The 288,358-nt window shown below is 41.2% G+C and overlaps 2 protein-coding genes and 1 non-coding gene across 3 annotated transcripts; 2 read left to right on the top strand and 1 right to left on the bottom strand.

Annotated features, from left to right (window-relative positions):
* Positions 1-14,184: 14,184 nt before the first annotated feature.
* Lypd6b (LY6/PLAUR domain containing 6B) lies at positions 14,185-23,598 on the top strand. Its single transcript, XM_035446124.1, has 4 exons — positions 14,185-14,332; positions 15,364-15,462; positions 21,792-21,922; positions 23,434-23,598. The coding sequence occupies exons 1-4, from the start codon at positions 14,218-14,220 to the stop codon at positions 23,596-23,598; spliced, it is 510 nt and encodes a 169-aa protein (XP_035302015.1). The 5' UTR covers positions 14,185-14,217.
* Positions 23,599-143,350: 119,752 nt separating this feature from the next.
* Positions 143,351-271,295, top strand: Lypd6 (LY6/PLAUR domain containing 6). Its single transcript, XM_027420458.2, has 5 exons — positions 143,351-143,485; positions 239,041-239,229; positions 246,634-246,732; positions 266,479-266,609; positions 268,408-271,295. The coding sequence occupies exons 2-5, from the start codon at positions 239,112-239,114 to the stop codon at positions 268,573-268,575; spliced, it is 516 nt and encodes a 171-aa protein (XP_027276259.1). The 5' UTR covers positions 143,351-143,485; positions 239,041-239,111; the 3' UTR covers positions 268,576-271,295.
* On the bottom strand, positions 217,958-218,064 carry LOC113831652. The gene has a single exon (XR_003486352.1). It is a non-coding gene; the product is annotated as a U6 spliceosomal RNA (small nuclear RNA).
* Positions 271,296-288,358: the final 17,063 nt, after the last annotated feature.

Genomic DNA, 288,358 nt, shown 5'->3' with positions numbered 1-288,358 from the left:
TAGGTGTCCTTGAATGAGAGAAGCAGGGAATAGTAAAAGAGGAGGAAGAGGAGGAGGAGGAGGAGGAGGAGGAGGAGGAGGAGGAAGACTTGATTAAGAAAGGTGAGTTTAAGTACACAATAAAAGTGAAGCAGAGCAGTTCTCTTTACTTGGGCAAATGAGTCTCTGAGAACACTGTCCTGGGTCAGGGGGTTGGGGATTCTTGGGGGAGGTTTGGGGTATGGAAGGTGAGATGCCATCAGAAGATTGAGAAAGCATGTTGCTCAGCTGCTTGTGGTAAATACCCGTGGGGAGAAGGAAATAAACCTAAAGGGGAAGGATTAATTTGCTTGGTGGTTTTAGAGACTCCAGTCCATGGTGGAGTGGCTGTATTAGTTTCAGAGGCTGCATTCCATGGTGGAGTGGTTGTGCTGGTTTCAGAAGTTCCATTCCATGGTGGAGTGGTTGTGTTGTTTCTGCGCCATAAGGAGGCATCATGGTGTGCAGCAGAGTTGCTTACCTCATAAAGGTGAAAAAACAGAAAGCAGAGAGGAGGAAATGGATGGCCCAGGAACAAGTCATGGCCCCCAGAAACAGCCCTCTAGGATGCCCTCTCTTCACCTAGTTCCTACTCCTCAAGCTTCCAGCATTTCCCAACTGTCCATTAAAGTGTGAGTCCATCAGTGGACCAATCCAGTGGTGGGGGCAGAACCCTTCTGATCAGTCACTTCCCGAAGTGCAACCACTGAACATTATTACATTGGGAATCTTCATTCCCTGGGCCTTTAGTGGACATTTAAGATCCAAACAATAACAGACACGTTGGAAGAAGGTTCTTAGGTTTTCACTTTTCTTTTCTCTTCTCTTTTCCCCTTTCTTTCTTTTTTTCTTTCTTTCTTTCTTCCTTTCTTTCATTTTCAAGAGAGGGTTTCTCTGTGTAGCTTTGGAGCCTGTCCTGGAACACACTCTGTAGACCAGGCTGGCCTCGAACTCACAGAGATCCTCCCACCTCTGCCTCCAGAGTGCTGGAATTAAAGGTGTGGGCCACCATCACCTGGATGGAAGAAGATTCTTAATTTAAGACTGAAACCCAATGTCAAGTGAGAATCCAATGTTATTTTATGAAAAAGAATGTCTTAGGAAGGAAACTATGCGGCATAACACAATTCAGTTAATTACAATTACATTCAGATAGACTTGTTTCCATGCAGATAAGTATAAGTACATATACATATAGAAGCAAATACTGAGTTATAAGGACATATACACATCTGTGTATGTGCAATGCAATGAGAGGGAGCACCTCTGGATATATGTGGCTTCATGAGCTTCATTGCTATGTTAATAACTGTCTGTTTTCATTTTCCTAAGGTCTTTTGTTTGATGTTGCTCACCTCTCTGCTTATTCCATGATAGACTTCATGATGGTCAGGCTAGGAATCACTAAATTTGTTGAGGTTATAATATTTGAATAAGGTTATAAAATACTCAGCTACATTTATCTTCTGATACAGAACTCTGTGGTGTTTTCATTTTCTTACTGATTGATTTGCTGCATTATCCAGTTGTTGGTTCCTCATAACTCAGAGAATGCAACCAGTTCTTCTACAATTACTGGTAATGAGACTTTGTGTAAGACAGACTTTCCTGTGATTGCTCTACTACAACAAAGAACAGTGTTATCCGGAGTGGGTCTCTTCCTGATGTTTAGAGACGGATTCAAGATTCAGGTGGAGTTCTGGCAGGGACCAGATGACATAAGTAACTGGTGTTACTTCAGAAAGTTAACCAGGGACAATTCACAATGGCCCAGGAAGCTCTCAGCAGATAGTACCAGACTGAAGAGTTAGCAGCAGAGAAGAGTCATTTCCATCATAACCCAGGCCCAAAGAATAAGGGAAAATGGTTACTATTGTTTAAGAAGTTCTAGGTGTGGCATGCCCCTTGGTTGGCTGTAATGGACATAGTGGCACAAGGGAAGTAGTCACAGGAATCAATCCCCAGCCAGTCTTTCCAACTACTTTGCTATATGTGAGCACTTGCTGTTGGCCAAACCAAGCCTGAAAAAATCTGAATGGCCTATACTTGGCTTCCCAGCACAGATCAGGGTGGAGAGAGATGGAGGGTGGTGGGTCTTGAGGAAAAAGTAAATGAAGTCATTTCCCCTTCACCAGACTGACCAGCTGGGGAAGATCATGTTGCCACAGTGTATTTAAGGGAATGTGTGCCTTGAACCATATAAGCTTTAGTTCCTTAGACTAGAGCTCTCACAGCCTCCAAATGGGAAGCTGGTTGAGTGAAAGCTTGTTCACTTAGATAAATTATTACAATGGAAATGAAAATTCTGTTTGTAGAAAAGAAAAATAAAAATTTTTAATTGACAGTGTCTTACCTGTAATGTCTATAAATCTTGTAGAGACATTAAGTCTATTTCCAAGCATGGATTGGAATTTGTTCTGCCCAGTTCTGAAGAAGAATAGTGGTACAGGGTGTTTTTTGCGTGCGCGTGCGCTTAAGTGCATACACAAGGGGATTTCATGCATGTGGTCAGATGTCTTCCTTAGTCTCTCTCCATCATAGTTTTTGAGACAAAGGTCTCTCAATGAACCTGGAGCTCACCGATTTGAATAGGCAGGTTGTCTAGCAACCTCCACCAATCCATGGTTAGAGATGTACACTGCTGCTCTCAGCTTTTACCTGAGTGCTGAGGATCTGAACTCAGGTCCTTGTGCTTGCCCAGCAAGGAATTTATCCACTAAGCCATTTCCAAAGCTCCCAAGAGTGTCAGCCTTGTATCTTACAAACAAGCTTCATGCTTTTCTTAGCTAGAAACCATCCTACAGGCTAGAGCTAATGTAAAGGTTTCATGAATGAGAAGTATTTGACCTGGACCTTCAAAACAGAATGGGAGCTATGACACACATTTAAAGTAGTGAAATAACATGTAAGAGAGCTTATGACTTCATAAGGCAAATTCTGTAAAAACTCCTACATGTTTGTTGTGTGTCAAGACTTTTCCTGGGGAGATGCAATACACATGTCTACTCACCCCAGTTAGGGAGTCCACATCAGAGCCAAGTACAGATACTATCAAATTCCAACTTGGTGAACCAATGAGTTTTGTTGCGGTTACTTACAAGAATATGGTGAGGCCTTACTTATAGATACAGAAATGACTCAGAGACAGCTGCATCACCAAAGCCTGACCCAGCATGAATGACAGCTCACAAAAGCTGGGAATCTGGATCACACTACGCAGTCTGCAGGTGGCTCATCTGGTTCGAAAGCGTCCTTTCCAGGTAGCTCAGATGGCCTAAGCCCCTTTTGGGTAGTTCAGCTGGCCTCTGCTTCTTTGAGACTGTGTAATTGGCCCCTGCTTCTTCAGGGCAGCAGTCTTTATTTTTCACTCTTGGGAGGGAGGGGCCCAGTGAATCTGATCAGTTTCAGGAACTTCCTCAATCTACTTTGAGTTGTTTTCTTCCTTCTTTAAGGAGCTTCCTAGGAAGGGGGAATGTTTCAGTCTGAGGATGCCTGGATGTTGTTCTGTGTGCTAGTTTTCAGAGGTTTTAAATCTGATTTCATGTATGTTCAGATAATCATAGAATTTGAGAATTGAAAACAGAAATATTGAATTTGAGTCCTATCTTGTCATCTTCTGGGTAACAATACTACTATTGGCAAGTATGGTAACCCATCATGGAATAATAATTCTCTACATTTAGCTTTCTAATTGACTTGGTAAATTGACAGGGTGACAACATTTTAGTTTTCATTTTACTTTAATCTCTAAACTCTGCAAAATTCATATATGATATTTCTATTTACTTACAGGGAAACTGAGTCTCATGGCAATTGAGTAAGAGGTAATGGAGGTGACAGTCAGAATTTCTGCTCAGGCCTGGTACCTCCAAAGGCCAATTTTTTCCCATTATACCAGGCAGCATCTTCACTTGACTTTACCCTTTTGGGACTGTGAACTACGTTACCAGCCATTAAATATCGTTTTTCATGTTGCAATTAAAACGCTATTTAATGCACATAATTTTTCAGTTTCCTCTGGGAATACAAAATTATGCACATATATATCTTTATATATGTTCAGTTCCTTCTGCTCCTAGTGGTAATAGTAACGATTTATAGTGCAAGTGACACACTGTAACTTTGCTATATATGCAAGATACAGAATTTTTTTCCTTAGGACTGCTTTTATAAGCTTGTCAGCTTCCAGAATGTTCTTTGAGTAATCTGTCCTAGGTCTTGTGACTATGCAAAAGTCAGCACAATCTTCTTTTGCCATAGCATGCAGTTTATTGTGATTTTTAAATGTCCTCCCATTTCAGAATGATGTCTGCAGACTTGTTGTTTTCTTGTACAGTTTATTTTTAGATGGAGAATTGAGAATAAAATTGAGCTAGTTGGGGCTTCATAAACAATGGCCAGTGATATAAAACCCCAGGAGAGTGAAGAAAACAGGACAATGTGTAGTAACAGTTGAGTTCACCCCATGGGCAACTGTGGGTGCTGTAAACTGTGAGATTATTGGTGCACTAGTTACATTTTTTTGTCAACTTGACACATGTCAGGGTCATCTAGGAAAAGGGAGCCTCAACTGACAAAAAAAAAGCCTCCACCAGATTGGCCTGTAGCCTGTGGGGTATTTTCTGTATTAAAAATTGATATGGGCACACCTTTAATCCCAGCACTCAGGAGGCAGAGGCAGGCAGATCTCTGTGAGTTTGAGGCCATCCTGGTCTCCAGAGTGAGTGTCAGGATAGGCTCCAAAGCTACACAGAGAAACCCTGACTTGAAAAACCAAAAAAATTGATATGGGAAGCCCCAGTTCACTATGCGTGGTGCCATCCCTGGGTAGGTGGTCTTGGGTGGTATTAGAAAAAAAGAAGGCTGAGCAAACCATGAGGAACAAACCAGTAAGCAGCCTTCCTCTGCTTCCTTTCCTGCCTCTGGGTTCCTGTCTCGCTTGAGTTCCTGCCTTGGCTTCCCTCAATGACGGATTGTCATCTGGAAGTGGAAAAGCCCTTTCCTCCCCAAGCTGTTTATGTTCATGGTGCTTAGCATAGCCACAGAAAAGTAAACTAGGGCAATTGGCAATTCAGTCTTTTAAACAGAGTTGTAGGTATGGTTTCACAGTTTGGCTTAAGCAATCGAGTCATTCATAAAATACTTGTATATATTCACACACACACACACACACACACACACACACATACACACACACACACACACCATGCTTTTGGGTATCCATATATACATATACAAATATGTGTTCAAGTGAATTTATTACCTATGATTTCTCCTTTAATACATTGTGTCATATTAGAATATGTTCAGAAAAATTAAAATAAGAAACACACATGTATGGACACATTACTTTATGCTCATTTTTATGAGATCTGCGACAAAGCAAACAGTGCTATACCTTACACAGGGAATGGCCAAGAATGTTCACTCTCCCTCCTGGCAGCACACACTGCTCCACTCAACAAATGGAGAATAATGGATCCTTAGCCTGCTGTCAGGCATTTCAGCTTGGGATTCTATTAGGAGAGCTTTGATTGGTTATTAAAGGAAATGAGTTCAGTAAAATAAGCACGGGTGTGGACCATAAAAGCTGTGCATTCTCTGCCCACCCTGTGTTTCTGTTTGGTTTGTATCCACGCAGTTCTGCAGAAGGTGCTCAGTTACAGCATGCTGTGACCTGTGTACCTGCAGCTCCTGTAAGACTTATTTCTGTACCATTAGGTCTTTCTCTCAAGTTTAAAGACATGCTTCTTCAGGCTGTAGAGATGGCTTGGTTAAGAGCACTGACTACTCTTCCAGAGGTCCTGAGTTCAATTCCCAACAATGGTAGCTTAACAACCATCTGCAGTAGGATCCTATACCCTGTTCTGGAGTAAGGATGTATATGCAGATAGAACACTCTAATACACAAAATAAATAAAATCTTTTTAAAAAGACATGCCTCTTCCATGAAGAAGGAAAGAAAAACTCTTGTATTTGCCTACCTGAGAGCAGAAGAATGGCAGCAGGATTACCTTCCAGTATTATGCCTTAGGCCTTTTTAAAAAAATATATAGAAAAGGTCTCACTATGTAGCCCTGGCTGGTCTGGAATCTAAAGATACTTTCCTGTTTCTGCCTCCAAGTGGAGATTAAAAACAACTACCACACCTGGATTGGCTTTTTTCTGTTTTTAAAACAAATCATATCTTAGGTGTGATCCTACAACAGTCAGTGCTCTCCTATGGTAATGCACAAGGCACATTGACTTAAACATTGGGAAAAAGATGCCTTTTCTGACAGAGTGATGATGAGTTCCCAGCTCCTAAGAAGTACAGAGCAAACACAGCACAGAGAGAATGCTGTTCACAGAAGGAAATCACTATTTCTGGGCTCTTTTCTATCCTGTCATCCAGTGTAGGCTTTTATTCTGTATGTAAAAAGCATTAATATGTAAATGATTTGGCATAAGCCTCTTAAGAATCATTTTTGGAAGTGAACTGCTAAAAACCATCTATTCCACCTATGTGAAGGAAAATCTCAAGTTTAGTCAACATATTTTTATTAGATTCTGTTACAGATCAGATCAAAAATGTTCTTCAATGGCCTGTGTCTTGATCCCCAGGCCACTGCTGTTGGGATCAGTGGAACATGTAAGTGCACACCTTTAGTCCCAGCACTCCTGGAGGCAGAGACAGGTGGATACTCATGAGTCTGAGGCCAGCTGGGTCTCCATAGAGAATTACAGGCCGGCCAGAGTTGCTGTCTGAAAACAACACAAAGAAAGACAAAGAAAAGGTATGCAGGACATATTGGAAGATCTTTAGGCCCTGGGGGGTACTCTCAAGGGAGATAGTGGGGCCCCATCCCCTTGTTCTTTCTCTCTTCTTTCTGGCCATGAGGTGAGCAGGTGAGGTCTACTGTGCATCCTAACCATACTTTGCTGTCTTGCCACAAGCCGCAGACAGCAAGTCAACAGGATGAAGCTTCCATTCAAGTCAGAGTGAACTTGTTTCTCTCCAAGTTGGTTATTGTGGATACTTGTGGTGACAACTCTGACTAATGGAACATCCTACCATTTATCTGTAAGTGAAACCTGACAAGTCAATCTGGATCTGTTAAAGGAAACCTCGTTGTTATTATTATCCAGATGAGCTTTTAAATCTTATCCGTGTGTCTTGTTTTTTACCAGTATGAAAGCCTTCTGAAAGGGCATAAAATCATGTCTTTGACAAAACTGCAGTTGAAAAGCTACAACCTTGAAAGCATATTGTAGCACTTCCTTAAAACTTAGGCAGAGTCTGAGTCTCGTTCTTACTGGCCCTGTATTACCTCACAGTTAGATTTAAGTTGATTTGCATAATGAAATTATTTTAACATTAGCACTGTTTTAGGTATTATCATTATCTGGTCACACATGCAGCAGTTATATAATGAATTACATCTTTTGTATCACAAAATGCTCACCTTTATGTTTGGAAATGAGGTGTCACTTATGAGGTTATCCTTTGTTTGATGAGAATTTTACCATTCTGTTTGTATTTTTGTTATTGTTGGTTAGTTTTTTAAGACAGGGTTTCTCTGTGTATCCCTGGCTGTCCTGGAACTCACTCTGTAGACCACGTTGGTCTCAAACTCAGAGAGATCTGCTTGTCTCCCGAGTGCTGGGATTAAAGGTGCTGGACACCATCACTGCCCAGCTGTTTGTATTTTTTTAAGTGGTATAATGAGAATCTAGGATATTATGGGAATACCATATTACAGTTGTGAGTCTATGCATAACTGGACTCTCCCTCCATCTAGTAACAATACCGTATGTTATTAGAAGTGGAAGGACTGTTGATGCACAGCTTTTCACCTTCCCACTTGGTTACAATTGGAAGAATTTCTGAATCCTCTTAAGAAATTAGCTCACACACTCCAACATCATCTCACTTCTTCCGGCTAATATGGAATAAGTTTGCACAATTATATCTTTGGATCTGATCTTTAGTCTGGTATGATGTGTACAGCAAGGGGAGGTAGGGAGTAGGGGGTGAATTTGGTGCTTAAGATTCTTGAGGTTAAATAAAAGGTATTTTAAATGTTAATAGTCACTATGAAGTCATACCACAACCTAAGTTACCAGCACAATTTGGAGCCCCACTATCCTTATCGCCAGTGAGGACTATACTTCATTGCTCTGTGGTTGTCTGATTAGTAACTATAGAGCTGGAGTTTAATCTGTGGTCTTTTGAAGCTAAGGTCATTGTTTTTTTTTTCCCTCAAGGAATATTGTCAGCCATATCCTCCATGGCTCATGCTGCCTTAGGTACCAGTAGTTTATGGGAACTCAAGGAGCCTCTCCTTCTTGTTTACTGCTTTAATATATATGCACAGTAGGATCTTGCTGTAAGGGTGTGACTTCAAATTATGACCCCCTCAAGATGTGGAGAAGCTGAAGCCCTCTACAAATACTGTCCCAAAGAGGGAAAACCATCCCCAAAGGTAGAAATTGAAGCCCTGGGAACTGGCTCCCAAGCCCAGGAGGGGCTAGCCACATAGCCTTCAGCTCCTCTGCTAGGAGGCAGGTAGACTGGACAACCCCCCCTCCCCCGGCACACTTCCAAAACTCAACAGGACCCTGAGCATCTCTCTTCACCACCTGGGTTTCCCAACCAGAAGCAACTTGTTCCCCACTCTAGCTGTGGATAGTGACATTTTCTTCTGGCACATTCTCCCTTTCAAGAAGAGTTTCACCTATTCCATTCTTTCCCAGTAAGATTTTAGCACTCACTTTGAGTTTCCACTTTTTTTAAAAAGCGAAGCCAGGCTTATTAAGATTGTCATTAGTGTACCTGCCTGCAGAGTAAGTGGTGCTTGCAGGGAGGTGCGAATGTGAGTGTTGAAGGGCATGTTGGACTGCTTCTTTCATGAAGGGTTGCTTCCCTTCAATTATCTCTCTTCATTTATTTCATTAGCAGCTGAAGGCTGCTTTTGTGCTTGCTGACTCATATTTAGGAACTATGTAAGAAATGCAGTATTCTCTGCCCGACTTTAGGAGTCCACCATTTAGCAGCTTTGGACACCCTGCCGGTTCTTTACTCTACATAACTTTGTTTTAATCATCCTGAATGGAGCTCTGTTTGGGTCATAGATAACGATGTTGATTCTCTTCTGAAATGTATTTAGTGAGTATGTGGTGTGTGCTGGGCATACATCTGGTGAATATTTTTTTTAAAAAGTGTAGATCTCTTTACTGCCTCAAAAGATGCCGGCAATATGCTGCTTCTCGAGGTCCCCTTCAGCTCTGTGGAAGTATCGCCTGCATGATTAGGAGGGCTGGGGCCTGGGAAGTTGTTCTGCTTCTGAACCACATGTCCTCCTGTGAATCAAGTCTGTACATTGAGAAGCACTTCATAGAGTCCCTGACTTTATTTATTCTGGGCAGGTATGGGCCAGTCTCAGAAAGGGGTTTCCTTAACTTAAAATCTGGCTACCTGCCATTCTCTGGAAGGCCTGAGAGTTGCTTCCTGTATCTATCCAAATATGCCTGGAAGAAGTCTCTGTCCTGGCAAAGAAGCTGTTTGCAATTTGGAGCAGAGAAGGGACTCAAAGCACAGGGGAGGCCAGCACCACACACATGCTGTTTTTGTCCAAGCCTGTCTCTGGGAAACATGGACCAAAGCAGTAAGCTCTCTTGGAGAAAGACCTTTTGAGCTTCCAATGAGTGTGAGGGTTGTATACATCCATGGTATACAGTGGAACTTTTGTCTTAGTGTCAGAATAAACACATCCTCACAGGAAGCCAAATCATTGACGGCTGTATTGTTAAGCAGTAAACAGCAATATTTGACCATTATGTGAATCTCAGAAGTTTCTAGGCTCCTCCACCCAGGGAGATATATCTACACAGTTTACCAATTACCTTAGGAACCTCACAGCTTACATCTCATCCTACATGATGAAGAAACAGCAGTCTGTGTGATGGCCATGGAGAAAATAGCCTGGTTTGTTCAAGCACATATTGTAGATCCTACCCTTTGCATGGAACAGAAGACAAACTCTCCTGTGATCTTGCCTATGACAGAGACTCAGGGGAGTTCATGCTCAGCAAATTCTCCAAAGATGTACTTTAGTTCAGGGACTCTATGAAGTGCTTCTCAATGTACAGCAACTCCAGGACACTCTACTTAACCATTTCCCTTTTCATTACCCTGATGCTGTTTTCTTGTAAGAAATAAAACACTCAAGGTAACACAAACCCATATACGGAAGAAGATAGAGCCCAGCGTTGCTCAGGAGACAGTGTATAGTAGCACATTATAAAGCCTGCTCAGAAACTAGAAGCACTTTTATTTGGTTCATTCCTCACTTGACAGGCAAACCTTTTCAGTTTTGGAAAATGTTGTATGAATAAGGCTTTGCCAGTTTACTTTGAAGTGTAACTGAAAATACATTTTGGCTGTGTAGATGAAGCACCATGGGACTCAAACATTCTTTGTTTTGGATTTTGCTAATAGTCCAATGTGAAAATTTTTGAGGGGCTACCATGTCAGTGGCAGTATGACTGTGAGCCTCAGTTTCCCCAGTTGCACAATGGCAATGACTCTGTCTCTGCAGTGCTGTTTTAGAGCATGGGGAATCCAAAAAGCAAGCCTTACACTTAGATTTGTTTGTGTGTCAGGGGAGAGGGATATGTTCACGTGTACAGGTATGCTTGTGCTTATGAAGGTCAGAAGTCAAGGTTACTTTCTATCTTATTTACTTATAATAGTGTCATTTATTGCACCTGACATCACTGATTGGGTAGGATGACTGACCAGTTAGCTCCAAGGATCCCCGTGTCTCCACTTATCCGTACTGAAATTATAGACACACACTGCTCTTCCTGGCTCTTTATGGATGCTGGAGATTACACTCATCAAGCACTTCACTGACCAAGTCATCTCACCATATCCATTCAGTAGTTTGAACCCTTTGGAGAACCCTTTGGGAGATCTGAATTCCATCCTCCTCTGCCTTCACAATCATTTACACCCTTTTTTAATTCCAGGAGCAATGAACAAAACTAGGGATTTGGGACAAATGTCTCTACAGACACAAAACATTTATGTTTTTTTTTCAAGTTCTCGATTTTTCTGGATCCAAATCTTTACGGTAAGTGCTTATGTTTGTAGTTTTATCCACTACCCGACTGTCTATCCCTGCAAACCAGTACACTGTGTGCTACAGGCACACGTAATACTATCCTTTTCTGTCTGTGTGTCCAGATGTGTGTGGGGTGTGTGCATGGATGCTCATTCCTGTGTGTGCATGAAGAAGCTAGAGGAGGAAATTAGGTGTCCTGCTCTTATCACTCTTCACTTCATTCCTTGTTCAGTGAGAGATCAGGAGCCAGACGGACAAGCCCCATCAATCCTCCTGTCTCCCCTTACACAGCACTGGGGTTATAGGCATGCATGGTTATACCCGGTACATCTGTGTTGTACCTGTCTTTTTATATGGACCTGAACCTAGACCCTCATGTTTGTGCAGAAAGTGCTCTTATCCATTGAGCCATCTGCCCAGACCTGTTTTCTTCAATTCCCTCCATAGGAGGGATTGCTTTTTTGTTTAGCTCTTGTTTCTTTTCTTCATTTAATTCATCTGCTCATATGCCACTTACTCAGAGATGTGTGTACAGACTGTCACATTGATACAGCTATCCCCTTCCTACCAAGTTATTGCCTTATTGCTTCACCTTTATGGCATTTATAACTGTCTCAAATTATGCACCCCCTTTGTGTTGCCTTTTCACTCTAAAATGCAGTTTTCGTGAGAAGAAAAGGCATTGGTGGGAAGTCAATGATAACAATGTATGAGCTGCAGTGGGTGTAAATAATGTCATGTTGAATGAATGAATGAGCTTTGGTTTCAAAGGAAAGTTACTTTAGGAAAACCAGGGATTTTGATCTGTAATATGCTTACAAGAATTAGTCAAAACCCAGGTATATAACTAAATAATTCAAGCATTGTATGTGCTTTAGCCAATTTTAGTTCTGTAGCTCTACAAGGCAACATTACTACTCCCATTTCACAGGCACAAAAACTGCGCTATAGAGAGGTTAATTAGCTTGAACCAAGCATTGCCGGAGTTGGGTCTAAAAACAGGTATTTCAGCCAATGATCTTTACCACCCAATGAAAGCATTAAATGAACATAGCTTCAACTGTGGCTCGATGCTCAGCTTCAGCCTTATAGGCAGGAGGTCATGGAAGCCTTACTTTAAAACTGCTATTGTTATGATTGTTTTACAGAGAGGGAAGCTGGAATTGGGAAGCTTCAGCAACTTATCTAAGGTCCCATAGCAGCTTAGTGATGAAGGGGATCAGAGTGTAGACAATGTGAATCCAAAATCCATGTTCTTAGGAGTCTTGCCCATATTATACAAACAATGTGGTTTGCTGTTAGAGCACTGTCATTCTGAGGTTTGGGGGCAGTGAGAACTCATCTCCCCCTTATAAAGAGTCTCTCTTGGGATATTGGGTTCTATCCTTTGGCTACAGATTGGTTGTAACTTTGGGTTGGACCAATTTAGATGTGTGAATAGGAAAAGCAGCATTGTTTTTTCATATAACCACTTGACTTGATAATGTCTGCGTCTTCAGATAGACCATAGGAATGAAATGTAGAAGCATAAGTACTAAAATTTCAATCTTGGTTACTAAAATGAACTAGAAAAATAGATTTAATATTTCTGGGTCTATGTGGTGATGTAAATAAAACAAAATCTATAAAGTTTAACCCCATTGTATTCTTAGAAATTCCACACCAGTGTGCTTTCTTTCACTGACTACACCCTCAGTGACTTGGTCTTGCCTTCACAAAGGTCCTCTTTAGGAAGGGAAGACTTTATATGATAGTCAGTTCAGTACCCATGCTTATGTGTTACTTGTGTGCAAAAATCACAAGAGAAGAAGAAAAATCATGGAATCCACACACTATTGCCATGGCTTCAAAAGCAGCTAATGTAAAGAACCATGTGTGTATATGCAGATATGAAAGCACTTTTCTATGAAAATTTCCCTAAGCCACAGAGACCGGTTGATTCAGCAAGAAGAAAATGAGTCTGGCCTATTCTATTGAACTCCAGCATTTCCACAGAACTCTTATTATGTGTATTTTATTCGAAGCTATGTGATCCTATCTGAACCTGTATTTGATGCTCACAATTATCCAAATGTGTGGGTAGTGTGGGTATTATTAAGCCATTTTACAGATGGGGAAATTGAGGTTAATAGAGTTTAAAGAGCTCACCCAACATCAAGAAGCTAATAAACAGCAGAGCCAGCACCTGAACCTTTGGACCCAAGTTGCATGTTTTCTTCTGCAGCCACCACTCATCTTTCCCTGGCCAGACAACCCATCAGTGATGAGACTGCACATTTAATTACTCACACAGGCTGGCTTCCCAGGGTAGAACCTGTGGGTTCTATGGGGGCCCAAAATGCCATGTCCTTTACTCAGTATTGTGTGCTTATCTGTAATTCCACCGAGTTGCAGTCCCATCTGCTCAAAGTTAGGAACATAGTCAATAATGTTTGTGGACAGGGGACATTATTGATTGTTTCCTCTGGAGCATCCTGGTGGTTTGTCCTTGCACCAAGTGTGATAGGTACCAGTGGAGCTGGCATCTCATGTGATGCTTCCTTCTCTTCTCTGCCCCTGTGAGCTCTGTGATCAGCACAGATTTGAGTCCAGACTTATTGAGCATTACTCAGTATTTGCTTTACTTTTATGGCTCCTCCCAGGATTTGACGGAGTTGCAAAATGGATCAAGTGCCTCTGTTTACTCAGGGAAAGGATTTCAGAAATAAGTGGTTTAGTGACTCCAGGTAAGTAAACCAAGAACCAGGCTTGATTGAAAAAAAAAATTGCATGATTCAGCACAGCATCAGCTAGCTAGCCCCAGACACAGAAGGAACCTGTTGAAGCCAGGCTAGTCCCAGATGTTTGTATTCCTGGACAGGGAGGTTCACTGGGTGTCCTGCTGAAATCCATCAGGCCAGTAGAAGGCAGTGATTATTTAATTTTCATCCAAATAGTACTTGTGGTACTGACCCTTTTCTGCAGGCTGAACAGCTGAGCTTTCTAAGCAGAAGCAGAATACAACTCCCACTGATGTATAAGAAATAAGTGACCCAGTCTGTGTTTTCATGACAGACATACGAGTTGGACTTGCCCAATCCGGGAGATCAGAATGCTGCTCCTCTGCCACATTCTAGCTGTCACCATCCTTCAGATCTTGATCTTCTCAGAAAACTGGGCGTTTGCCAAGAACATTAACTTCTACAATGTGAGGCCCCCCCTTGACCGTAAGTAGGGGCTGTGGTTCTCATTCTGTGTCCACTTAACTTTCCACTTCCGTCTACCATACCTTTCCTGAATGGTTGGGTTTACCTAGACAGGTCTAGCCACTGCCAGGATGAGGGTGTTGTCATGGAAGGCTTCTCTTTTCTTTACAATGGGTTGGCTTCCTGCTACAGTCTTACAAGGCTTCTATTTTAAGAACACAAGAGCCAAACAAGGCTCTTGTGAGCACTGTCCCTAATCATGGCTTAGCAGAGGTTCAATGATCTTTGTTGATTTCTTCATCAGAGAAGATTACCAGCTATGGAAAGTTTCTGCATAAACAATATACCCATTCATTCAAATGACCATTAACACTATTTGGAAATTCATCAGAAAGTTTGAAATTGGGAAGAGAGTGGGACCTGGGTCCTCATTACTGTTATGCATAATTAATGGTGCATAAAATGTTTTGCCACTAAAAGTAGTGAAATGGTAATTCAAATGGTGGGGTATGGGATATGTTTTTCTTTTCCTTTCTCCTCTTCTCTTTTAAGATGCCTTCCAGGTGCTGATGATACACAGCCAGGGTGAGGGCTATCTTCATCCTAGCCCTACACAAGATGTATGTCATTCTTGTTCTTCACTTTGCATTTCTACATTATTCAGGATGTTCCATCTAATTTGTCTCTGTCTATCTCATTCAGATATGTGTATGCATAAGTAGATGTAGATGTATATAATCTGTAATACTGCTATCATCCTTGCATTCCTTCTTATTTCAGAAGATAAATTGGAATAGAACCATACCATGGATCTTTCAAAGTAGCTTGTGGAGTCATTTTCATTTCTCTATAATGGAAGATTATAGTACTTACTAGAAGGGAATAAATGAAATGAGCACAAGCCAGTGGGTAGATCATGCTTTTGGAACACAGGCATTCCCAAGAGGATGTCTTGTATGTATTGTTTCATCTAATAAAGTGGCTAATTTTGTGCTATTTTTGAAGTTTGAAAATTCCATCTTTTTGTGACCTTATTTCCTTTTTCTTTATAGCCACACCATTTCCAAACAGCTTCAAGTGTTTTACTTGTGAAAATGCAGGGGATAATTATAATTGCAATCGATGGGCAGAAGACAAGTGGTGTCCACAGGGTGAGTATGTGAGCTTGGGAAACTCTTCTGGATTCTTTTGTGCCCTTACTTTATTCAGGTCCTTCCCTTAGCTGGAAGAGATGGCTTACATAATAGATTAATGTGCCAGCAGCCCAGTGGCATTCTGTAGGAGTCCTGGATTTCTTGTGAAAAACTATCCAGACAACAGAATATCCTGAGAGGACCTGGAAGTGACTGACACAGCCTCAACATGCAGTTGTATGCATCATGAGGAAAGATTTCTTAAAATGTATTTATTAAGAAGACAGAATCCACAGTGTTGACTAAAGCATTCAAACAATTCCAGAAATGCTTGATGCTTGATGATACTTTAGAAAAGTCATACTCATTGGCTTAAAGCAAAGAAAGGTTTCTGTACTCTAATCTCAAGATTCATTGATGCTCGGGAAGCTCATTCACTCCCTTAACAAACATCTGATTATCCTTGCTAGGTTACTGAAACATCTCCAATGCCCATTCTGGTGCCTGGCTCCTAATATTCACTCAGTAAATACTTGCTGACAGATGAATGGATGCCTTTGACTAGGTAGCCATGGGAAATCTCTAAACAAAGACTTGAATGGCCAAGACAAGGAAACTTGGTGGAGATCTGTAGGAATAGTGTTCCTGGAAGGAAAAAATCTCAATTGTAAAGACTTCCAGAGTCAACAGTTGGTGTGGCCTCTTCAGTAACAGATTGGCCACTGTGGCACAGTGGGAGATGGAGAAACAATCTGAGAGAGACCCACATTCAAAGACCTGCAGATGTTTCTTTCTCTGATAGAGTGTAGAAGTGAGGACACATGATACTGATTGTTATGTACAACCTTGTGGTGGCTGCTATATGGAGAATGCATAGCTAGAGACAAAAGTCAAGGAATACACCAAGTGTGGGAACTCATCACTTTTGCTTGCAAGGTGGGGACTGGAGCTCTTAGAGGTAGAAATAGAGTCATGAGGAAACTGAATGTTTTCATACAAGGGTGGGAAGTAAAGCAGACAGAATATGCTCATAGGAGTTCTGAATTGAGAGAGCTATAATGAGACTGGGATGTTCTGATGTTAGATTTTCAGATGCAATGGTTCAAGAAAGATAGATAGCAGAACAGATTTCCAGAATTAGAAATTGCTGGTTTGGGTCTATTACCATGAATCTTTCTATGCTACATCATTTATAATAGTAGAATGACCTGATTTTATCCAGACACAAGAAATCTGTGGAACTCCCCCTCTAAAAAAAGCAAAAAACAAAACCAAAAAACTCCTACTTGCTAGATTACCAAGAATCACTGCTAAGTTATGTGTGCATGCCTGTGACTTCTTTCTGAGTCAGGGTTTCATTTCTATTGTGAAGAGACACCATGACCATGGCAACTCTTACAAAGTAAAACATTTAATTGTAGCATAATTTCCTTATGCTCCACATTTGAGTGTAGCTTGAGCAAAGGAAATCTCAAAGCTCACCCACACAGTGACACACTTCCTCCAACAAGGCCACACCTCCTAATAGTGTCACTCCCTTTGAGGGCTATTCTCTTTCAAACCACCACATTCAACTCCCCGTCTCTCAAAAGCTTGAAGCCACATTATAATGCAAAAAATGCATTCAATCCAACTTCAGAAGTCCCCGTAGTCTATAACAGTCTCACAGTTATTTAAGTCTAAAGTTCAAAGTCTCTTCTGAGATCCACGTAGCCTCTTAACTGTAATCCCCTGTAAAGTCAAAATCAAACAGCAGATCACATACTTCCAAGATATAATGGCACAGGATATACATCACCATTCCAATACACAGGGAAGGGAGCATAGTGCTAGACCAAAGCAAGTCTGAAAACCAGCTGGGCAAACTCCAAACTCTGCATCTCCACGTCTGATGTCAAATGCTCTTCAGACCTTCAACTCCTTTCAGTTTTGTTGACTGTAACACACTTCTTTCTCTTGGTCTGTTTCTACTCCCTGTTATCAACTTTTCCTTGGCAGGTATCACATGACTCTGGCATTTCCAACATCTTGGGGTCCCCAAGGCAACCCAGGCTTCCACCTTAACAGCTTCATGTAATGGCCTCTCTAAGTCTCCATTGTAGCGATACACCTGGCACATGCCTGGCCTCAGAGTCTTCATTAGTCACGGAGGAATGTTCCATAACTCCTTTCTTCTGTCCTTGGCTCTAAAGCCAGAACCATGTGGCCAAAGCTGCCAAATTCTGCTGCTTGCTGGGCCTGGAACATGGCCCCCTTGTTCAGTTACATCTTCGCCAGCTTTCTGTTTTCAATGGTTTTCTTCATTGCCTAAGCTTGGCTATTCTGAAACTGAATCTGTATACTAGTCTGGCCTTAAACTCAGAGATCTGCCTGCCTCTGCCTCTGCCTCTCTGCCTCTCTGCCTCTCTGCCTCTCTGCCTCTCTGCCTCTCTGCCTCTCTGCCTCTCTGCCTCTCTGCCTCTCTGCCTCTCTGCCTCTCTGCCTCTCTGCCTCTCTGCCTCTCTGCCTCTCTGCCTCTCTGCCTCTCTGCCTCTCTGCCTCTCTGCCTCTCTGCCTCTCTGCCTCTCTCTCTGCCTCTCTGCCTCTCTGCCTCTCTGCCTCTCTGCCTCTCTGCCTCTCTGCCTCTCTGCCTCTCTGCCTCTCTGCCTCTCTGCCTCTCTGCCTCTCTGCCTCTCTGCCTCTCTGCCTCTCTGCCTCTCTGCCTCTCTGCCTCTCTGCCTCTCTGCCTCTCTGCCTCTCTGCCTCTCTGCCTCTCTGCCCTCTGCCTCTGCCTCTGCCTCTCTCTGCCTCTCTGCCTCTCTGCCTCTCTGCCTCTGCCTCTGCCTCTGGAGTCTTTTTTCTTGAGGTTCTTTTATATTTATTTTATATTTATATTTATTTAGAGCACTGCTCTTAAATTATTATATGCTTGTATGTGATTGTGTGTATTTTTTCATGTTTCCACAAAAACTTTTCTTAGTTGTTTTAAATGATTTTTTTTCTATGTAGATTTTTTCTGACATGGGGTTTCTTTGTGTAACAGCCCTAGCTGTCCTGGAACTCGCTCTGTAGACCAGGCTGGCCTTGAATTTACAGAGCTCCACCTGCCTCTGCCTCCCAAGTGCTGGGAGTAAAGGCAGGCAGTGGTGACTGCCTGGCATATTTAGAATTTTGCACATGCATACAATTCATTTTAATCAGTGCACTCACTTTTTACTCCCCTCCAGTTTCTCCCTTATCTCCTTCCCCTACAAATTCAACACTATTCTTTCCCAATTTTGTGGGCTCTTTTTTAAACCCAATGAGTTCACATAGTGGGGATGGGTAATAGATGATTATGAGTATCCTCTCAGGGGCCGCATCCTAAAGAAAACTGACTTGACCTACCGAGCAGCCATGAATTGCCAATAGCTTCTCATCTAGGAATAGGATTGCATTAACCCCATTCCCTGCCTGTGCTGAGATCCTGTTTGGCTTGATTGTGTGCAGGTCTTCTGTATGCAGTCACAGCCTCTGTGAGTTCATGTGTGCAATGGTCCTGTCATGTCTGGTAAATATTGTTTCACTGCAGACACCCATTCATCCTAGCTCTTAAAATCTTTGTTACCTTACTTTCCTTGATGATTCCTGAGCCTTGAGAGTAGGGACTATGAAACAGCTGTCCCATATAGCACTGAGCATTCTACATTCTTATCCTATGCACACTGATCTGTTGTGGGTCTCTGTATTAATTACTCTGTCCTGTAGGGGAAAAAAGATTCTTTGATGAGGGCTGAGAGAAGCATTAATCTATGGTATAAAGGTATAAAGGTAAAAACTTAAGAGGGTGATTTATTACTTGTCCACTTAGCAGAACAATAGCAGAAGGTTCTCTCTTAGGACTTAGGACTTAGCTAGCCATGGGGTTTAGGCCCAGTTAACATTACTGAGCACAAAGTTCCATCTTATGGAGTGGACTTCAAATCCACTTTGGAGAAGATAGATTGGAGCAATTATTTTAGTTTAAGGTTGGTTGATAACTATCTCTCCTAATTTATTTCAGATGGTCAATATCATTCTTTAACAATTGCTTTAAATTTTCCCTGAACACCAAATAGAAGAGTTAGAATAGTTTTAAAGTATGCCAGTTTGTAGGCCTTCCAGTTATGGAGCATGCTATTCTTTGAATTGACACTCAAAGTCTGTGCTCACTATGTCATGCACAATGCTTCAATTCTTTGTTTATCAGCCAAAACCTTTTATCTGCTTTGGGTTTTAGAATATCATCTCTTTTGTTCATTTAAATATCTTTTAAGGATTGGTTTACTTTATATGTATGAGGATTTTGCTTGTATATCTGTCTGGTGTCCAAGGAGAACAGAAGAAGGCATGGGAGCCCCTGCAGCTGGAGTTATAGATGCTTGTTAGTTTACATATGGCTACTAGAAACTGAACCCAGCTCCCTGTGAAGAGCAAGAAGGGCTGAGCCATCTTTCCAACCCTAATAACATCTCTTTTTAAGCACAGATAAACAAAACAGGAAACCTTAGCTTCCCATCCCTTATCAGTGCTTGCAATAGCAATGGCAGCCTGGTTGGCTCTGCCAAGCCCACCTGACAAGCCAACTCTCACCATCGTGGAATGACCTCATATTCAAGCACAGCATGAGAACTCATTTTTGACCATCTGCTATTCAAGTCTCAAAGACATTAGCCATCTGGAATTATAACTGAGGTGTCATTTCTTACTTTTCCCTTTGCTGTTGTTTAGGGAAGTGATAGTCAACCATTCATCCAGGAAAGGCAGGCCTGGAACTATTGTTCTTTGTCATCTCAGATTTCCTTTATCTCCATAAAGCTCCACTTGTGGCCCCTCAGTGCTGTTAAAGGAGGGTCTCTCTATAGCAGAACATGACAACATGGTATTTTGTGTTGAGTGATTAGAGGATATTTTCCTGTGTGTGATGTATACAATGCTTGGATAAACATAAGCAACCACTGGCTTCCAATCTTTCTGAGTTTGCAATATATACTTAAATGCCTTTTCCAAAACATTTAATGGCTCCCTCTCCTTCAGATTCCAAAAGCCAGCTACTTTTGTTGAGTTTAATGTTGAGTATCCTGGGTGGCAGCCAAATGTACTGATTAAGATCCCAAACCCTTGAAGCCTGCCTTGCTTAATCCTACCTTACACCTCTGTAACCTTCCTATCAGGGTGGTAGTAGATAAGGTAGAGGTGCATGCCTTTAGCACTCCACTCCGGATACCAAGGCAGGAGGATCTCTGTGTGAGTTCTAGGTTAGCCTGGTCTACACTGGGAGGTCCAGACTAGCCAGGACTACATAATGAGATATTGTCTAAAACAAAAACAAAAAAGGGTGTTAAAATGGTCTGTGGCCTTCTAAAGCTCATGGTAAGGATTAAATGAATGAACACAGTTAGAATGTAACTGACTACCGATCTACAATATGAATATATTTGCCATTGTAAATATTATTAAAGTTATCAAAATGCCACTGTATGTGTTAGCATTTTATTTAAAAAAGTACAATGATCTCAAAAGATCTAACAGGTCTTATTTGTGACAGTCCTAAGAACTCTGTATTCTCACTCTTGGTCCATTTTCCCCTAGTCAGTTTTTATTGGGATCCATGGTGAATAAATTAAGAAGCATTTCCATGGTCTTTGGTAGCAACAGAGGAAACACAAAACCAAAACAGAATATCCCATGATAACACATTAACCACTTTCTTGGAAGAATGCTGTCATAAAATGGGTGTTTAAAGCAATGAGGAATGAGCTAACTATACAGAGCAGGCATGAGTGGGAAGCAAGAAGTGAAGGGGAGAGGGAAAGTAGAGTGTACTGATGACAAAGCGTTTTAGAATACAAATAAGCAGGATGAGGGAGGAGGTGACTTGACATGTAGCTAGAGACCCATTAGCCACTTAGCCTGTAAGGAACAAATATTAAGTGAGGCTCTACATTTTCAGACACATTGTTTTTGTGCTCACAGTTTTTGCCTTAATTTAGAGTTCTAGAACATGAGCCTCAGAGGAAGAAAGGGCAGACTAGGGACATAAAAACTTGCATATTTGGTGAGCAAGCACAAGGACTGATGAAAACTCTGCACATTTTTCTCAGTTTCAGCTAATGCCAAAGGAGCTGGATACCTATTTATATTCATTTTCAAAAACACATGTGTACTTAGGAACTGATGTCTTTGCAGAAATACCACCTACAAACTCTAGCATTCATTGCTATTAAATTTATCCCCTAGAATCCTAAAGATTTTCCTAAATTTTAGTCATTTTTGGCATGATGGTCTAGGGGTCTCCTTTGCAGTAGGGAAAATAAAATTACTTTTTTGTTGTTGTTAAATTTTCGTAGACACACAGTATTGTTTGACAGTTCATCACTTCACCAGCCATGGAAGAAGTACATCCATCACTAAAAAATGTGCCTCTAAAAATGAATGCCATTTTGTTGGCTGCCGTCACAGCCGAGACTCGGAACACACGGTAAAGATGTGTGTGTGTGTGTGTGTGTGTGTGTGTGTGTGTGTGTGTGTGTGTGTACTTTCCCATGTTTCATGGTGGTGGTGGTGGTAAATTATGCATCATGGGAGGACCAAGAAGGATTTGTTTGTGCTCTGACAAAAAGATGCTATTACAGTGCCAACAAGGAGAGCAGACATTTGAAGATATTCTGTCTTCAAAATGAAATGTTACTAAGAATGAATGATAATTTCCAGGATCTAGAGCCAGACTCTAGGCTTCAGAACTTGCATGAAGAATCTGAAATCTGCTCTAGAAGGTCAAGAACAACTCATCCTTGAAAGAATAAGGTGCACTGGAGTCTTGATCTTTTCCTGGCTAAACTTCACCAGCACCCCCTTCCCAGGGTAACTAGATGGTAGAAAGGAGAAAACAGGGATGACTTTTGCCATTGAAACTTTGTCTCACCCTCCATCTCTGCTCAGAGGAGAAAAAGCCTAAGAGAATAAGATGAATTCTAAACACATATTGCATCAATTGATCCTTTAATGTCCTCATTCTACCATTTCAAACAAGAATGTGCTCTTACATGCAGAGTTCCTAAAATTTTGGAGGAAAAAAATGACTTGAAAATACACATTCCATGAGATTTGACAATGTGGTGTAGTATGTTAAGTCAGTGACCCCAACATCAGTGGCTGTTGACTCTGATCACACAAGGGCCATATGCTCAGTAAGGACAAGGTATGCTGGTGAGCCTGGAAGGGAGCATCTTAGCCTGATTGGTATGGAACTTCACATAGAGGTCTAGGGCATTAAGAAAGTACTCCAGGTTGGGCACCTTGGCTCACACCTGTAATCACAGTATTCTGGAGGCCGAGGCAGAAGGCTTGTGAGTGTGAAGGCAGCCTGGGCTACACAGCCAGATTAAAAAAGGAAAATCAAAACTTGCCCCTGGGAGGATCTGATGGGCAGCTGGCTGTACAGCCAATGATGGCTGTGCTGGGAGTTGATGCTTTTCTGCTGCCTGTTTGGCCTGGAAGTCTGTATGAGTGGCTCATTCGTGAGGTCATGGCTTGGGACCCAGCATTGCCCTTTCGATCAGAACCTGAAATTTGTTTTCAAACTGTCACTGCAATAATAATGGAACTTAGGTGAAGTCACAAACAAGAGAGAGCCACTATTATTAGCTAACAAGTAATACTAAGAAAGAAAACCAATGACAAATCCAGAAGGTTCCCAACTTTTACTTTGGTTTCACAGTTTTCTGATAAACCTGTCAAGATTTGGCAACTTGTGCAGGCTAATTCAGCATCCCTTCTTCACCTCACTTATGCTTGGGTTTGACACAGAAACTTCAAGAGTTAGGGTGAAGTCTCTCAGGATGGTCTTTGCTCAAGCCCATTGCAGGGGAAGATACCCACAGGCCCAACCAATGCACAGGCTGGACTGTCAGCTCCGACATCTGTCTTTCTTTTTTGTTGTTCCTTTCTCCTTCCTGCTCTTCACTCTTATCCCTTTCCTTCCTTGTACAGGAGTGCAGGTCTTGCTGTGAAGGAATGATCTGCAATGTAGAGTTGCCTACCAACCACACAAACGCAGTCTTCGCTGTAATGCACGCACAGAGGACATCTGGCAGTAGTGTCCCCACGCTCTATCTCCCAGTGCTGGCTTGGCTCTTCGTGCTTCTCTTGCTATGATGTTACTCTTTCTAAGAGGGACAGAGACAAGCACTGTAAAGCAAAAGGCACAAACAGTGGACCGGTGAATTATAAAGAGGATACACTGGACCCCAAAGTAGAAGGCAGAGGTTTGCTTTGCTGAAATGCTCCTGTATTAGGTCACAGCACTGAGCATGAGGACTTGGTAGGAACCAAGAGGACTACCTGACTGCCAGTGTCCTGGTCCAGGGGCACTGCATTCTGTCACTTCTGTAAGAAGATCTCCAGTATTGTTGATGGTTACAGTAGCTTGGTAAATCCCAGCCTGACCAGGCCTTTATATGGAAGTACTTTTTGACCTCATGGACTCCCCCAGAGGCTGCTGGATCAGACTCTCTGGCTTCTGTGATTAGCTCAGAGCATCTCTGTGAAATTTAATCATTTCTATCCATGAGAAAGCAGTTTCTCCACTGTGCTAACTTCCCATTATTGTAACAAGTACCTGAGATGATCCATTTATAAAGATAAATGGTTTGGGCTCGCAATTTTGGAGGCTGCAGTACATACTAGTTTGGGGCTTGTGTTAGACAATGAATATCCACTCACTTATAACATAGACTTAGAAGGTGAGAGTAAGGGCTGGAGAGATGGCTTAGAAGTGAAGGACAATAACTGGTCTCCTTAGAGGACCCAGACTTGATTCCCAGCACTCTCATGGCAGCTTGTAACTAATAACTCCAGTTCCAGGGGATCCAATGCCCTCTTCTGGCCTCTGTGAGTACTGCATACATGTGGTACATAGAAATATATGTAGGTAAAACACTCATATGCATAAAAATAAATAAAATTTTCTTCCTAGAAAGGGGAAGGAAGGAAGGAAAGAGAGAGAGAGAAACGTGGGCAGGAGAGAAAGTGAGCATGCATGTAGGTTTCTACAGTACCCTTCAAAGTCATGTTCCCAATGTTCTAAATCTTCCCACTAGTACCCCTTCCTAAAGGCTCAACCACCTCCTTAATGGCACTAACTTAATGTTTCTGAGGACCAGAACTTTAACCTTGTAACGGTCAAGATCCAAACAATAGTACCTACTAACCACCTAGTCAATGAAAAAGGCAGCTGGAGTAGGGAAATTTCCAGTTAAAATTCTATGAACCTGTTTGCCAATTATGAGGTGGTTGGGGATGGGGTATAAAACTTTGAGTTAGATAGGGTCATGCATGCTGTGTGTCTCTTGACAACCTGGAAGCCTCTGATGAAGCACATTTGCCAATGTCACTAAAGTTGTGCTTTCAGGTACCATGGGTGATATATGCTATCTGAAAGAATAAAGTTTTATGGAAAAGTGACTTAGTTTTTGCTTGTTTGTTTTTCCTTGTTGGGGGGGGCGGTGAGGGGGGGAACTCCTTGGGGAGGCTATATACAAAGAGTACATTGAGAAGGTCGGGACCTTCCCTGACCAAGGAGGATAGATGTCACTGTATCGTGTCCATCTTCAGCGGCAACCACCAAGACTCACAGGAAATCTCAAGCTTTCTTTTCCCCAGCCAAGTCACCCACTCTTCTCTGAATGTCAAGTCCAGCGGAACAACTCCAGTATGGAATGAAATGTTTGGTCTCATTTTCCCCTTTATCACTTTTATAGCACAGTTTCAGAATGTTAAGTGAACATCACTTTGATGTTTCCAAGATCCCGATTTCTTTCCCTCCCGCTTCTGCTCTTACATGTGTTAAAAAGAAACTTTCCCCCTCTAACTCAGCATGGGCCACTAGAATGAGATACTTTGCTAGAACTTAGTAGTGACACTGTCCTTGATTGGGCTCATATGTGACATAGGTTGTTTGTTAACTGTGGCTTATAGGTACAATCCATTCCAGCACCTAGTTTTTGTTAATAAAATTTTATTTGAACACAGTTACCCCCATTTGTTTCTGCATGCCAGTATCTGCTTTCAGTACCAGGCAGCTTGGTGCAGAAGAGAGAGTTCGATCTCTGGCAAGGCTCCTACAAAAGAGAAGCTTTCTGACCACTAACCTATAGGAAGCTAAGACCAATTCAAGACAAAGCTGTTTCTGCAGGGTTCATGGTGTGAATGCTGAACTCAGCCTGGGAAGTGATCTGGTGGCTATGTCTTTGACTTCTGTGTCACTGACTTTGTCTTCTCTGTTTTGATTTGTTGTTCCATTGAGTCCAATCTGATGCTGGCTAAGGGCTCCTGTCAGACACGGGTTGTGCTTGTCTCTTCACCTTGACACTTTGGGAGTATCTTATCTTAAGTGAGACTTTTCAGTTCTCCATAAAATCAAGGAGTGGACAGGTACCTCATCTCCCAAGCTGTCCCAACCTCAGACCTGGGAAGCTTCAGTTTTGAAGTCTAATATGGATTCACCCTTTTTTCACTCAGTTCCTTGAACTTTTTGTGCCTTCATAGCTTCTGCTTGTTTGGTGTTAATTATATATGGCTTCCTTTGGGACATTTAAACAGCATCTTTAGTATCTTTTTGTTTCCCATAGTTTCTCCCTCTGCCCCAGAATTTCTTTTGACTATACAATTGATGTATTGTCTAGTAAAATTGTAATCACTAGTATACTGTAATTTTTTCTGATTTTGTTTCTGGTGCCTAGATAATGAAAATCTTGTGTGTGTGTGTGTGTGTGTGTGTGTGTGTGTGTGTGTGTGTATGCGCACGTGTGCACGCGCGCACATTTGACAGCACATATGTGGAGGTCGGAGGGCAGTTTTCAGGACTTGGTTCTTTCCTTCCACCTTTGTTCCAGAGATGGAACTTACTTCATCAAGTGTAGCCAATGAGCTGCCCCACCAACCCAGCCTTCTATGTCTGTGAAGCTGATGCTGTGGTCTATTCCAATGAGCATTGGAAACTAAAATTCAAAAAGTAAATCCAGTCATTTGTATCTATCAGATGGATTTTTTCCCCATTTCATAAAGATATGGGATGGCTAGGTATCCAAGACTTCTGATTAATTTGTCTTTAGTGAGTAAGGAAATTAGGTAATATTTTGGTTTCAAAGTGTTCAGTGACAATTGGAGTAATGAGCCAGGAAGAAAGGGGAATGTGTAGATTTGCTGTTACAAAGGAGTCATGGGGTGAACTATAAATATGAGGGAGTGTTTAGAGGAAGAAGCTGTCAAATTCCATGTTAAATAGCTCTGCATTCTAGAATAAACTAGAAATTCCAACCCATCAGTAAGTTTTCCTTTGTAAAGAAAAAGAAGGGGGAGGTGTGTTTGACAATCACCCTCCCCTCCCACCATGGTCTAAACTCTTTAAATTCAACTCTGAGTGAGATTAGCAATCAGAAATTCCAGGCACTATGTTCCATGAAGTCTGCATTCCATCATTCAGTCCCTGGGTAAAACAGTTCATAAGAAAGGGGAGGGTGGGGTTACCTACAGCACAGAGCATAAACTGAGCACCGTTGATTAACATAGCCTTGGGAGGTAAGTGGTGTCATGGAACTGGAAAGAGGTATTTCACATGTATGAAATGAGTTCATGCTTAAGCCACATTTCTGTTACTTGTGGATTATAAGCAAACAGAAATATATTATTGCCTTTGAATTATGGACATTTTCTGCCTTATTCTTTATTACTGCCTGTCTGGCTATTGGGGTGCAAATCAGGTCAGAAGAGGAGGAACCATAGCTGTGTGGGCGTGGTTAAGGAAGCTAGAAAACAAATGGTTACTTTGATTTGAGTATGTCTTGGTTCAATCCTGTGACAGTCCATCTGAAACAGTTCAGCATCTTTACCACACTTTCCATTCACTCTGCATCTTTATAATTCTCCTTCTCTGCCCTCTTCTTCATTGTCTGGCTTGTGTTCCAGGAGATGCTAAAACTGGAAGCCAAGCTGACTCCAGGAGGACACAAAGTGTGAGATAAGCATGGTTTGAGCAAAGAGACCTCTGCATAGGCTGTGGAGTTCCGGAACAAAAAACATCACAGACTACTTAAACCTCCACAAAGGACCTTTGAAAATCAGTTCCAACTAAGAGGCTTAGAAGATTCTGGCAGACACTGGCAAGGCAGGGATGCCATGTTGAGGATGGTCCAGGGAGGAGAGATAACACTAAAGAGGCAGTGTGGAACCCCTTCAAGCAAGTAGATGATGATAACTCTAGCCATCAATGGTGGGCTCTGGTAGTCATGGAAGCAGTATGAAGCAAATGGGAAGGCAAACTTGTGTGCTGAGGCTAAACATAGATTTAAAGTCAGATCCAGTGCAAATGCTTTTCAAGGAAGCCGGGCAAAGTGTGTGGCAAGGAATTCCTGGAGAAAGATTCCAATAAGATTTCAGAGGGTTTCCAGACATGGGTGAGTCCTTGTATTTAAGTGGCTGTATCCATTGGATGACTTCGGTGACAAGTAAAAGAACCTCAATCAAATTGGTACAAATCAATTTCTTGCTTCAGATATCAGAGGGTCCAGAAGAAGCCTAAGTTTTAGAATGGGCTTGATCCAGTGGACCCAACTCCTTTTTCCTTTCATGTCCCTCATGTTTTTTGGTTAGTAGATGCCACAGATATGACGTACTGTCCACTCAGTGTCCTGAAACCTGATGCAAGCACTTCAAGAAGAGGAGACATCTACACTCTGGTCCCAGTCAAAGGCAGGACATGGTCACCACTAGGTTATTGCAGGCAAGGGGCTGTCAGTGACTCCTCAGGAGTACGTGGTACATGGTGGAGGGAAGACACTTGAACCAATTAGGAAACCAGGAAGGAACCAAGAAGAAATAGATCTGGGTGGGCGACTGGAAACATCTGCTGCTGGTCCCCACAGTGTGTGGAAAGGCAGCTGTCAAGATGGCTGAGGCAATGCTATGAAGCTAGAGATGGAGAGGGGAGGAGCCAATGGAAGTCATACAGATTTGCCTAAGCACACAACTGGAAGGAGGGCAGACAGAGGCACTCACTGCAGAGTGCAATTCCCTCAGAGCATGGGAACATGACTTGATCAATGTGCATTGTAAATCTACAAGTGGGTGGAGAGTATAAAGAGCACTTCCCAAATTGTTCCATTAGAGGACTTTTCCTCACCAGAATTCTGGAGCGCAGAATCTCATTTTGTGTAGACCACACTACCTTGCATGTCCTGCAACAGCATGGAGTCCTAAAACACTCCTCAAATGCACAGCATGATGTCCTGGGTCCTTACTGAATGCATGCTAAGTAAATGGTCAGACACTTTCAGAAATACTCCAAGACAGTGGGCTCCATTCATCACACTGAGGCAAAGGGTAACAGAAAATGTGGGAGCTGCCCTTTAAAAGCCAAAGCTTCCTTTCAGTTCTTTTTCTTCCTGTTTTTGGACTAGCTGGTGTTTATTTTCTACCAGTGAGCAGGCCTGAAGGGCTCCCTTTAATCCACAGACAGGAATGTCTTCTAGATTGCTTTCTTCTTTCCTTTCCTGTATGTCCTTTGACATCTCAGAAGTTCCCATGTGTCCTTTCTACATGTTTCTAAATCTAGTATGAAGTCAATTCTTCATCAGAGTGGGTCCTGAACGTTATGATGCTTCCTTAATGTAACTAATGAATTCAGACCAGGATTTCTTAATGGACTGGGAATGCATCTTTGTCAGCTGTCTGGACATGCCCTCAAGGGTGCCCTTTTTCGTCTTAGCCAGAAGAAGAAAACGAAGCTATAACTAAGTGGCGGGGCACACTATGGGAACAGTGCAGTGTTTTCCCAATTTAGGTAAAGCCACATTTGTTCTGTGGGTCTTTTCTCACAATGAATCGTAAGTCCAGATGTCCACCACTGCTTTGAAAAGTTTTCTTGGCTGTTTCAGAGCTTGAACTTATACTGATGTGGGTTTTTTAAAGTTTCAGTCATGTGAAGAAAGGCAAGAAAGATTTTGGTCATATTTGAAAGAATGTCTTACCTTTACCTGGGGGCAGCCTCCAGCTGTTTGATTGATGTAATAGATTGGGGGGATCATTCCACATGGCATCTGTGTATTCTTCCTAGTGCAAAGCTTCAGAGTGAAAAGTGAGTTGAAGTGGAAATACAATTCAAACTTAAGTAAGATCATGAAGTAAAGGAGCCTGTTTTAAAATGTAGAATTCATGGTTGGGACATGGGGAGAGTCAAAGAGTTTGAGACCAAACTTTCTTACCCGCTTATTGGGGAGGGAAGGCACAGTTCTACTCTCTGCTGTCTGAGCGAGGCAAGGGACAAGGCCAAGTCTTTCCTGTTTCATTATCTACCGCTCTGGAAATGCAATTACCCATGGTAGTTTGATGTCTCTTGTCAGCTGTGCATAAGCATTTGTGCTAACGATGCAAGGACAGCACAGGAACGGGCAGGATGCAGTTCCCAGGACACACATGCAGAATCCTAATAAGCGTTTACTTCTTGGCTCAGAGAAGCCAGCAGTGCCTTGAGGGGGAAGTGTCATAAGAGACTGGTGAAGCTGAAGAGGGAAACAGCTCAGGCGAAGGGCATCCTGATGCCTGCTATTGAAAGCTCTAAATACAAGGGGCAAGGTTGACAAAATGAGGACCTTTAGTTGTTATGCATTGTTCTAAGAATTTGTAAGCAGCCACAGTTTGAGAAACTTTCTTCCTAGACACCAGGCCCAGAGTGGGCACCCATTGGTGAGAGTGGCCTTTATTGCTTGCAGTTCTCTTGAATGGAGATATGGGAATGCTGTTATATTGTTCAGTTGATGGGAATAACTTATACCATGGTCCTGGAAGTGGCTTCATGTGTCAACTCACTTGAGCACCAAGTCTTCCTCACTCTCCATTTTGTCCCCACACAGCTACAGTTCCTGCTTTTTTGTGATAAACCTTTAAGGTTGTTTGTTTTGAAATACGTGACTTTAATAGACATTTGTTGTAATTATTAAGGAAATTGGTATGAAAATTTTTTCCTTTTTTCTTTTAAAATAATCTTTTCTCATTTTACATACCAATCCTAGTTCTCACTTCCTCCCCTCCTCCTATTCTCCCTACCTGCCTCCTAACCCAACCCATCCACTCCTTAGAGAGAGTAAGCTTTCCCATGGGGAGTCAGTGAAGTCTGGCACATCACTTTGAGCAGGACCAAGGCCCTCCCCATTATATCTAGGCTAATCAAGGTATTCCTCCAAAGAGAATGGGCTCCAAAAAGCCAGTTCAAGTACTGGGGATAGATCCTGGACCCACTGCCAGTGGCCTAACAGACTGCCCAAACCACACAACTGTCACCCACATTCAGAGGGCCCAGTTCAGTCCCATGCAGGTTCCCCAGCTGTCAGTCTGGAATCAGCGAGCTCCCACTTGCTTGAGTCAGCTGTTTCTGTGGGTATCCCCAAAATGGTCTTGACACCTTTGCTCATATTATCTCTCCTCCCTCTCTTTGACTGGACTCTGGGAGCTCAGTCCAGTGCTAGACGTAAAGCAAAGGATAACCAGCCTATAGTCCATGACCCTAGAGAAGCTAGATAACAAGGAGAACCGTAAGAGAGGCATAACATGGTTACCTCTGGGAAAGGGAAATAGACAAGATCTCCTGAGAAAATTGGGAGCACAGCGGGGGGGGGAGAAGGAAAGGCAGAAGAGGAGGGGGAGGAGAACATGAGGGAACTGGAGATGGGGGAAGGATATCGAGGGAGAGCAAGGAAAGAGATATCTTTATTGAGAAAGTCATTATGGGGCTAGTGAGAAACCTGGCATAAGGAAATTCCAGAGAATCCACAAAGATGACCCCAACTAAGACCCTAAGCATTAGTGGAGAGGGTACCTGAACTGGCCTTCCCCTGTAATTGGAATAATTGTCTTTTGATGCATTCATGCTTTGTTGGGAGCAGCTAGCAACTCATTATGAGTGTTACTCATCAAGCAGACAATTAACACTCTTTCTAAGTCTAGTATGAAATCAGTACTGAGTCAGAGAGTGGGTTCTGAATGTTTCCTATATATCCTTGACCTAGCTCATGAACTCAGACCAGGATTCCTTAATGAACTGGGAATGCATCTTTGTCAGGTGTCTGGACATGCCTTCAAGGATGTCCTCTTTTCTCTTAGCCAGAAGAGGGAAATGAAGCTAGAGTCACCTAGGAGATGGATCTCTGGGCATAACTGTGAAGGATTATATTATTTTAATTGATGTGGAAAGACTCTCCCACTGTGGGTGGCACCATTCCCTAACCAGTCCTGTAGTATACAAACAGAGGGAGAATTAATGAGCAGCAGCACCCTGTATGTGGACATCACGTGGCCAGCTGCTGTGAGCCCCTGATGCCTTGACTTCTCCATCATGACAGACTGTACTTTGAACTGTGAACAAAAATAAACCATTTTCTCCCCATAAGTTTCTTTTGTCCAGAGTATTTTATCACAGCAAGGGGAAAACATAAAGACACCAGCCTCTAACAAAAGCACAAAATTGAACAGGCAAAAGGGAGAAAAGAATAAAGGGACCAACAATCCTCAGATCTTATACTTTAGTCTTGAAGAGCATAGCCTGGCCACACACAGGATGTGATTATAAATGAAAAGCAGAGGCTCTTTAATGCTCTGTCCCCCACTTCCCACCACACCCACCACTGTCCTCTGTAATAGGACTAACAACAAGTGAACTGTGGCTTTGTTATTAATGCACATTGACTTGACTCCATGAAGTACTTTCTACAGAGTGCTTAGCTTCACTGCCACATGATTTCCTAATAGAGTTTATTATTTATTCCTCATCTGTTTCTATGGCATTGCAGGAGGACCAATCAGTGGCATTTTTAATTATTTGACAGAAAGTAGAGTAAACAAATAGGAACTTGTATTACCTTAATTTTAAGTCAATAGTTTTCTGTACTATGCTTTATATTCTCCACAGGCCATAAAGTCACAAAAATGCCCCTTTTATGTATCACTAAATTGGCTTTATTTTCCTAACAAAAAGGCTTTCATTTGGTTTGTATTTTAGATTTCTTTCATTTCCAATGCCTTTTTTTTTAAAAAAAATAATAGGAAGTACATGATTTTTATTATCTAGTATACCTAGCTTCCATTTGATGAATTGTTTGGCTGGTTTTCTTTTAGGCAAATAAGCAAATTAATTTACACAAACTATTAATACCAATTATTAATGCTTTTCATTTTGTTGGTTTCAGCAATCTGTGCATGACAAACACTGCAGCAAAATGGAAATTGATTTCACCAACTTTGGCAACACTGCAGTGTTTTGTAACCTTTGCAAGGATGCTTATTTGAAAAGCTGGGTTTAATTATCCTTCTTTTGCCTGCATCTCAAGAGGCTGATGGGTACCAATTCTGTTGCACGTGACAGTTAAAAGTGAATTCATTTCAAGTGTTCCTACACTGTCCTTGGTGTTTGTCACACAAGGAGACTGTAACATACCCATCAGAAAACATCAGCCTCACTTACTTGAAGTTTAGATTGGTATATGGCTGTGTTGCTTAGGTTTGAATTTGACACAAGCTAGAGTCATCTAGGAAGGTGGAAATTCAATTGAGAAAATGTGTCTATCAGATTGCCTGTAGGCAAGTTGGTAGGAGTATTTTCTTGATTGATGATTGATGTGGGAGGGCCCAGAGTCTGATAGGTGGTACCACTTTTGGGAAGGTGGTCCTGGGAGATATTAGAAAGAAAATTGAATGTGAGCCTAGAGAGCAAGCCAGTAAGTGGTGTTCCTCCATGGTCTCTGCTTCAATTCCTGCCTTGAGTTTTTGCCCTGATTTCCCCTTCACAATAAACTATAAGCTGCAAGGTGAAGTAAACCCTTTTATCTCCAAGTTGCTTGTGGTCAGTGATTTATCACACCAATAGATAGAAAACTGAGGTCATGGTTTAACAAAAAGAATGTGTGTTAGCCAAGAAGTTGTGTAGGTACCAGTCCTGAGGAAGTGAGTCTAATCTGGTCTTGCTGAGATGACCAAACAGCCCACAGGGATTCAGGGAGTTTATAAAGTAGGAATGCTTGGGGCTCAATATAACAAAATACCTTCACTTATGATTCTCTAATTATACCTCCTGTTGGTGTCTTCTTGCTTTCTCCCTCTTAGGAACTGACTTGTTAACATTGTCTGTGCCTTTGGATACCCAGAGGTGTAAATCCTTAATAACTGTTGCTATCTGGTGATAGTCAAGTCTTTATATTGTTTCTGTGTTTCTGACAATTGCACAATTTTCTTGTGCTTTCTTAAGTTTGAGCATGTTCAGGTTTGAGCTTCACACAGGCAGCCATGCAGCTTTGATCTTGGCTTCCTTGGACCCAAGGTATTCTGGTCACATAGAGCAGGGCAGCATGGGTCACAGGCATGTGAGCTTGGGTCACTCATGTTCCCCCTTGCATGGACCTGAGGCAGGATAGGCCCCTTAGCCTCCACAGATGGAGGATTGGGCTGACTACTTCGATTAGCTGGTACCCCAAACAGTATGTGAGAATATCCCTTTGAAGGTCTTTTGAAGTCTAAATGTAGCAATATGGGGATATGTTTCTCTCCTGGTCTCCTCTAATACTTCCAAAATCCAACTGTCACCAGCACCATTTTTTTCCCCAACAACACATGGATTTCAACAAACACAACCATAGCTATCACCCTATGTCTTAGAACACTGAAGGCAAATTCTGGTGGGAGACACTATTTATCCCTGTGTCCTAGGAAGGGGAATTATATTTATAGACAAAGGAACTTCACAGGTGAGAGAGGGGACAGCCTGTCATGTTTGAAGTTCCTTTGAGCTGACTCTTCCATTAACTGTTCTTAGTTTTCAAATCAACACCCAAAGACAGAGCAGGGCAGGAGGCTCTCACTCATGTTACCATGGCTGGGGTAGGAATTAGAATGTGTGATATTTTTTATATGTGTAACATCTAATTAAGTCACAGGGAAGTGAAATCCACCCTGAGTGCCTTTGAGCTGTAACTCTGGCATTTTTAGCGACTCTGGTAATTGATGGACCATTCATTGATTGGTCTCTCCAAGCATCCTCACTGAACCAGCAGACAGATGTGGATTTGGTTTCAGAAAATTATGTTCCAGATATCCTAATGTTGCATTTCTAATTTCCTGCTGATCTTGCTGAATGATCAGTCTATGCAGCAGAGGCTAAACTGCTTGAATTTGCTTGAAGAAAGAATATTAAAGCAAGGAATAAACAAGATAGGTTTTATTTGGTCAATATTCAATTATATCTTTCTTCTTTATCATGACTTTTTAGGTGACAAAGTTGCATTTCTTTAACATTCATGTAAGATTTATCTTTCCTGAGGGTACGTTTCTGAGAAGTGCTTGAGATGGCAAGATGGCTAGATTTTTAAAACAAAGCCACAGGGGTAAAGCTGTTTAGTAAAATGAGAGAAATAGCAAAACCAGAATCTGATTAAAAATGCAAGTATGCTTTAGGAAACCTTCTGAGTGGAGTCCTAGGAGACAGCCTAGATTTGAGAAGCCTACCTACTTTTTACCACAAATTACCTAGGCAGCAATCCTCAAATCGGGTGAATGTGATGGCTTCTTTCTGTCCCCTGCTGGAACATTACAAGGTCTCCATGTCACTGGCCATGTGGTATGCCTTGCTGGGCACCCTCATGTCCTGGCTCTGCTCTCATTTACAAGGCAGGAGGGTCCTCCCTGACATTTACATTTGCCAGTAGGGCTGGGGGTTGTGACAGTTCAAGTGGAGGTCCCACATAATACCAGTTTTCTGGGTCATTTGATTTATTTAAGTACCTGCAATGCCAAGGCCCCTGGGCATCCATCCAACCAACTGCTTATGTTTCCATAAATAATGTCAGCTCTGGGACTCAGCTGAATTAGGCCAAGGGCTGGCTATGGGGCTTCCTCTCATATCCCCTGAAGGTCATGGTATTCAGACAATAAGCATACAGGAACTCTCTGAGACTAGCACCCTAATATCAAAATTTCTGACCAATCTCATTCAGTGTTCACTTCCAGTGCATCTCGTTAATCTCCATGCAGGTTTTGTTTAGGCTAGTGTAGACAGGGGTATTCAAAAACAACATGAGGAAGGCTTAGAAGCTAGCCCATGTTGGTTAAGCCTAACAGATTTACATTATGTAGCAAAGCACAACATGCTGGTTCTTCATTGACAAAAAGAATTTGGAGAACAATGAGTTTGCATATGTCCAGGTCAAGGATAAATTAAAAGCTCAAATCCAGGGCTGAAGAGAGGGTTCAGCAGCTGGGAGCATATGCTTCTCTTGCAGGGGACCCGATTTTGGCTCCTAGTGTCTACATTGGGCAGTTCATAACCACCTGTAATTTCAGCTTCAGGGAATCTTATGCTTTCTTCTGGCCTCCATGGGAACTAGCACACATATGCACATACCTGCCCTGACACACATACATATACACAGAATTAAAAACAAAATAAATCTTTAAGAATTAAAGTTCCTTAAAACCTACTCTTGGACTATAATGATTAAAGTAACTAGTCAGGGTCGATAAGATGCACAATTTATTAACCTTGATCATTGCAATACACCAGAACAGTAACCAATAAAAGGTATTTGTTCCTTTCTACCAAGTATCTGGGAGTTGAGAAGTGTCTGGGGTAGTATTTGCAATGGGCACTCAGAAGAGGGAGTCACTTCTGTCTAGTCCGTGACTCTGGGGGAACTAGGATGCTTCAGTAGAACAGGCTCGCACTATAAAGACCAAGGATGGCCATGAAATATTCCTGAAGTGGAAGGACCTGGATACCAAGGATCAACTAATGAGTCTAGTTAATCTGGATCTTCCCTAGAAGTGCTGGTTCTGTGGGAACTGGTTCCCTGTGGCTTTCTGTTCTGCCTCTTCCCCCTCTTCATTAAGAAGACAAAGTATTTTAACCAATGTGTGTGTGTGTGTGTGTGTGTGTGTGTGTGTGTGTGAGAGAGAGAGAGAGAGAGAGAGAGAGAGAGAGAGAGAGAGAGAGAGAGAGAGAGAGAGAGAGAGAGAGAACAGATGGAAGCTAGAGGATAACCTTCTGAAGTCAGTCCTGGAAATCAAACTCAGGTTGTCAAATGTGGCAGCAATGCACCTTTGCTCACTGAACCATCTTGTGAGCCCAAGAGAAGAGTTCTCTTCTTTTGAGACATTTATGTATTAATTTATTAATTATGCATGCATGCCAGAAGAAGGCACCAGATGGAATTATGTTGTGAGCCACCACATGGTTGCTGGGAACTGAACTTAGGACCCCTGGAAGAGCAGTCAGTGCTCTCAACTGCTGAGCCATCTCTAGCCCAAGAGACGAGTTCTTAACCTTTGGTTGCTTTGCTTATTTGAGGATATTCCAACTGTTGCTGTAGCTGGACCCCCTAGTTTATCATCTGTTTTAGGTCTTAAACACATGCATTTTTTTTCCAGGCCTCCCTGTGTGCCTGGAAAAATCAGTGGGTCTGAAGAATGTTTAGTCTTGGCTTCCTATCTATCTGGACACTGTGTCCTGGCCCTGAAGAGAAGATATGGCTCCTCCAGTACCCAAGTCTGACATTCTTTTCCTTCTTTGGATAAATGGCATTGTTCCAAGGCAAACTTCCATCTCCTCATAGAGTTCTGCTTCTCAGAGTAATGTGCTGGGGAAAAAGTTTGCTGAAGTCAACTGCACCCTAGACCATCTTTACACCTCCTTCTGTGTGGAGTTCTTTCCTCTTTCCTGAGTAAAGATCTAAGACTATGAGCAAGCCCAGGAACCCAGGAATTCGGGGCAAGCATGAGGATGTGTGGTCAATACGGGGTGATATGTGCTCTTGAGAGAATATACAAAGAGGAAATCACAAAAGAAGTTAGAGAGGCTGACAGAAGAAAAGGGGTGGTAGGAGACACACAGAGAGTAAGGGGAGAGTGGGGGAGGGAGAAAAAGAGAGCAAGCACTTCCTTTACTATATACTATGTTTATTGTGATGGGAAAATAGGAAAAGAAATAGTACCATTCACGAAGGGAATCTATGAAGTACTATAGCTGCAAAGGTTCACGCAGGGAAGATGAAGGATCTGCAGGATATGACAGAGCACAGGAAGGAGTCTACCACTGCTACTATCCGGGAGGATCAGCACATCATTTTAAGAGGCAAAATAGCTGGTGTATTACCCTTTAAGATTCCTGCTGCAATGATCTCTACAAATGGAGTATATTACAAGGCACCTTTTCCTTTTAAAATGTACATTTATATACCAATGCCTCCACTCTCCTTGAGCTGAGGTTCTCTTTGTTACTTTTGTTATTGTTATTCTCTATTAATGTACCCAGGAAAGCTGCTAGTATTTTTCATAGCTATTCAAAAACAACAGTCCCAGAAGTGGTGTAGCTAGTGCCAAGGGCAGAGCTGTTTCCTTGATGCTGTAAAGTGATTGTCTGTGTCAAGGCAGGGTATGCTCAGGCTAGTGTCACCGAGGCCATCAGCCAACACTCCAGTGTCTAGAACTTGAACAGTCTTCTGATGTAGTCTAATCCCTGGGACATTATTGTGAATCAATGAATTCTCTTCATTTCCTTTGTCCTGAAATCTTTGAACTTTTCTTCAGGACAGTGTTGCTCCCAGCTTAGTTAATGAGTGAGTCTAGCCATTTTATTATTTGTGGCATTTTATTAACTGTTCTTTTCATGAGAAAAAGAATAGAAAATATGGACAATAATTCTGTCATGGATTCGAGATCCAAAGAATTACAGTGTCAGCCCTTGCCAGACTTGAGCTGCTGTTTATCATCCTTCGCCACCCACGTCAATTCACTCGACACATCCTTCTTCAGTGCCTGAAGAGCAAAGCATGGTTTTAGTGACCTTTATGTCCCAAACAAATGTAGACATCAAAACACATACTTGTCAAGTGGTTCCCCAGAAGGACACCTAACATTACAGGCGTGACTGATTTCAACTTCAGAAGGTCATTTGTGGTGAATGTGTATGGATTGGTTATCTTATGACACATTTGCATAATGAAGGGAGTTCCCTTTTCAAGTAATGCTATAGTTTACTTGTGTAGTTGTCAGGCATGAGGGAGATGGGAGCTTTTTTGAGATGAGCTGGTAAATTGAGTTTAAATCCAACCATCACATCCCTTTTCCATATCACTCCGTATGGTCCAATCCTGATGCATACAGGTAGTATATCCACCATTTTTATAAGCCACACTTACATGCAATACTTCTATTCAAAGAGGCCTCTGTATTCAAGGTCCTGTTTTGTTCATGAGCAAATTCAGTTCATCCTAACTGGCAATGAGGTTAACTTCATTCTTATTTATTTCAGTATGGTTCAAAAGTCAGACTCTCTTTTCAAGTATCCATCATCTCCTGCCTTTCTGCTGCTGCTGGTTAGAAATGTTTTAGTTCCATCTTTCCTTCTAAAGCCCTTTCTCTAGGACTACTTTCTATGTTTAGTTGGAACAAATACCTCCACCTATGTATTTGGAAAGTTATTGTGTTAACCAGGGTTAGGGTTTGTTGGTGAACTACTAAGCTGGATAGATATATGACATGATTTTCACAAAAAATATTTTGGCAGATTAGATATTGCCATCGAGGTGTAGTTTATCATCCACATACCCACATCTGTGTCACAGACCTTCAGAAGAACTGCAGAGAGCCTTCACAAATTATCTTCCTGCCAGAAAGCTTTGAGGTGAAGGAACTAAATATTCAGGTCTATAACTCTAACACTGAAACCTCACCTTCTAGGAGACCTTCAAGATTTGCTCTATTGTGTTTCATCCTTATTTATTTCAGAATTTTTCAAAAGTCCCACTCTCTTTTTGGGTATTCATCATCTCCCGCCTTTCTTCTGCCTGCTGGTTGGAAATAACTTAGTTTCATCTTTCCTTCTAATGCCATTTCTCTGATTCCAGTTTGCCTTTTGGCTCAGGAGCACTCGGCCCTCCCTGAGCCGAATCATCTATTTGATGGCTCTATTCTAGTTAGTTGTATGATCTCAACTGCAAATAACCCCTCATATTTCTAGCATAGAGTTTTCTTTATTAGAAAATTTGCCAAGTTGAAACTCTCAAGTTACAAAAAGAGTTTAAGTACATGTGTATCTGTGCAAGAAGAGTATGGGTGTCTGTGGAGGTCAGAAGAGGGTGTTTGGTCACCTGAAGTTAGAGTGGTTGGGAGCCACCTAATGTGGGCAACAGGAAAAAGAACTCCATCTTCTCCTAGAGCAGCAAGTACTGAGTTAGCACACCCCCAAACTCTCAGTTTTAAATCACACCCTTTGATGGCTCCTGATTCTATACAAGGCTCACTGATGCAGCATCCACCTTCACTGCCACAAGCCATCAAACTCATCATGACCTTCTCTTCAGTGGACTCAACACTTTCTCTATGGCAGGTCCTTTGTGTCTTCAATTTCCTCATCTATTTGTTTTCATCACTTAGTGAGATTCAGCTTCACTCTCGTGCTTTGCCACTCTCACTGACAAACCTTCCATTCATATCACACAACATAATGAAGAAGTCATGAAAACAGACTTAGATAAGAATACCAAAGAGTTCTTGATCATTTCCCTAATACCAAAATTTCCAGCTTTGAAAATTAAAATTCATTACTACCTCTGTCTCCAGATATATACTCTCAGTTTGAAAACATGTTTTTAATTTCCAAAAAATGTCAGCTGTTCTGTAACAGAGTTCTGAAATATCCTTACTATAGAATCTGAAAGTTGGTCATCATCTGTCCCCGCCATCCTATCTTCTTCCCTCTTGTTTTTTTTTTGTTTTGTTTTGTTTTGTTTTGCTAGGCACCCCTTCTCTCATATTCTGGACCTACTATCTCTACTTCTGCACCACAGAAAACTTAAAACTCTTGAGCTGTCACTGTTGGGACAAATATACTCTAGAAAACATGTGTTTCTCTTGTTTAATTTATTTGTATAATGTATATGAAATTTCAAACATAATACCACATTCTGTGGGACTAATAGGTTTGCTATTAGTTTGTAAAGACACAAAATTTAAGTACTAGTCAAATAAGTAACTATTCTTTGAAATGATTTTGATTTCCAAATTTTGGGGGAAAATAAAAACCTATATGTGTGCTCATAAAAAACAAACAAACAAACAGACAAAATCTTTGAGCTGAAAAGCATATTAACTGAAGTGAAAATTTCACTTAATAGCAGATTGGAGCTGGCAGGTGGTGGCTTAGTGAAACTGAAGGCAGTTAAGTAAAAAATTTATTATCTCTAGAATTCAAATAACAAATATTCATGAAAAATGACCAAAGGGAAATTTCAAGTCATCCAATTTAATATTTAGTCCAATAGGAGGGTAAATGTGGCAGAAAAAAATTGAAGAAGTATGAGAAATTTTTCAAAGTTGATGAAAAACTTTAGTTTAAATACTGAGGAAGCTCAATGACTCCCCAAGCAGAAATCACACTCTGGTATATCATCATCAATGTCCTAAGAGCCAGGAATGAATAAACATTCTTTTAAAAAAATAGTATTTTTTATTAGTAAGTTCAAACATGAGCACTGTATCTATATCACTATGATCCCTTCCTTCCCCATCAAACTTCTTCTGTGCCCCTCAGAAATTCATGCTCTCTTTTTTCAGTTATTGCTATCTGGATATACATATATGCACATGTGTTTATACAACCTACTGAGTCCATTCAGTGTTGCTCAGATGGATCGGTGTCCAGGTCTAACAACTTGACATTGGGCATCCTATGTAGGAGGTCATCCCTGAAGGAAACTAGTTCTCCCTCTTTCAGCAGCTATTGATCACCAATAGCTCATGAAAATACAAGCTTGAAAGCAGCCAGAGAAGAGTATCACACTGCACAGAGAATGATGACATGACATTCCTCCAAAAAATTAAAAACAATCTCCCCAAATAAAGAAATGACATGAGAAACTGTGTGTGTGTGTGTGTGTGTGTGTGTGTGTGTGTGTGTGTGTGTGTGTGTGTGTGTGTACACTAATGGGGAAGGTGTGATGGAATTCAATATGGCACGGGTCATGGAAACAGAATATTGCTGTATGGTTTGTTCAATTCTGGGTGGGCTGGAATTTGGACAGGATGCACTTCCAAATGCCCACTTCTGGTAGATTATTTCTTACCAGTAGGCCCATGTCCCAAAGGTTCATAACCTCCCAAAACAACATCAGTAGCTGAAGGGCAAAATTTCAAAGACATGAGCCCATGGGGGACAGTTCACATTTAATGCATAACCTGTAGGATAGTCATATCCTGTGCACTGCTATATAACCTGAGAAAAAAGCAGTTTATAAAACAGGGAGTCACTATTTCAATGCTACTGTGTAATTATGTAAAATAAATATAGAAAAGTTAAAATGAAGATTTAACAGTCATTTTTTGACAAATTAGAAGGGAAACTTCTAGAGAGTAAAACTGTACCATAAGACAAGTTAAAAGAATCTGCGTTTTTCAGCTCTCTGTCATTGTGACAAAATACCCAATCAAAACAACTTAAAGAAAAAAAGTTTTGTTTTGGCTCAGTTTTTCAGAGGTGTGAATCCATGCTAGTTCAGATCTGTTTTTTTTTTTTGTGGTGATATTTTGTTTATGAGCTAATAAAGCTTGCCTAAAGATAGGGGTGCAAAGCTAGCCACAGCCATAGAGGCCAGGCAATGGTGGTACAGACCTTTAATCCCAGCACTCAGGAGACAGAGGCAGATTGATCTCTGTGAGTTCAAGGCCACCCCTACATGAGAGTGAATCAGTTTTAAAAAGAAACAGAGCCCACACCTTTAAGCCCAGCACTAGAGAGGTGGTGACCAGAGTGATAAGGCTGGCCAAAGTTCGGAATATAAGGCAGGAGAGGATACAGGAATGCATTACAGTCTCGGTGAGTCTGGGAGCAGTGCAGTTTGGAAATGTGATCAGAGGAAAAGATCACCCCTTTGGTCTGAGCATTGGGAGAGGTGAAAAGTCTCTAGTGGCTGGTCGTTCTGCTTCTCTGATCTTCAGCTTTCACCCCAATATCTGTCTTTGGGTTTTTAATTATTCGTGCTACAGTTTTTTCTGCCTCACTGTGAGGCAGACATTATGGCAGGAAGCACATGGTGAGCATAGCAGTTTACCCATGGTAGACAGAAGTATGGGAAGAGTTTGGCAATAAAATAAATCCTACAGTTGCACAGTCACAATGACATATTTTTCCAGGAAGGATCTATCCCCTAACAGTCCGTTCTGTAATAACTAAATAGATTAATCCATTGATAAGATTAGAATAGCACCATTAGCTGGGACCAAGCCCTCAATCCAACAGCACTTGGGGATATTTATTCTAAAAATGTTGATATTGTAGGAGTGAAGAATGGAACAGTTGTTGACAAGAAATGGGGAGAGGAGGAGGAAGAGAAGACAAACAAATGACGGTTGATGGGTCCAGGGTTGTAGCTGGGAAGGAGTCAAAACTTCCAAAGTTCTGAGGCATAACAACTAACTATAGTTGACAACAAGTAGTTGCATATCAAAATACCTAGGAGTGTTGCAATGTAGGTCCACCAGAAGCCACCACACAGACACTTGTGAGCTGAAAAGAATTGCCAGCCAGGGGCTGCATGGGGAACTTGCCCATGTCGTGCAGCCCTAAACCTTTTGGTCCTTTGTCTTTTATACACAAAACCACATCCTGGTTGTTACACTTCAGTAAGCAAGAAGCAGAACTACTGAAGTCAAAATGCAAGGCCAGTGCATTTAGGGACTTTCCTGGAATGACTGACTAGGTCTTTGATGGATTAGGTCTTTGTTCTCATTTTGGCAGGTGTTGGAACCGACATGCTAAGTTTTAAGTTCAGAATGGTACCTCTAACTTGACATCAGTCATGCAAAGTCTGGGGGCCTATATAGGAGATATGGTTTTGGAAGTTCCAGACAGAATAAAGGGATAAATGTTTGAGGTGATGGACATGACAATTGCCTGGATCTGATCCTTGCATGTACTAAGATATTATTACTGCATTACAAATATTTATGATTAGTGTGTGCCAATTGACAAAAAATGGACAAAGAGGGGGAAAGTAACCCAAAAACTTCAAGCTGAGACAAATGAAACTGGTTTCACACAGGAAATGGGAAGTGTGTAAATATTCAGGGAGTGTAGTTTTATCCTTTGGATATTTTTAAGACATCTAAGTGTTCAAAAGCAAAGATGGCAACATTTTAAGAAGTGTCGGATAATGTGTGTAAAAGTAATGTTGACAATAGTCAACTGCAGAGGCTGAAGGGAACACTAATAGAATTCCATATGGTAAAGCGTTGTTTTGTGATTAGCATATGGGAAGAGTGAAAGAGAAAGGAGAAGAGGTATCAGAGGCAGACTGTGAAGTGATGGAGCCCAAATGCTAGTGAGCTCTGAGGTGTAAAGGCCCTCTTCTGAAGCCCTTTGGTGCTGTGATGTTTCCGAAGCTTTAAGGCCATCTGTATACTTTAACAACACACTTTAGGGTATACTAGCGAACAGGCTGTCATCTCTTCTTCCTGGCTGCAAACCTTTCTCTGCTGTAAGAGAGAAAGAAATCTCCCCAAAACAAACAGCTTTGAAGTTTTCTCTAAAATAAAGCAAACCAAAACCAAACAAAGAAAGGCTATTTGGAAACCGGACCAAAAAGCAGCAGGGGAGAAAGGTGACAGGTGACCTTAGGTCTACCTCAAGTTTTTATTCGCTCTGGTTTATGAATTAGTAATTGTTTCTATGATTGCACATCTTTGTAACCACTGAATCCAGTTAACATCTGAGACTATTTGATGCATCCATTTTTTTCTTAACATTTAATATAAACTCTTACTATATAGTACCTGGCTTCTGTGTGTTTGCTTTATGTGCCCAAGATAATATGTCTAGTAATAATGATTTATTCATTCAATGAATATGCATTGAGTGCTTCCCACAAACTAGACAGTGCTTGCCAGTGTGGGCTACATAGTAAATCAAAGCCAAAGTCTATGCTTTGGGGAGTTTGTCTTCTAGTATAAGAAGTCAGTGAGCAAGCAGACTCCCATGAATAGACATTGCTAGGAAGAGAAATACAGCAACAAAAGGGAAAAACAGATCCATGCAGGTGTGTGAATGGTAGAACATCTGGGGACAAGTTGGCTGTATTTTCAAATCTTCCTAGAAAATATGACACTTGAGCAGAGACCATTAAGTTGTTTTCCTTATATGCTTTGCCTTGCATTTATTTTCATCCCCAGCAGTCATGAGTTATATCTACTCAGAACAGACGCTGAAGCAGACTCAAAGGTACCTAGTGCTAATTACAGAGCAATGCCTGTAAAAGGAAGGAGGGGAAGCTGGGTTAGGCAGAAGAGGTAGAAGTGTTGGGTGTGTTGTCTAATCCATGTCTATAATACAGACCCCCCACCCCCCACACACACCATTTTCTCTCAGTGATAGATAGCTTTGTTCACCCTTTGGTTCAAACAATCCATGTAATCAAGTGAGTCAGTGAGTCATCAAAAATATTTAATACATATTAACTATGAGACAAGCACTCAGATAAGGTATGTAGAAGAAGTATCCCGCCCTCTTTTGAGCCCGTGTTCAGTACTATAGAGGTATATGGGAATAATTTCATCTCAACATGGAAATTGTATTATGAGCAGGCTCGTGGTATGTTTAAGGGGGAATATGTTTAAGTGGTTTACCTGGAGGTATATTTTGTAGCTAGCTACCCCAACAGGTTCATTGGTATATAGTCTTCTTCAAATATCAAGAAGTCATCTGGAAGAATAGTGTGTCCTGGAGAAGGCAGAGAGTTGAGGAACCCACCCTCAGGATCTCCCGTATTTAGGGCATCTCTTCCACATAGAACTTTGGGGCTTCCCCTGATTGTTTTCTTTAGAACATTTGAGGAGATGATGAATAAATAAAACTTTCAGGTAAAAGAATAGAAGCTATGTTAGTTGTGCACTTAAGCCCTCACAGTTACAACTGTTCACAATACCTGGGTATACACTTTCGCCACACTTAAGGCATATATCTGCCAAAGGGACGATACACAGACACACAGGAAACATTTATGTTATAGCACATTGTATGTAATCTATCTGTATTCTGTGAATATCTCCAAGTTCTGTTAAAGAGACCTACTCACAAAAAAAAAAAGAAAAGGAAAAGGGAAAAAAGAAACCTGGAAATGCTGAAGAAATAGGAACAAAAATGAAGAAAGAAATTGAATTAGAAATAAACTTGTTGAAGACAATTGCATCAGATTTGCATTTAGAAAAACCCAGATACTGTTTTTTATAAAAAAATACAGCAACAATATAATTATGGTGACTGTTGGTTTTCTATGTGCTTATTTTTTATGAATAGTACAGATGCCTGTGGAAGGACTCGAACATTTTTAAGAAATAGAAATATTTTAAAAAGAAATAGGAATATTATTTCTACTAACACTTTCACAAAATTACTACCCTTTCTTCACATTGGTTTACCAAGAACAGTTTTGCTTACTTGGGAATTTTAAAAGAAATATAGGGAATTGGAGGCAGTTTGGGAGTGAAATCATTGTCATTGGGGTTGTTTGGTCTTGGAATCCTCTCCTTGAGTGCCCTCCAGTCTAACATGTGTCTTCATGAGAACCACTGTTGAGCTTCCATGTCTTGGAACGCCCGGGGGCAAATCATCCATTGCTGATGAAATTTGTCCTCCTTTTAAAGCAACACACCCGTTTCTCAAACAATATGCATGGTTTTGAGGTACGTGGGGTGTGGTGAGTGTAAACATGTGCTGCTGTCTTTTTGAGAGCACTACTGAATAAGAATGACTTCCATGCATCTGTCTGTTAGCCGGGCCTCTAATCCACTTGGAAGAGGTCCAGAGACTGCTTTGTACCTTTGTGCTTTTCTTGGGGTGACTTGTTTGATGAGAGATCTTTGTGTGAGGACTGCAGAAGAAATCACAAGGCTGCAGCTGGCCTTTGTATGACAGGAGGGTTGAAGACCTAAGAAGGAGCCTGGGAAATTCACCCAGAAGTGTGTGAAGGAAAATCCCTTGGCTTGCTGGGATAACTGGATTGTTATTGCTTTGTTTTGATAACTTATTGACAATTTATGTCAGGAAGATTCTTTCTCCTGGGAAGTGCTTCAATTTCTCCCTGGTGACACCATTTCTTTGTTTTTACATAAGAGAAAGAGAGAGGGAGAGTGGGAGAGAGGGAGAAAAAGGAAGAGAGGGAGGACACTGGGGGGAGACCCCCCCCCCCACACGCCATGGAGGAAATCATCTCTAAGCAGTCTTGAGATTTAAAAAGGAGTTGGAGTTCATTTTCTGTTGTTATTGGCAGATAGATGCAGCATGGCTGAAACCCTAATGCAGTTCCAAGCACACCAGCTTGGCTTAGTCAAAATGGCCATAGAAGCCAAAGTCTAAGATGCAGTTTGTTCTGTTCTCTGGGCACACAGAACACTCCTGGAAAGGAAAGTGTGTCTCCAACACATGCTGAAAACGAGTAGATGTCATCATAGAGTTATACTATTAATTAATATAATAATTATAATAATATAACCAATATAATGATGTTAAGACTGATTATCTTGCTGGATTCCATTGCCTTCTCCACAACAAGGAATTTTGAATATTTCTCAAGCTGAGATGATTATGGCATGATGGATTACTTCCCATCCTCAACAATTTTAGAGATGATGCTCCCACAGGTGTGGCAAGGGACTCTGACTTCTCCTTAGTGACACACACTATCATCTCCAATGTAGACATCTATCTATGCGCATCCAATACTCCCCACAGGGCCATCTGTCAGGGTCCCCAGCTGGACTTTGTGATGCTGCCTTGGCTGCTATGTCAGGCACCAGACAAACACATGCAAAAACGTCTCTCTTTATTCCTACCCTCTACTGTCAGTTATTCCATTTAGAAGTGAAGATTAAATAATAGAAACACAGTGAGGACTTAAAATACCTTTTCAGACTGAGTGTCTTAGATTTTTGGACTTTCATGGTGATATGAAGGAAAACAGATTCAACACTGAGCTTTTCCTTTTGGGTGACAAACAGATTGGACTTGAACCCATTCAATGTTTCCACCAATTCGGGCTGCTTATTTTCTTTCTTTCCTCGAGGCATTGATCCTCACACATGCTAGTCAAGTCTCTATCACTGGACAAGAGCCATGTTTTTAAGGCATATTATGCATGTGTTGCCACCTAAAGAAAAAAAAAAACCTAACATCTGGGAACAAGATGTTGAATTCGTGCTCCCAAATTGTGGTCACAGATATCATCCAGAAGTGAACATGATATTTTAGTTTTGTGCACATGTATTTGACTACTTGCCAAGCTTTTCAATACCTTTTCAGGACTTCGTGAGTCACCACGTGGTTGCTGGGAATTGAAGTCAGGACCCCTGGAAGAGCAATTAGTGCTCTTAACTTCTGAGTCATCTCTCCAGCCCCAGCTGTTCAGGACTTTGAAGCTTTTCATTTCTAAACGGGACACTTAAGATGACAAGAAGCATGACTTCACAGATATGACCTGTCGAGTGAAACTAGCAGGAAGTCTTAACATCCTTGTTCTTGAGTGACCAACTTTGAGAAAGTCAATGCTATTCACCAAGGGAACCCAGCTGACAAAATACACGCCTGACTATGCAGCCCACTGGAGCTCTTGCTGGTCACAGGTCTGCTCTACACACTTAAGGAATGCTAACTTGAAAGGGACAGTAGAGTTTGGGATCTGACAATGGGATGGTTTAAGTTTGGAGGTGTCCTTCTGCTGTAGCTTTTCTCTCAGGCATCTTAGATTTCTAAGGCTAGCAGGGCACAGTCAGGACTGGGGCCTGAAATTACCACAGATGTTGAAGCAACAGCTCACTCATCTTCTGTGCTAACAGAAGCCTTCAGGGGAGGCAATGTGTTCAGCCATAGCAAATCCCCTTCCCAGCACACTAGGGTTCTGGGAAGGGCTTTTGTCTGGAAGTTGGGTTAGCATATATCCTAGTTTTCCTAAGATTTTGTATATATATGCATTGCTCTGGTATATTTAAGTGTCTCCTTTTTCTATGAAGATCTTCTGGTTTGACAATATATTTATTGATCTTCCTAATAAATCATTGAATCATTGAACCACATTTCTTTCTTGTCTGATGATGGAAAGGTAATGTAAGAGGCTTAAAGCTGAGGACAATAATGTCAGAACTAGAAGGAGATTGGATTTGAACTAAGTGATTCCAATTGAAGGCCATTTTTGTCGCTTAAGGTGCTTTTAGGGGAATTTCTGTTACTTCCAGGGAAGGGTACAGAACAAAGAAACAGCAATGAGACCTTTCCATGAACTTCCACTCAGCAGCAGAACTCAGTTCTACTGTCTTCCACCATTATAAATCAACCAACTATAATCCCTTAAATTCTGAAAAGGAGTCACAGGGGAAATTACGCTAAATAGACCCCAGGGTCTGTATCTCAACATAGTTAAAAATTCACTGCCAGCCAGGTGCGGTGGCTCATGCTTTTAAACCAAGCACTCGGGAGGCAGAGGCAGACAGATCTCTGTGAGTTCGAGGCCAGCCTTGTCTACAGAGTGAATTCCAGGACAGCCAGGGATAGTATACAGAGAAACCCTGTCTCGAAAAACCAACTCCCCTCTCCAAAAAAGAGTCCACTGTGACTAAAAAGTGATGTCATCTCTTGCTGCCTCTCTTGTCACCAGTTAGCTTAGGGGACTCAAAACTTACTCCTTGAACTACTGATTTTTCTCAACAAACCCAACACCTTCATTTATTAGTGGCAGTCCATGTCAGTGAAAACTTGTTCCTCTCCAGCACTGCTGCCTCCTCATGTAGCAGAAGGATGGGCACGTGGTCAATGATCCTAGCAAGACTACACAGAGTGAAGAAAATCTCCAACACTTGCTTGTAGCATATAAAAGTGCTAATTTCATCACATATTGGTGAAAAAAAATAACAACAAACAAAAAAGCATTGGTTTTCTTATATCCAAATGTCAATGCCTTTTAAACCTGCCAGTTTGGGGGCAGTGCTGGCAAGCTTGCCCTGGTGGTGAGGATGAGGGAAAGCTGGGGGGCTGACCAACCCAACTGCCACCGAGGCCCAGAACAAGGGCTAGGAATAGCCTCACGTGAACACACACTTTATCTATGAACTGCTGGAGCACATGAAGGGGCCGGTCCTGCAGATCCAAAGCTGCAGGATCTCCATGACACAGGGCAACACAGAATATCCAAAAGGAGTCCCAATGAGGGCCCAATATTGATAAAGTAACAGATGCCAGAGGCCTCGAACCAGACCAATAACTAATTGCAATGCACACTTGCAAGCAAAGATGTATAGACTAAAGGGCTTACTGTGTGACTCACTGTATCACACTACAGCTTCCACAACAATATTTTTTTATTTTAAATTTTATTTTGGAATGGGGAGGGGAGGTTGCAAGGGCAGAGTGTAGATACAAAGGGATGGGGAGATGAATGGGATTGGGAAGTATGATGTGAAATCCACAAAGAATCACTAAAAAGTTAGTAACTAAATAAATAAACCTGGCAGTTCTTCTGTTTTGATCTTATTTTTTTCAATCACCGAGGAAGACTTTTATTTCTCCTTTTCTATTGAATTATTTGTTCCCCTCTTCTCCCTTTCTGTTGGATTGTTTTCTCTTTCTATCTTAAATTTCTATATATCTCTTTCCATTTTAGCTTGAATGTAGTGTGTTCATCTGTATACATACTTGAGACCATGTACAGAAATCTTGCTGACAATTGGGAGCATAACATCAGTACTGTCCCACTTTTATGTCAATATTTAGAGTAAACAAAATATTCTGACACCCCCAGCTACTAAATCAATTAATTATCCAATCCCCTCATTTGTGCAGTCATATCAAAGATAAAGAATGAGAAGTTATCATTCTAGGCACTGACCTGGCAACTGAAGATACAGTTACTGAAAGAAAATACTCCCTGTCTTAACTATTTTTCTATTGTTGTGATAACCACAACCCATAGTAATTGAGGAGAAAGAGACTTATTTAAGCTTACAGTTCCACATCACAGTCCTCCGCACTGGGAAATCAGAGCAGGAAGTCAAGGCAGGAAACTGAAAGTGGGATCTGATGAAAAAGTCCCAGAGAAACACTGCTTACTGGCTTGCTCCTCATGGCTTGCTTGGCTAGCTTTCTTATCACACCCAGGGCCACCAGCCCAGGATGACACTGTCCTCAGTGGTCGGGCTCTGTCATATCAATCATCAGTCAAGAAAATGCACCACAGGACTATCTGGTGGGGAGTTTTCTCAGTTGAGGGTGCCTCTTCCTAAATGACTCTAGCTTGTGTCAAGTTGACACAAAGCCAGCTCAGTTCATCTCACCTACGTGGAGCTTCCATTGTGATGGGGGAAAATCTATTGTGGACAGATAAATGATGCATGCTCATTTCAAACACCAACAAACACCGGAAGAAAAGCACAGCCTAGTCAAAAGATGTGTTTTTGAAATGAGGCATTAGTGAGGTATTTACTTATCCTGCTGGACCTATAGCCCCCTGGTCCTCCCACTTCTTCTCCATGCCTTTTTAAAAGGGGTCTCACTGACTTATTGACCTCACTCTGTAGACCAAGCAGGCTTTGAGCTTGCAATCCGCCTTCCAGTCTCCTATGTAAGAGTAATCACAGTCCTGACAGACACCAGGCCCAGCGATGAATCTGTTTTATATACCAGCCATTTAGCCTCAGTCTGAACATTCCACTGTCTCCTGACAAAGGAGTATGTGGTCCTTCTGTAGCTCTTGCTTCCTCTCTATCTTTTCCAAGTTTTCTTTCCTTTCTTGGCCTTCATCTTTCCATCCTACCTGATGCAGATGTGACTAGAGTAGATGAGACAGGGGCAGAGACCAGATGAAGGGGCTCCTTTTCATTTTGTTCATGACCAAGTCCACTCTTGGTGGGTATTTTTATTATCACTGTCAAGACACTAGACCAACCTTGGTAAAACTGGCTAAGTTTTGAAATGAAAACTGTCTTTGGGTCCCATCACTCCCCTTCTTCACTGTCCAATTTACAGAGGAGGCTGAGGGGAGTGTGCATGTCCTCAGACATTTTACATTGACAGGCTCCATCAACGAGCCTTTCCTTGGTCTGTGTATATTGGCATATCTCCATTTTCAAGAGCCTGACTTGGTTCAATCATGGGGCTACTGATGTTGAGGATAAAAATACTTCTGGAACGAAACTCTTGCCAGTCACTGGTGTGCAGTGCTTCTTCAGGATCAGGTTTCCTTTTGCAGCTCATTTCAAAACAAACTGAAAACTTACTTTCATTGGTGCCTGTTTGTTTCATATTTTTGTGGTGCAGGACATTGGACCCAGGGCTTTGCATGTGCTGGCCAAAATCCCTACCCCTGAGCTACAGCCCCAGCCTCTTGTGTGTTTTTGAACTCTTGGAGAAATTCATTCATAATGGCCCTAATTCATCTTGCCTATTAAGTGAAAACCTTCCAATTCCTTGTACTTAGTTTATATATTTTTATGTATTAAAATGATGTTCTCAGCGATTCCTTGACCCCCTTTTCTCCAAAAATTTAAGTAGGGCTTTTCTGAGGTATCTGTAGATAGTATCTGTCATTTATCAAGATCCTCAAAATGTAAAGCCCAATTCACATTATTAGCATTAAATAAGTGGCTGGACGCTAATGTCATTGTCTCCTTCCTTGAGACTATAAGATAGTAGAACAAGATACAGTAACAAATGCAAACATCCTATACTCCTGGCTACATATTGATTTACTAGCAGCATCTTTAGTATTATAGGATCACATGTGTCCATAGCAGCAAAGGAGAAACAAAACTCTTTCTATGGTTTTCTTTGTTTCCATTTGGGTCAAGCACTTTTTCCAATTGCTTTTACAGTCATTCCTACTTACAGTTAAACATTGGCCACAAGTCACTGATATTACAGTGGCAGATAATTTAACAGTGTTCTAACTCAAGTGGGTATAAATCTAACTTTAAAATGGACTTTGATGCTTTTGTTTTAATAGTGGAGTAATGAAGATTAATGCTGCTTTCCCCAAGCTTGGGTGTCTATTGCAACACTGTAGGAAGCTGAATTGAACAGGGCAGTGACATGGGAAGAGTGTGACTGTCAGGAGACAGGCATGTCTGCACTCACATCAACATCCTTCCACCTGAGAAACAGGTGACCTCAGGCAAGCCATTAAACTTGGAATGGTGACAGTACTTATGTCACAGGTCATTTGGAAAGATGAAAAGAGTAAGAACCACTTAGCATGTTGTTCAGTGCATGGCACTCCCTCAGTGCTGCTTATGACGATTGTCAATATTGGCTAAGTGTCATTACCTAGGCACCGGGTTTTTGAAAATCTATAGACTAGATTTCATGCCGAAATAGTCTGAAGACAGCTGATTTCAGACTTTGGGAACTGTATTACTACAGTGGCATTTTTTTTTTCGCCAGTGGACTTATGTTGTCTGAGAGTCTTCTAGACAACTCAACCTGTTGAAGGTGTCTATCAGCAGTTTTACTGCTCATATCCACTTGTGGAGGGATTAACCTAGTGAATCTTGTCAGTTTCAGTGACTTCCTAAAGCTAGTGAGTTGTTTACTTCCTAAGCTGCCTACTTACAGGACGGAATGTTTCATCGTCCTTTAGAAACCCCATTGATTTAACTCCATGTAAACATCTTAATGAGCTTCCCTATAAGATGGGAGGTTTTAACTTCAGAGCAAACTGCTACGCAACAGAAGAGGTGGGTCAGTCAGGGATTGCCCCTTCTGCATAAGCACTACACTGAGACTACAGGAAAAAATAATTGGTCTGGCTCATGTCCAGAAAAAGCAACTAAGATAACTAGAAAGCCAGGACACAGATAAAAAGAAACACCAAATTAAAACACTGGAGCTGTTGAATCTGAAAAATCAATGTTTATAGAAAATATGCCAAATATTGACAAATTTAAGAAACATGAGAATAGACTTGTGAGTTAAATTTGGGTAAGTAGCAGTCAATCCAGAAATTTCTAAGTGGTCAATTTTAACTAGTTAGCACTAGGGAATATTTTAGAGAGGAGACAGAAAGAACATAGAAGCAGGAAAATGGGGACAAGTGCTGTGGAATGTGTCTTCTGGGAATGGGGTGGCTTTCTCATTCATGAACTCACACCAACTGTAGTTACCACACAAAACAAGCAGCCACAATTCAGCACAGATGAGAGAAGAGCTCCTAAGGCCCCAGCCCTTCCTGAGGAATTATTGCCAACTGATAGCTGCTGAGGGAGTTTGAATTGTTCTTTTAGGGTACTGGTATGTTACCCACATTCCAGGGTTGACCCCACACTCATGTTGGGCAGCACTCAATGGTTTCCAAAAAAAAAAAAAAAGGAAGACATGAGGTTGGGAGGGGTGCATTGGTATTGGAGGAAAGCTGGGAATTATAGTGGGTAATGCTGGAGGGGGTGATCTTATTTCATTGCCCTTCCTCACCCTCCTGGCTTGAGACAAAAGTCTGGCAACTTAAAACAGAGGCCTTGTAGGTTTTTGTCTCCCATCAGCAGACCCTCTGCTTATGGACTTGATTAACAAGTTCAAGGCCTGCTCAGGATAACACAGAATCAACCTACCCTAAATTAGGGGAGACAAACTTCAGAGGCTGGGGTTTCTGGGTTTCCGAGAACCCCCCTGCTTTGCAGTCTTTTGCTCTGTGTGCCTGCTGCATGTGTGTTTTTCCTCACCCCTGCCTGCCAGATATCTTTCTTCAACTTCAAAACAGAACAAAAACTCTTGAAGAATAAAATATAAAGCAAAGCACTTTTAAATATAGGAACACACAAATGAAAAAATGAACAAATAGACATGTAAATTTGTGTCTGTTAAGATAGGCAGGATATTCTTTGCATCTTAATGGCTTTTTGTTTTTTAAATATATGTAACACATATAAAGAAGTGCATATTTATCATAGCTATAATGAATAGATATTTATTTGTTAAGTCAAATAAAGTAATACAACTTCAAGGAATTAATAATGAATTACTGGATTTGAGCTTCAGAATAAGTTATCTGAGAAAAAAACCCGAAGCTTAAAATAATTTGGAGGCTACAGCTAAGAACAGTGTATCTTAGTTTCATTATAAGTAATTAGACTGAGGACCAGTGAGATAGCTCAGTGGGTAAACCTGACAACCAGAGTGCAGATCCCAGAATGCACATGCTGGGAGCAGGAAACTGATTTCAGCGAGTTGTCCTCTGTATTCCACGGGGTCCCAAGGACACACATCAGAGAATGAGAGCATTTATGCATTCACATACTCACAAAGAAAATAAATGTAATGCATACATAAGATACACAATATATATTATATATGTGAAATTAGAGGAAATTGCCCATTAGTTCATCCCAATATAGCCATTTCTCCCTCCCCTCCCTTTTTGGTATTAATTCACTTGGTGAACAGTCTGCATTCTGTTTTCTTTTGTGTGATGGTCCGTCAGGTTAGCCACTAGTAGAAGCACAAGATCAGTGCAGGGAAAATTGTTATGTTCACAGACCCTACAGGCATAGGCATAGGTTTCAAGTAGGGACAGTTGAGGGCACTGGACACTCAGAAGCATAAGATGGGAACAAGGGAAGGGAGTCCTGAATGCTGTGTGAAGTGAGTCCCAGCAAAGGTCAAGAGTAGCAAATTTATCCTCTCTCTCTCTCTCTCTCTCTCTCTCTCTCTCTGTGTGTGTGTGTGTGTGTGTGTGTGTGTGTGTGTGTGTGTGTGTGTGTGTGTGAATTTCACTGTATTGGGAAACACCATACTTGTTAGGACTTCTGGCTTAGGGAGGAATACTGACTCAGTCCTGTGGGATGCACATGCCAGGGGTGGACACATGGCTCTTGGCTGCCTTAGTACCTGTATCAGTTTCACCAGGCTGGGCCCCTTGCTGTCTTTAAGAATGGGCCAGCTCCAGGAGAGATGGTTTCTCTCCAGCCAGAAAAACATTTTAAGATGTCACAGAAAACTTAAGACATGAACAATACAGTATATTATATATTATAGCCACAGTATAACATGACTATAGGAGAATGCAGAAATCAAACTGACCATCTCATGAAACAGATTTAAGTCAACACCGGTATATTTCACCTATACAAGGGTAAGTAAAATATTCCCAGAATGTCAGAGCTGACTGACACTAACTCAAGATCTATTCCCTCATCCTCAGTAAAGGTGAACCATTTCATAACTTCCAATGCCACAGACTAGGTTGGTCCACTTTTTAGACTCCCATAAAGGCAGCTGTAGAGTATATTTTCTTGTGAAGACACTAGTTACGGGAGAAAAAAAGAGGTTTTGGATAAGTCCCTTTGCCCATATCAATGCCAACATGCCAACATATTTTCTTTTTGCTATTATCTGGGTAGTTGCCCTTTATGTCACCCAAAGCAGAGATCCAAAGGCTGTACCTGTGTCAGCAATGAAAGGATGCACATGGGTCTGATGGTTGTGGGTCATGGTGTATTGAGTAGTGAACTTGGAGTCTCCTGCTGCTTTTTACACCGTTTGCCTTCCACTGAAAACTGAGTTTGCTTTCACGCATTGCTAAGCTTGCTTCTTATTAACAACTTTGGAAATGTTTGCCAATCGTCAAGAATTGGTAATGTCTATAGTGGACTTTTTTTTTTCCTTTGTCAATAGATGGATACCTAAAGAAGGATGAATTTTGCTTTGACAGTTTCTGAGCCAGGCTATCAGTGATGCTGTTTTAATGCTGAGTGATGAGACTCTGACAGCCAGGCACCCTTTCTTCTGTAGTGGGGGAAAGCATGGGTACCAAGTAGGAGGTAGGGGTATCTATACTTTCACAAATTCTTTGGATGGAACCTAAGCAGTGCTTTTATAGAACACTTCACATCTTGTAGAAGGGATCAACTGGCAGCTCATTATGTGAGCTTCTCCATTCTATCTCAGAAGATTGGTGAACAGTAAACAGTTTGTAAAGACCTCATTGAATCTCTACATTGCGTGTGGTTAAGAAGTAGAAACATAATGCCAAACCGCATTTTCTATCAGCCATTCTTTACTTAGCCTTGTCTCCCTTCTCCTCCCCTCCCCTCCCTTCTTCATCCCCTTTCTCTCCTCTTTCTGATTTTCTGTCCCTTGCTTGTTTTTTTCCTTTTCTTTTTTCTCCTTTGTTCTCCAGACAGGATCTCATATAGCCCAGACAAGACTCAAGCTTGTGATCCTCCTGCTTCTGCCCCTTGTGTTAGAACCATAAATTTTGAGCACTTGGTAAGTATTTATGTGTATGACCTGATGTTCCAGTTTTCTTTCTATTGCTGTGACAAAATGCTTTGACCAAAATCAACTTGGGGGGCAGGTGTTTCGATCAACTTACACTTTTAGTCACAGTCCATCAGTGAGAGAAGTCAGGAACTCCAGTGGGAACTGAAGCAGGGACCATAAGGATTGTTGCTTACGGGTTTGCTCCCTGACTCATGTTCATCCACCTTCTTAGGACCACTTAGCCAGAGGCTGCACTGTCCACAGTGGTCTGGACCTTCCCATATCATCAATAAGCAAGACAATTCTTCACAAACATGGCCACAAGCCAATCAGTTTTTGACAATCCCTCCACTGAGACATCATTATACAAGTGTGGGTTGGGTCAGGTTGACAACTGAAGCTACCTAGGAAACCTCATATATTTTGCAATCATCTGTGAGTTACTTTGATAGGGAATATACTGTGTATGTTCATCTTATTGGTTGCTGAATAAAGTACTGTTTGGGCAATGAGGGAGCAAGTTAGATGGGACTAGGAGTCGAAGAGGATTCTGGGAGATGTAGTAAGAAGTGGTGATCCAGGCAGGAAGTGACATAGCAGGGAGACTCATATTTAAGGAAGGACATACAGGAAGTGGGCTTTTTTCCCCTCCACTCTTCCTCCAGCAGTGTGATGTGATCCACTGGCAACTGAGGATGCCAATGGAAGGCGTCTGATAAGATAAGTCTTATATATAAAATATATAGATTTATGATAATTAAGATTGAGCTAACAGATGAGAATCCTAGTGACTGGCCAAGCAGCATTTGTATATAATATAAATCTCTGTATTATTTTGTCCATCCATGTGACGGGTAGGACTCAGGCGGCTAGTGGAGACCACCCATGTGGTGGTAAGGCTGCTCGGGCAGCTTTTGGTGGAAAGATTTATCGTAACATTACTTGATTTAGATATTAGAATTTGGGTATGTAATGCCCACCTCCACCCCCAGACTCATGTTGATGAGTCTTGATCCTTACCCAGCTGTTGAGGATTTTTGGGAGTTTCTGGAAACTTTAGATGTGGGACCTAGTAGGATAAACTAGGTCACTTGGGTTGGGTTCTTAGAAGTATTCTTGTCTTGTCCTGTACTGTTGTTTTTTCTCTGATATGTATCTGACCTGAAGTGAGAACCCTCCACCACCTGCTCCTGCAGCCATGATATTCTCCCCAAGTACATGGGACCAAGTGATAAGGGACTTGGCCCTAGGAAACCATGAGGGAAGTCAATCTTGCCTCCCTCAAGCTGTTTTTGCCAAGTCCTTGGTGTGTAAAGGAAAGATGATGCAGACAGAAGATTGACAGAAGAGACATGTTCTACCCAACAATAAGTCAATGGCAACCAGTGGTGGCAGAGTCAAGAACTCAGAAGTAAGTTTTCATGAACTCTCCTGCTGAATACATGTGCCATTTGCAGGCTGACTCTCCATTCTCTGCTCAGCTATTTGGCCCTTTTGCTTGTGACAAATCTACCTTTGCTTCTTGGTTAATAGCTTGGCAGCTGGTAGGTCTCTCTCCTGTAGGACCATCATTCACCACTTTCATCACCATCTTCCTTATTTATTAGTTCCCAATCCTCCCAGCCAGAGAGGTTAATGCTGCCTGGGTTCCCTGCTCCATCAGAGAATACCTGATACCTTCAGATAAGGATATGTCTAGCACACAGGTTCTCCTCTAACCCTTCTGTCTTTGTATGGTGTTTTAAGACCGGATCCTAGTCAAGAATGGTGTTGTAAACTATACCATGTTGATGCTTTACAGTAGCACAGCTATTTTTCATGGCATGTTGATGCTTGAGGATGGTGTATGATGGGAGACAGATAAGGAGGAGAACAAGGAGGTAGGCAGCAGCTAATTACAATATGGAGAGGTGTGCTTGCCCATCAATAAAGATGGAAAGATAAGTGCTTGCACAAGGCTGCTCTTAATTGTTCATGTGTTCCTCATTGTGTACTAAATTGCTTGAGTTGGCAGAATGAATAAGTAGCAGACTGACTTGGAAAAATAACATAAAAATCATTTCAGGAGGACACAAACCAAGGATACTAAGTAGGAATCAATTAGCACAGTTCTGGGATCACATTTACAGCCCATCTGCATACATGTTCAGGTGGAGCCCTGTAAAAAGCATTATAAAACAAGAATAGCCATCATCTACTCCACTTTTTACAGAAGAGAATGTTTTTGATTTGCAAAAGCTCGAAAATTCTGTGATAATTCATGGCCAGATTTCCCAACTTAAAAATCAATCATGGGGGGCAGGGGAGGAGGGGAGGGAGAAGGAACTGGGATTGACATGTAAAACAAGCTTGTTTCTAATGTAAATAAAAAAGACAGGAAGGCAGAAAGAGAGAGAGAGAGAGAGAGAGAGAGAGAGAGAGAGAGAGAGAGAGAGGGAGAGAAAGAGAGAGAGAGAGCTCACACGCAGGCATGTGTATGCCACAGTAAATGCATGGATTGGAGGTCACAGAACAACTTGCAGAGTCAAGTGTCTCTCCTCCTGCCTTGTGGGTCTAGCAATTGAACTCAGGCCTAGGCACTCTGGGTACAAGGGCCTCTACCAACTGAGTCACCTGGCCCCTAAATTCAAATTTGGTGTTCTTTTTTATCACATCAAATTGCTTTTTTTATTTTTTAAATGATTTATTTCTTATTTATTATTATTTTATGTGTACGGGTGCTTTGCCTGCGTGTATATCTTGTACATATTTGCATGTGGTGGCCAGAAGAACATGCTGCATCCCCTGGAACTAGAGTTACAGACCATTGTGAATTGGCATGTAGGTGTTGGGAACTGAACCCAGATCCTCTAGAAGAGTAGCAAGTACTCTTAATTGCTGAGCCATCTCTCCCCTTATTTTATTTTTTTAACCAGAGGGTAGAGCTACTGGTTTTGTCTCCACAACAATAAGACCATGTACCGTGTATAATGTCTGTTCACTAAAACCAAAGTCAGGTCACTACTTCCAACCACCTCTTCAAAAGCATCACTATCTAAGAAATTGTGGCACAACTAAACTGCCATTCAAAGAATTAATTAAGCTATGAAAATGAAAGTATATATTAAGGCCCCAATCCAGTTGTCCTTAATTTATTATTTTGGGCTTTTACATATATTCTCAAGTGTACATACAGTAGAATATATATACATGAATATACATTATTAATTAAATTTATTTATTTATTTATTTTAGACCCTGACTAAAGTCCCCCCCCACTTCTCTCCTTCCATCTCTCCTTCCCTCTCCCCATCCCACACCAATCCATTCCTCCTCCGTTTCTGTTCAGAAAGGAACAGGCCTCCAATGAGTGTCAACAGAGCATGATATATCAAGTTGAGGTAGTACTAAGATCCTTCCCTTTTATTAAGGCTGAGCAAGGAAGTCAACCCAGTATGAGGAATAGGTTCCTGGCAGCCAGCAAAGCATTATGGTTAGGCCCTGCTTCCAGTACTAGGAGTCTCACAAGTAGATCAAGCTATACAATTGTCACACTTACAAATAGGGCCTAGGTCAGTCCCATGCAGATTCCCTAGCTGTTGGTTCAGACTCTGTGGCTTCCTATGAACCCAGGTTGGCTGTTCCTGTGGGTTCCCTTGTGAAGACCTTGATCTCCCCTCCCTCTCTTCAACAGGGTTCCCCGAGATTGGCCAAGTGCTTGGCTGTGAATCTCTGCATCTATTTCCATCAGTTACTGGATGAAGGCTCTCTGACGACAATTCAAGTAGTCACCAATCTGATCACAGAAGATAGCTAGTTCAGGCTACCTATACACTACTGCTAGGAGTCTTAGCTGGGGTCATCCTTGTGCATTTGTGGAAGTTTCCCTCCCACCAGGTTTCTACCTGACTCCAAAATGTTTCCCCAACAACATGGTTTTTTTTTTTATTACTCTGCCTCCCATCCACCACCCAATCCCTCATGTTCCTATCCCTGCTTGCCCCCAGTCTACCCAAGAGATCTCTTCTATTTCCCATTTCCAGAGAAATCCATGTGTCTTTGTACTTCTTTGGGCCCTCTTTTTTATCTAGCCTCTCTGGGGCTGTGGATTGCAGCCTGGTTATCCTTTACTTTACAGCTAATATCCACTTATGAGTGAGTACATACCATGTTTGTCTCTCTGGGTCTGGGTTACCTCACTCAGGATGATTTTTTTCTAGCTCCATCAATTTGCCTTCAAATTTCCTGATGTCATTGTTTTTCACAGCTGAGTAATACTCCAATTGTATAAATGTACTACATTTTCTTTATCTATTTTTTTGGTTGAGGGGCATCTAGGTTGTTTCCTACAGTAAAATTTATGTTAAAAACATGCAATTAATTAGTGTGTGTGTGTGTGTGTGTGTGTGTGTAGGTATGGACATGTGTGAAGGTCTGAGGATAACTTGGTATTTGGCTCTCTCTATCATATGGGTCCCAGGGATGGGATATCAGGCTTGGTGACAGGCACCTTTACCTACTGAGCTATTTGATGCCCCTATGTTTTTGTTTTTAATTTTTTTGTTTGAAAGATATATGATATATCAAATTTAGTATCTTAACACTTAAGTGTGGAATAAAACCATGTTACATGCATCCTCCTCCTCTGGGCTTTGAGTGTGGCTTTGCCTGGTAGCTTATGGAAATGGAAGCCTGAAGTTCTTGTCTTCTTGTGTCTAGCTTATTGACTAAGCATAATGTCATTAAGTCTCATTCATGTATCAAATGCAACATGTATCAAACTACCTTTCCTTTTTAAAGTGGAATAATATTCCATTGTATGACATATTGCATTTTTGTCAATCTATTAAGGTGTCAAGAGACACTGAGTGGCTTCTACCTCCAGCTACTTTGAATAATGCTATTGTCAATATAGGTTTAGGGTATCTGTTGAGATCTCTGCTTCCTTTGAGAATATTCCCAGAAGTGGAATTGCTAGATTATGAGGTAATCCCAATGTTTTGAGACACTATCATACTGTGATGTTGACCACACTGTTTGACTTCTCTACCAGCAATGTATATGCTTCTCCACATCCTTGAGAGCATTTGTTATTTTGCAAAAATTTAATAATATACAGCCTATGAATGTGAGTTGCACCTCACTGTGGTTTGACTTATGTTTTCCTAATTTTTGTGAGTTACTGTGGTTTTGATTTGCATTTTTCTAAATTTTGTGATGTTAAGCATTTTTGTTCCCATTGGCTTCATGACCATTTATATGAGAAATATCTATTTGATTACTCTGTTCATTTTTCTCATTTTTTGATTATAGTAATCATTTGTACATTCTGGATATTAACTTCTTATCAGATATTATATTGGCAAAATCTTCCTCCCATCTGATAGGTTAGATTCCTCTCTGTTGCTAATTGTGTACTCCACAGAAGTTCTCAGTTTTGATAAAGTCTCTTTTCTCTTCACCAGGTGTTGACTTGTGTTTCTTCTGAGAAGTCATAGAAGACATAGATCATCTCCCAAGGAAATTAAAATATATACCCACTCAAATTCAGTCTCAGATGCTCAATCATGAGGACTTGTGAGTCCTCCACACCTGTCCAGGAGCCCAGGGAAAATGCTCACTAGCATCTCTGCTCAGTTTCCCATGACCTGTCTGCAGTGGACACAGACCCTAGGTGCTGGTTGTGTTCCCATTCTGCAGCGCTTTGAATGAGGGTACGTGACTCTGCACACTGTCTTCGAATTTCCTCTAGTAGAAGCAAGTTAGGTCTGTGGTTCCTATGATGTCAGAAATATAACTGAGGTGGCAGACGAAAGGCGCAGATGTGCAGGTGATGACTACACCCCTGTGCTGTGCGTAGTGTGGGTGTTGGGAAGGTTGGGGGTACTACTGTGTTTTATGAAGGTGGCTGCTTCTTTGAAGTATCCTACAAGTTCCCCAGGCACAGGAAAACCACTGAGCACTTAACACAGAGGTAACTCAAGTTCAGAGAATTGTCTCACAACTGGAGACAGTTTTGAGACCCAAGTCCTGTAAAGCAGCAAAATGGGGCAGGGTGGGGGACAGCCCAAAGCAGAAAGGAAAAAAATGAATTGTCCTCTTCTGCCTCCTTCCAGTCAGTGTCTCCTGGAAGAGACACTGGCCAAGCCCGCCAGAATTGCTTGACTTGAGAGCCAGGGAAGCAGAACACAAAACAAGGAAAAGACAGGGAACCAACCCAAGATGAGGAGGACCATTTGGCAAGGTGTACAAAGGACAACTGTTCTGTGGACCATCCACCCCTTTCTGCCAGACCTGGAGGATCTTGGTGCACTTTGCTAGTCACAGTAGCACTTTCATAGGTAGGCTGACTGAACTTTATGGCATGGACTGATATTACTGGAGGGACTTAGACAGTCCATCTCAGGTTTAACTGAGGATCTCAAAATTTGGGAATATGAGGCATTATGGTAGATATGGCAGATCAGGAGGGGTAAGCATCCCAGTGCCTGCCCTCCTGACCTTGGCTAGACAGTGTAATCTGAAAATCTACAGAAAGAAGTCTGGCTTGCTGATTTGGGAATGCTGAGAATGGGATGCTGCCTTTGATGATGCAAGGGGCAATTTGAGATGAGACAAAGGCTTATTTTTCACGTGCCTCCTTTATGTTCTGTATCTGTTTCTTTACCTGTGGCTCAACTAACAAACCACAATGACTCACACAAGATACTTCAAACACAAAGACACTGTGGTGATAAGAGAAGGTGATAAGAGAGAAATGGAAGAGAAAGGAAAAAGCGCAAGAGAAACAAAGAAAGGAGAGAACATAGAACTTTTTTTTTGGTATAAAGGAAGAGCTAACAGGAAAGTCAGGCATAATAAAATAAAAATAATGCAGAAAACTCTGAAAGATTCAAGACAGGGAGAAAGGGTGTGAAAGAGGTGAAGTTTTCCTTTTCTAATTAAAATACAATTATATAATTCATCCCTCCCTCCAGTCCCTTCCACGCTTCCCCTTCCTTTAAAATTCGTGGGCTCTTAATTTGATGGATAGTGAGGAGGGGTACATGGGAGGGTTTGGAAGGGGTAAAGGGAATGAAGAAATGTTGTATTATAATCTCAAAAAATAAAAGCAATTAATGACCTCTTAGTCTTTAATTACTATTGTTATACACATCTACATATATAAATAAAATAAATAAATAAATGCAACCTGTTGCATCTGTTTAGTTTAGTATTGCTTATATGCACAATTTTTAGGGCTGACATTTTAGGATTAGATAAACATTTAGGGAGCTCATCCCTGGGGAAAACTAATTCATTCATTCTCTCTCTCTCTCTCTCTCTCTCTCTCTCTCTCTCCTAGAAATGGGGTCCCATTTGGTTCCCTCCATCCACCAGGCTATATCAAATGGTGTTGTCATTGTTCAGGTCTTGTTCAAGCAGCCACATTGTTTACATTTTATGGGTGTAAATTCTCTGTCGCATCTAAAGGACTCAGTAGACTTCCTCCTAGTCCTCTGGCTCTCACAATTTTCTGCCCCCTCTTCTGTTTTGTTCCCTGAGCCTTTATGGTAGATGCATAAAATGGGGATGGGTACCCCACAGTCAGTTTTTCACTGCATTTCACCAGCTGTGTTCTGTAGTAGTCTCATCTACCGTGAAAAGAAGAGCCTGGATAGGAGTTGGGAGCCATGCTTACCTGTGGGTATAAGGATAAGTGTTTTGAAAGCAGTTTGGATGCTTGGAAAAGTGGAAATAGAAGGCTCTTCTCTGAGGTCTGTGACTCAGTAGTCACAGGTGGCTGGCTAGGTTTTCATACTAGGCATGATTTTCCTCCCATTCCTCCAGCATTAGAAGCTTTCAAGTGGACTTTACTTGAGGTTAGCCATCAGGTACACAGATCTCCCATACAATTAATATGATATCTGTACTTTTCACAACTCTAGTTCTGTTTTTCAATCTGTGAGCCACTTATTTTGTACATTGGTCCAGAATGAAAAAAAAATATGTGTTGAGTTAGCCAACCCTCAGCCTTAAATTCTTCCATTCACTCCTCATTGTTTAGTATTGTCCCCTAAATTGTTATCCAATACTAAGTGGTCAGTCCTAAAAAAAATATACTCACAAGCAATACTAACTCCAACACTCCTGATGATGCAGCCCTCCCTCAGAAGTCAGGCACCCCCTTAACTCTTGGCCCTCAATCAGCATAAAGGGTCACTCCTGTGTCTAGTTTCCTGCTCTGGTGTCTATATTGTTTTAAATATTTTAAAAAACCATTTTAAGTACTCTCCTTTTGCTAATCACATTGTAATACTGAGCACAACAGAGATTTTTTTTTCTGGGTGTCGGCCACACGGATCAATGCCATTCTGCTGAAGAAATCAGAACAGGACACAGGCAAGGTATGAAGGTCAGGGGTACCTGACTCTGGGTTAAATGAAAGAGAAATTGCAGTCAGCAGTACCAATGTCTCCCGTGTATCAGGCAAATGTTAAGATTGGACTGAGAAGCCTCCAAGCAGAAGTAAGGTGAAGATAGTCAACTCAATCGAGTATAGACTGTTGGCGGCACTGGCTCTGGAGAACAACTGCTCTCTCCTTGCTTGAGGATTTGACCTCTTTTAACTGGTCAAACTTCTGGTCAAACCTTTCAAACATATTTCCTCAGCAGAGTTTCAGACCTGAAGAAAGACTGTGTGAGAGGGACGTCATAGGTCTTGGGCATGCACTTCAGAAGCTCTACTAATTTTAGGAACCCGTGGTGGTGTTAGTGGTGTGTTAATTGCCTTTCCCTCCTCTGCTAACTAGATATTATAAATAAAACTTAGTGCTGATCAATATTTGAGTAGAATTAAAACTTGCTATTTTGTTATAGTCACATATCTGCAAGCACTTGGATGTTTGCTTGGGCTTTTACATTTTGGATCCTTATATCTTTTCACAAGAAGTTAGTACTTTTTATTTACTATGACTCCAAATTCACCTTACATACAACTGGAATTACAACTTTGCCAGAAAAGTTCAGGGAGAGGACTGGCCGAGCCCAGAAAGCAACCAGGGAACATTCTGTTTGTGTGTGAAACTGCACTGGTCAGGGGTTAGATGGTTGTGTGCTCTCCATGAAGCCTGGGCTTGCTACAGTGGAAGCCTGGTGAGAGCACTGCAGAAGCTGCCCCCAAGACTAGAGAGCGAGCTTATTTAGGTTCAGACTTCAAAGAACAAGCTTTTATTACATTTTAATGATCAGAGTCATACTTTATTCATATAACTCAGGCTGAGCACCCTGGAGTCAGTAAAACATAAGGTTTCCATTTCATACTTAGGCAATCCCTGAAAAGTTTGAAACAGGAAAAAAATTCTGGATTTGGGAACCTTTATTAAAACTGAATACAGAGGGCTGGCTGAGCACTGACATAAATATCTAGGGAAACATACTCGTGAAGCCTTTGAGGGCTCCTGTGGAATACACAAGTAAGTCACATCTCATCTGCTAGATAATTACTCTTTCATTAACCTGCATTCCTGAACCTTATGATACACATCCGGGAGAAATACAATTCTCCTTGAGATTCCTCTCCAACTTGGAAAGTTCTAGAACATTCTGTATTTGTGTTTTACATTTTGGGGGAGAAGGAGGGGATGGCATTGCTGTGTTCCACTTCTACATATAATGTGGAGAAGACTGAGTGAGGCTCTAATTCATTTTATATGAAAGAATGAAGAACAATTTAATTTCCTCCTTACCCTGTTGCTAGATCCAAGTAATGATAGAGGCTGATTAATTTCTACGTCTCTGAAGCATTTTTACATGAAAGTCATTTTCAAAGAAATAACAAGTAAGCCTTAGAGTTTGTTTCAAAGTGACCTCTGTATTTGGAGATTAAGACAACACCAATGGGTATATGTATGTGTGTGTATGTTGGGGGGTGACACTCGAATGTATAATTGATATTCAGTTGGAAAGATTTATCTGAAAGTCCATTTCCTGGCAAAATGCAAAGCTGAAGTGTGTTCAGTGTCGACTTTTCTGTCTTTTGGATTTTTTTGCACCCCTACTGGAAGATCAAAGCATACCTCTGGGAGGAGGACTTAGGTTAATGCCCTTCAACAACCATTCGACATCATCGGTTTTCCGTGCTGTTCCTTATTCAGGGCTATTTTCCTGTGTATTGAGCAGGTTCTCTGTAATTATGGAGCAAGTAAATGAATGTTTAGAACAGAAAGAAACAGGAACAGAATACCTCCTAATTAACAGATAATCCAAAAGCCATTTTCTTGGCTGTTACAAAGCATATATGATTATGCTTTTTTCTGCTATAGATTTACTTCCTTAATTACATTTTGATGGTTTAATATGAAAATGCATATTTTTAGTACTTTCATGCTTGCTTCGTGAATTTATAAATCTAGAAGGTATTGAATAACAAGAAGACATCCAGAATAAACTAGAATTGTTCTAATGATAATTGTTAAGTGGATAAATACATTCACAATTGATTTTTCTAAATGACAGAAAAGGTTATTGCAGGCATTACAAAACTGTTGGAGCTCCTAAATCTTGGACTTTAATAGAAGTGTGACTTCACATCTATGGTTTGTACATTACTAATGAAATATTTAAAGCTACTTTTTACAGGTGTCTTCATTCTTGAAATGCTGATGTTCTGTAGACCTAGCAAGGGCAGGTGGCAGTTGGTCTCCTCCAGGGTATTTGTTTTCTTCTTTGTGAAATGGATACAAATAAGTTGTTTTAGGGCTTAAGGGAAATAATGCATGTAGAGATGTCTGGAGATTTGGGTCTGGTAACATCCAACACCACCTGGCATTTTGGTTATTTCTACTGTTAGCTGCTTTGTAGAAACCCTGAGTGCTACCTTCCACTTTCCTGTGGGCTATACTCTTCGACACTGCCCACATCTCTGGCTCACAGACTTTCTACCACCAAAGAACTCTTATTTTTCATAGCACATTAAATGAGTTCACCTTGCTAAGTAATTTTTAAAAATCAAAGGTGTTTAATGACCAGTCGGAACTTTTGATTAATAAGGCATACTAACTGCTGTAAGAGATTAATGTAAGTCCAGCTGTTTGGAAAATTGATATGAATTTTTCATTAAACATGAGATACTGTGACTTATAATAGGCAAAGAACCTAATTATCATTATTAGTGGATATAGCCCATTTCTTTTTCAAAACATATGGGTTTTGTTTGTTCATTTGCTTTTAAGACAAGGTCTCACGAAGCCCAGGCTTGTTATCTTCAAACTTGGTATACAGTTGAAACTGGCCTGGAACGCCTGATCCTCTAGCCTTTACCTGTAAGCTCAATGACTTGTATTCGTGCACTACCACACTGGTGATAGAGCTATGTCTGAAAGCTAATTTGTTTCTGTTTTGCATTTCTCTAGAGCATAATACTGAGGTGAGGTGATAACAGTTGAGCACTGAGGCCTGGGGGGGGGGCGAGGGGCAGATGTTTATTCAACACTGAGACCAGAAAGAGATCTTCTGATACCAAGTACTACAGCACTCTCTCTCTACCTTTTACTAGAAGAATGCCCACCAATAATTAACTATGTAATCCTCTGATGATTTAGTCCATTTTTCAAGGAAGTGTTGACATCCTTTGTACATAATGAAGATGGGAACCCATAATTTAGTAGCTCGTATGTGTCAGTCATACAGGAAGAAACCTTTATATATTTTAATATTCACAGTAACTTTATTACATAGATAATTTTAGTATTCTTGTATTAAAGTTGGGCAAGTAGGGCTCAGTACTTTTAAGAACTCAGACTGTAAGGTGTGAGCCAGGATTCCTAATGAGGTAGTCATTAGTTTAGAACAGCCTGAGTTCTTATTCCTCAGTGCTTCACTGAACCACCTCAATAAACCTATCCACCAAAGACACAGGGACAGTGTTTGGGTTTTTCACTTTCAAAGTTTACCACTATTTCCTATGTATTAGGAATATTAGAAATATTCTTCACAGGATGTTTTGAAATATACAATTAATTACTGTCAGCAGTACTAGACTAGTATTAATTTTTATTGTATGTGCTCTTAATTTACATACATTCGTGCATTGCTAGTGTAGGTTTCTATCTTCCTGGGCCCTTAATAAATTACAAGAAGAAACTCCAAGGCTGTTAGAAAGGAGAAGGGATACATCAAAAAAATGACTGTGGTTCACCTGACTATACAAGGTAGGGGATGGAAAACACTAGAGAGTGCTATTAAAAATTCAATATAAGTTATTTGGGGCTGGGAGATGGTGGCATCCACCTTTAATCCCAGCACTGAGGAGGCAGATGCAGGCAGATCTCTGTGAGTTCTAGACCAGCCTGTTCTACAAGATCTAGTTCTAGGACAGCCTCCAAAGCCACAGAGAAACCTTGTCTCGAACCCCCCCCAAAATATGTTATTTGGGTTACTTAGTGTAGATCTAACTTTTGAGAACTTTAAAGATTTCAAAACCCTGAGACTTCCACTAAATGGTTGATATTTTTAAAGATCCAGGCTGCAAATTAAGTATGTGCTTACTCAGAATCAAAGCCCATTCCTTGGACTGAAGTAGGTCATAGTGAAGGATAGAGAAAGTCTGGTCTCAATTCTAAATACTATTGTGTCAGCTGGAAAAATACATTAAATTTGAGTCTGGATTTATGCTTTGTGGAAAAAAATAAGGAACACAAATTTAAATCAGCTCATGAAATAGCTGAATTAATTATTTGACAATTAATTATTTCCTTTGGAAAACTGATTGTGGAAGCATTCAAATTTGGGCTTGTCCTATAGCATGCACAATTCTCCAAAAGGGTTGTTTTCACCTTGGGCTCAGAAGGGACAGCAGAAATACTAGAATAAACAACTCACCCTTAACATATCTTTAACAACTAATTCTACCTCCTTTATGACTTGCCCCCTTCCTTCCTGGCATCATCATAAGGTTGAAGAACAAGTGCCTGCCCCAGTAGAGATTTGGAGGGACCCACTTAGCTTGTGTGTTGATTTGATTGCTCTAAAGAGACCCTGACCCAGCACTGGGAGAACAGGGAACTAATCTGCTTATGCAAATGAGCCCAACCATGGTTACTTGCATAGTTGAAAATCACCATTAGTTCTCATTTGTCAAAATATGTAGATCAGGGCTGGAGAGATGGCTCAGCATTTAAGAGCATTTGTTGCTCTTGCAGAGGACTTGGGTTTAGTCCACATGGTTACTTACAACCATCCATAACTCTAGTTCCAGAGAATGTGATACCTTCTTCTCACCTGCACAGGCATCTGGCATGCATATGCTGCACGTTTGTACATGGAGGGAAACCATTAATAGAAATAATATAAATCTAAAAACTTGTAGATGTTAACTTAATACTTTGTGGAATATTGTTACCTTTATTATTTACTTATTTATTCTTTGAGAATTTCATACAGTTATACAATGAAATAAGACAATAGTATTTCACACGTCCCTTCCATATGTTCCAGTTCTTACATCCTTTCTGCTTCCTCTTCTTCAATGTTCCCTGGGCCTAGGTGGGTGTGTTGACTGGAGGGAGTTGATAAAGATATTCCATTTATGGCTCAGCACTTACAGCACTTGTTCTCTTTGACCATTTATGAGTCTTTGCACTGACTAATGTCCAAAGAAAAAGAAACTTCTCTGACCAAGGTTGAGATCAGCCTATATCTACAGGTTTCAAATAAAGATATGTAGGTGAGAATTTGACAAACTAACAATAGCAAGTTCTAGTGTAAGGCCTATGACATCCCTGCTATGGGACTGTAAGCAGGCTTATAGTACCAAGCATGAAATTCTCTCATATGGAGTAGGCCTTAAATCCAATCTGAAAGTGATTGCTTGCCCCAAAACACTTATACCACTATTGCCCTAGTGAACCCATCTTGCCTGGAAGATCAGTATTGTAGCATATAGATCCAGTATCATTGATGTCTTTTCTTTCCCAGTAGCCTGCATAGCATCTGCTGACATTATAAAAGCTATCCAGCAGGACAGAAGTTTCCTGGTGGATGTAAGACCGATTTCTCTATTCCTTGTTGCAAGTGTGCTGTGTCATCAGCAAATGGGTGTTACCATGTAGTTATGGTGGGTAAACAAGGACAATGGCAAATAGCCTGTGTTGTTTTAGAGATCTCTGTGGCTACCTTGATCAATAGCTCATAGTGAAGTATTCCATCCTCATCACTGAAATTTTCATTTACTAATTCATTTCTCCTGTGAGTATCAACACTCACCCATGTAGCATGCCTGTCTTCAAACTCTTTTTTGAAAAATTATATTTTGAAATTAGCTTACTAACTAGTGCATTTCCTAAAGTTTTTTCAGTTTTATCTATTGCATCCTCCCATTTCCCAGTGCATTGCTCCCATCCCTGCTTAATCATTTAGTACCTTATAATTCCCCTTATTCATTCAAATCATGTGTACTGTATCATCTCTCCAGCTATGTTTTTAATTGGGATATAAGATGATAGGCTTCCATAGAACTTTCTCATACATGCGTCCTTCAGATGAGTCCCCACCACCACCCCTGGCTTCTCCATACTCCTGCTCCTCACCCAGCTTCAGCTTTTCTACCCCCATGATTCCACCTTTATATTTTTGTCTTACTATTCCAAATTACTTAATGAGTAATTAAGTAATTAACCCCACGACTCCTTCCTAGTTTCCTGGTTTCTATTTGTGCTCCAAGGCAGACACATAAAACAAGATATCTGAAGCTGGAATACACATATGAGAGAGAACATGAGGCATTTTGTTTCAGGACCCAAGGTTTCTCACTCATAATTTTTTCCCCAGTCTGATACATTTACCTGTAAATTTCATGATTTCTTTTTGTTACAGTAGAATAGTATTCCATTGTGTATACGTATCTTATCCATTCATTTGCTGGCAGGCTTCTAGGTTGATTCCATTTCCTAACTATTCTGAATAGAACAGCAATAAGCTTGGACCAGTAAGTGTCTCTGTAGTAGGATATAAAGGCCTTTGGGAATATGTCTACTAGGGGTATAGCTGGGTCACAGGGAGGTTCTTTTTTCTGGTTTTTTTTTTTTTTTTTTTTTTTTTTTTTTGAGAAACCTCTACACTGATTTCCAAAGTAGCTGCACTAGTTTACACATCCACCAACAGTGTAAGAGAGTTCCCCTTTTCTGCATCACATCAACACCAACGTTTGCATTTCCAGTTCTATCTTTTTACCTGCAAATACAAAGGTATTTGTATTCTTGATGATGGCCATTCTGACTGGATTGAGATAGACTCTTTTTTTTTTTTTTTTTTTTTTTTTTTTTTTTTTTTTTTTTTTTGAGACAGGGTTTCTCTGTGGCTTTGGAAGCTATCCTGAAACTAGCTCTTGTAGACCAGGATGGTCTGGAACTCACAGAGATCCGCCTGCCTCTGCATCCCGAGTACTGGGATTAAAGGTGTGCACCATCACTGCCTGGTGAGTTGGACTCTTAAAGAAACCTAAATCTGCATTTATCTGATGGCTTAGCATGTTGAGCACCTTTTAAGCTGTTTCCAACCCATTAGTATTTGTTTTAAAATTTTTCTATTCAATTCCATAGCCCATTTATAAATTGATAGTTTATTTTCTTTCTTTTTAAAAACTTTATTTTATGTGCATTGGTGTGAAGGTGTCAGATCCCCTGGAACTGGAGTTAAAGACAGGCTGTGATGTGGGTGCTGGGAATTGAGCTCAAGTCCTCTGGAAGAAGAGCCAGTGCTCTCAACCACTTAGCATCTCTCTAGCCCTGATCACTTATTTTTTCAATGTTTAGTGGTTTGAGTTTTTTGTATATTGCAACATGGCTACTCTGTTGGGTGAATAGTTAGCAGTGATTTCATTGTGTTCCGTGGGCTGCCTCATCAAGGGCTGGAACATTCCTTTGCGTTTTAGTTTCATGAGGTTACCATTTATTGATTGCTGGTTTTACTCTCTGGACCACTAGTATTATTTACAGCAGTGGTTCTCAACCTCCACTCCAATGCTATGACCATTAAAACAGTTCCCCATATTGTGGTGACCCCCAACCATAAAATCATTTCCATTGTTACCTCATAACTGTAATTTTGCTACTGTCATGATCATAATGCAAATATTTTTGGAGATAGATATTTGCCAAATGGATATGGACCTACAGGTTGGGAACCAGTGCTTTAGCACTTCCTGGTATCAGGTCTTAATCCATTTGAAGATGAGTTTAGTACAGGGTGAGAGATAAAGATCAAATCTCATTTTAATATTTGCTGAGATAGCGCTTTCCCAGCATTACTTTCTGAAAGTGCTGAAAGTTTTTATCAGCATCTTTAGGGTCTCACATATTTGACCGTGTCATCTGCACAAAGGAATACTTCATTTTTTATTTGTATCTTTTTCATTTCTTTCTCTTGACTTATAGTTCTACCTAAGTCTTCAAGAACAATATTAAATAGAAGTGGAGAGAGTGGGCACCCCTGTCTTGTTCCTAATCTTAGTGAGAATGTTTTGAGTTTTTTCCATGAGGTATGCTGTTGACTATAGGTTTATTGTATGCATGTTTTATTATGTTGGGGTATGTTCTCTCTCTTCCTCTGTCCCTTGCCTTTCTGTGACTTTTATCATGAAGTTTTAGCAAAAGGAAACAGAAGAATGTCCATGCCACCTTGAAGTTAAGCCATATATATAGAAATCAAGACAAAGAAACCTCGAATGTAATTTCTAGTCAATTCTGTTTCACTATAGACCTGAACTACTCTTCTGATTTTCTAACAACACCCATAGTTTTCTCTATTTTAAATCCATATAAAATGACTCATGTTACACTATGTGCTTTTTTTCTGAAGTCTGGCTTCTCTCAGTCAGGGAAATGTTTTTGATATTGTATCATTCACATTGTTGCATTGAAACAAAGCAAAGTAGAAAAAAACAACTAAAAACAAAAACATACATAACCCTTGGGAGCATCACATTGAAAGTCATTTTGTGACTAGATTTTTCAGGCTGATTTTCAATGTGATGTTCCTGAGTGTGTGTGTGTGTGTGTGTGTGTGTGTGTGTGTGTGTGTGTGTGTGTGTATACATGTATGTAGATATGTGTGTGTGTGCATGCATGTATGTAAGTATGGTCATTTAACCTCTTGAAGAATCAAGTCTACCAACTCAGAAATGTAGAAAATTATGTCTTAATTTGCCTCATATTATTACCTGGGGATTAAATGAGATTGCATTTGCAAAGTGCTATAGAGTATGAATGATGTCAGAGGAGCTACACAGGCTTGAACATGTGTAGGGTCTCCTTAGGTATAGCGTTACTTGGTAATATCATGTGTTTTATAAATGACTAAAGCCCATTCTTGTGTTAGAACTTTATTTTATTTTTTTGTGAGTTGAAAATATTGCTAAAAGTATCCCTTGTATTTGTCCTCTTCTTAGTTATATAACATGAGACCTGCTCTGCTGGGTACAAAGCACAGATGACTCTAGAGAAAAGATGTACATTCATGTGTATATCTCTGCAATTTAAGTTGTTGTATATCCCCAAAAATTAAATTCAAAGGTGACACTGACCTGGATATGAATCTTAAAATAATGATACCAAAACTTTCTTGGTCATGTGCCGAGTTAGAATTTGGCAGCCTAAGACTGTTGAGACTATTTTTAGTGCTGCTGTTCTCCAGCAAACTTAGCCTCAAGTTCGCATTATTAGCGACAAATGTCAGGTTAAACAAGAGCTTCATGGCTGTTTGTTCACAGTGTCCACTACTCAAGAGTCCGTAGGAAGCTTAACTGCCATCCATGATCTTTCAGGCTTTCATACAACTGAGTGAAAAGATGTTGCATTTCAGAGGAAGAAGGAGAAGGAGGAGAAGGAGAGGGAGAAGAAGAAGAAGAAGAAGGAGGAGGAGGAGGAGGAGGAGGAGGAGGAGGAAGAAGAAGAAGAAGAAGAAGAAGAAGAAGAAGAAGAAGAAGAAGAAGAAGAAGAAGAAGAAGAAGAGGTTCTAAACCAGCTAGAGGAACCATCCTCAGCCCCCACCACATTCTCATGTAAAGATGTTTTCCTTCAGTGTAGAAACAGTTTATGAAGTTATATGCATGGTAAGCTTGATCAAATGTGTCATTGAGATAGGAACAGTTATTTTCTTTTTTGGTCCTCTAGCTAAACCAACTCAGGAAGTTTCTAGGTTGCAGTACTCCGTGTGGTAGTTGATGGTGTATCATTCTGACCTTTGACCCTTGAGTGTTGTTGCCCTTCGGGAAAGTTAGACTTGCTTCTGAATCTGAAAGACTGCACTCATCTGCCAGAAACAGAAGCATCTTCTTTGAATGTCTCTGGTGTCTTCCCAAAGTCCCATAAATGGGCTCAGGCTTATTTCCAGGAAGGCTAACATTGGTTGAGGCACTTTCCATCAGTCTTTTCACCCCTCCTTCATTCATGTTCATTGCTGAAACTCAGGGTTCCTGTGCATTGCACTGCTTTTCTTGGGCTTTCATTAGCTACTGAGGCTGGTTTGGTCTTTAGGTCCTGGCTACTCACACAAGTTTATCCCTCCATACACACTTTCTGTTAGGCACTGTTGCAGCACAAGCAGAGGCTCCTGTCCAAGGCAGTCAAAGGGCAACAGAAAGATCACTGGATCTAGCACAGGTACACTGGAATGCAGAGAAGGGACCTGACTGGGACTGTGCTGTTCAGGGGAAGGAGATCATGGGGATGAGGATGGGTTTCAGAGTACTCAATACCTGGAAGGAGAGATTTTAGATGTGATGAAATAGGAGAAGTTCTGGAAATGTTGGTATGAGAGAGTGAAAAGATGAAAGCAATACTGCAAAAAGATTCATTTGGCTATTAAAGTATGTCAAATGAATTTGAGGCAGGGAGAATGCATTTATCAAGGTTTCCTGGCAGCAAGAGAACAAATATCCATGGACCAGGTTTATGAGAATGAACAGAAAAAGGTAGAACTGGGGCACTGAGATGGTCTAACAGGTGAAAGTGCTTGCTACCAAGCCTAATGATCTGAGTTCAATCCCTAGGTCCCACATGTGTGGTGGAAGGAAAGAACCAACACCCACACATGTACCCAGAAACAAATAGATAAATAAAATGTAATACAAACATTATTTATTTACTTATTTATTGTTTTTTTTTTTGAGATCGGATTTCTCTGTACCTTTGGAGCCTGTCCTGAAACTCGCTCTGTAGACCAGGATGGCCTCAAAATCACAGAGAACTGCCTCTCTCTGCCTCCTGAGTGCTGGGATTAAAGGTGTGTGCCACTACCTCCTGGCTATACAAACATTTTAAAGAGGAAGAGGCAAACTCAAGAAATTCTTTAAAGGAACAATAAGTGACAGCAGCAGATAGAATAGGTTTAAGAACCAGGAGAGTGTGCCTAGAAATACAGATTTATGGATTTCAATTCTATACATTTATATTCAGATATATATTCAATGCTTAATCAGGAATGAACCACACATATACATGTTTAAAAGCACTTTTGCTTTCTAGTTGTTGATAGCTAGACTATGAACGCAGACCTGCTATGAATACCCGAAGCCCACACTGTTCAAGAAGAAGCTAATATATCTCCACTACATGCAGGGGCTAGTTAATAGTAATATTAAAGTGTAACAATGATTTGGGTAGAGATGTAAATGAGCTTTAAGAATTAAAGGTAATAAATGATTTTTTAAAGTGTCTCTTCAGCATGCTCATTCATGAGATGACTTGCTTGCCCTGGCTTGTCTGGGAAAAATATATGGTGACCATTAACGAAGAATGTGAATTTATTGTGGTTCTGGCATAGAGAGAGGCTGGATCGGAAAGTCTTATTCCGTGTCTTAAAGAAGTAGAGTTTGGTTAGAGGAAGAGCAGCAATAGACTGTATGATAGACAAAACAGCTGTTTTGAAGTCAGGTGGGCTTAGGCATGAATCTCCCTGTTGCTCTTCAGCAGCTTCGTGATTTGTGCACACATACTTTACCTGGGATGGTGGTCGACTTTCTGTTTTCAAAGTAGATGTAAGCGTACATAATTCATGAGCCTGTTTGCAATAATTAAATGAGTTAATGTGGCATAATGACAGATATATGAGAGGTGCTCAGTAGATGCCAGCTCCGCTCTGTACAAAGCTTCAAAAGATTCATTTGCTTAGCCAAATATGGGAATATTTATCTTGAAACCTTGGGGAACTAGTGCAGGATTAACTTGACTTCAAAGAAATGTGTTCGCAGCCAATGCTGTCTAACTCTTATCAAATCACTGCAGGACATTGCTTCCATTAGACAAAGAAGGGTAAAGACAGGTGTCAAAAGTCCCCCTGTGCTCTTAAACTGAGAAGCTAATTGTCTTGGTTACTTTGTATTGCTGTGATAATACACAATGAAGGTTGGCTTATAGAAGAAAGAGTTTATTGGAGCTAACAGTTTCAGAGGGCAAGTCTATGACCATCATGTCAAGGAGTATGGCCATAGGCAGGCAGGCATGGTGTTAGAGGAAAAGCTAAGAGCTTACATGCTGTTAGGAGTAGAGAGATAGGGGACAGTGAGGCACACTTCCTCCACAAGGCCCTGCCTTCTGATCCTTCCCAAACAGTTCCATGAACCGGTGATTGAGAATTTGAATATTCCAATAAGCGGATGAAGGCCATTCTCATTCATCCCATGACACTAACCAAGGAAATCAGCCAAAGAAATAAGCTATAATTCTGAATTTTGGAAGATTTATTTTCATTTTTTGAAGGAAATTTGCCATATAAGTGAATAGATGGAAGGGTGACAATATAAAGATAGAGAAGGGGACAAATGATGATGAGGCTAAGAAGTCTGGAGCTTCCGGGAAGCCAGCACTCAAATGTCAAGGCCAACAAAATCAGTGTCTCCAGCCTAGTCTGGAGGCTTTGATGCTCTTGAGGACAGGACAAATCCTGATGGTGGTGTAAATGGCCATGGCTTTTTCTGCATAAGAAATGCTGATTTAAAATTCAAGAGATTTTTATTAAGAAACTTAATCTAAGTCTGGTGGAAAACAAGGACAAATGATTACTAATCAAACAGAAGGATGAAAACAAGGAATGAATGTTTGAATAAAGGAAGAAAAATGAGGCAGAAATGTATTTAAGGAAGCCTAGCTAAGTTATGACCTTCAAGGCCCACATTCTCAGCTCTAAACAAAGATAGCAATTAGTGAGGCAATGGGCTGGTATTCAGTAAACTAATATCTTTCTTTCTGTGTTTGTCATGGCATAAAGCTATGAAAAAATTCCTTGTCAAAACAGAATGAGTTTTACCTCAAAGCAAGGTCCAAATATGAGTCAACTAGCTTAGGCATGTGTGTGTATATTGTATCATTTTATTTATTCGTGAATCCAATTTGAGAGGAAGGAAGAAACACTACATGACCTTGAGAAGTTGGTTGACCCTGGGAGAAGCAGAACATAAGACAGACAGGGAGAGTGTGAAGCTATCTAAATTCTTTACTTTGTTCAGATGGAAGGAGGATGTCCATGTGAAGCCCTGAAGATGTTGGTGTGAGTCAAAGAACCTATAAAGATGCTCTCTGAGGGTTTTGTGAAACTTACAGCAACCATGCCCTCCTTGAGACGGGAGATTGTTCTCTTCTCTGTGTATCTGTGTCCAGGTGCTCTCTACAGAGTTTTAGTTGCAGAAACTGGAACTATAATGAGATGCTGAGGAGTGGCAGAACATCCAGTGCTCTATAATTTGAGTCATGCCTGTTCTGATGTGGACTACAAAATTTAGGGTGGTCTTAAGAAGTCTCCTAGCTATTCCAGATGGCTGCCTCATGCTTCTGGTTTATAACTGCTTCTAATTTTTTGTCTACTTGAAACTAAAAAAAATTGGTTAAGAGGATCACTGTCTAGACACACATTGATGGCTTCGTCTACAAATGTAGGGTCACATCTGTGGCAGTTTATTCTTAGAATTAAATCATGGAATTAGTAGGTGGAAAACACTCAGCAATTACAGTTAAGCCTGGTGAACAAGGAATGAATGGAGGTCGGTATCTGATCCACAAGTGCCAACCTCTGTGGCCTGGCTGTTCATCCACACAGACATGCAGTCCTTTGCTGTTTCATGGGCTGACCCGTTCTTACCTGTGGATAGATGAGAACTGGAAATCGAGCCACAGGTAGCCCTATCTCAGGTAATAGAGAGTTGACATGGGCACCCTATAGCCCACAATGTTTATGGATGCTAGCCTGGCCTAGGACCAAACCCTCATGAGAACTTTGTTGGAATCATTTTATGGATCTTTCCAGAGACTCCAGGCAGCCAGGGATGAACAGACTTCATGATAGACAGTGAACCATGGGGGTGTGTATTACACATCCATAAGGCAGGCCAGAGAAAGACTTGGCATGAGAACCAGTGTGCCTTTTGAGAGTAGTGCTACACACCCCAAATTCCAGGAGATGTGGCTGTTGAGTGCTGGCTTGTTTGTGTCACGTGAGTGATCATGTTTGTTCTTCCCCACCATTAGCTATGGCCATTATACATAGAACTCAGCAAATTCTTCACAGTAGGGGAAAAGCCTCCTTGCTATATGGGGTAGTACTTTTCCTGTCATCAGTTACTAAAACCACTCACTATGGGGGAGGAGCTGCAGAAATTACTGAGGATCCCTGTCTCCAGGCAGATGGGCCTGCAGCTTTGAGCTGACCGTCACTGTTGCTGCTTCTGCCACAGGACAGTAACTCTTCCCGGAAGGCAGACAGCGCTCAGGTAATTTCAGAGAGGGCAAAGGAGCAGAATTATAGGTTGTCTGGGAAGGGTTGAAAGATTAGACCTCTGGAGGGAAAAAGTAAAATGAATCATGTCAAAGAGTAACTACTTCTTAAGGTCAAAGTTGAAGAGTCTGTAACCAGTGTTTTTCTTTGACTTGTTGTTGGGGTAATTCATGCTCTTGGGTCTTAGATTAATTGATGATAAAGAATTACATACATAACAGATGAAATCATTTCAAAAAGCAAAAAGACATTCATTGGAGATTCTACCTATCAGTAACTGAAGAGACCCATATGCTACAAACGACCTAACTTGCCTTTGCTGAAGTCATTTCCTTTTTATTCTTTTCATCTGCACAGATACAATGGCTTTGTTTTAGGACAAGAGTGGTGCAATGAGTTACAAAAATAAATTTACATGCAGTAAGAGGAACAAGAACAGAGGCATAGTGCTGTGGTAGAGCTTCAGTTTCTTTCCCCTCCTCTGCTGGCATCTTCATCTGTATACACTTTAATGCTTTGGTTTAAGGCCCTACAGAAGACCTGGGGAGAAATGAGATGCCTTTGATCCCACTGTCTGAGAAGACGGCTTTAGACAGTACCCTGGAGATGACTGGACAGGAACAAGTGTCAGGAACTGTCTCCTGTACACATGGGTGGCTAACTGAGTTGGGTGGTAGTTAAGGTCATTTTTCTCCTCAGTAGCAAAAAACTCTGGTTACATTTTTAACAAGTCTGTTTGGACAGATATTAAATTTGTCTGGTTCTTTAGAAACTTTATGTTTGATGCTGAGAATATAAATGTTTTTTCAGATCAAAAAAGAGAATTTTTTTTTCTTCACTCTTCCAGTAGTACGAGTATTTAGATCTTTATCTATAATCTGATTCAGTTACTGGGACCATAGAGTTTACACTGATACTTGGTATTGGGAAACTGAAAATGCAAATCTAGTTGATATTGCACGTAGAATTCTGAAAATATCAGTTTGATGTGGTATAAATAAAAGCACGATACAGAAGTGAAGTTGAAACTTAGGACACCAGAAGATGTTGGTGAGTGAGTCCTTGAGCAACTCGAATATTTCCAGGTTCTTACTGGATATCAACTTAACTGAAAAACAGTGACTTCTTTGTGGGCAGTTGGTCTTGGGTCCTTTCACAAACCTCACATGGTAGCCAAAATGGTCCCGTCAGTTTTGCTAGATCTGGCCAATGAGTTCCTCAGCTGATTTGGAGTCTCCACTGCCCATCTTCTCATAGCTGTTGCACCTTTCAGTGTCATATGGAAAAGTGTGATGAGGACCCTTTATCACGACTTTCTGTACTGCTGCTATAGCTCTTCTGAAGTACAAATAGTGGAGGCAATGTATAGCTTTGGCCATGACCAGGCAAATGGATGCTGCAACCACCTTAGGTTCTAATTCAATCCCTCTAGTCCCTATGAGGGACCTGGATGTGTGATCTACTATAACCAGCAACAGAAAGATAGAATTGGAAGAAATTATTCATGTAAAACTGAAGGAAAACAAAACAACAACAAAACCAATAAACTCTCTAAACCCAAATACTGACTCTAAGCAAGAAACAAGACCAAAATCCAAAAAACAAACAGCATAAATCATACATTCTACCATAGATAATTTTATCAGCTATTTTGAGGGAAAATAGCTTACAATTTTAATTTCTACATTATGGCTATGTTACCTCAGGTATTTGCATTTCTTATACCCATAGTTCCATGAACACAATCCTCTGGTATCTCCATCTTAAGGACTCGTGACCAAAGCTGCATAGTAGAGTCCCTATTTCCTTGTGGGAAGATCCTCCCTGGGAAAGGATGCATCACAGTCATCCAAGCCAGCTAGAACAAAACAGTCAGACAATTACAGTGGTTCAAGCCATGTGTTCATTTGTCCACTTGGCAGAACCTGGTAGCAAAATTGTTTCATTTAGGGCTCTACATGGGTTTGTTATTCTATTCCAAGACTTATTTCATGTTACTATAACCATCTTTGATGAATCTAACAGATCTCTGGCCCTGGGAGATTTGATTATCTCACAAGTTATGCCTGTTGGAAGCTCAAAGAGTTAAGCCCTCTATGCCTATTAGAGTTGATTGCTCATGAGTACCTTCTGTGTGTGCAGCCTGAAGCCTCATGCCAGGCATACAATGGTGTTTAAAGAAATCATTTGATAACATGATTATTAAAGATTAAAAAGTAATTAAAATGACTGCCATGACAATCATTGCATCAACAACACAGAAGAGAGCCTGCTTTTTTAAATGCATAGAAATGTGTGGCAAGGACTTGCAGCCACCTGGTGTTCTGAGGTTTGTGTGAATGGGTAAGCCCTCTCTCTCCCAGAGTGGGGGATAATCTCATTTGGCTGCATGTGGGTCTTTAATTACGGAGAGGCTGCTCAATACACTCAACAGCCTCACCCCCTGCTCTTTCCCATTAATTTTGAAGTTGTAACCCAAGTCTGGAGCTGTTTCAATGCAACCCTGAGGTTACTTGAGTTTTCCATTTGTATTTCAGTAAATAATTGTGATTAGTAATTTCCCTCTGGAACCCTTAGAGTATGGCAATTACATGAAGTTGCTTGGTTCTTTCATGCATACTCGAAGTTAGAAATGAGCACACGAGACACTGGGAATGATAATTTCCAAGATATATCTGTAACCATCATTAGCCCTTTGCCTTTTCAACATTCCCACTGCCACTTTAAACTACACACACTTGGGAAGGCACTAGTATACACTCCTTAACCCCAGAGAAAGCATTCTTCTAGGGTCTCCTGCTAAGATGAAGCAATAAATTTTTTCTCTGAGTATAAAAGCTAATGCTTGACATAATGATTTTATTGTTTGACTTTTTTAGGATGAAAAAAAAAGTATTGGTATTTCTAGGATAAACTATGTAGCGGTTTGCTAGGAGACATGCTATAGTTTGGAAATGAATGAGATAAAGTATTTTGTCTGAGTACCCATTTAGAAGAGTATTCATATTCACCACAGCTTTCGGGAAAGGCAATCATAAATCGATAATGATGTACTGTTTGGTTCTCCTAAAACCAAGCCCTTTGTGAGAGGAAAACACAGTTTTCTGAGAAATCAATGGACATTAATTTTGCAGAACCACAAGTCAAACATTACAAGTGGAAAGAAATAAAAATCTTCATACATCATCATCACAGAAGCAGGGTCAGTGTTTAATTATGTAGCCTATTTTACCACCACAGAGAAATTCTAGAAGGTTCTGTGTTTTGGAATACAAATAGCACTATACAGTTTTGTAATGACTAAACTATAAACTGGTGCTATAAACTCTGATAATTTAAGAAATAGCAAAACATGATAGAGTGGATGACAAGCAGTAAAGTAGGAAGGGTCTAAATTTACTAATAAAAAAACTGTCAAATCTCCACTATACAACTTAATAACCACGAGACATTGAACAAGCCTTTTAATATCCATGAACTTCAATTTCCTGATTTATCAAATAGAGATCCCAATATTTTACTCAGGTCACAGGGTTACTGGGAGGAAGATGAAATATTTATGGCAGTACATATGGCTCTGAGAACAAACATATCACTTCTTATTTCACATGTTATCTCCCCATTGTCCATTTTCCATGAATATCAGATTTACTCTGATCAGCTCTCTGGGGCTAGCAGAGGGAAAGGTATCATCCCAAGCTAGGAACTGTGTTCTTTTATGTAAGCTTCATGTCAAAGTACACACCAGCCATGGGGGGTGGGAGTTAGAGGTTTGTTTTGTTTTAAAGCATCTCTTCTACCCTGAAAAGTGTCCAGAATTAAAGCTCTCTAAAATTAAATAGCTTGTGCTGAGACACGCCGCACATTTTACTCCCATCTGAGAGCTGCATTGCAACACTTGGTACAGTAATTGCCCTTTGTTTCCTGCTTGTGATCTGTCCTACATTTATTTGTACATAACTGTGAGCGAGGTGTCTGCCCCACTTACTACACATCACGAGTGCTTGATTCATCACAGCTTTCAGTAAGTATTGTTGGTAAGAAAAACAGTATTGTAAATATAGTACAGCTTTGAAAATTCCTGGAATAATGAGACCTATTTAACATGCGAAGTTCAGTGTTTCTTAAGTGAATTTAAACATAGGAAACTTGCCCCTTGGCGCTGCCCTGATGAAGCCCCAATCTGGAATACATCTTGGGGAATGTTATATTAGCCAAGGAAAGACAGAGAAGCAGAGGTTAGAATTTTATCTTGATGTAGGTGGTGACTGCATGAGCCATTACCTCATTAGCCTCCCCCAGGCTCTTCTCTCCTCTCCTCCATCCAGACTGCTATAGGCACCATGATGCAGAGGCATCTGCACCTTCTGGCTTCTGGTTGCTTTGGAGGTGAGGTAATGCAAATCAAGAAGCAGAAAGAAAGAAGGCACAGCATGCCTTTCCTGCTTCCTCTGCTTTGACACATAGAGTGCTCTAGCACTGAATGCTCCCATGATGATTGATTTTCCCTCAGGACACCCTTCCACTCTTCCTGTTCTCAACAGCATGTCCTTTTCCTTTCCCCAACAGGGCTGAGGTTGCTAATGACTCCCTCTAACATGGTCCTGGGATACTCAACCTTTTCTGGATATTTCTTTGACCACAGCAAAAGCATCTGCAGACTCCTTCTAGTTCAACCTCTCCAGGATCTCAATGGAAGCATGCCTCTGTGAGCCTTCTGATTGCCTTTTCCATGGCTCTCAACCCGGGATGTACACACAGCAGGAAATGGCTGTCCAAGCGTCACTTCTGGGCTTTATTTTTTTTATTGAAATTTTATGAACTCCCTGAATTTCACCCACATCTATGCCAGTTCATAAACAAAATTAGACCTCAAACTCAAAAGTAAAACTTTCTTATGAACATGTACTTTCCTGGTTCACAATGAACAAGTGATCTGTGTACTAGATAGTTTTGATCTATTCCTCAGACAAGATTTGGGGATTCAAAGAAAATATAAACTTCTTCCCCAGGGCCATCAATCCACATCGTAATGTTATTCTGGACATGGTGAAGACTCATTGGACATTAATTCAATTCATGTATTCATTTAAGTGATGGCCACAGCTGCTGAGGGGAGATTGAGTGGAGGCACCCAGCCATTAGCTTCAGGCTAAAGAATAGCATTAGCATCTCTGTGAAGAAATGTAATGAAAGATACGTTTGTGAAGAGAAAGAGCCAATCCCCAGGGGTAATGCTTAGCCTCTTCCCGTGGCCTGTAGATACAGCTAATATAGTTACTATTTATTTTTACAGGTCTAGCAACAGTTAGGATCTATGTAAGGGTGCAGAATAATGTCTAATATTGCATAACAGCACACGTCCTGTGGGGGTGATTATGGGATTGTATGAGGAAATTAGTTTTTTTTAAAAAACAGTGTTAGTAGTTTCTCTGCTTCAGAAACCAATTCACATACAGAAAATAATGTTGTAAAATAAAATTCTCTAAGACCTATGGATAGAAAAGTTCCCATTCTGATGCAATTACCAATATGTATGTAGAGGTTCTTGGGGGGGGGATCTCCTGAGCGATAGGAAGGCTATAACAGGGGGAACAACTGACATAGGCTTGACTCTGCAAGTCAGTCCCCAAGTTGGTCAGGCAACAGTGGAGTAGACTCATCTCAGGGATGCATTAGCAAAAATTCTTGAGTATTGGTTAGGGCTGGTCTTTCCCATCAAATATTTTGAGTGGAGGAAAGCCAACCTTTTGTTTTGGGCTTTTGTGCATTCCTTTATTCCATTTCTCCTTGGCAGCATTAGCATCAACTCAGAAAGTATTCTTCAGGATAAATTGGTTGCTTTTTAGTTGGGTGGGTCTTTGATATGCATTGGGTGTTTTCTCTCTGTGGAACCTGTTCATAGGATTTTAGGCTAAACCTGTTCAGGCAGCTGAACTTGTGATGAGAATAATAACAGCCCACCTCTCCTGGTCCATCGTATAATTATTTCTTTTAATAATCATTTGTTTATGTGATTATCTTCTCACAGTATTAGTTCCTTGAAAGCTGTTCTCCAATCTTTATCTTCTCCTAGGAACTGATGTTTTTCTGGATGTCCGAGAGTAGACACTGCCTGGGGAAAGCCTCCATCTCCATTGTTATCTCCTAAGGAAAAGCGATTTTGGAATACACATAACATTCCCAGTACCCAAGTGGCTCAGCTTAAACACCACCTTTATGACATTGGCAGTCAAGGTTACTCTTTACCCAGCCTACTCCACAGTTACTTCTTCTCAGCAAATTTAGGATAGTGGTTGACACCGTTCTCACTTCACACTCTGTACTCCTAGTCCCCTTATCTATTCACCATTCTTTGCTTAAACCTAGGGAGCTTTTGAGAACTTTGGACTTTTATCATCAACGAATCTGAAAGCTCTCATTTCTAGCCATGAGGTCGGTGCTTTGTGTGAATCAGTGGTTAATTCTAGGAGTTTTCACCTAGCAAACTGTGAAAGGTAGAGGGAAGGAGCTGAAGGCACACTTGCTTTTCATCTTTCCTATGATCTTAAAGGTTCTGTGGGTAAGCTGTGAAGAGAGTACACACTCAAGTTACCCTTGCTCTCCCTACACTAGTTTATGTATTTAACACAGCAACCCTCACCATTGAAAAAATGAGGTTGATTGATGCAGATCACAGTGGATGACCATAAACTCACACAAGCATCAGCTTTAGTCACAGCAGCTGTGTTGGATGCACTGTATTTACTAGAACATACCAACACAGCTACCTAAATACAGACACTAGCTTGTGCATATGCTCTTCCAGTTGCATCCAGAAGTGGGTTCAAAACTAGTCTCCTTTCACCTGAAATGGATAGCTGTATCTACTCAAAGTCCTGCCCCAGTGCTATGTTATTTTCTAGCACAAGATAATCTGTGTAACTTTTCTTATTATGGTCCATGCACAGAACATCATATTAATCTATAGTAGCCATGTTCTTTTGTCTCCTCACTCTACCTTTCCTGTACTGCTGATCCCAGATGAAGCTAAGAGCAGCCATCCCAGCCTACAGCTCCCTATGTACAAAATGGCATGGAGGCACCAGCAGTCAGCTATTGGGCTATCACAGGGAAGACTGCTTTAGAGACACAGACAGAGGTATTCTAGGGTTGGTGCTTGTCCCTTGAATTGAGGAACCTATTTTCACCTGGTAGTGGAGAGGGTGAGAGGACACCAAACAGTACAGCAGGAATTCTAGTCTCAAAGATGGCAGAAATGAGGACCTCTACATCTCTCCTTCTCTGTAAACCAGCACAGACAATAGCTTCTGAAACCTAATGCCAAATTCAGGTTTTGGATTCCCTAATGTGGGAAGTGTGGGACAAACTTCTATGTCTCCCAGCTTGTGCCTTTTGTTTTCCTCATGGGTCATAATATTTCTAGGAAGACCATATACTCTACTTCCCATTGTGGTTTATGTTCTCTTGGGGAGTCTCATTTTTATAGCACCCGGGATTGTAGACATTCCAGACCTGGAATTTCCCAGCCCTCATCAGAGTAAGTCATCTTTAATGTTTCTTAAATATAGTGTTGGAACATTTAATTATATTACAGAAAATTGGTAAACAGCCATTTCAAGACATGGGGTGATTAAAACAGATCCACAATGTGTGGTGTTTATTAGTGTATTTTCAGAACCAAGTGAAACAGTACACCAGCTCTTGCAGCTGAAGGATGAGCAGCACCCAGATAATGATGACACGGATGATGGCTGGTGTTTAAGTTGCAAAGATGGTTTCATATAAAATTGACTGGTGCCCGAGGGACGGGCTGAAAGATAAACATCTAAAATAAACTCTCTTTCTTTTTCTATTCCCATCTCTTATCCAGTCCCCTACATGCTCTTTATCTAGATGGTTTGCCTTTTCTTCATTTATAAACATGTTAGATGTCCTATCAATTGGAAGAGGAGCTGATGGGGAGGAACCCAGAGCTGTACAAAGATGGCCTGGGACAAGGAGATGGATTGTAAAAGGATGATTACCAGAGAAGCTGAACATCAGGCACCTCCCTTCTGTGATGCCATCATCGTGTGTCAGAAAGAGATTCCTGGCCATTGTGTGCCTTATGTACAATGTTGAATACAAGCTACTCTCACAAGTTGTGTTTGTGTGTTTGTAAATAGAAGCTGCCAAGTACAATGTATTCTAAAACTCTTTCATTTCTGTTTCTGTCTGCAGTTTCCTCCTTTTCTGTTTGTCCTTTAAATTGAAAGTGAGTACAGTTATATACTTGATATCAGATAGCTTATGAAATCTGCCCTGACTACAGATATTTATCTTTAACAAGAAAGCCATTGACCCAGAGACTTCCTGGAGATTAAGTTGGACCCATTTAAAACCTTAGGTTCTATATCCTAAGGCCTTGGCTCTCAGAGCGATTTGTATATGTTCTAGAAATTGTAGGTGTTCGTGCATGTGTGTGCATGCGTGTGTGCTCACACACACACACACACACACACACACACACACACACACACACACACTTTTTTTGACCAATTCATACACATGAATGGTACATTCTGATTTGGTACCCTCACCTCCTTCATATAAGTACCTTTCTCTCATTTGCATCTTTGAGTGTGTATGACTCACTGACAAGGACTGTCTGTGTGACTGTGGATAGGGAATTATCTATTTAAGCTCAGTGAGTTCATCAATGGGCACACAACTGAAAAGAAAGTCAGACTGTCCTCTAGAATCCATCAGTAGCCCATAGTTCAGCAGGGAAGGGTAATAATGATGGCCCATCCCTAATTTGTGATTAACTACTGACATGTCCAGTCTTGTTCAGACCTAATGTATGCAGTCACTACTGCTATGAAATAACACTTGCATTGGCTGTGTCATGTGGAGAAGTTGGTATTTCATAATCCTTCTCCTTATCTTCCAGCTCTTACATTCTTTCTACCTTCTCTTCTGTATTGTTATATAGTCTTAGATGGGATGGTACTAATGTTTTCTCCAGGGCTGGCTGAGCACTGGACCATCTTTTATTCTTAGCACCTAGAAAAATATATCTCTGCACTCACCACCATTCCTTGCAAAGAGAAATTTCTCTGAATAGATTGAGTGCAGTATCCTTTTGCCTATGGTATAAACATTAAGTATTTAGAAGGCAGCTTGGCCTTGTGTTAATTTAGCTAACCAGTAATATTAAGTTCCCTCTTTTGCATATAACCCGTTCAGCCAGGGGTTTTTAACCAGGTTTAATTTGTCCCAGACATAAATTCCCTCTTGTGGAATGGGCCTTGAAACCAATCAGAGAACACTTGCTTATGTCCTGTAACAGTCATGCCAGTATTACACAGGTGGGTACATATTGCCTCAAGGGTTAGTTTTGCAGTTCATGGGGTCTCAGCTGAGTAAAAGTGATTCCCCTGTCCCCAGTGGACTGTGTTACACTTTCCAGCACTATGAAAACTAACCAGCAGGAAGGAAGCTTACAGCTTAGTTGTAGTTTGCTCTCTTGTATTTTTTACTATGATGCGTTGTGTCTTCAGTAAGAGGGATTTATCATCTAATTCTGGTGGACAATTATGTATTAGTTGGAGCCACTGGGTTCCTGACCAACAGCTCAGGAGGAGTTATCTCACATCTGGTAGTGAGATACTTGTTAATAAGTGTAGCTATTGGGTGTAGAATTATTTAACCATGCTGGTAATTATTTTATAACTGAATATTTTTTAGTCAGCTCACCAAGTAGTAGGTTTCCCTATGGCTTTTTCATGTTAGTTAACCCTTCATCTATGCCTACCCTTCCATCTCCCTAACCCCATTTCTGCATAAACTCCCCCAGTATATCTGCTGCTCCCCATTCCTTGAAACATCTCCTCAATTACCTTTAACTTGTACCCAGGCTTCTACAAGCCCACAAATATAATGGGTCTGCCTGTAAAAAGACTATATAGTGTTTTCGTTTCTGAGCCACAGTTACCTCATTTGGTTTAACTTTTTCCTCCAGTTCCATCTATTTACCTTCATAGTTTTGTTTTGTTTTTTGTTTTGTTTGTTTTCTCCCAAATAAATACATGGAGACTTATTCTTACTTATGAATGTCTGACCTTAGTTTAGCTTATTTCTATCCAGATTTTCTTAACTTAAATTATCTTGTCTACCTTCTGCCTCTGGGCTTTTTAACTTTTCTCTATTCTTTTTTTTATTTTTTTATCATTTTTATTTGAATTACAAACAAGATTAAATTACATGACAATCCCAGTTCCCTTCTCCCTCCCTTCCTCCCCTACCACCCTCCCAACTAAAACCCTACCTATCATATATCCTTTCTTCTAATCTACACCCGACTCAACCTTTCTGTTCCCTCATGACCTCTGACCTTTCTCTATTCAATATACCTTTCTTTCTGTCTTACTCTGTGGCTGCTTGTGTGGCGGGGTGACTGGTCCCTGGTGTCTTCCTCTCTTTCTCCTTTTCTCTCTCCTCCCTCTTCTCATTCTTCTTTTTGTTATTTCTGCCTGGAAGCTCTGCACATCTCTATTCTGCTTACCTATTGACCATTCACCTCTTTATTAGACCAATCAGGTATTTTAGGAAAGCACAGTAACACAGCTTTACAGAGTTAAGCAAGTGCAATGTAAAAGAATGCAACACATCTTTGCATCACTAAATATTCCACAGCATAAACAAATGTAACACATCTTTAATATTTCACAACACCTTCAAATTTCAAGATTTCATTTTTCCTTACTACTGAATAAATCCACTGGGCATGTACACTATTTAGTGGCCATCTAGGCTAATTCTATTTCTACCTTTTGTGGATTTGTGAATAGAGCAGCGATAAACATGGCTGAGCAAATGTCTCTGTGGTAGGGTATAAAGTCCTTTGTGTGAAAGAATGGTGTATCTGAATCATATACTAGCTCTATTTTTCGCTTTCTGAGGAGCTTCCACACTGACTTCTTCAGTAGGATTATATCTAATGTACAGACTGATGTCAATAGGAAGGATATTTTCACCATGTTGTTTCTACCAATTCGTGAGCATGGTGGGTACTTTCATCTTCTAGTATCTTCCTCAATTTTTTCTTCAGTATTTTAAAATTTTCACGTTTGTTTTTGTGTTTAAATTTATTTCAAGATTTTTTCATTCTTTCTCCTTCCTTCCTTCTTTCCTTCCTTTCTTTCTTTTGATATTATGAACAGGCTTGTTTCTCTAATTTCTATATGACTATGTTTGTTTTGGCATACAAGAAAGTTACTGATTTTTGTATGCTGTTTGTTTTTGTATCATACTACTTCACAGAAAGCCCTTATCAACTCTAAGAGGTAGTTTGAAAGTTTTTAGGGTCATTTGTGTAGATTTGCATCATCTTCAAACACTTAGACTTCTTCCTCTTCTGTCTGTATTTTTATGTGTTTCTGTCATCTGAATGCCATGGATAAGACTTCAATTACTATAATAGATATGAATGAGGAGAGTAGAAATGTTTCCAATCTTTCTTCTTGGGAAGATGTTGGCTGTAGATTGGCTATATACAGCTCTGTGTGTGTGTGTGTGTGTGTGTGTGTGTGTGTGTGTGTGTGTGTGTGTGTGTTAAGATAATTTTCCTCTATTCTTTATCTCTCAAGGGCTTTATCATGAAGGGCATAGTTTTTGTCAAAGGACCTTTCTGCATCTATTGAGCCAATCCTGTGATTTCTGTCTTTGAGGCTATTTATTAAGGATGACTTGGATATGTTTATTCATCTTAGGACTAGAAGGACTCATTTTTACATAAAATTTGACTAACAATGAAGTCAACTCAGATGACTCAGAGGCAAGAGGAAAGGAATTCTGTCACTTTTTCCTGGGGAGATATGACCAAACATTATTGACCCCAAATATGACATCATGGAAGACCAAAGAAATGATTCTATTCAAGGCTAGCCTGGTTAATCAATGACTTTATTGGGTCACTTATTGGAGCATTACTGAGTGGTTACTTTCAAGAACATGGGTGACACAAAAGCAGATGCATCATCGAAAGTTTCCCTCGAGAATGGTGACATCTCACTAAAGCTGCATCTCTGAGTTCCCTACCCAACTTGTAGGCAACTTCATCAGAAATACTCCCCCCTTCTCTTTTATAGAACCTTGAGAGGTGACTCTTGAATCCTGTAGCTTTCTCAGTTTCTGGAGTCTTATGGATCTCCTTCCTCTTCTCAGGAGGGAATGTTTCAACGTGGAGTCAGTAGCTAGACAAGTGAACAGCAGAGCAAGCATGGGCTTCGGCTGTGTTGAGTCCTTGAGATATTTATACCAAAGCTTTTAAAGTATGAGGACCTTCCCAAGTAAAAGGGATAATGTGTTCCCTTTCTTTCTGTCACAGTATCTGAAAGACCTAACGTAAAATGCCAGTTAGAAGCCTCATGAATGTTATGTTAAACACTAGAGCTTCCCACCAACCTGTAAGGAAAAATGTGATGTCACAGATATTAAGGAATTGTGAATGGGAGAGGTTAGATTCTGGTCATATGGAAAGTGAGGACAAGAAAGCAAGATGTCTCCAGCTACCTTCTGTCTAGGGTGCTCTCTAATAACTTCTGAAAGAGTCCCTGGCAGTCTTTGCTCATGGTCATGCAGCCACACCACTCCTGCCACTTTGTATAAAGAGTTTTCTGTCTCCCAAACACCATGGCACCACCACTAAGCTGCCTGTGGGCTTGGACCAGGGTTACTTTGTGATTTATCATTCCTTCCCTGAATTGGGATACTACACTGGTATGAAAGTATAATTTAACAATGTTTTTAGTTGGCTATACCCTTAGCCTTCAAGTCCAGACCCTCCCTGCTTGGCCCACTGGTTAACCAAAAGGCCAGAGGTCAGGCCAGTCATCTCAGCTTCTCTAAACATAGATATGCCTCTGAGTCAAGGCCTAGGGAAGAATTGCAATTTCTACATTTTTTTAAGTTTAATACTCACCTCTCCAAACATTATTTCCTATACCCAAAGAAATTTGTTCTCAAATTAGTAAACAATGCAAGTATCTTCTTTATGTGGTGAAATAGTGCTCATAAAGTATATTGGCTTTCTTCTGGGTCCCGACACGAAAACTCAACATGGAAGCTAGCAGTGTATCCAGTCTTCAAAAGTGGCTCAAATGTGGTATGTCCAGTCCATGCCTGATGACTTTCTCTTACCACAGGACTTGAAGATCACTCCTTAATTCATAGGCTGCCTAGTTAACACACACTTCTGAACACTACCTAGAGTTCAAATTCAGGCTCTGCAGCTAAGGAGCTGTGTGACTCTCTGAGAGGGCCCTTACCACCTGTAATCTTGTTTTTTTTTTTTTGTTTTTTGTTTTTTTTCAAATGTAAACCACTGGCAGGCATAGTATTCACCTTAGGCAAGAGAAAAGAGGAACTGAGGCAGTATGCAAGAAGTGTTTGGCATAATGCCTGGCTTTGAAAGTTTTCATAATGTTTTCTCGCGCTCTTGGCTTATGCATTCTCATGGCCTTGGTGAGGTGAGCCACTTTTCTAATAAAAAAGGATATATCCAGACCTTCTGAAAAACAAAGCAATTGCAAAGTGCAGTATGTAACCTGCCTGATGAAACCTAGGTTTTCTAAGCCATAAAATGGAGAGAGTGCTGGTGTCTGTTAGGACAAATCTCTCATTAGAATATGTAGAACAGTCAGCACCCAGGCTAAAACATATGTGATTATGTCAAAGAGGGATTCAGAGTTCGCCCAAAGGAACTGTGGAAGGAACTTGCCTTTGTGAGAGTGGAGGGTCCTTTTAATAAATCTTCCAAATCCAGAAAACGACCTCCTCCAAAGATTACAGCAATCTTCTACCTTCTGAGAAATGAATTCTTCCTTGCAATCTTGCAATTTTACCGTGTTTTTCCTATCTCTGTCCATCCCAGTTTCAAGTTCTTGCTGAGTGTTTATAGTTCATCATACTCAAATCATTATTAGTGTGAAAGAAACAGCTGTCTTTTTGGTGGCGGGGTGGAGAGAGTTTTATGGATGAACACATTTATCATTTACCTACTCGTCTAGTCTACTCGGTAGTTCTCGGTGAGGTGCTAAGCTTGCAGTTCACAGGAATAAAGTAGGGGCCGCCTCTGGACTCCCGAGGCTTCCAGTATAGCAGGTAGGCAAGTTCTGAGTAAATGTGTGAATAACAGGCACATGAAAACAAAAGCAGATTGCTGTAGTGGGGGTGGGGAGTAGGGGAGAGGACATGGGGGATGTTCAGATGTGACAGTCAAAGGTTCCCTGAGGAGGAAACATTTCAGTCAGTTCCTCCAACATTAGAAAGAGCCAGGAAGATACAGTATGTTTCCAGGTGTGGAAGAGACTCAACATTTTCGAGAAATATGAAGGGAAGTTGGGTGTAGAAACAGGAAGGGAGAGGGGGAAGCCAGGGTAGAATCACCTGCTTGGTCATTGTGCAGTTTCCCACAGTTTTGATAAGTCATCAGAATGCCCTCAAAAGGCTGCTGTCGATTCTGTGTGGAGAGAAGGCAGCAGGAGGAAAATTTGTCAAGACGGAAGAACAATGAAGAAGCTTCTGCGAAGGTTCAAGTAAAGAGGCAGCAGCTTGGCCGGCCAGTGTGATGAGATGGTGTGATCTGCCTGGGAGGCAGGAGAAACAGTTCATGCTGGAGGGACCAGGAGAAGGTGTTAGGAATGACTCCTAAGTCCACGACTTATGCCTTTACATTCACTAAGCTGGAGAAGACTTGGGAAGGAAACGTCTCTGGGAAAAGTTGTAGAAATCAGATTTCAGTCTTAAACATAATAACTTTGAGACCCATTCAAGATTTTTACATACAAATACCACATAAGAAGGTGAATGTTTCAGAGAGGAATTCAAGACCTGGAGAAATATTTGTGAAGCCCCAGCATGAGAGTGAGTGGTATGTAAAGCTATGAAATAGGATGACACCATCTAGAGACAAGACAGAGAAGAAACTTAGGATTAAACTGTGGAATTCCAATAATTAATGATGAAGTACTACAAGAAGTAAATGACACAATGGATGAAAAAGAGAAAATGTCCATAAAGACCTCATACCAAAAGGAGAGAGCCCAACTGTGAGGGACCTAGAAGAAAATCAGAAAAGCAAAGCAAGCTTTGGGTTTTGTTGCAAAAGAGAGAACTAGCAATTTGTTTCGTTACTCACTACTAAGCTTATATATGAGATTCCCATAACAAAAAACAACTTAAACAGAGGAGCGTGTTATTGTTCGAATATGGTGTCTACCACAGGTGCACGCTCAGTATGCTGACTTCCTCCAAGTCCTGGCATGATTTTTAGGTAGAGGAATCTTTAGGAGGTGGAGCCTAGATGACAGTAGCAGGTCACTAGAGATGGGCCTTTCAAGGTTACAGCTCTTGAATCTGGTCTGGCTTTCCACCTCTTTCCCACCATGACATGATGTGAGGAGCCTCTGTCATCCATCCCACTTCTGTGAACTCTGCTCTCCCCACTCTCTCGCCATGAGACTGAAACTCTGAGACAAAGTCCATCTTTTTCCCTGAAGCTCTTCTGCAGAGAATTATGGTCACAAAGGTGGAACCATAAATGACACGGAAACCATGAACATGAAAGTTTACATAACACAAGTATCTTCAGAAATAAAGACCCAAAGGAGAAAGGGAAGCCATTTTTATGCTAGACCTAAGGGAGAGTGGATGGTCATGAAGAAAGAAGAATGACTGGGGCAAAGAGTGTCTGATGCAATGGTGATTCACTGGACAGATACTGGAAAGTTGGGTCTGTTTTGACTCTTCTTTGTATTCCTGTGACATCAGAGGGAAGGTGTTAATAAAGGTTTATAACTTACTTCAGGGGACAAGGGATGGAGAATGTCAGAGTGACCTTCTTGCTTCTATGGGGCTCTCAATATCCTTCAGCAGAAAATGTTCTGGATGTGAAGGTACCAGACATTGGGGTAGGTTGTTCTGAAGCTTGTAATCACCTACATAGAGATGATGAAGGTTTTTGACTGGATTATGAGTGACTAGGAAAGAAGAAAGGGATATGTAGAAGGAAGGGTCTTGTGAGCTTAGAAGAAGTAGGGAAATACTCATTGACAGAGGTACAAGCCTTGGAGCATTTGGGTTTTCTCAGAGAGTATGAGACAGTGTTTACTTTCTGATAGAACTGAGCTGTCAGTGGGGAAAATGATGACTTGAGAGAATGAGGAGGCACGAGATTGTTAAGAAGGAATGTCAAGAGTAATGCTTTCACACACACACACACACACACACACACACACACACACACACACACGCACACACACACCTTAGTGGTAAAGCATTTGCCCAGCATTCCTGTGTTTGGGCTCCAGCATTACAACAAACAAAACCAAAACACATGAATAAATAAATAAATACAAGACACACATGGCCCTCACTCTGCACCATTGCCAGGATCTTATGACCAGACACATTTTGATTCTGTGCTGGCCAGATGGTCTCTGGGAGTCTCCATTTATAGTATTTTCTCGGCTGCAACTGGTCCAGAGTAGGGGGAGCTTGACTGGATATGCCTTTGGCTAAAGCAATGATTGTTTCCCAGGTTTCAGAGGCTGGAAGACAGGGAATGGGCAGCTGCTGAGGAAGCTGCAATAACTCAAGTACACTGTAAGGGTTAGGTAAGATGGGGTTAAGTGCAGGAGGGGGGTTGAGAAGTGTGTGTTATGGAGTGGGTTAAAGAAAATTAGATTTAGAGCAGAGCTGAGGAGCCATTGGCGGTCTTCAACTGTGTTTTAATAGGAAACCGGTCTGTAGTGGGAAGCAGGGAGGAGGGAAGAGCTGAATTTCTCTATTGCTGAGGTTTGTAAGAACTGCCGTGATGACCACAGTCTATAAGCTAAATAGGAATGGAGGTGGACGTATTACTCCTGCCACATGTGTGTCAGTTGGGGCATGAACAATAGTTTCTGTGCAGAGACATCTGAAGGTCATTCTGGAAAAAAAAAAACACAGCTTATTATCTGAGGCATGCTATTATCTTCAAAAATACTGCGATTCTAATCGAGCAAATGAGAAGGGTGGAATGACTGTGGTTATTCTGTGATCCAGGTGTGTGAAGTAAGAATGCATTTTGCTAGAAGAGCAGATTACTCAATAAATATTATTTTAAGTAGCAGCTAATGTAACCAGAACTCTGGAGATAAAAACCATTGCTATCATTCCTTTAACTGCTTATTAATGCCATCTTGGGCGCAATCTTGTCTATCCCTTTGTCCTAGTAGTTATTGCCTCCTTAGAAGATGCTGATGCTCCAGCTAGCTCCTTTCTGTTCAAGTCAGGATGAAAGAAATGAGAGTGATGCTAACTGTGATTCCCACCCCTCCTTCTCTAAAGTCAGAAAAATCAAAAGCTCTTTTAGAAACCACCAGAAGAGTTCTGCTTACATGTCACTGGCAGAAAAATCATCAGATCTCCACTCTGTAAGGTAGGACATGAAATGATTCTTTCCCATTTTCAATGATCCTGATTAATGAGAGAAACCAGGACTGGGTAGGGGTATGGCTCAGTCCACCTCCAAGGTCTCTCATCCAGGACTCCCTGAGGTGTTCAATTGTCTCTTTAAGTCCTTCAGACTATGAACAATGTCTTCTTAGAATAAGTGCACAATAATCTGTATTAAGGCCAGTCTTCTCTGCCTCGTGGATTTTTTCTCAGGCAGTGTGAAGGTCTGAATGAGAAGGGGTGTATGGGATAGATTGGGACTCAAACAATTCTTTTCTTGGTTCATGCTCCCAGCCGAAGTTAGTGGTTGTTTGGCAGAAAGAGAAAGTGAGGAGTAATGCCCATGTTTTATTCAGAGAGAGCAGTCAGTTCTGGGCCATCTATCCTCAGACAGCTTGGCCAAGGAGTAACCGCAGAGTAACCATGCTGAGAGGTAGAAACTGCTTCGTCTAGCTAAGTCTTGTGCTTTCTAAGAATATTTCATGTGGTTCTTAGCAAAACATAGAGGAAGTTCTGTTACCACACAACTAAGCAATGGTTGCCCTGTGTTCTACTATTTGGAGGCAGGCAACACCTTTAGTCAAGACCACCAATTCTGAAGAAATCACTGGAAAAGCTCCAAACATCAACCCCAGTGGTATTAGCAGAATCTTTAGAATAAAACATGAAGCCTCTGACACATAAGCTGTGAGACTCCATGAGACCAGAACTTGGAGCCCTTTTGGCTGCAGCTCCCTGCTCTGATTCTTGAGCTCAGTCCCTTTACATCTCTTTTGCACACACTGCTATGCCTGGGATGCTGTGTCATGCAGGGTCTCAGTGGAGGAACAGATGGAACACCCAGAAAAGTGATAGAACACAGTTAAATTAAGGGACTCTTTCAGAGGTTTGGGTAGGAATAATGAAGCCAGGAAAAAAGGGTGGATCTCTGTCTCTCTGTCTGTCTCTCTCTGTCTCCCCACCCCCTCTGTGTGTGTGTGCATGTGCGTTTTCTAACCTTCTGCTGGTATCTCCGACTAATACAAAACTGGAAGGCAGAGAACAAAGGAGGATGTGGTCCCCATAAATCTAGCAGTCAGGGTGCACAGCAGAGATGAGACAAAGAGCCTGGAGATGCTGCTGGGTGTTTCCATGTGGCTCTGCAAATCAGATCCACTATGCAGGGCTGCCCAGATGCCTATGCAAAGTTGCTTTCACCTACTAAGACCTATGTAGCTTGTTTACTAAGAAACCCTCTTCAGTGACCCTCAGTCCTTTGCTCTGTATCTACCTTTGCATAGCCATCTATCCCCTGCACACATAGCACTCAGCATCACACTGCTGTTTGAAGAGGTCAGTGCCTCCAGTAAGCTGTGAGAGCGTGGAGACTAACTACCTCAGGTTTGTTTTTGTGCAGGTATTTTTGTGTTTTTAACCTTGACTTAGGTCTTCCAATAAATGCTCACAGAACTTGTGAAGATGAAAGTGGGAAAACAAAAGGAAAAGGTTCAGAGACATCTATTTCATGTGCCACTCTATGAGTTCTCTTCTAAGTAACAGAAATTTTACATTCATCAGCTCAAAAGTTATATGAGTTAACTTTTTTGTTTGTTTCAAGACAGAGTTTCTCCATTAACCCTGTCTGTCCTGGCACTTGTTCTGTATACCAGACTGGCCATGAACTCTCAGAGATCCACCTGCCTCTGCCTCCTGAGTACTGGGATTAAAGACCTGTGCCACCACATTGCAAAAGGGTTCAGGCTGCTTAATATGAATCACTAAGGTTCCTCAAGTGAGATTTATTGGTCATCTTCTTTAAAAGTATTTGAAAACTCTGGGGTTATTAAGGAGTTTCCAAAATGTCTACAACAGGAGGTTTTCTGCTTAGAAAATCTACAAGAGGAGCTTGGAAGATGCCTGAGTCTATAAAGTACTTGCTTTGCACACATGAAGAACTAAGTTTGATCTTAGATGCCCCTCAATGAAACAATGGATAGAGAAAATGTGGTACATTTATACAATAGAGTACCACTCAGGGGAAAATCTTGAAATTTGCAGGCAAATGGATGGAACTAGAAGAAACCATCCTGAGTAAGGTAATCCAGACTCAGAAAGAAAAACACAGTATGCACTTACTCATAAGTGGATATTAGACAGAGAGCAAAGGATAATCAGCCTACAATTCACACCCCCAGAGAACCTAGGAAACAAGGAGGACCCTAAGAGAGACATACATGGTCCTCCAGGAGAAGGGGAAAGGGTCAAGATACCATGAGCAAATTGAGAGCATGGGAAGAGGGAGGGAGGGAGCTATGAGAATGAGAAGGGAAGAAGAGGAAGGATGCAGAGGTCATGAGGGAGCAGAAAGGTTGAGTCAGGAGAAGAATAAAAGAAAGGGTATGTGATAGGTAGGGTTTTACTTGTGGGGGGATGGTAGGGGAGGACGGGAGGGAGAAGGGAACTGGGATTGGCATGTAAAACAATCTTGTTTCTAATTCAAATAAAAAAATGATTTAAAAAAAGTGAAGAAAGGTTTTTTTGTTTTGTTTTGTTTTGTTTTTTCAAAGTAATCAGGCTTAATAGTGAGTGTTTGTAATCTCAGCACTGGGGCAGCATAGAGAACTCACAGGGTCTACTTGTCAAGTTCCACACCAGTGAGAGATCCTGGTTTAAAAAACAAGGGACAACATTTCTGAGGAATGATATTCACTCTGGAGTCCATGTGCAACACACTTACATACATACACACACACACACACACACACACACACACACACACAGAGAGAGAGAGAGAGAGAGAGAGAGAGAGAGAGAGAGAGAGAGAGAGAGAGAGAGAGACAGAGACAGAGACAGAGACACAGAGAAAGAGACAGAGACAGACAAAGATAAGAGAGAGAGAGAGAGAGAGAGAGAGAGAGTCCAAAGACTTTGAGAAAGTGGTGTTTTCTAACCCCAGAATCTACTGAACCCTCACACTCAACCCAGACAAGATACTCAGTGACACAATGACACCAGGGAGCATTAGAACTTCTGAAGTCTACAGTGTAATAGTAAGGATTTTATCTGTCAGCACAGCAGGCTGTAGCCAGGCCAGCCACAGATCCAGTGATGCATAAGAGAGATAACTCAGAAGTGGGGCTGGGCCTGCAAGCACTTCTTTCTCTATATGTAATGGGACAGCACCTGCACATGCAAAGGTCCTCTCTGGACCATATGTCTACAAGCCTATGGGGATGGAGGCTCCAACATGGCAGAGTCCTTGCTCCTCACTTTGCATTCCAATCTCATATGTGTGATTTGCTGTCTGGGTAGGAAATGGATACGCAAACTATCTTAAATAGAGACAAACCTGACACTCTTGCCCGTCTTCCAAACTCGCTGGACAGTCCTTGTCCCATATTAGCTTCTGTCAGGTACCTAAAGCTCTGTGGGGTATGTTGATGAGTGAAGGAGATGTAAATGTTTGGATATTTCCAAGTGGGCAAGAGCTCTGGGTTCAGCATGAAGCAGGCAAAAACCATGAGACTCAGAGTGGCTGAGCCCCCGGAACTTGCGCTGTACTGTGTTTTTATGACCCATGGACTAGGTCGGGAGCTTGTGCCTCCTTTCCACATTTCAGGCTTTAGATGACAGAGGGTATGTAAGGGAAACACTATGCTTTTGAAAATGGGAATACAGCAGAAGGGGAACATACACGGGAACACAAGCAGGGTCAAAGAAGAAAGAGGAAGAAAGGGATGTGTGTATTAATAATGCTAATTAGAGGCATTAATGAAAAATTTGCCCACCCCTAAAATCTTAGCCAAGATCGACACTCCTGGGGAATATTATGGATATGGCCTTGGTATTGAGACTGGTGTGGGTCAGAATGCTTGAGGAGAGGAGTAAGGGCTGGAGAATGACTCAGCATTTGAGAGCATTGGCAAATATCACTGAGGACCTGGGCTTGCTCCAAGCACCCACATGGAAGCTCACAACTGTAACTCCAGTTTCGGAGTATTCAGTACTACCTTGTGGCCTCTGTGGACAACATACACACACACACACACACACACACACACACACACACACACACACACACACACACACACACACACCACACACACACACACACACACACGCACACACACACACACTATACAAATGTACATAAAAGCAAAACACTTGACATATAATAAAAAGTAAAGGGAACCGGTCACAGACCCTTATTCATTGAAGTAAATTAATGAGTTTCTTAAATCTTCAGCTTTTTCAAGGATGAAAAAAAATGTTTACCCTAGAAAACTCGTGTTTACTTGAGAATACTGATATCATACTATACTTGACAAAGAGCAGGAGGTAATTGGTGAACAATTTGGGAGGGGAAGGCCCAGCCAACTGTGCACACTTATCTACAGCCCTTTATGACATTCAGAATTGATGCAGAACCTAAAAGGTCTTCAAGCAGGCACTTCTCTCTCTTTGGCACATAGATGAAGAAAGAAGAATACAGGTGGATCCCAAAGCAAATGCAGGCAGAGCGCTGGTTAGGGGGCTGTGCTATTCACATCCAGAGTTCAGCTCTGCTGCTTGCTGGCTATAGAACCGTGCAAACTACTTGACATCTCTGTGCCTGTTTCCTTATCTGCAAATGAAAAGTGATGGATGGTCATATCTGTCTTTCCTAGAGTGCAATTTACATGACTGAATGGTAAAACACGTGAAAAGTGATTTGAGCAGCACCTGGCACTTAGTAAATTGTGTCACTTTCGCTATTGTTACTATTATCATCTATACGTTTAAAATTAAATTTGTTCTTTGACACCCTCCTCCATTGTGTGTGTGTGTGTGTGTGTGTGTGTCTGTGTCTGTGTGTGTCTGTGTGTGTGTGTGCATGTGTGTGTGTGTGTGTGTGTGTGTGTGTGTGTGTCTGTCTCTCTCTGTGTGTGTGTATGTCTGTGTGTGTGTGTGTCTGTGTGTGTGTGTCTGTGTAAGTGTGTGTGTGTGTCTGTGTGTCTGTGTGTCTCTGTGTGTGTGTGAGTGTGTGTCTGTGTGTGTGTGTGATTGTGTGTCTGTGTGTTTGTGTTTGTCTGTGTGTGTGTGTTTCAATTCCAGGTAGTCCCTTGGATGTAAGAACTAGTCAATGCACATCTGTTGAGCAATCCTTTGAAGAAAGATGAAAAAAATCTAGATGGGAGAATCTAAAACTGGTGGCATTTACTATAAATAATATTTTTCCAAGAAACTAGAGAGGATGAGGAGACTGCAAGTGCATATATCAGAGAGAGATCACAGCTATTTGCACGTAGAGAAGTGTGTAACACACACCAGCTCACAGCACTCCAGAACAGTGCCATGCCACCTCTAAGTTGACAGCCACCTGGAGACACTTGGGGCCTGTTCCCGGGTGAAGAAGAGGCCCTATCGCTGAGGTCCCTGCCTCAGCCAGGGCAGCACCACTTGCAGCTGCTTTCTGTATAGTGGTTATGCTGCTTTAATTTTTTTTAAACTGCCATACTACATACAACAGAGAAAATAGCAACATGCTTTTTAGGAAGCCAGTTCAACTGACCTAGACTCATTATATCCTGCCATTTGCTGAGAGCTCTGGGTACAGTGATGTGTGAAATGCCCTCTGATGGGAAAACCAGGCCAACGACAGCCTTCCTTGTCTGCAAAGCTTTCTTCCATTGCTCTCTCCGCTTCGTGTTTCTTACCATCCTTTTGTGCACCACTTATACTACGCATTTTCTTCTTACGCTTTTATGGCTGCTGAGGTTACTTTCTCAGGGATCCCATAAGACAGCAGAGAAATTAATGCACCGAGGGACCTCAAGCAGAAAAATCCATCTGACCTGGTGACAGCCGGGAAGCATTAGAGACAATCTCATTTACTTGAGAACCATAACTTTGGCAATTTCATTTCGGCTTACTTCGCTGCCCTTCCCAAAGCCTCGGTTCAATCAGAGACAAGAAGAAAAAGTAACTTCACTGAATTTGGCCAGAGAGAGGACTTCGAAGTGGCCATAAGGCTGTCTGGAGAACAATCTTATTGTTGTTGGTCCAAAGCTGACTTACTGACACTCTATTCCATTTTAGTGAAAACTTTAAGCCATGTCCCAGATTTCCCTTGACAACTGATGAAAGGAAGCACTGCTCTGTAGGAAGGCACGCATGCCTTTGCTGCCTTCTCTTTTGGCTGTCTTCAGGATGCATTATCTCCACCACTTACCATTGTTTCTCATGAATGCTGTCTTCCCACTCATCCTGAAGTGGAATGTGCTCATCTGAATGCACAGGCTGAGAAGGAATGTCTGAAGAGAAAAATGGCGGAATTGTCAGTGATGCCAACCAGACAGGAAGGGGAGGCTCCACACTCACAAAGGGATAGTCAACTGATGAAAGGTTAGCCTGATGGCTTCACTCAGCAGCTGGGGCCATCAGGCTGCAATTCTGTGATCTTGTCTCTACTCTCAGAACAGAGTGACCCACAGGCTGCTCTGGGCTTTGCAATGCCATGTGCTTTGAAGATTGTGATGGACAGACACTAAGGGTTTTATCAGGAGCCATGGATCCTCTCACTTGGAAGACCTTTGACCTGGGTCTTGTTCTTTATATTTTTAGTCTTCTACCTGCCCCAAATTGAACTCTTCCAAATAGGCATGAGTGTAGCCTTTCAAATAGATATGGGTTTAGCCTTCTTAATTTAGTTTAGGACTCAAGTTAAAATGAAGTCAACTACATTGCTGAGGGAAAGTCCACTTATTCTTCAAACTCTTCTATATTACCAACTTTTGGGGGTATTGCATTTTTTTTTATCAGAGTCTATGGGAGTGTGTTTTTGTGTTACTATAATAAAATTCTGGAGGGTTATAAGATTAAGAGTTTTAAGTAGCTCACAGTTCTGGAAGTTCAAGGGCTCACATGTGGTGATGGTTTTCTGTGAGCACCTGAAATCTATTGAGCCTCACATAGTTGATAATGTATTGATTAATGTATTGATTTGTTTTGTGTTAATATAATGAAATACTTGAGCAGGCAACTTTTTATGAGAAGAGGTTTATATTTATTCACAGTTCTGTAGGCTAAAAGTCCAAGTAGATACAGGGCCTAGTTATGGTAAGGACCTCATGGTGGATAGTGGAGCCTGTACCAAAGAAATACCATATGATGGACAGACAGGAGATAAGAAGGAAAAGGACAGTATTGTTTACTTTATAACAATCCTCTCTATTGTGACTCTAAGAAGGTCACAGCAGAACAACCTTATCAGAGTATGTCTCCAGTGAACTACAGATTTCCACTAGACTTTACCTCATAGCTTCTTCCCATCAGCGTGCCCAATCCACTCATCATAGAGACATGTGGTTACATTAAAATTCAGCACAAGGAAAGACACATGGAACATGCATGTATGCTTTCTGTTTCTCTCTCTCTCTCTCTCTCTCTCTCTCTCTCTCTCTCTCTCTCTCTCTCATAAAACCACTAGTATTCAAGCATAAGGACTCAATTGCAATGGCTTCACTTAATCCTAATTATTCTCCAAAGCCACACCACACCTTTATGTACCATTGCTGGATCAAGTTTTCATCCCCTCAGTACCTTACAAGGAGGATTAGATTCTAACACCCAAACCACATTAGCTCAAATACCTTTTAGAAGAAGAAAAAATACTTTATAATAAATAATATTTTTAGTAACTCTGAGGCAGTGTCTAATTTGTGTATGTAGGGAACCAGACATAATGGAGTTTTGCTTTATCTTTGATGTGAGGCTTAAACCTAAGAGTCAATTAACTCTTGGTTACATAGCTGTGTAGTTATTAGGTATTTAAGCTTATTTTAGTGGTTATGGTATGCCAAAGTGTTTCAATACTCTTTGTTCACTAGAAGTATGAAACTGTGTTGGGGAAACAAAATAATCTCAAACAGCAATTAGTGACAAGACAATGTGATAATTAAGTATATTTTATAGTGACAAAAATGTGCTAAAGAGTCAAGTGCAGAGAAGGGAATGTGGTAGCATGAGGTGTTAATTGCATGAGATACAGTAGGCAGGAAGAAATCCTTACAGAGATTCCTCTGATGTTTCTGCTTGGGGAAACCTCTTGGAGACAACATTATAACGGCATTTAAAAACCCTGCTTTAGGTTGTATTACATCACTCTGACTGTGCTTTATGATACTTGATATTATAGTCCATGAGTTATCTTAGTATCTGAGGAAAAAGGAGCAAAGCAAGAGTGCTAGTAATGTGTGCTTCATTGAGGAGTTGAATTCAGCTAAATTATTGCAGCACTAGTATAGGGCTCAAAGAACTAGGTTTCAGAGCAATTAAAGACCTTCTTGACCCCTAGGAAATCACAAGGAGTTAAGGATCCTTATGTCAGGAATTGTTGTCAAAGACTAAATGTTAAAACAAAGGATGATCTTAATCCCTTATCACTTAGGAAACTGAGGGTTTTAAAGAAGCCTTGTGTCAGAAACCAAGAGCATATTTTTTTGTGCTGTCATTTGGTTTTCTTGAAACTATGTAAAAGGGAGAGAGGGGAGTTGCTTACACTTTCACATGCAGTTTTTAATACCACAGGTTCAGCTTACTCTTTCCTCTTACAAATGTTCCCTTGTTTTTCTTAAATGCTCACAAAGACTAATGGCAGTGCACTTTTAAAAAGAGTACATTTGCTAGGTGGTGGTGGCTCATGCCTTTAATCCCAGCTTTGGGAGTCAGAGTAGGTGGATCTCTGAGTTTGAGGCCAGGCTGGTCTACAGAGCAAGTTCCAGGACAGCCAAGGCTACACAGAGATACCCTGTCTAAAAACAAAAAAACAAAAACAAAACAAAAAACCCAAATCCATACCAAAGCAAACAAACAAAAAAGAATGGACTCTACAACATGATTTCACTTTCCATCACCCATATTCCTGCACCTAGTGGTGTGGAGCTGGGTGGGATCTCCATAGTGCCCTCTCAAAGACCCACAGTGTGTTTATGCTCCCTCCCTTGGGAGTAATAAGGAGCTGTCTGCAGCTGTATTTATTGAGAGAGCTGGAGAAGGCGGAGATAGCAATCTGAGTGGCATTGTATGAGGATTCCTTTTGTAAATTTCTCCTTAGTCAATGCCCAGTACCACCTACAGAGCCACTAAGAACTTCTGACTTAGTCTGGTCTCTCTTCCTAGACTTGGTCATCTGCATATACGGAGGCTTAGTGCTAAGTGAAGGTTTATTACAAAGGTTCCAGTAGGAAGTCTGTAAAAATCATAGTTAATCTTACATTTCTACTTTGTGAATGCAATGGAAGCAAAAGTGTTTGTATGCTTTGATTCATCAGACACTGTTAAATATGCTGATTATCTGATGGGCTTCCAGGTTCCACAGAAAAACTCTGAACCACAGAGTGAGTGTCTTAGTTAGGGTTTCTATTGCTGTGAAGAGACACCATGACCATGGCAACTCTTTTAAAGGAAAGCATTTGATTGAGGTTGACTTACAGTTTCAGAGGTTTAGTCCATTTTCATCATGGCGGGAAGCATGGTGGTATGCTGTGTTTGGATTAGCAGGTAGCAGAAGAGAGAGTGAGCTACTGGGCCAAGTTTGAGATTCTGAAACCCTCAGTGGTTCACTTCCTCCTGCAAGGCCATACCTCCAATAAAGTGACTCCCAATGAGTCTGTGGGGGGGCTATTTCATCTAATCCACCATGGTGAGAACCATCACTTCTGATCCATTGAGGGAAGGGGCTGCATTGTTTGATCAGAGGCAAGATGAGACTTGATCCTGTGCAGGCAAAAGAAGACTGAATAGGGAAGATAGACTAATTTTCCTTACTCTTATGATATTTCAGACAGCAAATTTATATGGGGGGTAGGGATGCCCCACACCAACCAATCCTCGAACTCTTCAATCAACAATTATGTTCTGTAATTCAGTTATGACACAAGTTAACTACAGCTAGTTCAGACCCCAGGGATTAAAACTTCAGAAAACTTCTGCCATTTCAGATGTCAGTTGCAAATAATGAGTTCCCAAGATACCCACATTTCTATCTAACTTGGCTACAAAACTGAAGGCTCTTACCACCCATGCTCAGATTTGATAATTTGCTATAATGATTCAAAAATGCAGGCAAAGATTTGCTTATGTTTCCAGGTTGTTAGAAAGGCTATAACAAGGGAATCAAATGAACAGCCAGATGAAGAGGTATATGGGTGTGAGATCAGAATGGTGGAGAGCATAGGAATTTTCTCCTTAAGGAGTTGGAAAGTGCTACCTTCCCAACACACAGGAATGTTCATGAAGCTGGAAGTTCTTTGAGCTCTCTGTGTTAAGAATTTCTATCAAATCTTCATCATGTAGACATGCCAGATATGAATTCGATAGTCAGTCTTTCTTCCCTTTTTGGAGGAGTGGGCTAAGCTTTTAATCATGGTCTTGTCTTTATAGTAATCAGACACCATCCTTAAACTATCTGCAAGCCCACCCAGGATTGCCTCAAAGCCATAGGTCTTCTTGATTCCTAGGCTATTACAAGGGATTAAGGAGCACTAGGCCAGGAATCATTGTCAAAGACTAAATTATCAATACAAGGGATGCTTTTAGCATCCTTATCACTTAGGAAACAGGGTTTTAGAAGCCTGGTATCAGGAATCAAGAGCAGACATTTTTCATTACATAATTAGATCTGACTTTGGGTTGTCATTAGTTTTCTTGAACCTATGTAAAAGGGAGAGGTGACATCAATACAACTTTTAAAGAGATAGTAGAATACCAGATGGTGATGATTATAGAAAAAGGAGTCAAGTAGTATAGACTCAAGTGTCCTAACAAAGATCCCTTTCCTGAACATGGTGGGTATAGAAGATAGTCTGAAGGACTGCCAATTGTAACAGGTGTTTTGTATCCCTGAAATAAGGGAAAACATCATCCCAACTGGGTTACCCTCTACTTTTTTTTTTTTGTTTTCATATCAATTCGGGGATCTTGTAAGATCCAAGAGTAGTGATAGAGTCCCAGTAACCAAATTCACCTTCATTCTGATGAAAGTGTGTTGCAAGAATATATATTTTATCTTCTTAGAAAATTTGGGGAGCATAAGTGCCATAACATTACAGAAAATGAGCACTTCTGATTTGTTTAAAGTCTTCTATACAAGATGACAGAGTGACAGACCTGTTGCCACCAGAATGGCCATTTCTCTGGTCTGATTGAACAGACAATGGCAATTTAATTTAGCAAGCAAAAGTATAAAATAGCCAAGAATTCCAAAAATAATACTAGGGGAAATAAAGAAAAGTTATAACCAGACATCTGTTCATTGGAGCCCCACACTGTTCTTAAAAACGGCCACTTAGACCAAGCAAGTTTCAGTAACAACATGGAACACTCAGAGAACCACAGTGGCTCTGTGCAGTTGTGCTTGTAAACATGCCTGTCGAATCGTGTCAACCATATGAAATGAACTGACAACCCCTACTTAAGTAATCAAATAAATATAAAAATATAAGAGCTGAGCTACAGGTTCCCACATTGTACTTTAAGAAAGAAAAGCATTAAGACTGAGAACAGTAGCATATGCCTGAGATCCCAGGACTCAGAAAGGTGAGGAAGGAGGATCACAAGTTCAAGGTCAGCCAGGGCTACAGATGAATTCTAGAATGGTCTGTGCTATGTAGTAATATATTGCTTCAAAACATTTTATTCTTATTTTTTATGTTTGGACACAATTAGGGATTTTGTTTTTATTTTTTTCACATTTCTTTTTTTTTGTCTTTTTTTGTTTTTGTTTTTATTTGAATTAGAAACAGGATTGTTTTACATCCTGTTCCTTCTCCCACCTGTCCTCCCCTACCACCCCCACCAACTAAAACCCTATCTATCACATATCCTTTCTGCTCCCCCTGGATGGTTAGGCCTACCTTAGGGTGTCATCAGAGTCTAATGTATCATTTGGGATAGGGCCTAGGCCCACCCCCGTGTGTCTTGGCTCAGGGAGTATTCCTCTATGTGGAATGGGCTCCCAAAGTCCACACCTATGCTAGGGATAAGTACTGAACTTCTACAGGAGGTCCTGTAGATTTCCAAGGTTTCCTCACAGAAATCCATGTTCCTGGGGTCTGGATCAGTCCCATGCTGGTATTCCAGCTATCAGTCTGGGAAGCAAGAATTCCCCGATGTTCAGGTCACCTGTTTCTGTGGGTTTCACCAGCCTGGTCTGGACCCCTGTGCTCTTCACTCGTCCTTCTCTGCATTCCAGTTTAGTTCGGTGATTAGTTGTGGGTGTCTGCTTCTATTTCCACCAGCTGCTGAATGAAGGCTATAGGATGGCATATAAGTCTGTCATCAATCTCATAATCAGGGGAGGGCATTTAAGGCAGCCTCTCCTCCATTGCTTAGATTGTTAGCTGGTGTCATCTTTGTAGATCTACAGACATTTCCCTAGTGCCTGATTTCTCTGTAAACCTAAAAATGTTTCCCTCTATTATGGTTTCTCCATTCTTGTTATCTTCTATTCTTCCCCTGACTCAACCTTTCTGCTCCCTCATGTCCTCTGCATCCCTCCTCTTCTCCCCTTCTCATTCTCCTAGCTCCCTCCCCACTCATGCCATGCTCCCAATTTGCTCAGCAGATCTTGTCCCTTTCCCCTTCTCCAGGGGACAATGTTTGTCTCTCTCAGGGTCCTCCTTATTTACTAGTTTCTCTGGCAGTGTGGATTGTAGTCTGGTAATCCTTTACTCTATGTCTAAAATCCACATATGAGTGAGTACATACCATGTTTGTCTTTTTGTGATTGGGTTACCTCGCTCAGAATGGTTTCTTCGAGTTCCACCCATTTTCCTGCAAATTTCAAGATTCCATTTTTTTTTCAAAGTGGCTGTACAAGTTGGCACTCCCACCAGCAGTGGAGATGTGTTCCCCTTTCTCCACATCCTTTCCAACATGAACTGTCATTGGTGTTTTTGATTTTGGCCATTCTGACAGGAGTAAGATGGTATCTCAGAGTTGTTTTGATTTGCATTTCAAAACATTTTTGTAAATGCTTTGAAATCCTGAAGGCCTCAACCGGCTATATCCATGGTACTCAATGGATTAAGGAACATGTCCAATAGAACATTTCTTTTCTTATGTATTTTCTTTATTTATTCATTTTACCTACCCCCCTACCCCCACCTCTCCTAAACCAACACCATCCACTCCTCAAAAAGGGTAAGGACTCCCATGGAGAGTCAACAAAGCCTGGCACATTTAGTTGAGGCAGGACCAAGGCCTCCCCCCAACCCCTTCCCTCCACATCAAGGCTGAGCAAGGTATCCCACCATATAGAATGGGCTTCAAAAATCCAGCTCATGCTCCAGGGATAGATACTAGTCCAACTACTAGGGATCTCACAGGCCAGGGTACAAAACTGTTACCCTCATGCAGAGGGCCTGTTTCCATCCCATGCAGGATCTCCAGCTCTTGGTCTAGAGTCCATGAGCTCCCACAAGTAGGGTGAAATGTCTCTGTGGGTTTCCCTGTCATGATCTTGACACCCCCTCACCCCTGATCATGCAATCCCTCCTCCCTCTCTCTGATTGGACTCCCATATCTCAGCCTGGTGCTTGGATATGGATCTCTGCATCTGCTTCCACCAGTTACTAGATGAAGGTTCTATGATAGACACCAACCTGATTACAGGGGAAGGCCAGTTCAGGTACCCTCTCCACTAATGCTAGGGGTCTTAGCTGGGGTCATCCTTGTGGATTCTGGGAATTTCCCTATGTCAGGTTTCTCCCTAACCTGTAATGGCTCCCTCTATCGAGAAATCTCTTTCCTTGCTCTTCCACCCCATCCCTCCCCCAACTCGACCATGCCAGTCCCTCAAGTTCTCATCCCCCATCCATTCCTCTTTACTGCCCCCCTCTGGCTCTAGTTTACCCAGGAGATCTCATCTGTTTTCCCTTCCCAGGGTGATCCATGTGTTCCTCTTAGGGTTCTCCTTGTTAACTTAGTTTATCTGGAGCTGTAGATTGTAGTCTGGTTACCATTTGCTTTACATCTAGTATCCAATTATGAGTGAGTACAAACCATATTTGTCTTTCTGGGTCTGGATTACCTCACTCAGGATGATTTTTTTTCTAGTTCCATGCATTTGCCTGTAAATTTCACAATGTCATCATTTTTTACAGCTGAGTAAATGCTCCACATTTTCTTTGTCCATTCTTCTGTTGAGAGGCATCTAGATTGTTTAAAGTTTCTGGCTATTATGAATATTACTGCTATGAACATAGTTGAGCAAGTGTCCTGGTGGTATGATTGAGTATCATTTGGGCATATGCCCAAGAGTGGTATTGCAGGGTCTTGAGGTAGATTGATTCCCAATTTTCTGAGAAACCACCGTACTAATTTCCAAAGTGGTTCTACTAGTTTGCACTGCCTCCAGCAGTGGAGGAGTGTTCACCTTACTCCACCTCCTTTCCAACATAGGCTGTCATGAGTGTTTTTGATCTTAGCCATTCTGACAGGTGTAAGATGGTATCTCAGGGTCATTGTGATTTGCATTTCCCTGATGACTAAGGATGTTGAGCAATTCCTTAAAGGTCTTTCAGCCATTTGAGATTCCTCTGTTGAGAATTTGGTTTAGATCTCTACTCCATTTTTTAATTGGATTACTTGTTATTTGGATGTCTAGTTTCTTGAATTCTTTATATATATTGGAGATCAGCCCTCTGTCAGATATGGGATTGGTGAAGATTTTTTTCTATTCTGTAGGCTGTTATTTTGTCTTATTTACCATGTTCTTTGCCTTACAGAAGCTTTCTAGTTTCAGAAGGTCCTATTTATTGATTGTTACTCTCAGAATCAGTGCTGCTGGTGTCATATTTAGGATGTGATCTCCTGTTCAATGCTTTCAAGACTACCTCCTACTTTCTCTTCTATCAGGTTCAGTATACCTGGATTTATGTTGAGGTCTTTGATCCACTTGGACTTGAGTTTTGTGCATGGTGATAGATATGGATCTATTTGCAACCTTCTGCATGTTGACATCCAGTTATGCCAGCATCATTTGTTGAAGATGCTTTTTTTCCCATTGCATGGTTTTGGCTTCTTTGTCAAAAATCAGTTATTCATAGGTGTGTAGGTTAATGTCAGGGTCTTCAGTTTAATTCCATTGGTCCATGTGCCTGTTTTTTATCCAGTGCCAACCTGTTTTTATCACTATAGCTCTGTAGTATAGCTTGAAGTCAGGGATGGTGATGCCTCCAGAAGTTCCTTTATTGTACAGGCTTGTTTTTGGCTATCCTGGGTTTTTGTTTTTCCATATGAAGTTGAGAATTTTTCTTTCAAGGTCTGTGAAGAATTGTGTTGGGATTTTGATGGGGTTTGAACTGAATCTGTAGATTGCATTTGCTAAGATTGTCATTTTTACTGTGTTGATCCTAACAATACAAGAGCATGGGAGATCTTCCATTTTTTGATATGTTCTTCAGTTTCTTTCTTCAAAGACTTAAAGTTCTGGTAATACAGGTCTTTCACTTGTCTGGAGTTAACCTAAGATATTTTATCTGACTATTTTAAAGGGTGTTGTTCCTCTGATTTCTTTCTCAGACAGTTTATCATCTGTATATAAGAGGGCTACTGATTTTTTTGAGTTAATCTTATATTCTGAAGGTGTTTATCATCTGTAGGAGTTCTCTGGTAGAATTCTTGGGGTCACTTAAGTATACTATCATATCATCTGCAAATAGTGAAAGTTTGACTTCTTCCTTTCCAGTTTGTATTGTCCTGATCGTCTTTTGTTGTCTTATTGCTCTAGATAAAACTTCAAGTACTATATTGAATATATATGGAGAGAGTGGATAGCCTTGTTAATGGAACACTTTCTATGGCAGCTGACTTGTCCTTTTCCTCATCAATGTAGCAGAGTTTACAAAAGGAGATGACCTCAGGCCAGTATCAAATTTCATCACTGACATGAAACAAACCTTTTTCTTCCCAGATGAACTGCAAAGTTTTTAATTTTAGTTAAAGAAATGTAATTTTCTCCCTAAACTATCCATAGAGAAATTGAGTACTTTTATCATGTCATAACTAAATTGAACCAGAGGCTATTTTTTAATGCATTCAAGTTCAAGGGCATTATCATTTGATTGAATGTATCTTATAAGAATATGGAATCTGTCTTTTTTAATTGGTAGTTCCAAGGTAGTTTAAAAGGGTGATATATTGGCAAAGACATTGGTCACAGTGAAAGAAAAGATGAATTTGCTTTACTCCTTCCATTAAGCAATTGTGTGGGTGTCATTTCCTCTCTTGTCCTGTTTAAGACCTGATTTCTTCCCTTGAATATTGAATGACTTAGGGTAGACATTAGGCTTCAGTTAATGTCCAGTGATATTTGAGAGGAAACAAGTTTATTTTTACAAAGGATTTCCAAATGTGACCTTGGAAAGAGTAACTCCAAAGAGCCTGGCAGCTTCCCAAAGTTGAGACAATGTGGCTGGTGGTAAGGATGTCAAGTGTAGTGTACAAAATAGATATGCAACGAGAAAACTCATGATCTAAAGAGGATTTTTCTCAAATATTTAGCTGAGTATCAGTCGATGTATAGAAGCATGTAAGAAATCTGCTTGCAACTGAAATGTGTCCTCTAAGGGTCATGCCTTACCATTTTCATTCCCAAATCCATGTACTGAGGAAGTTCATGAGGAGTCTCAGTGGTACTTTGAATTGGATTATGTCATACCCCTATATTGGTATTCATGGCTTTATAGAAACTGGAAGTGAGGTCTAGCCTCACACATTTGCCTTGTCTCATCATGTGATGCCTCCTGCCATGTTATAATGCAGCAAAAATGCCCTCAATAGAAACCAGGAAAATGCTACCACCATGTTCCTGAACTTCCCAGTCTGCAGAACTGTGAAACAAATAAACTAGTTTTTATAAATTATTTGGGTTTGGTTATTTTGTTATAGCTACAGAACATGGCCTAAAATAGTATCGAAAAGTTGAGGTGGGGGGAAAACTTCTGAAAGTATTGGAAGTCTGGAAAAAAAGGGTCTATTGCCACCAGCTTGACCTCATCTTCAATGGATTACTGGGTATTCATTATGGGATTATCTCAGTAAAAGGGAAAAATTATCTCCAGACTAAATTCTACTTTACTCTTACCTTACAAAAGGTCTACTTGAAAGTAAGAACTAGCATGTCTTAAACATTTCCAAGAAACTTTACCTCTTCTCAGATCAATGTTCAAGAGTATTTATTTAAAGGCTCATAGTAGCCAACATCCCAACATCCCACCTCCCTTTCCCTGATCCTGTCCCAGCAATTCTTCTGGGTGTCAAGGCCCTCTACTTCTTCCTCCTCAGGCTGCTCAAGACAGAACTTTGCTTCATCAAGGCCTTATGCTGATTTCACTGTTGGTAGGGCCTTCTCATCTCGCCTCCCTAGGCTGTCCCACACCTCTCTTGCACTCACAAGGACAACTAGGAAGGCTCCCCAGGCTGTATCAGTCCAGGAAGTGCAACCCATCAAAAAGACCAGAGCCAACTTCACTCTTAACTCTGCCTCCTCTGTCCTGGGACCTGATCAAGGCACCCAGCCCCTACAGACTACCCTCAAAAGAGAACTGCCCTCCTCAGCTCACCTAGCAAGGATCCCTTCAAGACCCATATTTTTCCTAAGATCTACCAGCTGGGGACTCACACAGCTGGTAAGAGACCAGGATCTTTCATCTACTTGGACTCCCCCAAACGGCTCAGTAAATACTTTGCCTTGAAATGCTGGCCTGCTCCACAAAATTGGAAAATTTAAAGGAAATAGACAATTTTCTGGACAGATATCACTTACGAAAATGGAATTAAAAACAGACAAGCAATTTAAATAGGCCTATAACCCCTAAGGAAATAGAAGCAGTCATCAAAAGTCTCCCAACCAAAAAAAGGCAGGACCAGATGGCTTCAGTGGAGAATGCTACCAGAAATTCAAACAAGAGCTAATACCAATACTCCTCAAATTGTTCCACACAACAGAAGCAGAAGCTTCTATTGCTCTATTTGGTATTTGTCATTACCAAACTCTTTTTTATGAGGCTACCATTATCTTGGTACCCAAGCCACACAAAGACACAACCAAGAAAGAGAACTACAGACCAATATCTTTCATGAACATGGGTGCAAAAATACTCAATAAAATACTGGCAAACCGAATCCAAGAACATATCAGAAAAATCATTCACCATGAACAAGTAGGCTTCATCTCTGGGATGCAGGGTTGGTTCAATATATGAAAACCCATCAATGTAATCCACCATATAAACAAACTGAAAAAGAAAAACCACATGATCATCTCACTAGATGCTTAAAAAGCATTGGCAAAATCCAACATCCTTTTATGATAAAGGTCCTGGATAGATCAGGGATAACAGGAACACACCTGAACATAATAAAAACAATATACAGTAAACGAACAGCCAACATCAAACTAAATGGAGAGAAACTCAAAGCTATTCCTCTAAAATCAGGAACAAGACAAGGCTGTCCACTCTCTCCATAATCTCTTCAATATTGTACTTGAAGTACTAGCTAGAGCAATAAGACAACACAAAAGGTAGTCAAGGGGATACAAATTGGAAATGAAGAAGTCAAACTTTCATTGTTTGCAGATGATATGATAGTTTACATAAGTGACCCAAAACACTCTACCAGGGAGCTTCTACAACCAGCTGATAAACACATTTAGCAAAGTGGCAGGATACAAGATTAACTCAAAAAAATCAGTAGACTTACTATATACAGACAATAAGAGGACTGAGCAAGAAATCAGAGAAACATCACCCTTTACAATAGTCACAAACAACATAAAATATCTTGGGGTAACACTAACCAAACAAGTGAACGACCTTTACAGCAAGAACTTTGAGTCTTTAAAGAAATAAATTAAAGAATATACCAGAAAATGGAAAGATCTCCCATGCTCTTGGATAGGTAGGATCAACATAGTAAAAATGGTAATTTTGCCAAAAGCAATCTACAGATTCAATGCAATCCCCATCAAAATCCCATCACAGTTCTTCACAGACCTTGAAAGAACAACACTCAACTTTATATGGAGAAACAAAAGACCCAGGATAGCCAAATGGATCAAAGACCTCAACATAAATCTAACCACACTGAACCTCTTAGAAAAGAAAGTGGGAAGTACCCTTGAACGAATTGATACAGGAGACAGCTTCCTGAACATTACACCTATAGCACAGACACTGAAATCAACAATTAATAAATGGGACTTCCTGATGTTAGACCCCCGAAAACTCGGGGTCCCAGGCCAGGTTCTCGGTCACCCCAATCACCAGGCGGATTCGAGAGCTTGCTGCAAACTGCACGAGGCTTTATTGTAATTTAACGAGCTAACCCCATGTTAGCTCGGGTCTTTCACCCACCCGCCATGGCGGACAGCTAGAAAAGATGGCTCCTACGGGCTCCCAAAAGATCTTATAGGGCAGCGTAAGGGGAGTGTCTAGGGGTACGCACAGGCTCACGATTGGTGTGCTTCCAGGCTTGGAGGGCTTGCCCTGTGTTGATTGGTCAATTGGTTGTTATGGCTCATAGGCCCTCCCAGGGTGGTTGCTATGCTCTCTACGTCATTGCTGTGCGCTTGTCTGTAAAGCACACCCAGGGTCGTAAAGCATAGCGCCACCAGCTAACTTCCGATTGGCTCCTTGTCACGAGACAGTCATCTGACTTTAGTGACTAGGTCAAGGTCATAGAAGCACATGTTCGACCATTATGGCTGCCAAAAGGGAAGCCGGTTCCTTCACTGAAACTGAGAAGTTTCTGTAAGGCAAAGGACACAGTCAGCAAGACAAAATGGCAACCCACAGAATGGGAAAAGATATTCACCAACCTCATATCCCACAGAGGGCTGATCTCCAAAATTTACAAAGAACTCAAGAAGCTAGTTTCCAAAACATCAAATAATCCAATCCAAAAGTGGGGTACAGAACTAAATAGAGAATTCTCAAGAGAGAAATCTAAAATGGCTGAAAGACACTTAAGAAAGTGTTCAACATCCTTAGCCATCAGGGAAATGCAAATCAAAACAACTCTGAGATACCATCTTACTACAGTCAGAATAGCTAAAATCAAAAACACCAATGATAACTTATGCTGGAGAATATGTGGAGAAAGGGGAACACTCCTCCACTGCTGGCGGGAGTGCAAACTTGTACAGCCACTTTGGAAATCAGTATGGCAATTTCTCAGGAAAATGGGAATCAGTCTACCACATGATCCAGCAATTTCTCTCTTAGGCATATACCCAAAAGAAGCACATTCACACAACAAAGACATCTGTTCAACTATGTTCATAGAAGCATTATTTGTAATAACCAGAACCTGGAAGCAACCTAGATGCCCCTCAACTGAAGAATGGATACAGAAAATATGGTAGGAGTGATGAGCAAAATGGACAAGACCAGGCTGATGAAACCCACAGAAACAGTTGATGTGAACAAGTGGGAGCCCTTGGCCCCCAGACTGATCACTGGGAAACCAGAGTGGAACTGATCTAGACTCCATGAATGTGGGTGTCAGTGAGGAGGCCTTGGAAATCTATGGGGCCTCTTGTAGTAGATCAGTATGTATCCCTATCATAGGAATGGATTTTGGGAGTCCATTTCACATAGAGGGATACTCCCTCAGCTTAGACATATGGGGGAGGGCCTAGGCCCTATCCCAAAGGATATGAGACTCTGAAGACCCCCTATTGAAGACTTCACTCTCCCTGGGGAGCAGAAATTTTATGGGATAGGTAGGGTGTTAGTGGGTGGCAGGGGAGGAGAGGAGGGAGAGCAAACTGGGATTGATATGTAAAACAATCTTGTTTCTAAATTAAATAAAAATGGAGGAAAAAAAAGAAAATAGTAGTAACAACAGTCAAATCACACCTTAGTCACTAAGAACCCAGTAGTTTCTAGGTCCTTTATATATAAACTGACAATATGACCACTCCATAGCATGGTTAAGGGAAAGGTTTTTTATTGTAGATAGAGGGAGAGATTAGCTAGATACATCTGGAAGGATCTAAAGCAGAGTTAGAAAGTAGAAAAAAAAAAAAAAAAGAAATGCTGGCCTGATAAGCTAAAACCCCCTATCAGAAAAATGCAACCAACAGCCTAATCCGGATGTCCAGTTCTTATCTCAAGAACATAAACAATATGAGAATCCAAGACAACATGTTTCCTTCAAAGATCACCAAACTCCATAATTGTTCCCAGTGAGAATAACTTAGGTGAAACTGAGGCACAGAGTTTAAAAAGAGCAATTATAAATATGCTCAATTGTTCAGGATATTCAAAGAGGACATGAATAAACACTTGAATGAATTTAAAGAGAATAAAATTAAACTGAAATCTAAGAGACAATTCCGGATATAACAATTGAATGTGACAAAGAGATAGAAATTGTTGGCAGAAGTTTCTGTCCCGCAATCCACTCCCAAGTAACATATAGAGGCTTACAATTAATTGTAAGTGCTCAGCCAATATTTCAGGCTTGTTACTAGCTAATTCTTACATTTAAATTAACCCATATTTTTTATCTATGTTTTGTCACATGGTTTGGTAACTTTTCTCCATACAGAATATCCATCTTGCTTCTCTCTTTGTCATCTTGCTTCTCTGTTTGTCTGCTCGTGACTCCTCACTCCGCCCTTCTTCTTCCCAGCATTCTCAGTTTGGCTCTTCCACCCAACCTTACCCTGTTCAGCTATTGGCCAGTCAGCTTCTTTATTAAACCAATAACAGCAACACATATTCACACAGTACAAAGGGATATTCCTCAAGAAATAATGAAGAAAACTTAAACAGAAGTGAAGCCAGAAGTGAAACTTTCAATAAATCCAGTAAAAAGCTCACTAGAAAGCTGCACCAGCAGAATGGACCATGTAGAAGACATAGAAACTGTACCACCATAAAAAGATGAATCCATGAATTACGGGTCCAGAAGAAGGAGAATTCCAGGTCAAAGGCTAAGAGTACACTTTCAATAAAATCCTGGAAGAAAACTCCCCAGTTCTAGGGAAAAACTGCCCATCTAGGCACAAGAGGCATGCAGAACACCAAAGAGACAGCAGCACAAAAGAAACTTGCCATGCCAGATTGCAGCTAAAATAGTAAACACACACAACAAAGAAAGAGAGGGTTTTGAAAGCTGCAAGGAAGAAGGCCCAAGTAGAAAATAAAGGCAGTTCCCTCTGAATCACAAGAATTTCTCAATGGAAGCTTTAACACTAGCAGAGCCTGAGGCAATGTGACTCAAGTCCTGAAAGAACAGAGGTGCCAGAGCTACACACTGCAGACAAAACTATCCATCATAATTAAAGGAGAAAGAAAACTTTCCATGTTAAAAAAAAACAAGCTGAAGGAATTTATGACTATGAGACCAGCCCTACACGGAAGACTGAAAGGATTACTTAGGACTGAAGAGAAGGATGAACACAGCCAAGAGGCTCTGAGTTAAAAAGAAATGATAGCAGGACAGGAGTTATGCAAAGTAGGACTGAGAAAGAAAATCACAAAAAATCAGCAAAATGGTAGCAGTTAGTACACATCTGCCAATCATAACTCTGGGTCTTAATGGCTTCATCTGTCAGTCAATGGACACAGGATGGCGGATTATGTTCGAAAACAGGATCCATGTTTTGCTTTTCTAAAAGTAACATACCTCATCTTCAACAACAAATAATAAAGAATGGGGAAAAGGTACTCAAGGAAAATGGAGCCAGAAAACAAGCAGGCATCGCTATTCTAATGTCTACAAACAGACTCTAAAGCAAAATGAATCAGAAGAATAAAGAATGGCACTTCGCTCCGATCAAGGGGACAGCCCACCAGGTGGACATTGATATACTAAACACAATTTTCAGCACCTAACAAAGTAAAATTAGAATTTCTGATAAAGGACAAAAATTACCAGACATGCAAAGAAGCAGAAAGAGAAAAATTAATCACACAAAGCTGACCCCAAACTGAACACGTTACAGAATTTTTTTAAAGGCATTAATCCAGTTACAACTACATTTTATGACATTTTATGTCATAAAAATGGCAGGGAAAAAGATTCTTAGAAAAGTGAAAGATGAAACGGATGGAAAGAAAACTTTTAGACATAGAAACACAAACTTGAGGTATAAATACCCTAGGGTCACGTCTATGCCGTATTGGACATTACCAGGAAAAAAGACAGATGAGCTTGAAGATATGAAATAGAAGTTATCTGAAATGAACCTAGATGCAAAAGCAATTAAAATAGTGAACAGATTCATAGAGTTGTGGGGAAACCTGTATGTTGCCAAAGGGTCAGGAGAGGAGATAAAAATGGATTTGAAAAGATACTGACTAAAACATATCTAAATTATATGAAAACAATTAAGGCCACAGATATCAGACTTTAAAGCACCAGAAACAGAAATACCACTGGGGCAAGGTACATAATAATCAAAATGTTCCAAGCTAGTGATGAAAGTAAAATCTTAGACCAGCCAGGGAAGGGCTAGAGGGACCACTTAGTCAGGGCTTGCTGTGCAAGGATGATGCTCTGAGCTTGACCTCCCACCAGCCAGAAGCCACATGAAGAAACAGGGCATAGTGACGTGCATCTGTAAATCCAGTACTGTAGGAGTGGAGAGAGATTGAGCTCAAGGGCTCATTGGCCAGCCAGCCTGAAAAATGGTTCATTGAGAGAGCCTGTATCAAACACTAAGGTGCAGAACAGCGGAGGAAGACCTCTGGTCCTATGTGTGCACATGCACACGCAAATAAATAGATAAATAAAAAAAGGGAAACACCATTTGAAGTTGATTTCTGGCCTATCTGCATGCATGTACACATGTGTAAGTTCTGTGCACACAGAACTATACCCACACAGAACTTTGTACACATACCTGTACCCTTATAGATCTGTACACACAGAGCTACACCCTTACAAATGTGTGTACACATAAATAAACCCACACAGACCTGTACACACAGAACTACACCCTTACAGATGTGTGTAAATATACCCACACAGACCTGTACACACAGAAGTACACCCACACATACCTTATGTGCAAAACTGCACTCACATAGACCAACACAGGACACACATGCATATGCAAATAACACAGAGGAAATAACTAGGATTATGATACTTTGTAATAACAAATGTAATGAACAAAATGAAGACAGTGGCAGATTTCTCACAGGAAATAATGAAAATGAGATGACCAGAAAAAACAACTCTGAAAATGCTAAAAGATCATGCACCTACAAGTCTAAATATGAGAAAAATGCTTTTTAGAAATAAGGGCAACTTATAACAGACTTTTTGGAAGGTGTGAAGAATTTTCCCTGTAGATTAGACTACAAAACAATAAATAGAACTATAAGACAGCAAGGAATGATACTACATATAAATATGAATCTGCACAAATATAAGTAACATACTATGATTTCTGGACAAGGACAAAAATCACCTAAGGATGCATTCTCAAAGCACATGTCCATTGTGTGTGTGAATGCATGTCAGTCCTGAATATGTAACTAACAACAGCTGCAGAGCCATGAAGCCAAAACTGATAGACCTGTGGGGATAAACAGATAAGTTCAGAGCTAGGGTTTCACCATTACTCATTTAACTATTGATAGATCAAATATGTAGAAAATCATCAAAACTTGAAGGGTATATTTAAAAGACTTACTTTTATTTTATGTATGTGCGAGTGCCTGCCTGCAAGCATGTACATGCAGTGACCACAGGGGCCAGAAGAGGGTGGAAAATCCCATGGACCCAGAGTTACAGATAGTTGTGAGCTACCATATAGGTGCTGGGAACCAAACCTGAGCCTTTTGCAACAGCAATTTCTTAAACAGTATTTCCAATCCACTTGACATGATTGACATTTATAGAACATTCCATTTACTTAGAGAACATTATACATTTTTCTTATGGGCACACAGAACATTTGTGAAGATCGACTATGTCCTCTTTTACAAAACACATATCAATAAACTTTAAAAGATTCAGGTTGCTAGGAGGTGGTGGTACATGCCTTTAATCCCAGCATCTGGGAGTCAGAGACAGGTGGGTCTCTGAATTCAAGGCCAGGCAGGTCCACAGAGCAAATTCCAGGACAGCCAGGGCTGTTACACAGAGAACCCTTTCTTGAAAAAACAAAACAAAACAAAACAAAAACAAAATTCAAGTCATACACCATGTATATGAAGAAATTTAACAGGAAAACGTGTAGACAATATTCAAATATTTGAAGATAGCACACTTGCATTATCATCATGGATCAAAGCAGAATTTAAGAAGAAAATTTGTAAATATTGTTGTTATTATTTTACACAGGGCTTCACTGTGTATTCCATCCTGGCTTAAATTTCACTATGCAGCTGAGGCTAGTCCCACATTCTCCTGCCTCAGCCTCCTTGGCACTGGGATCCAAATAGATGTCACACCAACTGGCTAGAGAGTATTTTGAATGAGTTGACTGAAAACAAAACCACAGCACATCATAGTTTCCTAACTCCATGAAAGCATCAACACCTTCTGCTAAGATAGAAAAAAGAGCTCAAAGAGCTCACACTTACTAAACCAGGGAAAGAAGAGAGAACTAAACAACAATGAGTCAGAGAAAGGGTCTGAACACCAGTTGTGTGACTTGAGCAAGCATTGCTCCTGACTTGCCACCTGGTTGCATCCGTTAGAAAATGAGTAGTATGAGAACTCAAGTTTTCCCAAATGTATTGTTTGTGCACAATAATCTCTGCAGAAATGTGTTAGCAATGTTCACTTCCAAGCTCCACTCCAGGTCTAGGAATCCAAACTCCTGGATGGAACTTGAGGACCTGTGCATTTAAAGACAGAAGTGATGCTAATTTCTTAAGAGAAGTAGGATCAGTGTTGCTTGATGGCATACTGTCAGCCGACATGACATCTGGGGTAATGCAGGAAGGAGGTCACAGTCCTGGACTCCTGTGCTGTAATCCCTAGCCCTTTTATAGCTCACGCAGCTCAGTCATCATAGGAACCAGAGGGAGCTTGGATTCATCTTACAGTGTCATATGAATTTCCCTGATTGATTATCCCTCATAAATAGGGGACAGAATCTGACTGTGACCTTAGTTTGGCTCCTAGAGAGTCTAGCAATGTGGGAATGGAGGATTTGAGGATGTGATTTAATTTGTTCATCTGCATTTCATTCTGTCTATTTCTGTCCCATAATTTATTTCTCTAATGCATAAATGGCTTTATCTATGCCTTTAAACCACCCTAACAAATTTACTCTGCTGTCATTTCATACTATTCTCTGAAATAAATTTCATTTGAAATGAATTACCATCATAAGTCTTTTGTTCCCCGCTGTCCTTTGAGAGCTCAACATGTTTGTTTTGGAATTTTGGTTTGCAGGCTCACTTTTAGCACCATCTCCCAACTTTTCCTCACCCCAGAATTGAAAGTTTTTCTTTGCCTGGCCAGCTCTTTTAGCCTTAACCTAGGGTGAGGCTCATAATTGACCTGGGGGTACATGGCTTCTGGAAGACACGGAGAATAATGACAGACTGACCCATCATGGACTCCATAGGCTATCTCAGTTCCTAAAAATCTTATTTGCTTTTATTCCTTCTCCCCACTCTCATAGCTTCATCTAAAGCCATAATCACAGTATAGTGGAGGCCCTGACCACCATTTGCAACTTACAGAAGCCTATTCACTGGTCTTTACTCCAGGCCTCACTACATCTGTAATTCCTGGTCACACAGGGTCCATCTACTTCCAGAATTCACACAACACACAATTTATGTTTTCTTTTTGTCTCTTGTCCACAGAAATGTTTGTCTCATCCAGAGGCTGACTTGATCTTTCTGCCTTAAAAAAATATTTCATCTATCTGTCAATGAAAAAAATCATAGATCTCATCCTAAAGGGAAGAGAAGATCAGATCATTTATTTTGGGGCTATTCAGTGTGACCATAGCCAGGGATCACAGATTTAGGCCACCCCAAATTCCATGTTCTAAAGTGGAAACAATTTCATAAAGTTTTTTTTTTGGTTTTACAGAACAAAGTAAGCCATAAATCAAGGCAAGTTTAAAATGCATTGGTAGGTACACCAGAGAGAGGTACAGCAAGATTGGCAAGGTGGTGGGGGGCAGACTTTCTGTAGGTCCAAGATGATACCTGATAACATTCTTAGCTTTTGGATTGGTGGAAGCTAGTGGTCTTATAAGTTAATAGATTCTAAATGTGTTTTGTCTATTAGTTACAGGACGTTAGTTCTGACACAGAGGTGAGAAAGGGCTAGAACTACCTCAAGATAAGGCAGCTAGCTTCTTGGCTCTTCAACATTCCAATTTCTCCACAATACTGAACTTCTCTCAGCTGATTGGTCTCTGCAGACACAGGTTCCTTTCAGGGGTTTTCATTTACACATCATTTCTACATGTTCAGAGCAGTGAGGTAAACTCAGTGCCATTTGATTATTCTACGAGTCTTGAAATTTGAAGCAGGTAAATGATTGATACTGCCTGAGCACAAGAGAAAGATCTATGTGCCCCACCATCACATGAAGACACCTTGTGAGAGATCTCTGCAGTGACTCTTATTCAATGTTGCTTGAGCATGGAACATCTTCCATGAATCCCAGTGATGTGTTTCACAAGTTGGTGCCTGTCAATTCATTACAATACGTGTGCATGCTCTATTCTCTAATTTGTCTGTTGACTGCTTGAAAATAGAGACCAGAGCTTGTCATTAAAGTGTGACTCAAATGACATATTCTTTAGTACTAGCAACACTCAATAAAAAAAATAAATTTTCAGAGTAATTTATCCTTTATTTCCTTAACACCCTACCTTTCCTTAAGCATTCAAATGCGCTCTGTGCTGATTACTAACAATACTCGAATGTTCAAAGGTAACAAAATAGAAGATAGCACAGCTGCACACAGTGTACAAATTTGTACACATTTGGCACTTTTAGGGGGTATTTTTCCTTTCTTTGTGTTCTGAGAGCAAGTGTTGAATGGTCTTAAGACATTGTATGGCTGTTTACAGTTCATTTCTGTTGATATGTTGAGACAGAAATTCCTCCCTGAAAGAGGCGTCCAGCCCTGCCCATCAGGAAGTCAGCTACCTGTGACCAGAGGGCCTGAGTAAATTCTGGATGGAAGCAGGTGTTAGCTCACCCCAGCTGGTTAAGAGCCTATAGGGCCTCAACCTTTGGGAAATAAAGAGGCAGCCTGTGTGGGGTCCTGTCTCCTCCCCCATAAAACCATTTGTTGCTGAAGGTACACCCATTCCAGAAATCTTTCAATGCTTTTCAAATTGTGGGCATACACAATGCACCTGACCTTGTTCAAAGACTGGGGCTACGCTGCCCCAGGCAAGGAGCAAAGAAATACAGAAGAAAAAAAAAACCTGACATCTCCTTCCAGGCATTTCTACTTTGTTGTATGGAAAGGTTCCCGTCTGTCAACCAAAACACTTATTAGGTCTCATTTTTTTTTTTTTGCTCCAGTAAATTAACTAATGCACACCATCAGTTGTCCATGATATAGAAATAGGCATCTTGCCTTTCATAGGTTGGAGACGGTGGGAAAAATGTAAAACTTTGCAACCCTCCATTTGAAATCATTTGTTTACCTTTGAGAAGAAAGTTCTTTGTGTCCTTCACTGAATAAGGAATAGACTTCGTGTGAAGCATGCTTTATTCCATAGAAAGGATAAAACCATTACGGGGTGGCACTTGCTCAAAAGGAGCAGATGTCTGTAGGGTGTTCTCACCATGTTGGGGGTTGCTGGTGACAAAGTGTGACATCTGCAGAAGAAATATAAGCAAGCATTTAGCCATGTAAGTGCTTAGTTAAAACACAACAGAGGAAATGAAATCTTGCTCTTGCTGGAAATCATGGAACTCTCCCTACCTGATGATCCCTGCATTTTAATTGTAACATAGGAAAAGAGAAGCAAACACGTGTGAAGTCACCACATACTTACACATACATGTGTAATTCCTGGTTCAGAGTGGCCAAGACAATTCTCATAGGAGCATACTCGTAAGGGTCAATAAGAGAATTTACTGAGCTTACAGACATGGTAGTGCATACATAGAAGGTGCTCAATAAGAGATTACTACAGTCCTTTTTGCCATATTTTTCATCTGTATGCAGAAACTCAAAATGACATGGATATAAGGGAAGGTTTGCCTCTCTCAGTAGGTCGGTTGCACCTGTGTGGTGGCCACATCATGTTTTTAGATGTCCAGGCTTTGGCAGTTGGTTGCTGTGTGTCCTTGGAGTTGGGTAGAATGACTCTGAGTCCTGCTACTTTCTATATTCTGGTCAGTTTGTCTATCTATCTATCTATCTATCTATCTATCTATCTATCTATCTATCTATCTGATGTTTCTCTTTGTAACATCCCTGCTTGCCTAGAAACTCACTCTGTAGACCAGGTTGGCCTCAAACTTACAGAGATCCTCCTGCCTCTGTCTCCTGAGTGCTGGGATACTGAACTAAAATGTATTTTGGGAAGTAACTGAAGGTCCTTCCTGTGCTCGTTTCCAGGGCTCAGTTTAGGTATACAAAGACAGTCTAGGGAGCCTCTTCATTCCATAACCCCTATGAGATGGACTTAAGCAGACAGACTTTTAAGAACGTTTGAATTATGCGTAGAACAGTGGGAAAGGCTTTAATCCCCTACCCCTGCCCTGTGAGCCCTGAAAAGTGAAGTGCATCAATGAATGAGCATGAGAACACTTGGTGTGGTTGAATGTATTTGCCGAGACATTAGATTTTAAAAATGGAACATTGTGAACAGTACAGGTGCTAGGGTTGTGCCTGACTTCAGGGAAAGAAAGGAATTGGAACTCTTTAGTGAAGTCTCTTATCCTATGGTGGGGGGTTGATAAGAGGTGGAATATATAGAACAGGTTGAATTGTATCCCCAAAACATTAGTTGAAGTCATGGCCTCTGATATTTCAGAATGTGATGTTACTTGATGACAGTTTGTAATTAGTTATGATGAGATCATGCTGGTTTCAGTGGGACTCTTGTCAATGACTGAACAGAGGAGACAAAAGACACATAGGACAAATGCCATGTGACAGCAAGGGGGTGATCATAATGAGCCCCCTACAAGCTGAGGAACAATCAAGACAATGGGCACAGAAGCTATAATTGAACACAGAACAGACTCTCCCTCAGAGCCCTCTGGAAGGACACTTGCATTTGAGACCTCCATCTTCCACAATGTGAGAGAAGAAAGCTGGGCTGTTTTAAGTTGTCTCATTTGTGGCTAGCCCACAAAGCTTATACAGGGTAAAACTTGTATATTAGGCTTCTGATAACTGAATACAGAATACAGACCTCAGGCTCTGTCTAGCCACCTGCTCCACATTTATTAATGTACATCAACAATCAGGATCATTGTGCTTATTTAACTAGAACAGGTCCAGGAAATAAGGAGACAAAGAACTCTCAGTAATGAAAACCAGTCCGTAGAAACTTTTAAATTGTTCTAAGGATTAGAAAATAAATTGGCAAAAACTTTAATTGGGAAATTAAAATGTAGAGTTGATGGAAACAGAAAAGAAAAGGTGAGAAAACTAAGGAAAATGTAATTGTTCTAAAATTTGAGCAGGCATCAATACAGAATGTAGATGACAAGAAAATCTGAAACCAGCCAACAAACTGAAAGGTTTTCATTGCTATGAAAACAAATCATGACAAATGAAAAGAATAAATAATAAACACCACTGCTATGGTGGTTTTAAGATGTACTCTTACTTTTTGAGGTCTCTATCAAAAGGGGAATGTAGTGTTTTTCCTTGAATGAGTCAGTTCAGGCAATGGTGACAATGGGTGGAGCTAGATCCACAAAAGCCAGTCTATCTGAGGTCTTTTACCTTTCCTCTTAGGATGCCAGCCACTGTACAGAGAGGACGTTGTCGGAGGGTCAACAGTGACAATGTTACTCACCATCCTAAGGACCTTTACAAAATGTCAGGAAATAAGAGACGAGCATGACTCGTTTGTTTAATGAAAGTGCTTTTTGCCACAGAGCCGTCAGGATGATGACCCAAAGGCCTAGGGAAAACTCTACTTCTATGCTTAGATTTAGTGAAGAGCAAACAGCTAAACTGAACAAAATGGCTCGGCCCAGAGGGGAGCCAGCAAAGTCTGCCTAGCCAGACTCTGCTTGGCTTCTCCTAGGAATGAAGCAGGCCCCCCTTCCAGAGTGAGAGGCTTATAGTCTACTATCAAATAAGATAAGGCAAAGAATTTCTTTATGGCCAGATCTGACACAAAGGGGCAGGCAAAGTCCTGGTAGTGTTTTCAGCTTTTATGGCTTGCTTGAGGGGACAGTGTTGGAGTGTGTATGACTTGTCTTACAAAGGAAGAATTACTGCTTTGTAGCTTGGTTTGTGAGAGAATGAGGGATAGAGACAGGAGGAAAGGATGAGGTCAGAGCAATATTAGTTCTAAGGTCTTGCAACGTCCTTTAAGGCAGGCAGCCTACACAGTGGGTGTAGGTATTCTGATTGTAGGCCACAGCAGAGCGCAGTGTCCTCTGGTGAGTGATGACAGTTCAACCTCCAGCCCTCCATTCAGATGCCTTAGCTAAAGCTAAGAGGAGCAGAGACAATCCATCACCAGTTAGCCTTGTTCAGTCACCCATTCATTTCTACATAGATTGCCAGGGGAGTAGGTAAAAAACAGCCAGGGAGTGGGGATAGGAGTGGCCTTCACCTGTTCAGGAAATCACCCTGAATAGTCTCTGTAGAAAGATCTGGAACACCTGCTACATTGTAATTTTCCATTTATACTGAATTTTGTTTCATTGAACAGACTTTGAAGAACTTTCAATGTGGTGACCAACTTACCATTTTATAAAGAATTATTGGTTCAATTTCTGAGTTTTCTTAGGCTTCATTATGTTTTAAAAAGCCTCCGGGTTTTTTGTTTGTTTGTTTTTGTTTAATGCTTTGCAGAACATACCCTCCTCTCTTTGCATTGTTTCATTTCAGGACCGTTGGTCTTTTCCGGGGGTTTATGAAAATATTTGCTTCGCCTGTGGCTCAGGCAAACTGACAAAGTAGACATAGTCCTCTTTCTGTGTAGCCTTCTCAGTAACTTTTAAAACATCTTCAGCCACAAAGCTGTGGCCTCTTATTTGGGCCTCCTATTAGGTCTACCTACTTCTAAGCTGCTGTTCTTGAGAAAAGCTGGTTGCTCCATGGTTGGTGACTTGTCCCAACCAGCTGGGGACTTAGTGAAGTAGCCTAGTGATTCTCTGGCAGGAAGGCTAGACTGTGTCAATATTCCCATTTCCCCTTAGTCAGATCTGATCCATATGCTCTTCCCTAAAAACATTGCATGGGTCCTGTGGTAGAATAGGCAGTGCTCATCACTCTGAGCCATCTTTCTGGCCCCTTGAAATAATTCTTTATGTTTTTGTCTGACAAAATTCTGCAAGCTGACTCAGGGGTTTTTAACCATTAAATACTGATTGCAGCATATCAGCTTGTAGAATTTTGTCAGGTTCATTTCCCAGAACCCACATGGTGGCTCATAACTATCTGAAACTCCACTTCCAGAGAATCCTGATGTCCTCTTCTTTCCCTTGTGGGCACAGGCACAAACATGGTGCATATACACATATGTAGGCAAAACATCCATACACATAAAATAAAATAACACACATTTAAATTAACAGGAAAAATACCCACAAATAACATGTGTATACTAGAAAATATAGTCGTAAGTTTACAGTAGATGGCTTATACTTTATGAACCAGTTTTATTCCCAGAAATCTTATCCTAAGATGTTTTTATTATTACGTTGCAAACACTGCTGTTACCATTACTATTATTACTACTTGGGCTGCATTTAAAAAAAATTATTGTTTCCCTTGTAACTAATGAGCTGAAGAAAACCTTTGGCATATATTCATTTGTATTTGAATGAAGTCATGCTTTTTAATCTTTTGAGAATCCCACCTTCCCAAGAACATCTAAGAACTGAGTTAATGATTCAGTGTTCCAAATATCAGAAAGTCAAGATATTCAAGTTTTGGGGGTACAAACAAACTTAGGAACTGAATCTTATCTTCCTATGAGAACTCCAGGGAAAGAGTGGTATTAAAGAGAGAAATAAAATGGCATGTACAGAGGTGATTTTAATTTAAAAGGTCCCATAATAACACACCTACATATGTGAGACAAGGGATAGAGTTCCTGCTATGCTTGCACTTCAAGTTAATCCTATTGAATTTTTCTCTTTTCTCATATCTGTAGCTTTTGTTTCATACTGAGAGAGATCCGACAAGAATATTGTTTAAGTTTTCTGTCCACTAGGATTATGTCTTTTGAAGTCTGATCTCCAGTCTCTTGCAATATGGTCTGGCTGGCTTTTAGTTGTTTTAGTTCAAGGTGTAAAATTTGATCCCAGCTACTCCATCGTCTCTGGTAGCAGAGATCTACTAGTGCCCATCTAAGGAATTGATTAATGACTTGTTATAAATACTATTGCATGAGTAGATTATATAATAAAATAAGGTGTTTAATAATTCAAGCATACATTCTAGGACTTCCACATTCCCCATGTTAACACTCTCAAATTCCATATTTGCTTGTTAGAATATTTGATCAATTATTGTGCCTTTCACTAGGCTTAAAGCTTGACAAGATATATCAATTATGTCTTTATTTTGCTCATTGTTTTTTCAGGTGTATCATATATAAATTTAGTTTGATAGTAAATGAACTTGTGGTGTCACAAAACTCACTGCTATTCACACAGAGTTTGAGGAAACTTTATTACTTCCATATTTGATTACTTTGTGTATTTTCATATTAGCCATCCTGTCTAGTAGTCAGAGAAAATATTGGCAAAGGGATACTTTGTGTTAGATTGACAAGATTTTGCATTAAGAGCAGTGACAAAAGAGGAATGAGTTAATGCTGGGATCCTGAAAGCTGAGTTCTAGAAACCTGTGATGTCCAAGGACTTTCTAAAATAAGATATTTATACCCTACATAGAAGGTACTAGGAAGCAACATACTACTAGAGAACTACAGGAACCTATTGAAACATCCCCATATGGGAAGAAATGGTTATGGCCAGATCCGGTGTGTGATATTAGATTATCTACTGTTGAGTATCTACATTAGATAACAGATTATCTACTGTTGAGTACTCTAATCAGCACCAGACTAATCTATAACCAAGTAAAAGGCTGTTATGATAAATCTTTCTGCCAAAAGCTGCCTGAGCCCCACCTCCACGTGTGTGCTTTACGCCAGCTGCCTGCCCGAGTTAGGCCCAAATGAATACACAGACAGACTTGTATTAGGTTTAAAACTGCTTGGCCAATGACTAGGATTTTCATCTGTTAGCTCAGTCTTAACTATCATACATCTATATATTTTATAAGACTTATCTTATCGGATGCCTTATTGGCATCCCTCCTTGTCGGTGGATCACATTGTGCCACTAGAGTAGGAGCAGAGGGGAAAAGAGAGGGCCCTTCCTGTTTCTCCTTTGCTTAAATATGAGTTTCCTTGCTATGTCACTTCCTGTCTGGATTAGCACTTCTCCACTACATTTCCCAGAATCCTCCTTGACTCCTAGTCCCGTCTACTTGCTGTCTCATTGGCCAAACAGTATTTTATTTAACAATCAATAAGATAAACATACACAGTACATTCCCCATCAAAAGGCTATTGGTTTCTGTCATGCTTTACCAGGGGGAGAAAAGTATGGTGTTAGACTTGCTTAATGTAAGGGCATTGAATTATTTGGTTTCAGCTCTTAGGATAGGGATATATGTCTGGTAGAGTAAGGCTCTCTAAAGTTCATTCCTGCCTGCACCGCAAAACATCAAGTTAAGCAGAATTGCCTTCACAAAAGAAGCCTATGAACAAAACGGTCAAACAGACTTGATGAACTGCAGTGTGAAAAACAGCTCCTGGATGTGATTTTAGCCTTAACATCTTCAAAATTAAAGAAGGAATGAGCAAATGTACGTACAAATAGATAAGGATCAGCCCAACCCAGGAAACCAAGGCTCTATTGTAGGTACAACTCAGGACCTAACAAAGAAAACTAAACATGCCTGCTCACCTGAAACTTTGATGTGATCCTTCTAGGTACTTCTCCTCCAGCTTCCTCATGCTAACAAGTTTTCATCAGAGCACACCTAAAGCCTACCTCACTATCCTTTTATAAACTAGAAAGCTTTACTTTCATTTTTGCCAAACACAAATGATGGTGGCTGACATACCTGTGTTAGCAAACACTGAAAATGTAGCCACTGTTCTCCTCTGGGTTCTCATCATAGATTTTCACAAAGTACTTATAAATGTTTTAGAGCCAGGATTGGATGATTTCAAGCAGGCCTTGCCAAGCTGGAAATGGATGGAATGGATAGCTACGCTGGTTAGTTTGTTTGTTTTTGTCCACTCAATGTAAGCAGTAATGCTCTGGGAAGAGGGAACCTCAGTTTAGAAAAGCCTCCATCTAATTGGCCCTAACAAGTCTGTGGGGACACTTCTTGACTTATGATTATTGTGGGAGGATCCAGCCCAACAATGGGTGCTGACACCCCTGGGCAGGTGGTCCTGGGGTATATAAGAAAGCAAACTGAATTGGGGAAGCCAGTAAGAGCACTCCTCCATGGACTTTGCTTAATTCCTGTCTCTAGGTTCCTTCTAGGACTTCTCTTCACAGTAGACTTTAAGGTGTAAACTGAAATAAACCATTTCATCCCCCAGTTGCTTTTGGTCATTGTTTTATGACAGCAGTAGATGGCAAACTAGAATGGTAGCTTGTGACATTACTCTTAGATTAGAAATCGCCACAAGATGAGAACCTTAAAGCTTCCTTAAAAGCAAGCAGTCTTATTTCCAAGAGCCTGTGTTTTCCAGAGCAAAGAGCTGGGCACTTGGTTTTCACCGTATTTAACACAGTAGAGAAAAGTACCATTGATCCCAGAATAGGTTAATACAAGAACATGGAGTTGTGTGAGTTTCAGCCCTTGAGATTAGGGTGGATTTAAGATAGTTTGGTGGTATAGAGCTCTCAGAAATACCAAGTTAAACACTGAATGATTACCTTCATAAGATCTAAAGGAACCATGTGAGGAAGATAGTACCTGGGTGTAGCAAATGTTGGAATTGTTGAAGAGAAAAAGTCCACTTAGTCTATTTTGATTTCTCCCTTTCGTTGGCCAACCAGATATTATAGCTAATAACTTGAAGGGTGCTGCAATTATCACAGCTTCTGTCTTTTGAAATAATTTTATGAAAGAAAACAATGTGAGTTTAAGAAATTCTCCACACATATTTAAAGTATTCAGATTCAGTCCTCTTTACTTTCTGTTGTTCCTTTTCATCTCTGGCTGAACCCCTTCTATCCAACTAGTCCTCCATCCTATTTTACATCTTTAGTTTCGTGGCCCATAGTTTAACTGGAGTTTCTGACATACGGAGAAATGAAGTGTTCAGGCAGCTTATGACTCCGCCTCTTCTGACAATATTAACTATCAATAGAACTTCTAGGAGAAGTAGGGCATTATAAGCCTCTCTACCGCCCAGGATGGAATGTTGATAGGCCAGATCTTGTATAGGTCTTTTGTATGTAAACACAACTTCTGTGAGATCATTATCCTAATAGTTATATTATATCCAGAAATTGCTATTTCACAGTCCTCTGTTCCATCCCCCAGCTCTTACATTCTTTCTAACCTCCTTCATGATGGTCCTGGGATCTTGAAAGGGATGATGGAGATACCCCATTAGGCCTGAGAAGTCAACGGTCATTATTCCTAACACTTCAGTCAGTCATGAGTCTCTCTGTATTAGCTGCCAGTCACTGGCCAAGGATGAGAGCAGCTTTACTTTACAAGAATATTAAGAAGGCATTTGACAACATGTCAATTTAACAATACAACTGTAGTAGGTTACCCCATACAGCCTATGCCTCCATAACTGTGGTCTTTTAATCAGGTTTACATACTGGGTATGAATTCCTTCCTGTGGAACAGGTTTGAATTTTGATCAGAAAGAAATTGGTTGCCTGCCGAACAATTATGCCACTATTGAATCACTGAGTATACTGCATCTGACAGTCAGTATTGCAGCATGCAGGGTATACAACTGGGTAAGACTGGTGTCTTTCCCCATAGAATCTTGTACAGAATTTTCTGGCACTACAAATGCTTACCTTCTATGATATCAAAAATATTTTATTTATGTTTATGTGTTTGTGGCTGTGTGGGTGAATGCTATGCACAGTCTAGAAAGAGTTATTGGATCACCTGGAGTGAGTTAGAAGCCAACTGGGAGGTGGTTGACAGGTCCTGGGAATGGAACTTGAGTCCTGTGGAAGAGAAGCAAACACTCTTAACCTCTGAGCCATCTTTCCAGCAAAACTCATATGGAGATCAGAAGTTAAATCATGGGAGTCCTCTCTCTCTCTCTCTCTCTCTCTCTCTCTCTCTCTCTCTCTCTCTCTTCTGTGGGTTCTGGGCATCTAACTCAGGTCTTCAGGATTGGCAGTAAGTGCCTTTATTCACCAAGCCATCTTACGGACCCAGCTTCTGTCTTACACCAAGTCACAGAGTGTCAAGCTTGCTATTCCTAGAATTTATGTTGAAAATTACTTGCCATTTCATGTCCCAACTGTTTCTTGATGGTATTTATGAGAAGAAGTATACTGAAAGGGGGGCTGAAATGAAGAGCATGATTGCTTTACAATGTCACTATGGAAACAGAAGAGTGGTGAAGCTTAATATAAGTGTCAAAAACAATCCTACTTGAGTTGTGAACCTACCTAACCAACTACATACTGGCAATCTTATCTTGATATTCTATAACAAGCAGTGTGACCCAGTCAATGATTTCAACAGCTAAGATTAATTGCTAGTCCAAGTTACTGTGTCCATAGATGAATATATGCAGTTTTGTGCCCTATAGGAGACTACCCAAGACTAAGTTGAAAGAATAGAGATTTATTTCTTAAGTTTCAGGGAATTCTAACAGGGAGGGGTTGGCATCTGGTGAGGGTCTTTATGCTATGTCTTCCCATGAAAATGTAGCAAAGGCAGAATGTCTGATACAAGGAGTATGAGATGGGGTAGAAACCCCACTTTATAACAGACTCACTCTATGAGGGTAGCACACATTTCTGAAGGTTGAGCCGTTTTCTGAAGAAGCCTGATTCTTGAGAATTAAGTCTTAATTATGTTACACTAGGGAGCGTGTTTTTATTACACACTTTCTATGAGGGTACACATTCAAACCACAGTACCTCCTTTGCCATCAGATCAAGGAATTGTTCTGTTGAAATTATAGGCATCACCGATGGGGATGAAGGAAGACGTTGATGGGATGATAGGACTGTCATAGAAATCTTCACTATTTTACCTTCCTTGGTTTTAAGCAAGGAGGGGGGGGCATTCATAAGGAATAATTCGACCAGTACTCGCTTATCTCAGCTACAAAGAAAACTTTGGAAAACAAAGGTAGTAACACTTTTAGACTGCTCTGTAGTCTTTTTTTTTTTTTTTTTGGCAATATCCTATTTAGTTTATTTCTGCCCATGTACTTCCACTCTCCTCCTTCCCCCCAAACATTTTTATTTTTGATACTTACTAGGAGATGTGTATTTCTTTGAAGAATTACCTGGAAAGCACATGTAAGACGGAATCTCTGTGCCCCAGTTTGTTTTTTGTTGCTGTAATAAAATATAGACTAAAAGCAACGTGGGGAGGAATGGGTTTATATCAGCTTACAGTAGTCCATCCTGCAGGGAAGTCAGGGCAGGAACTCCAGGTAAGAACATGGCAGGAACTGGAAGTAGAGACCCTGGAGACATGCTGCTTACTGGCTTCTTTTCTTAGCTTGCTCAGTTTGCTTTCTCATGCAATTCAGGACCAACTCTCCATGGATGGCACTACCCACAGTGGGCTGGGTCCTCCCTTATCAATCATTAATCAAGACTTTCTTCCTGTCAGTCTAATGGAGGGTTTCCTTTTCCCAGAAAGCTGTACATTGTGTAAAGTTCACGTATAACTAACCAGCACACTGTTCTTATGCAAAAAAAAAAAAAAAAGCTCTGTGAGAAACAATGTATTCAGTGAGGCCTTAAAGTAACTGAGCCCATCTCCGCCCACAGCTAGGATCACTGTTTCCCAGTAGAAAACTGGTAGAGAAAATTGAGTTCCTCTAATAAATTCCACTGCAGCAACTTAGCTGTAAATGATTTTTTAAAAGTTACTTGACTGTGCAAACTGGCTAGAGCAGAAATATTTTAATGATATTTCAAGAGCTTAATGTCAACCATCAGTGTCCAATAAAGGAAAATTACTTTTAGTGATACATCTGGAAATAAGATGGGGTTTTGAGCCCAAATCTCTCAAGCTTTGCATAAATTCTGGAGTTTTATTCATACTCTGTGCCTGTTATATAAACTTCTTGTGCTTGATAGAGATAAAGAAGATGCATTAGACATGACTTGTTCCATCGAAAACTGAGTAAAATGTTAATGCATGTTAAATTTATTGTTTGCCTATTGAGGGAAAAAAAGAAAGCAAATAATTTATTTAAGGGAAACAGCTTTCTTTAAAGAAAGGGCAATATTTTAATAAGCAGAAAGGGACAGGGAATTTATTTTGAGATAGAAGTAGCATCACTGTGATGATGTGTGTGTGCCAAAGCAGCTGCTTTAAAGGAGACACACTGATCTGAATATAAAATTTTGTTCCATTCTTGTAAAATCCAAACTGAATCTTCATTTGTAACTGTTTATGCACCTAACTAATATTTATCGAATAGCTTTTCTGTGAGCCAGCATGGGAAGAAGCACTGGTAATATTTCAGCAAAGAAGATAAGAATACACCAAGTGGAATTTTCAAACAATTAACTCAAGAACTCATAGATTAGGAAAATGAAGTTTAGCTCTGTGCTGGTGGTATGAAACCCATAATAATGGTGAGCAATCACCTCATGTAACTTTAGGTTATCAGACTGCAGAGAGCTTCCATCAGCATGAGAAACCTTGGGCCCTTTATCTTGCTGCTCATCCATTCTTGGTTTTTTTTTTTTTTTTTTGGTTTTTTTTTTTTTTGGATTTTATTTGTTTATTTATTTATTTATTTATTTATTTATTTATTTATTTATTTTGTGTGTGTTTGTGTGCGCGCACACACACACACAGGTACTGAAGGAGGCTAGTAGAGGTCCGAATTCCCTTGATTTGGAATTACAATTGGTAGTGAGCCACCTGCCATGGGTGCTGGGATCCAACTCAGGTCTTCTATGAAAGCAGCAAGCACTTGTAAACACTGAGCCATCTCTCAAGCCCCAAGCCCCATGGTTTGTGCAACTGTTACCCAGTGTGTATGTATGTTCTGCCCTTTGAGTTCTGCTCTTTTAGTTGGCATAGTACATTTAAGAAACAAAATGTTGCTTATGGCAATGATCAACTCTTTTTCTTCTGGAGGAGTGCTCCATTCTGTGGTCACAGTATAGTTTATTCTCAAGTTGAAGAAATTGTGGGTGTTTTAAGATTTTGGTGATAAAATTACTACAAAATTTAGCTCACAATTTTCTCTCTGAAAAAAAGCACAAGCTTTTCATTCACTTGGATAGACATCTAGAAACAGGATTGATGATATGTATGTGTGTGTGTGTGTGTGTGTGTGTGTGTGTGTGTGTGTGTGTGTGTGGCCATAGCACTGTTTTTCATTTTTGGGTGAGTTTTACTCATTTTTCTTTTACAGAAAATAGATATTTTTCATACAACATGTTTTGATTATGTTTCCTCTCAGTTTCTGCCAACCTCCCCTCCCATGTGGATCCACACTCTTTTTGTCTTAGAAAACAAACAGGCATATAAGGAATAATAATAAAATAAATAAAACCCCCAAACAAATCAGAGCATGGCAAAACAAACAAACAAGAAAAAGAGCCAAAGAAAAGGCACAAGAAATGAATATAGATAACACACATTTGCACAATTAGGAATCCCATAAAACTTCCAAACTAGAAGCCATGATTTATGTGCAAAGAACCTTTAAGGAAGAAAATAAAATAAAATAGAACACCTTGACTCAACATTATGCCACTAAATTTGTTTTGTTTTAGCCATCTACTCATGGGCATGGAGACTGGCTTTAAGAGTGATTTGTTTCCCCAGTGAGACTCCCTTGGAGAAAAGAAATTTCTCATTTACAAGTGACTCTCAATTGGAGATAGATTCTAGGTTAGGGATGGGGGCATTTGTCCATTTCCTTCACCTCTAGGACCCCATCTGATCAGACTCATGTAGGCCCTGTGTGTGCTGCCACAGTCTGTGTATCTTAGTGCTGTGAAGAGACACCATGACAAGGTTTCTCTGTGTAACATTTCTGGCTGTCCTGGAGCTCTCTTTGTTGATACTGGTCTCAAACTCAAAGAGATCCTTCTGCCTCTGTCTCCCAAGTGTTGGGATTAAAGACAGGTGCCAGCACCACTCAGCTCACAACAACTCTTATAAAGGATAATATTTAATTGTGGCTGAATTACAGCTTCAGAGGGCTAGTCAATTATGGTCATGGCAGGAAGCATGGTAGTGCACAGAAGACCTGGTTCTGGAGAAGTAGCTAAGAGTTCTACACCTGGTTCAGCAGACAGCAGGGAAGAGAGAGTGACCATGGGCCTGGATTGAGCTTCTGAAACCTCAAAGCCCAACCACAGTGACACACTTCATTCAATAATGACACACCTCCTAATATTACCATTCTTTATGAACCTATGTGGACCATTTTCATTCAAACACCACACTGTGTATTTGTATGTTAGTCCTGTTATGTCTTGAAGGTGTTGTGGGATACTTGTACACTGTGTGAAGACATATTGCTGTAATTCATGTAATAAAAAGCTGAATGACCAATAGCTAGACAAAAGAGTATAGATGGGACTTCTAGGCAGAGAGAGAACTCTGGGAATAAGAAAGGTGGAATCACCAGCCAGATGCAGAGGAAGCAGAATGGGCAATATGGGGATGAGTTAATGAGCCACATGGAACAATGTAGATTTAAAAATATGGGTTAATTTATAATATAAGAACTAGTTAGGAACAAACCTAAACTAAGGCCCAGCTTTTATAATTCATAATAAGTCTCCATGTCATTATTTGCAGTCTGGCAGTCCTGACATGAAAGCTTGTTACAAGAAGGCCTTGATTCCTTAGTGTCTTCCATCCTCTCTGGTTCTTGTGCTCTTTCTGCCTCCCCCTGTGCAGTGTCACCTGAGCCCTGAGTGGAGGAATTTGATGGAGATTTCCCTTTTAGGGTTGAGTGTTCCAAGGTGTCTCACTCTCTGCATATTTTCTGCCTGTGGTCTCTGTATTTGTTCCCATATGCTGCAGGAGGATGCTTCTCTGACAATGGCTGAGCAAGAGACTGACCTATGAGTATAGCAGGAAGATTTTAGGAGTCACTTCATTGTTACATTCCTTTAGCAGAAGAGTTGTATTTGGTTTATGATGGGGAATGTTCTTCTGTATATATTTTTTAATTATTGGTTAATGAATAAAACACTGATTGGCTGATTGGCCAGGCAGGAAGTGACATGGCTGGGCAGAATCAGGATATAAGCAGGGACAAACAGGAAATCGCTCTCTTCTCTGGGGAGATGCTAAACAGTCACTATGTAGTAGGCAAAGGAGTTGCAGGCCCTGCATTCCCTGGTAAGCCAAGACCACATGGAAATACATAGATTAGTAGTTATGGGTTAATAATTAAGAAGCCCAAGCCACTGGCCAACAGCTTTATAACTAATGTAGCATCTGTGTATTCATTTGGGCTGACGTGGCAGTGGGCCCAGGCTGCCAGGAAGAATGCTCATAACAGGTTTATCCTAGATTCTTGGACTATCTAGTCTCCAGCTCTTGGCCACCCAAGCAGTGTTGGGTGTGGGTTCTGTCTCATGGAGTGGTCCTTAACTCAAATCAGATATTGATTGATTACACCCACATGCTTTATGCCACTGTTGCACCAGAAAATCTTAACAATTAGGCCCCTCTTCTATATTGAAGGGTTTGCAGCTGGGTTGGTATTTTCCTTTCTCGTTTGGTATCATGCAGAGTACCTTTCAGTGCCATGAATACTGATTTGTAGTGGTGATGGCTCCAGGTAGGCTTCTTTGTGTTCCATGAGTCATGTAGGTTTTTGTCTTCAATAATAGGACCTGACTGTCAGTTTGTGGAGAGACAACAGTGGCCAGAGCATTTTCCAATCATACTGTGAACTTGTAAGATGCCATTCATCAGCTCTAGGCATTGTTGGGTTTTTCTATCTTTCTAACAGTTATGATAACAAGTGTGTAGAGTATCTCACATAGTTTTAATTAACATTTCACTAATTGTATTGAGCATCCTTTGATGTGCCACTTAGCATCTGTATATCTTTTGTCCATTTACTATATTTGCTTACTTGAGTTCTTATTGTTGAGTTTTTAGAGCTCTTTGCATATGGGTTACCAATCCAATGTCAGGGATAATTTGGAAGGATTTTTGCCAACCTATATTTGCCATTTCATTCTCTTAATGGGATGTTATTTGTAAAGAAAAATGGCTTGATTTGAACAAAGTCCAATTGGTTTTTTTTTGTTTTGTATTGTACTTGTCATTTGTTCTTCAATTTTCAAATTACAAGCCCTGGATTTTTATGTTGAAAGTAAAAATTGATTTAAGAAAACATAAGAAAAAAGAAAAGAACAATCATCTTTAGACTTTTTGCAAATAATAAATTATCTCTACCTCCTAAATAGAAATCAAGTAGAAAGATACCAGAGAGTTTATGCAGGAAGGACTGAGAGTATAGAAACACAAGGCAAGGCTCTGATGATAATATTTACAAAGTGGAACTATGATCAATTAGGTTTTGGACAATAATATGTTAACAAATGAAATATAATGCATCTGGGGTGTGTATTTAAAATTTTATTTGTTCTCTCATTTATTTTAACATTTTCACTGAGTACCTACTGTGAGCCAGGTCCTATGATCCACATGAGTGTACACAGAAGCATTTGATAGAAGACAAAAGTGCCAATAGATACATAAAGAGAAAGACTATAATAGAACTTGCTAAGAACTGTGATAGACACATGTTCAGAGCAAAACCTGCTTCTTTCTGGAGATGTAGTGATTGCATCATACTTATCCCAGTTTGAGATTATTTGTTTGTGTGCCTACTTGATTTATAGTCTGTTTCTCTCAATGGTGCGCTCCAGGAGAACAAACATGTTCTATGCTTCCTTCATTGTGCCTGACACAATGAAGGAATCTGGATTATAAATTATTGACTAAATAAAGCGCTTGTGCTGGAAGCATGGTGAAGAGGGCCTGCTAATTCTTGTAGTTTTGATGACGAAGGTGACATCTGAAATGAATTTTGAAGCAGTAGTAGGAACTTGCTGTCAGGGAGGAAGGGGAGTGAGTGTGCCTTGCTACTGTGATGTCTTATACATAGGTGACTGTCCACTCCCATGGGACAGGGGCAAGTCAACATGGGAGACTGAATCACATGGAGAAAGTATGGCAGAGAAAGTCAGAAAGAGATGGTGGTGTGGTGGCCCGCAGGAGAGAATGGTTTAAAGGCTGTTACAAAGTTCTGATCAGACACAAAGAGGGTGTGAGTGGCAGTTGAGGGATCAGGAAGGGACTAATCCTAGAGCTATTCTTTGAATGGGATTATGGGCCTTGATGGTGAGATAGGAAGGAAGGGTGGAATAGAAGGCTTTAGCATTTTAGCTTCTCTGATGCAAGAGGAGTGATAGGTGTTGGTAGATGACATATTAACTTTTTTCTAAGGTAATGTTTTTCTAAAATATGTTTATTAGAAAGTGCAATAAAATATGAAGGATGAGAGAAAATTATTCATTATCCCAGTACACAAGGATAATGCAACATTTTATATGCCTATCCTTTATTTGTTCCTATGGATTCCATTTCTCTGCTCCCTAGCCTTCTGAACTGCTATAATATAACTCAACAATAATGGTAACTACTTTTCTTCCTCCTCTTCTTGTTGTTTTATTTTTGAGATAGTGTTTCTTTTTTTTCTGCAGATTTTTTTATTTGAATTAGAAACAAGATTGTTTTACATGACAATCCCAGTCCCTTCTCCCTCCCCTCCTCTCCTACCCCTCCCCAACTAAAACCCTACCTATCACATCTTTTCTGCTCCCCCTGGATGGTGAGGCCCTCCATAGGGTGTCATCAGAGTCTATCATATCCTTAGGGATAGGGCCTAGGCGCACCCTGGCGTATCTTGGCTCTGGGAGTATTCCTCTATGTGGAATGGTCTCCCAAAGTCCACACCTATGCTAGGGATAGATACTACTACAGGAGGTCCCGTAGATTTCCGAGGTTTCCTCACTGAAACCCATGTTCCTGGGATCTGGATCAGTCCCATGCTGGTATTCCAGCTATAAGTCTGCAGACCAAGAGCTCCCAGATGTTCAGGTCAGCTGTTTCTGTGGGTTTCACCAGCCTGGAGACAGTGTTTCTTATGTAGCCTGGCTGGTTTAGAATTTACCATGTTTATCAAGTTGACTTTGAACTCATAATGACCCTCCTGCATCTGTTTAGTGAATGGTGGGATTAGAGGCATGAGCCACCATGTCCAGTCTGAACATTATTTAGAATCCAAACATTAATGTGTGTGTGTGTGTGTGTGTGTGTGTGTGTGTGTGTGTGTGTGTGTGTGTGTGTGTGTGTTTTGTTACTCAGAGAAAGGGTTTGACATGCTAGAATGTTGCTGGGGAGGGTGTCCTTAATCCCCACATCCTAATTCCCATGTTCAGTGCAAATCCGGCTTCACTGCTTCCCATTCTCCAGCCCACAGCCTGTGTTCTCCACTGCAAAAGTCAAGTGGTTTTGGGTTTGGAGCTCCAGTTCTTAGACCGACAGGAGTTTCCACACAGGGGATGGCTGGGAGTGAGATTTGGCCTGGGCGTTGTCGCTCAGCAGTGCATGCAAGGAAGAGTGGCTGCTGGCCACGGGTGAGCTGCGGGCTGGGAGGAGGGGGGTCGCTCACAGGAAGAGACCTGAAACCTGAGCAAACAGATAGCCGTGGACACTCCATGGGAACCCACTTCCCGGACAGGTCCCGAGTCCCCCCTTTTCCGCCACCTGTGAGCTACGGTCTTCTGCCCGAGTTCTCAGACTTGGCTGCAGGGCCGAATCCCCCACTAGTTGGGCGGTGCGCGCCAGGCCAATGAACGAGTCCCGTGGAGGGCTCGGCTCCTCCTGCACGCGCTGATTGGCCTCGCGACCCTCGAGGCCGGGCGCGAGTGGGAGTGGCGCCCCCCCCCCGCCGCCCCGCGCGTCCCTCCCGCTGCGCTCGAGCCCTCCTTCTCTTGCTGCGCTCCAGGTTCAGGCAGCGCGCGGGCGGCACTCCGCATTGCACACGCGAGGGGCGCCGCAGTGTTCGTGGGATGGGGCAGCGGGCTGCCTCTGGCGGCAGGGACGCGTGCAGCCCGGGTGAGTGGAAGAAGGACAGTCGAGAGGAGGGGGAGGGCACAAAAGGAGGCGCTGGGTGCAGGCGACCGGGGCGTGCCACCCGGGCTGAGAATGTCCTGCGGGGTCGGAGTCGCGGCTACTGAGCTCCGTGGCGGGCGGATTGCTGAGCGCAGCGGACAGGTCGGGAGTGCACCCCGCACGCGCCGCGGAGGATGCAAACATCAGAAGCTGCCAAGTTCAAGGCTGGGGAAGCTTCCCGGGCTGCTGGCGGGCAGGCTAGCGTGTACGCGGAACTCCTGCTGGAGTGAGTTCCCGGCGGTGTTGTAGCCGCGCCCCACGTGTTGCTGCCTGGCTTTGCCTACCTCAGGTGGCTGTGGGAGGTACGGTGTGTTAGGGCACCGCCCTGCTGCTGGGCCCTGAGACCACCCACCCTGGCGACCCCAAGTGGGAACTACCCGCTGAGGGAATGGGGACTTCACTTAGACTTGATTTCTGCCTGCTTCTCAGGTTACAGTAGTTGGGTCGACTCCTATTTAATTTCAACAGAAAGAGCTCTATTTGTTGCTCTATGACTCATTTTGGTCCTTCCACAGACTCCTATTCCTGTCACCTGCCTGGTCCCCTGTTTCAAAAACTTGATGTTTGGGCACAGTTTTATCCAGGATGGTCACAGATATCTTCAGGATGACAACCAATGTGTTCATTGGGAATAACAAAGACTTGTTTTAACTTGAGGGCTCTGAGGAAGGTACAGCTATTGTGTTAGCGATTTGGTGAACAACATTGATCCCCTCATAGCACAGGACAAAAAGAATAGTATGTTTATCCCTTTAGTAAAATACCCAAGGCATGACTTCCAAAATTCAGTTTTCTTTATGGGAGGAAAGGGACTTCAGATTCTCCAGGAGAAAGCTAATTTCTTGTTAAGTTGACTCGTGTTTTTATATACTCTGCTCTGGACAGTCGTCATTGACACCAGAACAACTTACTTACAGCCCTTACGTTTTCTTCTGAGTGGCAGGAACTCTTAAGTTTAAAAAAATCTGAATCTGTTCCTGATTTCTGTAGACAACATGGTTATATGTGCTCACATGTACCCAGTTTGCAAAAGGTATTTGTGCAATCGTCCATGAAACTGTTTAATGTACATGGATGTTAAACGCTTTTAAATGTAAACCATCTATCCCCTTTCAGTTTTAGTTTGTACCTCATCCAAAGGCAGCGGGCTGAAGGAGGACTTAAAAGAGGCTTCCTTCTTTAAACAGTGGTTGACAGCATTCAAATCCTGAGAACATACAGTAGCTTTCCAAACTTGTGGGCACACACAGCTCACTATGAATTGTATGTTGGTTCCCTGTGTTAAAAAATACCAGATATGTTTCCCGACCCGCCCAAAAAGGTTGATGTGGTTCCTGGGGCTACGATTTGAAGCTGTTGATAAAGTTTGTAAGGTGAATGTTTATAGTGTGAAATGCATAAATTGGACTGATTCTAGGTATGTATGGCAGATAAACATGATAGTATATTGTATCATAAGGTATAGTATATGTGATGCATTGAAATATCTGTGAGGAAGTAATATTGTATCACTCCCATTCTCCAGATGGAACAATTGAGGCTTTCAGGTTGATTTTTCCAAGGATGAATGACAGAGCTCAAATTAGGTTAGTTTCTGAATTCTTCCTTTACATAATCTGTATTCTTGTCCTCCATTCCGTTTTTAAATCCCTATCTTCATGACTTACATTCTGCTGTTTCCTGATCTTTGATTTCTGTATCACTTTTGATTGTTAACCCATGTGGCTGATGAAGGCTCAAGGAGAAGGCTAACAATAGCTCTAAGGAACTGCTGTTTTCACCAGTTAGTTGATAAAGATACATGCAGACAAACCCTAAAGAATGATGTGCTCATGGTAGTGTCTCAGGAAAATCTGTAGCCAGCTAGTGCCAGGGGTGTCTGAGAAGCATTCATGTTTTCTTCTTTGTAAGCAGAAATGCCTCACAGGTTTTGGAGACAATTTACAATGAAACCATTAGTGATTGTTTCAGTTCTGTTATTCTTATGACTCAAATCAACCCAGAATTACTATGGGAAAAAACTATCCAGGAGTAACAAGTCCCAGAGTGATGCAGCAGAAGATTGATGCATTTCTGCCTTTCTGGTTGTTTGTTGAGGACCCAGCATTTGTAGATCTTTTCTTTGCTCATAATATTTACTTGGATATGCAACAATGTATATTGAGATTTATGAGGTTAATTTTGTTCGCATTAATGTAGGTGCCTATTAGGCTCACAAGTACTAAGTCTTAGATAATTGGGTGGAGTTTGGGTTCAAGTGTTGGCATCATGTTTTGTGAGACTTCAGAAGGTGATCAGATATCTCTGTATTTCAATGTCCTTGCAATGCTGAAAGAAGAACCTGTTTCATGCAGTGTTTGGATTTGCTCATGAAGTATTTATGGATGTAGTTGTAGCAGCCCTGCTCTGGGTGCTGCTGACGGATACAGTCTAGCACCTAACTCTAATGTGATGCATGTAAAGTCTCCAGCATGGGTTGTGGTACCCAGGAATGCCCTGTGGCTGGTAGCTGTTGGTACCATCCCTTCATTCAGGAGCTGTTCACTTAGTGACTACTGTATAAAACAGATTGTAGTATGTAATATAGAGTGGTTTTAGCTCAACATGGGAGAGGGCATGCCAAAGAAAGAGGTCAGATACATAATCATTATACAAAAAGGAATTGAGTGCTGACATGGTGGGGAAAATGAAGGAAATACTTGAAAGTCAAGTGAAACATAAGAAATTGAGGGCTGTATAAGTTACCTTATCAGTACCCAAATGTAGTAAGAAAAATAAAGGTCTTAGACTCAGGTGCTTTAAAGCACTGAATACGTAGGGGAAAAGTAAAGAAGAGTGTGCCTAAGTACATGTAATGACAGGGACTACTTGAAGGGCTGGCTTATTAAGTTATTATTGTAATCATCATGAAAGGTGATATATCCTATGGAAAATATATATGAGATAACCAGAAATGAATTTGAAAAGGGTCATTGGGATAGATGTCTGAAACAGTTTTGAAACACAGATGCTGTGCAGTGAGGGACAGACTGGCTTTCATATACCAAACATACATTCAGAGGTCAAGAGTAGAGTGTAAGTGAATACTTTGCTTCTGTTTCTGCTGAGTAAGATTCTGGCACTCAGCCTCCCTTAAGCAGTTCACACACTGCAGGTAATAGATCAAGAAGTGCCATGTTCTCAGAGGACTCCAGGCCTGATCAACAGGCTGGATACAGGTCAATCATCAAGGCCAAATGGCCGTCACCCAAGTGTGTGTGAGAGACTTCGTTCGTAATACAGCTCTTCAAAGCACAAGTGGGGGATTAGCTGATGTCCTCCTGTAGGACTCCAGTTAGGAAAACAGCTTCAAGAAATGCCCTTGGGCCATCACATCAGACCCTGTCCTTGTGTGTAACTGGGGCATCAGTATTAAGAGCAAATACATGGTATCAAATGACTTACTTTGGAAAAGGGGGATTAGTATTAGGGATTGGGGGGGTAAAGTAGGTTTGTCACTGAAATGTTATAGAAAATGTAGTTTTTAATCTTTCAAAGAACCCTATTAATTGACATGTCCTAGTTTCTTTCTTATTCACAATCTTTTGTTAGGAATGGGAAATGGGCCAAGAACCAAGCAAGTAAGATCAATAGGCACTTCTGAGAGACAAATAGACTTCTCTGGGAAGTAGTTTGGACATGGTCATGTTTAATACTGTTGGAGATGTGTGCAGTTGATAGGCCATGGCTTATGGTAAGGACACTATGGAACCAACTTAAAGGACGGCCTGAGTGGGAAGAAAAAGGGTAAGATCAAAGTCAGAATGGAAGACTGAGGATAAGTGTGTTCGGAAAAGCAGTTCCTAGTGTGCTTATGGGGCGTGGTTTTAAAGTCTGTCCATATGTGACTGACAGCATAACTTGGTGGCATCTCTCAGCCCTCCTTTTTAGTAAAAAAAGTTCAAGTCATTGTGAAGAAAAGACAGGCTATACAACTGCATTGGTGTGTTGTCCTATTTTAAACATATATAATGAGTGAGTTTACCTAAATTTTCTCATATCGTTCAATTGTCAATGTAGAGAAAACCCTTCAAAATATCAGCAGTGACTATCTCTGGGTATTTCAGAGTTACAGGTGATTTTTCTTGTTTTTTCTAAACTTTAGGTGTGTGTGTGTGTGTGGGTGTGTGATAACAATGAGTGTACAGGTCTGCGTGCCTTTGCCTGTTTGCAGGGGACAGAGCTCCTCTATTACTCTTGCCTTATTGCTTTGAGGTAGGGTCTCTCACCATGCTTGCTCTTTAAGCTAGGAAGGGTCTGCCTGCATTTATCCCACAAATGCTGGGTTTGCAGGCATGCACTGTCATGCCTGACTTTTTGCGTAAGTGACAGGGAACCACACTCAGGACCACATTCTTGCAGAGCAGATATTCTTATCCACTGAGCCATGTCCTCAACCCTTGATCAAAAATTTCTACAGTGCCTGTGATACATTGCTCTTATAAAGAACCTTATTGTAGGGGAAAGAGGTCTACTGTTATAACTGTTGATTTTACAATGTATTACTATAAAGAAAGACACATTTGAGTGGTGATCATTTTTCCTGCCTTCTCGTTTCCGTGGATATGAGTTTGACTGCCCACTGGCTCTGGATTCTTTTACCAAAGCACAGCATGTTGAAATGAGTGTTTCATGGTTTTTGTTCGGCAGTAGTGCTTCTATAGATCGTCACAGTTGGCCAAAACCTACTGGGATTCTGTTTGCTGTGACTCTTAGAATATGAAGAACCAAGAACATAACCCACATGAAAACAGGGGCCAATCTACTTCTAACCTCCTAGAGGAATTAATAATTGTCATGGTACAGGGCATAGAGACATTTCCCAGGGATAAATACTGCTGAGTGTTATGAATTGAATGAAGGGGCTGAAAGCCTTAGGGAATCAAAGAAATGTGAATAAGGAGTTCAGAGAGCTGTCTATCCTCTTATATAACATTATTCACTGTTCTTCATTTAGTCTTGTGTCTGGTTATTTTCCTGGCTTTTCGTGAAAAGCTGTATCATGAAAGTGGCTGGTGTTTGTCATTGTAGACTCTCTACCATAGTATATCGTAACACATACATACATACATACATACATACATACATACATACATACATACATACATACATACATCTGTCCAGTTAGCCTTGACTCTTTTGGTAAACTCAGGTTTTTGCAAGGAACATTCAAAGTATTAATAATTGATTTTTTGATGGTCTGAATATTGGTACCCTTCCCAATCCATGTCTCCGAATCTATAAACAAATGTGGTAGTGTCAAGAAGTGGAGCCCTTAGTGCTCAGCCCCCATGTATTGATAGTGCCTTCACAGAAGAAATTGAAGAGAGCTTCTTGCCTTCCAGTTCTGTGAAGTTAAAGCAACAAGATGTGATCTGAGAGGCAGAGCATGAGTCCTCCCCAGACAGCACATCTGCTAGCTCCTACATCTTGGATTTCCCAGCCTCTACATATCTAAGCAATATATTCCATTTGTTTGTAAAGTGACTGTCTAAGGCATTTTGTTGTGGCAATATGGGTGGATTAAGACACATTAATACCTGATCCCTATGAGGGATTCAGGATTCCTTGTATATTTTTCTCTAACATCAACTTAATAAGGGATTGTGGTCAAAATAATATTTTAGATATTTTCAGAAAGACTTAGCAGAAGAAATGATTGTCATCTTGTTCTGATGTAAAATCTGCTGTGTATGTTATGGCATGCCACACTTCCTGTCATTTCAGAAATCTGGGTGACAAGGAGTCAGATAAGAACACACAAATGTTGGGTTTAGTTGGTGCCCAGGATTGTGAGTGAGTGTTCCGACTAAGCAGTTATTAACTGATGATGGAATGTTAATAATGCTGCTGGCTTAAGGGACAGGATCCTACTACCTATTAGAGGTCCAACTAATGAGACTTCAAGACATCTATAGGTTAACTCAGACACTATGTAAACCATAAGGTTCTAGGATAAGCACTTCTTTTAGAGAGTTCTTGAAATGGTCCACACAGAGCAGCTTGGGGATAAGATTATGGCAGCCATGTTGGATTGGCTTAGGGAAAGATCATTTCACTTAGAAGCCCCATTCTCCTAGATACCAAGATCTCTATAACAGTTCTACAGAAAGTCTCCCAACCTCCTACCCACAATGGCACATCAAGTTTAGGCTCATGGCTGTCAGAGAATGCCTAAGTGTGATGCCCCAATTGGTACCTTTGACATTTTTACCCTTTCTCGGTTGCTACAACAGAAGATCTAGACAGATATCTGAAGTCCAATTCTAATGTAGTAGACATAGTTACAAGTAGAATGAATTTGAGTTGCTTCTCATGAAAGATAAAAAATAAAACAAGCATATTCAATGTTATTTGCAAACCAGGGGTTTAGAAAGAAAGTATAAGCTTAAGTATGATGTAATTCCATGTCTCCTGTCATTCATTCCCATCTGCTTATCCTTGTTCTTCTTTGATAAGAGGATACAGAGAAAAATTTAGGTTAAAAAGCCTTTTGGTGTGTTTCTGAATAGTTACCACAAAATAGGTTGTTAGTCAAAATGAATATTGAATATAAAATCTTGATCTTTTATAGGGCTTTCATACACCTTAGATATAAGAATTCTCAAATCCAGAATTGTACACTTAACGTGTGCTTGATTTTTGATCTCTTTTTCCCCACGCTGGAGGTAAACGCAGAGCCTTTGAGTTATATACCCATTTCTGCTCCCCTATAAAATAACTGCTTCTGCTGGACAATAGTGGCACATGCCTTTAGTCCCAGCACATAGGAGGCAGAGACAGGAAGAGCTCTGTGAGTTTGAGCCCAGCCTGGTCTACAGAGTTAGTTCCAGGACAGTTAGGGCTATACATTGAAACCCTTAAAAACAAAACAAAACAGCAACAGCATCAACAACAACAACAAAAAGTTGTTTCCCATCAAAGGGAATATCTTTGAATATTCCAAATAATTAAAAAGCAATGCATTTTAGAGGTAGGATTTAGGGTGAATGTTAAAAATATATCTTTACTATTTTTCTTTTGTTTTTGAGATTATAGCTTAACTATACAATTTTCCATTCCCTTTCCTCCCTCTAAAACCTCCCATCGAACCTTCCTTGTTCCCCTTCAAATTCATAGCCTCTTTTTTCATTAATGGTTGTTACATACATAGAAATTTCCTTGATGACAGCAAAGACTACACTTATCTGTGGGTACAAGAACAAAGGGTGTCTCAAGTCAACTAGAAAGCTATTGGTTACCACCATGTTATGTATGTCACTATTGCACCCTTAGGGTTATTGTCCCATGCTGGTTGTTGTGGTTCATAGGCATCATAGTTAGGTAGGACTGTAGGTGGATCTCCTTTGGAAGCTTGAATGACACCTTAAAAGTCAGTTCTCAGGGAGAGGATTTTTAGGTTAGTTCTAGCCCCGGGGCCTCTGGGCCCTGCATCTGAAGTGCACCTCAATTTTCCTAATGTTTTTATGCTCTAAGAAGCAGAAGAAAAGTTGTAACATTACTTTTTCCTTTTCCAGACCAACTATATAGTATTAGCAATTGTGCATGGTATTTAAGTTCCCTTTCAAGACATCCAGAAATACCTGTTCCTGTGTGAAAGTATAAAAATTCAGATACTGCATGCACTTCTCTTCACATTGAGTTCTTATGACCCTTTTCTTTCTGTCTCTGAAGCTCTTCATCTACAGCATGGTACCAGCTTGTGAGCAGTGGTGTTAATTTTCCATGACAGCTAGGCTGTGTGCAAGTTTGGGGGATCAAGGCTTGCTTGTGCTCCTGAACTTGCTCTACCAGCTACCTTCATGTGTTGCCTGCAGCAAGTTCTTTTCCTTCGGTTTCCCTGGTTGGCTGACATTTAGTGAGCTGGTCACCCACTGTCTGGACTTCATTGCCTCAAATATAAAGTCAAGGGGCTCAGCAATTAAACTTTAAAGTCCCACATGAGTGGGAAACAACATAATATCTTTTGACATTTAAAACTTGCTATTTCTGCTGATCTAATGAAATGGTTCTGATGGACTGGAAGTGAAGCATGAATTGGGCATACAGTCCAAATGGAGTTCAGTGTACAGGAGTCCCTGGCTTCCAAGAGTATAAATCTACAATAAATAATTGAAGGTCTTGTACATCTTCCTGGAAGTTTTTTTTTCTTTTTCCCTTGTAAGAGTCTTGATTATCCAGATGGACTACATTGAATTTCTTAGAATGTTTCTGTCTTGGAGAGAAAAATAATCTGCTTTCAATTATTCTCAAATATTGCCATTTAAAATACCGACTTACATAGAAGTAATATTTGGCATTTATGTAGTGACTTTCTGTAGATCAAAGGACTGAATTAGAAATACATGCTTTTTCTTTTATATAGAACTTCATAGAAACATTTTCTTTTTATCAAATTCTTTTAATGTAGAATCACAGTCACTCAACTCAGGGAATTCACAGCCACTTTTGCAGTATTTCTGATTTGTTCTCTGAGAAGTACTGCTTGGTTAGGAGTGGTCCTCCATCATTTCCTAGTTGAGAGACCTTTTTATCATTCAAGGTCCTGTCCAGTGCACCTCCCCAAAGAAGCCTTTTTGTCCTGATTCCCCCATCAGTGTCATTTAAACTCTTCTACATATCCCTTTGTTTTACATTATTGTATTTTTTTTTTGCATTCAATCTAATTACTTATATAGTGACTTGTTTCTCTTGGATTCCAGCCTGATCATTTTGTCTAGTACATACAAAGCCCTCAGTAAAGACACCAACGGGAATGTTAACTTGCATAGAGAATAGCCATGAAGATCCAGGAGGCATCAGAAAAGATGGGAAGGGTAGGTTCTGTGTATTATAGCAGCTGCCACCTAATTTTGGCTTCTGGATGTCCAGGAGAACAGACAGGACTCACATGCTGTGGAGGGCCTCCACTGGATCATCCTGCCTTTGTGTCCTATGAATACCTTCCAGGTGTACACGTTGTAGGGAAACAGACTCAAAGCTGCGAATCACCTGCAGTCAGGACTCTGGAAAGTTACAGCTGACATCTTCACAGATAAAAATAAAACAGGCTGCTTTGTACTTTATACCAAACCATGCTAAGCTGTGTAAGCAGTTTCTATTAAAAGTTCAAGGAAGACAATAATGACCTGCTTTCCCATCCAGACTGAATTGTTTCCTCGTGATTTCTTTACTAATTCCTCACTTTTCCGGTATCTCTAGGTCCCATGGGGGCTCCTGAGTTATGAATGCAGACTATGTTGGGCGTTTGATCCTAGATAAAATAGAGGGCGCTGCAACAAGGTCGCTCTGTGTAGGCAAGATGTGCAATGTCCTTCTATGCTCTTGAACGCATCTTCCAAGAACCACCTGTCATGAGGCTCCTCCCCCTGTCAGAGGGAGTAATGCACATGGAAAAGGTGCCTTTTAAAACAGAGACCTCGGCAAGACCAGATCTAATTATTATCACATGGCCAGCATTCTTCATGTTCACTGTCACAGACTGGAACTGGGGCCGACTGAAATGTTTTAAGGTGGAGTGTGGCTGATCAGTTCTGAGGAATGGTGCAGAAGTCAACTCCTCCCCTTTCGAGTGCTGTTATTTTTCAACATAGGTAAGTGAGACAAGTGCAAACAACATGATATGGAAGACAGTCTCCCCCAAGGCTATTCAGATTGAACTTTCCAGATGAAGGGAGACCTGTCTAATAAATGGAATAGCATTTTCAAAGGCTGTCTGCAATGTACTTGTTTGTGGTTGGGGAGCTGTGCTGGAGAGACCTTTGCTAGAGGGGACAATTTTCAGCTAGGCCATGCATGTTCAAGGAATGTAGAGTGCTGTGGTATGTGTAAGACATAGCAGGCAAAGTAGTTTTCTCTAGCTTCTGGGTACCTCTGACATTGTGTATGGGTTTGGTTCTCTCTTAGTGTGGCAGAGAACTGGGTATGATTGGACACAAAATGGAAAGGAGAGTGTGGAGAAGGTGCTAGTGGACAGGTGACAAGTATCACCTACTATATAGTAAGTTTAGTGAAACTTTCTGATCTGATGCTATCAAGGGAAGCCCAAGAAACCAGTGAGCACCAGGGGGGACAACAAAACCTGTCTGCCTTAGTGTGCCATCTCTCCAGTCTTTCTGCTCCCACATTCAAACCACTCTCTTGGCAAACCACTGTCTCAACTCCCAAGTCTGGATTAGCATTCTCCTTAGTGGTGGATGTGAGCTGGAAAATAGGAATCTAGAAGGACATAAAGGTTGAGAGACTGTGTGACCAAGCAAGAGAAGTAACACAGACACGGGAGGCCACTCTTCTGGTGACAGGCCATAGAGAGGAAGGATGTTGGGATTTTTACTCATTTCTCTTTCTTATCTGAACTACCATGCTGACTGGTCACTACTGAGCAGTTGAAGGATTTTGGCTAAGCCCACAAGCTCCTTTGAATTTCCGTTTTCTCACTTGTAAAATCCACATCAGCATTATCATAGCAGGACCTGCAGATGTCTCCAGCTTCTATGGGGTGTGGCAGGAAGTAGAAAACTATGCACTGGTCTCTTAGCATGACTACCATCCTTAAGTGGAAGGCCATGATCTAACAGTGGTCAAGGACAAAAGTAAGTTAAAACATACCTTTTGTTTGTTCTTTTGTTTTTAAGTTGAAGGACTTTTAGTAACTGGATACAGATATCAAATATCTGCATGAAGGCATATTGTGAAGGGAATCTCCTAGATTACTTACAGTGCTACTGTTTATGTTTGCTTGTCCTTGTGGTCAGTGATTTGTGCAACACAAAATGTCAAACTCTCCAATGTCTGAGGTTTTCTTGGTTTTAAGATTCTGTGAATCTACAGCAAGATAATCCAATTCCTTTCCTGTTTCTTTTGCGGCTAGTCTCCTTGCCTAGAAGAGTGTGTTATCTGTAAGCCTTTTTCTTAGAAATTCACTGTTAGAAAATCCTCACTTCTACCTTAACATAAACCCAGGTTGAGAGAACAAACCTGCAAGCTATGCATTTCCCCATATTTTATACTGTAGATGGCATTAAGTCACAGACAGTTTAAATATAAATAATGAATTCAAGTGCACACACACACACACACTTCACAAAACATTGAAACATTTATATGAAAAGAAAGGATGCTTCTTTGGAAAAGAACAATGTATAAAAGACTCAAGTTTTATTCTGACAGCATTTCTGAGCAAAGCTATACAGATAATCATAGAGCTGTACCATGAAGATGGAAAGATGAATACTGATGTGAACCATTCTTCCCTGTGGCATTTTGACTACGGAATGTATTTAGCACTCCCCTCCACCACTCCTGGATTTTGTATTGGCTTCTGTAAGATATGTTGCTTTAAAAAAAGAGTATTTTTAATGTATTCCTTGACAATCCCATACATGTATGCAATGTAGCTAGGTCATACTCAACACAAGTTCCCCTCTTGTTACCCACCAGATGTGACCAGCACTTTATCTCCTCATCTTCATGCCTTCTTTTCTGCTTTGTCATAACCCACTGTGTTCAGTTAACACACACAGCTTTGGAGCATAGACAACTTATCACCAGCTATGCCCCTGAAAAACAAATGACTGTCTCTCCCTCAGCAGCTATCAGTCATCAATAGCAACTCATATAGTGGTGAAACCTCATGAGCCCCTCTCCCATCCATTATAGAATCAACATTGCTTTTGTGCAGTAGCCATAGTTCTTGAGTACATCAGCCATGTGATGTACGGTAGATAGAATTTCACAGCACTCTTCATTTGCCATCTCTTACGATTCTTCTGCCCCTGCATCTGCAATGGTCTGTGAGCCTTGTATGTCGGGTTTTGATATAAATGTCTAGATTAGGGATGAGCATTCATAGTCACTTATTCTCAGCACCTTGACCAATAATCTGTGAATATGGACAAAAATACTTAGAAGACAGTTAAACTACATGTTCATTTAGCAAGACAACAGTGATAGGTTCTCCCCTAAAGGTATAACCTCTCTAGCTATGGGCTTTGACCAAGTTTACCATACCAGATATGAATTCTATCCTGGGGAACAGCTCTTGAGCCCTATCAGGAAGCAGTTCATTTCTCCCATAAGTGTCATTGCCACTGTTGCACCAGTGGGCATGTCTTACCTGGCAGGCCAGTGTTGTAGTCTGCATAATTACTGCTCAGTAATCATGACCATTCTTTCCCCAGCAATCTGCATAGCATTGCCTAGCACTGTGAAACTGGTTATCAGGAAGAAATTTTTGTTTGTTCCAGCTTCATTTCTTTATCAGACTCTCCTTGATGTGGTCAAGTACTAAGAGATCCTCAGATAGAGGCAGAGAGTAGAGGCAGGTAGGAAGTCAGGATAGAGCATGGCTAGATCTGCACTGGACCTCTGCTTATTGAACTAGTGCCTCTTGTAAGGGTTGCCGGGTGTGTGTGAACATAGGGTGTCATATGTGGTCTTTGAGTCAAGAAGAAGAAGAGTCCTTACTGCCCATTTGTCAGAGTTTGCCACTCCACTGCGTGAATTTTCTGGAAATAGAAATGTAACTCTTTGTAGTAATTTTTAGGTGATCTACCGCAGGTACCTGAAGTTAGGCTATCCATTTACTTTTCTTTATATGATTTTAAAGAAATAGTTTATTAGATAGTGTTAGAAAAATATTAAAATCTTATAACAATTTCCTTTTATAATTAAGTTCATACACTACACTGTTTCAAATATTTGGCTGTTTACCCTCTGTCTTAATTTTTAATTTTAAATAGTTTTTTGCAGTTTTGTATTGTTTGAATACAAAGTTACATGTGATGCACTGCTAGTATTCCTTTTAGTTTTTCTGGTCTTGTTTAGACAGACTGAAATTATGTCTTGTGACGTAGATATCCCACTTGAGTACATATCCAAGGGAAATGGAAGCAGTATGCCAGGCAGATACATACACATCCATGTTTATTGTGACACTGTTCACACTAACATATGAAACCAGCCAAGTGTCCATTAAAATGATAGAAGTGGAAGACATTGTGTTAAGTGAAACAAACTAGACACATAATAAATAGAAATGTTTTTCTATGGAAGGTAAAATATTTGACTTAAAAATAGGATAGTATATTATAGAGGTTGGGAAAGGTATGGGTGGGAGGGTGGAGACAGGGAGGTCTGATTTGATCAGTGCACACAGTATGGAAACTTCACACTGAATTGTATTTGTATACATAGTTAGTATGTATTAATAAAAATAAAATCCCATGAATCAAAACTAAATTCAATATTGTTAAAGTAGTCTGAAAATAGAATTAGTTATATCCATTCACTTAGGTGTACTTTCAATTTCCAAGTTATGTATTAAAATTTTATGAATAGTTGATAATTTTTTTTTCCCAGTTGTAAAAGATACTTTAGGGCTGGCGAGATGGTTCAAGTACTTGCACTTCCTGTGTAAGTCTTGACAGCCTGAGTTGTTGCCAGGACCCAGAGTAGAAAAGAACTGACTCCCAGGATTGTGTGTGTGATGGCATTGCTGTGCCTCCATTTACACACACACACACACACACACACACACACACACACACACACACACACAAGCCTTTATAATGTGGACTCACTTCTGGGGTCCCCTGCACCCCTGGCCTGTTAGACTTGTCTTGCAGGAGTCACCTGCACCGTGTTTCAGTTGTTCAATTTAGCTCTTCCAGGGTATGTTTTGGCGTGTTCCAGAGTTAGAAGCAGCCTTTCCTATCTTTGTAAACACTGGCGATTCTTTATCACTCATCATTGCGTTCATGCTTGCAGATGCTGGGTAGTTATCTGATGAGACACTCTCCCTGGGTGTTTGCTGAGTAAATGAACAGATTACTTAATGAGCAGCACTTATTATAATTGTCCCCACTTTCTTGCCAGTAATCCTGCTATTACCTGGCATCCCACACGATTTTACTTAACAATTAAAAGAACATTTTTTATAACTCACAAGCTTGATACTAATTAGTGTTTCATGTTTATTTTCATGTTTTCTGAGATGCACAGATAAAGTTAAGAGAACTCTACATAGAGACTTTAGCACAAATTGCTCAGAGCTGAACCCTGTGTCCCTGTGATCAATGATGAGCCACTACCAATCTTAAGTGTTGATAGAGACCTCAGTCTCCTCACGTAGGATTAAGATGTTCCCATGGGACTGAACAGACATGTTATAAAGCCACTTGGTATGTTTTGGTGTGTTTCAGAGTCTGCCCTCGAATTTTCAGCTGTTTTATGGATGATGGATTTCCATAAAGTCTTCTATGAGAGGAATCATGTTCGCATTTGGTCTGCACTTAATCACTAAAATTTTACAGACTGCACTCAATGTGCAGAAAACGTGAGGCTTCACAGCTGTTTTTCAAGTTTATTGATTTGTATGTGTCTCTCTCTCTAAGGACTGAGTGTTGGGACATGACACTGTGACTCAGGGTAGATGGGTAGAACAAACTGCCATAGAGTTAGTGCCTCAAATTACAGACACTTACCACTCATCACTATGGAAGCTGAGGAGTCCAAGATCACTGTGTGGGCAAATGTCTGGTTAGGGCCTTTCCATTGACTAAACGTGGCCATCTTTTTATTGTATCATTGTATGCCAGGTCTAGAGAGAATGAAGAAAGAAGTGATTTCTTCATTTCTCTTCTAATAAAAGCATTGATCTGACTGGAAAGAGCTCTACTCTGTGACCTAATTGCAACCAAAAACCCGACTCCAAATACCATCACATGGAGATTTAGAGTTTGACTATGTCAGTGTATGCAAGGGCAATGAGTCTATAGGACAGATGCATACCCTTCCCCTCCAAGATGAGGTTGGGTGGGTTCGGGAATGGGGGAAAGTAGGGGCTGGGACGGATCATTTGCCTTTCTAATGTGTTTTTCTGATTTCCCCAATTCCTTACTAATTTCACAGTGTCATCACCAGCATCATTGCTTGGTAAAGGGGAGTTTGATTTATAAAAGCACCTTTTTTTTTGTTAACCTAATGACAAATTGAAATTTCTTATTCTGGGATGTGGCATTAAAGTTTATTTTATTTGCTATAATATAAGCCCCCAGCAAAGTTACAATATTGAGATTTATCTTCAGATCTGTTTTTGAGAAGGTATTTGTGTCATTTTGCTAGGACTTAAGAAATTTCTCTCTCTTTTTGAAAAAGATTTTTATTTTTATTTCCCATATGTGTTTGCTTTCCTGTATCTATATATGTATGTGTTGCACAATATACTTACTTGGTACCTGAGGAAGACAGAAGAGGGTGTTGGATGCCCTGGAACTGGAGTTCCAGATGTTTGTGAGTTGCCATGCAGGTCCTCTGCAAGAGAAGCAAGTACTCTTAACCACTGAGCCAGCTCTGCAGTCCTGTGACATTTCCTCATATGTGTGACTTTTTTTTTCTTCATGTGTCCAGATTGGCCTTGAACTTTTGATCTTCCTGCTTCTACTTCCCAAATGTTGCATTTATAGGCATGTGCCACCATGCTTGGTTTTATGTGACGCTTAGACTGGATTCAGGGTTTCATACATGCTAGGCAAGCATTTTGCCAACTGAGCTGCATTCCAGCCTTTGAAATCTTTCAAGAATGATTACATCCTTTAATACTACATCAACACTATCTACATTTAACTTGTCTGATTATTTGAGTGACTTCGTATTTTGTATCTTCTAATGTAAAAATCAGTAATTAGACCTGAAATACTTTCTGTGAGGGTGGGTTTGGAGGAAGTCTAGCCAAGAATATAAAGAGCGTGCAGAACATGGCTCTGTCTTTATGGAACTTCCAACTGGCTTTCTCCCTGCTTCTGTATTTGGGGTGTCAGACAGTGAGTCAGATTGAGGAGCTTCAGTTGGCTTTTGACATCATAGACCTGAAGTATCTCTTAATTTTCCAGTAGAGATATGGAATGGGTGGGTGAGAAAATAGAATGAATTTGAGAGATCTGAACTACAAATGCAATTTGGGGAATTTTCCAGTCCTCTATAAAAGTCATGAAGAATCATGGGTAAATCCCAAGAGTAGGGAGATCAGATCTTTCTACCAGAAACACAGTGGAGCCAGTGAAGTTGTATGGTTGTTTCTTAGGTATAGAGAAGTAAGAGTTTGTAGATGCAAAGAGATGAAGACATCCCCAGAAAGTGTGAGTGTTAAACTGGCTCTTGCAGATAGCTAGGATCTGGAGGGCTGAACATGAGGGGAAGGCATTCTATATTTAGCACCAGAATTAAATACACTGTGGCCCCTTAGTGGAAAGGTAGCCAGGAAAACGTGCCTAGTTCACAGTGTATGTTGCGGAACCCCTGCTCTATCAGCATCATGGATCATGCACGGTATGTAAGTGGTAGGGCAACCGAGGGCTCATTCAACTCTTCAGCCTTTCCCCACAGAACTCCAGGTAACAGCTTCACTTCTTATTCTTGCAGCTGGTGTGCCTTGCCTTGTAGTAACTTGAAACTGATGCATGGGGAATTTTAAACACATATGTTATCAAAACAGATGTTTCACAGGTTTTATAGACTATTTATCAGGAGGTCATCTTATCTTACTGAACGTAGCCTGGAATTTGAATTTAGTTCCTCTCATCATTTCACATTCTTCAAAGTAACTGTGGAAAAACATTTTAATTTATTGGCAACTTTCTCTTTTGTTCTTAGGTTTTAGAGACATGGCAATTTAACTATACCTTAAAAAAATTATATGCTCTGCTACCTAGGGGCGTTTGCTTGCCTGGTGATAAACCTAAAGCTCACAAGAATTTTAGTATTTTCTCTGGAACTTTGGAGTCCTATTTCTTTTTAAAGATAAAAATATTCTGCATTCTTTTTTATGCAACATGATAATTAAAGCTAAAATGAACCTCATAAAACATTACAAAAGATTCCAGGCTCAGAACAAATGGTTAGAGAAATTTGCCTTCTGTCCCCCTTTCTCTTTGACTCTTTGTTAAAAGAAAGAAAAACAAATGGGCATGGCATTCAGGTGTTGTTGCATTCTGTATAATTGTCGCTCACGACCCTGTGAAAACAGGGGACTTGGTGCTCCCCGAATGATGAAGGAACAAACTGGGTGTTTCCTGACTCATTTCTTCAAAAAGCTTCAAAAAAACCCCATGAAACCCAGAACCAATGTAAAACAATGAACCAGACACACCTGTTGAAACCTGTTTGTACCTGTTGAGTCCTGTAAGGGGCTGGCTGCAGGGCATGAGAACGAATAAAGAACCCATGCACCTACTTGCCCTGTCTAGTAGAACTTTCCATTCTTTTCAATGGTAACAAAAGTATTCTGCATATGTACCAACTAGTATGGTAGGCGCTAGCCATGTGTGACCACTGAGCAGTTGAAATATGGCTCCTGAAGAACTGGACTTCGAATATTCACTTTAATTAATTTCAGTAATCACATATGGCTGCTGTCTGCTCTCCAACAATGACAGTATGGCCTAGGTTGACAGCTCAGCTTGGGCTGGTGGGTAGATGCCCCACACTTCCTATGCCTTGCTGAGTACCCGCAGCGGAGCTTTTGGTTGCTTTCAGTCAGTGTTTATCATACACGAGGTTCCCTCTGTCTGAAACACACCTGCTCTCATCTGTATCTACTGAGTCTTAGAGGTGTCAGCTAGACTGTACCAACCAGTGACTATCAGGAGACAAGAGAAGCAATAGGAAAAGGTAGAATGATATGAAAGGAGATGAGCTCATTTTTTTACAATCTTAAAGACCCTCTTCCTGATACAGAGGTTAAAAGGTAGCCTGCTCTAGTGTTTTATTACTAACTGAGTAGAATAACCCAAGAGAGTAGATCTTAGAATAACTGGAGATGTTATTTTACTAGTATTTTGAAAGCAAGGCTTCTGGGAAAGACCCAAATCCATGTCATGGGAAGATTTTCAAGTTCATAAGTACCTTCTTGAGATGCTTACTAGTTTTTAAAATATAAAGGGAGAATATTGATGCCCTAATGTATGCCTTTGCAGAAATACAGAAGGCACATGTGTTGCTATGAGATAGGGTTAGTAAAGAGAGTCATAACTAGCACATGGTATTAAAACAACTAGGATTGGGTGGGTCCCAGTAATCCAAGCAAGAGTCAAGTAGGTGACCAAAATGAACAGGGAAGAATCTCAGAATTGCTGAATCGAACATTGGTATTGTTAGTGTAACAATAAAAACTGTTTTCTGAGGGCACCATGCATGGCAAAGGATAGAAGAGGTTGGGCTCTGGGTCAGTTTTGACTTAGGAAGAGGCAGTCTTACTGCCTCCCCTGTCAGAAGCATCACAATAGAATTTTCTGGAGAAATGTTTAAAGTTTATCAAAGGTTATTCCTGTGGTCTTTTTCCTATGATATTCATAAAACCAAATGGAGCCAATGTGTCAGGAACTACGTATGCTTCATGTGCCTCACTTGCTATAGTATGGGTCAGCCAATTCTATCTGCCTGCTGTCGTGTCTAAGTAAAGTTTTATTAGAATGCAACCGTGCCCATGTTTAAAGGTCACCTATGGAAGTTTTTGCCCTTCCATAGTTGAGGTGAGTGGCTATGACAGACTTTGCATCACAAAGCCTAAAATATTTATTGTTTGGCATTTATAGAAAAAGCCCCATAAAGGATTGGAACCCATAATATATGGAATCCTCTCAAGTTCTTTGAAAGGGATTCAGAGATAAAAGAAAACTATAACTATGTGGAAATTTTGGGAGAAGGCTTGCTGTGGAGATGGGCTTCTATTTCCATTGGATCTTGAAGGAAGCACTCATAGGTTCTAACTGAGCAGGCCGTTCTACAAGGATGCTTGGGCACCCTGCTCTTCAGAAGGATTAAGCCACTGTGTTTGAATGCAGTGCCCTTTCCAGCCCTCATTCATTCATTCATTCATTCATTCATTCATTCATTGTGCTTCTGGCATATTTCTAACTAGTGTATGCAGTAATATAAACCATTTCTTTGCCTGCCCTTGGTAAAGTAAGCACAGATTCTGTCACAAGCTGTTGGCATTTTGGTAATAACTTTGTAGTATGGAAATGCTCATTAAGTTGAATGTTTATAAATGGGTTTTATGGAGTTATTTTAAGTATAATCATCTCACCTAGACAAAACTTGAAATTTATTCACGTGTTCAGCTTAATTGTAGGATAGAAGAAATTATTGTTCCAGAATGGAAACCTCACTGTATTTCAGGAGATGTCACTCGAAATACTAAGGATAGGGCACACATTACTATTCATGCCTTTTTAATTGATTAGCCTTTAAGGCTTCTAAAAGCCTTTAAAAGTTGTTTTGTCAACATTAGACCAGCTGCCGTGTAATTATGGGAGCTCTTCTTGCAGTTAAATTCTTTTAATAATACGTTCAATCTGCTGGTGCCAAAGTGCTTCGAACCTGTGATATATATTAGAGAGAGCTGTTGCTTTTACTTACAGATGGTTGGTGCCATTTTCTGGGCAACTTTGCAGTATTTTCACAGAAATTTTAAAGATGAATTACTTCAAAATGAGAGGCAAATGAATTTGAACATCAGGTTTCTCCTCCCCTTCTGTAAAACTTGTTCATATGCGACTTGAATTTTGAACTTGACTCACACAATGCAACTATTCTCATTTTAAAATTATCCACCTCTTAAAATCTTTTAAAGGGTCCTTCCTTCAACCCTTTAGTGTGTAAATCTAATGCTCTGACACTCCACAGATGGTGGTCCCAGTGGTGGGTTGGGATTAGGATCATTGCTGTGATAAAGGGCCGTGTTGGATGGCTCTACCTTCCATACTGAGGGCTAACACTTCCCCTAGAAGGGTTTGAATTTTGTTCTGTATTCTGTTTTCTTTCTTTAAAAGTATATATTTTGTTTTATGTGTATACATGCTTGGCCTGCATGTGTACTGTGTGTATGCTTGGTGCTTGTGGAACTCAGAAGGAGGCATCAGATCTTCATAGAACTGAAGTTACAGATGGTTATTAATCACTGTATGGATGATGAGAACTGAACCCAGCTCTTTTGCAAAAGCAACTGGTGCTCTTAACCACGGAGCCCTTTCTCTAGTCCTTTTGTTTTCTTTTAAGTGAGTTCTATTCTAAAGTCAGACATGGAAGAGTGTAACTAAGGGAAAATGATTCAGTTTGAAGGATACAAACAAGGGCCTGGGTATTTCTCCTCCAGGTGCCACTAATGTTCATTTCATGAACATTGCATTAGTGGCTAAAGCAGAAAAGGGGATCTGTAATGATTGTGTCTGTAGGATTTTCCCCTGATAGTTCAGACCATGTCTGTGGCTTCTTTGTCACATTCTAGGAAGCAAACCATTTGATGTTGACGTCCAGAGTGCCCATGATGGTAGAAGTAACTAGGTAGGACTAGAGTGGCATCCTGTGGTACAGTGATCTAATTTGCTGGAAGGAGTGCATTTTTGTCGATTGAAACACCACGAGGTCAGGATGATTCCCTCTACTACCCATGCCACCTTTTCCCTCCTTGCAGCATAAGGGGTTTGGGAATGCAGCTGACCTTTTGGTTTTTTTTTGACATGCCATTCTACTTCAAGCTTGAAGTTCAAGAATATTAATGGCCTTCAAACCTGGAGATGTTAGCCTTGGAAGTATTGCTATATGATAGGGCAAGCTGGAAACTGATCTTCCTGCATCCACTCATCATGTACAGGTGTGTTTGCCTTGGCAGCTCTTGAGCCCTACAAATTGGTGCATACAGTGGGTTTGAGGAACCACACACTGATAAGTCCAGAGCACTTAGGTGATCTGAAATTCTATTGAGACATTGTTAGCAAGAACACTAGAATTTATTTCATTAAAACTTTTCCTGTTATTGAAATTTTCTTCCCATGGTAAAAAACTTGCTGCTGGTAAATGGCTTAATTTTTTCAAAGCTGTATTGAATGCTAACCCAGACTGCTTTAAATAGTCTAGACCAGTAGTATAGTCTACTAATACGTGATCAGGAAAGCTTCTATGAATATTCCAGTATTAGTATTGTGATTTAGTAGTATGTTACATTTTCTGGTAACATTGCCTTTTGCTAAAGTATACAGTTTACATGGGTGTGGCAGGAATTAAATGTCTTCCAGTGTTAATTCCAGTTGACTTCATAAAACATAGTCTTCTAAGTATCATATAAATCTTAGTACGAGCATTTTATGTTTTATTAAAGTCTTACATATAGTTTTAGAGAATAACTGACTATTTTTTGGTGGTGTTACATTTTCATTTCTGTTAGTGTGACAAAACAGTTTGGCCAGAACAATTTAGTAGAGAAAGAGTTTGTTGTAGCTCATAGTTCCAGGATACAGTTTATTGGTGTGAGGAAGTCACAATTGCAGGAGCTTGAAACAAGTGGTCACTTCATAGCCGCAGTCAAGAGCAGGGAGAGAATGAATGAGTGTGTGCTCAATTGCTTGCTTGTGCTCAGCATGATTTCTCCACTCTTAACACAGTTTAGGACTCCCTGCTTAGGGCATGTTGCCACCCATAGTGGATGGGGTCCTTCCGTATCAGTTAACTTTATACAACCTTCCACAGATATACCAGAGTAGAATTCTTGAAGGGAGAGACAGAGAATGAAAATGTTGTTAAAATGGGCTGTTTCTGGCTCTCACCAGCAGGGACCAGTATCTATATCTGTCCCTGTTTCATCTTCCTGCTTGCTAGTTTTATTTTATTTTATTTCAGATCATGCAAACAACGTGGGAATGGTGTGATCAAATGCTCCTGTAATGAGCAAGTCTCATGGTTTATTCTACTTTGAAAGACTAGCTTGTAGCTCTTACCAGCCCCCAATCCAGCCACCTTGGAGGAATGGAAGCCCTGGTCACAGTTGGCATCAGGCACCAATATGCACGTCAGTGTGGCTGGTAGTAGGATTATGATGTATGAACTATAATTTGTGGTCCCTTTACTGTATCGCAGAAGAATCACTATAAATGGAGGAAGTGTGACACCCATGAATCTCCTTCACATAAGTGGACACCACCCCCTTGCCCTTGCCCCATCCCCTTGCTTCCCAACCGTGACTACCTAGCCTCTTCTGGTCATCTTTTTTCCTGTTACCTCTGTCCTGGATGCCATTTCCCCTGCCATGTTTTGGAAAGACATGTTCTGTGTACAAGAAAAGTTGCTGGGTTGGTGAATTAAGGCAGCTCTTCTCAGATCTTTTTCCTCTGCCCCCATTGGCCTCATTTTCCTTTTGTAAAGCAGAAAGAGGTGGCAGAAGAAGGCAGGAGAAAAGGTCACATGGTGATGTTCACCACCTATGCCCTTTTCTAAAGGCTAAATGTTTTATCAAGATGAATGACCCAATCCTGAGCCTAAATTTCACGCCTTCCTTCAGAGATGTTCATCTTTGACATAGGTATGCAGTGTGTTAGTTGCACTCAGGAGTTTTGTTTACTGATTTGTTTTCTTTATCCAAGTTCATTTGTATATGCTTGAGCCTGAGAGGATCTTCCAAAACCATTTAACTTTAAACATTTAAAAATTCAAGCAGGTTTTGTGTAGGATTGTGTAAGCATGAACCACTCTCTTCCCTCCATCCAAGTTATAGATCTGAACCCACTGTGTTCTGCCTCTGATGGCCATTCAGTGGTGAGAAATTCCCAAAGGATTCAAAAGTGGATTTCTAAGTCGGTGACCTCAGCTTACGTGGTTACTCTGCCCTGATTGGCACTTCACCATTAACTTAGAGCTTCCTGCTAAAGAGAGCTTTAGGAGCTTTAACTCAAGTACCTATGCTTTGGGCTGATTTGTTTGCATTGTGATTGACACAGAGTGCAGTGAGCACTTTTGCAGACAAGGCCCATTGTCCTTTAGGCTTGAGAGAGAACTGGGATGCTCACTTCTCTGATAGTCTTTCCCAGGTTTCCATTTAATAAACACACAGGTCAGTGACACTCACTGACATGTTAACATGCTTACTTTATTCTTGCCATCAGTGGTGAGCATATTGCCTGGAAGCTGCATCGCTGGCCTTGTTGACTGATATGGCCATTAAATAGCCCCAAAGGGTGAAACTGGGCTTGCTTCAACACAGATGGAACAAAAAGAAATATCGTTTCATTTTAGTGTTCCATGTACAAGTACCACTGCTCCATGAAACTTAAGGTAGTGATAATTCAATTCTAACTCCTTTCCCACCTAGTCTTTGTTTTGATTCAATAGCAGAATAAGTAAAACAAAAAAAGTTTTCAAAGTATTATTTTTATTGTATGTGTGTGTGCTGTGTATGCCACATGTATGCCAAAACTAATCAGTTTTTGCTGACATATTGTATGTTGTCCCGACCTGCAGGACATCAACCTGGGGCAAGAGAGCCAGGGATAGGGAATGGGGACAAGAGACACAGAAAGAAAGACCACAAGACAGGATTCTGATTAAGTGGCAAACTTTACTTTTTTCTCAGGCTAGCTTATATAGTCGGCAGAGCAGGATATGGGGAGGGGGAAATAGGTTGTTTGTGAGCCAGGTGTTAGTGTAGGCAGGATATTAGGAAGCCACAAAGAGGATGTTTGGCAGGGTAAAGTGTTTATGAGTAAGAGGTCTAGGAAGGGTTACTTAGGTGACTGAGCCTGTGGGTGGCGGACTGGGTCAGGTTGTTTATGTAAAGGTTAACTATGTGGCCTGCCAAGTGTGGCCTAGGATCTTATGCTAAGCCCTGAGATTTGGCTCCCAACAGTATGTATGGTTTATTTTTTGCTCCCCAAATCATGTTATGTATTATATTTAAGGAAAAAAAATACCTCCTCAAAAAGTTCTTAATTATTGATAGTAAATTAACAAAATGGGCTTTTTGGGATTGTAAATGGGTTTCCAATCCATTCTCGTATTAGTGAGACCAAATAATACACCTGCTATTTCATCTAGTATAACATCCGTTCATTTAATGAAACATCAAAAATTATTTCTCAGTATGGAGGTGTAGATTTGTAATAAATCTACAATAAAAAGTTATAGAAAGCATGCCAGATAGTACAGTGTAGACACAAAATTAGGAGCTAGTTAATCAGGTGTTTAACAAAGGTGATTCTTGAAATAGGCTATCTATGTGAAGTAATTGTGCTCAACAAGGGCAAAAAGAAAGAATGTGAACTATGTAGTAATATTTCTTGTTAATTTGTTATCCTGCTGGCATCTTAACACATCTTAAAGACTAATAGGAAAGTTGTATTTGAGGATATAAAATAGAGTAAGACAGCAAAAATGCAAGTAGTATGTGTAAGTTCTCATATATTATCTTGATAATTCTGGTCTTCTCTGGGATCCTTGGTGAGTTTTTCTAGACCAAGTGGGAGAAGCAAATTGAGGCAAGCACATGGTATACGTATCAGTCAATGTTCTGTTATTCTAATCAGTACCAGAGGCTAGGTTACTTTGTAAAGAAGAGGTTATCTAGCTTCCATTTCTGGAGATTCAAGAGGATAGTGTCTGCATTAGGTCAGCTTGACTCTGGTAAGGACCTCATGGTAGACAACACCACAGTGACAAGAGGCCATGCAAGAGGGACCATTGAGTGGCAGGAAGCCAGAGCATGACTGAGTTTCACAAGCACTCAGTCAGTCCATTCTCAGGGTACACCTCCAGTAGCAACTGACTTTCTAATAAGCAAAATGTCTTAGAGAGATTAAGCCATCTTTTAACACCACTGTGCCAGGGACCCAGCAAGGGCCTTGCACACTCAAATCATATTGGTACTGTGGCAGTGGCCTTATCTTCTGCTATGGAAGTCTAAACTCATCATGTTTTTCTGTTAGTTGCTAATGCCATACAAGATTGAAACTTAGGAGAAAGTGCTTGCTCAGATCTTAGAGATGTGAAATGTTAGAGTGAGAAGAGAAATTAGTGATTATCTGTTGTGTGTCAAAACCTTTTTCTGGGGAGGTGTGACACAAATGGCTATGCACCCAAAATGGGGAGCCCATAATAGCCCTGGTTGAGAGAACAAAAGGAGGAAGGAAACATGAAAACTTTTATTCATAGCTTCATATCTTTGATTTCCACAGCCCTGGTCTTCTCTGGACTCTTTATGGGAGACTTCCTTTAGACATGTAAATTTCTCTCCCTATAGAGAATTCCTGTTTCACAACCTCTTCTGCACCTACAGTTCCTCAAAATTCAACTTGGTAAACCAATGGTTTTTATTGGGGTTACTAGAGGAACAGAAATAACTCAAAGACACGAAAGTGTACCCCAGCATGGGTAAAAGCTCACACATGTTGTGGATTATGGTGGAAGATAAGTTGCTGAAGACATGTCAGAAGCTGGACCCAGAGATTCCTATGCTTGAACTGTCCTGAATGCCCTGAGGACTAGTGTTCATGTTATAAGAAGGCACCATGCAAGCTTCCAAAGGAGGAAGGCAACCAACAATGTAGCCCAGCTATGATTCCTATGAACCACAATAGTGACTAGCAAAGGCATGATAACTCTAAGGGTGTAGTGACTCACTACCTTGGCAATAACCAACAGGTCTCTAATTGGACTTACAATACACTCAATGAGGGGGAAACCATGCCTGGTACTGGACATTTAGCTGATTACGTAGCGCTAATCCAGTCATGATTGTTGGAGGAGGATATATGACCACTAATCTACTAAACTGCCATAATCAATGGCATTTTATTGAATGAAGTACCTCTGCTTTGGTGTGGCCCTTCACAATAAAGCCTTACTGTTCTTCTCTGATGTTTTCTAGACACTCGTCCTTCTTTTAATTTTAGGTGCTCAATCCTACTAGTCCATTGGTATTTCTAACTTGTTTTTGGCCTTTCCTGAAATGTCATAAATGAAGCATATACCAATGGCCAGTGTAGTGCTGGGGGTGTGGGGAATAAGCTTCCTTTTGCTTTGTCCAGTTCTTAATTGAGACAGTTTCCAGTACTGAAATAAACAGAAGGAAGGAACCAACAGAAGTTTGCTATGTGTAAGCCTCATACATACATGGAATGCACCAAAAGAAATGAACAGTTCTTGGAAACATAGCTTTGAATTCTGGCAAAACTAACATCTTTAACTGAAACACAGTAAGAGGGATGCTCTACTTATAGTGCTGTTATGGGGAGAGGCCAGAAAACACATTATAGGGGTAAGATTTGCTATGTAGACTCAATGCCTTCTCCTTTGATAAGAGTTTCTGGTGATTTGGAGACCTCCATCTCAACCTGGTTGAGAGAACAAAAGGAGGAAGGAAACATGAAAACTTTGATTTCCACAGCCCTGGTCTTCTCTGGACTCTTTATGGGAGACTTCCTTTAGACATGTAAATTTCTCTCCCTATAGAGAATTCCTGTTTCACAACCTTTTCTGCTCCTGCAGTTCCTCAATGAAATCTTTATGTAGGAGAAACACTTTTGGGTGCATGGCATGACATCCAGTCATTATTTGTGGCACTTGGTGAGATTTCTCTTCCTTGCCTAGAAGAGATAAATTTTCCTGCCTCTGTGACCACCCTCCCCAAGAACTTTGTCCTCTCTACAGGCCTCAAGCAACAGACAGTCTGTTTTACTTCCCAGTGTGTGAATCTTTTCTGTACATACCTGGATACCATAGTCTGTTTGGGCACAAGAATATAAGGTATGATGAACAGATCCAAGGCATCAGCATGTCTTCCTGCCCCACCCAAGTTTCTTGCTTCTGTTGCATACTCTTTGAATCCAGCAGTTTTCTTCTTGGTAGATTGATCAGCACCCCCCCCCCAAGATGTACATTGGAATGTGTGATTATGCTACCTATAGAAGAAGGTTTAATGGCTAAGATATGATACTGATCCTGAGATGACGGCAGTGTATGAATCAGGGTTCTCTAAAGTAACAAAACTTATGAATCTCTTTCTATACAAACAGAAATGGGATTTATTAGAATCACCTACAAGCTGTGGCCCAGCTAATCCAACAATGGCTGCCTATGAACAAAAGAATCCAGTAGCTGTTCAGTCGACAAAGCATGGTGTCTTAGTTGGTCTTCAGTATATGCCAGAATCCTGAAGAAGTAGATTCTAGTGCTAATAAAGGAATGAACTTGTTAGTGAGAGTGAAAGCAAGCAGGCAGGGGAGAGGGGGGAAGGGAGGCAGAGAGAGAGTGTGTGCTTTCTTTTTCCATGTCCTTATGTAGGACAAGGTGTGGCCCAGATTAGAGGTGGGTCTTGCCACTTCAAAAGGTCTGGATTAAAGGTGTGTCTTCCCACCTCAAAGATCTGGATTAAAAGTGGTCTTCCGGTTTCAAATGATTGCAGTAAAACTCCCTCACCGGTGTGCCCAGTTGTTTGTTAGTTTGTTTGGGGGCTTAGTTTTTTCTAGATTTGTGAAACTGACAACTAAGAATAGCCACCACAGGCAGTTAGCCTGTGGAACTTAGTGTCATCACATGCTCATTGTAAAAGAATGTGACCCATAAGGGAAGCAGGAGGAGGAGGGAGCTAAAGGAGCTGAAGATGGAGTGATTGGCTTCCAGGAGAGCAAAAGGAGCCAGGAGCCAGGAGCCAAGAATGGGGAAGCTAGAAAATGCAGCCAGCAGACTGTTAGAAACTCCAGAAGGAAGGTGGTGCTGCCAAGCTTGATTTCAGCCCAGGAGACCCTTTTAGACTTTGGATCTCCAGAACAGTAAGATAAAGTTTGTGCCATTTTTCAGCCACTAAATTATGGTAATCGGTTGCAACAGCAATAGGTAACTCCATATATTGTAGTCTTCTGCCCATCTTAGTTCCATGTGGCTGAGGTGTTCATGACAAAAGACAGACTATCAGGAGAAAAATAACTGATTTATGTAATGATTTATGTATAAAATGGCAACTTTCATGAAGAAATAAAGACGCAAACAATGCCTAAAGCTGTTTTTTTTTTTTATGGTAAGCTTGATGATGAGTGGAAAGTCACAGAGAAACATGACTAGGGAAATGGATATATGATTTAATGGCATTAACTAGAGGAGACTGAGGAAGGCTGCTTAACCACACTCATCTCTGTGACCTATGTCTTCAGGAGAATGCCTTCCTTCTTAGTATAGTGAGGGCAGGGCTCACATGAAGGTCTTCTGAGGGAAGGTCAGAAAAAAACAAATCCTTCTGAGGTGCTATCTAAGGGTTTGCTTCAGAGGAGCAGATGTGGAAGGAGACCGGAGAAAGCAAGAGAGGCTACTGTTTCTGTGGTATTCTCAGATTAAAGTCTTTAGGATGCCATGGTGCTACCCTTCATGGGTAGTATGTTCTGAGCACCCCCAACATGCACTTGGCACAGAGCTAGACTCAATTTTATTTGTTTCTCATCTGGAAAAAAAAAATCAAAGACCTTTTCTTGCTCCTCAGTCTGTCCCTCCTGGTGTTTATAGCTCACATTTTTGAACCTCTCACTGTGCCAGGCACTGTGGTCATCATCTTATTCCTGACTCTAGTGCCAATCTGTGGCTTGGTTCCATCATTATCCCTACTTGGCAAATAAAGAAACTGAAGCTCGTTGTGATTTAGTAGTCTCCAGCTCATCCTCCCCAAGAAGAGACGCTACTGCCTAGAAGTGTGGGGGTTGGCTTTGGCCTAGGGCTGCAGACTCTGCTTAAGTGTGTTCTCACATCATCTGCATAGAATGCATGCAATGCATACATAGCTATCCCCAGCATGCGGTGAGGCATGAATAAACCAGAAGTGGGAAGATTTGCACATTGGTGTTTTAGGTAACTTTGAATTGGCTTTGTAAATATTCAAGTTGGCCAATGTGTATCTCTGTGGTGGCTTTGTCAACACTTCCCTTTTCTGTTTGCCTTATGAGGTTTGTAGAGGGTCATCTGAGAAGATGCTTTGAGAAATCAGCCACTGTGTGTATGCTGTGTCTTACGTATTTGTTAGCTTCTGTATTTCCACAGATCCTTCCATGTTGGACCATTAGTTATGAAGGCTGACTTACTTGGTGAGCATGTACTTGCTAGCTCTTTATAAATACATTTGACAAGTTTTCCCCCCTTTTTGGTTATTGATTTATGTTTTAAGTCAATGATCACTAGCAACAGGGGAGCTCATAGTTTTGTCTCCTGCATAGAGATTCATCCTTGCTCTCTTAAAACACACACTTCCTATTGCATTCTTGAGAACATTTCCCTCACCTCCCATGGCAAGGCAGACCTTCAGGGATTTCAGCAGCTTTTCAGTGGGGTCTTAAGAGACCAATTAATCTCTTGAGGATTCTCAACCTTTGGGGTGGAAAATCTTAGGGCAATGCTGAGCCACAAATCCTGGGTGTTCTGACATGAGGAGACAGAGAGCTTAAAGGAAAGTGACTGGAACTATCCTTCTCCTCCCGGCTCTGCCTCAGTCTGTAAACTTCTAGTTCCTTGACTGCTTTCCTTGTTAGTTGCTTGCTGTTTGATTCTGAGAGTAGCTGAGATCACTGGGCATTATTTCCATTATGAAAGAGGAGACTCCCCTGCCAGGTTCTGAATCCTTGGGCAAGTTCTCTCTCTCTCTATCCCTCCCTCCCTCCCTCCTTCCCTCCATCCCTCCCTTCCTCCCTCCCTCCCTTCAAATGAATGTGTTTTGGTTGAGAACCCTCCTCCTGACTTTTTGTAGCATCAAGTTTGAATTTTTTGTTTCTTTTGTTTATGGGTCAGATGTTCTGTTAGCCCAGGTCAATAGAGTCCAGGTGTTCAAGGCAGGGCTGCTGACCTGAATGGTGCAGCATCCAGACATCAAGTGAGACTGGCAGCATCCTTCTGTATGCTTCTTTGGTCCTTTTGTTGACTGTTTCCCTGGGTTGAATTCTTAGACATGGAATTACTTAACAGAAACCATGAACTCGAAAAAATTTAAACTGGAGGAAATAAAAATTTGTATTCCTATTCATAGATCACTCTTCCTAAACACTGTACCGATTCATATTCTGCCCACAGAAGGTGAGAATGCACAGTTCAAAGCAGGGGGTTGTCTCTTGTGTAAACATTTATGGAGTGTGCCAGGGAGTGTGTTGTCTGTAAACATTTGTGGGGTTTGCATAGTCTTCCATGTTTAGATCCCAGGTGATTCTGGGTGTAGGCTTAACTGATAGGAGAATGTTAAAAAGAAAGGAAAAATTTCCCCACCATGTCTCAGCATTCTCTTAAAGCAGAACCATCTCACTGGACTGTTCCTCTTTTATTCTGTGCAGGACTTGCTGTTTCAGATTATTTATCTCTTTATACTGACCTGGAGGCTGGAGACCTGAGTCTTAACACCATCTTAAAACAAATTCTTAGTAGCATCAATTCCAGAAGATTCTTGGAGATAAACTCACCAGCCCATATAGAGCTCTCAGTGTTAGCAGAGTGATGTGTCTTCCACTGGACAGTGGCTTGAAGGACCCTCCCTCTCTCCTCCTGCTTCCCTTCCATTGGTCAGTGGCCTGGGCAGCCCCCTCCCTCTCTCCTCCCCTTTCCCTCTGCTTCATCCCGTCCATTCTCCCCTCCTCTCCTTTGTGTTTCTTCCTCTTTCTCCTTACTTTTGAGGCAGATGAATTCCTGATCCTCCTGCCTCTGCCTCTGAAGTGCTTGGATTACACATGTGCCTCAGCACACCTGGTAATCTGGACAGTGTCTTCTTGTTGGCAGAGCTCCTCAATAATAATACAGTTCATTAAGTATTACGGTGACCTTGTGAACCACACATTTTCATTCTCCTTGTGCAATCATATAGTGATAGCTGTTCTCTGAGGCCGCTCCACTACTGGCTGTGTGCTAGGAGCTGACTCAGCCGTCTCCTGACCATGTTCAGAGTTCCCAGTGCCGTGTCTTAACTGGCCTTTGGGATCTCTGCTTCTGCTCCTCTTATAATACATGAATGGTCCCAGGATTTGGCTGTTACTTAGTGCCTGCAGGGTTTTAGTGTGCCCTTTTTATGTTCATTTTCTTCCCTGCTGAAGTACTCGTCCAGAATCACAAGCATCTAAAGTAGTGTTTCTCAGCTTCTCCTTTTTCTTCTTCATTATTGCCTGTTCTTCCCCAGGAGAAAAATCAAATTAAATTTAGATTCTTCCTAATGAGAGATATTAAATAGTACAGAATGAATCTTATGGGAACATGAGTTGAGCTTTAGAGGCCACAAAATATGGGCACATCTAGGGTTTCGCCATCCTCCTCTTTGATCTCTCCTACTAGCTAGTGTTCTGTTACCATAACCAAATAACCAAATAACCTGAGACTGGGTAACTTCATAGAGGAAAAAGGTTTAGGAAGCCCATAGTTCTGGCAGTTAAAGTATATGGCACTGATACTGGCATTGGCATTGGCTCTCTTTTACTTTTGATCTTTTTTGGGATCACGTTTATAGTAAGAGGAAGAGATCATCTCATCAGATGAAAAGCCAGAACTGAAGGAGTTGGGAAGGAGGAAAAGGAGGAGGGAGAGGAGGAGGGAGAAGACAAGGATAAGTCACTCCCCATGATTGTGTACTCAAACGTGCTGTTAGTGGGTACACCAACTTAGATGATCTGGGTCCTGTTATTGGGACAATAGTGGGGACTTTTTGCCATATAGGAGGTACAGGCACATACATGTAGCTGATGGAGCTGCTGTTGGATATACAAAACAGAGTTTACTCTTAGCTGAAGTCTGGTTACAAGCCTACAGACTAATTTCAGAGAAAGCATACTCTACCATGTGTGTTAGTATTCAGGCATCTGTACTGTCCTGTCCTTGGGGTTCTGACAGTATATGTCCTCAGCTGCAGCCACTAAGAACATCACCTGTGCACACTCACTCCCTTTTTAAAGGTCCCTGCCAACCTCTCATCTCTCTCTCTGTCTCTCTGTTTTTCTCTCTGTTTCTCTGCCTGTCTCTCTGTCTTCCCTGCCCCCTCTCTCTGCCTCTCTCTTCTCTTCTGCTGCTCCTGTCTCCAGAGGATGATCTTACCCCCTTCTGTCCCCTCCCCTTTCCCCTAATTAAACAACAAACAAACAAACAAACAAACAAAAAACCCTCCATGTGAGGGTTTTTCTCTCACACCGCTTTTTAAAACAATAAATTACAACACTAGGCACTGTTTCTTGAGCTGCACAATGGGTGACTAACTCACACAGACTGTCTCATTCTTTACATGTATTCCATAGGTTGCTTAGATGGTCACAGTCCCTACACCTACTACCCTCTTTGTGAGCTTTGTGGGCTCTTGCGGACTCGCTGTCAAAGCTCTTGGTTGAAGTCTCAGACTTAATTTTTAATGTTTCAGGTTTGTGGCAGGTACATATATTTCCATCTGCAGTGTTAGCAAAATGTGAGCTGGCTTGTTTCGAGGCAGGAAAACACTGTGCTGGTAGATAAGGGCATGCCTTGCTGAGCTTGACCGGCTGTTGCTGACTCTGACAGCCCTGACCCTTGGTGAGGAGGAATGTAAATGAGTGAACATGAAGAGCCCTAGGGCAGCTTCTGTTTGCTTTCACAGGGGAGCCAGCTCTGAACTACATTAGAGGATGCCAAATCTAATAAGCTCAGCCAAAGCAGAGGAACCAGGGTGGTAGGGGAGGGTGCAGGGACTGGAAGGGCCCTGTGTGGGGAGTAGAGGCTGGCCTCTGAGACAGGCTTCCATTTATTTCTGTGGGTAGAATTTTAAGATTAACATGCTAATTTCTTTATTGGAGTCAAGAAGGATTTTGAGTCATTTATCAGGGCTCACAGGGTGCCCGAATATAGAAGTCGGAATAAAAGTAAATGAACCATGAATGCTAACATGCATCCAGCAAATTCAACAAGATTTAAAAGTTAAATAAAGCAGCAGAGCCTGCACGTTTTCTCCAAGGCCTCTCTAAAGGTTCAACTTTCTTTCTTTTTTTCCCCTTCTTTTAATGCTGTATCTTGTGTGCATATTTTTTTTTTGCATTAGTCTTAGCATGAGACAGCTCTGTTGTTAGAAAAGTAGTTGATGATGAGGGCCTGCCAATCTGCTGAAAAAAAGAACAGAGAAATTTCTTTTTCTCCAGTTGTTAGCCTTCCAGTGGGTTTAAAGGAAACAGTATTAGTTGTTGCTGCAAAGCAGTTTGTTGTAAATAAAATAAATGCCGCTTCTAGCGCTCTCTGTTAGGTTCACTGTGGCTGGCTCTTCTGATTTGGGAGTCCTGTGTGTGAGGCTGCAGTCAGTTGTTACTAGGGCTTGGGTCTTATCCACAGCTCAATCAGGGAAAGCTCTACATCAAGCTCACATAGTTTCTGCCTTGTTCTGTTCCTCATTGGCCTTGGGCCCAAACGCTTCAGTTCCTGGCTTCTTAGGAGCACACCCTCAGGGCACTGTGACATGGGCCCTGGCAACACTACAGCTGGCTTGGTCAAAGCTAGACATAGTCAGCTGGCAAGATATACCATCACCTTTACTGTGTGCTACTGGTTAGAAGGTCACCAGAACTCCTTTCAAAAGAGCAGACTATGTAAGAATGTCAGTGTCTAGTTGGGGATTGCCTCCAAACTCCTTACAAGGAGCTACAGGACTCTGTGTCATCAAGCCTTTAACACGTTAGGTTCTGTGAAGTCTGACATCTTATGTTTCTTCTGAGTCAAGATCCCTATGGAGACTTGGCTCAGTGGTAGCTGGCACCTTTACTGGAGTTTGAAGCCCCAAGTCAGCACTGTACAGGGTAAGGGTATTCTGTACATAGAGACTACAGAAGAGCCTCCTTGAGGAGTCTCCTGCAAAAAAAGCAAGTAAGACCACAGAATTTAAGCTGCCCATGGCAGAAAACGTCTCAGCTTCTCATTTTCAGTGTGGTAGCAGAAGAGAAGTACATTTGTTTTGGGAGATTTTTCAGTATTTTCTTTTCACTGGTTCCCTGTAGATGGTTCAGTATGACATATCCAAAAAGCCTTTTGTTTTTGAATGGCAGGCATTGTAAATATAAATGTAGTTATGCACTGCAGAGTGACAGTTTGGTCAATGACAAGCAGCATCTATCTACAGCAGTGGTCCCATAAAATTTTAGTAGCATCAAAGCTGCCTTAGTTTGTGTGAATGCCCTGTAGTGCTCTCCCACAGGATCACCTCATGCATTTCTCAGAAAACAGCCTTGTCACTAAACTTCATATGACTATACTAGAAAGATATCACCCTTTTCCTTAAAGCCCATGTCATGCAGAAGAGACACAGAAGTGAACAATGACCAGATGCCATCACAGGCCCATAGAAGGGTTTTGTCAAAGGTATATGGAAGCACAGAAGCTTTAAGCCTAATCTAGTGGATAGCTATAGGTGACACCTAGGAATGGCTGCCTAGAATATGGGAGGCTGAGTTAGTTGGAATTAGTCTTTGAAGATGTGTGTGTGTAGGCTTTTAGGGAGGGGTGATCATGAGAGATGAAGCCAGGGGAAGTTTGGTACCTCAGAAAACAGAAAGTTGTTGTATCTGGACCAGTCTCTGGAAATGGTAAATGATGCCACTGGAAAATTATGTAGGAATAATCATCAAGAGATGATGACTCTGGGAAGCTTGAGCTGCATCCAACCAGATTGGATTGAATTTTAGGAAGAGAGGATTGAAGTGTTAGGAAATGTAAAAGCCATAAAAGATGCTGATAGAATGACAGGGAATGGAATGGAGAAGGTGCATTCAAGAGGTGTGGAGGATGCTGGACCAAGGAGACACGTGTTGTCCTGGCTCCAGTGGGAGGCAGATGGAGGAGTGAAAATGGACTCAGATGTTGGTTGTAGTGCTTGATAGTTTGACTCTACAAAATGAAGGGGTTCCTTTGAGTTTGGTGGTATGTTTATTCACTGTAGCACTTAGTGCACGTACGAGTGAAGGTGAGCAGTATTCAGGGTTGCGAGGTCCCATAGATGAGGTCTGGCCAGTTGACTTAGTTATGGTGTTATCTACCCAGAGTTGTAGTTAAAACACAGAGATCACCAAAAGAAGTCACCAGAAGAGAATAGGAGTTAAAGGGTAGAATTGCAGTTTTTGTTGCTAGGGGAGAAGAAATGGTGAGAGCATAGGGGAAGGAAGTGCTGGGGCAATCAGGCTTCCTTGGGTTTCATGCCACATGAGCTGAGACAGGCTATCTCAAGAAGGAGTGTGCCTTGTGGGAAGTTATGGGAGAAGATAATGGGATAGTGAGGCACCCACAGTTCTGGAACTAGGAACCTAAAAGTCTGTAATGGCATAACAGTGTCCTCTCATCTTAGTGAAACTCTGCCCCTTTCCCAGGTGTTCCTCTGCTCTTCTGCCTGTGCTAAATGCATAATTCCTGGTTGAGATCAGTATCCAGCAGCCTCCCCTGAACCCCAAATCTAGTTTCCTGGGAGAGAGAATCTAGTGATTTATTTTTAACCTGGGAAGGTAGCTATGGGGCCATATGATACAAATATGGCAATTAAAGAGCCCCCTTGGAGTGACTCCAGAGTCAGCCATGGAGAAAGGGGGTGTCATGGGTCATATCAAGCTATGAGTTGCTGAAGACAAAACACAATCTCTCTCTCTCTCTCTCTCTCTCTCTCTCTCTCTCTCTCTCTCTCTCTCTCTGTGTGTGTGTGTGTGTGTGTGTGTGTGTGTGTGTGTGTGTGTGTATTGTGGGTACTGTTCAGCAAGGCTAGCTGAGAACTTCAAGGAGTAGGAAGTAGCCACCATGTTAGGAGGTCAGGTATGAAAAGAGGATGACTCTGGATTGATGCCTTTGAGTAGCTAGGTCTTCGAGCAAGAGGGAGATTATTGCTTTTTATCTAGATAGGAAATGCAGAATTGTAATTCTCTGTGGTGGAAGAAAATGAAATTCCTGTAAACTGGAATTGTAGAAAATGTGATGAAAGGAGGCATAGGCTGGCGGGGTGGTGCTCCCCTTTAATCCCATCACTTGGGAGGCAGAGGCAGGTGGATCTCTGAGTTTGAGGAGCTTGGTCTGTGGAGTAAGTTCCAGGATAGCCAGGGTTACAAAGGGAAACCCTGTCTCAGAAAAGAAAGGAAGGATGAAAGGAAGGAAAGAGGAAAGGAAGGAAGAAAGGATAATGGATGAGATTCCTGAGGAGGTGAGATCAACAGGCGTGAAGGTGCCATGGCTCTCACTAAGGTGTGGGTGGGGGAAAGGGACAGAGGTCTCTGCTTCTGGTGGTGAGACTAAGGGTAGTTGGCTAAGTCCAGATTCTGCTATAGGTAATTATTTGCTTTTTATGAAACTCAAGGTTCTTCTCTAGCTCCTTAAATACACTGAACAACTGTTGAAAATAGATTGTGTAACTTTATTAGGACAGGGATTAGATATTCTACATGCCAGGACTGGTGTGGCACACTTCAGGTAGGCCTCCACCTGGGAGATCCTGGGCTCTTCATCGGGTACTAAGGCCTCTGCATCCATGCTGTGATCTGAATTTGTTCCTCATAAACTTAATCACCGATATGATGGTAATAAAGTAGTAAGGGCTGGAGCCTTTAAAAGGAGATTAAATCAATGGGGTTAATAATGGCAGTGCTCTCTCAACACTGAATCCTTTGTTGCCTTATCTTAGACTTCCCAGTCCCTGGAACTATAAACAGTAATTTCATTTTGTTTAGAAATAACCCAACCTGTGGTGTTTTGTTATAGCTGTACAAACAAACACAGTTCTCCAGCAAGCCTGAGAGTATTCTCTGAGGAGGAGTGTGTGATGTGAGAAAGTGGTGAGCACTGACAAGCTCTTGTCCTATCTGCTTTACCATTACTCCCCTTCTCTCTGAGGCTGACACTTGGTGCACATGTATTGTTCAGCAGTGGCATCCTGAGACAAGGGGCTTCCTCCCACCTTCCATGGTCACTAGTGAAGAATGAATATAGGGGAAACTGTCTGACCTGGCTGGTGTTCTAGTTTGCTTTCTGTTGATATGAAAAACACCATGACCAGAAGCAACTTGGGAAGGAAAGTCTACCATTGAGAAACGTAAAGGCTGGTATTGAAACAGAAACCATGGAGGAATGCTCTTTATTGGCTTGCTCCCTGACTCATGCTCAGCTCATTTTCTTACACAGCTCAGACCCACTCCATAGGCATGGTGGCATGGTGCCACTCACAGTAGGCTGGGCCCTCCCACGTCAGTCCTCTACAAAGATCATCTACCACACAGACACCGCCAGAGACAAGTCTAATCTAGGCAGTTCCTTAGTTGAAGGCCCCTCTTCCCAGATGACTCTAGATTGTATCAGCTTGACAATAAAAACTAGCTAGCACAGGGGGACTCACGATCCCTCCCTTCAGAGGAGCTGGAAGTTTTTCCTACTTGTGTCATCGGAGGGTTAAGTGAGATTTACTAGCAGGAGTTTCAAGAGAATTTTAGTTATAGTAAGGAAGAGAAAGCACTTAGAGGTGGTTAGATTTCCCCCTTTGGGTCATCTGATGTAGTTCATCGATCTCCCCTCCCCCATTTCATACTCCTTTCTTTTCTGACCCCACTTCTGCATTTCAGAATGAAGAACAAAACATGATTTTTTTCTCTCTTCTTGTTCAGTAAGCAAAAATGGTGATTTGTGGGAATTCCTTCCTGATAACAGTTACCAATCATTTCTAGTGCCATACAGAGCCAAGCACCATGCTGAGGGTGTGAGGAAACCTGCACAGCTGGTGTGCTCAGCAGATGTGTACCATGGTGACAGGTATGGGGCAGGGCACTCTGGTGTCAGGGTTGCTTTTTGAAAGTACTTTCATCAGTTTTTCAAGACTTCAGTGGAAGCATCTAGAATATTTCTAGTGAAACTGAATTTTAGGCCTGGGATTTCTCTTTTTCTGTCTTAGAGAGGGATAGTGCCATCCAAGGGGCACAAACAAGTTCCCAGGCTTCTGCTGTCCTGCCACAGAAGTTTCAGGAATGCCTCTTCGTGAGGGAAAGGTCTCTTTGGGCTTCAAGTGACAGAATAAGCTCTCCTGAGGTCCTGAGTCTTCCTGCGGCTTGGCTTCCTTGAGATGTTTAGTGGGACAGCTCCTCAGTCTAGTTAGAGGGACAGAATCATGGGCTACATCTTGAATATAATAACACTTGTAATAACAGTGCTCCTGTGAGATATACCCAAAGAGGAAACCTCTTCTGCTCAGGCCTTTCTGTGCACTCTGCTCATGCCGTTACATTTTAGCACATTTTGAGGTCTGTTAGCATCAAAGAACTCTGACTGGATTTCCATAGCAGATGGTTTTAAAGCCGAGAAGACCCTCTGTGTTGTCTTGATACCAAGTAATCAATCAGAGGGACAGTTGAACCTGGAGTGCCTTGTGCATTTCATTTCCACTAGAACTGAGTACTTGGCTTCCGGTGATTTCAGAATGTTACCCTTTCAGGAACATGTGAAAGACTTACTTTAGTTAAAACATACCCTGGAGAAGAGGAAGGGGACAGGATCTCCTGAGCAGATTGGGAGCATGGGGGGGAGGGGAGAGAGGGAGCTGGGAGAAAGAAAGGGGGAGAAGCCGAGGGAAGAATAGGAAATGGGGGAGAAGGAAGGTTGATTTGGGGAAAGAATAGAGGAGAACAGAATGAGAGATAGCATAATAGAGGGAGCCATTATAGATTTGAGGAGAGATCTGGCACTAGGGAGAATTCCAGAGATATACAAGGATGACACCAACCGGAAATCTAAACAATAGTGGAGAGATTTCCTTAAATACCCTTCTCCGATAATGAGATTGATGACTACCTTATATACCACCCGAGAGCCTTCATCCAGTGGCTGATGTAAGCAAAAGCAGACACCCACAGCTAAACACTGAACTGAACTCCTGGAATCCAGTTGCAAAGAGGACAGAGCCATTGTGGCCAAGTCACCTTTTAGAGACATATTTTTCAATACTGTTATACTGTCAGTTAAATTCCAATATAAGTTTGGAAGGTGACAGATATTCAAACCATCACAAAGGGCATATGGATATATAATTTCATAAGACACAATGTAGTAGTTTGAGTGAAAATGACTCCCATAGTCTCCTAGGGAATGGCTTATTTGAAAGGATTAGGACATGTGGCCTTATAGGGTAAGGCCCTATAAGGCATGGCCTAATTGGAGGGATTATAGTTGTTTGTGCTTTTTTACTCTTTACTCTTTTGGGGGACCCACTACCCATCTCCCAAATAAATAGACAAGAAACTTACTGTTGGTTATAAACATCCAGCCTTAGCTTGGCTTATTCTAGCCAGGTTTCCTTAAATTATCCTATCTTTTTCTCTGGGATTTTTCCTTTTCTTACTTCTGTATCTTTTTTTTTTTCACTTTTACTCTGTGGCTGGCTGGGTAGCTGGCCCCTGTCATCATTCTATCCTTGTTCTATCTTGCTCCTCCTTCTTGCTTCTCCTTCTATTTCTTCTCTCTGCCTGCCAGCCCTGCCCATCTTTGCTCCTGCCTCACTATTGGCCATTCAGAATTCAGCTCTTTATTGGACCATCATGTGTTTTAGACAAGCAAAGAATCACAGCTTCACAGATTTAAACAAATGCAACATAAACAAAAGCAACACATCTTTACATCACTAAACAAATATTCCAGAGCATAAACAGATGTCACACACCTAAAAATAATGTTCTAAAAATAGCAAAGTGTGTCACTGGGGGGTCGGTGGTCTTTGAGGTCTCAGAAGTTCAAGCTAGACTCAGTAGCTCACTCTCTCACCTGCTGCTGCTCCAGATCCAGATGTAGAACTCTTGGCTCCTTCTCCAGTGTTATGCCTTTCTGCATGCCACCATGTTTTCCATCATGATGATAATGGACTAAACCTCTGAACTGTAAGCCAGACCCAATTAAATGTTTTCCTTATAAGAGTTGCCATGGCCATGGTGTTTCTTCACAGCAATAGAAACCCTAACTGAGACAGAACATCAGTGAAAAAGAACAACTCTATTCAGGAGCTTATGTCTTGTTTCTAAGATTATGAGCTTCGTTACAGTTCCTCAGTGTAAGCTTCTGGTTTTAAAGTCACTTAAGGAGCTACACACTCTCACTTGTGTTTTGAGAAATTCCTTCTGGTTGTTGGTGGTGAGAGATGACAGTGGCAGTGAAGCTGAATCAGCGGTCCATTAAGAGATAGCAGGCCTTGGTATTAGAGCATGGTAGAGACAGACATGGATGGAAAGTGAATAGGGCAAGAGGAGAAGGAAGTGTTGAGGGTGAGTCCCTGAAGTCCCCCTAGGGTGGATGAAAAGGCCTAGACACTTTGGCTACTGATCCAAGTTTCAGGTGCCTGTGAGCCATCCATAAGGGTGAAAAGACCATAATTAAAATAGATGAAAAAGAGGTCTGGGACTAAACTCATAAAATTGGGTGTTACTGGCTGGGTATTTAAAGCCATGAGAATGTATGAGGTCGTGTGTGTTTTGTGTGTGTGTGTGTGTGTGTGTGTGTGTGTGTGTGTGTGTGTGTGTGTGTGTGTATGAGAGAGGGGGGGAGGAGGGGAGAGGGAAAGCGACTCCTCTAGGGGAAGGCCTTAGGAATTGTTCTCCTTAGAGGTCAGGCAGGTAAGGAGAGAGGTCAAGGGGCAAGGAGACTGCAGTGCCAACCACACAAGGAGAGAACTGAAAGAAGTAGAGGTCAACAGTGGTGAATGGTGAGTTAACTGTTATCCATAGTGGGGTTTCATAGCCACTGGCCACATCAGCAGGGTGACTTCTGTCGAGATGTGGCAGTAGAAGCCACAGAGGGCAAGACAACTCCTGTTCCTCCTACAGGAATTTTTATTACGTTAGCCATGTTTTCAAAATGTTAAGTTCTTCGTGTAACATAAAGTATGTGCCATTTACATTGAAGTTTCATTCTACAGTGCAATGCAAGGGGAACTCACTAGGCTTCTTATTTCTTCTTTTACTAGCTCAGTAAAAGAAGTTAACTTAGAAAATGCTGTGGCAAATTGAGCCCTTGTACTTCCTCAGGATGTTAGAGGGTTCATTTCATCTGCTATTCATACCCATGCAGAAATGGACTTTACACTATCTGTTCATGAGGCTCTGGAGGCTGAAGTGCTGAGGGAACTTCTGGAGTTTCTGGATTTCTCCTGCTTGTATTGAAGCTGAGTGTCCCTCAAACCAAAAGAGTCATGTCTTTTCTTAAATTCATAGCAGACATATGATTTTGGAGTGTGTCCAGGGCAGGAATGCTCACGTCATATTCCAGAAGTCAAACCTACTTTTTGGTGACTTAAACACAAAAAAACAAACATAGAATAAGGTCTCAAAATTATGGCCAGATGTTAAAGCTGGAAAGTGTGAATAACACCCGGCAATAAACATTTCGGGGTCAACAAAAGTACTGGTAGACTTGTGGCTCTAATATTCTGAGCTGCAGTGACATCTGACCCATATCTTTGTGTTCCATAGCCTAAGAACAATGACAGAGATTTTTATCTTATCCTAGATACAGCCTAATGAGGGGTGTGCCTGAGTGATATTAAATGCTGGGTCATGCTGGCAGAAATACCCATCTCCAGCCATCTTCTTTGTCTTAGGGGCTTATGGGCTCTGGCACTGAGTCAGAGTTTCAGGAGCCATCAAGTGATTGGCTTAGGAGAACCTGACTCTTCAAAGGTCTACGGAGGTAATGTCGATCCAAGTGCAGTGTCTGCTTGGATTCCATTGGAAGACTTTGCACATGTTAGCTGGAAATGGGACTGTGTGCAGATTTATTTAGGGGGCGCCAATTCAGGGCTGACCCTGGTTTCTGGAAGATTTTCCATCAGAATGCAGGAATTCTCTAATATGTGCACCTATGTGTGGCTTTGTGATTTTTGACACTCAGATGCTGTCAAGCTGTATGGATTTGGTCCTGGATCTTTTGGAGCTAGATGGGGAGAATAAGACCTACTGTTTGTGACTCACTCACACAAGGGAAATGCAGTCCTGTTTCTGTCCACATGATGAAACAAAACACAGAGAATATGTTTTCTTAGGCCTTGGTCCCAGTGCTGTGTGTGAAGCAAAATGTAGCAAGCATCTTTCCAGAAAGAACAAGGCTCCTGTCCCATGCTCCCTGCAGACTTTCACTTCCTCCCCTCTCATACTGTTTCCTTGTAGGTTATTGCTGCACAGACACCAAGACATCTGGGATCCCTTTGGGTGCAGTATGGAGGGACCGTGTAGCTACTCTTGCTATTTATTGTTATTTTAATTCTCATTTCTATTGTTGCTGAGGGTCAAGGAAGCCAGTGTGCGGGACTGAAAGGCAGGAGGACTGAGACATGGGGCAAGTTCTGCAGGATATGACTAAGAAGAACAGTGCTATAAACACATGGAACTGGGCATGTCGATCCAGAAAGTTCTACCCTTGCAAAATCCCAGCAGCAGCAGCAGCAGCAGCAGCATTTTCTCAGTTCAGAAGCCAAATGTTATTTTAGCCTCAGAAGAGGCAGCTGAAGTGCAGATAGTGAATACACCTAAACAAATGTGGCTGGGAGTGGAACTGCAAAAACACAAAAGGGCCGTGCGCTGGCATGGAAACCACCCGTGAGTGGAAAAACAGAAGCTGGCTTGAGTAACTTTGGACTGGGATGTGTGGTTTTGCCTGGGTCTGGATTTTGGAGGCCTTGGAAAACAGCCCAATCTATATAGTCTGTAGATTTGCAGAAGGAACACGGCTCTCTAACTTGGCTTTCCTGCTGGTGACTCACTCTGTATATCTGTCTGTACACCGTGCAGTTTCATTTAAATACTATGAAAATAAGCCAAGGCAGTGGCCCCCTCTTCCATCCAACATGCACTTTTCCCTCTGTGGCCGACTGACCTTCTAGGCAGCTGAGTCCCTCCAAGTCTGGATAAACCACATTGGTTGGATGTTCTAGGGGAGGGACTATAAACACAGGAGTCAGCTAAAGCTAAACCCTTACCTTTAAGGTGTTACTAATAATAAATCCCTTTAGAGGATTAAATTAATTAATTAAATTAATTGTCTTATTACAGTGCAGCAATGCTTTTATTATTAGGTAGCACACATGTGTGAGTGGTGTAATGCCTATATTATTGTGAGTTTACTATACTATAACATTGCTGGTCTTACAGGCGGTATCTCATTTGGACCAGTAACTTATGTGAAGGTCCCAAAGCTCGTGAGCAGAGCAGAGATTTGAACTTGGGACTGACAGCAGAGCCCATGTGTAACCATTGTTACTTTCCTAGGCTGTACTCTCTGGCATTTGATAGTAACATCGATGTCTAACTTCATTAAATAGAGAGAGGCTCAAAGCCCGTGTGATCTTCTGTCTTGATTTTACACAAGCTGTCCACACTGCATTCCCCAATCACCATCCCTTCCCATCTCCTCTTTCATACCAGCAATAGGGGATGATGCTAAATCAAATATCAGCTGTACATGGCTGTGCACAGATGAGCCACCTCACCACAGGACTCCAGGCTTGACAGGCATTTAGATCGTTGCTGCTGAGAAAATTGACGGCCCCTGACTTAGTACTTTGTATAACAAGAAAGATACAGAGTCCACTCTGTTGTGAATCAGACCAGTGGTTTTTCTGTGGTGAACTAGGTCTTTTTCTTCCTTTTTATGGAAATGTACTGAATAATGTATTTTCTGTGGTTCATCGGCAGGTTTTGGTGCAAGGAGCTGATACAGGAACCTGCCTGCTTTGCTTAATGCCTTGAGAAAACCACAATTGCTGATTAAATCTTGGGTTGAAGTGGGCACAGGAGATGCTTGTCAGCTCTGAAAAGATGCTGCAGGAGACAGAGTGCTCCCAGGTGTGTGCTTTTACCAGAAGGCCAAGCGGCTCTCACAGGGCCAGCACACTGTGGATAAGAGCAAAGCAAAGGAAGTTGTGCCAGGTCTTCTTATCCTCTGGTCTGGGCATCATCTTTGATTGCTTGCTTGGCCATTGCTCCTGGTCTCTCACACTTCCTCTCGCATACGCTGAGTATCTCCCATGCGGCAGGCCCAGGCCTAGCTCCTGGAGATCCCATAGTGGACACGGTTCTCAACCATGTTCTGTGCTTCTTCTAATATACTCCCTGAGGCTGGGGATACCTTTTTGCCCCTCCTTGCAAATGATGATCCTAGTTATATCCAGTTCATGGGAAGAACCAGGAAGCTCATGTGATCACCTTTAACAGCAGCACTCATCTCACCATTTCAATTCCCTTGTTTTGAAGTGCTCAATTTAGCAGCAGTGTTTTGCCTTATTTGAACAGCCCTTAAATTTTTTTGCTTTTTTTTTCCATTTTTTATTCGAATTAGAAACAAGATTGTTTTAGATGTCAATCCCAGTTCCCTCTCCCTCCCCTCCTCCCCTACCACCCCTCCCCCAGCTAAAACCCTACCTATCACATATCCTTTCTGTTCCCAGGGAGGGTTAGGCCTTCCATAGGGGGGTCATCAGACTTTAATTTAATAAGAGGTATTTGTATGCCTGTTATCCACAGGGGATAATGTATATCTTGCTTTTACTTATTTATTCATTTTTGTGTGTATGTTTATGTGAGAGAGTGAAAGTGTGTATGTGTGTGTGTGTGTGTGTGTGTACACACTGACAGTCTGTCCACACAATAAGGTCAGAGGGAAACTTGCAAGAGTTGGTTGATTCTTTCCACCATATGCATCCCAGGTTGAAGTCAGGTCATGTGACTTGGTGGCAAGCACCTTTACAGTTGAGCCGTCCTGCTGGCCCCATTTTAGTATTTTAATACACATGCACTTTAATCATATTCATATCCGATTACTTTTTCCCTATGCACCTCCCCTTTAAATACCCTTCCTATTCTATTACCCCTTCTGTTTTTCACTCCATCTTCATTCTTTCTCCATTTCACATATGGGGAAATATGCAATACTTGTCTTCCTGAACCTGGTTTATTCCACTACCATGATGATCTCCAGTTTCATCCATTTTTTCCCAGAAATAACATGCTGTCATTCTTTTTCTGCCGAAGTAATACTGAAGTCTATCTGTATATCATATCTTCATTATCCATTATCCATAGGGTACTGAGGCTGATTCTGTGACTTACTTATTGTGAATCGTACTGTGATAAGCACCCAGATATCTATTCTATGCTGACTGTTTTCTTTACGTATATGGAGGAGTGACATAGCTGGATCATGTGGTTTGAGGGTCTGCTATACTGATTTCCATAATGGTGTCATTAAGACATATCCCTACCAATGATGTATACAGGTTCCCTTTTCCTCATATCCTTGCCAGGGTTTATTCTTGATGACAGCTATTCTGATTAGGAGGGGAGGGGATCCCTGGTGGATGAAGATTGTCCTAGTTTGCTTTCTTTTGCTGTGATAAAACACTGATCAAAACATGGAGGAGGAAAGGGTTTATTTGGCTCACAGGTTACAGTTCATCACAGATGGAAGTCAAGATAAGAACTCAAGGCAAGAAACTGAAGATAGGAGCTTAAGCAGCGACCATAGAGAAAGGCTTTTTTTTCTGGCTTGGTACTCTGGCTTGCTCAGCTGGGCCCACCTGACTAAGGACACCACCACTCTATCAGGATGGGCCCTCATGTATCAATTAGCACCTAGCATGATGGCTCACTGACATGCTCACAGGCCAGTTTGATGGAGTCTCTCTTCCCAGGTTCCTCTGGTTGCATTGAGTGAGCAGCTAAAGTTAATTGTGACAAAGATATAAATTATTTATTCTTTGGTGTTAGATATTTTTCTTCTATGTACTGGGTTTTAAACATAGAGCCTCAAGCATGCTACCACTGAGCTACATCCCCAGTCCAGTGTTAGCTTTTTCAGATGTAGATTGGGGTACTAGTTCGCTGCCCATGAGCACCTGGCAAAGATCTCCTTCAGCCCGTAAGTTCTCTCTTCACTCTGATGATTGTTTCCTTCACTGTGCAGAAGGTTTAAAGTTGAGTGCAGTTCCAGGGCTGTCTGTCAGGCTGATGAGCAGCAACGTAGGACTCAGGCCTGGCAGTGAGAGGAAGGTAGTGATGACACAGAGAGCACCTAAGGTTAGGGATAGGAGCTGTACCTGCTACAGCTCTTTGTATGTAAAACCAATGTTTGACAGTCAAAAATTGAGACCTTTAAAAAGATTCACCAAGGGATACCTAAGTCTGGGATATAAAGGACCTTCATTTTGAAAATTATTTGGAAAAAAAAAGACTTGAGTCTTAATTAACTTGCATTCAATTTAAATCAACAGGTGGGTAATTTAGACTCATGATCACAACTCAACTTACTCTATAGGGTCTGCATCTGTGTTTCACAAAATGCCACAGGCTCTGAAGGAGACGTTGCTGAGCTCAGCCCTGTCCTGTGTTCCTTCAGTTGTGCCTTAGCCTTTGGGATCTGCTGCTTATTTCAGAAGACAGAAAAAGAAAGGAAAACAACAATAATTACAACCATGCTGTTACCTATCTCAGAATGGGGCAAGTGGCTAAGCTATTAGATCTTTATAGATGCTAGCAGCTTTGTTCCCTGGACTTACTCATTTGTTCAGTGAGCTCTTCTTAGACATAATATGCAAAGTGCAGGATTTAGTTACTGGGTATAGAAGAGTAAACAGGGTCTCACCACTGGTGGGAAAGGTTGCATTTACATTGATGGGGGTAGGAGTAAGGGAGGTTGGGGTAAGGAAAGGGACATAGACAAAGAGCACATTAACCTGAAGAAATGATATTGCATATAAGAAGGTGCTCTATGGAGAAACAATGTGGATAAACTAGAGATAGTGCAGTGGGGTGGGGTATCAGGGACTCATAATTTGAAATAAGGTCAAGGAAGGGGTCACTGGAAAAGCGATGGTGAACAAAGACTGTGGAAGAACGCCACTCAGAGAACACTCCTGGCAGAGGAAAGAGCCAATGCAAATACCCCAGAGTGGGGGCTTTGGGGCAAGTTTTGAAACATCCAGCAGTGAGAGGGGTCTGGAAGTTTATGTAATAAGATTATGTAGTATGTTGGAAGACTTCACTATGTGTCCGATTTTTACAGTGAGTGATAAAAAGCCACAAAAAGTTCAATGTGAAGGAAGCACATTTGTTGGCAGATTTTTTAAAAAGGGCACTTCTGCCTTAGATGCTGAGAAGGCACCATAAAGAGGCAGAGGACAGAATAGACAGCCATGTGAGAGACAAGTGCAGCATCCCAGAGAAGTGTTTCTGAGACTTGAGAGCCAGAGTTGGCACTAACTCATGCAGGGTGCCATATTAGTACAACAGATGTCTGTACTACTATTCTTCTTTGAAGGCATTTCAGGTCCTCTATGTGCATTAGACACCCCCCACCCAAGAGAAAATGTTGAGTTGATGCTGCCTACAGAAATATGCAACTCATTGCAGAGATCTGGGAGGAAAATAGCACTTTATCTGAGAGTCATATAGCTGGTATTTAGAACCATCATCCTGGAATGAATGAGAAAGAAGTTGTATTAATCCATTTTCCATTACTATAACATAACAACCAAGGCTAGGTGATTTAAGAAGAAAGAGATTATTTCAATTACAGTTGGGAAGGCTGAAAATTCAAGCAGCATGATGTGAGCTCTGCTCAGAGCCTCACTGATGGATTAAGTGTATATGGACCAAGGAAGCAGTCACCTGGTGAAATAGGAAAGTGGCGAGTGAGTTTTGTTCTCTTATAAGAACCCACTCTGGTGAGAACTAACTCAGGGTTCCATAAGCTCTATATTAAATCTCTTGTTAGGACAGTAACCCTAGTGGCTTACCGCTCTAAAAATCCGCCACCTCTCACTTTGACACACTAGGGACCAAGCTTCCAACATATGAACCATAGGAAAACACATTCAAGCCCTTTCTAAAGCATCGTAGAACTCACAGAAAACAAAAAGGCTTCAGGAATGAGTTTTTTGAGCACTCTGGGTTCAAGGTCTGGATAGGAGGTGAAAATTGCAAAGGAAAGTGAGAAAAAGTGACCACTGGCAAAAAGAAGATCTGGGACACAGTGGCATTCCAGAAGCTGAGTGATGGGTACAAAGAAGGTAGTATTGGCTGTGCATAGTTCAAGCAAGCTGTCAGCAGAGGGGAGGCCTTTGAGCTCAGCATCCAGGAGTCATGAGTGGCTGAGAACTTTCTGGGTGGAGTGCTGGGCAGATTTGTTGGGGAGGAAGCTTGGAATAGACTGGAAGGACATGAATTGGATGAGTATGATGACTTCAAGTATTTTGTTGCAGAAGGAAGAACAGAAACTGCCCTGGGCCTTATGTTAGGCAGGAGGGCAGTTCCCGTATCCCTATGCTTAGAGTGGCTTTGCTGCAGGAATGATCTAATAGAGAGGAGATGGTGATGAATAGGGAGAAGGGTGGAGAAGTGGATGGGAATGGGGCCTGCTGGAGAGGTTTCCATGTGCCTTCCAAATGGTCGCCTTCCACACTGGAGGTAGCGTATGGACTAGAGTCTTACTGCAGGGTAGTATGGCAGTGAGACGGTACGTGAGTCCTGTTGTCTGGTGCTGCAAACTCATCTCCAGTGACAGTCATTTTTACTAACCTGCACACCTCAGGACTTTTCCCATTTACCAGGTGCTTTCACCTATGTTAATTGCCCCCATAGCCCTGTGGCTGGAAGGCAATTTTAGCATTCTAAACATCACACTTTTGAGGTAGGATGTAGCCCTCAAATCCTGATCTTCTGAATTGCTGTATAGAATTTCTTTCTTCCCCCATTAATAGTTTTTTGCAAGTGAATCCTAATTACTGATGATTTTCATGTATGAAAGTACACCTAGGACCTGTGTTTCCCTTCTGTGTTTTATCCCTCTGAATGGTCTTGGAGGGAAAAAAAAGATTTAAATTTCCCTGTCTACTACTATTAAGTGTTCAATCCCATCATTTTAAGTTGTGGTTCAGGATGTAGTAACTTTAATGGTGAGAAAATCCACCCAGAGTTTAAAAATGAAATCTGCTTAATAGGAAAAACACAACCCTGTTAATGGAGGCTCTGGTTGCTTTCCAGACCATAACTACATTTTAGAGATACTTCAGTTAGTATGAGAAGTTATAATTTCCTTAAGTGCAAAGTATTATTATGAACAGGGCTGAGGTGTATAGAATTGCTCCTCTCACTTTGCAGCCGTGTCTCATGCTAATTTGCCACATGCATATGTAATATTGGGGTAAAATAGCTCTCATTTTCCTTTCGGTGTGATTAGAATCTCTAAGGTGGGATTGATTATCTTCCCTTTGTATTAAAAGTAACTTAATCAACTCCAGTTCCCTCTCAAAATGCTAATTTTTCTACATATTCCACACTCTACTTATCTGCTTGTTTCTGCTTGATCTCTTTTAGACCCAAGTCTGCAGCTTTAAATTATGTTGTGAAGTTCTCTCTGACATCAGTCATGTCAGTCACCGTCTCTGGGTGGTATTACTGCCATACCATAAATCGTGGGACTTTCTAAATATTTCAACAGCTTGAGTCGAGATTTGGTTAGACTTTGTGTCTGTATAACTTAACGGTGTGAAAATTTTGTTCATAAAATACTGTAAGAATTAAAATAATTTCAGAATGTCTTTAGAAGTAGCAAACATTCAGATGGAGAGTGTTATGATTCTGTTAACACATTGATTCACCAGTGACTTACGAAAACCCTGCAGACTCTCCTAAAGGCTTCTTTAAGATAGACTGGTTTTCTTCCAGTGTCTCTATTTCACACATGATTTTGTCTGCATATAAAGTAAGAGATGCTAACCAGAGTATTTCCCTCTTAAGTGGTCTCAGAGGAGGATGGCAATAACAACTTTCAATGTCAATGCCTGCTTTGCAAAGAAAATATTCCAACAAGGTAGTTTTATGATAAAAAAATGCAACTTAAAATTCTACCATTTAACTCTTTAATTGATAATGCTAAACTACCCATAACTAACTTCTACTTCCAAAATGTCCTATTACCTTAAGAACAACAAGTGCTTCTTAAGATGTGGAAGTATAAGATGTTTTCTACACCAGCTGACTCACCTTCAATAATGCTTTGTGTTTTAATAGATCAGTAAATGGACGCAGGCTAAAAGCTATCCGTCATGAGTATTTATTTTGCAGTATGTTCATTTCTTGCTAGGCTTCGTGTAACCACACTGATGGACTCATGGATTATTGTTAAAGTTTGGGTTTTCAGGTGAGGAGATTGCTTTCATGAGCTTTCTCTCAATCCCTTCATCAAAGAGCACAAAATTGAACTCGACATCTGTTAGTTTCTGATCAAAGAGAGCTGACGATCATGTGTGCTGCCGCATGTACAGTCCAGAGATTAAAGCTGGTTCTGTTTAAAGAGACCCCAAAATAACAGAGACTAAAGGGAACATGAGGCCTGAATGAGAATGAAAGAGACTTTTATCTTGCTAAGCCATGAGGGGGTCTAAGCCTTCCCTGAGCTGTGGAAGAACCATAGAAAGGAACCAGCTTGGAAAATCCAAATGAACTGAGACTAGTGGGAGCACACTTTTTACATTTTCCAATGTAAAGCATTTGCTTTAAAAGACCGTGGTGATCATTGCCTAGTAACTGGTAACACAGACATAAATATGTTATCATAACAGACATAAATATGTTATCATATCACATATATCATCTAGCAATACAATCGGATTTTCCTGAGCATACTATAATCAGAACCCCCTTTTCTGCCATCCCTAAGGAATCCAAATTGTGTTGTTTCCTTAGACACCTTTGTCACCTCGCAATACAGTCATTTCATCTTCTTTTGTGGTTCAATAATACTCTATAAAAGAACCCATATGAAAATTTCATTTCTTCCTACAGTGGAAGCTTCCTAGGGGAAGAGCTTTGTCGTCTTCCTGGGTGCATTCCAACATAGTTCTTAGCACACATTGGAAACCTATAAAAACTTAGTCACTGATTGACAATTGAATGGATAGATGAATGTATTTATCCAGTCTAAGCATTCATTTTAAGTTTCAGTTTTTGACAGTTTTTCAGTCCCAATGTGTTCATATTTTATTTATTAAGGCAATCAACAAAAACACTCAAGAGCCCAATTTTATGTTAAATAGAAGGTACATCCTTCGTTGATACTACCTGAAGGAATCACTTGAACATTTTCCAGTGACCTTAGTAAGCTCAAGGTGGTTCTAGGAGACATTCCTGAATGTCTGTGTTATTTGTCCCAAGCACTGGAAAGACATTACTAGGGAACATGTCTGTTCCAGATCTTCTATGCCAGCTTGTGGAATCTTCACTGTCCACATGGTTTTCATGTACAAGTTCCCTTGGTGGTTCTAAGAATGGACATTGTCAAGGACAACATTTCGCTCCATATGGCATTTACCACTGGGGCATGGGGTTGGCACTTCAGCTTGGTATTGCAGAGAAAGGAGCAACCCATTCACATGTGTCACCATGTATCAGTGACCCACCAGAAGGACCTCCTCCTCGGTTCTGATCCTGTGTTTACCTATCCCTCTATGCCCAAATGGCTTCATGAGACTCCTTTTTATTGTCTCGGCACCCCCCCACGCCTGTTTCCATTTGGTACCTCCTTCTCCATCAAGGAAAGCTTATGGAGTTCTAGGTGGCAGAATGGAACTGAGGAGGATGTATTCAGAAGAGTCCTTTTTTGTATTGTGTACATGCCTAGCCTTCCTATTTATAGACCCTCTTTACTGAAGGTAGCATGCTGCACTTGGAGCTTCCCATGGAACACCCATTCTTTCTGCCACAAGCACATGTTAGATTTCTCTTTTAGCTGTATTAGCTGGAGGCTAAGCTACCATGTGCTGCAGAAATGGATAGTCCGGAAAAGTCAAAACCCAAATGTAATGTGAATGTTTCTGGCCTGACAGGTCCCTTAAGCCCCAAATAAAACACAAAGAGGCTATATAGTTATAAAGCTGATGGCTTGAGTTTCTTATTAGCTATCTCTGTCTTAACTTATTAACCCATCTCTATTAATCTAAGTATTTCCTTCCACGTGATCTTATCTTACTGGAGAAAGAGTCCAGACCTGTTATGCATCTTGCGTCCTATGTGGTGACTGACTCTGCCTACGTTTCCCAGAATCTTCCTCCTCTCCCAATCCCACCTATCTTGCTTCCCTATTGGCCCACAGTGCTTTATTCATCAACCAATAAGACAAACATATATGCAGAAGACATTCCCCATCACCCAATTCCTAATATTAGTCTTCCATAAGGCTACCTTTTGATTTTGTTTGGAATTCAAGCCCTTAACTGGCCTTCTGGGCCAAGTGATGGGGGGAGGGTATTTACTTTCTTAGAGTGAAATGGCCAGTTAATTCACTGAAAGAATTAGAGTGGCTTTTCATAGGTAATGAATTTTTCTTTTCTGTCACAGAACAGCTCTGGCACTGGAAAAATAATGCACATGGAGGGTGGAAAGAAAGAGAGGGAGAGAAATGGAGAGGAAGTGTGCTGGCTAGTTCTATGTCAACTTGACACAAGCTAGAGTCATTTGAGAAGAGGAAACCCACATTGAGAGATTGCCCCCACCCAAATGTGGTGCATTTTCTTGATTGATGATTGATGTGGGATGCTCAAGCTGTAAGATGAAGTAAGCCCTTTTATTCCCAAGTTGCTTTTGGTCATGGTGTTTTATCACAAGTATAGAACCCCTAACTGAGACAGGGAGAGGGAGAGGGAGAACATTAAGGCACAAGCGAGAACTAAAGGACAGCAAGCACCCACCCCTCCCTGGGCATTTCTTCCTAGAAACTGACCAGGTAGGGAACACCAGGTTCCACTGGACTGCCACTTCTGTCCATGTGTGGTAAATGGATCTATCCTGGGAAAAGAGAAGATTTTCCCCCAAACCTGTAGTCACCAATATAAGTGCCCGTGTTTTTCAAAATGAAAATCTCCTTAAAACTTAAGCCATGTATATTAACCTTTAACTAACCTGCCAAAAGACAGCTACTGAGTGTGTGTGTGTGTGTGTGTGTGTGTGTGTGTGTGTGTGTGTGTGTGTCGGGGGGGGGGGTCACCACCGCTTGAAGAAGGAAGCTAACCCGAACTTGGATCCAATCAGAAGGGAAGAAGAATCCTCAGAAAACAGTGGCAGAGGATAGCTTTGTTTGCTGGTAGCACTTAGCTGAGAATATTTTCGTTTCCATGGCAGCTGCCTGAGTGTTTCCTCTTCACAAGATGACTTCAGCTTCTTTCTCATCCACCACACGCTTCACATTTTAATGCTGTTATTGACATGGAAGGTGCTGATTGTCTCCTCCGGAGAAGTTCGTCCTCTTACCTACAGCTGCCAGGGACCATCCTGGCTGAAAGGAGCCTGATTGCAGCCACAGCTTGCAGCAGCGAGGGCAGAAATGGGTCCTTGATTATCAGACTCCGAAGGGGACCCATTACCTGCTTCCCAGATGGAAACTGCAAGAGCCTGGCTTATGAATGTATCATCACCTGCTGAAAAATAAGGCAGTGAGTGTGGGCTGATGCTGGCTGTGAGGAGCCAGAATTTCTTCACAGGGCAACTCAGAGACGGCCATTTTAGAACAAACGTGAAGGCTGATGGAATTTCTAAAGAGGAAGAGATCGAAATCAGGTGTGCTATAGAGAACACCCAGTGGGAGATTGTGGTGGGCCACTGGCACTGTTGCCTTTCTGTGTGCCAGTCTGTAACCAGGCAGCAGACAGCTGCAGTGGAGGCCTATGTTCACCGTCTTTTGAGTAGAAACAATAAAGCAAATTAGGAACGTAGAAGCAGTGCTTTCTTTTTTATTATCAGTCTTGGAATATCATCCCAAACATCTTTGTGTCTTGTGAATAAGTCAAAGGTGAAGCCCCCTAGCACCCCGATTTCCAGTGATGATAAAGACTTCAGGAACCCTGCATCATCCCACCCTATCTACATGCTTAGTGTTTTCTAGTTGTTAGGGACTGCGGTGGTTATATATAGGTGTCATGGTCCCTTCATCAACACTGAGATATGCTTTTCTAGAAAGATGGTTCCTTCCTGAGACGAGAGGCTCTTAGTTTCCTTATGAACAAAGGAAGAAAATGTTTCTCTCAAATGATTAGAATCAAGGAAGGAGAGGGGGAAAGAGTAGACAATAGGTTGGGGAAGGAAATATTTTAATGTTTCTAGTTCCATGAGTTATTCCTCTGATACTTTTCTCCCAGGTGAAGTCTTCTAAAGTGGGAGAGTCTTGGTAGAGATCTGGGTAGAAATAAGCAAGCTGACCTCTCATTCCATAGCCTTTCTTACCTTTTCTTTGATGAAAGTAATATCAATTAGTGTAAGCAAATTTCACCAATTTATTCTCTGATTTATTCAGTACATATTCACATGAAGATTCATGGAAAAGTGGCACTGCTGGAGATGTGAAGATAAACAGGACAGATGCAGGTTGGAGCAGCTCCTGGTCTGGTGAAGGGCAGGAGTTGGGCAGTGTTAGGATGTTGTAATCTTGAGAGTGATATTAAACAAGTTGGCTACTCAGTAGGAAAGGACTGGGGAAGAGTTCAAATCCAGGTTGAAGGGTAGGTGTTCATTGACAGTGCACAAGGGACACTTCCAGCAAGACTTCAGGTCAGGCAGTAGTGAACAAGTGAGAGAGGCATAGGGAGCCAGAACTAAGAGCAGTGGAACAAACTGAGCAAGTAACATCTTCATTCATCTTTACACATAGTGTCTTGAAATTGGGCTAATCTGGCACTTGCCTTTGAGCTTTGCAGATGATCTTGGTTCTCTGCTTAGAAGTTTCCATTACTTCGAAATTTTTGAAAGGAAGCATTGAAGGATTTTAGATATTACCTGCCCATATTTTCATTTTGGGATGTGTACTGAGACTATTAAAAATGAACAATTTCATTGTGTGTAAAGACTATTTTTACCCACATAGCCAGGTCTAAAGGATGTTCTTGCTTCTAATAGAATGGAATCTGGGGATTAACAGGGGCCGTGAGAATTCTGTTCTCTTCCTCTTCATGTCATTCTATCTCCAGCTCAGTTTTTTGTTGTTAGTTTTATTCCTTTCTATCTGTCTTAGCAACCTCTTTCTATGAATTGGCCTAATGCTTAGAAGGACATCTTGGGCATTAAGTGGAGACATTGACTTCTTCATTCCAGTATCTTACATGGCAGAAATATAGGGAGGAAGGGCCTTTTTCACTAGCCAGGGTACCAGTGCAAGTGGAGCTCTCTGGATGAATGGCTTTGGATACTCATTTCTGACCCATCTTGTAGTTGAGAAGGTGGACACTTCTTCTAGGGCCAGGCAAAATATCAGTCATTTTACTGGTTTGGTGTACTAACCAATGTAATTGCTTGGGATAAAACTCTTCACTAGCACAGGGCTCTGGAAGCTGCAGAGACAGATGGTGGAAAAACATAGCTACCTTAGTCCACTATGGTACAGAGAATGAGATCAGGGAGAATAAAGATGGGAGAGAAAAGTTGAAGTCTTTTTTTTTCCCCTGAATGTTCCCAAATATTTAAATTTTATTTAGATAATTAAATATATCTCAAAACTTTTTTTCACTCCACCAACCCTGTTTTGCTTTTAACATTGGTCTTCAATTATGGGAAGTAAAGCTTTGAGGGAGTTCCTACAGATATCAAAGCTGGGTTTAGTTGATGCTCTCCAGAGGTCCCAGGTACACCAGGGACCAGCATGCTGAACTGTGCAGAGGAATTCAGAAACATGTGGATTTTGTAAGAAAGTACATAGCTGTTATGAAGCAAAATGCTATCCATACATGTTTTAAGAAAACAAACATATTATGTCAAGGTTAATTCTACTTTCTGCTTTGACTTGAGTCTTTTACCCCTCTTGGGTAGGAATGAACCCTATTCTGCAGTTGGAGGAGTTGAGGAGAGACTGGGAAACATTAGAACCTGTAATCAAGCAAAGCCACATGCTGAAGCCCTTGTGAAAAACCAATTTGTCAGGAGGTCCTATCTAGGAATTAATTAATGCACACAGGATTTTCATAGCTCAGTGGGGGGTGAGGGCATGGGGAAACCGGTGTGGTAGGTGAGAGGGAGAGCTATGTAATTCTGTTTCAATGATTGGTTTGTTTTTAGAAGATGTAAAAGCATGTTCCTTGCATATTCTTGACTTTACTGAAGTTGGAATGCCTTTTCCCCTTGGCTGGGTTGATGTTTATGAACCAGTTTTTTTTTTAAACTGTTTTCAGTAACATTCAAATTAATGGTAATATGACTTACTTTAAAAGAAAGATTAAAATTGTCAACAACTTGGTGAATGTCACCCTTTCTAATATTGGCATATTATTTCACTCCTTCCCTGGAAGGCTAAGGAAAGTTCCAGAAAGTTCCTTGCACAGCAGAATGCTAGTACTGTACTTCACACTTGGTTAAATTTTACAGTGGGCTTTATCAGATCGAAGAGTACAGGATTTAAAGACCAATCATGCTACCATCTCAGGAAAGGAGAGTAATGGAGAGGTTTTAAAAAATTACCCTAAACCTTATATTTTAAAGATTTATGAAATTATAGTCCCTTTGTGACTTTGTGGGAAGCACTTTTCTCAATTTCCACTTGGATAACAGTCACCCTGACCTTTCCTAGGCAAGCTCTTTTGCACAGAAATACTATTCCATTCCTCTTTGCAAGGGCCAGGGCCCGTCACACAGGGAGGAAGAGTCAAGGGTTGAATACCCATAGCCTTCAGACTGATACACCAGTGCTTTTGTTAGTTTATACAAGTCAAGGCACCTGAAGAAATTCAAACTTTGTGACAAAATGTTAAGCTTGTATCCTGCATGGGACTGTCTCCAGGGAGAATGACTCATGACCCTCATTTAGAGGATAACAACCAAATTAGAGAAATATGAAAATTAGGAACAGAGAGGTCAAAATGGCCTTGTTTATTAATGAGCAGCCTGGGGGGAACATGTGTGGGCCAGCTTCTTGGCTTAGAGCAGAACCCAGGGACATTTTCATTACTATGTTTGCATTTGAAGATGGAAATGTTCAGGATTAAGGGTTTTGACCTGTCACTCGAATGGCTTAGTTTGTATGTCTTTATTTCTTTTCTGTAAGGTCTATTGTTCAAGACACAGTGGAGCTCCTGAGCCAGGCTTGGAGTAGGGTAAATGGCTTCATGTTTCTGATTAACCAGTTCCTTCCCAGGCTGCTTGCTGCATCTGTCATGTTTTGGCAGACGACTCCTGTCCCACTTGGAGCTGCAATACAAGCCCTTTGTTATGACTGATAATTATTTTACATTCTATTCTCTGTAGGAGATAGTCAGTCCAGTCCAGGTGTTTCATCTGTAGTTTAGATCCTGAATAGATTTTTTAAGGTGTGTTTATTGATCTTGGAAGATGCTTCAGCCAGTATTAAAACTCTTTTAGCTCCAAGTACCTAATCCCTCACAACACATATTCTCTCTCTCTCTCTCTCTCTCTCTCTCTCTCTCTCTCTCTCTCTCTCTCTCTGTCTCCCTAACCATTTTTAGAAAAGTGTATGTGTGGGAGGGACCCCGATTCCCCCGGAAGATGACCTCCCCCAACACATGGTACAGCCCTGAACTTAAGTGCTTGCTTGGTTCTCCCTGGCTTGAGAATTTAAAATCTGACTGGCCATGGTCTGTCTCCCATTCACCCAGCGGTTCCATGTCACTGCAGAATTGCATATGGCACCTCCTGTTCTTGTTTAATGGCCTAACTTAGAGATAGCTGATTCTCTGGAAAATTTCTTGGAACATGACTGCTTAGAATTATAGCAGTGTCCACTCCTTAGTCATAAGGTCCTGTTCCTATTGTTTGTCCTTTTTGTCAGGATACATACTTGGCAACCTGAAAACCTGTGAGAGCAAAGTCTAGACTTTTCTTAATTTTGGAGTTTATTGATGTCCAGCACAAAATATACAATTCCTTAAGCTATAAAATAGTGTAGATAGATAATTGCATGGGAATATCATTTATAGATGGTAAACAGATTATGACTTCTGTGGCTTATGTAGCCTTTTCTTCAGAGAGATTTGTAAAAATAACAACAAGCTGGGTATAGTGATGTATGTCTTTAACCCCAACACCCAGAAGGCAGCGGCAGGTACGTCTCTGGAATTCAGGGTCAGCTTGGTCACCATAGTGAATTTCAGACCAGTCAGAGCTGTATAGTGTCTCAAAAACAAAAACGAGAGGGGGGGTAGGTATGGGGCTGGGATGTAGCTCACAGATAAAACAGTTGTCTAGCATGTGCCAGGACCTGGCTTTGATCCCCAGTGTGGCAATAATAGAAAACAACCTGTATTATGTATGCTATGCTGGATAATGCTCTTCAGTGTTTACAACAAAGCTGCATGGTGATAGTTAGTACCCTACTTTATAGAGGAAGGAATTCAGACACTTCAGAGGCAGAATCACTGTCATTGTGGGTGTAAAGTCAAAGTTCTGACTTCAAAGCCAGGCTCAGCAGCTGCAAATTCTCAAAGGAGAACTTGGGTGGTTATAATTAGTAACCTGCTGTCTGCAGGAGAAACCCCTCCCAAGCACTCCCTGGAATGTGCATCTATTTGTTTACTGGATAATTGACTCTTGCTATGTGCCAGGTGCCATGAAAGAGTTTGCAGTTTTAAAGGTAAAACTTAGTAGCCCTTACGTTTAGTATTTCAGGCATGGCAGCCACTTGCTCAGTAGCACTGACTATTCTTCAGAATGTCTTTGAACTTCCTCTTATTCTATTCTCTCTTCCTTCTTTCTGACTGTGGAGAGAACATCTTGCCCTGATGGAGACAATGAGCAATAACGCCAACTGTCTTCCAAGTATAGAAGGATCCATATGCAGTTTTGCAATGGCCTTGACTGGATGAATGGGTGACAGAACATGGCCAGTCAGACCTTAAATTCTCAAGCCAGGGAGACCCAATAAGCACTTGAGTCCAGGGTTGCTGCATGTGTGTGTCTTCCTGAGGAAGCAAGGTTCCCCTCACTTTCCAAAAAATGGATAGGCAATGAAGTAACTCATGAAGGATGACGTAGATTACTATGGGTGCTGCCATAAGTGTAGGTTGTTATCATCATTTTCATTGTTGTTATTATTATTGCTGCTGTTGTTGTGGTGTTCCTGGAACTGTGTACTTTTTGCACTGAGGTGAGATTTCAAAAGGATAGTTTAACTATCCTTTACATATACTGGCTCTTCTCAGCTTGTAAAGCATTTTCCATGTGCATTATTTGACCTCATAAGGGGATATATTAAACCTGGTTTCATAGCAGTGACTCATAGGCCATTCAAAGAGGTGTGATGAGCTAGACAAGACCCTGGGTTCCCACTCACTGTGACCTCCCTTCTGCTTACAAAGAGAGATGTTGCTGGAAGAATGGAGCTTTCTGAAAGACATGTATCAACGAGAAGGAAATGTGGTTTAGTATCCCAGTGAAAAACCCTCAGTGGGATGGATGGTTGCATCACCTAGTGCCAGGAAATAGAGCATGGGGATCCATGGAAGGCAGATGTCTTAGTAAGCTCAGGCTGCCATGACAAATGCCACAGACTGGCTGCTCTGAACACAGGGTGCTTATTGTGTTATAGTTTTGGAGGCTGAAACAATGTGCCAACCCATTCTGGTCTCTATGAAGTCTTGCCCCTGGCTTATAGACTGTACTCATGTGACAGGAGGGAGACTCTCTTACTCTGGTATCTGCCCATCTGGAGTGTCTTGTCCTCTTGAACACACCTGTGTCGGTGACCTCTCAGAGTCCCATCTCTAAATGCTGTCTCCCTGGACCTGGGACTTCACCCTGTGAACTGCAGAGGGACAGCACAGTTTAACCTGTAGCGCGCTCTATGGGAGATGAACAGAATATTGGGTAGCATGTGGACATACAAAGAGAGGTGTGGAAAGCACCATTAATATGTTTGTAGAAAGCAATGCTTAGTGGCTCTTTGGATTTGGAGTAAAGAGGGCAGAATTTTTTGAACACTTGACACAGCTTTTCCCTCCATTTCCATGAAATTCAGAGTACTCTAGAGTTCCCTTGAGGGACTGAGAAGCTGTGATCACACTGTCAGGATTATTGTCATTCCCATAAGCAGGATGCTGCAGTACCAAAGTGCCGTGTTATTTGATGCTATTTATTTATTGAGAGCTATACAAAGATGCTGAATAAATATTCTTTTGAAGTTCTTCAGGTTCCAGTTGGACACTATAGGATACTTCTGTGTCAATTACCAGGGTATTGTTTTCTGCAGGTCCATATTACAAACAAGAATTCCTTGCACCTTGGCCCAGGTTGGGGATGGAAAATGCATGTATGGTCTTGCATTCTTTCACTGTAGCCACTTGGCAGTGGAGAAGAGCCTCATGGAAGCCCTTCCTCACTCCCAAAGTTGAAATGATTCAGTGATAGCTACGAGCCCTTTTTCATGGTAATTATAATCAGTCATCTGAATACATTTATGCATCCAGAGTTTTTCTGTTTCACACATAAATAGCTGCCATCAGAAGGGCTTTTGAGGGCTGATTGGGCTGGAAAAAATGCCATTTAGAATGCATTCTGTGTTTTCTAGCCTTTGCAGCAGGATGATGGGTGAAGTCAGTCTGGTCAAAACTAGCAGTGAACCTGTTAATTCAAAGCTCTTAGTTGTGTTGAGGTAACGGTGTCATTTTTAACACACAATTACAGGAGCATACATTTTGAAAAAAATAAAAAGCCTCACAGTTGCTCTTTCAGGGTATTAGAAAATACTAAATAGCCAGTTCATCAAGAATTAAGGCTAAGGGAGTTCGTGTGCATAGAGAGTGGAGAGGGCAGTAGAGCAGCCTCATAAAGAGGGCAAAGGTTTCTTGTGGTTTCCTGCTGCATTAAGGGACCAGGCTGTGGAGGCATGGCTGTCCTCAGGGACTGCCTTATTGGACTTGGTAGCACTTGAGCATCAGAGGTCTGAAGAACAAGAGCAGCTGTATTGTGAGAGAAGATGAGACTAGCTTTCTCCAGCCAACAAGGATTGGTTTTAAAAGGCATTTGAACAGAGTTTTCTAAATTTTGGCATCCATTCAGCTCCTGCGGTTTGAACAGGTGTGGCTGTGTCAGTGTCCTAGTGACTTGCTCTCTCTTGTGGTGGACTTTTACAAATAGTTTATTATTTCATGTGTATGAGTGTTTTGCCTACACACCTGTAAGTAGACCCTGTGCATGCCTGATGTCTACTGAGGTCAAGGGTGTTAGATGCCCTGTAACTGGATGTATAGATGACTGTGAGCTGTCATGTGGGTGCTGGGAATTGAACACAGATCTCCTCTAAGAGCAATAAGTGCTCTTGATCACTGAGCCATCTCTCCAAGTCCCATGGTAGGCTTTTGATATGCATTGGCTGTAATGGGAAGGGCTCAGAGCAAACAGAGGAGGGAGGACAATGCCACAACGAAGCTTGTTGGTGACTTGGGAGGTTTGATGGCCACAAATAACCAAATGCAATCATGAACTGACACTGTCACCTTCTAGCAGGCTGGCGAGCATACTTCAGATCTTTTGTGTGCAGAGTCAGAAGTGGAGGTTTCTGCTGCAGTTAGTATGACTGCAGTGACATCATCCTCTCAGTCCACGCTCTGGAGGAAGTCAGCCTGCACTCTTTATTCCTCTGGATGAAGGGGATTTCAGAGGCCTTCATGCTTGTGTGAGCTTCCCTTCCTTTGCAGCTCAGTTGTACAGTGTCAGGACAGTGTTGTCAACAGGAAAGCTTTAACTTTGTAGAAGAAACAGAAATAATGGCCATCAGTCTGTGTCAGGTACTGTGTTAGGGGCTTCTCTTCCCTGCTTTAAACTTCATGAAGAACAATGTGAAGGATGCTCCCCACACACCAATTTAGCATCCATTCCTAATATATAAGATTTTATATCTAACATAGCTTTTCCTATATATAAGCTAAAAGTCATTTGAAACGCCACACTTCTACCATGACCAGTGACATTTGGATCCTTTCCCCTTTATACACAGACTGGTGTGTAGTATGTACATTTTTTCATCAATTAGATCATGTTGTATGTTGTTGTCAGTGTTCACTGGATATGCGTTTGAATTTTGTTGGCACTATCTTTAGTGATCAAACATCTATGACAATAGATAGACCCAAGAAGCAACTCTGTGCAGCTAGAGCTTAGTGAGCCGGTGAGATTATTGACCTTCCTCACAGGGCATGGGTAACTCACAAGCAGATGCATCACTGACAAGCCATCCCAGCCTGAGGGCTACCGATGCCTGCATCTCTGGAACTCCCTGTCTGCCTTGCAGCCAGTTCCACCGGAGAGCCTCTTCTCCCGAGCAGGAGTTGCTTCCTCTAGAACCTTGGGGAGGGACGTGTGGATATTGTAACCTTTGGAGTTTTGTGAGACCTATGAGTATTCCCTCATTTTTACTGGAGTGAATGTTTCAAGTGAGAGACCAAAGCTACACACCATTCATTCACCGATGAATTGTAAGAATGGCACCAATTTCCATCTTGTGGCTTCTGTTCGATTGTTTGGGGGTGAGGATTACAATTGATTTTTTACGGCTAGGTATTTTCATGTTTAAAGGCTTCAGTTTTCTTCTTATCTTGCATTAAGTTTCATTTAAAATGGATTGCCAGTTTCACCAAATGTCTTTTAGGCCCCGTTGGTATAACCCACTGCTTTCACTCCACGTGTGTGGCTGTCTTGATGATATGAGTGGCCTTGTGGAAACTGCCCACTATAGCGATTCCCTCCCTAACCCCCTCACACCCATTGTTGGTAATATTCATTTGGGTTCTTCTTAGAGCATTTCTAAGTGCTCACATGTGGTCGCGCATCCACTTTCTTTCCTATGCTAACTTCCACAGTTTTCATTTTAAGTTTCAATGGCTCCCCTAAGGTGGTGGGCTGGAAGGGATTTCTCTGCGATTCTATCATCTTGAGCCATTAATTTTAATGCTTTCTATTCTGTATGAGATACATGCAACTCTCTATGACATTATGCGTTTCTGCTCTCCTTTTTAATGATAGAAATTCAACTACATTCCCAACCTCTCTTATAGTAATTGGCCTATTCAATTTCCCACTTTTAAAGTCAGCTATATTAATTTCTATCTGTGGTAATTCATACGGAGAGCTTAGGAACGTCCCTGTCCCCCATCTCCAATCCCTTGTGGTCACCCCCCACACACACACACAACACACACACATGTGCTTTCCAACATCCTCTTTTCCTTCCATTCTTGACTATTATGACAGCACATTTTTGGGTTTATTTCTTACTTCGGGAATCTCTAACTTTTAACTGACATGTTCTTAGTCATGCTATAGTATCCTCTTAATTTATACTAGATTTGCAGTAACAATTCTTACTGCTTTCCTTTCTGTCTCCTTCAATAGTTTGATTTGGAAGTGAGGCTGGCATGCATGGAGAGGGAGGGAACTCCTGAATGGTAGCCACCTCTGGAGATGAACTGCCACAGTGAGTGACATACATACAATAGTCTGGCATGAAATGGCAACTACTAATCCAGCCATGCCTGTGGAGTTCTTATAGCTCCTTCAGTGTTTTTCTCTTGTTCTGCAAGTCAGGTGTCACCTTGTACAGCTGTCAGGAGGCCAGGGTCAGGGTAGAGAAGTCCAGGTGTGAGTCCTTTTCTGTGTCCTGAGCAAGCAGAGTGGATTGTTTTCCTTTGTAGGTAACTTGTTTTGAGAGTGTGATGGCCATGGCTGTCCTGGTTCTCACTGCACAGACCAAGCTGGCCTCGAAACTGTAGTGATTTTTCTACCTGTCTTTCCTGAGTGCTGGGATTACAGACATGAGCCACCACACCTGACAGTGATTTCATTAGAAATCACTCAAGATGTTTCACTAAAATCAGAGGAAAGCTGGTTAAGCCACTTATTAAGGGGCTGTTGGAGGTCATAGAATATATGAGACAAGAAAATAAAGTAGATATTTGAAAACAAAAAGTGCAGTTTCCTTCTGTGCCTGTTGATTTTCTTCCGAAAATCCTTGAGAATCAATTACTAAAGAAGAAATTAACAGTGGAGTGCAGAGTTTTTGCAAAGTGAAGACACTCTCCTCTGTTTTCTTCAGTCATGGTCTCCTTTAATTGCCATTTTCTGTTGTCTGTGTGACTGTGAGATGACACTTCTTTGGTCTGGGACGGTTTGCTCTACTGTCATGAACTTCAGTCTTCTTTCCTGGCTTCATCCCAGAGATTACCCACTAGGGTGTGACGGGGCTGTCAGAGGTTGATTGCCTGTGTGCTGTTTCACTCTGTCTCATAGCCACATAGACTAGTCAAGGCAGTGTTGGCCTCCTGCCACCTGCCACTCTCCTATGCTGCTGTCAGAACCATGACTGAGGACAGCAAGCCTTTATTCTCTCCAGCCCTTACTGCTATCCTGGGCTTGTTACCATTCCAGTGCTCCAGAAGTTGTCCCTGAACTCTGAGGGTGGTAGCAAAGGTAGGGCAATGCCAACATAATGGCCTGGTGCCTGAAGGAAAACTTAGTGACACATTGCTGTGTGGACCGCAGTCACAGTGGGCCCTCTGAAACTTTCATATTCCTTATTACCTTCACATGGATTACCTGGTTCCTAATATTCCTTCTGGGATAAGGAAACAAATAGAATTTGGAAGTCTGCCATCATTTCTTGCTGACTGATTGGGCTAAGATGGCAGATGACTGTTTTGTAACAGAAGGAAAGAGGACAACATCCGAGCTTGGAATTGGAGATGGCATGTACGAAGATGACAAATGGAAGGATACTATATGTGTATGTGTGTGCATGATCATGCATACATACACACACTGATGTGTTCATAGCTCAGTTTTTGTTTTTGCAGGATGAAGAACAAATGTTAAAACAAACCTTTATACATTGGGATTATGCATTCCTATGAAATGGTTTTTGGAGGAAACTATAAATTAAATGGTGCTAGCTATTGTCACAGTGCTTCATTTCAGCTACTCCCTGGTGTTTTGCGACATTGTATAACTTGGGCTGGCCTTGAACCAATGTTCTTCACATCTCAGCCACCAAGTTCTGGCATTACAGGTTGATGCCACCATGTCCAAGCTTATTGGCTTTTGATTAACTATCATATTTAAACTCTGGTCACATAGTTGGCCAGCCTGTTTGCTCCCTGATTATGACAGAATTTCACAAAAACTGTCAGCACAGCCTCAATTTCACATTTTGATAAGAGTAAAGGATTTAGATAATTTGGTTTTGATATTTGGTGTTTGCTCTAAAATTTAGGACTTTCTTCAGCACATGAAAATAAGAGAAATAAGATCGCACTGTCTATGTGTATAAGATAGTTTTCTGTTTGCATACCTTCTCTTGTCAAGGCAGTAACTTAGAATTTACTTTTCTCCACAGTCCAAACTCTGGATTTGGGCCATCCTGGGCAAGTGTGGCAGCTCTAGTAGTACTTCATGTTCCTCATAAAACAGCCACACTTCTGGGTTTATTGTCTTGAGTTTCAAGCACATGAAAGGGTGAAGGATGACCCTTCATCAGGAAAGCAAGAGTTGAATAAGAGATGTCCTCGGGAGCCTGAGAATGGCTTCTACTAATGTTGAATAGGAACTGCCATAGTCACTCCTGAAAGGAATTCTGGAAAGTGGATTTGGGGCCATCACTTGCCCCTTTGGGCAAAAACTTTCAGTGTACAGTGAATGGTGACTAACTTTTGCATATGCAACCTTCAGTCCCTGGTTCAGGGTTTCCATCTTTGTTCCCTGTCTTTGTTCCCACCAACTTTGGCTTTTCTGAAGGGCATTGATGAGTTCATCTCTTCTGTGAGCCCCAGAAGTTAAGTGTGTTCATTCCTTGGACCCAGATGGTATTCTGTAGGCACAAATTCATTCCTTGGGCCCAGATGGTATTCTGTAGGCACAAATTCAGTGACCACTTTACCTGTATCATGTGGAAATCTTTGCTTTACTGAAGTTCTCAGTGAACTCAGCTCTTAGGGTCCCTGTGCTTAATCGTAGTGTCTGATCCAGCACTTAGCATACAATAGAGGCTTAGCTAAATTGTGTTGAACTTTGTCTTTGAAAACTCATTATTTATTGGAACTCAAAGACATTAGAAAGAAGTTAGTCTTTTGTCTGTGGTTTGTATTTGGGTGCAACTGTTAAATACACTTCTTGTTTCCTGTGGCACCAAGTGCCTTTGACAGCTGTGCACTAAGTAGAACGTAGGGAGAAGTGGTCTCAGGTGTGGACTTGAGTACTGTGGCTCAGGTGTGCCTCACCCAGAGAGACTAGACTACAAATGATTCAGTTTGCCGTGAAAGTAACTCTGTCTTCTTCAGAAACAGGATCTGTTTCTGTCCTTGGAGAAGTTGTTCTTTCTTCCCCATGCCAACAGAAAAGACACAAAAACGATTGCAGATTCTCCAAAGGCACCTGGTGTGTGTGTGTGTGTGTGTGTGTGTGTGTGTGTGTGTGTGTGTGTGAGAGAGAGAGAGAGAGAGAGAGAGAGAGGGGGGGATAACTTTCCTAGCTGGTCCTTACCCTGTACCATGTGGACTCCAGGGGAATTAAATTCAGAAAGTCAGTCTTGGTGGCAGGCAATTTTACCCACTGAGCTGGCCCATGATCATTGATTCTTGATTTTGGAAATGAGTTATAATATATTTTGGATGCTGGCAGGAAAGCACTTTGTGGGTAAAATGAGGCTATTGTTAATGAATCAGTATTTTACAAGTTGTATTATGAGCATGTATCTAATCACTGTTGGCTCAGAGGGGTGTAACATGTGTATTAAGAAGGATCATATACATACATGGCCATCTTCAATTTCTTTCTTTAGTTTCTGATTAGATCATAAAGAGAGCATGCTTGACTCCCTAGCATTAGAAATGCATTTACCGGGTTATTGTTCAGTGTTTTCCTGAAATGCCAGTATTCAGGTCTTTAGCAGAACCACTTTATGGAACCCATCTTAACATTCTTATTGCTATGACAAAATACCATGACCAAAAGCAACTTGGGGAAGAAAAGGGTTTTGTTTTTGTTTTTTTTTTGTTTTTTGTTTTTTCATCTTAAACCTCTGAGACCATGAGGGGGCGTGGAAGGAGTCAGAGCAGGGCAAGAACTCCAGGCAAAAACTGAAGCAGAAATCATGGAGGAATGCCACTTACTGGGTTGCTCCTCATAGCTTGCTTGGCCTGCTTTCTTACACAATCCAGGACCACCTCCTCAGGGGTGACACTCACAGTGCCTGTCCTGAGCACTCAAAATCAGTCACTAATCAATCAAATGCCCCACAGGTTTGCCTACAGGCCAGTCTGACAGATTCATTGTTTCAATTGAGGTTCCTTCTTCACAAGAGGACCCTAGTTTGTGCCAAGTTGACCAACAAACAAACCAGTACAGAACCATTACCAGTAATGCAGTGGGATGGGTAGTCTTGGTTTCTAGAGTGTCATATGGTCTCACTGTAGCAGCATCAGCGAGCCTGTCGGAAATGCATAGCTTCTGTCCCCCAACCCCAGACCTCTGGGTCAGAATTTTTGAGAATGGGAATAGCCAACTTTTGTTATAAAGCTTTTTCCTTCAGGGTCAAATTTGAGAACTAATGGCTAGGCTTACAGCCATAAAATCAAGATGTTCCCAGAGTGTCTGACAGAATGTCTCTTAGAATTCAGCACCTGGTAAAAATGTCTCCTTCGATAAACTGGCATAAAATCTTTTTGCAGACAACAAGAATGATAGACCCATCATATTTCCACTTCTCCCATTTCGGCCAGAAACTTGGAACTGTGCTCCTTGCTCAATCACAGTCAGTGCCAGGCCTGGGCCTTTTATTTCTCCTTCCTTTCCATGCATTTTATTTGCTTGTTTTATTTAACAGCCTTACTATGAATCTTTTATTATAGGCCTTCTCAAATCCATTTTGCTAGTAAGTGGATTGGCAGTGTGGGGTGGGATCTAATTTGAAATAAAGTGACTGGCTCACATAGTGATTGGCAGTAGAAGTATTTGACCAAGAAAATAGACTAGATAGTAGGAAAAGCTGGCCTGGAATTAAACATATCCTGAAGAAAACATTTCACATATCTTTGAGTACTTGTCCATGGTGAGGAAATGCAAACGCCATAGACTGATAAGAAATATGCTCGTAGGCTCTATGATGTCTTTCTCCACCCTAATACTGGGCACATTTTAGTCTCTGATTATTTCACTGTATTCAAGGAAATGGATAAACAGAATAAACCAGCCTGCATGTTATCTTTATAGACAAAACAGAAAATGTGGGCAGGGACAGCAATAGGAAAAAAGAGTATTTTTTTCTTCTTCTCTGCTCACTGGTTTCTATAGCTCCATTTCTCTCAGCTCCATTTCTCTCAGCCTACATTACTCTGCCCTGCACATGTGAATTAATTATGGGTGGGGGGTGCTCCTCTGCCTCTTACTTTATTCTCTTTCTCACCTTGTTTCTCTGAGATTTGCACTTTCCATTTGCTCTTGAAACCAGTTAACAGTTAATCTATTCCCTGGCATTAGCACTTCCCCTGGGGATTTACCAATTGATTGGCCTTTTAATCCAGTTGTTAAAATTCTCCCAATACTCACTGACATGAAGCAATTTCAATTTGGATGTTTTAAAGTGCTGGCCAGGGTCATTAGGAATGTGAAGTACACATATCCACTTTGTAGAGCCCAGACATTGCCTGAGAATCGATTTGCTTGGTGAAGGTGGCCTCTGCCAAGTCCACCCTCGTTCTAATCTCAGTCCACACACCACACTCTGAGAACACACTATATGACCTCTGCAGGTCACTGCATATGTGAATTAATTATGGGTGGGGGCTCGCACTGGCCAGTCTCCCATCTTTATGATGGATAGCTGGGTCTTCAGCAAGCTCAGAATCCGTGAAAAATTCCCTAGAAATTGATGGTGGTAGTGGTGGTGGAGGTGGTGATGGTGGTGTGTGTGTGTGTTTCCACTGAAGTAACTAGAAAAGGGACCAAATAGGTGCTGGATTTTTATTTGCTCATACAGGTGCTTGATTAAGAAGCAAGATTGTGCCTTAGATTCTCTTTTCTCTGCTTTGTATGGTAGAGTGTTGTGCTGATAAGAAAGGGTGGTGGGAGAAGCTATGATTTTGAAGGTATTATATTGATGAGTTTATTGTAATATTTGTTAAATGATTGCCACTATTTTTTAAAGATTTGCTTATTTATTTTATGTATATGAGTGCTCTCTCTGCTTGTATGCCTGCATTCAGAAGCGGGCATCAGATCGATTCCATTAGAGATAGTTGTGAGACACCATGTCATTGCTTGGAATTGAACTCAAGCCCTCTGGAAGAGCAGCCAGTGCTCTTAAGCGCAGAGCCATCTTTCCATTCCCTGCCATTATTATTTTTAAATGCTCAGTATACACATTTCTTAAATTCTTATCTACTTTCTATAGTGTGTGTGTGTGTGTGTGTGTGTGTGTGTGTGTGTGTGTCTGTCTGTGTGTGTCTGTGTCTGTGTCTGTGTGTCTGTGTGTGTGTGTGGGTCTGTGTGTAGGGGCATGTGATGGTCAGTGGACAACCTCAGGTACTGTTCAACTGGTGCTGTCTACTTTTTCTTAAGTGTGTCCTTCTCTGGCCTAGATCTCACCAAGTAGGCTAAGCTGACTGTCCACCAAGCCCCAGGGATATGCATGCTTGTCCACCTTCCCAGTGCTGTGATGACAGGCATGCTACTATGCCTGGCTCTTTATGTGGGTTCTGGGCACAAACTCATGTCTTTGTGCTAGCAAGTTAGGTGCTTTCCTGACTAAGAGAGCAGCCTAGTCCGTACATTCTAGAATTTTGAATCCTGGAAACTGACAAGTGATGGTTTACAAGTCTCTTGAAATAGTATTTTTTATTTTGCTTGTGTTATATTTTTGCTTATTTGAAATATTAGAGAAAGCAACATATTTGCTTTTAGTAGAAAATATATTAATGAAATCTACTCAAATAGTATAGAATTGTGCCTTTTTTATTTATCTTTCCTAGTCCATTATTATTTTCCTGGAAGTAAAGGAATAGTTCTTATTCAAATCTAGACTTTTACTATTTTGCACAGCTATGTTAGTGAGAAAGCCAGTGACTCAGTTGCCTTCTTAGTGAGTTGAATGCAGTGTGTAGCAGAATGGGTGTGTGAAACACCCTATGAACTTAAATACTCTGTGACTTCCAGTTGCCCAGCATGTAGCTTATAGTGCCTTCCAAGGGCTTCTGGTTGGGACTGTTGAAGTGTTTTAGAGCCAGCTGTCATATTGGGATGAACAGTCCATGAGTATACTTGGCATGTCACAGGTTGAGTTTCCTTTTAATTTTGAGTGAATGTATAGCATTTAAAATGCAGGAATGGAATATCCCTGTGTTCTCTCTCTCTCTCTCTCTCTCTCTCTCTCTCTCTTCTCTCTCTCTCTCTCTCTCTCTCTCTTTCTCTCTTCCCTCCCTCCCTCCCTCCTTCCCTCCCTCCCTTCAATTTCTGATGTTTATTGAAAACCACAGTAGACCTCTCCTTACTATTCTTCATGGCAGCCATGAGGTGTATTTCCCAGTTACTGTCTGGGTGAACATTGCTCTTGACTTTTCATTATCTAGAGGGAAAGAGGCCTTGTGTTGATGAACACCTGTAGTCCATATGGAACCGTACAACTTGATATGGATGTGGAGGAATCCCATGTTCAGCAAGCAAGCAAATTCCTTGGACTGACCATACATAAAAAGAAATTGGAAAATGTGCCAGTCCAAAGTCCACTGCTTGACTAGCTCAGAAGCCTCAGTCTGAGGAGAGAAGGATGGGAAGGCTTCTCCACAGCAGCATGATAGACATTTCCCCAGGCATGGTTGCAGAAAACTGGCACACAAGTGTTTTGACTGTGGGCATGATGTTAGTGGGGGGATAGGAAATAGAGGCAATGCCCCTGTAGATGGTAGTAGACACGGAGGAGCATGCTGAGATGGGCAGACTGATTAGGATAAACATCTCTGAAAGAGGTGGGATAGAGCTGAGGAAGCTGTCAGACTGCAGTATGAGCCTCGCCCTTGAGAAAGAGGGAAGGAGGCAGAGAAACAGGCAGGAACAGAGTTGGGTTGAAGGATCTGATATTAAACGATAACTGTAAGAGTCCTTACTCCTGCTTGTGTGTGACAGTTGTATAGCTTGGTCTGTTTGTAAGGCTCATAGCTGTGAAATCAGGACCTGTCCCTGTCCCAGCCCTGTCCCAGGCTCTTAGCTGGCTTTTAGGATCCTGTTCCCCATGCTATATTACCTCTCCCAGACTTGATACGGGGCGGGGGTAGGAGGGGTGGGGAGGGGAGCTAGGTCCTGCCTCAACTTGATGCATCATGCTTTGTTCAAGCCCATGGGAGGCCTGCATCTTTTGGAATGGAGACAGATGAGGAGCAGGGTGGGGTAATGGGAGGAAAGGAGGAAGGGGAAACTGGTTGGCATATAAAATAAATGAAAAATGTTAAATAAATAAACAAAGAGTCCTTGAGGCAGTGCTGTCTGTTGGAGGAGACCCATTTCACTCCAGATGGACCTGACATGCTTAGGCAATGAATCAGAGCAGCCTATGGGATATATAGCTTTGGTATCCAAGTGGTGATGTTTTTTTTAAGTACTATGGCTATAGCCATGGGTTCATTTGTTCCCCTTGGATGGAAATCCAAGATGTTCTTTATCCCAGCTGCTGAAGTTCATCCTGTAAGTCCCACATTCACATTTAAGAAACATCACCACATCTGTGTCAGAAGACCACTGCTCTCAGCTGAATGGGACAACCCATCCCTCCCTTTACTACAGTTAACTTTGTGTCTCATGCTGCCAATTCTTTAGCTCACACATCTTTAGTCTTCACTTTGATAGATCTTCCTGGCAGGCCTATCATATCCTTTGCCTGGGCTCTGGAGTCTTAGGGTCATGCCTCTCTTGAGTTACCATTGCTGCACTGGCTGTTAGAAGTTGCATTGGGTTTGTTACATATTCCCACATCGTCTTGGAGTGAAATGGAGCCTCTTCTTGCTACTTTGGGTCAATTATTCCTGCAGTATGTTATTTATTCTTTTAGTCCCTGGGCATAAAGAATTCAGCCTGCTACTGTGGCAATCTATAGCTTGTTCCCTGGAACCCTCATCAGGCCCAGTAGCAAGAATATACATACCTCTTGGGGACTTGCAGCTTCCCAGTGCAGAGTTTCAATGAATAGGAAATGGAACATCCCTTATGTGCCAATGGGAATATCCATAAGAGAAGCAATGCTGACTCTCATGCTCTGGTTTGGGGCCCATGGGTTCTTCCTACTCAGGGCACTGTATTATTTAGATGCCTCACACCTTCTGAAGGACAGTCCTTGATCCTGTCTGAGGTGCTGAAAGCTTTTGAGCCAAGATGTGCAGATGGCTGGTCCAGCATTCTATGATGCCAGCCACCACTGGGCAGTGCACTTTGGAATCCAGAATGAATCACATAGACTTGGTCCTGCATCTTTTTTTCTATGAAGTGGGCCTTGGGCAGATGCTGTGGTGTGCAGGATCTCATGCCTCCTGAGCAAGCAGTTTTCAAGCGGTAGCTATCACTGGCTGAGCCCCACTGGGTTTGGCTATTGAGTTTTGTAAGTAGTATTGGTATCCTACAAGCAAGCATTCTCTTTCACAGGACCCAGGAGCAGAGGCGTGCCAGGAGCTGACTCTCCAATGGGGTACACTTCTTTATCACAGATGGCATGACTGCTCTAGAATCCCAGCGGCCTGTTTGGTGATTCTCCCGGGGCTTGCTTTAAGTTCTCCATTTCCATGTAGTCACGGTAAAGAATTTAATGCTATGCTGCTAAGCAGTCATACCCAAAGGGTGGTTTCCACCTGCAAAACTGCATTAGTAGATCTGTTTAGAGGACTGTAATGTTAAAAGATAGGAACGTTGAGAAAGCAGAGGCTGAGAGGAGCCTAGAAGCCATCACACTGTCTAAGCAAAGGTAAAAGATGAGAGTGAAGTGCTGGCCACAGGAGTGATGAGGAAAGGGCTGTTTGGAGAGGCCTGTGGAAAGTAGCATTGCTAAAATCACCTGTCTTGGGGGAATGCCTGTTTAGCACCATCCTGGGATTTTTGAGATCTGCCAGGTACACTGAAAGAAATCCATCTGCAGCATCTTTTGCTCTTGCATTTTAAAGTGTTCCCAGTGATCAAGCCTCTAAAAGACACTTGAGCTGTGCTGAGCCAAAGATGTTAATGAGTGATGTTTAATCAACTGGCTCTTGAGCTGAACCCTAATATTAATTTTATTGAACCATTTTTTTTTCTTCCAAAAGTTCAGAGCTTGGCTAAGTGAGGTATAGATTGAAGCACAATATCAAATACCTCTTTGATCTGCTGTGTTTCCTCTGTAGCCCTAGAACTTAGAACTGGGCCCAATACTTATTAGACAGAATAAATAATGATAAAGGGAATGCATTCTCTTGACTAATAATGGGTATGGAAGCTCTTTTCTATGGACATTAGCTGCTACTGGTCGATGTGGGATCTGCAATGTCCTAAATAGTCAAAGAGAAACGACCTGTCCACAGTCTTATGGTAAGCAGAGACCAAGTCTATGAAGTATAGGCAGCTCAGGTGTTATTTGATTACACCTGGTTATTTGGCTTCATCAGAGCTCACAGTAAGAAAAGATCAAGTAGTACTCTTTCCCTTCTCTTGATTGCAAGCAGGGACACCAAACATCCTGCATTATACTTACTATCAATAACTGTTTTCCACAATTACAGGGAAAGTGCTAAAAATCTTTAATAGTCTAGCCATACAAATCAGTATCTGGTTATTTACTTTCCTCTCACATTTGAGAAGTCTAAGAAACTGCTAGGAAATAGACCATGTGTTAAAGTAGTAAGGATGCTTCTCAGCATTCATTCAGGCCATAAACATTTGGAACTGTCTGAAATAGATAACAATTAGGGGTTGACATGGGACTTACCTCTTGAAAATGACCTGTAGTTTGATTTATGTAGATAAGATTTGGCACCTAAGCTAACTATGTTAGCCTGAGATCAACTTCCCACATAGAATGAAATACTGCTTCCCTCTGCATCTTTCAACTTTGTTGTGTCCTACCTCCCTGTCTGTCATCATCCTATTGATTTCAGTGACTTGAGAAAGATGTAGAAGCTCAGTAGTAGTTTGGGAAAAACGGGCTAGTAGACTGAGACTCTAGAGCACCAGGTTTCACTGTGCGTTGTCTCCTTCATCCTCCTATTGGTACCCTATTGTATGGGAATCAAGATTCACTAGACTCAGTACAGGTTAAGTGAAGTTTATTCAGGGAGAATGCACTTACACAAGAAGCAGATGGCCACCCCAGGTTCCTGCTCTAAGGATCCACACAGGCCACAAGAGAGTGAGCCACCTGTCAGGATCCCAGAACTAAACTCAATCCCAGTCAGGTCCACATCTGTGACCATGCACAAATGGGTGTGGTTAGCACTCCAAGTGTGGGCGGGATGGGGATCTCACTACAATTCCCCTTTTAGTCTAAAGAAAAAGATTTAGGCTTGATACAAAACTATATACAAAGACAACAAATATCAAGTATGCTCTGGGAGAAGGAAAAGTGAGAACAAACACACTTAAGACCTATTGCCAGAAAAATATGGAATGCTTCACGAATTGGCATGCCATCCTTGGGCAGGGGCTATGCTAATCTTCTGTGTATCGTTCCAATTAGTGTAAGTGCTTTCCTCCTGAATAAACTTCACTTAACCTGTACTGACTCTAGTGAATCTTGATTCCCATGCAATAGTACCCAGTGTTCAGATGCTTTCTCTATACCAATAAGAGATGAATGGCCACTTTTCTCTTGGTGTAGTTTCAGTGCCTCTTCCCAAACTCATGTTAAATTGTAATTGCCACCATGTAGTATTGGGAAGTAAGACCTTAACAAGTGAGTAGATCATGAGGGCTACACTTGTGTCCTCCCTAGTTTTTATGTCAACTTGACACAAGCTAGTGCCATCTGAGAGGAGGGTATCTCAACAGAGAAAATGCCTCCATACTAGCAATCAGGCTATAGGCAAGCCTGGTAGGGCATTTTCTTAATCAAGTGATTGATATAAGAGGACCTAACCCATTGTAAGTGGTACCATCCATGGGTTAATGGCCCTGCATTCTATAAGAAATCTGACTGAACAAGCCATCAAAGAAAGCTAGTAAGCAGCACCCCTCCATGGCCTCTGCTTCAGTTCCTGCCTGCAGGTTCCTGCACTGTTTGAGATCCTGTTATGAATTCCTTCAATAATGAGTAGTGACATGGAACTGTAAGTAAAATAAACCCTTTCTTCCCCAAGTTGCCTTTGGCCTTGGTGTTTCATCACAGCAAAAGAAACTCTAACTAAGACAACCCAATTAGATGGACTGATGTTGTGCCATGAATGTGGCTTGCCTTTTCTTTGTATGTGCTCATTTGCTTTTCCAGTCTCTTCCATGCCATGATGTAATATCAAAGTCCACCTCAGGTGCTATCACCATGCCCTTGGACATCCCAGCTTCCAGAAGGGTGATCTAAATGGTCACTTGCAAATTCCCTGGTCTTTGGTATTTTGTTATATCAACAAGAAGACGTATGCTTACACCCTGGAGTGACACATTCTTATACATCCAAGAAAATCTGGATAGGATGTTGTCCATCCTGCATCCTTACTGATGGAAGACTAAAGTATGCTGTAAGTGCCTTTTGAAGCCAGGGTGCCTCATTCCAGTCTTTGACTCTACGACATTGTAGCTGGATAACATCTAGACCAGCCCTGCTCTCCTTTAGTTTACTCATTTGTTTAACTTAAGGTTAAAAAAATTACCTGGTAAGATAATTGACAGAATCAAATGTATTCATATTTTAGCACAAAATTTTGATGTGAGTCCTTAAATGCTGACCCCTAGATCTCCTTACCCCTTTGACACCAGAAAAAAATTGGTCAAACTTTGAGAAAAGCCCATAGGAGAAGCTGTGTGGTATTTCTGATTTAATTAATGTCTATGTGTGAGCACTTAGCTAAGTAATAGTCATTCTACTTCAGCTTCATCCTAATTGATTCCAAAGTCACAATTTTAAATGACTTCATTCATTTATTATTAATTCAAAGCTCTATTACTGAATACTGTGACCACTGGCCACATGTGGCTTTTAATTTGCACATGTGTCCTTTTAACTTAAACTACCATTAAGTAGAATTAAATTAAACTCCAGTGAACAAATCAATTGCTCAACAGTTGTATGACTAGTAGCTCCCATGGTGACCACGCCTATCATTGAAATAGATAGTTGCTGACTCTGTTGTGGTTGTGGACACAGGCTTACAGCATTTATTACCCCCCACAACCAGGGCCTGTGCACACTCAGGCCACCTGGGTACTTGAGAGCTGTATGCACACTCAGGCCAGCTGGGTACTTGAGAGCACTGTGCACACTCAGGTCAGCTGGGTCCTTGAGAGTTGTGTGCACACTCAGGTCAGCTGGGTCCTTGAGAGCTGTGTGCACACTCAGGCCAGCTGGGTACTTAAGGGTTTTAGAAGTAAACAGTAGAACTTGGAGTGAGTTATATCAAATCCAAGTCCTTTCAGGACCTGTAACCTAGTCCCTTTGCTTCTTTGTTTTAATTCTCTGCATCACACACTATGGCTCAGTTTTTACAAGAGAAAGACCTTGCAGAATCCTGTGTAGCTACATAGATTGTCTGGTACAGTTATTAGAAGTAGGTTGCCCCAATTTTACAGAGTGAGCTCAAGATGACTGCACTGTGACCCTTCCTTCGTTTTGGTGACAATACTGCTGAATGTTCCTTTTCACCCCGCCCCCTCCCCCAGGCCTGCCTTTTCCTTCTGTGAATAACATCAGAGAAAGTTAGGTATGTTGGAAAACTTGGTACTTTCAAGTCACCACCAAGATCTAGCCCTCAGTTACCATTATTCATGGTGGTGGGAAAATAAAAGGCTCTCTGCTTCCTTTATTGGATGGTTTAATAGTCCCTTAATTGAGTGGAACTGGAACTGGGTGCCAGTGCCTGTGAAAGAACAAAGGGCCTTCGGGCTGTTTCCTTTTGCTAATGACTTGAGAAGCACCCTAAAGTTTTCTAAACTTTACTGCAACCAGAACCACTTGGACTTTATACTTCCAGGGGTGACTGCTAATTGCTAAATCTTACCACCAGGGATACATGCACTGTAATCCAGTGTTAGCATGCTGAAATCTTAGAGTCACTCAAGTGATAGCTCATCTCTCTTTCATTCTCCTCACTCCCCTTTCCTTCTCTCTTCTCTATCCTCCCCTTGCCAGAGTTTCACACACTTACCTAACTGTTGCTCCCCACAGGGTTCAGCCCCTGTTTTTCCAGGAAGTGCCACCCAAGTCTCTCTTCTGCTAAAAAAAAAATAAAAGTCAGAAACTGTCAAAATAATGTTCAGTGGTCTCTTTCCTCCAGTAGGGGCGCTATATAATTCTCCAGTCCATTGACTACCAGAAACATTACCTAGTTCCTAGCCTTCCTCCACACCCCATTTCTGAGATACTTTATTTCCTTAAGGGCAGTGTTCCTTACCCTTGAACCAGTTCTTTAGTGTGTGTGTGTGTGTGTGTGTGTGTGTGTGTGTGTGTGTGTGTGTGTGTGTGTGTGTGTGCGCGCGCGCACGCGCGTGTGTTTTGGTGTCCTAGTTTATTCATTTCTAAAGTAGGGTTATAATAAGCCTAGACTATGAAGGTAGTGGGGATTAAAGACATCACTTGCCAGAGTGCTTCACAGTTAACGAGTTGAGTGAAATTACCATTTTCTAAGTAAAATAAAAAATAATGCTGGAACAATGACTTTTCACCTTTCTTAGCCCACTAGTAACTAACTGCTCAATAAACATATCATTTCTATTTCCTTTGTATTTAATTAATCTATTTTATTTGAATGTATTTTTTTCTTATTTTCTAATTTTCATTCAGCTCTAAAACTAGATTTGGGCTTTATGCACTAAGGAGCATGTAGGATTTTCTATTTATGCATAAATAGCACATTGATTAGCATTAATCAGTTAATACCGATGGTTCCAGTCTTTGAGGCCTCTCTCCTCTTAAGGAAAAGGCATTCTCAAATTTGGAAAGTTCTCCTTAGACCTTCCTGAATCTGTCTTATTTCACTTGCCCTGTATTTTTATCCTCAACAAAGGACACTGATTTTAGCCTAGAGCAAGCTAGGAAAGCTGGTAGAAATTGTTCCTGTCTGTGTTGGCATCTTTCCATTGAGCTTGGTACTTCTGCATATCTCTGGGAAACCTGTCACAGCTCGATTCCAGAGTGGAAAGCCAACAGCTCCCCAACAGGGCACTGACACCCATTGATAACCAGGTGCCTTCCTCAATAGCCCAAGGCAACTTTGAGAATTCCATTATCAGGCCTTGACCCAAGTCTGTTCAGTTCCTTACCCCTGTTAATCATAGGAGAGCCATAGGAGCTTTGGGTTGTGATTTCTCCCTTCTGTAGAGGATGAGGCTGAGGCCCCGGGGTGGAGCAGGAAACCTATCCAAGCTTACAAAGCTATAGCAATGTCTAGCTTGGGCTGGGTGGCTTTAGAGCACAGGCTCTTAGACCTGCACTGCTCTGCCTTTCACACACTGTCCATTTTATCCTAGCAATAATCCTAAAATAAGCCCATAGATCACAAGTTATTCCTGGACACCTGACTTCTGGCTGTAAAGGGTAGCTTTGGTGCCCTTCGGGACCTTCTGTCCAGTTCCAGGCAGAGGGAGACAGAGTCTGTCTAGTCTGAGACCACTGGGCCAGCTAATGTGATGGAATGGAGTTTCTCTGTGCTTTCTTAGGCTGGCTGACAGACAAGCTAGCTCAAGCTAGGCCCTCTTGTCTGTTGGCTGAGGAGTCCCAGTACTGTTCCTTCAAGTGGTCCTGGGTGATTTCCCAACAAGCAGTGCAGGAGAATGCATCCAGAGGAGGGCTTTTGTATGCTTGATGGTTTTCTGTGCCCTAGTTCCACTCCCCTGGGTTTGAGAAGGACGCTGTTTGTCAGGACGCCATCATTCCCTCTTGTAAAATTCTGTTTTGTGAAAGGAGAGAAACATCATAGAGCTCTGTCATTAACCTACCTTCTCTCCTAGTAAAGAAAGTTCATTGTTACAAACATTAAATATTTCTTTTGCCTTCCTCTGGCCAGGGTCCACTGGTTCTGGCATTTAGAGTGAAACCCTCATTAAGGACAAAAACACAAACTTACAGCCATGGAATGAGGAGCAGGGCCTCAGCAGATGCTGTGTACTCAGGGTGACTTCACTGGATCCAGGATCTTTGCTCCCTGGTCATGGCACTTCTCAAGAGTTTCCCCTGTTATTTATCTACTATGTATTCATTTTAAGTCATATATGCTCATGACACATAAAGGGATCTTTTAAATGTATATGTTGTGAAATAATTAAATCAAGCTGATGGCTATGGACCTGTTACATCACAGACCTATTGGTATGTATGTTGAGAATGTTTGAACTCTGTTTTCTAAGCATTTTACAGGTATCAATATAATATTAGTCTTCCTGCTGATAATAAATTCCTCTTGTCTAACTGGGACCCTGCACCTTGATCAACAGCTACTGGTTCACTCAATCTCCCAAAAGCCCCTGGCAGTCATCATTTTGCTGTCTAGTCTGTGGGTTCCCATTGTTTAGACTATGCTTATACTGAGATCATGCAGTATTTTGTCTTGCTGAGCCAGGCTTCTTTTTCTTGACATAAAGTCTGTTGAGTTTGCTCATGTTGTAATGGATTTTTAGCATCTTTTCTCTTCCCTCTCGTTTCCTGTGTCCTAGTACTAGTAGGTTTATTTAGTAATTGGAAAGATAACAGAAATGTATCCAAGTCTTTATAAAATGTAATGGATTCTGGGTTGTTTGGCTGTGGTACATCAGCAAACATAACCACCTGGCCCAGGAGGCGAAGGAGATAAAATGCTGTTTCATAGGCAGCTGGAAGAGCATGTGGACTGACTGGCTATGCCAGGCTCCTAGTCTCTTCTTCCCACTGCCATCACTGGTGCATCTCAGATGGGACGGGACATGGAAGTCAAGGGACTGAGTTAACCTGAAGCCTTTCATAAAGAGAAGTCATCTCCTGGGGTACAGTACTATTCCCTCAACCCCAGAGATGCATCCCAAGATGCACAGGGGTATCTGAGACCACAGATAGCAGAAAACCCTGTGGTTGATGCCTTTCCATCTTCAACTAAGAACTGTATTTGCTTGGACATAGCATTTATAGTCAGGCGTGACAGCAGAACTCGCAGTTTTCCTTCTTCACAGTTTCATTGATAGAAGATTCATTTTTTCCTGTGGCTCTTGTGAACTTGTGGTATGATATTTTTCCTTGCTTCCTGAAAACTTTGACCAACTCACTTTAAGCAAATGCCTTATGACTTCTCCATGGCATATCTAAATTGATAGAATAGTATTTCTGCACTTTATGGTCCTTATTAAGGAAAAGAAGTATTACTCTGGCCCTGTCATACCAGGAGAGTGCATATGTTCCCAAGATGGCTACTTAGAACATTAGTTCTGCTCCTTAGTTTGTTTGGATTGAGACATTCCTAGAAGCTTAGTTTATTTTCTGTTTTTGCTGCTCTATGTAGATGCGGGTGTATGCACATGAGTGTGTACACACATGTATGTGGAGGCCAGAGGACAACATCAGGTGTCTATCATTCCTTGGGTACCATTCTCCTTGTTTATGATACAGGGTTTCTCATTGGCCTGGAGTTTGTCATATAGGTTAAGCTTGTTCACCAAACTCCAGATCACCTGTCTTGTCCTCCCCAGTACTGAGATTATAATAAGCATATGCACCATACCCAGATGCTTTGGTTTTTTAGTACACAGGTTCTGGGTGTTGAATGCAGATCCTCATACTTGCAAGGCAAGCATTTTATTTATTGGACTATCATTTCAGTACCATACTGCTCCTAAAAGATGTCACCCTTTCCAGGTAGCTTTGTCTATCCCTTCCCAAGAACCTCCAAATTCATTCTTCCTCAGAATTCCTGTAACCTGTCATTCATATGTGTATACTATGAATCAGAATGCATACAAGTTATTCTAATCTTATAGAAGGCAGTTACTGTATTTCGATTATGGTCTCTACAGGATCAGTTCATTCAACAAACCAGATTTCAGATGTGTCCTACCTACTTGGTTCTGGGAAGGTAAAGAGAAGTCAAATGCTGCATAAAAATTGATACCTTTAAGGAGATCATAATCAAGCACGGAAGACAATCACCTTAATAATGATAATATGAGTAGCTAATGATAGTAATTAAAGGAAGCTATCCATAATAACTAAATCCACATTCACATCACATTATGTGATACCCCATTTTAAAGATAAAGAAAGGAAATATTACATGTCCAATGTGATAGTCCTAACCAGTGGTGAACTAAAATTTGAACCCAAGTCTGTCAAAAGAAGAAAAGAAAAGAAAGCCATCTTCCCTTACTGTCCTTCTGCTGTGAAAGAAGCCTCTAACCACTGTGAATAGAGAAAAGCCATACAAGGAAGGAAGAAGGTGCTGATCTTCTTTCTCCCCAAAGACAGGGCTTTCTAAAGGTGACATGTGACTTCAGCCTTAAGCAGAGAACAGAGATTTACCAAAGTGGAAATCTAAAGCCAAGGCATTGAGTAAGAAGCAGTCTGATACACTGGAAATCTTAGGAACTTCTGCCACTTGAACATGTCATGTCAAGGGAGAAGTAGCAGGAGGAAACAGGTCATGGGGGGCCTTGTAGACTTCCTATTTGGCCAGCTCTAACAGCTCCTGTTGCCACTGGAACAGCTACTTCAGTCTCCTCCTCCAAGATCCTTACTCAAAGACAGCTTTGGAATCTTAGGGTTTTCCAGAAGCCTGAATTTGGACTCAGTTATTAGTCTGGTCAGAGCTTGTAAAGCTTTAATGGAATCACTGTGAATCAGAGGTCTGGGGCACCTGTCTCTTGGGTGGTTTGACATCCCTGTGTCTCTCCATCCTATCTCCATCTTTTTTTTTCTTTCAGAAAAGACTTAGGAATATGAATGTTGGTTGAATTTCTGTTGACAGTGCCTGTGATCTGCATCTCAGAGGGTCTGGGAAGGGTTGGTGTAGTCCTGTCACGTTTCCTCTGCTGGTATCTCACATCTTACCTGACCTTGTTCTTGGTTGTGGGGACAGTACATCAAAATCAAATCATGTCATCATCATTGCAGTTATCTTTCGTCCTTCTTCTTCCTCCTCCTCCTCCCCTCCCTCCTCCTCCTCCTTCTCCTACTTGTTTTCATCTTCCTCTTTTCTTCCTTCTTCGTTTTCTTTCTTCTCCTTCTTCCCCCTCTCTTTCCCTCTCTCTCTTACACACACACACACACACACACACACACACACACACACACACACACACACACACACACTGTTATTTTGGGACAGGGTCTTAGAAGGTATCCCAGGGATCCCTTTAACTCACCAACTTTTTGTTTCAGCCTCCCTAGTAATGGGGATTATAGGCGAATGCACTCACACTCACCCTTCATATTCATTCTTGTCTAAATAATTCACAGACCCCCTTAATGCCCTTCTTGAATATTAGTGAATATTGAATGGATGTCAACATTCCTTTTCATGTTATTAGCAGTCTGTCTTCATGGGCACTCTTGTTTGAAGAACAGAATGAATGGTTTTTCTAACAAAGTTAAAGAATTTATGAGGTAGGATGGAAATATTAACCAATACATGATTGATCTGTACCTGCTGCATGGAGGATGCTGAGAGATGAATGGACAGATGAGTGAGGTAGCAAACAGGGAAGATAGCTGAGGTTTGGATAGAAACACAGCACTAAGGAAAAGACAGTGGGACTAGCTCTTGACTCCTTCCATGCAGGCTGTTGGAGTCAGTTTGGATGCCTGGATTTCCTTATCTACCCGAGGCTACTCAGTGATTTTACCCTAAGAAATGAATTGGTTTATCTGTAAAAACAAAACAAAGATGTTCTATTACCAAAGACAGTCTTCTTTTATTAATAACCCCTGCAGCCATTTCTGCTCGAATGGATACTATGCAAAATCTTATTATGTTCTCCTTTGCTACAAAAATGAACTTCTCTAATACTCATTATTTACAAAGACTTCCAAATAAAGTTGCTATATTTTCAAGGAAGGATTACAACCTCAATGATAGGGATGTGGAGTTCATTGTCTAAGTTTATTTGTCTTTATGCTCAGGGTGATGAAATCTTTCCTTCCTTTATGTAACTGTGTTAAGTAGACAAATGTGCTTTAAAAAAAATCACATTACAGGTTAGGAAACCCAACTGTGTCTCCAAAACAATGAAACTAATATTGAGTTGACACAATGGTATGTACCTGAAGGTGTCAGAGACCTGGGGGGTGAGTACTAGCACAATCTGATTCTTAAACATGTCCTTTATCAAATGAGAGGTATGATTAACATTTAGAAGTTAGCTGCTGAGGAATCCAGTTATTTAAAAATAGTGGTTTAGCCACAGAGTTATGATGTAAGACATTAAAAATTACCCTTGGTGGATGGTCATCACTGTGACACATCCCTGTGAAAATCACTTGACAGGAATCCTGATTTCCTTTGTCTTGTGGTTTCAGATGTTTCATGGTCACTGGTGCCATTGTGTCTGGGCTGGTGGTGAGGCAGAGCATCATTAAGGAAGTCTGTGGTGGAGGAGAGCTGATCATTTCCTGGGGACTAGGAAGCACAGAGAGGCAGGTAGGGGTGGGGATGAAGTCTCTCTTCACAGCATGCCTCAGTGCTCTATTTCCTTCAGTGGAGCCCACCTACACAAAATCCATGAATGAGGCCAGAGCTTTCAGGACCCAGTCATTCCCCTAAGGCCCATCTGCTGTCAACCAAGCCTGTCGACATGTACTTTTGCAGACATTTCATATCTAAAATAGAGTACTGGCTGTAACTTTCTTTCCTTTTTTTTTTTTTTTTTCATGAGAAGACAGGAGAGTCTGGTTCTCTCCCCCTATAAGAAATTCCAGAAGGTTTCCCCACATCTATCAAACATGAAACTTCAGTTCATTTTTGAACTTAAACTATGTCAGAGACAAATGGAAGCAATGCTTTGAACAAGAGCTTAGTCAGGATTCCTGGAGCTATGGCAAAACCGTGCTCCATGCAAGGTGGAAGTGAAGACTGAGCATCGCTGCTTTTCAACCCTGGCCAAGAACCAAGGTTACAAGATCATAATGAATAGAGATGAGGTGCATTCTTCATGCTTCTCACTTTACTGTGACAGCTTTTAGGACAGAAGATTTAGCTTTTGAGGAAAGGAAGAGAATTTATGTGAAGAGAAGACCATGCTTTGAAAGGCATTTAAGGAAGGGAATGATATCAGGGTCACAGCCCAGGATTCCTGGGGCTTGCAAGGAAGAGTATACTACACTGTAGTTAGCCCAAAAGAAAGCTTCATTCTTGTTGGTAGATGGGGTTTAGTTAACACAAGGTACAGAAGGAATGTTTGGGGTTGCTTACATACATCAACTTGAAGTTTGAACAGTCAGCGTTGATGAGTGGCAGTTCATAAGGTTCCAGGAGGGATGATAGGGAAGACATAACACACCTCAATCATCCAATAATGCCTTATGAGACCCCATTACCATGCAAATACTCCTTAACTATAAAAAAACTGGTTTAAATTGTGTAACTCATTCCATCAAGTCAGAGAAGGCTGTTTCTTCTTTGGAACCCATGACTAATTGCGCTCCTCATGTGGTTGAAGATTCAAAACACTCAAAATTAGTGGAAGAAAATGAATGTGTCACTCCAAGTGCATTTGAAGATTCCCTTGATAGAGTGCCAAGGTGACTTGCTCTATGCTCAGGAGATGGAAGTGTATGTCTCATAATGCTTGGTTTGGAGGGCTGGAGAGATGACTCAGCAATTAAGATCTTGAGGTAGACTTTGAGAAGACTGGGGTTTGATTCCCAGTATCTACATGGTGGCTTACAACCAGCTGTAATTCCAGTTCAAGGGGGTCTGATAACCTCTTCTGAACTTGTGAGAACAAGAATCACAAGTAGTCCACAGGCATACATGCAGGTAAAACACCCATTCACCTAAAAGAAAATAAAATTTTAAATGTTGGGTTTGTAATGGTTATTTTGAACATAGGAGTATATCTTGTCCTGATTTAATTCCCTGATAACTTCATATTGATTCTAAGTGCCATCTGATGTGTCTGTGTCTTTCAAAGTTCTCTTGGATAAAAATTAAGTGAAACTATGACATAGTTAACATATAGAAAAGACTAAGAAATGATACTCAAACAAAAGAAATTTCCTAACCTCCGCCTATTTCTAAGTAGCTTGAAAAAACATAGTAGGCAGAAGTTGTCCACTGCTCCATTCCTGTGTGGGGAACTCTTTGATTCATTCCTACCCAATTGTTTATAGTTGAAAATGCCTTATCATCAACAAGGAACAAGTGAAACAGCTCCAAGAACAAATTCAGCATCTTCTAATGTGAGATCATATTGCCAGTTGTACTTCCCAGGCATCATCTATCTTTCAGGAACTGGAGCTTTTTTGATGCAATTGACCATTAAATGAATTTGGGACAAAGCAGAAGGGAAGCTTTTCCCTATAACCTTAGCCTGCCAGTGGCTCCAGAAAAAGAAATGCACATTTTTTAAAAGCATTGATTTTTTTGTGCAAATGAATCTTCAGCTCAGATCAGGAATGTGAGAATTTTCCTCCCCATAAGTTGAAAATGAAACATTAGTGTCTATGAAATCCAAAAGAAGCCATCTCTAGCTATTTCTCCATAGTGGGCATTTAAAAAAGCCCTCTCTGCTTTGGCCTTTAGCTGCTTAAACTTAAAGCTGTACTACATTAGACAACAACAACAACAAAAAGCAAACAAACATTAGTTACATAAGAAAATTTAAGTTGGTAGATGGACCCTTTAGGAAGACTCTTGAATTATATCTCTTGGTGGCAAGGAGCAGGAAATACAACTCATTCTCAAACTAACCTGGACAACAGGGGCATCTGTTGGCTGGAAAGTGAGGGTACTGTATTATAAAGGAAGAGTTAAGAATTGCCCCCAACTCAAACTCTGAACATTGTTGGAGTTTTCCCCATCTCTCTAAGCCAGCAATTGTCCTCTTTCAAGTGGAGAGGAGTATAGCATTCACTTATTCCCAGGCTTTATATGTTAGTTTCTTATTCCAGAGAGGACTATTGTCTGTTCTAAAAAAAAAAAAAAAAAAAAAAAAAAAAAAAAACAAAAAAAAAAAAAAAAACACTAATTTGCCTGGTTGGCTCACGTGTCCAGTGTTGAACCCAGCAACAGTTGCTAGTAGCATAGGTCACATGTGCTTAACAGTGCTCCCTAGTGACAGCATGTGATTGAGGTTAGTGTAAACCCATTCCAGTAAGATGGGGGATTTCATAGCAGAACTGGCACTGGATGCCCCCTCAAACTGTCATCATTGCTTTAGCTATTTTTTTTTTTAATGTGGAGAGGATCACACAGAAAGGCAGTGTTTTTGCTTTCTTGGCCTTTGCAGAAATATTCATTCCAGACTAAAGCATTATTCAAATGCTGTATTGTACATCAGTGTGGACCCGTGTAGGAATTTGTTGTCCCAGCTTCTAGGCATTTTTCTTCAGATCACAGTATCTTGGTTCCTTTTGGGGAACCAGTTTCTTACACTGACATTGATGGATTTCACACTGTGCTCTTGTGCCAGAGACAAAGGTCCTCTCTGATTGGAGTGGCAAGTTACCCTACGCAGTTATGGATCCTAGGATGTACCTGTCTCCATGCTTTGGTAAGGCTTTGGGACAGTTGGGCTAGAGGCTCCCTGAGAATGCTGTTGTGGTGGCCACACTTGGGAAGAACCAGAGGAAGAACAAAGGCAAAGGGGGGCTCAAAGCAGAGGAGAAGGATTGAAATTCCCAACAGCAAAGTTAGCAGACTGGTTCAACAGTTAAGGACACAACTGGCTACTGTGCTTTCTTTGTATTGTGCCACCATCATCACTAAGACTGACTACAGATGTCACAGGGCTCTAGCATGATGATACCAGCATTGCCTTCTATGTCAAAGAAGTCTTAAGCATTTTTTAAAAGTCACCATATAATCTGAGCAATTCCCAAACACAAGGACATTGTTACCTTTGATCTAAATATTATATTTAAGTGACTCAGGTCTTGTAAGTACATGCTTTTAGTTTATGCTTTCAGCAGTGGAACTAACTCTTCTGGGTGATTACATCATCATCATCAAACCTTCTGTGCTTATTAAAAATTAAATCAAGACCTATCATGATTTTTTTCAAGCCCCAGAACTCCATTTTGTATTCGTATTGGGCATCTCAAATTTAAATGAATAGCTTCCAGATGCTTTTCAATTTACTTCAGTTCTATACTGCACAGTTGCCTGTGTTCTGACTTGGCACTGACTCTTGTCCTGTAGTGCTTGGGATTTTAGTCAGGGTAACTTATAGAAGTACCAGATTTTCTTCTGCTGCCTGTTTTAAAGAGTGGGAGGATCTTATTTGTGAACTGTACATAAAATAGGAATTAGGGAGTATAGATTTGTGAAACTTATCCTGGGTTAGGGCTCCATCCTTTACATCTGTGACTAGTATAGAAATTCTCCTTTATATTGTCTAGTACCACCCATACTGAGTGCAGCTCTTCTCAGTTGTGTTTTGAGTAGAGAAAACCTGATACATCTCAAAGCACTTGTTTTCCCCCTAATCCAGAATGTAGCAAGTAATCTATTGGAATAAAATCAGCAGTTGAGTAACTCATGCAAAGGTAATTTAGAGCACAAATTCAATCTGTCAGAGAGGTATTAGATTTACAAAAGCTCATAAATAATAAATGAAAGGTCACAGAGCTGTGAAAATGAATGTATACTTCTTCATAAAGCACTGCATTCAGGGAGGGATGGAGCCCAGAGTACATATTCAAATGGAAGCATCATAAAATGGAGACACAATGTCTTTTCTAAATGTCTAGAACAGTCCAAAGGCACAGTGAACTCAGAAGTGACCAGAGTCCTAGAAAAGACCCTTCATATTAATATCTGAGCAATTGTGCCATTAGGAAACTAAAGCACCACCTGGTTCTGAGAATCTGCAGCCCCACTCAGTGGAGTCCACATTCCAGTCACCGTTAGACTAATGGTGAATGCTTGTCAATGTCTTTCATTTTTCCGTTCCTAGAAAAATATTAATAGTCTTTATGATTGATGGAGGGATGTCAGCATTAGGGCTATTAATACCTGGTCCAGCCCATCCTGTTTTTCTCACAAAAAGCAAAGTGGAAAACAGAGCTTTGACCACTACAAGGTAGACAAATTCTTTTACTGTGCATTGTATGTAGGTCTTTCTAGTGCTGAACTGAACTTGACATAGACATTTACAAGGGAACAAAGTCTATATTTGTAAAAAGCAATGTACATATTTCATCATAATTAATTTTTTGTATATTAGAATATTATATCAAGAGAGTGAAAACATCCTGAGTGTGGCAGCTTCTGCCTTTAGCACTTGAGCAGAATCCAGTGGATCTCTGTGAGAGGCCAGCCTGATCTACTTTGGGAGTTCCAGGCCAGCCCAAACTATGTAATAAAACCCTGTTTGTTTGTTTTTTTTAAGAATGTTAGAGAATGTGAAAAAATAATTGATAATCATATGTTGCACCTGAAAATGTCTAGATTCCAGCTATAAGAACTCTCACAGTTTGGCAATGGAGAATCAATAGTCAAGTTAAAAATTGGGTAAATAATTAACTCCAAAGAAGATGTGCAAATGAAAGAAAAGCACATGAAAACAGGTTCAACCTCATTGTTTCCTTGAAAATGCAGATAAATGCAAGAAAATTCCAGTAGATAATAAAGTGCAGAGAGACACACTACATCTGTACTAGGTGGACTATAGTTTGTTTTAAGAAAGAAAAAAGGGCTGGAGAGGATGTGGAGAAAGTGGAAATTAGAGATGTAAGATGGCACAATAGCAATGAGACATTGGCAGTTCACCTCAAAGTTATATCGTGGTACCCTCAAGACCAAGTTTTGGGCAAACACTTAATAAACATTAAAATGTATGTTTGCACCCAGAATTGTATATGGACATTAGTAATAACATTCTTTGTAATATTTAAGAGTGGAAACAATGCAAATAGACACAATCTGATGAATAAACACATGTACAATATTTGTCCAATGAAACATTCAGCCATGAAAATGAGCATCAGCAATACTATAATGGAGATAACCCTTAAAAACATTATGACAACCTGAGGGCATAGGACACAAATGGGCACATACTATACCATTCCACTCACACGAAATCCATAGAGACGTGAGTTAAATTAGTTGTTGTCAGAATATTGGGGGGGGGGAGGAATTGGAAATGACTGCTAATGAGTATAGGACCTTTAAATGGAATGAAAGAAATGTTCTTAACTAGTTAATGATGATCTTGCAACAATGTTAAGAATTATACCAAATATTACTAACTTTATGATATATTAATTTTGTCTCAGTTAAAACCTTAAAGAATAATTGTACATAAAAGTGAAAGTTTCCTTATTAGTCTTTTAAGAACAGTTTCAAGTTGCAACAATGATACATGCCTATTACATTTTTTGAGCAAGCAAAGTGATATTAAGCTTTGGTGTCTTTCTCTTTAGCCTTCTTTCTAATCATCCCTAAGCCTAGGAGAGGCCTCATTTTCCTAAGAAGGGATCAAGTGTCATGAACTGTCAGGAGAATTAAGGTTCAACTACTTAAGAACTTAGGAGTTGTCCATTTGATATCTAAAAATTCATGTCTAAGAAAGGATTGGAATTCTACAAATTTGGAAGCTTTTCATGAACAAATTGGGTCAGAGGACTGCAACTTCCCCTTTTCTGTGTAACATGATGGGTCCTATTATATTTTGGGCCAGCATATTCTAAGGTCCATGTACTGAATGCTTGATTGATAGCCTGTGGCACTACTGGAGGTAATAGAAACTTTGGAATTGGGGTCTGGTGAAAGGAAGTTAAGACACTATGTCTTGATGAAGGTGTGTGGTCCTCCTCCACCACCTTCCCTGGCTACATTAGAGTAAGCAGCTTTCCTCTACGCTCTCCCCACCACGAAGTTCTGTCTTCCTGTGGGCCCTCAAACAACTGTCAGCTGACCATGACTTGAGACCTCCGAAATCACAAATAAGACTTGACCTTATAAACTTCTTATCTCATGGATTCCTTTACAGTAAGAAAACAGGATTAACAGATCTCTGTGGTGAGCAGAATAGTTGCTGTAACTAACTTCATCTGTGATAATCCACCATGAGGAATATGGCTTCATACTCAGGACATGTGTGGAATAAAGATAGTCAGCTGTGTGCTCATTGCCTTCACTGACACCTTGTGTGTAAGCAAAGTATAGTTAAAGCAGTGTGCAAACGTCATGATATGCAGCATAGACCATTGTAGGGAGAGGTTGTGAGGGCAGCACCCAGATGTTTGCTTCATTGGCAGGAGATTACCAGGGCTGCTTGAGCTCCAGCCATACCTCCTCTTCCCTACTGGCTTTGTGCCAGCCTTGGTCACCACAGGACAGATTAGAAGGAGGAAGAAACATAGGGATCCTTATTTGTCTTAGGCATTTTGAGGTGTTACAATGATTTTTTTTTTCTGACTTAGGGAATGTGAAGGTTGAGCAAAGTAAATCTCATTATATTTACTTTTCATTTACAAAACACACTGATTCTGAATAAAACATACGGTAGGAAAAACACTAGGAAATAGCATATTACAACTTGCTGTGTAACATTTGCTATCTTCATAAATGTTTGAGATGGGAAGTAAGTCCATTTTGCCAGTGAGGAAATGGAGGCATAGCATGGTTAAGTAACCAGGCACAAGATTTGTTTTCAAACCGAGGTGACTTGGACATTTTCAACACAGCCTGAGAACTGGAGACTCAGGCTGGGAGGGTAGGCTGACTGAAGCTACATCGGCGTTACATTTAGATGCCATTGTTACATAATGCTTGCTGCAATTGGTGCAAAGAGACTTTTAGGGCAATAACTGGAAGGAAAATCGTGGGAAAGACATGCCACTGGCAGTGCTTGACACATGGGAAGCACTGACATCGACCTGGAGTTGAACACTGAAGAATTCAGGTTGTAAACTAGTCGATATTTCATGTGAAACCAAAACCAATCAACCAGATAGCTTTTCTTTCCATCCGTTCTATGAGCAAAACCAGTGTGGGAAGTTTTCATCTGGGTATTTTAGGTATATGGGCTGAAACACAAAGCTTCAAATCCCACATAAGGCAGTTGTGTAATCTTGAGCAAGTTGTCCTTTGAGCTTGGCTTTCTCATCTATTAAGACAAAAAATGCAATGCACTCTGTGTGTGTGTGTGTGTGTGTGTGTGTGTGTGTGTGTGTGTGTGTGTGTGTTTGTGTGTGGGGGTGGGTGGGTGTGTGTCTGTTTGTAGTAAACACACAAAGAGTTGGGTAGATAGCTCAGTCAATAAAAAGTTTGCTTTACATGCATGAGGATCTGGGTTCAATTTGTAATCCCAGCACTGGGGAGGTGAGTTACAGGCTAACCTGTCAGACACTTTAGCCTACTTAGCAAGTTCAAGGCCAGTGAGAGACTCTGTCTCAAAATAAACAAGGTGAACTGCTCTTGATAAATGACACCCAAGGTTATCCTCTGGCCTTCTTGTGTACCGGCACCGACATGCATACACCTGAACATACACATATATGTGCATGCACAAACACAAAATATTATACAACCGGGTCACTAAACATCTAACAAATAGATGATATTTGCCACGGACAATTTACAGTGAGCTCTGAGAAGTCCCCAAGCATATTAAATAGGACATGAGAGAGCTGTGGCCCTTCTGATGTGTTTCCAGGGCTTGGTGAAGAGCTGGAGTCAGCAAGTGTGTGTGCGCTGGAGCCAAGCAAATGTTTGAAACCTGTCGATGATATTGGTGTTCAAGGAGACTTGTGTAGACAAAATGGATAAGAAAGGACATAGAACTAATTATGCATAACTTTTTTTCACATAATGTTAGATGTCCTGTTCCAGTGGCCATTTGACTTTTGAATTTTTTTGTGTCATAGTCTGTCACATCAGTCAACTTAAGCTGTTGATTAAGCCATATTAAGTTGTTACAATGTGACCATGTTTTTAATTCTAAACATGACAGTCTTATATGGTCCACCATGATATTTCTGTGATAGTCGCTCAAAAATCAAGAAAGAAAATTTTAAAAAAATTTTGACAATCACAAATGTAGTTTTGTGCTTATTTCTGTGGGGAATGTTGTGGTATAAAATTATTTTTAAATTAGTTGTCTTATGTTCCTATAGCTGCTATAATTGCTACAAATTTAGTGGCTTAAAACAACGGATTTTTATTTATTTTTTTCATTTTAATTAGAAAGAAGATTATTTTACATGTCAATCCCAGGTCCCTCTCCCCGCCCAACTAACACCCTACCTATCCCATACTCTTTCTGCTCCCCAGGGAGGGTGAGGCATTCCTTAGGGAGTCTTCAAAATCTGTCATATTCTTTGGCATAGAGCCTAGGCCAAACCCCTTGTGTCTAGGCTCAGGGAGTATCTCTCCATGTGGGATGGGCTCCCAAAGTCCATTCCTATGCTAGGGATAAGTATTTGAACTATTACTGAAGATCCTGTAGATTTTCCAGGTCTCCTCACTGAAAAACACATTCCTGGGGTCTGGATCAGTCTTACGCTGGTATCCCAGCTATCAGTCTGGGGACCAAGAGCTCCCTGTTGTTCAGGTCAGCTGTTTCTGTGGGTTTCACCAGCCTGGTCTGGACCCCTTTTGTCATCACTTGTTCTTCTCTGTACTGGATTCCAGTTCAGTTCAGTTGTTATTTGTGGATGTCTGCTTCTACTTCCACCAGCTGCTGGATGAAGGCTATAGGATGGCATATAAGACAGTTATCAATCTCATTATCAGAAGAGGGCATTTAAGGTAGCCTCTCCTCTGCTGCTTAGATTGTTAGCTGCTGTCATCTTTATAGATCTCCAGACATTTCCCTAGTGCCTGATTTCTCTGTAAACCTAAAATGTCTCCCTCTACTATGGTATCTCCTTTCTTGTTTTCTTCTATTCTTCCCCCCCCTCAACCTTTTCTCCCCTTCTCCTAGTTCCCTCTCCCCTCCCCCCATGCTCCCAATTTGCTCAGGAGATCTTGTCCCTTTCCCCTTCTCTAGGTGACCATGTATGTCTCTCTTGGGGTCCTCCTTGTTTACTAGCTTCTCTGGCAGTGTGGAAAGTAGGCTGGTAATCCTTTGCTCTATGTCTAAAATTCATATGTGAGTGAGTACATACCATGTTTGTCTTTTTGTGACTAGGCTACCTTGCTCAGAATGGCTTCTTCTAGTTCCAACCATTAGCCTACAAATTTCAAGATTCCATTTTTTTCCCACTAAGTAGTACTCCATTGTGTAAATGTACCACATTTTCTCTATCCATTTTTCAGTTGAGGGGCATCTAGGTGGTTTCCAGGTTTTGGCTATTACAAATAATGCTGTGATGAACATAGTTGAACAGATGTCCTTGTTGTAGGAATGTGCTTCTTTTGGGTATATGCCTAAGAGTGGAATTGCTGGATCTTGTGGTAGACTGATTCCTGTTTTCCTGAGGAGTCGCCATACTGATTTCCAAAGTGACTGTACAAGTTGGCACTCCCACCAGCAGTGGAGGAGTGTTCACCTTTTTCCACATCCTCTCCAACATAAACTGTCATTGGTGTTTTTTTTTATTTTAGCCATTCTGACCTAATTGTCTAGAGAGGGAGCATTGTGGCCTCCACTATGGTAAAGCTGGACTGCTACCTCAAGTCAGGGAAGTCCACCACTGACACTTATGTCATTTCTGGTCACATTGTTCAGCTAAGTGTTCCTCCAGTGTTCACCAGTCATATTTATCAGATGGCCTAGCAGCCTGTTCTCATCCTGAATACAAATCTGCTTCAGGAAGCAAAGTACGAACTGCTGGTGAGCCCTGCCCAGCTTGACATGGTTGCATCATCAGGCATCAGAGGGAACTTTGCTTTCCAAACACATTGCCAACTTAAAAAAGTGACCTTACCTGGGTGTGGTGAAGCACACCTTTAATCCCAGCATTCAGGAGGCAGAGGCAGGTAGATCTCTGAGTTTCAGACTAGCCTGATCTACAGAGCTAATTCTAGTACAGCTAGGGATACACAGAGAAACCCTGTCTCTAAAAAGCAAACAAAAAAAGAACATCAAAACATCTGTAAATAATTTTAGCATATTGAGCTCCATTAATGTTTTCCATATCTTGTTCACTATAATATAGTGCTGCTCACTGATAGTGTCCTGTTTGTCATTTTGAAAATGTGCTTATATCCTATGAAGACTTGGGCTGTGGGTGTACTTTTTGTCATCCAGTTTGGTATAATACCACTTTATTGTATATCCTAATATCTTAATAGGTCATATTGCCTTTTCTCTGTTCTGATTCATAATATTTTGGTCATTATTTAGGGTTTTTTTCCACATGGGAATGTAAAAAAATTAAGCTGTTTACAAAATCTTTTTGAATACTTATATAAAATCTATAGGCAGTGTCCAAGTTGCAGGTTTTTAATTAGGTTGAAATAAGTAATTACCTAACTTTGACTCCCTTTAATGAGCAAGAGAGACTATGGAATTTAGAAAAGCCGAATGTGAGACCCTGACTCTTTAGGAAACTAAGGATATAGTGAGAGAGTTGTTTATAGAGGAAACTTTCCCTGCATTCTGAGTGAGCTGAGCAGTCTACACAGGGCTTTACTGTTCTTCATTTTGAGTGAACAAGAATCAGAAGAAAGGGCAGTAGAGGACGGCTTAATTCAAAGTAGCAACTCAATCCCATAATCATCTGGTTTTAGGTGGAACACAACATCTGCTGGTGTTTGAAATGCAGAGTGGAAAGCTGCACTGTGAGAAGCCAGTCCCATCCTTACGTGCTTGACTTGTTCCCTCCAAAAGGGGTAATTGGAGTGGCAACCTCATAGGGCTATTAGAATAAACTGCTTTTTCTTTTTTCTTTTTTCTTTTATCTTTGTTTTGCAAACGCCTTCAACAGTCTTCACCAATAAATGTAGGTTTTGTTTGGGAGATTTCATTGTATTGAGATGGTTTTAGGTTTGGAAGATGTCAGCTTACCTATATTTCTTTTCCAAACTGGAGTTTACCTCCTACAGTTAAGTATGGTGGCTAGACTCAGAAAGGATGCTGTTTGGTTCCTGGTCTTCTACACCTTTATCGAAGAAAAGTTTCTGAGCTTTGCACCTGCCTTATTTTGTTGCTCTCTGGCACATGTCCCCTGGCCTTCTGGCAAAAATAGCTGGATTTCATTAAAATTCAATCTTTCTTGATACCATCTCTGCTGGATATTAGGAAGGATTGCTACCAGTAGGAGCAGCCTGATTAAGAATAGATTCAGGCTGGAATGTTCTAAGTGCTCTAAAATTACCATTTATAAGGTTCACCCCCTTGGCACCTGTTTCCCTGGGCCCAGCGTGCCATCCCTCCCCAGCTCAACTCATTTAACCAACATCAGCTAGGCTGCCTGCTCTGTCTCCTGTTGGATACTAAGATGAGTCTGTGTTCCTGTTTCAGGTGGAGGTCCTCTAACATCGCCTCAAGTGCCCACTTTGAGGCCCTCTGTATGAGTGACACACCGGTCTGCCATGGAACCTAGCCCTGCCCTGGCCTGGCTCCTGCTGCTGAGCCTGCTGGCCGACTGTCTGAAAGCTGCTCAATCCAGAGACTTCACAGTGAAAGACATAATCTACCTCCACCCTTCAAGTAAGACTATTTTCTATTTGCTCTCTTGTCTGAACAAAAAAAAAGGCTTCATTTCTGGCTAGAAAAGAATTGAAGCATGTACCTGGAAAGCAGCCTTATCTTAACACAGGGGAGAATGGGTGATTAAGGCAGGGATGCAGAAGTTAATAAAAGTTGTCTTGCATTTTACCCCCTCCTTTTCATAGGATGTTTGTTTTGTATCTTGGGTTAAATGATGAGATTTGTTTTCTCTGTTCCCTACACATCGCTTTGACTCTGTTTACCTTTTTACTCTATTGGTTCTCAGCCAGATATGGAAGAGAACTGGCCTGTTCCAGGAGGTCAAAGGGAACTGGGCCCATCCCAGGAGGCAGGTTGTTGTGAAGAGATTCAGGGTTAGGGTTAGGGTTAGGGGTTAGGGTTAGGGTTAGGGCATCTTGCCTCAGTTAAAACGTCTTCTTCCCACAACTTCCTATTCCCTGGGCTTCTGGATTTCCCATGGCTCAGAATTCTCCAGGGAGCCACAGTAGTGCAGGTCACTGGCACTAGATCCCTGCCCTCCACTTTCTGTTTGCATATATCAGGGTTCTTCCTTGTGCTTCATATTTTCAGCAACAATTTTGGGTCCCTCTGCTATAGATACCTTGAGACTACACGTTGGTAAACAGTATTGCCATTTCCTCCTTTGGTCCCCATTGCTGTACCTATGTTCTCTTTGGGGTTTTTTCCCACTTCTCTTCGGGTATTGTCCTTGTGGTATGTATCCTGCACTTCAGCTTTTGCCCCAAAGTATATTGTTCGTTTTATGCATCTGCTGCATGACAAGCATTGTGATGGGGTGAAAGGCACATAGGCAATTAAAATGGGGCCCTTTCTTTTGAAGATCACACAATGTGCAAAGAGGAGGCACCTACTTGGACTTCCTCATCCCACAGTCCTTGAATATTTAATTCCTATAGCCTGGGAAATGGCATGTGGGACACCCAGGGGCCGGGAGTACAACTGAACTTGGCTGTCTGCAACTAGGACAGCTGTTCCCTGCACCCCCCCCATGACTTGAAATAAATCCCTGACTTTGTGACCATTACATAGCATAATGCATAGTGAACTTAGCACTGAGCATGAGCTGTAGTATGTTCTCAGGCAATGCAGGTTTATTTCCAACCTGGTAAAATTACACATACACCATAGCATCATTTTAGAGACAGAAAAAACTCTGTACCAGAGACCTGTACCCAATAGACAGGGGAGTAGTTTTCTGCTGTTGTCGTCATTTAGTCAGCCAGCTGTGGATTTTGCACCTTGCCCTCACTGGCAGACTGTCTACTGCACCTGTGCCCTCACTGGCAGACTGTCTGTTGCACCTGTGCCCTCACTGGCAGACTGTCTGTTGCACCTGTGCCCTCACTGGAAGACTGTCTATTGCACCTGTGCCCTCACTGGCAGACTGTCTTTTGCACCTGTGCCCTCACTGTCAGACTGTCCACTGCACCTGTGCCCTCACTGGCAGACTGTCTATTGCACCTGTGCTCTCACTGGCAGACTGTTTCTTGCACCTGTGCCCTCACTGGCAGAGTCTGCATACTGATTACTTGTATAGGAATTTTATCTGACTGCTTAATTAAGGACAAGACTGCATTTTGTCCTTTGCCCCAAACAGCCAGACTTGGCAAGTCAAAGACGCAGGTTTCACCCCCTCAGGAATGAATGTCAAAAGTGATGGCTTCTTTGACTTTCTCTGTCAGCTTTAGTGAGAGACTCAGACCATAAAAATAGTACATCTATGGCCTCTTCTAAAGCTACATAGTAGGTAGGAATTGAAAATCAAAGTGAATGAGTGTATGTAAACCAGGACAAAATACAGTACTTTTTCCTGTGTGGGGTAGCTAATGAGTGCCTGGGGTGAGGAGTCCCTTTTTAGTGTTGTCTTCGAAGGATGAACTTTGACTGTCTGCAGGGGAAATCACTCCTGCTCTTTAGGGAAGCTAGGTAGGATGACATACAACAGTAATCCCTGCACTCAGGAGGCTGAGGTAGGAGAGTTTGAGGGCTGCTTGAGCTACATAGTGAATTCCAGGCCAGTGTGGGCTACAAAGCAATACCTTGTCCCAAATAAAGTACAGTAATGTAATAGGCAGTTTCAGTCATGTGACTGTGTTAACTAAATAGGAATCATGGGCTTTCCTAAGATGATTCTGAAGGGTGAAAATGGTTGAAGAAGTTGTTTCTACCTAGCTTGTGAGCTGTAGCTCTGGATCCCTCACCAGCAGGTCTCCTCACAGGTTGCAAGCAGTGAGAATTCTTGTTGGACTGTAGAACTTGAAACTGTTTTGCCCATGTTGCCTCAGAGTTAACTTCACATTTCTCCAAACTACTTCAGAAATGTTTTGAGTGTGTTTGTTTGCACTTTGGATTTTTAAACAGCTATGGTTCTCTGCCCTTGAGTCCTCGCTCATGCTTAGATGGAGTGATCGCTCTACCAACAAGAAAGTTGCTGTCGAGCATTGGCTATAAAAAATACATGAGGGGAACAGGGGATTAGTTTGATTTTGAATTATTTATACAATTGCCTCACTTTGTAGGTAGAGATATCAGCAGCTTTCTCTGGGTCAGTGAGAGAGTGGATTCTATTAATGTTATATGGCAGAGCACAGCATCTGTCCATGGAAGAATACATGGAGGGTGGTGGGCAGAAAGCTTGAGAACACACAAGTTTTCTATGCCAAAAAAACTCACTGTTCTTAGGGCCAGACAGCTGTCATTGATGGTAACTGGGCTGAGAAAATTCAGCCTCCCCTCACTAATCTCCTTTGCTTTCTGCTTTCCAAATCTTTGAAGTTTTCAAACATTATAAGAAACAAAATTTATGGATTTCGAGCTCTTCCTCCAGAACATTCTATCCAATAATTTGTATATACCTTTCATCCTCGTCTTCTTTCTTTTATTTTAATGTGAGAACTGCTGGGTTTTCTTTCCATTCTCGGGTTAAATCACCCAAATCTAATTACAGTCTCCCCAACAAGAGTTAATATTAAGAGAAATGGAGCTATTTATTCGGTCAAATATCACACAAGAGATTTTAATAAAATGACCATGCCCTGTTCTTGGCCTCTGCTTCTTTCTGTAGAATAGAAAGCACTCTTGGAAAACAATCCAATTTTCCTTTGCATGCGTGTTCTGAGCCCTTCTTAATCATCTGCATCAAAGAGCTATGTCCTTGCAGGGGCTTGCTTATAGCCCACATAGGGAAACAAGGAAGTTTATGCACAGTCCTACAGTTTGTTACATCTTACGGAGTAAGAGGACTGCAAGACAGGTATCAGGAAGTGTCTTCTATTAGAAATTTGCTCATGTCAAAATTATAGCAGCAAGATTTTAGTGGACCAGGACACATAATATTAGATTTTAGAATCTTTATATTTCTATCCATTTTCTAAAACCAGTAGAAACTAATTTGACTAGAGCAGACACATTGCACATCAGCATACATTTTGAAGCATCTGCTTTCACCACATTTCCAGTACTGAAGGTCTTTGTCCAGGCAAAAGTTCCAAGGGGGAAGGGGGAGGCCCGCGGGGGAGGGAGGGAGGCTAAATCTTTCCGGATGCCTTACAAATGAATTATGGAAACTTGAACTATGGCTGACCATGAGAGTTAATGGACAGATTATCTTACAGGAAGTAACTGGGCACTCCACTGTTTCTTTTTTCTTTACAATCACCCTCTCTTGAGGGACCAGGGCCTTATGCCCTGAAATGCAGTGTACTAAGCTTATTAGCTCTGTGATCAAGAGCCAAATTAGATTCATTCACAGCTGGGGCCACCAGGATCTGAAGTCTGCTGGCTCTGGAAGGCTTTGAAGTAATAAAGAAGAAAATAGCACATCTTAGGAACCTCTTTCCCTGTCTTTTAAAAGAGAAATAAACTCTTTATCAGATGTAGTATCAATTAACAAGTTACTGGAGATAGGTGCTCATCTGCTGGCTGACCATATTCAGGTTAAATATTGCCAGAGGGAATAATTTAACCATTTGTATGGTATCATACTGTAGTCAATTAAAAATGAAAATGCTTGTAAAAGCTTGTCAGGAATCAGTGCTATTCATTGATCCCCAGATAAAATATCAACAAGCAGTCTTGTAAACAAATGTTAAGCTACAGAGCTTGAAAATGCAAACAGACATGGATTTATAGGTTTTAAAATAAGACCAACCAGGGGCTGAAGAGACGGCACAGTGGTTCATAACATTGGCTGTTTTCTCACAGTACCCAGGTTCAGTTCCTAGCATCCACATAGCATGTCAGAACCATGTGTAACTCCAGTTTCAGGAGTTGTGACACCCGTTGCTGGCCTCCTCAGATACTAGGCTTTCAAGCAGTACACAACCATACATGCATTCAAAATACTCATACACATAAAATTTTGTAAATAAAATAAATAATTCAAAAAAAAGACTGACCAAAATGGAGAGCGTTTGGTCAATTGCCAGTAACATATGCTGGTAAGATCATTTGGGTATAAATGGCTTGAAGTAAAGATTAATTTCGCTACATACTGTTCTAGCTCATACTTCTCTTCAAATTACAGTGTCCTTGCCTTAATTTCAGAGGAAGGCTTTAGTTATGTGAGAAGTGACAATATTTAATATAATCTGTCATCAGTGGTGTAAAAGAGCATTTTGAAACATTGATTAAATAATCCAAATTTGGGAATACCACAACTTATTAGTGTTTGATTCTTAGTAACTTTCTTCTTGGAGCAGTTGAGTGGTCATTATTCAAAGGTTTTTTTTTTTTTTTTCTTACCTCTTTGATGGGAAAGTTTCCAGGAATAACTAACCCAACAAGCGAGCCAAAAATTGTTTTGGCTACAGAGACAGACAGATAAAATTGGATATTCCAGGGAATTAAATGTGTGGAGTGAAGTGGTGCAGCTAGCTTGCAATCACAAACCTCAGTGACTATGAAGAACGTTGTTTGAAAAATGCTGGTTTGGGCAAAACTTTTGTATTTGTTTTTTTCAAAGCTCTGATTGCATTATTCTACTTGACATTTTACAAGCTATTTTAAATTTTTACCTCTTAAAGTGATTCATATGTTAAATATTTGAAGGTTAAGAGTGGGGCTGTTTTTAATGTAACAAGCCAGCATAGTTTCCTAGAATGGTTATATGACTTTTCTCATAGTGATATTTGGAAAATAAAAATCTATTAAAATGTTCAAGTTTATGTAACATCGAGGGGCTTTAGACTTTGAGACTCTTATTTTGTTTGTTTGTTTTTAATTCCAACACAGATTCATTCAATTAAAATATGAAAGACTTTTCTAGGTGCCAAAAGGGGGGTATATTAATTACTGTGTATGCTTCACAAGAATATTTCCTTCACCTTCTGTAATGTGACAGGAAAATATTTTCCTGTGGTGCATTTCCTTCCTGGGACTAAGTGGGTGTCTCTAGGCTTTTTCCATCATTTTAGGAGATAACCCATACCCTTATTTTTAACCTATTTGCAAATTTGAATTACCAGCTAGTAGGAGAAACATGGGACTCTTATGTGGGCCCGTGGAAAGGTGTACTGACTCATCCTTTGTAGGCAGTCCACAGCTTCCAACCATGTCCAGGTACCATCATCACAGTCCATTCTCTGAAATATTTCAGGCAAGTATGTGAATGGGCAGGTATTCTGGGCAAGGAGAAAAATCAAAGCTTTATCTGGACCATAATTCTGGCCTTAAGCTGCTGCCTCCTCCTTCATTTCTTTTTGATAGCATACCTAATTGGTTCCATGTGGGCCATGCAATTTACTGTGAGATGATTATTTCCGCCAGTGAGATCCTCCGGCTCATCCATCTGCAAGAGAAAGCTGTTGGCTCCAGCAGATGAACTGTTTAAGTGTCTGCAGCTTTCAACTAGGCCAGGTAGTGTTACAAAAATTTAAAAAATGCTCAGGATTTGTTTAGAAAAGGCAGAGATCTAAATCACAATGCCAGCAGAGGATTCCAGGTAAGAGGCAGTGGAAAGCACAAGAGCCAAAAGACAGGGACCCAGAAGACCCTTCCCCCAAGAGGGAGGGGCTGACATTGCTTGTTGACCCTCTGCCTTGTATTGACAGAATACCTGGTGTAGTGAGTACCACCAGAGCTTGGTTCTCAGGTGACACCCCAACCTCAGCTTACAAGCAGGACAGAGAACAAGTGATACTTGGAGGACAATCTCTTCAGAAGGCAAGAAGCACAACCCAGGCATGGAGAAAGGATGGGGAAGATTAGAGTGTTGCTGGAATTGTGTGAATCACACTTCCTCTCTAAACAGTATCCACACCACACATTGGCACCTATAACACCTGGTAACCACTCAGTGTGTTCCAAATTCTTTCATGTCAGAAGTGGTTTATAAATGGACCCAAGTGGTCTGTGGGTGGACAAAGTGGATCTGCCACCAAGCCTTACCACATATGTTTTATCCCCAGGAAGCCACTTTGGTGGGAGGAGAGAACCAATTTCTGCAAGTTGTCCTCTGTTTCCATATGAACACTGTGGTACCCGGGTGCGCACACCCACACCCACACCCACACCCACACCCACACCCACACCCACACCCACACACACTCCACACACACAAAATACATATATACACACATATATAACATATAAATGCATACATAAATACATAGATGTAAAAATAAGATAGTAATATGAATATAACCATATGGCCTTTCTGACTGGCTTTTTTTTTTTTTTCACTAAAGAGTAACCCCAAGGGAGTTTATTAAAGTTGTTGAAAATACTATCTGCTCCTTTTTATTGGTGCCTAGTATTCCATAGTATGGATGTCCCACCGTTTGTTTAACCCATTCACCTATTGACAGACATTTGAGTTCCTTCCAGCTTGGAGTCATTGTAGGTTGAAGTGCATGGGACTAGAGGTATTTCATGTGTCAAATGATTTTTGGATTTTGGAGTATCTGTATGTATGTAGTGAAATGTTTTGGGATGAGCCTAAAGTCTAAAGGCCACATTTATTAGTTTTATGCCTTGTAAATAGCCTGGAAGAATTGTATCCAGTCCTTTTAATACTGGTCATGTGAAGTCAGGTGTGGAATTTGGGCAGTATAATGTTAGTGCTCAAAAGTTTCAAAGTTGGAAGCATTTTAGATTTCATATTTTCAGATGAGGAGTGGGCAGCCTGTTCAAATGAAACCAACTAGATATCCGAATGCAGATTTTTGCATGTGAATACAAGTGACTGTGTCTCGGAATTAAATTGCCTGTCATAAAATGCTGAGTCATCAGACACTTCACTTTAATTTTCCTTTCACCTCCAAGATTCCTTGAGAACCATTTTAAAAATTAATATACTTAACTATTTTGCAGGATTCTTTGCTCAGTCTGATACTGTTTTTTTCTCTTGGTTTTTTTTTTCAGCCACCCCATATCCTGGTGGATTTAAATGTTTTACCTGTGAAAAGGCAGCAGACAATTATGAATGCAACCGATGGGCTCCTGACATCTACTGTCCTCGAGGTAAATTCTCAGTAGACAAATTGGGTCCCCAGAGCAGCCCTGAAGACCAGTACATGCTTGCAATCCCAACAGCTCCTCTTGTCTATGGCTACTGGCAGATCTTTAGGCATATGTATAACTCATCCTAAAGGCTGTCAGACATAAAGGGACCCATACGATCGCTCCCTGTCTCATGATCTCATGATCACTTCCTTTCTCATGAAGCATTTTTGGAGCTCAACAGGAGATAACTGAGACTTCTCTACCCTGGGGCCAGCCAAGTGTGGTACAGCAGAGAATGGGCAGCCTGTTTACCACCCTTTGAAGCCTCCATCCATAGTAACTTCTTTCATGTTAAGGATGAATCAATCGATGTTCTTGTACAGATGTCATTTATTGCCTGTCTTGCCACAGTCTTACATTTTGAGACTGTGAAAGCTGGCTTTCTAAAATGTCATTGCCGAATCAATAAAAACCTTGAGCCTTTTAAACTGCTAAGTTCTTTTTCAAGGACACGATAGGGACTGCAATTGAAGCTTGGAATTTTGACCAAAATGCTCATTTGAAAAAGAAAACACATCGTATTTATATCGTTTTCCTAGCAAGTGCCAACGATGTTTCTATTTGGCTGTGAGGTCATGGTTAATTGGATGTTTCATTTTGGAAGAAAGTTGACTGGTTGAGTGGGGGTGGGGTAGGCAATGTGGGATACTCCATTGATACTTGTCTTAGCAGTGCATGCTTTTCACTGTTGATTTAATTCAGATATGTTAGAATGATGGACACAATAAATGCATTATTTTTCAACACAATGCAAGATTTCTTGTGCCCAGTTCAAAGAATGCCCTTTGCTTGTCATGGTAGACTGGCATTGGGAGAGCTAAGATGGCACTAATAGACAGAGAAGTGTAGTTCAAAATCTTTAACCTTGGACTCTCTTCTGGAGCTTTCTGGAAGTACATAGAGAAGTTGCTGAATATCTGTGCTTGTCCTGAGCCAGTGGCTCTCAACCTGCAGCAAGATCACTGCCTGCACTGTGGCTTATCACAGCACAGGGGTGCACTGCTACTCTACCCCCTGACTCACCTACCTATCATCCATCAAGCCTGAAATGAGCCAGGGAACTTGCCTTTCCAAAGAGTGCCCATGTGAGCAGAAGCCGTCATATCAAGAACCACATCTCTGCACAAACTGAACCAGCCTCAGAGTTTAGGGCTCTGTGTCAGCGTTTCTAAATATGCCTGGTGATTATGCTGAACAGTCAAGGCTGAGAACTGCTGGAGGCTCCTTTACTTCCTAGGAGGGAAACGTCTCATGTCTAGAATATTGTTGACCTTTAGGTAGTGATGTCAGGGGGCCTTAAAAGGTTACGGGGGAAAGAAAAAGATGGTGATGGTAAAGCCTGTAATCCACACACTGTCGGTTTCCTTCTACAGGCATTGTTTCTTTCAAAATTGAGTAAAAGTGTTTTCATGTTCTGACATTAGCACTGCAGGATGAAGGTTTGGATCGGTTGTTAAAGGGTCTGCTGGCCTGCTGCTTGTCATTGCAATCGGCCAGTAAATGCTTGGAAGCCCTGGTGCCCAGGGCTCCCTAGCACATGTTGCTTTTTTGCTGGCATGGGTGGAATCTGAGGACAATGTTTTTTAAAAGCTCCCTGAGTGGCTTCAATATGCCTCAAAAATTGGCAGTTGTCAGCAGTGACTCTGGACAAATCCCGAAAGATCTGCTTTAGGGCTGGATCCTACTAGAACAGATCTGGCCAAGTGGCTTCTAACATTGTTGCCATTTGCTAGAACATGATATCTGAATCTCAGGAATTTGAAAAAAAAAACAGATATTCATTTCCCACTTCTCTGAAAAATATGAAGTATAACAGCAAGGCTCCAGAAAATTCAGTGTCTGGAGAGAGTCTGATGCCCAGCTTCCAGAGCGGTACCTTCTTATTGCAGCCTCTCAGGGAGAACAGAGTTCAGGAATCACAGAGTAAGGCCAGGTAAAAAGGAGCAGACTCACCTCATATAGGCCTAGAAGGTGTCCCAACTCCACCCATGAGGGCAACTTTACCTTTCTAATTTCTCTCTCCAAGGTTCCATTTCTTAATGCAAATGAATGTTACAACAGGAATTTTGGAAGGTATGTTCAGCCAGTAGCAGCATAGACTTGACTTAGGAATGACTTAGCTCTCAGTTACCTCAACAGAGCATATAGGGGAAAGGAAGGAATGTGAACTAGAGACAAATCCCTCCCTGTTGGAGAGGACAAAATGCAGGTGACCAGAAGCACTCTGCTGGAGTGCCTCTCCAAGGATGAGAGAAAGCCGTATCTTGGTGCTTTCTTTTCCATCAGAATCTCCCCTTTCAAGGTACAGATAACTGAAAGGAGCGCAGAGGTCTTTACACAGGGTCTTTACAAAAGCTATCCTTCCCCTCTTTTTCACTCCCCTTTTATCTTTCTGTTCTTAACTTTATAGGAACAAATGCAGTTGTGCTCTGAGTCCATGGCATAAAGCAGCCAGGCCAGGCCCTGGGACAATTATGCAGGGGAAGATAGGAATCTAGTTTCTTCTTTCTAGGAGCAGACAGTTTACCCTGGCAGATAAGATCTGACCATATCAGGTGTTGGAAACAGCAGGTGAGAGTTAAGTGCCAGTGAGACAGGCCCTACCCTTAAGTGCTGTGGGAGCCCAGGGGAAGAAGACCATACAGGGGCTGAGGGGCAGTAGGTCTTCAAGCTGGGAAGGCTGTGCTCTCCAACTAGGGAATGGCCTGAGAACATTTAAGAAGACTACTCCTCCAGAAGTCACCCAGGGCAGTGGTGTGGACACTGGGCTTTCCATATGTGCCCAAAAGAGGGGAGAGACCTGACCTAGGAGGTGGTGTGTCTATATCAAAGGCTAATTAATTATAGACACCAGAAAATACTACAGCACTCACTATTTTGAGCCTCAGGTGAGGGGTGGGAACACAAAGCCTGAGCCTGAAAAGAGGTGACAGTACAGGACTCTTTTGTTTATAAGTCTAGGTTATGTGGGTTTCTCTCACTGAAACTAATAACCATGTTAGTGAAATGCAGCTCACTCAGTCTTCCTGCATTTGTGTTTTCTGCTCACTATTAACCTAGAGAAACTATAGGTGACTAATGGCTTAGTGAGGGCTGCTAAGAAGCTGCTGGGAAAGGCATGATGATGCTTCCTGTGGTATCTCTGGACCATTGTGTGCTTATTTTGTGATGCACTTAACTAAGTTTTAGTCATTACAAGGTGTGAAAAGTACTTGCTGAAGGTGGAAAAACTGAGCATTTGATCTTGTCTATGTAGAATGAGGCCACACACCCCAGTTGTTTGGGGGATGCTGTAAATCTCAAGCTTTCAGAAGCTGAAGTCCACAGAGCAGTGAGTCTAGCATGTCATAGCATTTATCTGAGACAGGTGGAGGTGACACACTTGGGTGTGACTCTGAAGTGGTCCAGTGTACCTCAAAGCAGCCCAGACCTGACTAGCCTCTTCTCAGAGCAATGGCAGGTTAGCTAGCTATTGGTGCCTCCCCCAAGACAAAATCTGATAGAATAGCAGAAGAAAATGCTAAGATAGGAAATTCTGCACATCTAGCTGCTGCAGGTTCTCTGGAGCTTCCTCCCAGAACAAGAGAAGGATTTCCTCCTACATCATATCATTTTGCCTCTGACACTTATAGACTCATGGTGATTTCTGCTCCAGAAAGGAAAATCTAAGATGCCCTCCATAACTGACTCCTATTGCCCCATGTTTTGCCACACCTGAAATTTCATCACATTCCTTTCATACTTGGTTGCTTTTTCTTGATTTTTGTAAACAAAAAGGATATTGAGATTGTATTATAGGAACAGACAATGTAAAACAGGAGCTGAGATTCATGTGGTGGTTAGATCCCTGTTACTTTCACCATGATGTCTCTGTTGAGAGACGAATTATATAAATGTTTATTAAGAGTCTGTAGGTTAAATGTCAGCTCAAAAGACCTAACCTGGGAATGTTTTGTCCCTTCTTGAGGAAGTATTGGTGCCCCCCAAGACGAAATCTGATAGAATAGCAGAAGAAAATGCTAAGATAGGAAATTCTGCTCCCAGCTTCTCAGCTCATCACTGTATTCTTGTGATAGTGAATCAGTGAAGATGACTCTTGGTGGCTCTTTCTGGATGCTGGTCTGGTGGGGACACTGGTATAGCAGGAAATAGAAGTGAGATTCCTCTCTAACTGAAAAGAATCCTATGGCCCCATACTTCTAGGAAAGGCTTCTTTATTCTGTTGCTTCTTAGACAGGCCAATCCCTGGACATCCTTTTTCTGATTTACTTAAAATAAGAGTGAGATTTTTTTCTTTATTTTAGGCAACTTTACATATAGGATGTAGCTCTCTAAGGCTTCTACCCTTTATATCAAGATATCTCTAAATTACATGTTAACTGGAGGCGTTGAAACTTGCCAGGGTAGGAAAACCAGGATGTTACTCTGTGTGTACCCTGGGATCCTGCCCTTTCTGAAGAGTTCATTTATGCATCTAGAAAGGTATCTTTGGATGCTAAGGCAACACTTGTTGCTAAGGAATGAGATGATTTTTAGATGCTCCCTCTTCTCATAACACTGCCATGCTAAGTGGAGGTCTTAAATGGCCACCTTTTAATGAGATCTTGAATGTTAAAATACAGACATAAGAAAAATCGTAAGTGAACCCCTCATTATCTTAACCATGTTGAGTTTCTGAATGTCTACCGCCAATGTGAAACCATGAAACCCCACAGTTTCCTCAGTCATTACATCTCGCCCCCGTAAAGGCCATTGAATTCTGCATAAATGCAGCTCTATGGGATATAGTCCTTGCTTTCAAACAATAGTAGGTGCAAAGTGGTGTGTTCTGTTAGCTGCAAAGTGAGCCTTTTTCACAGATGTTTAGAAGATCATTATATGAATACATGAAGAACTGATTTATTCTGCTGCAGTGGGCATTTGGACTGTGGCCAGTTTTGAGATGCACAAATATTCTTCTCTGTGTCCTTTGGTATATGCACATATGTATTCCTGACAGGTCTATTCAGGAAGTGTGGTTGCCAGGTGTGGAATGCAAACATTGGCTTTACCAAATACCACCTAATGTTTTTTGTTTTATCTGAAAGTTCTTGTGCTCTCACCATCTGTGCATCTGTGCATGCAAACACTGGCAACACAATGCTGCCCAACCTTACTGTTGACAGAAACAACAGAAGTTAGAAGCTCATAGTATTTTAAAATACTAAATATGAATAACTGCCAATAACTCCCACTCTCAACCTGTCAGCCTCACTTCTTCTCTCTTGTTGTCCCACTAGCTCTGAATGGGGCTTGTGCGTCCAACCCCTATGACATGGACTAAAGCTCTGCCCTACTTCTCTAGCCCTTGGCAACACTTTTGGCTTGGCTTCCCAGCCTCTGCATCTGTGGGTTTCTGGATTGGCAGATGCCCCAAGGGGAGACCAGGTCAGGCCCAAATGAATGAGTTTTTCTTTTCTTGGGTTCCTTGCTCTTCAAATCCTCCCTATTCTGGAAGCTTTCCTGTGCATTTATCCGACTTTTATAGTTTTAACTGTATTTTATTATTTTAAGTTTATTCTTTGTATTGGTAAGATGATGCAAGGGTGGCCATCTCAGCAAGTAAAATTCTTAAAAATTTTCTTTCACACACACACACACACACACACACACACACACACACACACACACACACACACACACAACACACACACACACACACACACACACACACACACACACACACATATATATATATATATATATATATATATATATATATATATATGGGGGGTGGGGTGTGTGTGTGTACACTATATGTAACATATTTAGATATTATAGATAGTAGTAGATATTAACTATTTCATCCAGATATTTTAACTCAAAGGTTCTGTCTCCTAAGTAAGGTTAGTAGTAGTAGTAGCATCAGCAGCATCAGCAGCAGTATATTGAGAGTATCAAGTCTACTCCAATTCACAATGGTTTTGTCCGGATATTTTCTATTATTTTGGTGGCTTCAGGTAGTGTTATGGTTAGAGCATGTTTTGGTAAGTTCTGAAATATTTAGGAAGTGAAGTAGCTACTAGTGCTAGAGTGGACCCTGGTTCTGGTCTGGATTCGTGCATCCTGATTTGCTGAGATGTGAGCAGTCTTAGCCACATACTCCTACTACCACAAACTTTCCTTCCTTCCCTGCATGATAGAGCAACCTCTGTCAAACTGTGAGCCAAAATAAAGTCTTTCAAATTTCTTTTTTTTATTTCAAGTCTATTTATGTGTTGAGTCACTTCTTGTTTTAATTTTTTATTTAAATTAGAAACAAGCTTCTTTTACATGTCAATATCAGTTCCCTCTACCTCCACTCCTCCCCTGCCCCCACCAACCCCCCATCCCAAACCCTTTCTGCTCCCCAGGGAGGGTAAGGCCTTCATTGGGGGATTTTCAAAGTCTGTCATATCATTTGGAGCAAGGCCTAGACCCTCCCCAGTGTGTCTAGACTGAGAAAGTATCCCTCTATGAGGAGAGGGCTCCCAAAGTTCATTTGTGTACTAGGGGTAAATACTGATCTACTACAAGTGGCCCCATAGATTGTCCAGACCTCCAAACTGACTTCCTCCTTCAGGGGGTCTAGAACAGTCCTATGCTCGTTTCCCAGCTATCAGTCTAGGGTCCATGAGCAACCCATTGTCAGGTCAGCTATTTCTGTGGGTTTCTCCAGCCTGGTCTTGACCCCTTTGCTCATCACTCCTTCCTCTCTGCAACTGGATTCCAGAGTTCAGCTCAGTGTTTATCTATGAGTGTCTGCTTCCATCAGCTAGGATGGCATATAAGATCATCAATCTCATTATCGGAGAAGGGATTCTAATCCACACCACCAGAAAAGCTAGGAAAGACACACATGGTCCCCCAGAGAAGGGGAAAGGGACAAGATTTCTTAAGCTAATGGGGATCATGGGGTGAGGGGAGAGGGAGTTAGAAGAAAGAGAAGGGGAGAAGGGGAGGGGAGAGGACAGGAGGGATCAGGAAGATCTAGTCAGGGGAGGAATGGAGGAGAGCAAGAAAAGGGATACCATCATAAAGGGAGCCATTATAGGTTTAAAGAGAATTCTGGCACTAGGGAAATGTCCAGAGATCTACAATGTTGACCCCAACTAACAATCTAAGCAATAGTCGAGAGGCTACCTTAAAAGTCTTCCAAATTTCTTACATTGAGTATTTTATCACTACAGTGAGAAAAGTGTCAGGCTCAGATGGGTGGCATCCATTTCATTCTTTTGCAATTTTAACCACTGTCTACTGCAAAGTCTTGTTAACCCTCACTACTGTGTGTGTACCTTCCCAGACACCTTGGGGACCTTACCTAGTAATGAGCTGAACTTCAGTGATTGAAGGGAGAACCTCGTGTGTGTGTGTGTGTGTGTGTGTGTGTGTGTGTGTGTGTGTGTGTGTGTGTTATAGAAATGTAGATCATAGAGCCAGGCTTGGTGATATATGCCTGTGGCCTAGCACTTCAGAAGCATAGGAAGGAAATGGACTTCAAGGGCAGCCTAGGCTACATAGTAAAACTGCCTCAAATAAAATATAATGATTAAAAAGTATGGTTGAGGTTTTTGAAAAACAAACAAACAAACAAACAAACAGGGAAGTGATGGTATACAGTTTGCCCGAGAGGTACAAGAGAAAGGAGACTAGTGTCTGCTCTGGTTGATGAGCACCTGTTTACTGTTTTGGGGGAAAGAAAACCTGTAGTTCTAGGTAATCTCTGGAGGGTCTGTGATAGGCAGGACAGCCATGAAGATAGCCTGAAGCATGGATGCTAGTGGCTGTATCGTTCCTGTAAGGGCGAGCAGCCCATCCCTTCATGGGTCACTTTTCTTTCATTGAGAGAGTCCTTCTGTTACTCAGCTTTGAGTCATGGTGTGATATGCACATGGGAGAGCAAAACAGTGTAACCTTCCCCACAAACAGAACATGCCACAGAAGCAGAACCCACACTGAGAAGTGACCATTTCCAAAAGCTCAGCCTCTCTTGTGCTTGTTTCTATCCTTTCCCTACAACCAAAGGTCAATGTTACTGCATGCCCCACCACCACCATGCAGAAATTCTCACCCCTCAGCCCTAGGAATGCTACTATTTGGAGATAGTCTTTAAAGCAGCTATAAGAGTAAAGGTGGTAGTCTCCTGTGACTGTTGATCCCACATGCCTGCTGTTCTCATGAGAGGACAGGTACTGAGGAAAAAATGATGCAAAGACATGGGGGGGGGGAGAAGAAGCCATCTATGAGCCAAGGAGCACAGCCTCTGAAGAAAGCATGACTCCAAACTTCTAGCCTCCAAAACATAAGACAAACTTTGGTGGAGGTCCATTTCTTTGGTAGCTTCCATAGTAGTCCTAAAAACTAATACGGCACCATCCTGATTTCCAATCATATAGATCAGTTTTGCCTTGTGTTGGCTTATTTTTTTCTGATTTCTTTTGCTCAGTGTTATGATATACTTACCTAATTAAAATATAGTCCATTCATTATTACTGTTGTATAAATAGATCCCATTTCTGACACCAATTTTTGTAGTCTTCAATTTTATTTGTACAATAGTGCTCTATAAACATGTTAGAACTTTCATTTCTTTTTAGAATTCTCTCTCTCTCTCTCTCTCTCTGTGTGTGTGTGTGTGTGTGTGTGTGTGACTTAAGTTGAAAGCATTTACACGGATATATTCTTAGTAGATCATAGCAAATGATTTCCCCGGGTGGATACATAGTACAAAACTACAGTTCTCAAAGAAATCCTGGATAAACCAGATGAGATCATTCAAATACAGAGAGGGTAGAGATGTAATAACTATCAGGTATCTAAATTTAAATGTTTCAATTTGATTAAGCTTTATGCAGAAGAGCTTGACTGGACATGGCCTTCCCATAACTACATCTGTCTTCATAATAAATTAGGCATGTGGTGAGTTGTGCAAGGCTATATCACATGCTGTAGGAGTGTAGACACCAACAAGAATGGACTGTATTCTTTATAATCTAGCACAGTAGATCTCAACCAGTATCCTGCCTACCACAGGGGTAATTACAGAGATATTCATAGGCATGTGATGTGAAGAGTTGTGTGGATGGCCAAGCATCCTACCATGCACAAAGGAAAGCATTCCCCTATGTCGAATTATCTAGTCCGTGATACCGGAAGTGTTGAGGCTTCCATTCTGGAGAGATGACACTAATGTCCTTTTCTCTTTCCCTTATGAAGTACAAATAAAATCCTGACCATTATGTACAAACCAAAAAGAAAAAGAAAAGTTTGAAAGGTGGAGAAAGAGAAAATTGCAAAGTAGTTATGGGCTTCATGATCTGAAGGACAGTAGTGCTGTGGTGACTTCCAAGTATACCTTCTAGACTTGGAGCTGAAGAATAAACCCAAAACATCACTAACACCAGCACAGTAAACCCTAACAAAAGCATCCTTTCTCCTACCAACAGCCTGGAGGCAGCCCAGAAAGACAGGAAACTTTTATGTAAGAGCTGTTACTCTCAGCAAATACCAGAGACAAAACTAGAACTGCACCTATCCATCAGAAGGGAACAGAGAGCTCACCCTTCAGTTCATGGCAGGCTGTACATTGCTCTTCCACCCTACCTCTTTGGGTGGTTGCAGACAAGGACAAGTAATGGGCAATTATGAGGTATCCCCATATCGTTACTAGAAACCATGGTGGTAGACATAGGGCTTCTGAGTCCACCAGCAAAGGACTACCTCCACCCCATTGGGGCACTATAAAAACCAGCCGGGCAGAGAGTCAGAACTTTGCCTACCACCCATTGGCAATAAGCCCCACCCCATGCTCTGTACTGCATCTGTAAAGGCTGTATAGGGTGCACTGAACAGCCCCACCTCTCTCAAGCCTGGATGTTTCAGAAGATATAGAATGTTACAGTACCATATGGAAATGTCAAGATTTCAGTTTAAAAGTTATTCATCCCAGGAGGTGCTCAGATTGAGCAGAGAGCATAACAGGCATCTGACACAATTCACTTTAAAAAAGGAAAGCTTTACCATGGCTCACAGTTTTGGGGGTTTGAATATTAGTTAGTTGGTTAGTTGGTCCTGTTGATTTCAGGCCTTCAGCTAAGCAGCATGTTGTCCTGGGAGCCATGATAGAACAAGCTGCTCATCTTACAATGGTGGAGTTTGGCGGGAACAGTTGGAGAGATAGATATGCTTTAATGACCTAACTGTCTCCCATACTTCATTCACTTAAATCTTCCATTACCTCTTAAACACACCAGACGCTGGTGATTAAATCCTTAACACCTGGGCTTTTGAGAGATACTACAGTCCCAACTATTACAAATGAATAACAGACTGAGGTAGAGATGGAGAATTATCCAAAGAAGAGTTTAAGTCAGTGACAATAAAAAAGCTTTAATAATTATAATTACACTGAAAATATCAAAGAAATGGGTAATATGATAGGAGCCAAGTGAAACATTCATGAATGTGAAAAAAAAAAAACATGGCTGTACTTGAACTAAAAATGTTCAGTGAGTACCCCAACAGAGTTGAGGCAACAAAGGAAAGAGTCAGTGATTTGAAAGCAGAACCGTACAAATTACCCAATCTGAAGAGCAGGAAGAAAAAGAATGGAAGGGGAAAAGAGAACTGGGCCTCAGGGATCCACAGATCTTAACAGATGTTTGCCAGGAAAGAAACAGTAGTTCTCAATCTGTGGGTCATGCCCCCTTTGGGAGAATGGGAAAAACCTTAGGGTTTACCTAAGAGCATCAGAAAACATAGGTATTTACATTATGATTCATAACCGTAGCAAAATTACAGTTATAAAGCAGCAATGAAAATAATTTTATGGCTGGGGGTCACCATAGCAGGAAGAAATGCATTAAATGGTCACAGCATTAGGAAGGTTGAGAAGCACTGGTCCAAACATTAGCAGTCTGCCAGCTCTCCAGCCCCACCCCCCAGCTCCTGTTCTTGCTTTCCTGTGTAGAGACATCCACACATCCAGCATTTCACACCATTTGACATGGAAACAATTCCACATTGAATGACATTAGAGGCTTTATTTTATAAGATTTTTGTCAAATTTTAATGAGATTGTTTTCAGTGATGGCTGGAGTATCAGGCATGTAGGTAGATGTATAGGAGTCATCTGTACATTCATAACAATCAAGCCAATGTCTCCAGGCTCTTAAGTGAACATAAATATTCATTACTTAAAAGGCAGTTCAAATTGTACACACTTGTCAGTTTTCTAGAATGTCATTCAGACCCAGACAAGGAAGGGATGAAGTCTTGCAATAGGAAATGCATAATGGAGGCATTTTAGAGAATTTAGAGAGTCATATTTGGAGGGAAATCTGAACTGTTTCTGAATTTCTGGTTTACATTTTCAGGTGGGAGACTTTTTGTTATTGTTGTTACAGACATGTGAGGTGTGATGTGACGCTGGCAGTGTCCAGGAGAGGGATCGAAGAAGGAGACTAAAGACATGGAGACATAAGTTTGATGAGGCCCCTTGAGTAAAAAGAGGTTCAGGGACAAAACATGAGAGACTGTCTACACTCTGGTTAAAACGGCAGTGGAAGAGAATAGACCAGAGACAGACCACCTGGAACACATGTCTCTGAAGTCTATGTGGGAAATCCCACAGAGGCGATTAAACAATAGAGTGAGAACTGCAAACAGATCCTGTGCCTCAGGCCCTCAGGGGAGCACTTACTGCCTGGCCAGCTGTGTAGATGTGTGGTGCTGAGTGCACAGTAGCAACTAAGCAGCAGTGTGCAGGCAGGGGCCACTGGCCCTTTGATTTCTAGTATAATTTGTAATGCTGTTGTTAAAATTCTTTACTCCCTATTCGTTTTCTTGCACCTGAGGAATTGTTTCCTAGTACTACTTTACATCTTTACATATTTGTGTAAACCCCAACTAGCAGAACCACAGAGAATCACAGAGCATCGAGGAGGTAGGTGTTTTCTTCTGACAGGGGCATAAGTAATGTCTTAATTCAAATCATCCCATGTATAGTTTGTCGAAGCAGCTTCTTTTATTGGAAACTATATTGGTTAGTGAGAATATATTTTAGCTGTGAACTGGTTTTAAATTTCAACACATGGCTAAAGAGAGAGACGCACATACAGAGAAGAGTTGTGAAAATTATACTTTGTGTTTTTTAGTTATTGATTAAGCTGTCTTTCCCATTTATGACTTTACCCTGAGTCAAAAAGTTTGGCTTCTCAACCTCTGGGAATTCTATGCCATTGCAGAATATGAGATTTTAGAGGCTGAAACTAACCAGGTAGAAATTCAAATCCATCTTTTATCTTTTAGATAAAAGCCTTTGAAATCCTTTTAGTGTGAAGTTATCAGCAGGCACGATTCTCATATAACCTCATTACCAACCCCAGGATTCTTCAGAATGCAGAGAGAGCCACACTCTGTGACTAAAACTTAATTTTGATCACTGCTTTAGCTTGGTGGTAAGCCACATGTGGTTCACCTGGTTCTGCTCAGGAAATTCCATCTGCGAGCTCCAACACACCCTTGGAGATCCCAGATCCCAGTACATATCAGAGGTGCTCATAAAATGTGCACCAATGAAACCACTTCAACTTTATTTGAGCATTTCAAAACCATATTTAACTGCAGAACCTTTTTCTGCATTAACATTTCATGACTCACCCAGGGCTTCACAAGTTAAGAAGTAAAACGGATGCCTTTGAGAAACTGCTGTTTCAGAAGGAAGAAGGTCTCTACTGTGGGAGGTGATGATGGTGTTCTCAAGGTGTCTGTTTCATGGATTATGCTTGATGGTGTTTAATGAAAAATTCTTTCCCTGCATCCTCAATGAACTCCATTCTCCCCTCACCACAGAAAGACAAAAATTTGTTTATTTGATGTTAGGGTTTTACACATTTTCCTGAAAAAATATTTGAATCAGTTCCTGGAACCAGAACCACTTGCATTTATAGGAGTAAGCCTCCTATAGGAGTAAGCCTCCATTAATGAGAAAAAATATGAAAAAGTAGCTGTATCTAGTTCACTAATTGTTATCTTAAGCCTTATTTCAAATATGATCATTCATTACTTGAGGTACAAACCTAATTTCCAAAACTGAAGCTTGTAGTGATTTCCCTATTCCATCTGGGTGCGATGCTAACTGTGCACATTTACATTTCTAGCTGCTCTACAGTCTCTGGCAGCTGCTCAAGTTGCCTGCACAAAGCAGAGCCAGGAGATGAGAACATTCCTGCTTTTATTGCTTTCTGCAACATTCGAAGTTGGGGTGGGAGTGGGAAAGGTGTACCCATCACGGCCATAAATGTCCATCATCTGATGCCAAAGCAGTAAAGCAGTCCTCTTTGGAAGGTGGGGTAAATTTCTTAGGCCTCTGGTCTTCATTTGTTAAAGTCTGCTAAACAGAGGCAGATGAGAAAATCGCCCCCCTATTCATCCAATAGCCAATCACCTCCACCTTTAATTAGAGGCCAGGGTTTGGGGGGATTTGCCAGGTGTAATGCTGTCAACTGTTCACCCCCAGATGACCTCACTTCCCCTAATCCCCAAGAACTCCACAGACCCCGAGCTGGCTGGAGACTGCCTTAGTCTCTAGGAAACAGAATTCCAGGCAGGGTGCATTGTGGGGACAGCACCCCAGACAGGGAATGAACATCCACAACAATGTCACCCTGGAAAGGAGCTGCCATTGGTCAGATTCAGTGGTGATTCTGGGTCATGTGAGATGAGCATGTCTAGGAAAGACATGTAAAATCCCCAAGTTTGCATGTTTTCTCAGATGTGTCAGTGTGGGCCATATTAGCTCATTTCTGGGACATAATGTCTTACGCTTTCTCCTTTGATAAAAAGCTGCCAAAATCATGACAGAATCTGATGGGGGGATTTTTATTGCCTAATAAATAATTCCATAGATAATAATTCCATATTAGCAACTAAATACCCCAAATGTATAAAGCATGTAGAGTTAGAGCCAAGATATGGATGAAAAACAGCTAAGTGACACTTCTTAAGAATTATTCATTCCCTTGTAATATGAAGGTAGGACTGGAGCACTCTCCTACACCTAGGCTTTTGGAGCTGCATGCTGCCTGCAGGCCATAAATAATACGTTGGCAGTGTCATTTTTCTTTAGTCCTCAAATTCTCTGTGAATCTCTGGAAGAAATCTCAAGATTTCTTCTCAATATGAATAGGGACTATAGACTGCCACAGTGGCTATCATCTGCCAGAGGGGTCTTGGAAATCAGAGGAGGAGAAATGAAGTCCCCCAGATTTGGAGACCTAAAGTGATGGTCAATTTCTGAACATGTTCAGGTCCTAAGATGGGGAGGGGGGATACACAGAAAAATTCTGACCACCAGGTAGATTGTACTCAAGTGTCCCCAACTAGCTCCAACTGTCTTGATTTATATTTTTCTTTCTTTCCATTTTTATTTAAATTAGAAACAAGATTATTTCACATGTCAACCCCAGTTCCCTCTGCCTCCCCTCCTTCTCTGCCCTCCCCAACTAATACCCTACCTATCCCTTTCTGTTCCCCAGGGAGGTGAAGCCTTCCATAGGGGTCTTCAGAGTCTGTCATATCCTTTGGTATAGGGACTAGGCTCATCCCTTGTGTCTAGGCTCAGGGAGTATCCCTCTATGTGGAATGAGCTCCCAAAGTCTATTCTTATGCTAAGGATAAGTACTGATCTACTACAAAAGGCCCCATAGATTTCTGAGGTCTCCTCACTGGTTCATGGGGTCTGGATCAGTCCCATGCTGGTTTCCCAGCTATCAGTCTGGGAAACAAGAGTTCCCCGTTGGTCAGGTCAGCTGTTTCTGTGGGTCTTTATTTATAGTTAAATGCAGTTTTTTCTTACAATAGTTACATCAACAACGTTATTTTTGGCTCCTATTTTGACTTTTAGAAATACATCATAATCATTATGAAAGCCCGCATTGTTCCCATTATGCTTCCTCAAATATACTTTCTAACCCCCTGAAAAATTGTATTCTAGACATAGACTTTAGCATTTTTTCAGGCTTAACTAAATATTGAGCCAAGACACATCCTGCTCTTGCAGCACTTATATCAGCTGGCAACTACTTTCGGTTACAAAGTTTAAAAGTAGCTCACCCCTCCCCATGCCCTCCACTTGAGGTGAGTGTGGGGCCCATTCAGGTGCAACTCCCCCCTCCCCATCTTGGAACTTCCTGGGTCAGTTCCACGTATAGTGGACCAGCTCCCATAGGGAGGACCATCCAGACAATGCCCACATCGCAGTCTGCCCCCCACCAATGCCCTCTGCTTGAGGTGAGTGTGGGGCCTGCTCTGGCCCAACTTCCCCCATCGTCTCATTGGAACTTCCTGGGTCACTCCTCATGTAGTGGACCTGCCCTGACACACTGAACCATCTGGACAATCCAGAGCCTTCCCTCAGTGCCTGCCTTCATCACAGTCTTGCCCCCACCCTCTCTGTTTGAGTCTTGGCTCCCCTATGCCCTCTGCTTGAGTTGACCCACCCCCCTGGCATGAAGAACCATCCAGTTTGCCCTCATCAAAGTCTTGACCCCCCTATACCCTCTTCTTGAGAACTCCAAGAGAGCTTGGACCATCCAGAGTTGCTGACATTGAAGTCTTGACCCACCTACACCCATTGGGAGAAAAGAGAAAAAGCAAGACCCCCACCTGTACCCACTGGAAGAAGGGATGGGAAGACCAAAGTATAAGAACACATTCAACAGTAGAAAGACCAATATTACACTACCAGAATCTAGGGACTCTACACCAGCAAGACCTTAACATAACAATGCAGATGAAGCAGAAGGAAGACCTTAAAAACAGCTTTATGAAAATGATAGAGACCATTAAAGAGGACATGAGAAAATCCCTTGAAAAACTGGATGAAAAAACGAACAAAAATACAGGCAGTGGAGAAAAAGACAACCAAAAGATTCAAGAAATAAACAAATCTCTTAAAGAAAGCAAGGAAATCCAAGAAAAAACAACCAAACAAGTGAAGGAAACAATTCAAACAGTTTACAAGTCTTGAAAGCTGAAATAGGAACAATAAAGAAAACACAGAATGAGGGAATGCTAGAAATAGAAAAGCTGGGTAAACAATCAGGAATTACAGGTGAAGTATAACCAATAGAATATAAGAGATGGAAGAGAGAATCTCAGGTGTTGAAGAATCACTAGAAGAAATAGAGTCATTGACCAAAGAGAATGTTAAGTCCAACAAATCCCTAACACAAAATATCCAGGAAATATGGGACACCATGAAAAGGCCAAACCTAAGAATAGAAGAAGGTGAAGAAATATGACTCCAGGGTACAGAAAACATTAAACAAAATATGGAAGAAAACTTTCCCAACCTAAAGAAGGACATGCCTATGAAAGTTCAAGAAGCTTACAGAACACCAAATAGACTGGACACACACACACACACACACACACACACACACACACACACACACACACACACACACCAAAAAAAAAAAATCCCCTCACCACATAAGAATCAAAACACCAAATTTACAGAATAAAGAAAAAATATTAAGAGCAGCAAAGGAAAAAGACCAAGTAACATATAAATGCAGACCTATCAAGGCATCCACATTCATAAAAGAAACATTACTAAAGCTCAAATCACACATAAAACCTCACATACTTCAACACCCCACTCTCAAAACTAGTCAGGACCACCAGACAGAAACTTAACAAAGAAACAAAGGAACTAACAGAAGTTTTTACCCAATCGGGTTTAACAGACATCTATAGAACATTCCATCCAACCATTGCATCATTCCTGGGTCAAGGAAGAAATAAAAAAAAAAAAATTAAAGTCATACTAGAATTCAATGAGAATGAAGACACAACATACCCAAACTTATGGGACACCTTGAAAGCAGTGCTAAGAGGAAAGTTCATAGCACTAAGTGCCCACATGAAGAAACTGGAGAATAGTCAAACTAGAGAATTAACAGCCCAACTGAAAGTGCTAGAACAAAGAGAAGCAAACTCACCACGGAGGAGTAGATGCCAGGAAATAATCAAATTGAGAGCTGACATCAATAAAGTAGAAACAAAGGAAACAACACAAAAACTCAATGAAACAAAGAGTTGGTTCTTTGAGAAAATAAACAAGATAGACAAACCTTAATCCAAACTAACCAAAAGACACAAACAGAGAGAATGCAGATTAACAAAATCAGAAATGAAAAGGAGGACATAAAAGTGGGCTCTGAGGAAATCCAGAGAATCATCAGGTCATACTTGAAAACCTGTACTCCACAAAATTTGAAAATTTAAAGGAAATGGACAATTTTCTGGATAGATACCACTTACCTAAATTAAATCAAGAACAGATAAGCAATTTAAATAGACGAATAACCCCTAATGAAAGAGAATCAGTCATCACAATTCTCCCAGTGGAAAAAAAAGAGGCCAGGTCATGAAGGTTTCACTGCAGAATTCTACCAGAAATTCAAAGATGAGCTAATACCAATACTCCTCAAAGTGTTCCACAAAATAGAAGCAGAAGGATCATTACCAAACTCTTTTTACAAGGCTCAAATTACCTTGGTACCCAAGCCACACAAAGACACAATGAAGAAAGAAAACTACAGGCCAATCTCCCTAATGAACATTGACTCTAAAATACTTGCAAATTGAATCCAAGAACACATCAGAAATATCATCCACCATGATCAAGAAGGCTTTATCTCAGGGATGCAGGGATGGTTCAATATATGAAAATCCATCAGTGCAATCCACCATATAAACAAACTGCAAAAGAAAAACCACATGCTCATCTCACTAGATGCTAAAAAAGCCTTTGACAAAATCCAACACCCCTTCATGATAAAGGTCCTGGAGAGATCAGGGATAACAGGAACATACCTAAATATAATAAAAGCAATATACAGCAAACCAACAGCCAACATCAACAACTAAATGGAGAGAAACTCTACGTGATTCCTCTAAAATCAGGAACAAGACAAGTCTGTCGACTCTCCCATACCTCTTCAATATTGTCCTTGAAGTTCTAGCTAGAGCACTAAGACAACAAAAAGAGATCAAGGGGATACAAATTGGAAATGAAGAAGTCAAACTTTCACTATTTGCAGGTGATATGATAGTTTACATAAGTGACCCCAAAGATTCTGCCAGGGAACTCCTACAGCTGATAAACACCTTCAGCAAAGTGGCAGGATACAAGATTAACTCAAAAAAAAAAAAATCAGTAGCCCTACTATATTCAGATGATAAATCTAATGAGAAAGAAATCAGAGAAACATCACCCTTTACAATAGCCATAAACAACATAAAATACTTTGGGGTAATGCTAATCAAACAAGTGAAAGACCTGTATAGCAAGAACTTTGAGTCTTTAAAGAAAGAAATTAAAGAAGATACCAGAAAATGGAAAAATCTCCCATGCTCTTGGATAGGTAGAATCAACATAGTAAAAATGGCAACTTTGCCAAAAGCAATCTACAGATTCAATGCAATCCCCATCAAAATCCCATCACAGTTCTTCACAGACCTTGAAAGAACAATATTCAACTTTGTATGGAAAAATAAAAGCCCCAGGATAGCCAAAACAACCCTGTACAATAAAGGATATTCTGGAGGCATCACTATCCCTGACTTCAGGCTCTATTATAGAGCTGTAGTCCTGAAAACTGCTTGGTACTGGCACAAAAATAGACAGATAGACCAATGGAATAGAATTGAAGATCCAGATATTAACCCACACACCTACAAACACCTGATTTTTGACAAAGAAGCTAAAATTATACAATGGGAAAAAATCATCTTCAACAAATAGGGCTGGCATAACTGGATGCTGACATGTAGAAGATAGATCCATATCTATCACTATGCACAAAACTTAAGTCCAAATGGATCAAAGACCTCAACATAAATCCAGCCACACTGAACCTCTTAGAAGAGAAAATGGAAGGTACCCTTGAACGAATTGGTATAGGAGATCACTTCATGAACTAACTCCAGTAGCACAGACACGAGCGCGTGAACGCACGCGCGCGCGCACACACACACACACACACACACACACACACACACACACACACACACACACACACAGTTATAATCTTCCATCCTGTGAAAACCTGTTATTCCTCCCCATCCTTTCTTTCTAACCATCCTCTGAAAACAGTCATCCCCTAAAAATAAAAATAAGAGCAAAGGTAAAATATGTGGAAAGCAGAGTTACACTGTTATATCTTGCTTTGGGGGGATTGTGATGGACAGAGAGTTCAGTGTTCTGTAGAATCTATCCCTCTGCCATGGTGAAGTGGATATTAGCATGGAGGTTGTGTTCATCCTGTGTGCTGTCATACCTTCCTGGGACTCACCTGAGAGCATGGAAGACACTCAGAGTCATCATCTAAGGAAGCAGGAGACTGTTTTGATAACTTTCGGTAAAGTGAAGGTTTGCCTCATTATTGGGGTTCCCATTTAGGAAATTTCTTCATTGGCATCTGAGTCATTTGACGGATGGTGAGAGAGCTACTTCCTCTGGAATTGGTTCCCTCAACCATCTTCTGCTGCCTATATTTAGAGCATTTCATATAAAATGAATTTCGGGGGCATCCAGGAAGACAGCCTGCTGTGTTCTTTGCAACTAGACAGGGCTTGCATTTCCCATCTCAATTAAGGCTTATTTTCTCCTGACAGACACCAGATACTGCTACACTCAGCACATCATGGAAGTCACAGGACACAGCATCTCTGTCACCAAACGCTGTGTCCCACTGGAGGAGTGCTTATCCACGGGCTGTCGGGACTTGGAGCATGAAGGCCACAAGGTCTGGGAAAGCATTAATTCCCACTCCCTTTACTGGATTCTCCAGGGCTCATTAGCAGATCTCCCCCTATCCATTCCCCAAGTAGGCAGCCTCACTGTCTTTATGTGGCTGTGAAAATGTGCTTGTTTTCCCCATTTGCTTTAGAATACCAGTGTGTAGCAGGGCAAAGGACAAGCAAATGGAGTGTATAAGCACATGTAAAGAGGATGCTGAAGATTTTCATAGGCCTTTTCTTCATTTAGAAGAGTCCTAAAAGGAGAGAGTCAGGGACTACTTACACCCGTGTTGATAGAGTCTGATAGATATGCCAAGTCTTTCATCTGAGGCAGGAGGAGGCAACATATTTTGATAACTTTCTGTAGAGTGAGTGTGTATGTCATTCTGGAGGTCCCAGCTTAGGAAACTTTTCCATTGGCACCTGAGTCATTCCTTAGGTGATAAGAAAGACACTCTTGTGGATTTGTTCTCTTGAACTTTAGCCAGTGCCGGTATAGAGTGTTCTGTCTAAAATGAACTTTGGGGTGTCTAGGAAGGAGAATATAAAGAAGCCAGCATTGCTTATCGCTGGAGTCCTGCTTTTCCTGCTATAAGTCATTGATGACTGTGTGGTCTTAACTTGTCACACTTTGTCCTTTACTTGATCTGCCCCTGTGTCAGACCACCTCCCTGGGGTTCAGGGAAACACTCTTTCTCATTACTCTGGAATAGCATTGTTACTAAGGGCTGCTTTCATTCACAAAAAAGCAGAAACAATTTTTAAGCTACTTCTCAAATTCACTAAGAATTTAAATTTAAAATGCCATTTGCCTATTTGTTACTAGTTTGAAGAAAGGTCAATCAAGGTTATTACCTGACCTCTCCAGCAAGCTGGACTTGTTTCTCAGACATTATTGTGATTTATTTTTTTCCCAAAAGGAGCATTGGGAGTCCAAAGATATGCCAATTGCTTGTGTTACACAGGTAGTAAGAGAAAGACAGAATGGAATTCAAACTCACTCCTAACCTCTAGTCTCTCTTCTCAGCATTTTGCTATTTTTGGAACTCATGTTGGTTGTGGCCAAAAGTTTACATCTTTCCTGACTATTAGCTATTGGATAATAACTTCCTTATTAATCTGATTCATCTGGGATCTTGTTAAAATTCAGATCCTAGTTCTCCAAGTGCTGGGTATGATGTGAGAATCTACATTTCTAACAAGCCCCCAAGTTGGGTGTTGAGGCTGCTGGTCAACATAGTGGATAGCCATGGCCCCAAATAATTTCTGCCAATGAACCCATGTGTTTGCTTCTTTCATATGATTTAAGAATAAAACAATATAAGGCAAGAGTAACTGAATAAATTAGAACCCTTCAAATGTCTCCCACTCAAGAGAATGAAGTTAACTCTACCCATGGTACTAATGAGGGCTCATCTGACCCAAGCCATTGCCACTTTGTCCTCATTGTGAAAATCTCACAGAGGAAGTTTTACCCTCTTAGCAGTTACTTCCTATTGTCAGGATGCGCTTCTTTGAGGAAGGAAGCAGTTTTCACAACTCCCATTTTAGAGGCAAAATAACTGTTGTCTTAGAGGACTTGAAGCCTAGCAGCTAGCAAAGGTGAGATGCCAAAAACAGAACTAAAGTCCCCTGAAATTTAGGCTGGAATTTTTCATTTGAAGCATGCTGCTTCTAGATGGAATATTATTCTTGCTATTCATGGATGTCAGGCAGTGTTCCTTCTGTAAAGCAGACCATTCTCATTTGCCAGGAGGTCGAAACAGGCTGGCTTCTCCTCACCCTTTGTTTTCTTTCTTTCAGATCTGCACCTCCTGCTGCGAAGGAAATATCTGTAATCTACCACTCCCTCGGAATGAAACTGATGCCACCTTTGCCACAACATCTCCTATAAATCAGACAAATTGGCACCCACACTGTATGTCAGTGATTGTGTCCTGCCTGTGGGTGTGGCTAGGACTCACCTTATAGCAGCCCTCTCCACCAAATGTAGTGGAGCTCTGCGGGGTTCCCTGTGGCCATCATAGTCATGCATGAGTCATTGGCCTGTCAGTAGTGACATAAGGCAACCTCAGCACCCTGGACATCATCACAGCCAGGCATTGCCATTACCATGAAGAACAAGCATTGCTTCAATGCTCTCATTTCCAGCCAAACCAAGAGTCCATGTAAGTCAGCCTGTCCTCAATACAGACCCTGTTTTCTATACCACAAGCCTGTGATTTTGCTCCAAGAAAGAGTTCTACATTTATTGATGTCTCGGGTTCTTGATTCAGAATCCAAGCATGAGCTGCAGGAGGTCCTGGACCCTCTGAGATGTGAAAAATAAGCTATGGCTGTTCATTTTTCACGAAAAGAGTAAAGAACTTAATTCAGATCACAGCTTCACCTGTGGCTTTAGAATTTTAAAACTTTAAATCCAAAATAAATGGAATAATTTCTTTGAGATTCCAATGGAGTCCCTGAAAGAGTAGCAAGTGCTTTGCTCAATTTAATTTCCCTGGCCTTCTTATCTTAACACAGGAAAGCATGTTCCTTCTGCTCTTTGTAGAAGACAAAAAAAGATAATTATAAAATTTTGTTGTATTTGTAGAAGTGATTAAAGACTTCATAATGAAATTAGTATCCACAAGAGGAAGTTTATCCCTTCTTATACCTGGAGAGCTTGGCCTTGACATGTGAATTAATTATGCTTTTTGAGTTCCTGAATTCCAGCTGGGTCAGTAGCATCTAAAAATTCATAAAGTGTGAGGTGGGATTATTTTCTCCAGGTGTTGCATTCCTTTCTGATGTAGCTAATCTCATCAGAGAGAGGACTTCAGAATAAAAGGGAACTTTGTGGAGGTTAGTCCTAGTTCATTTTGAAGGCCCAGAAATGGCTAAGAAAAATTCTCTCACTGTCCAAAGAGTCCTCTTCTTCCAAAACCAAATGATTTTAGGGAGACCATTCTAAATTAAATTATTGGTAGATCAATAAGGTAAGAACACATATGTTCTAGGATGAGAAAAAGATGAACTGTAAGTAGTATGATGGCCTAAGGTATAGTATTTGTTGCTCTCAGATACTGCATTTGATGTAGAAAAGATTTTCATCATCAGTCATGTATTTTCTTAACCTAAAAATCACAATGTTTTCTTCTTCTTTGTAAAATCTTTAAATTATACTTATTTTTGTATGGCATAAACTTAAACTAAAATATATTTCAAAAAATTCTTTTTTTCTGAACAAAATATGAAATTAGAATGCTTGTTTTCAACAGTTGTGGAGCTTATCACTCACTCATGGAGAGTTATCAATGATCCTTGCACTGATGCTGAAAAAGTAAATTGGCTATGAGCCTGAACTGTGTGTTTGCCTCAAGGGTTTTGCTCATGGTTTCCTCAGAAGCATTGTTCTAGAAATACTTGTGTGGAGACTATCAATGGCCCAAATATCTGTGTGGGGCTGTGGTGTATGTATGTATGTTAGCGTGGGGACTTGGTGGAGCAATGCCCTGATGAAGAGGACAATATTTCTAAGATGTATCTACCCTGCACAGAGACTCATAAAATGAGACCCGCTCAGGGACCAAATATGAACTGACAGTAGACACTCTGATACAAGTCATTGAAGTTGTGTTACACAGCCTTAATTCAGAGTCTGGCAGGCTTATCCATTTCTTGTTTATAATTGGGGAAGGGGAAGTCCAGAGAGAAAGGCATGTAATAAGCACGTGCCAGGCACTTTGCTAAGCACTTTACATAGTTAGAACATATAATCCCATAGCAGTTCTATAAGGAACAGTACATATTTATGCTTTACAAATGAAGGCTCTGAGGCTCAAAGATGTTGGATAAACGAAGCCTTTTCCTTCAGATTTTGCTTCTTGTGGGATGTGACAGGATTGCAAAGAATGAGAAGTGGAATTTCTCTGCTAGGAAAACTCACAGGCCCGACTTCACAGGAATTTGCCCATCTTATTGTGTAGAATACATCCTGCTTCTCAGGATGACATTTGCATGTGTCCCCAGTTGATACTTTTTCTTTGGGGAGTAAGGTTTTAGCTTCCTTATTTATCCCTCTTGTGAAAAGAGGAGACAGTTGACCTTGCATCTAAAGATGCTTTAAGACAATGGGAATTTGATGTTGTACATATCTACACATACCATTTTTGTGCATGGTCACACTCCACTGACATTTTCCAAGTGCTGCATGCAATCTGAACAAGAGACAAGGAACTGACCACATTAGAGCCTCCCTGGCTGGTTTACAGGGATAAGGTTCTGAAGGGTACAGATTGCCTGCCACCTGGGGAGTAATTGCAGCCACTGTACACATGTGATGCATGCATCCCTAATGCTTTTCAAGGTGGCTTTTGTTTAATTCTCTTGAAAGAATGTGATCTGCTCACCACCCCTAGCCTCAAAAGCCAAGGAAGAGCCATTTATGTCTAAGGTCCAGGACCAATTAGCCATCTGACTATTCTGTCACTTTAAACTTTCCATTAAACCTCACCATTGGTGATGGCTTGACATGCAAAGAGCCATGATGTGTATATTAACCTATGTGCCACATATTTATTTTTAGAGTCCTTTCAACATCCATGTCAATATGGGATTAATGCCTAAATGTAAATATTGTACACTTTGTAAATCAATGAGTAAAAATTTTAAGTGTGTTTCATTGTGCTTCTTCCTGCTTGTGTGGATGTCAATCCGTGATTAATACACCAGGTCATATACAAGCCATGGGCTTAACACCACAGTGGGCTTCTTTCATGGACTCATTTTCACAGTCAAGAAATACATACATGAAAGGTACTTTCTTATGCCAAATGATTCATATAGGGGTAAGTGCTTGGAAAATCAAAAGAAAGATCATCAAACTTTTCAATTGGTCTATTGGTCCCTGGAACATTTCTTTGTTGGATCAAAAAACATGGTGGTGTGTGTGTGTGTGTGTGTGTGTGTGTGTGTGTGTGTGTGTGTGTGTGTGTGTGTGTGTGTGTGCATGTGCAAGCTCACACATGGCATGTGCATGGAGGTGAGAGGGCAACTTTGGGGAGTTGGTTCTTTCCTTCCATTAGAAGTCAGAGGACGTATTTTAGGAGTTCTTTCCTTCCACCACTGGTTCAAACTCAGTTGGTAGGCTTGTGAAGTGCTAACTTTTACCCACTGAGCCATCTTGTCAGCTCCCCAAATGTGCTTCAACTCAAGATTTCATTCTCCTTTATTACTCTTCTTAGCGAAATATTAAGACAATCTCTTCTTCTGTCACAAACTCCAATCTTACTTTCTACAAGTTTCAGTTGCTATAATTAGCTGAGTATAATTTTTGTAGTGATATTTCAAACAAATTTAAACTTCATAGTCTGAGACACGCCTTCTCTAGAGTCCTCCTTTTTGTTCTAATATCAAAAATGACTTTTGTGTATGATTTTATCTTCGAAGCACTTTAAAATGCTCTGTGCCTTGCTTCCATTGATCAACATGAACACATTTACTACTTGATAGCTACAGCTTTGCTGTGTCCAAGGAAGGTCACACTAGCAGTTTGTTTTAAGAGACTCTGATTCCTCATTGTTCCACATGTCACCAGGATGACATGCATGATGTCTCCCCCTTCCTCTGGCAGTTTTACTAGAAAGTTATTGTTCAGGTTGCTGAGTTGAAGATGAAAGGAACATTAGGGAACATCTGGTCTACCCCCTTTGCTTTTTAATGTGTGAGAAAAGAACCCCAGAGAACCCAGATCATTTCTCACCGTAGACACTGCACAACTGTAAGAATCGAATTCTGCCAAGTGTTCCTTCTGTGATGCTTGGAGTGATTAAGCACGGGCAACAGGAAACAGTTTAGTGATGTCCTTTTTCTTTACTCTGGCTATAGGGTGGGAGGTACCATGGGCATCATCAATGTACGGAATAGAAGCTAAAAAGAGAAAACTTCCTATAAGAAATCAAGGAAGCCTGATGAAAGAGTGTTTATCCTAATTTGAGAAGAGAAACACTCAGAGAAATAATCACTTTCAGACTCATGAACTAAAGCGTTACTTGGGAAAATTATACAATATCAGTTGGATATATTTTCTCAGGGGGTTACTGTATATCTGGAATTATGAACTAGCCTTGCTAGACTGTGTGTCCTAGAGTTCAAGTCTCCACTGACATCCCCACTTGAATAGATGCCAGAGATTATGTTGTCAAATTAGGGAGAGCTCATCCATAAAGAAAGTCTATTGAGTGTGAACACAGGGAAAAAACACCCCCAGAAACAGTCATGAGGCAAATGGAAAAGCTAAAAATAAATCATAACCTCAATAAATCCATTCATCTCTGAGGAGAATTCAGAATCAATGTTATGTCTAGGTCCTACTCAGATGCCTGACTGTTGGGACAGAGTCCCAACAGAGTCCAAGCACATCTGTCTTCTCGGCCGTGTTTCCCAGGTAACAACCTCTCAGCTGACTAGACTTGGCACCCACCCAAACTCTCCCAGCTGTAGGACAGGACAGAACAATTTGAAGCCTACATCACATGATGTGAGCAGATGAGTTGCTTGAAGAGAGAGCTCACACTAGGGTGCTTTGTGCTGTGCTTCTTTGGTGAGAGGCACTGAGTGAACTGTTGTGGAGGTGAGCACATTTTAGGTTTCTTCCTGTCTCAGCCAGGCTTGATTCAGCTTGGCTCTCTAATGTGTATCAGCATAGGGTTTAGCCCTAGTGTTAAAGCTTTTTAAATACTTGAAGAGTTGGATCCATCCCTGGCTTTTACATATTAGACTAATGGTCCTGTGAGCGTTTTGCCACTGACCTAAATACCAGGTGCCCTTGTAGAAACACACCTCCTTGATGTGGGACTGGCCAAGACCACCCTGAAATTTGAAATCAGACCTTTCACAAACTCTTTTTTAAAATCAGGTGATTAAACACACAACAACTAAAAACCCATAAGCCTTATTTGGAATGAATTATTTAGTAGACCAGTGGGATGTGTTCAGCCTAGGCTATAGTTGGAGTTGCAAACTGTAGCCAGAATTGAGACACCAGCTTCATTTTGGAGGTTTGAGAAGACACTGCTGGCAAAATGATAACAAATCCAAAAGAAAGAGCTCAGCTGCGTATAAGAGCTAACTTGCAGAATAGGTGTTGAAACATCATAGATGCTGTACTTTAGCACAGCTATGAGGTCAATCTTGAGGCAAGATGATAATTAACTGTAGATAAATATAATTTGAAAATTAAACTATCCAATTTCTATGTTTTGGACTATCCTTCACCGAGGCTGTTCTATGGTTATGATCAATCATCCCAGGTGGTTATTTGTCCCATCATGCCTACTGGCTAACAGCTACCCATTAGCATCCGTTAGGGCCCATCACTGATGTTTAAAGCTCCCTAGAGCAAGTCACCTAGCTGACTCAGAGGCACCACAGCGTACCTTGTAGCATCATTTGTAACAAAAAAGTGGGATGCTGAGGGCACTCACCTCAGCAACATTGGTGTACTGAGGCAGATGATAGGAATCTGTTTTTATCAATCTCCAGGTCTCCTGTTCAGTGGCCATATTGTAGGGTGAAAAAGGCCAATGAAAGGAAACTCTGAGAACAGAGCCAAAGAAACATAACATACCCCTAACCAATTCAGGAATTGAAATCCAACCAACCCCAAAGCACAAAACCAACCAATTCCTGAGAATGACATCCAACCAATCTCTGAGCTTCTCCCAAGCTCAGGAATTGAAATCCCACCAATCCCCACCATGAAAATCTCCAAGTTGGAAAATATGGCTCCTAAGATTCCCTATATAAGTCCTGTTCTGGTAGGAGCTGCCATTTTACCCTGGCAGAGGCAGCCATGCTCCTGGGTTCTTCCTTCCCAACAAATCTATTAAGTGAAGTTTGTTATAATCACTTCCTTTCACCATAGCAGAGCACAGCAGAGATGGACATTGGTGGTCTGTTGTTTGGTCTCCATTTATCACATCTCATGTTCTAGAATGAAGATGTGGGATTAAAGAATCATTTCTTTCTTCCACTCCACCCTCTTGAAGAAAGTACCACCAGACACTCTTGCTTTGCTATGTCTGAGAATTTATTCTTAAATGTGTGAGAGTTATATGTGCCCTTGCCCTTCCTTTGTGAACTTTCCATTAACCTGACTTTGGTCTTGTATCCTATGGGCACTCCTAGCTCCATCTGAAGGCTTTCCCTCCCTGCAGAGACCCTTGTAAGCTGTGCTCCAGAGTCAGCAGTTGGCAGCACCTTTCTGAAGTTACTGAGTGAGGATGCTCTCCCAACTGTGTCTAAGTTGGACTGCAACTGTTGTCCACTCTCAGCTTGTCCTGTTCTTTCAACTTCCCCATTTGCTTATGTAAGTACCATGAATAAAGTGCCCTGGCTATCAAGATGAAGAAGCTTAATGAGAACACACATAGAGTCATGCTCAAAAGCAGCTTTTCATAGCAGAGTAGATTGCAAAACCAGAATCACCTGTGATTCAGTTTACAGTGGCACCCAAGCCCAAGATCTAGACTGAGGTGGTCTAGGGTGACTTAAATCATCAGGAAGTTTTAAGCTCTCTTACTCCTGACAATTCTGGTGTGCCATCATTAGCCAACAAACACAGCCATTGGAGTAAAGAATCATGATTGCAGAAACAGTCTTAGTGAAGACAGGTCTAGAAAAATTAGCCATGGACTGCTCCTATCGTGCCCGACTTCTAGTTACTTACATATGCACCAAAACGGTGCTTGGAACACAGTAGGTGCATGGGAAGCATGTATCAGTCAATCCACAAACAATGAAAAGAGGGTGCTTGCTCTGAGTATCATAGCCGGTCAGTAACAGAAAAAGAGTTAAAGCCAAGATTGCCCTTCTATTAGTTCCAGTCGAATTAGACACATTTCCACATGTTAAATGTGTACTCTCCCCAAGAATTTTAGTGCCAAATGCTGTGAAGCTAGCCCCTCTTACAGGGTATAGCATAAATTGTTAAAGCTTTTATGTGAAGCAATTTAGGTGAATGAATAAGGGCTTTGTAAATGGATATATCCCAACCCAATAAGCCTACTTCTCTGAGCTGACTGAAATATAGAAATACTGCTCTCATCAAATATGTTCCTTGCTGTACCTTTTGTAACTCAAGTAAACAATCAGGACAGGCTAAATGGGCAGGAGCTGGGGTGGTTAAATCAATCACTGTACATCCATTTGGTGTAGCATTGTAAAATGTGGTTGCCCTGGAGAAGTTTTCAACATCAAATGAGCACCTCAATGCTATCATGCTCTGTTCAATGTGGCATACTTTTCAAGAAGCAAAGACACAGAAAAAACAAAAAACAAACAAACAAAAAAAAACACTTAAGGAAAATGAACCAAAGTACTCTCAAATACTTGTTATGATAATAACTTCTTGTTTTCCTTTATAAAGAGTATTTTATGTAATGTGGTTACTTTCATAATAAAAAGCACAGATAAAATAAACAGTGAAGCCTAATTATGGTAGGTTAATGGTTGTGATAACTTGGAACTAAACTTCCTCTGACTCCTGCTTGAACCGTGTGCTCAGACCTGGCAGCTCTCCTTAGGCCCTTGGGAGCCTAAAAAACTACCAATGCTGGATCCACCCCCAGATGGTCACATTATACTGATCTTGAATGCAAAGATCTGAAGAGCAAAACTTCAGAATGCACTGTAATAGGCTTTCTTTTGGGCCACCAACCAGCTCCCAAATCATCACTTATTAGTTATGAATGTTTGGCCTTAGCTTAGGCTTGTCCTACTAGCCCTTATAATTTATTTTAACCTGTTTCTCTTCATCTACATTTTGCCTCAGAGCTTTTCATCTACTCTGTGTGTGGCTAGCTGGCAGCTGCCTGCCTGCCTGCCTGGCCCCAGGTGTCTTCCTTCCTCTCTTTTCTCCCTTGTTCTCTCTCTCTTTTCTCTCCCATCCTACTTATTTTCTCTGCCTGCCTGCCAGCCTTGTCTATCCTTCTACTGCCTAACTATTGGCCATTCAGCTTTTCACTAGACCAATCATGTGTGCCTTAGGTAGGCAAAGCAACACATATTTACATCGTTAAACAGATGCAGCATAAACAAAATGTAACACACCTTTACATAGTTAAAGCAATATTACACAACATAAGAAAACGTAACACATCTTTGCCTATATTCTACAACAAATATTCCACAGTAACACACAATTTCAAACTCAAAGCAAAGCCTATAAAGACTCACTGATCCTTAAATAGTGCCACAAGGTATCATTCTGTCTCCCTAACAGTATAATTGTGGGTGAACTTTAAAGCTTTTTTTTTAAAGGTGGCAAGCCCCATGCCTCTTTATCCCTTGAAATTAGTGGTTCATAGCTTCTTAATTCTGTGACATTTTAATGTGTACTGCAACCTTTTACTCTTTTACTTTTTGAGTATCCTACCACTCATCTCCCAAATAACACACATGGAGGCTTATTCTTTGTTATGGATGTCCACCCTTAGCTTGGCTTGTTTCTAGCCGGCTTTATCATAAATTAACCCATCTGGCTTTTCCTCTGGGCTTCTATTTTTCTTACCTTTTTATGTTACTTTCCTTCTTATTCCATAGCTGGCTAGGTGATTGGCCTGTCTTCCTCCTCTCTTGTTCTCTCGTTGCTCCTCCTCTTCCTCATTTCTCCTTCTATCTATACTCTCTGCCTGCCAGCCCCACCTATCCTTGCTCCTGCCTCACTATTGGCCATTCAGCTCTTTATTAGACCATCATGTGTTTCAGACAAAGAATCACAGCTTCACATAGTTAGACAAATGCAGCATAAAAAAGTCAGACACCTTAAAATAATGTTGTAACCATAGTGTTATTTTTGTTGCTACTTCATAACGATAATTTTGCTACTGTTGTGAATTGTACTGTAAGTATTTTTGGAGATAGATTTGTCAAAGAAGCCATTGGCCCACAGATTGAGAACCACTTCTTGATATGGTGTGTTTATGGGCTGTGTCCTCAAAGATTCATATTTAATAAGATTTGTTCCCATGTAACGGTAGTGAGGTGGATATAAACTTTAAAGGCGGCAGTGGAAGATAATAAAGTCATTCAGAGGATGTTTCTTTTCTAGTGGATTCATGCACTTGTGAGAGCAAGCTGGGTCCTTTAAAACCTTATGGGTTCATTCCTGTCAGCACCCAGGACTCTGCTGGCTCAGAGGACTTGGGCCACGCTTGAGTCCTCTGTGGGCTTCTTTAGGCTCTCATGGGCTGGTCCTCCTCTCTTTTTTAGGACATAATATGTTCCATGATACAGACACCAGTAGAAGACCAGTCATATTCCTGTCCACAGTTCTCATCTGATCTGGACTTTGGAAAAGCCATTATCACCTATGCCTTTGAGCAAGCTGTCAATAGTCTGAAGCCTGCTTCCCCCAGCTGAAAAAGCCATGGTTAGAGACTTCCTACAGATTTGGGGCTTTAAAAGATACAGCTTCTAGCTATCTGGGAGTCCAGGAGAGGTTTTCAGGCCTGGACCCGCCATGGATTCTCTTTAGGGCTATATGAAGAAAGTGGTGTCTCTGGGTCCAACAAACCCCATGGCTCCTGAGCAGACAATCAGCGCTGCCTTGTCTGGCATCCTGCACTTGAGCCTTCAGGTAGCCCTGTGATAAGGAAGGGCAGACAGGGGACTTCTGTCTTGACATGTCTGCTCAGAGCCAGGCTGCATATTCCCTAGAGGAAGAAATGCATTTCATGTCTTTCTGTTTCACACTCTGCAACACATGTTGGTTGACTATGAGAATGTTGGACTAAGAAGAAAGGGTGGTATAACATTCCCACTGAGTGTTAGATTTCTCTCTCCCCTCTTCCTTCTCTTAAGTTTTGGTATCAGGGCTAAAATGGTTCAAATGGCTCATTCAATAGGAACATAGCTAGATCCAAATTTCATGAATAGAATGTAGCTGAGAGGATAACTATTTGTTATTTGTAGCACAAGTTAAAACAAAGTGAATTGTGGGTAGGCCTGGTGGCATAGGCCTGTGATTCCAGCCACTTAGGGACTTGAAGCTGAAGGATCCCAAGTTCAATGCCTGCCTGATTAATTTACCAAGATCTTGTCTCAAAATAGGAAGTGGAAAACAAACCCCAACAGATGGGATGTAGCTCAGTGGTAGATCGCCCGCCTTTCCAAGCGTGTAAGGCCCTATGTTCAACTCCTAGTCAGGAAAAACAAAAGAGACTATGAATAGTCTCACCACAACAAAGTGATAAGTATATGGTAGGCATATTAATAATCTCACATTGTAAACATTTATCAAAACATGAATTTTTGTTCCATAAATATATGCATTTATTTGTCAAGTAAAATGAATTTTAAAACTTTCAAGAGTGTCTTTCCCCCTGAGTGTTAGTAAACCAATGTTACATTTTAGAAGCATCCCTGTAAAGCTACAAAGAGCCAGGCATGTTACAGTGAAGGGTGTAGAGTGAGATCAGCTTTGGATCACCAGGTTCAACTCAATGCAGCTCAGTCACCATTAAAATAATTAAGTGACTCCAAATACCTTCGGGTAGTACTGAGGCTCCCTGGAGATTATAAGGAGAGCTTGGGGTTGACATAGAACACAGTGAGCTCACCACACATGACGCTAGAGTTCTAACATGTCAGTGAGGACAGGGCATCCAGTACACCTCCACATCTCTAACATGTCAGTGAGGACAGGGCATCCTCTACAAATGATACATCTAACATGTCAGTGAGGACAGGGCATCCTCTACCCTGACACATCTGGCATATATCTGGCACACTTTAACTGCTTATTGCATTTTTTATTGGCTTGAACTGTATTAACCTGCCATGGTATGTGATTTAGGTTTGAAGTTCATGAGATGGACTTACTTAAATAGCAGGAAATGGACTAGAATAGATGAGGGCCCATTGTGACCCTTAGTGAGGTCCAATCATCCAAACATGTAACCAACTACAATATAAGTGATCTGCAGTCAATGTTGACCCTACCTGTAGGTTCCTTAGGAACTGGAAACATTCTAATTATTGTCCTCATATGTGGACATGGGCTCCTAACTCTTCATGAATGAAACCTAGTCTGTTTATGTGACTCTGAGGTAGTGGCTTTGGCCTTTGCAAGTTCAAAGGCACATCTCATATTGACAATATGCAAAGATCTAATATTTCTGTATGTTTTATCTTATCAAAGCAGTCCAAGAAAATTTCATTTCCTACTTGACTATTCAGAAAGGTGAGCACAGCATTGTGAGCTCCATTTGAAAGATGGGAATCAAGACAAAATGCCAGCCCACAGAATGGGAAAAGATCTTCATCACCCCACATCTGACAGAGGGCTGATCACCAAAATATACAATGAACTCAAGAAGCTAGCCACCAAAACACCAAACAATGCAATTAAAAAGTGGAGTACAGAACTAAATAGAGAATTATCAACAGAGGAGTCTAAAATGGCTGAAAGACACTTGAGAAAGTGCTCAACATCCTCAGCCATCAGGGAAATGCAGCTCAAAGCCACTCTGAGATACCATCTTACTCCTATTAAGATGGCTAAAATTAATAACACCAATGAGTCTATGCTGGAGAGGATGTGGAGAAAAAGGAACATTCTTCCGTTGCTGGTGGGAGTGCCAACTTGTACAACCACTTTGGAAATCAGTATGGTGATTTTTCAGGAAAATGGGAATCAGCCTAACTCAAGATCCAGCAATTCCTCTCTTGGGAATATACCCAAAGAATGCACATTCATACAATAAGGACATATGTTCGACTATGTTCACAGCAGTGTTATTTGTAATAGCCAGAACATGGAAGCAACCTAGATGCCCCTCAACTGAAGAATGGATAGAGAAAGTGTTGTACATTTACACAATGGAGTACTACGCAGCAGAAAAAACAAAAAAAACAATGGAATCTTGAAATTTGCAGGCAAATGGATGGAACTAAAAGAAACCATCCTGAGTGAGGTAACCCAGTCACAAAAAGATAAACATGGTATGTACTCACTCATATATGATTTTTAGACATAGAGCAAGCAAAGGATTCCCAGTCTACAATCCACACTGCCAGAGGAGCTAGGAAACAAGGAGGACCCCAAGAGAAGATTGCATAGTCCCTCGAAGAAGGGGAGGGGGACAAGAAACCCTGAACAAAGTGGGAGCATAGGACATGGGTGGAGAGGAAGGAGGTGGAAAGGGAAGAAGGGGAGGAGAACAAGAGGACTGAGACAGGGAAGGAATAGTAGAGGAGGACAAAAAAGGAGATGCCTTGATAGAGGGAGACAGTACAGGTATGGAGAGAGGTCTGGCACAGGGGAAATGTTAGGGGATCCACAGGCATGACCCCAACTAAGAATCCAAGCAGTGGTGGAGAAAATTCCATTGATGCCCTTCCCCTATAATGAGATTGGTGTCTACCTTGGTTACCATTCCTAGAGCCTTCATCCAGTAGCTGTTCGAAGCAGAAACAGGCACCGACAGCTAAGCACTGAACCATACTACTGAAATTCAGTTATGGAGAGGGAGGAGGGATGAGCCAAGGAGCTAAGAGGGGGCTGGAGAGACATGCAGAAACAGTGCACCTGACCTAGTGAAAGCATGGAGACCCCTAGTTTTAAAGCTGCGGAAACAGCATTGGACAGAACCAAGCCCTCTGAATGTGGGTGCCAGCTAGGAGGCCAGGAACCTCTAAAGTGGAGCCAGTCTTCAACCCTAGAGCACAAATGGACTTTGGGAGCCCATTCCCTATTGAGGGATACTGTTGCAGCCCAGATACAGCAAGAAGGGCCTGGGCCCTCCCCCAAACCATAGGACAGACTTTGAAGGTCCCTGGTGGAGGGCCTCACTGTTCCTGGGGAGGAGTTGGGGGATGGGTGGGGGATTGGTGGGGAACATGGGAGAATGGGAGGGTGAGGGAATGGGGGGATGGATATGTAAATATAAGTGGTAATTACGGAATTTAGATAAAAAAGAAAGATGGGAATCATAAAACACAAAAAATGTTAAGTGAATACAACAGTAGTTTCTGAATGCAAAAGTATCAGAAGTAGGTTTTTGTTGTTTGTTTGCTTGTTTGTTTGTTTATACAGGGTCTCAATGTTGCCCTAACTGTCTTGGAACTTCCTATGTAGACCAGGGTGGCTTTGAATTCACAGAAACTCACCTGCCTCTGCCTCCTTCCACTGGGATTAAGACATGTGCCAGCATGTATAACAGCATTAGTGTTTTAAAGGATCCTTTAAGGGTCCTCACCTGATGACAGAGATAGAATCAGTGTTTTTAAAAGTTTTCTAGAGCTCATTTTATACTAATATTTTGCAGGGTGCTATAAGGTATATATTTATCATATATTATGTTATATTATATTACTCATCTCCTGTATTTACCTTCTTTCTCCTCTCTAAGCAGCCCCCTCTATTTCATTCCCCCATCACATCACTTGTATCCTGCTAGTCCCCTCTATTGCTCCCCCTGTTCTGGCAATGGTTGAATTTTACTTTCATGATCTCGGGGAACATTGTGGAAGAGGGGGCAGAAAGACTATAAGAGCCAGAGGATCAGGGAGTCTGCTGTGATTGTGTCTTTCTGCTTTTGAGGTTCTGCCAGGCTCTCTCCTTCACACCCCTGCTTCCAGGAGGTTTTTTCCAGGCTCTCTCCCTCACACTTCTGCTCTATTTTGCAAACTGCTTTTTGAATTTAGCAATATATCAGTAATATCTGTAAGTCAGCAAATAGGGTTGTAGGAGATAACTTTTAATGGTGGGCCAGTATTATGTTTTATGCATGTGCTAAAATTTGTTTTACTATTTCCTACTCTTTTAAAGTATTTATTGTTTTGTACTTTGCTAGACAAGTGCTCACCACTAAGTTAAATCCAACCCCCCTTTGAAAGATTGTATAGAAGAACAATGCATGAGCACCGAAGTGTGAAACAATTACGTAGAAAAGGATGAAATCTTTTCACTCCCACATCTCACAATTCTGCAGCAGCCACAGTTATTAATAATATATTCAATGTGCTTTATATGTTCTTTATGTACACAAAACAAATGAATATATGAATATAGCTATGGGATTGAGTTCACACACACACACACACATATTTTTATGGAGAGAAAGAGAGAGAGAAAGAGAGAGAGAGATTTTGGAATGTGCCTTTTAAAAATTTGTGTTTTGGCACTCCCACACCTAAGGTTCAGAGAACATTGTGGAAGAGGAGGCAGAAAGATTTTAAACGCCATCCAGGAATTCTCTGTGAGATAGTATATCTTTCAGTAACATCAGCAGCTATATCCGTAAAGTCTCACCAGCATGACTTTCCAACCATGAAATGAACAAGCGTGACACCAATGGATATACCAAGGGGATGGGGGAAAGCCCACAAAGCATCACTCCTACATAAAGAACTATAGGCAACCGAGGAAAGCTGGGGACAGGAGAGGTGACCTGTCCCAGGGAAGAGCACACCAAGTGGTTGTTCAGTGCAAACCGTCAGCCATGAAAACATACATGCAAGTAACATTGTACAGACTTAACAGGTTGTATTTAGGAATACACACACACAAACACACGACTTATGCTTGGAACAGCAATACAAAAAGAGGTCATTAAAAAAGGGAAAGAATTTCCCCCTCTGCTGCCGGCCTGACCCCTACCAAGGAGACTACTCTGCTCCTGCCCTACTCCTGCCCAAAAGTCCCATTCACCCTGGATCCCTCTGGGCCTGCACCTGCTCAGAGTGGATCCCCCCACCCAGGGAGGAGCTCCCTGAGTCTGGAAACACCTCACTCTTCCTTCCCCTTCCACCACCAACCTGACCCCTACCAAGTGAGGAGAGGCAAGACCATCCAGAGCTGCAGACATTGAAGTCTTGGCTCACACACACCACTATGTGACAAGAGGAGATAGAGAGACCTCACCTGCACCCACTGGAAGAAGAAATGGGAAGAAGACAAAATAAGAACACACTCAACAACAGAAAGACCAATATGACACCACCAGAATCTAGGGACTCCACACCAGGAAGATCTGAAAAGCCCAAAAACAGAGGATGAAGAAGAGATGGACTTCAAAAATATCTTAGGAAGATGATAGAGACCTTTAAAGAAGAAACAAGAAAATCCCTTAAAGAAATAGAAGAAAAAACAAGGAAAAATTCCAAGAAATAGAGGAAAAGACAAACCAAAAAATTCAAGAAATAAACAAATCTCTTAAAGAATCTAAAGAAAGCCAAGAAAAAAACAACCAAACAAGTGAAGGAAGCACTGGAAACAGTTCAAGTCATGAAAGCTGAAATAGAAACAATAAAGAAAACACAGAATGAGGGGATGCTGGAAATAGAAAGGCTGGATAAATGATCAGGAACTAAAGATGTGAGTATAACCAATAGAATCCAAGAGATGGAAGAGAGAATCTCTGTTGGTGAAGACTCTCTAGAGGATATACAGTCATCGAACAAAAAAGTCTCAAGTACAACAAATCCCTAACACAAAATAGCCTGGAAATATGGGACACCATGAAAAGGCCAAACCTAAGAATAATAGGTATAGAAGAAGGTGAAGAAATACAGCTCAAAGGTACAGAAAACATATTCAACAAAATCATAGAAGAAAACTTCCCCAACCTACAGAAGGATATGCCTATGAAAGTACAAGAAGCTTACAGAACACCAAACAGACTGGACCACAAAAAGAAGTATCCTCGACACATAATAATCAAAACACAAAACCTATAGAATAAAGAGAAAATCCTAAGAGCAGCAAAGGAAAAAAGGCCAAGTAACATATAAAGGCAGACCTATTAGAATCACACCCAACTTCTCAATGGAAAGTTTGAAAGCTAGAAGGTCCTGGATAGATATCCTACAAACACTAAGGGAACATGGATGCCAACCCAGACTTCTGTACCTAGCAAAACTTTCAATCACTATAGATGGAGAAAACAAGATATTCCATGACAAAACCAGACTTAAACAATACATATCCACAAATCCAACACTACAGAAAGTTCTGGAAGCAAAACTCTAACCCAACGAAGATAACTACACTCACAAAAACATAGGCAATAGATAATCCCACTTTATCAAAAACCAAAAGAAAAAGGGGGGTGAATACACACATAATAACACCACCAACAACAAATCCAAAACAAACAAGAGTCAACAATCAATGGACATTAATATCCCTCAATGTCAATGGTCTTAACTAGCCTATAAAAAGATACAGTCTAACAGAATGGATATGAAGACAGAATCCATTCTTCTGCTACATACAAGAAACACATCTCAACATCAAAGACAGACATTACTTCACAGTAAAGGGCTTGGATAAGATTTTCCAATCAAACTTACCCAAGAAACAAGCTGGTATAGCAATCCTAATATCTAACAAATTAGACCTCAAACTAAAATCAATCAAAAGAGATAAAGAAGGGCATTTCATATTTATCACAGGAAAAGTCCATCAAGATGAAGTCTCAATCCTGAACATCTATGCCCCAAATACGAAGGCACCCACATTTGTAAAAGAAACATTACTAAAGCTCAAAACACACATAAAACCACATGCACTTATAGTAGGAGACTTCAACATCCTGCTTTCACCACTAACAGGACCACCAGACAGAAACTTAAAAACAAAACAAAGGATCTAACAGAAGTTATGACCCAACTGGGTTTAACCGATATCTATAGGACATTCCATCCAAACACAAAAGAATATACCTTTTTCTCACCTTCTCTAAAACTGACCACATAGTTGGTAGCAAAGCAAACCTCCACAGATACTAAAAAATTGAAATAACCCCCTGTATCTTATCAGATCACCATGCTTTAAAGTTAGAATTCAACAGCATTACAAATTGCAGAAAACCTACAAACTTGTAGAAATTGAATAACACCCAATTGCACCAATCCTGGGTTGAGGAAGAAATAAAAAAATAAATTAAAGACTTCCTAGAATTAAATGAGAATGTAGACACAACATACCCACACTTATGGGAAACTCTGAAAGCAGTGCTAACAGAAAGTTCATATCACTAAGTGCCCACATGAAGAAACTGGAGAATAGTCACACTAGAGAATTGACAGAACTGAAAGCTTTAGAGCAAAAACAAGCAAACTCACCACGGAGGAGTAGAAGCCAGGAAATAATCAAACTGAGGGCCGAAATCAATAAAGTAGAAACTAGAAAAACACTACAAAGAATAAATGAAACAAAGAGGTGGTTCTTTGAGAAGATCAACAAGATAGACAAACCTCTATTCAAACTGACCAAAAGGCAGAGAGAGAGCATGTTAATTAACAAAATCAGAAATGAGAAGGGGGACATAACAACAGACTCTGAGGAAATCCAGAGAATCACAAGGTCATACTTTGAAAACCTGTACTCCACAAAATTTGAAAATCTAAAGGAAATGGACATTTTCTGGATAGATATTACTTACCAAAATTAAACCAAGAACAGATAAGCAGTTTAAATCTACCTATAACCCCTAATGAAATAGAAGCAGTCATCAAAAGCCTCCCAACCAAAAGAAGCCCGGGGCCAGACGGCTTCACTGCAGAATTCTACTAGAAATTCAAACAAAAGCTAACACCAGTACTCCTCAAATTGTTCCATATAATAGAAGTAGAAGGGACATTGTCAAACTCTTTTTATGAGACTACATTAACTTTGATACCCAAGCCACACAAAGATACAAAAAAAAAGAACTACAGACCAATATCCCTCATGAATTTTAATGCAAAAATACTCAACAAAATATTGGATTCGAATCCAAGAACACATCAGAAAAATCATCCACTATGATCAAGTTGGCTTCAACCCAGGGTGCAAGGATGGTTCAACATATAAAAATCCATCAATGTAATCTACCATATAAATAAACTGAAAAAGAAAAACTACATGATCATCTCACTAGATGCTGAAAAAGCCTTTGACAAAATCCAACATCCCTTCATGATAAAGATCTTGGAGAGAACAGGAATAACAGGAACATATCTAAACATGATAAACGCAATATACACCAAACCAATAGCCAACATCAAACTAAATGGAGACAAACTCAAAGTGATTTCTCTAAAATCAGGAACAAGACAGGCTGTCCACTCTCTCCATATCTCTTCAATATGGTTCTTGAAGTTCTAGCTAGAGCAATAAGATAAGAAAATGAGATCAAAGTGATACAAATTGGAAAGGAAGAAGTCAAACTTTCACTATTTTCAAATGATATGATAGTTTACATAAGAGACCTGAAACACTCTACCAGGGAACTCCTATAGCTGAGTAGAGTTTCAGCAAAGTAGCAGGATACAAAATTAACTCAAAAAAATCAGTAGCCCTACTATATACAGATGATAAATGGGTTAAGAAATCAGAGAAACATCACCCTTCACAATATCCACAAACAAAATAAAATATCTTGGGGTAACACTAACCAAAAAAAGTGAAAGACCTGTACAGTAAGAACTTTGAGTCTTTAAAGAAAGAAATCAAAGAAGATACCAGAAAATGGAAAGATCTCACATGCTCTTGGATAGGTAGAATCAACATAGTAAAAATGGCAATCTTGCCAAAAGTAATCTACAGATTCAATGCAATCCCCATCAAAATCCCATCACAGTTCTTCACAGACCTTGAAAGAACAATACTCAACTTATATGGAAAAACAAAAAACCTAGAATAGCCAAAACAACTCTGTACAATAAAGGATCTTCTGGAGGTATCACCATCCCCGACTTCAAGCTCTATTATAGAGCCATAGTTCTGAAAACAGCTTGATGTTGGCACAAAAATAGACAGATAGACCAATGGAATCGAACTGAAAACCCTGATATTAACCCCACACCTACAAACTCCTTATTTTTGACAAAGATGCTAAATCTATACAATAGAATAAAGAAAGCATCTTCAACAAATGGTGCTGGTACAACTGGATTCAGACATGCAAGACGATTGCAGATAGATCCATATCTGTCACCATGCACAAAACTTAAGTCCAAAGCTCTCAACATAAATCCAGCCACACTGAATCTTCTAGAAGAGAAAGTGGGAGACACCCTTGAACGAATGGTACAGGAGACTGCTTCCTGAACATTACATCAGTAGCACAGACATTGAGATCTACAATTAATAAATGGGACCTCTGAAACTGAGAAGCTTCTGTAAGGCAACGGACACAGTAAGACAAAACAACAGCCCACAGAATGGGAAAGATCTTCACCAACCCCACATCTGACAGAGGGCTGATTTCCAAAATATAAAATGAACTCAAGAAGCTAGCCACCAAAACACCAAACAATGAAATTAAAAGGTGGGATGAAGAACTAAATAGAGAATTCTCAACAGAGGAATCTGAAATGGCTGAAAGACATTTAAGAAAGTGCTCAAAACCCTTGGCCTTCAGGGAAATGCAACTCAAAACAACCCTGAGATACCATCTTAACACCAGCCAGAAATTTAAAAAAAGGAAAAGAAAAAGAGGCCATGAATTTGAATGAGAGCAGGGAGAGATTTTGGAGGGAAGGAAGAGGAGGGGAAAATATTACAATTAGCTTATAATATCTAAAAAGTAATTAAGTAAGTTAAAAACATATTTGGGGCCTTTTATTGTCCAACACTAGCAGGTAACTCAATTCTCAAAGTGGGTCTGTTCATTCCATCGTAAGGATACACTGCTAACTTATTTAACTTACCACTCTCCTGACCCAAATCCAGTATCTTCTAACAGTGGCATCTGTATAGATCTATCAAAGTCTGTCCTGA

This window comes from Cricetulus griseus, chromosome 6, assembly GCF_003668045.3.
Source record: "Cricetulus griseus strain 17A/GY chromosome 6, alternate assembly CriGri-PICRH-1.0, whole genome shotgun sequence".
Lineage (NCBI taxonomy): Eukaryota > Metazoa > Chordata > Mammalia > Rodentia > Cricetidae > Cricetulus > Cricetulus griseus.
Note: the sequence above shows the minus strand (reverse complement) of the source record. Positions and strands in the feature narration are given on the sequence as shown.

What these genes read in the sequence shown, in the direction of transcription:
- Lypd6b (XM_035446124.1), top strand. Translation starts at nt 14,218, where the DNA reads ATGCTGCTCCTCTGCCACATTCTAGCTGTCACCATCCTTCAGATCTTG. An exon ending in TGTGAGGCCCCCCCTTGACC is followed by an intron (nt 14,333 to 15,363) that starts GTAAGTAGGGGC and finishes TTTTCTTTATAG; the next exon opens with CCACACCATTTCCAAACAGC. An exon ending in GCCGAGACTCGGAACACACG is followed by an intron (nt 21,923 to 23,433) that starts GTAAAGATGTGT and finishes TTCCTTGTACAG; the next exon opens with GAGTGCAGGTCTTGCTGTGA.
- Lypd6 (XM_027420458.2), top strand. Translation starts at nt 239,112, where the DNA reads ATGGAACCTAGCCCTGCCCTGGCCTGGCTCCTGCTGCTGAGCCTGCTG. An exon ending in AATCTACCTCCACCCTTCAA is followed by an intron (nt 239,230 to 246,633) that starts GTAAGACTATTT and finishes TTTTTTTTTCAG; the next exon opens with CCACCCCATATCCTGGTGGA. An exon ending in TGGAGCATGAAGGCCACAAG is followed by an intron (nt 266,610 to 268,407) that starts GTCTGGGAAAGC and finishes TCTTTCTTTCAG; the next exon opens with ATCTGCACCTCCTGCTGCGA.